The following is a 279752-nucleotide window of genomic DNA, read 5'->3' as shown; positions in this document are numbered from 1 at the left end:
GCCACAGCATTCCTTTGTCTGGCTAGGTGTGGTCTGTTTCCCACCATTGAGGCAAAGTGTTCCCTATGTGGAAACAGAGTCATTGTTCCCTACAGGAGCATCAAAGTGTTAATTTAAGAAGTCAAGGAGCCACCGCTGTCACACCCGGTTAAAAAAGGGCACCAAAATAATCTCAATGACCTCTGCGACATTTTCAGAAAACATGCTAAAACAGCTATTTTTTATTTTAATGTTGGGTGTGGGTTGACCCTACTTAGCCTTGCTGACCTCAAGTTCAGAGCAGAGCTGCGCAACAATGTATGCTCTGTGGATTACGTATAATTTGATAAATCCATCTCAAGAGGATCTTTATTAGGGGTTTTCTTCCAAGATCTGCACAAAAAAGGTTAGTTAAAAGATAGTGTATGCATCACTTATATTTGTTTTGGGAAATGACTGGACTGAATTTCATTCAGGGTTCTCCAAACAACATGAATTTGGTCAGAAGGACAAAGGTGGAGAAACCTGTGAACAAGAATAACAGAGAAACTCTACAACTAAACTAAAACCAATGATAAAATGTGATCCCACATAAGTGGAGCATATTGTAAAAGAATGTCTGATTTTGCACATAAGTAGAATTGAAACGTTAATTGGAATAATTATGAAGAATCAATTATTGAAATTACTGTCAAGTAAATAACTGGAGTACAAACTAAATAAAAGACCATTTGCTAAAAAAAACAACATACTGGGAACAGTAATTAAGTTAAAACTGTACAGAAATATATACATTTTGAATTTAAGATACAAAAACTCCTCCTTTGTCTGTAAATATGTCCTACACTGCAAAACCACAAAATCTTACCAAGTATTTTTGGTCTAGTTTCTAGAGCAAATATCTTAGTACGCTTGAAATAAGGAAAAATTAACCGACAAGTAACTTTTCAAAAACAGCAGAGGAGCTTGTTTTTAATAAACAATCCCTTAATATTGTTTTTTTTTTTTTTTTAAATACCATTGCTCTATTGGCAGATTTTTTCACTTATTACATTTTCCCATTTTTAAGTGAAACAATGAAACTTTTTCATCAACATTAAGAAATTACTGACCTGAAACAAGCTCCTATTTATTGCTGAAAAGTTACTTATGAGTTAATTTTGACTTATTTAATGCATACAAAGATATTTGCACTATAGATCAAAAATACTTGGTATAATGTTGTATTTCTTGCAGTGCAATAAAGATGTGAGAGAATTGAGTCAAGTTATTTCTGCTAAAGATGGTTTTAGAAGCTATTTAGGCATTTTAACAGGCAGTTTTTCCAATTCTACTTCATATTTATTTGATATTATGTTGTTTGTTCCTGTACATTTGAGATGAGACTTAAATCAAAAACCAGCAAGTATCTATTTTTATACACCAAGAAGAAAGCCCACCGCAGAGCAACCCCTTCAAAGCACCCCATTTAACACAGGAAAACAGTGAGACGCTTGACTGAGAATGATGATATTCTGTTATTTTAATTTCAACAAAGCATCTAAAGCAGAAATCCTGAAGTACAGACAAGGTCATATTTGTATTGGCTTCGTTATGACAAGTGCATCGGCAGAGCTGCACATCCTTCTCGGCGTATTGTTTTCTATGATTGCTCAACATCCTAATCATTGTTATAAGTGGCAATAAAATCCTTTTAGGTGGAAAGTCCTCTTGGTACCAAAGTCTCTGATTTTACTGTAAACAAAAACATTTCCTGTGTAACTCGACAGGTTCCTCCAATTGTCCTTGTGCTGCTGATGGAAAGTCTCTAGAGGAAAATTAATGTGGTTTTGTTGTTTTTCGCTTGTTTATTTTTATTCCATTCCATGTGTCTGAAAGTAAATAAGCAAACAATCAAAAGCGATTTCTTATTTCTTCTAAAAAATCTTTGAATGACACAAAATCAGATCAAATTAAACTGGACCTTTTATTTCTGCTTTATTTTTTGTTTTGTTTATAGAAACAGGGAAGTTGTCAAAAATGTGTCAACATTTTATCTAAGTGCCGATCACATTAAGAACCCTTCAACCAACGCAATGTCCCAAAGTTTGCATGCCAGCTATAGAGTAGATATGATCGTCCACATCCTAATGTTTACTCCCAGATTGAGCTTTTTTCCAAGGGGGCTGAACTTGTTAAAGTCAGGCCATGTCGGCGCAGCCACTTAGAAACCAGTTTACAGACAATGATCAATGACATGCGTGTCGTGTTTCAATATTTGTAAGCCAGGATGCTTGAGAAGGAAATCCTTCTCACAAGGAAGGGAAGGTGTGGCATGGAGAAAGGTATGCAATGTTTTCTTATCAGAAATCATAACTTTGTCTCACAAAAGACAATGACGAATATAAAGGTCTAAATGCAGATCACTCCTTCAGAAGACTCTTCAGGGCGAAAGCTGGAATAACAGAATAATCCTGAAAAGGCTTCTTTTATTGTATTTAAACGGCAAGACCAAGCGCTAACCGAATTGTTGAAAAGATGACAGATAAAATAAATATGCAGAAGATTCTGAAGAAAACATTTTAGAGGCGGGAAAAGGTTTGAGCCTGAGGTTCAGTTTCCTGCAGGACAATCACCGTAAAAACACAACATCATTAATAAAGTCAACTTTAAGGGAAGATGACTTACATTAAAGGTGATCTGTTAACCTTCCTAGAACAGGTTAGGATAAACCTATGGTCTATACAAAACATGTTCATTACATATTTTGCACAAAATCATTCCTGGACGATGAGATTTTAATCTGGTCAGTTCTGCCTATTTTGATCTCCATTCAGAATGAGTCGTTTTAGTGCGTCTTGTCATTTTAAATCAAAATAAGTTGCTGCTGTTCACACTCTCCAACTCAACATTAACAGTCGCACGTGAAAATGGCTCCAAACAGATGTGCATATATACAACCGTACATCTCTGAAAAGCAGAAGTAGAGCCTCATGCACAACCAGCAAGAATGCAGCAACTGGTTCTTGCTGTTGCTGAACCAGTTGTCTTTTCCAGCAGCCATAGTACATCAGCAAAATCAGTTGACCAAATGTACTGAAACTCAGTTTGGGTTACTAGGTGGCACGCGGCGCTCCGATCAGGTTGCTAGGTAACAGGCTTGTCTTTGCTGCGGTTGCTAGGTGAGGGGCAGTGTCTGCTAATTTGTGATGTTAAATTCCTAAGGTATTTGAAATGTGACATTTTCCAGACACCAGAAAAATATTTACTCATTGCAAAAACATGTTTGGGTGTTTGTTTTTAGTAGCAGTAGAAACCCGAATAGAAGCACAAAAACAGGCAAAATGGGAATTTTGCATAATAAATCCTGTTTTTAATTTGACAGAAATGCCCAAAGTTTTTGGGGCTTTGCTTTCAGGGATGTCTAGATCTGCAAATTAGACAGACACACACCCAAAATATCTGCTTTTGAAACTGCAGGGAGTTTTAAAAGCAGATATTGATAAAAAAAAATAAAAATTATTCCATTTCACAGTTTTGTACTACTTTATGTTGGTAGTTGTAACGTGAAGAAATGTGAAAAGTTTCGAGCAGCATGAATCCTTTTGAAAGTCCCCAGCAGTCTGTTCAACATACTTTGAGTTCATTAGATTATGAACGTTGCTACGCGCCACTCATAAGACATTTTGTAAAACTTCGTGACCTTTTTTAAAAATACAAACAAACTAATGATCCTTAATAGAGCTTCAAAAACATCTGCTTACTTAAAATGCTAACATCATTTAACTGATCCATTAACAACCGAATCTCACAGACTGAAGGGAAAAATATATTTTGAACGATCAATATTTTCTGGCTGCGTTCAAGTCGGCCGTGTTGTTGGCAGACAGTTTAAGCATCAAATGAAGCAGTCCACTGACTTCACTGACATGCTTTACTGCGTTAACTTGTAGCTATAAATAGGGGTGAAGAAGAGGAAACAGTAGTCTCTCTGTCCCAGCAGAGCTTCCCCTGGTGTTTGAGCAGCAGGAGAGTCCAGGGACCTGAACTGAGGCTAATTAACTAATTCATGTCCCCTGAAGGGAACGCCATGTGATTACATCCAGTCAACAACAACCTCTACGGAGCTGCAGTTCGTCTGACTTCATCCAGAATCTATCCGAATTACATGTACACTTAACGAGGAGCAAAGTAAACGTCCATCCTGGTAAAATACGAGTCAAGCAGGATGAAACATGAAAATAAATACCTGTAATGTGAACTAATATTTCTCTTTATGCTTCAAAGGCTTAAACAGGGTTTGTATACTTTTCCCAGAATAAAGTTCAAGCAGTTTTCAAGCATTTTCAAGGTAAATTTTCAAACTTTTCCAGCACCAAACTTTGGAGATACAAACAATAGAAATTAACTATCATTACAAAAACACAAAATGTTACCAAGTATTTTTGGTCTAGTTTCTAGAGCAAATATCTTGGTACACTCAAAATAAGAAATAACTAACTTAAAAGTAACTTTTCAGTAAGATATAGAAGCTTGTTTTAAGTAAATAACTCCTTATTATTGATGAAACTGTACTTGTTCCACTGGCAGACTACTTCACTTAAAATAAGACCTTTTCCCCATTTTAAAATATAAGTTTATCCGCCAATTGATATTTTCAAAATTGATGTAAAAAGTTTACAAATATGTCAGGAAAACTCAGTAGCAACTTCTTGAAACTTTAAAACACACATAACTTTTATATTCTTAAATATTTCTGACTGTATGACAGTGTAATTGTTAGCCAATCTGCTTTGCAACAGGAAGATTCTTGATTACAATTTCAGATGGATCCAGATTATGTGATTCAGTCTGTAAGTAATTAAAGGAAACTTACATTGCAGAATATTGTTTATTCAGGTTTGAGTATGTGCATAGTTAAAACCCAGAAATGAGGAAAGAGACAGTTTAATTAGGATGTCAACATAATTCCTCTACTTATTAGAAATGCTGCAACATGCAATTATCCAGCAAAGGAGCGCCCTCTAGTGTTTAAATAACATAAAAGGAAAAGTAACTACAAAATATTTAAGAAAGTTTTTTTTAATTTTAAGTGTCTCTAAAAAAGTTGTGAAGTATTTGGTATGAAAATACAACAACATAAAGCTTCAAACATTAATTTAATGTAAATATTTCAATGCAATGCTGCACCATTAAAATGAAAAAAAAACAAACCATTTCTGGTTCCTCATTTAAGAAAAAGTAGCCTCACTTCATGTTTACCTTCACTGGCGACATTCATGCTGATCGTTTCCTGGACTTTAGTTTCATTGATGCAAATGTAAGAGCCTGATTTGCAGATAAAACTGTTAGGAACGCAGACTGAACACGGCTCTATTTATTTTTAAAACAGTCGACAACTGGGAGGAGTGAATAGAGAACAGTTTCTGCTACAAGTAGATCTGCAAAGGCAGCATTTACTATCGGTGATTTCTGGGATGTTTTTCTTATGTATTAACTAAATCTACACATTGCTACTCTTCTGCATCCTCACTGATTTTACTGTTACAATAAAACATTTTTTTTTATCAGACTGATTGCAGTAAATAGCTGAATCTGTTCAGTGCTTCAGGACCTAATAATTTGTGAAATTATTTCTTATTTGATACTTTTGAGGACTGATCATAAATTTATCTGAACTTTTTCTGAAGCCTATTTCTCCAAGCCTGTATTCAAAACAGGAAAGATAAGAGAACATGCAGTTTAAATTAATCCAATGTATGAATATAATAATATGTAGCATTTAACAGGATTTTTGTGTAATTCTGGCTCGTTGTTATCAAGGTGCAACACTGTAAGGGACATTTATTAAAATATTACTACAGGTGTGTTTATATAAAAAGGTTTTCCTCAACCAGATGTTTCCAGTTTTTGTTTTTTAGTCACCATTAAATATTTCAGAGATCATTAATGTCAGTGATTAAAAAAAAGCACTGTCCAAACCAACCCGGGCTTTTCTGATTAATAATTGACCCATGAACATAATTTGTAGTCTCATTCTTGACAGCAACAACTTCCAGCAACATTTTCACCACTATGGAGGAACTTTGAACCACTTCTCGTTGAAAAAGTGTTTCGATTCCCTAAAAAATCCGACAATTAAAACAACTGAAACAGTTTCAACTCAAAACAGCTTTCACTTAAAAACAAAACAGACTTCAGAAGACATTGACTTCTTGTAAATCTGGATTTTTTTTCCACAATGATTCCTTTGTGAAATATAAAAACCATGAAGAAGCAGAATTTGGTTTTTATTCTCCTCTAATCTGGAACAAACTTCCAGAAAACTGGAAAACAGACAAAACACTGACTTGCTTTACATCAAAGATCTTTAGCGCTGCCTTTGATTGATAATTGGAAAATTTATCAATATATTTGATGATTATTTGACAAAATGTAATGTTTATTTCTTACTTCTTATATGTTTTTATTTTAAAACACTGAACTGCCTTTTTGCTAAAATACTCAGCAGAAATAAACTTGACTCGACTTAAATTTGACATAAAAACTGCACACTAGTACAAGTTCCCCAAACTGAGGTTTTCTACTCCAGTAAAGTGTTTACAAAGTGTTATTTTAACGCCTCTTAGCTGCTCTGTCTGGTCGCTCACACTAACTATTATGAGAGAAGGTGATAAATACTTTGAATCCACAGGAGGCAGAAGAGTTTGGTGCTGGACAAACATGTTGCAGTGTGTCACTGCAGACATGTTTCTATTTAAAATGCTCCCTGAGCTGCTTTATTTTTATTCTGCGGGATGACAGCTCGGGCTTCTGCTCAGAAGATTGAACACCAACAGATGTGAGTGAAAAAGTTAGAACCTCTTGCAACAGTGCAGATAACTCAGTTACAAAATCTTCTCAACAATGACCTTTACACTGTTTCTGTCTGTTGGTTAGTTATTTCTTATGCAAATGTTTTTTTTTAATGTTTTTTTAAAAACAGGTTTATTTTTGTGCTGACTGGTCTTAGGATAAATGATGAAAATGAGCCATTTTGCTAATAAATTATTTTTTAAAAAAAGAAGAAACGATACACAATGAAAACAGACATTCAAACAGAAAGTTTTTAACTGCTTTTTAAAGAGAGACTGCTTTTAGAGGAAGACGGTTCCCCTGCCTTGGCACCACAGACTGAAAGTCTCTGTCCTCCTGGGTCTGCTGAGTGAAACAACCAGGAAATCTTTAAAAAAGCAGCATGTCTTTGAAAAGCAGAAGTAGAGCTTCCTGCACAACCAAAAATAATGCAACATGCGGTTTCTGAATGGTAAGTCAACAACAAGACACTTGTGTTTTCCAGCAGCCATTGTACAGCGCATACAGAACCAGTTGCCCAAATGTGCTGGTTCTCTGCCTGGAGAGTGTAACTTAACATTCAGGAGATTTGTGAAACAATTCATTTTCCAGGCACCAAAAAACATTAAATTATTACCAAAAACGTGTTAGGACTGTTTTTAGAAGGAATATAAAACAAAATGGAAGAACATGAAACTTTGAAACTATGTGGAATTTATTTTAAAATTATTTCCACAAATATCAACATCCCACAAAAGAAAATGTATATATCTTTTTATTATTATTTACAGCTTCACATTTAAATTTTTCACTAATTTAAAACCTGAAATTATGGGGAAAAAAATTGGTTCTTTAAAAATGACCACAAAATTTCTAGTAGATATGTGTCCTTTTTCCTACACTGCAAAAACACAAAATCTTACCAAGTAATTTTAATCTGGTTTCTAGTGAAAATATCTTAGTACAGTTGAAATAAGACAAAACTATCTTAAAAGTAACTTTTCAGCAAGAAACTCACTTCAATGAAAACATTTTTTCCAAATTACAAGTCAGTGGCATAAGCACATTTTCATCAATATTCAGGAATTATTGATTTGAACAAGCTCCTATTTCGTCCTGAAAAGTTTCTTGTAAGTTAGTTTTGTCTTATTTCAAGTGTACTCAGATATTTGTACTAGAAACCAAAAATACCTGGTAAGATTTTGTGTTTTTGCAGTAATATTTGTGGCTTTAAACAAGCAAAAATGTCTCTTTGTTTGATAATAAAGGTTGCAGACCCTTGATTTAAAAAGGCTACTGGATAGGAGTTGAGGTTTCTGCAGGTGACCTTAGAACCAGCATGTTATGATATGTTTTAATCACTTTAAATAGTCCAAGACCCAAAGACTTCAAACCAGGTTTTCAGCAGACCAAACACACCGGTTGTTTTACACCAGCCCCTAAAACCAGACTTTGAAGATAATCTTAAAGCAGATGAAGTAGTAAATCAACAGAGCAACGGTGGGATCTGTAAAAGGAAAGACTCGAGCAGAACCAGAGACACCAACAGGAGTTCAGAACTGAGCTGAGCCAGAATGAGAACCCAGATAAGATGAGAGAGTACAGATAAATGCCTGAATGAAGCAGAGCGTGCTTTTACTGCACAGACAGAAATTTACATCACCGTATCTCTCTTCTTTAGTTATGTGTCTGTTCTGGATCAAACTGAGTGCAGTCATCACTTCCTGTGAAGAAGAGGATGAAGAAAACTAGAGGGAGCCAAGCGGTGGTGAAGTGGGCAGAGTTCCCCAATAATCAATAATTACAAATATCCTCCCAGATCACTTCATTCAGAGCCTTCCTAAAGGATCCATATACCCGTTTTTCACATTTTGTCACATTACAACAGGCTTCAGTTGATTTTGTTGTTTCTAGAGAAACATAAAGTAATGAACGTTTTGGAAAATGCACTGCAAAAACACAAAATCTTACCAAATATTTTGGTTTAGTTTCTAGTGCGAATATCTTCCTACGTTTGACAAAACTAACTTACAAGTAAGTAAAAGCAAGAAAAATTAGCTTGTTTTAAGTCAATCATTCATTAATATTGGTGAAGAAGTACTAGTAATACTGGCAGGTCATTTCACTTATAAAAATATTTTTTTCCATGTTACAAGTGAAATAATACAAAAGTGAAACTAGTATTAAGGAAGTAATGACTAAAAACAAGTTCATGTATTTTGCTGAAAAGCAACTTGTAAATTAGTTTAGTTTTATTTCAAGTTTTCTGAGATATTTACACAAAATTACGTGGCAAGATTTTGTGTTTTTGCAGTGTGCAAAGTTTTTCTTTTTGTCCATTAAAACCTAAAAACTGTGGAGCACATTTGTTTTTTGTTTTTGTTTTTTTATGTTCTTTGCATTACAGCTCAAGCTTCATCAGCATACATAAAAAGCAGTTTCAGGATTCAGGCGTGGCCTTTGACTAGGCCATTCTGACACATAAATATTCTTTCTTGGTCCTCAATAAAAACAATTCCAACTATACTATAAAAACATACCAACATTTGTGGTACATAACAAACAGAGAAAGTTTAACTATATTTATAGTGTTAAACTTTTAGTAAAAGTTTTTTATTAAACTTTTATTCAAAAACTGAACAGCTGTGTAGAACTATTGAAAGATTAAACAAATGGTTCATAATTATTTCCTGGCCACTTTAAATAACAAATCCAAGCCCAAGAAACAGTTTAACAATACAAATAAATACAAGGTGAATAAAAGAAAGAGTTAAATATAACAAACACTTACATGAGCAGTGAGACGTTTCAGGAAATAGTCTCTTTCCTGTAAGACGCACTTTGAGACAAAATTAGAAAATCTGAATGTTTCTGCTACACCAGAACAAACACAGATAATAAACACAAGATCTTCTGACAGTTCCCATCTGGACTGTTTTCACCCAGTTTCCACATTTATATGAGGAACGGATTCCTGTAAGAGGAGGGCTAGGTTTAGGCCAAACAAAACTAGCACTTTACGCAAAAATCCAGTTTGAATGTTTTAAGATGGATATTTTTAGTGAAAACTGCAGAAGCATTTTAAGAAAATTTACAGAAATGTAAGAAAAAAGCAGAAAAAAGAAAAACTGCAGAATCAATCAATCAATCGGATTTTATTTGTGTTGCACATTTCAGCAACAAGGCAGTTCAAAGTGCTTTACATCAGAAAAAACACAAAAATCAACAAGGAAGGAAGGAAGGAAGGAAGGAAGGAAGGAAGGAAATCTTCATTGATCAAATAACAGAATTAACAGGAATGATTGTAATCCACAGTCAAATTGTGTCAAACTCCAGTCCTTTATGTGCTGTCCTGCAGTTTTTAGATGTGCCACAGGTACAAAACACTGGAATGAAATGGCTGAATTTCCTCCTCTTTGTGTAGATCAATTCTCAGAGCCTTAATGACCTAATTATCTATTCAGGTGTGGTGCAGCAGAGGCACATCTAAAAGTTGCAGGGCAGCAGCCCTCCAAGGCTGGAGTTTGACACCCCTGTTGTAAGCCTTCGTTTTTTCTGCCTGTCATCTGTTACTGATCAGCTTTAAATATTTTGGTTTTGGGTTGCATCTAAAGCAGCTTCTGAAAGTTCAGAAAGTGAATCTCCGTTCAACATACTGGAATAAAAACCTAACAAATGACTAAATCTGTAAAAACGTGTGTGTTGTTCATTACGTCACATGTCAGACTCCCTGGATTAAGCTCTGTTATGTCTGAGTCACACACAAACACAGTCTGTAACGGTTCATAAATTTCCCATTAAAAATTTAATCATCTTACTGACACAAGGAGTCAGCCGCACATTCTTTGTGTTTAGTGATAGCTGTTGGGGTCAGAGGTCAGGAGGGTGTGGACAGGTGACCTGCGGTTCGATGAGAGTGGGAACGTGTTGTACTTCGCTGAAATCACTGGGCTCGAAGTTAAAAGGCCTGGAAAAGTCAAAACATGCATTAAGGAGATACAGCAAAAATAAGAGACCACTGCAAAATGATCAGTTTCTCTGATTTCACTCTTTATAGGAAAATGTTTGAGTTAAATGAACATTGTTCTTTTATTCTGTGAACTACTTACAAAATGTCTCTGAAATTCCAAGCAAAAATTTTGTATTTATTTGGAGAAAACAAAAAATGGTCAAAATAAGGAAAAAGATGAAGTGATTTCAGACCTCAAACAATGCAAAGAAAACAAGTTCATATTAATTTAGAAACAGCAATACTAACGTTTTAACTCAGGAAGAGTGCAGACATCAATATTTGGAGGAATAACCAGGAGGTTTTCAGTGCAGTGGGTTCTTACATTTTATAGAGCTGAAGATGGATAAAAAAATTAATCTCACAAAAACGTTTCTCCGTCAGTTTTAGAAAAAATTATTCCAGTCACACATAGAAATTACTGGGATCACAATTATTATTGGCGCTTTTAAAAACTATTTACTCTTCACCTTTTTCCAATTGAAATGAGTGTCTAGGAACGATTATTAGCATTTAATGTCTTAATGTTTCCGTGGGGAACAAACATGATGTGACACAGAGAGGCTTCATCAGAGCTTAGAAACTTTCTCTGCTGTAAACATAGATAGAGTTATTTAAGCAAAAAAACTGCAGAGGACAATATTTTATTGCCTCATAAATATATACTTACTAATAGGATCAAACAGTTTTTATTTAAGACATTATCCAGTTAAAGATAACATTTGTTATCTTTTCGTCAATGTGAGGGCGAAAGAATTGAACATTTATTTGTGGAGTGTTTTCATACTGTAATGTTTTGGTCAGATTTGCAAAATAAAATAGAAAGAACATTGTTTTATCAAATTTGCAAATATTGCTCATCTTTAACAATCCACCTTTTATTTGGAATAAATATATATAGTTAATCTAATTATAATCCTAGCAAAATATTATGTCCACAAGATAAAATACTGTAGAGAGAATAAGCAGATCCCTGCGTTATATTTTATATATTTATTTTTGCTGTAATAGACCCTTTTTATACATGTTTGAATGTATTTTTGACACTTTTTGTTAAGAAATTTGCATAGATAAAAAGGTACACATTATTTTATTTTACCAATTTATGAATATACTTACTTAACTTTTGTTTTTTGCTTTATTTATTCTACCTTAACATCAGCATTGTCTATATACAACGAAGATATTTCTGTATTAGCATAGTAAATGTAAACGTTTTGTAGTTTGCTTCAGGAACCAGGGATGCACTGATTAACCTTTTTCACTTCCAATACCGATACTGATATCTGATGTTTCGTATCGGTTGATACCAATCCTATACAGAAATACAATGCTGAGTTAACTTATTTTTTTTAACACAGACATAAACATACTGAATTTAAGTTTATTTGTAATTCAGTGCTTAAATTAAAGTATGAGTTCATGCTGCTGCAATGAATTTATATTAAAATATTTTCTGCATCTTTACAAGGAGAGGCCATTACGGAGGGTGCAGTCACATAACAAAAATAAAAACACTTCCAAAGAAGTGGAGTAAATTGAAAACACAAGACAAGAGGCAGATTTACAGCTTACCGTCTCTGTTGTTGACTGTTTGCCCGTCCAGCTCTGCTGCCTCCAGAAAACGTTGCTTACTGTATGCGGCGTTAGCACAAACACACTCAGGTTACGTCACTTTGCTCAGACTGAAACACTTTGTTTAACGCTGTAAGAGAGGAAATGCTGGGAGAATCTTTAAAAACACAACCAGTTGTACTGAACACAGCGGGAAAGACAAACAGAGATGACTCCAGGAAGGGTTGGACAGGCTGCCTACCTGTCAAACGTTTTTCTCCTCACACTGGCGCAGACTTTCAGTCCTTCCTCGTCCTCAGCACTGCGTAAGGTGACAGAAGAAAGTGAACCATTGGTTAGGAGGTTTTCTGTGTATAAATCTGTAGATAGGATCACAGACTTAGGTTGGACTTATTGTGGCTTCAGTTGATGCACTTTTGGACTTTTTAATAATATTCTAATTTATTGAATATGACTGTAGATTTACTGCGTACTGCAGGAATGTTTGTTTACTTCAGCTGAAAGCAGAAACCTCATGATAAAAAAAAATCAAGCAAATATTTTCCAGAATAGCAAAGCCAATATATTATCAGTAGAATATGAAACCAGTGAGTGAACTCAGTCATATGGATCCACACCAGCTCCTCCTGCATTCCACTAACTTCTTGCACAATCAGCAGCATCACATGGTGTTTAAATGTGACTTGGGCTGCGATACAGAAGAAGCTAATCTTGGCAGAGTGTGAGAACGGAGACAGACGTACGAAGCGGCGGCAGCGTGCGGTCTCTCCGGCGCAGACATCCTCCTGCTGGCGGTGCCCTTAGCGCTGTATGGTCTGTTGTCTGCTTGCATCTCTTTGATGAGAGCTCTACGCCCGCACTGAGAACTGTCCTGCATTCAACATCCAGAGAAAAGGAAGGCGTAAATAAAGTTACAGTAATAACAAACTGATAGGACTTATAAGTCTTGAAAAATGTAATTTGATCAGGTTTTACTTATTGTTTTTGGCTGTGTTTTAGTTATCTTCCAGAAAATAACTGTTCTTTACTAAATTAAAGTTAGTTAATTTTTGGTAACTATGGCAAACTGGCATTATTATAACATTATCAATATTACAAACAATATTATTGTTTATTGCCAATTCGCAATAATTACTTGGACAATTTATTCTCCAGGAAACTTTATTATCATGACAGGCCTACACTTGTGTCAAACTCAAGGGTCGGGGGCCAAATCCGGCCCGCCACAGCGTCTGGACTCCAGTTAGCTACGTTAATTGAATCTGGAAGATAACAGTTGTGTGCTTGAATATTATTTTATCAATTAAATCAGTTTTTATCTGTATACTGCTAAATAACATCAATCCCTCCAATGTTTTGCTGACGCAAAATCAACAGACACTTTTTTGCACTAATGCATAATTGTGAGTCTATTGCAAATTTTCATCAAAAAGTGTTAAAAAAAACATCGGTTTAAGTAATGCTAACTCCCAACTGTGGGTGGCAGTATTTCTTACTTCTACTCCACTGCTGCCTCAATTTTACTTCATGTCAAGTTATCATCTGTGATTGATGTGGAGAGGAACTAAAACTCACTAAACACAGGACGATATGGCTGGAAAACATATCACGATATAAGTGTTTTCTATCAGTCGACATTGATAATTATTGATTAGTTTTTTTGTTTTAAATATTTAAAATACTGCCAAACTGGTAGTGGGACCTTTTCTGTTTTATTCAGTTTCCACTCAACGCTGTTGTTTTTCATTTTAAGCATATATGAGGTACGGTGGTGACAACTTAAACTGCTGCCACGCCAGTTACTCAAAAGGTTGTTGCTAGGTAACCACAAGCAACTCAGTAAGCTGTTGCTAGGTAACCAAAGAGAAAGTGAGTTAGTTGATTCCACCAACCCTTTTTAGCTTGCAGTGAAAGGTTGAGCAGCTTAAGCCTTTCTTCTGCCTACATCTCCCAGAGTGCTTAGCAATTCAGCATCGGAGTTCAGTGAATATTCTATATAATAAATATTGAATATTCTATCATACGTATGATCTACCATTTATCCCGTGTATATCGCGGTATATATTGTTATTGATTTATTATCCAGTCCTAAGCAAATATCTTGCAAATATTTCCACAATAGCTCCACAAAAATCACAGATTTTGAATGAAAAATATCCCCAAAACAAACGATGTGAAAAGATGCTCAATATTATTTGATTCTAAGAGGCACATAATGAACTCAGACAGATCTATTTATTAATATTCAACACATTCTGGTACAACCGGCCCTTTGAGAACATTCATGACCTTGACGTGGCTCGAAATGAAAAATTTGTTTGCTTTAAGATAAAGTTGTGTTGAAGTTACCATCTGATTTCCCCTCATAGAGCAGGAATGTGTGTTTGGAGTGTTTCTGATTTAAAGACGAAGCAGATGTGCTGAGCTGGGGCCTTTGCTGCCAGATAAAAACGATTAATCCGTGCGCTCGACGCGCTGGGACCACAGGGACAGACAAAAGGCAAAATGATGTGGGGGGGTTCTGACCCGTACCTTGATCTGGGTGTTGAAGGAGAGCCGGGGGGAGGGCGGGGCAGTCTGTGTAGACCGGGTCCTGCAGTTCAGATCAGATGGAGCCAAACATGTGCACAGACTCCCACCCTGGAGTTCCTACAAGTACAAAAGAGGTTTTGAATGAAGACATGCAAAAAAATCTTCAACATTAAAAGCAATAAAATGAGCATGAAATGATGATGGAAAGTTTTTAGAAACATTCTCACTCTGATACTTGCTCAGATTTCAGTTTTCTACAACCAAGTTGTGGTGAGATTGGCTCAGTTTAAAAGCTGATTGGGTTTTCTGGGAGTCTGCCCTCCACCAACTGTTTTATTAACAGATCAAGTTTATTTGTTTAGCACATTTCAGTAAAAAGGCAATTCAGAGTCCTTTCATCATAAAACCATCATACAGGACCAATTACCTGTATGATGTCAAATATCCTCATCAATCAACTGTACATCAAACATGTTGATCAATGCTCCCGTTACTATGAATTAGACGAAACACTACAGTACATGGAGTTTCTGATTTAAAAAACTCAGTGTTTCAGTTGTTTTGCAGTTTTCTGAAAGTTTGTTCCAGATTTGTGAGGCATACAAGCAGAATGCTGCTTCTCCATGTTTGGTTCCGGTTCTTTGTTCTGCAGAGCAGACCAGAACCAGAAGACCTGAGAGGTCTGGAAGGGTGATACAACAACAGCAGATCTTTAATGTGTTGTGGTGTTAAGCTGTTCAGTTATTTACAAACTAACAGCAGTATTTTAAAGTCTATTCTCTCAGTGTAGGGACTTTAAAACTGGTGTTATGTGCTCTGTTGTCCTGGGTTTAGTCAGAACTCCAGCAGCAGCACTCTGGATCAGCTGCAGCTGGAGGATAGACTTTTTAGGCAGACCTGTGAGGACACTGTTGCAGTAATCAATGCGACTGATAAAGATAAATGCATGAATGAGTTTCTCTAGATCTTACGGGGAGATTTGTCCTCTAATCCTGGAAATGTTCTTCAGGTGACAGAAGGCCGACTTTGTAACCGTCTTTAAATGGCTCTGAAGGTTCAGGTCACTGCACCCAGATTTTGGGCCTGATGACTAGTTTCAGTAATAACTGAAGATAATAAATAAACTGAGAAGATTCATTCTTTAAAAAAAAACAAAAAAACCTCTGGCGTACTGGTTGAGGGTGAATTTACCTTCAAGTTCAGAGCATGTTGGAGTTTCAAGCGAAAATGTTCCTGCTCTCTCAGTTGGAGGAAATCCTGACAGTTCGCCAAACTTTCACACATCTTTAGGAACATAGAAGAAAAAAGATGTTGAGACCGAGAACGACACTAAAGGAAAGGAAGAAGATCTCAGAGTAAATGTTTTTCTTGGGTCAGGTTTAGTTTTATGTTTCACCTTGTGAAGGATTCCCTCCAGCTCAACGATCCGCTCCCGCAGCTGATGGTCTTTGGAGCGAAGGGCCTTCATTTCACTGCCAAGCTGCCTCTTTTCCTCCCTGACGAAGGTGAGGTCCTGAAGCTGATGGTGTGCCTCCAGGTTCAGGCGACGCTTTTCCTGAAAACAGAAAAAATAAAATAAAAATCAGCAATAGAGCAAATGTTACCTAAAACAGAGTGTCCACTTCCTTATAATATTTCTAGACTCAAATATCAAGAATTATCAGCTCATTTTAAAATATTGATACAAAAGTTCAATATGAATTTAGTACAAATTTACCTGCAAAGGTTTTAAGTATGGAATCCGAAAAAAATCGGATTGTAGAAAGATAGATGGATGGATGGATGGATGGATGAATGGATGGATGGATGGATGGATGGATGGATGGATGGATGAGTAAACGGATGGATGGATGGATACATGGATGGATGGATGAGTAAACGGATGGATGGATGGATGAGTAAATGGATGGATGGATGGATGGATGGATACATGGATGGATGAGTAAATGGATGGATGGATGGATGGATGGATGGATGGATGGATGGATGGATGGATGGATGGATGGATGGATGGATGGATGGATGGATGAGTAAACGGATGGATGGATGGTTACATGGTTACATGAATGGGTAAATTGACGGACTATACAGGTTTTTCCAGATGTTTTTTCTTTGTATCAAATGATTATAAATTAACGGGCCAGCATGATTATATGTTTTATAATAAAACATTTTCTGTTATTATTCTTATTTCTAAGATGTCTTCAGTCAGGAACTCTGCAGGTGTTTCTCTACAGGTGAGAAACTGCAGCACCTGGTCTGCCAGTGTATGAAAAGTGTTGAAAAGTTTTAACCTGTTGCAGTTCCTCCACTTTCTCCTCCAAATGCTGGATTCTGCTCTGCATGGCGTCGACCTTCTCTCTCTTGGCGGTGATCTCCTTCTGCATGTCCAAAGCCACCTGCAGGCCTGGGAGAGCCGCACACTCATTAGTCCTAATGACCAGGACTCCAGAATTTACTAAAAGAAAAATCTGGGCTGAAACCAATGATTATTTCAATTATTGATTAATCTATTGATTATTCCAACGATTAATCGTTTAATCTGATAAAATAATTGCCACATTCTGCAGATTTTTCACCTAAAGCTTCTTTATACAATATTACAAACACATAAAAATGCAAATAAACAACAAAATAAAAAATTTGTTGCCTAAAATGAAGCAACGTAGTCTTCCTTTGGTCACGCTTGATCATTTGTACATCAAAATGATATTTCTGCTTTACTTAACATCAATACAGGCTGATCTGTACAACTATATTTTTTCAATAAACCAATTAATAATTGGATTGCAAAAGTTTATTAGTAGATGATTTTTTCACAGAATTTGATCTGGGTGAAGCTAAAACTATGCCAACTGTGTTCTGGGTAGAATAAATTTACAAATTTTTGTTTTTAATTCATCTTAATGCAAAATTTATATGTTTATAGTTGTAGCTTAATTACTGCTCTGACTGTGTTGTTCTTTCAACAAATGGCCTTTTTGGTGTCTGTGTATTCCAGTTAACAATTAATCAATTACTAAATTAGTTGACAATCATTTCAATAATCGATTCATCCCAATTAATCCGATTAATCGTCTCTGCCCTATTTATCTCTGCTCTTTATTTCATGAGGAAGCATCAAATGCAGACCTGTCACGATAACAAATACTGCTGGATGTAAATTGTCCCAGAAGTTATTGCGATAAACGATATTATTGTTGTTTTGAGACCATTTCCAAGTAATACAGAGGGGATGGCATAATAATGCAAAAAATTTCATTGTTATGCCATTAAAGATAGAAGATAACCTTCTGGAAAACATTTTAAATGTACAAAATAAATAAAACACCTGAAACAACATGTAAAATGAATACAGAAGTCAAAATTAAAAAGGAGCTAGTTGAGACCAAAGCACCAGACTGAAGAGTTTTTACATCCAGCTTTTGGCAGATAAAGAGACAGAAAAAAAAACAAAAAAACAATCATGCCAATGAAAATTATCTAATTCTTTTATCATGTGATTGATTGAGACTTTTGCTTATTGTGCCACGTCTTTTCCTTTAGTTTCAAATGAAGGTGTAACACAAACCATGGCTGTCGGCTGCTTTCAGGGTCCTCAAGCTGCGTCGGATCTTGTGGAGCTCATCGTGGGTGCTGTCGAGCTGGCTCTGTAGGTGCAGCACCATGCCTTCGTGCTCCTCGTTCTTACAGCTGTGGAGCCGCTGCAGGTTCTCCAGCTGCTCTGAAATTGCGCCCATAAAAACACGTGAAACGTCTAAAGAGTGAGTGATTGCATATAACCAAACAAATGCAACAATGGAAGGGCTTGGTTGACTTTGTAAACATACCAAAGACAGTTGTGCATTTGGTTTACACAGCTGGACAGAAAGATGATCTGATCTGATACAAGAGCCGATCTTTCTAGAAAAAGCTGTGTGAGATATAATACAAGCTGCAACTATAACTAGTCCTGTCACAATAAATGACTTGAGATCATTTTCAGGTAATATATTGATAGTACCATAATAATGTAAGTTCACTCACTCTTTAATTTTGTAAAAAGCACTTTACACTAGAACTGGAAGATATTTTAAATATCCAAAATAAAACACAACTATCAAAAGCAATAAATAAAAAACAACAGACACCAGAAATAAAATAGATTCTGATGTCGCTGTGAACAAAATGGCCCTTCAAATAACGAGCAATCAGTTGAAGATACATTTGCAGGAAAACAGCTCCTTTTTTTGTTTATTTTTTCCTCCAATGAAAAGAACAAAAATTTCAAAACAGCATTTTGTTTTTACTCTGATGATCGGAAACACTTAAAATCAGAATCAGAATATTCTTTATTGATCAAAGCATTGATGAGAAATTGCTTATTTGTTGATAAGTGTTAAATATGAGCAAATACAAATATAACTTAAGCCATAAGTAATACAGTTAAGGAAGAAATTATTTAGTATTTTAAATATGAATTAAATAAAAATTGGTAAATAAAATAAAAACGTATGCACATTGAAATGTGTTAATCTCTAAAAGAGTCCAGAGTAAACTTAAAAACATTGTATAATCTTAAGCCTTTGTCAAGCATTTTTAAAAAATGTGATTTTAAAAAAGCTATATCAGAAGAAATCTGCGAGAGGAAAATACTTTTGTGTCAATTTTACCTCAAATTAATAAAGTTTTACCTTAATATTTAGTGAAAACAACAGAAATGATACAGAATCAACAGCAGCAGTCCTTCTGTGATGATATAAACTCTACCTACTGTTGAGATTGAAAAGCTGCGTGCGCTGCAGCTCCAGCTGCTTCACAGCTTGCTGTTTGTCCAGAGTTTCCTGATGAAGGTGCTGGTTCTGGTCGGTCAGGGAGTTCAGCAGCTGATGCTTCTCACATTCCAAACGCACCAACTCAGACTTTTGTCGGGCTAATTCAGCCTGCAGAGCCTGGAACTGAACAGTTACAAGTAGCTGAGAGTAAACTTGGACAGAATGGCAGGTAAGGAATCAATTAATTAATATAAGGAACAATAGATGACCTGCTAATCATAATTTAGTCTGGGAACCTGCTGGTTTTGTTGTTCCTTTATCTAACATTCTTTGTCTTTTTCCTGCAGAAGTTCCTGAAGTTTCCTTACCTCCTGTGACCTTTGCTCTGAAAGCATCTGCAGGCAGGATTTCTCCTCTCCGGCTCTGAAAAGCTGCTTCCTGGTCGAATCCAGCTGTCCTCTCAGAGCCTTCATATCTTCCCTGAATTCAAGCTGCTGATTCTCACAAATAGACTGAGTGAAAGATGACAAAACAGAGGCATAATGACATTTAAATGGGAAAATAAAACAGGTTTTTACACATTTAAGCTTGTTTAAAACTTATTCTAGACCTGGCATAATAACACATTTTGCTGGGCGTTAAATTGTCTTAGAAGTTATCGCCATAAACAATAATATTGTTGTTTTGAAACCATTTTCAAGTAAAATAATGATAATGCAAGAACACATTCTCAAAGATCACTAAACTTTAAAATCTTTTAAAACTTTTAAAAACATTTCTACTGAAAGACGTTTTAAATATACAAAATACATAAACAAAACAAGACATAAAATGAATTATGAAGTCAGTAAACAAAATGAAGACTTTTTACTTCCACTTTTTATTAGAAAGAGAGAAAAAAGAAAAACGATAAATCATGCAAATGAAAATGCTTGGGCTAATTTTAATTGATCTTGCAATTAATTAATTTATTGCTTATTGCAACAGGCCTATCTTATATAAGAGCTGCAGTGAATCTTATGCCTTGAACTTTTCATATTTTGTTAATTTATAGTGACAGACTGCAATGAATCTTCATGTCAGACCAACAAAAATTAAAGCAAAATTTTTTAATGGAAGGACAGAATTACATAACTTTATATGTTTATGAAAATTAGCAATCTGAAAAGTGTGGCATGCATTTATATTCAGCCTTCATGAATAAATTCCTTGTAGAATCACTATTACAACTGGAAAGCTTTGGCTGATTTAGTGTGTGGCATTTTGCTCATTCTTTGTAACAAAATAATCACAAACTCAGATTGAATAAGGAGAATTTTCACAATAACTTATAATATTTTTGCAAATAGGTCAAAAAAATTAAGTTTAGGTCTCATCTTACCAGAGAAATTTCTTCCATATTTTAGCTGTTTCTTGTACATGGATTGTAGCAACATAAATGGGACTTCTTATGGCTTTCTTCCATAAAAGCAGTGTAGATAACACATCTAGTTTATGGCCAAAATGATCAAAATCTGTTTAGTAAGGATGATATGGTAATATTTTGTGGTTCTATTGAGATAACAATAAAAAATTAGGATTAAAAAAATAATTTATTACTTCTTCTTTGGCTAATTATATGGTTGTTTCTGAATGGTGCAGCATTCATAGCCTCACAAATACAAATACTGCTATTGAAAAACATTCCCATTTGAAATGGATGCCACCAAACTGCACACAGTAACTCCACTCAGTTATATTTTAAAATTTACTGATTTTAATCGATGCTCTCATGGAACAAACAGTGGAGAAAATAGTAAAGTAAAATTTTAAATAGTACTGTCAGTTTTTTTTTCTAACATCGTTAAATGAAATTCTTCAAGACAACAATAAATCAAAATTCTACTTATAAAACATTTATCTCGATAAATGCTCCCCACTACCTTACAGCTGATTTATACAAACTTCTTAAAAATCAAGTGGCATTTTTCTCACCAGCCCAGCAGAAGAAAATAACATTCATTAGTGGATTTGGTGCCATCTGAGGAATATTTTTGAGGCGAAAATGGGAAATGATTGAAAATCTACTTCTACTTGTCATAATATTTTGACAGAAATACAGCTATTTATATTTAACAGCATCACATTTCATTAGTTTGTATTTGGTACTTTATAGTTTTATTTGACTTCTCAGCGACTCCACACGCAGATATTCAAAGGAAAAAAGCCACATCAATGGAAAACAAGAAAAAGACTGACTCACACAGGAGGAGGAGAAGAGGACAACTAAAGAAAGGGAATGAAACATTTTCTGGGAGTCTAAAAATAGATGTGCAAGAAGGAAACAGCTGATGAATGAAGTGGCACAGAAATAAGTGGATATATTGTAATGCGACTAAATTTGCAGTACTTAATTATTTAAATCTATCAACTGGATTCACTTTGTGTCCACTTTTAGCAAAGTAAACAACATCTCTAAATTATCACAGAAGCTTTTAAGGCTCTGGCATTTTCACACAAACAGTGAAGACGTTCTTCTCAGAGGCACATCTAATTATCGGCATTTTAAGCATTACAGCTTTTGCCATGATGCTCTGCTTGATGTATATAGAACTTTATTAGAAATTATTTTGGGTTTATTTCAAAAGATGGAGAAAGGTTTAAAGGGAGACATAAGCAGGGGAAAGATAGAAGGTTAGAGAGAACGCAATCAACATCTTAGACGTCTGCCTCTACACCTGCAGAAAGAGAAAAAAACAGTCAATTTTAGTTTATTGTGCTAACTGCACAAACGTTTTCTATCTAAGGGAAATAACCCACCCAATTATTTAGAGTCACTGTCCAGCAATAGGTTGTATTTAATATGTACATGTGGTGACAGCAGAAAGGAAAACTCCATCTCTAAAAAGCAGAAACGTCTAGTAGAACCTGGCTCGGCTGCGTTTCCTTGACAAATATACGCAAAACTTTGTCAATATTCCTCTAATGTTGAAAAAAGACAATTTGGGCATTCAAAAACATGGCGCACCATCCTCCTCCTACTACTTCCTGTCGTCTTCTTTGTCTTTTCCCCCAGCAGTAACATCTGGTTGTTGACCACATGATTGGTGTGATCTGAAAAAAGTGTTTCCATTGCAGGTTTACGAAACACACCAACTTCCATACAGCTGGAAAACCATCTCATCCTACTTTTACTTATTGAAAAACGTGAGTTTTTTCAAAATTGGGGTGTTTCCATTACGCTAATTTATTTTCATAATTAAAGTTTGAGCAATTATATGGTAAATGGAAGCACAGGCAGTGCGAACATTATTTATTTATTCTATTGAACTAATACAGAAAAACAGAGGTCAGGTCTGGGAGTACTTTCTATGTTAGAGAAAAAGTAATAAAGCAGCAGTAAGTAGCAGGTATAGCTCGTTCCACTCTTTTGTCAAGGAACAAGACGCAATTAAACACAAAAAGACAACGCCAAGAGTATCATCTCTAGAGAGAATATAACGTCATCGGCACCAACAAGTTTTAAATACTGTGTAAAACATAAATATGAATTAATGGAAGATATTTATAAAGTGGTCCAACATGAATGATGGAGATTAAAATAAACTACTGACTCGGAAGAAGAGATAATTCAAATTTACCGATGCAAATGTATGAATCTTTCTGCCCTTATAACACCTCTGACATGTTTGGACGTCTACAACAATGAGCAGGAAATAATTTTTAACTGTTTAGGAACGCTTAGGAAAGTGTTACATCATGTAATAATCTGCTGCTTTAGTCACTCAGACTGCTTTTCCTTAATCTACTGAAACATCAGTCTGAATGTAGATTTTTAATAACACAGCATGAGAGGACTGAGGCGACGTAAGTAGGGTTTATTCTCGTACTTTAAGTAGCTGAAGCTGTGACTGCAGCTCTTTGACCTGCTGCAGCGATTGGTCTCTCTCTTTATGGGTGGCAAACAGTTCAGTCTCGGTCTCCAGTATCTTCTTCTCCAGGTAACTAACCTACAATGACACAAGCAGAAATCACAAACCTGAGACAAAGAGACTCATTTCTGCATAGGGAGCATTTTCACATGTTAACTGTGATGCTGGGTTGCTTTCTGTCAGGTTAATCAAACTTTAACTGTATAAAACAATGTAATTAGCGCTGTCATTGTAGATAATAACATGATTTGACTCTTTACCTTGTCTCTGTAGCTGGAAACGGTTGACTCCAGTTCATTGATCTGACAGAGCTGCAGTGAGGTCTGACTTTCAGCCAGGTTCCTACACAGACAGACTGCTTCAGTGACCAGGTGAAATATTGGTCTAGAATATCCTGATTAACTCAGCATGAGACACACATTCAACATTTTCAGTAAGAGATTCAACATTTATATATTTACTTTAGCAGCCTCAACTTGTTGCATAAATTCACTCCGCAGTGTTTGGATTTGTCAGTGAACATCGCCATCTCCTGGTCAAGACTTGCAATAAGGTCTTCCACCCTGAGGCAACAAAATGCAGAGGTAGTTTTACAACTGAAACAAAACATTATTCGTTTCAGTTTAGCAGGTTTTAACAGCAGTAGTTAGCAACAAGCCAAGTATGCTGTTGATGCAGATGTAAATTCATCCTTTCCAGTTATCTACTAATTGTTTGTATTATCTTCTTGTTTGTGGTTAACTGTGATAGAATGTCGGTTTTATTTCCTATTTTAACAAGAAGGTATGCATCTTGATGTGTAATGCAGCTGGAACATTTCACATTATTTAGCACATTTTCAGAAGCAAAGCAGTTTAAAGTGCTTTACATGAATTAGAAGGAAATACAACCAAAAAAACAAAACCAAAAGAAAGACAATAAAGTACAAAACTAAATATTGGTTCCACATGTTTGATAAGAATAATATGTAGTTCATCATTTCTAAAGTAATAGGGGTTTCTCTACAACTTAAGTTTGTTCTGGATTAGTGAGGTATAAAACTAAATGTTGGTTAAGTTAAAACTAGATGTTGGTTCCAGTTATTCTGGGTTCAGTTCTAGATATGCATGAAGCTAAATGTCGGTTCTCCATGTTTGATTCTTGTTCTGGGATACTAAGTAAACTAACAGGAGTTTCGCAATTAAAAGTATGGTCTAAAGTAATAAGCACTATATAGTAATAAGTAATTTAAATGAAACATTTATAAAGTTAATAAGCTATTTAAAAGGACATTGCAGCAGATCGTTTACCTTTCTTGGTTATTTAATCCTTCATATTCGCTGTTCCTCTGTTGGTCTTTTGACTGGTGTGGAAGAAAAGAAACATCATGCACATCAAGAGCTTAACGGTACTGAATTAAATCCTTAGCTGACTTTTACTACTTACTCTAAAATATGTCCAGCGTTGTTTATCTGAGTCCTTGTGGACATTTTCATATCCAGATTGTGGTTCTTGATGCTTCACAGTCTTATTGCTGGCTGAGTTGTCCCCAAACTGCTTTTCATAAAGTATGTGGTAAACCCTCCTTACGCACTTTGCCAGTGATTCTACTTCTCTTTGAAGAGCAAACGCCTCTTCTTCCGTCTCCGGAAGCTTCCAGACCTTCGACGTTTTGACTTTCTGAAGCTCTTCCAACAAGTGCAGCATCTTCGCCATCTGACTGACCTGTTTCCTTGAGTCCTTCAACCTAACAGTAAGAAGATCTGTGGGTCAAAGTAAGTTATAGCACCTTCTGTACAGGAATGAATTAAATATATGTTCACCTAAGGTCAGTCAGGGAGTCGTTCTCCATCTGAGCTTCATGCAGTTTAGACTTCAGGTGCATGATGGCTCTTTGGGGACTAAATGTCTCCTCTTCCTCACTGTGTGCCTTTATTTGAGAAGGTAAAATACCAAATTGAGATCCATCAATATAATAGCACAGGGAATCAATGACTGGAATGAAAATATAAACCTTATTAAGTTGTAAATGAGACAGCTGTTCTGCTGCATTTCCCAAAGCATCCATTTCACTTGAGCCTCGGTCTCGCTGCACCTCGTCCTGTTTTAAAGTATCCATACAGTCGACAATAGCCTGAGTCAGCGCCTCAATGTGGGCTGAAAAACCAGTGGATTCTTCAGCTGAGTCATCTGCCACCAGTGAAAATGTTGTTTAAAACATATTGTGGGCAGCAGCGTTGTAATCATTGCAGAGAGCAGAAAAGAAACACATTAAACAGACTGAGCATTTATCTGTTCTTCTTTGCAAGCATTGTAATTCCAAAAGTCTTTGACAAAAATGTGCAATGAATGCTGGATGACAACACATAATACAATTCACTTTTTAATTAGAGCTAAACGAACAGAATTCTTCTGCTACGTTTCCTTACATGTGAACTTCATCACATTTCATCATGTTACAACCACATACTTCTATCTATCTTATTGTGTAGTAAAGCCACACAGAGCAGCTATTATTTTAGTTATCAATTAATCCATTGAATGTTTTGATGGATTAATCAGATTTTAAAAATGGCAATTGTGCAGATTTTATTTGGCTTATTTATTTCAAACAGGTTTTTAAAAACAAAAAGTATATTTTATACAATACTAGAAATTCACAAAAATGCAAATAAACAGTTCAATTAAATATTCAAATAGGAAAATAAACACAATAACACAGCATTCATTTAGTGTACGCACAATCATTTGTAGAAAAAGGATGCATCTGCAGACAAAAATAAATACTTCTAACAACAACATGAAAAGCTCAGCCATTTCTGCTCGACTTAGCATCAAAACAGGACTAATCTGTTGATTGCTTTTTGATTAACCGATTAATAACTGGACAGCAAAAGGTGCTTAACAGGAGATGTGTTTTTTTTATAGAATTTGAACCAGGTGAAGCTAAAACTGTGCCTGGGTAGTACTGATTTAATTTTTTTTTTATATTAATTGCGAAATGTATATATTTTTTGTACTGTCGTGTTCTTTCAGCAAATGGCCTTTTTCGAGTTTGTATACTCCAGTTAACAATTAATCTATTACTAAATCAGTTGATAATTATTTCAATAATCGATTCTTTACATTTAATCGGATTAATCGTTTCAGGCCTACTGTACAGTAAATCATTTTGAAGCAGAAAAAAAAAAAGGGCATTAAAACCTACTTTTGTGGCAGCTTCGTTCGGGCGATCTGTGTCTGTAAGGTGATCCAAACCTCCTCAAAGCTTCGCTGGATGCATTTTGAATCTCCTCGTGTATGTCTTGTATTTCCATATGCCTGTTGAGTTCTTCGCTGCTCAGAAAATTTACACATGTGTCACCTATAATCTGCAGTTTAAAAGATGTTTCTGCAGACATTTATTCTTTGGAAAAAATAGTCACTTTCCACAAATTTTTATAAAAAAATACACATTCAAGTCATTAAAATCACACCAGACAGTAAAGATTTTGAGTATTAAACAATCTGTTGTTTTATCTTGGCTGTGTGGCAACTCAACCAAAACATTTGTAATATCCATTTAAAATTTTTATTCATCTATATGATGTTTTCCACTTATCTGAGGTTGGATCATAGAAATAAAAGGTTGGAAATACAGACAACAACTGACAAAAATTCAGGATAGACAATTTTCCCTTGATTAGTTCAGATTAATTTTAGGCAGCAAAAAAATCTCAGTAAAACAGAGATTTCGACATATCTAACCAGAGCTTTTCTAGCTTTTATATTTTGATCCATTTGATCTATTATTTGTCTGTTTAGTGTTTTTCATACTTTTCATGTTTTGTGAATCCCAGAGAGAACAGACTTGTACACTATTTAGTTTACATCGAAGCTACAAACAGATTTGATTTGACAAAAAGGCAAAGTAATATTCAAACGTAAATAACTCAAGTTTTCAGCAGCATTACCTCAGTTCATCCAGAGTCCGATTAAATCTCAGGCTAAGGGAAGTGTTTTGGGTTACTGTGAAGTAAGGAACAAATTAACAACAAAATCACACTGTAAACGCAAAGGCAAAAATAAATAATTAAAAATGAAACTTTAGTTAGCTTACCTCTTTCTGCCTCTTCATTAGCCCCAGGAGAATCGCCAAAAGTTAAAACGTACGAATCAGTATCAACATGAGGCTTCCGAGGCCCAGGAGGTTTAGAATTAGACATTAATAGTTAAACAAATAAAAAAATAATAACAGAAAAAAAATAAGGCTAAAAGAACAGCCAACAAGTCGTTAAGATTCATCTCCATGGAAACAGCGTCGGAAGCTAAAATGGCTAACTGTTAGCACACGCTCAAAATTACCTCTTAAATATGTCGTAGCACATTTACGGAAACTGTCTCAAACAAAGTCAAATCCGACGTATGGTTTCTATAATATTAATGGGAACTAAACAAGAAAAAATAGTTCGCTTTCTGAGACAGGAAACTGGAAGGTGTTGACATTAGCGCCACCGACACTTTGAAACCGCGCGTCATAGCAACAAATCCAGGCGTCATGACGTATCAGTTCCAGGGTTGCATGACGGTTAACGTAGTCCAAGAGCAGATTAGCGCTAACTTGTTTATTTAGGGTGTCGCTCTTGGACTCGGGTCGAGCATCCTGAAGATTTTATAAAATTTTTAAATGATCGCAGGGATCAAAATGGAACAATGAGAAGGTGAAGGTTACAGTTCGGTGGCAGAGCTGCTATCTTGCATGTCGGCGCTTCTGGACGAGGTAAAATTAGGGTTTTTATATGTATTCAAGCTAGCTGTATGCTACAAAGGCTAACGCTGACGAGTTTATTTCATTTCTGTTTTTATTTTTAACTAAATGATTGCTACTTACCTAAAGATATCATCTACAATTGACAATTAGCACATCATTTACTATTTCCTGCATTTGTCGTACAGTGTTTCCCTTTGTAGGAATTTCTCTGACCTACTTTCGCATAGACACTGAACTACATTAACTTTTATGGAACTATTTTATTATTTCTGCATTCTTTAACACATCAATCCTATTGTTTTGTTTACAACAGCGTAACAATCAGGACATTTTGTTTTTCTGTTCTAAGAACTTTCAGTTCAGACATCTGACACCCAGTAGGTGTGGTTTGGGAGACAACTTTTAAATACGCTGTTCTCCTCGGCCCTTTGAGGAATCCCTGCTCTAGGGGTCTTCTTGGACTTTAATGTTAATTGGATTTTTAAATATGCTCTTCTGCAGCATGAGAGACCTTCAGGGCATTGACAACCTGCTCTTGAATGAGCTGAAGTCATGCTGTGCAAAGGAGTACAACTTTCTCCCCAGGGAAGCAGGCCTCAACCTGATGGAGTCTACGTCCCCGGAGGTGACCTACTTTTTAGGATTTTCACACTTAATTAGTGAAGACATGATAAATGCTGTTACCACATATTTCCTCCAAATGGATAACAATCCTTCTTATTAGATTCACAGCAGAGTGTCTGCAAAATGCAGAGACAGCAAAGTGGAAGAGTTGTGGAGCCTGACCAGTTTCTTTGGCTACAGGACTCAAACCTTTGTGCAAGCTGTCAATTTGCTCGATAGATTTCTCACCATCATGAAGGTAAGAATTTCAAGTTTAACACTTATGTTTTTAAATTCAAAATCTTCATATCCACTTTCCACTTTAGATCTTAGTAGCAAGTTGTAAATCTTCAGATTTTCCATAAATTTCTCTTTTTTGAAGTACATTTCCAAAGAACTTAATGATGCAAATCTTACATTCATTCTATGAACTGATATGAACTCTGTGTTCCTCTGACATTAGTCAGTTGTTCCAAAGACCTTTGGACATGTAGTGCTCTACTGACATGTTAAAGCAAAGATCAGATGGAGTTGTTGACATCAGGGCTGTACAATATTAGGAAAGCATGATATTGTGCACTGATCAGGCTTTTAATGGCCAAAATACCAATTTCTCTCTGAGCAGCATCATGGTGTATTATTTATTTTACACTATATTTAGAATTCCTAATTGGACTTTCTGAACCATTTGAAAGAAAGTTTGTTGCAGTTTATATTTTGCATGTCTGAACAAGGTTGTCAATCTATTGTTTCTGTCAGTTTCGGTTTCTTTATTATTTATTTTAAATTGGCCTCCATACTCCTATGACTGAACAAATTAAATTTGTGAGGTTTTTACATTTCTGGCCAAGCTATTGGTATATTTAAGTGCTGTATGCTGGTGTAGAGTTATAAAATACATTTTTAGTTCAGTACATTTATGTCTGTGTTAAAAAAGAAATATTTAAAGTAAATCCAGAACTGCTTTTCTGTGTCGTATTAGTATCGAAAGAGGAAAAAGTTGATCATCCCTCTTTAAGTTAATCATGATTAAATGAAGCACAGACCATTGGACGTCCATTAACGAGGCGCTGATCCAGATGCATCTCTGCTGTTGGACAGGTGCAGCCCAAACACGTGCCCTGCATCGGGGTGTGCTGTCTGCACATTGCTGCCAAAATGGTCGAGGAGGAGAGCAACGTCTCACCCAGCCATGAACTCATCCGCATCAGCCAAAGCAGATTCACCGTGTCCGACCTCAAACGCATGGAGAAAATCATCTCAGAGAAACTCAGCGTGGATCCCGACGTGGTGACGGCCCTGACCTTCCTGCACCTGTACCACTCCGCCGTCGGCTCTCTGTTTGCTGAAAGGTAACGGCTCTTCTCTTCCTGCTTATTGTTTTTTTTTCTGTGATGGCTCCAGTTTCCATGAAGCCGGTTAAACAGATTCTTCTTCATGAGGTCTGTAACCAGCGGATCACAGTGGGGTTCCCTTTATATTTTAAGGGAGGAGATCCCAAGCATTGGGAGGCTGGAAGCGCAGCTAAAAGCCTGCTTATGCCGGCTTGTTTTCTCTAAAGCAAAAGTAAGGATTGCTCTCAGGTGGCAATTTGCCAGAATACCAATTTTTGCTTTGAATCTCTGAAATATTTTTTTTTGTTTGTTTGGTTTGTTTTACAGCCATCAGTGCTGGCGCTGTCCCTCATCGCTCAGGAGTTTGAAGACCTCCAGTCAGCCACGTTGTTGATGAGCATCCAGCAATTCCAAAAGCATCTAAAGGTATTTAGTCTCTCTTCACACTGAAGGCGTTTGTGTTTCACTTTTTGAGTCAAGAATTTAAAGGTGCGGCATGTACTGTTTACAAGGTTTCCCCCAGAAATCTTGCTAAGCCTGGTGGTTGGGCACCAGGCCAGTCATTCATCCACCGGCTCGTTGTGTTTGTGAGTTAAAAAATGTTTAAAGTTGACGGGAAATTTGAAAATATCACTTGATAATTATGTGTTATTGGAATATTAGAAAATTAATATCTGAACACCAACTATAAGGCCTTAAAAATGCAAACATTTTAAAAAGACTTATTGCTTAAAAATAATCAATGTTTAGCCTGGTGGAAGCACAAGTAAAGCCTGGTGGCCTGCCAGGCTTATAATACACTGGGGGAAACCCTGTGTTTATAAGAAATATGTTTTTTACATCTTTGTTAAAACTGTCACCATTTTGTGACAGTTTGTTATGAGACAGATAATCTGAGAAAAGATTGATTTCATCCATCTTCACTCTGAACTACTATTGCTGTTTGAAGAAATGCAACACACCTGACCAAAAACAACCGATCAGAACCAGGAGGAGTGTCTTAGCGCTGTCAAACAACTCATGTAGTCGCTACTCAGCGTGCCAACGGCAGAGAAACAACTTACCCTTACAGAAAAACCGTTTATCCTCTGTCATCAGTGGCTATGCTAACTACTCTAGCATTCACAACAGGCTATGCTAGCAAGGAGGACTTATGGAAGGAGGATGAGCAGCGCCACACAGATTGTGATTGACAGTGCTACAACACGTCTCCTGGCTCTGATTGGTTGTTTTGAGTTTAATTCTTCACAGATTTTCTGTCTCATACGGTACATACATATGGTGACAATTTCAACAAATATGTAAAAAAATATATTTTTTATAAAAGTTACATGGTAACTGCTGCTAAAACATGTTAAAGTTATACCATTTATGATGACGGAGTTGCTTTCAGCAACCATAAGAATAATAAATAAGCACTTTGAATTGCCTTGTTGCTGACAATGTGCTATATGAATAAAATTGCCTTACCTTAAAATACAGAATCCTTTGATTTCTTGATGACAGCATGATATTTTTTTTTTACCAGCAGCCTCTCAGTTGCTTCCTGTTTATCATTTCTTCAGATCGGTGACAACGAGCTGCTACACTGGAAGGAACTCGTGACCAAATGCATGATGGAATATCGCTCGAGTGAATGCAACAAACCAGACAACAAGAAGCTTGTTTGGATTGTTTCCCGGAGAACGGCACAGAGTCTGCAGACCTGTTACTTCAGCGTTCCCGGTCTGCCGACTATTCCTGAGATGAGCTGGGATGAGAGCGAGAGGTTGATAGTTTATTCTAATCCTCTTTTAATATAAGTCAATTAAATGCATATTATTGACAAACTGACAACATATTTGGTTAGATATGATGGTTTGGTGATATTTCAGTCTGAAGCCCAAACTTTGGCCTTGACTGTACGAGATTCTCACAGTTTGATAACATTGAATACATTTACCACATCATCCAATAAAAACATAAACATGGAAATCATAAAAGGTGTTACAATGTATAATATAATCACTTTTCTTAAAGGGAACCTATTATATAACATTCATGTTGCACATGTTTATACTTTCATTTGGGTTTCTCCTGCTTCAAAAAACAGCCCAAGACCTAACACAAAATAACCGGTCGATTTTTGGCTATAAGTTCATGTTTTTTGGTGTCTAGAAAACTTCATGTTTGTGAAGTCACATTCAATAGACACTGCACCGTTACCTAGCAACCCAAGCCGAGCTCCGCCCATCACCTAGCAACAGTAGAAACAATGTAGCTCAATACAGGCAGAACTGAGCAGAGTAAAATCTCATTACCTAAGAATGATTTTGAGCAGAAATTGAAATAAAAAAGTTTGTATAGTTCATTCACCTATCCTAACCTGTTTAAGGACGCATAATAGGTCACATTTAAACAGTGAACCAACAATTACTCCTACTGCTGTTAAAATATTCTAAGATACTAATACAGTTAAGATATAATTATTGACAGTTATTAACTTTTTTCAGTTTGAATTCAGAAACTCAATAAAATGGAATTATGACCTAGTGCAATGCAGAACATTACACCCTTTTGCCATTTATAAAGTCTAAAAATCAGATATTATATGGTTAATTAGTCAAGCTATCTGCTAAGGAACAGCCTGCAGTCAGCTTTAGTTACGCTACTCTTATCTTTCCAGCTGCAGTTTTAAAACAGTGATTTTAATCAAGATTAGTGAGCGCCTCTCCTTTAGTTTCCCCACCATGACTGTGGTGGCATTTCCCAACCCGAAATATTCCCAAACAGATTTTCTTTCTTGGTAGTTGACTGGCAGCAACAGGAAGGGGCAGAGCGACGCTACTGGCTACAAAAAACATAAAATAATCTTCACAAATGTGACATTATCCACAAGGTCAGCCTTCACGGACTAAACAGCTTCTGTGTTGTTATTTCTAGCTATCAGTAATGTACGTCTTTCACCCATAAGAGAGCTCAGGATGTTATTCTGTCTGTGTCTTTGTGTTTGGTTCAAAGAAAATATTGCTTACAGAATATATGAACAGGTCTAAATTTGTTTTCAGCACTTGTACATATGCAGAGTTAAAAGGAAAAGCAGAATCTGATGTAGAACCGGGATTTTTTACGCAGTCCAGAAAGCTGGAAAAGTGAAACATTTATCTAAATGGATCGTTATGGGAAAGAGAAATTTGGCAAAAACAATTGAGTTTACAGAATGTTTTCTTATTCTATCATTTAAAACAAGAACATCTGAATTTTTTGAAAATAAGGATCTGGATCGGAGTTCAGTGAAATGATTGACATTCTATGAGACTTACTATCTACTGACCTAATATATTTATCCAAATATATATTGTTATTTATTTATTGTCCAGCCCTAACTGAGGGTGAAAATGGCTCTTTGTACTGTAAAGATTGCAGATCTTTGGGTTAGACTAAGTTCCCTGGTTTTTTTTAGTTTCTGTCTCTAACACTTAAATGTTTTCAGAAAGAAATCTGAAATATTGAAATTGGTTGTAAGTGTTAATATTTTTGTGTGTCTCGCAGCGAGGACTCCTGTGAGGACCTGAGCAGCGTGGAGAACAGTCCGTGCGGCTCTTTAGGAAGCGATGGCGAAGGCGCCTTCTTCCCCTCCTTGTTCCACCACTGACCAAACAGCTGACCGATGTGAAGCTACAGCAGAAATCTGCAATGTCTACCAGTTTTATATGATTCCAAAGCAGACACGTGTGTTAATGTGCATGTTTTGGATCTTAAAGGTGAATCTGTGTCACTGCTGCTGGACCCTGCCCTCAATGTATCTAAGCTTGCAGCTACTACTGTAATATTAGAACAAAACAAAAAAGATTTTATTTTATTTTTGTTTTTGCAACAACAGGCCCAAAGTCAAGACAGCTATGTGTGCTGCAGGCAAATAAACCCAAACTACATCAGAAAATATCCAGATATTTAAATGGCAATAAAATTATCCCAACAAAGAAATTACTTCAGTTTGTGAGTGTAGAGCACAGGTGTCAAACTCAAGGCCTGCGGGCCAAATACGGCCCACTGTACCTGTTTATGAGGCCCTCTAAACTCTAGACGGCCACATACATAATTGTGAACTTTAAATAACAGTTGTGTTCTTAAGTAATATTTTATTTGCCAAATCAAATAATTTTTCATTCGTATAGGACCAAATTGTGTGAAAAGATGCTAAAAATAGTTAAATTTAAGAAATTTTAACAGTTTTTTATTCTGCCTTAACCTACTCTTTGAGGACATTCATGATCCAAGCCAAAATAAAAATGAGTTTGACACCCTGATAGCGGCTGGAGTAGCTCACTCCCGGCCAAGCCTCTCCTTTTTCTGCAATTAAAATGCAATTATCTGATTCATATTATTTGTTTTCAACAGAAAGCAGGTAATGTGGTCTCCTGCATACAAGTAGAAGCAAACATGTTCAGGAGACAACTGACATATTTTATTTTCTAGTTCTTGGGTGCCCATCCCTTTCTGGTGCCGTCCTGGGCAACCGCCCATATCGTTCATATCACAAGCTGCCACTGTTAGCATGCATGTTAGCCCTACTTTTCAGCTTGAGCACGTAGAAAATAGGGATAGAGTTACAGAGTGCCTGGGGATTAAATCACTGTGTGTGTGTTTGCAAGATGTCAGATTGTTCATGATAAAGTGCCTGTGTTACATCAGCTTGCTGTCTGTTTCATGATAAATATGACATATCTTAAAAATAGTCTAGAAAATTGTAATACACTTGGCAGCTTGATAATAACAGAACTTTAAAGTCTTCTTCCGAGTTGTTTCTCTTAGTGTTTTTGCCCAGCTGTGACAAATTTAAGGAGAAATAGCGATGCACAAAGGACCCGAGGATGCCTGTAACGTTGCACATTCAGTGTTGAATACCAGCCAACATCCTCACTAGCTGGTTTTTATACTGTGTACCATTTAATGACATGCAGTGTTCTGTATAAACACACATATGTTTGCTTACATTATTCTCATGTGTCATTGTAATGTTAATATGACTAACCTGTAAATGCATGATGCTTTCAATTGTGAATATGCTTGTTGTTCATGCTAACCAAGATAAGCTCACTTTTAAAACAAAATGTTAAAAAAAAATGTAAATAACATGTGAAAGAGATTATAAAAAGTTGTTTTGTGATGTCACATACTAGTTACTGTATTTATATTTTATGTGAAATAAAGAAAAAGGATACAAATAACCCTTATAAATAAAAACATATATTTTTAACTACTTGTGTGACATCAGTTGCTTTTATTTACAGAACCGTAGAAAAGTGGATTAGATTATGTGACAGATTAGATGTTGGTCATAATTACACCCATTTATTTTATTTAAATTCAAAACTGTTCTGTCTGAAAGCTGTAGCATGTAACTTCAATTAAAAATATGTTATATATTTGTTAAAACTGTCATCATGTCTTGAAACCAGAGCAGAGTATCCAAAAATTGTACTCAAGTAAGAATAGCACTACTTCAACATAGTTTTACTCAAGTAAAAGTAAAAAGTTAGAAAAGTATTTAGTAAAAAGTCTATTCAAGTACTGAATTACTGATCAAATGATCAATTATTTAATATCTTAAAATTACATCATCAGAAGGACCAAAACATAAAGTTAAGTGTGAATTTTGGTATTTTAAGAACCGAAATGACATAAGTAACAAAACAACAAAATCAAGCAAAAAAAAAAAAAGTTTAAAAATCAGCTTCTTTCAATATAAAACTTTTAAAACTTTAACAAAAACTGCAGGTGTGTGTCTGGTGAATGTTTGGTTCAAACAAGTTGTTTTTTTCAGTCAGTGGGTAGAAAACCCAGAGATTTTACTCAAGTAAGAGTAGAGATACTTCATAATAAAATTACTCAAGTAAAAGAAAAAAGTACAGCATAGTAAAAATTCTCCTAAAAGTAATTTTTTTTTTCTCCAAAAGAGATACTCAAGCAAATGTAATTGAGTAAATGTAACTAGTTACAACCCAACTGTGCATGAAACAGATTATCTGTGAAAAGATCTATTTCCTCTCTCTGATATTATTGCCATCTGAAGAAAAGTACTGCTCCCGACCAAACACAACCAATCAGAGGGAGGAGGAAGGTCTTAGCGCTGTCAATCATCCTCATGTACTCGCTAATTAATGTACTAATGAATGAGAAACAACTTACAGGAAAACCATTCATCCGCCGTCATCGGTAGCCATGCTAACTAGCCTAAGCACTCACAACAGCTGCTAGGTAGCAGAGATCAAATGCAGGAAGAAAAAAGAGGGATGAGAAGCCCCACAAGGAGAATGATTGACAGCTCTAAGACCCACCTCCTGCCTCTGATTGGTTGTTTTTAATTAGCGCTGGTAGAAGGCGGAGGAGCTAAATTTGTATCACAGATTATGTGTCTCACAGTTTCAACAAATTGCAAAAAATATACATGTATATATATTTAAGAAAGTCACATACTGCAGCTTTATTATGGTAATTTTCCATCAGGCAGCCTGTAGTTGCAGCAGTTCGCCACCAGAGGGCGGATCGAACAGGCACTGACTCAGCAAGCCAACGGAAATTCAGCGCTGTAACGGTTCTTGTAACGGAAACGCTCGTTGATGCTCATGTCTGTCTGTTAACAGGTAAATATAAATGATCAACTCATTAATAGCAATATATAGGACGTATAAATGTGTTAGAAGTCCATGCTAATGTGGGGAAAGTCGTTTTTATCCCTGAGTGCCTAATGGTGAAATGTAATTTATTTGTTAGTTTGAGTACGTTTGTAGCTTATCCGTTACCGGTGATGCTGGGATTTACAGAGCAGTGATGCGAATCTTTTTTTTTTATTTTCTAGGAGAAGTGAGCTAAGTAAGGTGGAGTAATGTATTCGTTCAAAAGTTATTAATATTTTTTTTATTTGAGCAAATAAATTATTTACTTATTCACATGAAGCAAGCCAACGGTAATGGCCGTTGGTTAATGGAGACGCTCATTGTTGCTCTGTTAATAGTCGCCTATAGCTAAGTCGCAAATCCAGACATTTCCATACAGTAGAATTTAAAAATCACAATACGTTTTTCTGCCTACATATTCATATAAACTACATTGCAACCTCCTAATTCATATATAAATATCAAAAATAGAATAGAATAGAATAGACTGTCTTAATCTCCAAGGGGAAATTGCTTATATACTTACAGCTTCTCCATCCAAAGCGTTAAATATTGGTAAATATAACTATAAGCAATATAAAATATATGTGTGATATTGTAAGCAAATTAAATATAACTAAATATATTAAATAAATAAGTAAGTTATTTATTTTAATAAATAGATTAAATAAATAAATAATTTACTTAATAACTAAATAAATATTTATTTATTTAAAATAATATATCAATTATATGAATTTATGTATTTATTATTATAAATAAGTATAATTTTTATAATAATAAATACTTTGTTTATTATTATAATATTTATTATATTATTTATTATAATATTTATTTATAATAGATAAATAAATATTTATTCATAAAAATATATGTATGTAATAAATAACAAGAGTGCGCGTGGAAATAATCTATGAATAAATAAGAGTTTAAAGAAATCGAATTATTTTGATATATTAAAAAAAATTATTTCATGCTTCTAATTTATCTGAAACTGTAAATGTTTAGTGTGGTTTATGTCAGAACAGTCGTGCTTTCTGGTTTTAACTGCATGTTTCCGCTATAAATCAAAAGCCAGCGGCATCCGTGGATGTTTAGCTTTGCTTCCAGGATGTTTCCTATTTTAAAAGCTTCCCTTATCTATTTCTGCCCCTCTCAGCCCATTAGTAGACAAGCTCGCCTTTGTGCTGCAGAGAAGCCTGCATCAGTGTGAGCGGGTGGAGGAGGAGGTGCTGCTGGTGGTGGGGAAGCTGCCGGTACTGTGAGGACTGGGCTGGTCGTGCAGCTGACTGGATGTTGACGCGCATCTCCGCTCAGTCTCATGATTTGATCACCGGCAGCCTGAGGAGGACCGAGAGCGCACCGAGCCGCGGCGTCTGCACCATGCATCATCCGTCTTCTACGCGACTGTACCCGTCGATGCGCCACGTTTCGCCAGCTCCAGCCCCGACCACGGCAACATAAAAGCTGCGGCTTCCTATCGGGAATGACAAGGCTCCCAAGATGGTTCGCATCGCCAAGGCCCTGGGCTTGTTTATCCTGAGCGTCGTGGTGCTCATCCTGTCGCTCATCAGCTACGTGTCTCTGAGGAAAGACAGCCTCTTCGGCTCCGGGAGATATTACTCCGGAGGTCCGCGGATTATGTTTCATGCAGGCTTTAGGTGAGTACGGATTTTCGGCTGCAGATTGAGGGCAGTTAATGAAATGCAGACCAGGGCTGGTGTGAATGTAAACAGAGGAGTGTGGCCTGTTTGTGGGTCCCCGCATCTCCATTTCTCATACTGGACTTTAGCTGAACGGTGAGCTCTCCAGAGTGCTGATGTTTGTGCCTGTACCTTGTTAAAAACAGTCCCAATTTAGGAAATCAGCTGTATATTCACTGTAAAAATATGCAGGTTATCATAATCAGTTTCTGTGTTTCTTTGAACAATGGGGTAACTAATCCACACTTTAGCTCCAATCTGAACTAAAGATGTAGGATCTTATTTCATTGAAATATTTACAAGCAGTTCTTAAAAACATGCAACATGATTCTGTCTGCCAGTGTCATTGCTTTTAAACTGTTTTGTAATTTGTTTCAAACTTGTTCATATGTTTTATTTTTTTTACTTTTGTGTAACCAGGTTGTTAAGTGATTAAAATTTCTGGCCGGGTCCCTTTTGAAAACGAGATCTGGGTCTCAGTGAGGTTTTACCCAATTAAGTAAAGGAAACAGAAAGAACATTTTAATTTACTAATAATTGGGCACCAATTTATGCCCCAATTTAGGAATTTCCATTTATGTTGAGTAGTTTTACAAATTTCTGCTCGTTTTGTGTCCCAGGAACAAAACTATTCCTAATAATTTAAGGCAGTTTTTAGAAAAAGATCATTAGACATTAGGGAAGCATTTTGCATTCAACCTTTGCAAAAAGAAAGTCTGGAAAATTTGAATGACCAATTGTTTTCTCTTAGTCATTTTTCCTAGAAATAAAATTTAGATCCTTTTATTTAAATATTTTATGCTTTTTTTGGTATCTATCAATGTTTGTTGGGTGGAATGAACTATTCTTGATACAATTCTTAGTATCTTTTTTTAATTCCTTAATTTATTGATTCTTTCTGTTGCTGATTGTTGTTTTACTTTGACTACACAGAAAGCTTTCTGTTTTAGTAAATTACCTGTTTCATTCAGGATTAGTCATTTTTCTCACTGGCCTGTGTATCGGCAACGCTGTAGATTTTCTGTGCGCTGAAAACTACTCGAGGCTAAATACGCCCACCCACTCTGTCCTACAATAAAACCACAAGACTGATCCACACTGAGCTCTGGTTCCCTGATGCTCTGTTGGTCTGTGAAGTATTTGGACACTGGCTGCTTTTTATCCATTTACACCAACCTTTGTGCATATTCATAATAACTCAGTCAAGAATCAGTCGGTATCTCTCCGTTTTACTTGAAATGGCATCAATAACATTAAAACAGTCTAACCTAAGCCTAATGTCTAAAGTCAGATTGGGAGGCGGTTCAGACTAATGTTGCAGCTCAAAGATCTTCTTCCCTCAACCCGTCCAGAATCTCAGTAGATTTGTCTAACGTCAAAGTGTTTGGTTCAGGGTGACCTGCAGTTCATTTAGTCACTTTGCAATCTTTAAGTTACTGAGATAATATGTGACAAACCAACACAAAGTAGAACAGGAATGTAGAGTGGAAGATCACTTTGTTACTGTGTTACAAATAAAAATCTGGAAAGTGTGGCATGCACTGTTTACTTTTCTGTCTTCCATCTGTGTTGCTACGTGTCTGGATGCAGAGAAACGGCTTCAGATAGATAGATGGACAGACGGATAGACGGACGGACAGACAGATAGATATTCTTTAATGTGATTCCATAAAGGCAGAGCAATGAATTTGGCAAAGAATAGCGTTGCTTTAATATCTGAGTCCATAGAAAATACTTAGCACTTAGAATTAGCTCATAACTAAGAGCAATTTGGAGAGACAAATTAATGTTTTTGGACTTTGGGGGGAAGCCAGAGTACCCAGAGGGAACCCACTCATGCACAGAGAGAACATGTAAACTCCATCCAGAAAGACCCCAGCCTCCTATTGCTGCAAGGCTCCGGCGTTATCAGCATGAAACCACCGTAATACCACTACAGAGGAATAGAAACAAGAAGCTTTAAAAGCAAACTGCATTTCTTTTTGTTGTTTTCAGGTCTCAGTTTGCCATGAATTTCCTGGACCCTTCCTTCATCCCACTGACAAACGCCTTGAATGAGGAGCTCCAAGGAAAACCATTCAAATGGAAGTTCAACAGGACAGCATTTTACAAGCAAAGGCAAGAGTTTAACCACCACTTTTAAAATATATATCTTTGGTTGATATTTTTATATATATCAAGGGGTGCAAACAATTTAACTAAAACAATACCGCAGAAGAGGAAATAAAGAGGATGGGCTCCCAATCTTAAAGTCACACAGTTATAGCAATGAAGCAGTTTTCTAAGGTGTTTACAGTCACATAAAAGAACAATCCGAATAACAAAAAAAAGACATTTTGTGTAATTAGGCTAAAACAGGCATACAACCCAGTTACAAATGCAGGAAAAATACTAAAAGAAGCAGAAATTAAATCTGTACCTCTGAATGTTTGAATAGAGGATTAAACCTGCTGGTGGTTTGGTGCTGAAGTCTTTTCTGTTTTTCAGGAAAGAAATCTTCAACTACATTGACATTCCCCACAACTTCTCCCTCACGAAGGACAGTGTGCGCGTGGGCCAGCTGATGCACTTTGACTACTCCAGCCACAAGTACGTCTTCTCCATCAGCAACAACTTCAAGTCTTTACTCCCTGACGCTTCCCCCATCCGCAACAAGCACTACAGTACGTGTGCCGTGGTGGGAAACAGCGGCATCCTGACTGGGAGCCACTGCGGCCCCGAGATCGACCAAGCCGACTTTGTCTTCCGCTGCAATTTTGCTCCCACTGAGATCTACTTCAAAGACGTAGGCAAGAAGACCAATCTGACCACGTTTAACCCCAGCATCCTGGAGAGGTACTACAACAACCTGCTGACCATTCAGGACAGGAATAACTTCTTCCTGAACCTGAAGAAGCTGGAGGGAGCCATCCTCTGGATCCCCGCCTTCTTCCTTCACACCTCCGCCACTGTAACCCGAACCCTGGTGGACTTCTTTGTGGAGCACAAGGGTCAGCTGAAGATCGAACTGGCCTGGCCAGGAAACATCATGCATGATGTCAACAAGTAAGATGGATACTGAACCATATAAAGGAATAACATTTGTCAATATTAACATTTGATTTCCTCTTATTTCCATGTATTTTCAAACACATGTGCTGTTAAAGAGGCGGTGTTATGTATTTTCCAGGCACATAGTATCATTTTATAGCACAATCAAGTAACAGTGTTACCTTCAGTAAAATGCTGTTTACATCAAACATGACTTAAAATAAATTTGACCTTGCAACTTAACTGTCTCTTTTATAGTTTTAGTTAATTTGTTTAGCACATTTCAGCAACAAGGCAGTTCAAAGTGCTTTATATCATAAAAACACAAAAATACTAAGTCATAGAAACACAGTCAACAATTGAAACATTACATTTTGCCATCGATACATATCAGATTGTTGATGAATTTTTCAATAATTATGTTTCAAAAGCAACTCTGAACAGGTGGGTTTGTGTACTGTTGCATATTGTGGTGCTAAGCAGTTCAGTGATTTATAAACTAACATTAGTATTTTAAAGTCTATTCTCAGTGTAGGGACTTTAGAGCTGGTGTTATGTGCTCTATCTTCCTGGTTTTAGACAGAACTCTAGCAGCAGCGTTCTGGATCAGCTGCAGCTGGAGGATTTTTTAGGCAGACCCGAGAAGACACTGTTGCAGTAATCAATGTGACTAAAGATAAATGCATGAAGGAGTTTCTCTAGATCTTGCTGAGACATTAGTCCTCTAATTGTGGAAATGTTCTTCAGGTGATAAAAGGCCGACTTTGTAAATGTCTTTATGTGTCTGTGAAGGTTCAGGTCTGAGTCGACTCACACCTTATTACTGAACAAATAAGCACATCTGAACAAGTTTAGAAGTATATAAATGTTTAACTTCCAGCATCCTTGCTGAACCCAAAAAAAGCCAAACAGTGGATGAAGCATTTTTTACCTTCACCATACCTTCCTGTTTTTGCATGTGTCAGGACTCCAATCTATGAATGACACGCTGTGAAAGAGCGACAGAAAGAGAAAGAGAATTACTTATCTACAATTTAGAGAAATCACACCTGTTTGATTGATTCCTTACTTAACGCCTCATTTCTCCCACAGATACTGGAAAACTAAGAACCTCTCTCCCAAGCGTCTGAGCACGGGGATCCTCATGTACACGCTGGCCTCCGCCATGTGCGATGAAATCCACCTCTACGGCTTCTGGCCGTTCGGATGGGACCCCAACACAGGCAAGGACTTGCCGTACCATTACTATGACAAGAAAGGGACCAAGTTTACCACGAAGTGGCAGGAGACGCATCAGCTGCCCAGCGAATTCAAGCTGCTGTACAAGCTGCACAGGGAAGGCGTGATCAAACTCAGCCTAACACACTGCGCATAGACGTACGAGTGCCAGATCGTCTCACACATCACTCTGGAAACCACGACCCATAGATAGCAACTCATTCCCAACATTTGTTGTGTGACACATAAGCATGATAGATGGCAATTGATTTTTAATCTGTAGACACACTCAGTTTATTTTATCTTGATAATGATCATCTTTCTGGGTGTGTAGATCACACAAATGTTCAATATGTTGTCGTGCTAAGTAGAACTGTCATGCTTCTATGATTGTCTTTTGCATGACTCCTTACTATAGCGTGACCATTTGACAAGAATAAACATCCCTTCCAGCTGTAAAGTCAAATCTTCCAGTTCTGATTAATGCAAATGATTCACCTTTAAAACAGTGTGCTGATTATTTACACTGAAATCACTGCCTAATCTCAGGGATTGAGTTAGATCAGTGTTTTTTCTAATCAGATTTTATGCCTCAAGAGTGGTACAGTTCTTCTTTTCAGGATTTTATCCCCATGATTTATCAGACAATCTGCACTGCTCTCTAAGATGGTATTGTTTACAAGATTGTCACTATAAATATCTTCATGTTTGTCATTTAATTTCTATAGATAGTGCCACTATCAACCTTAAATTATGTTGCAATGCTTCACTTATTTTTTCTTACAACTAACATTCCAACAATAAGCCATAAACTCATAAACAGACAATATCTATTACCATTTATTGCAGATATAGGTGTCAGCCTACGTTTTATACTTAGACTAAAGATATTCCACCAAAACGGGAAGCATTTAAAGTCACAGAGCATTCACTTTCCAAAATTAAATATGCTGTTTGATAAACTGACATGAGACATGAGTTCAGTTGTACAGTTACAGAAAAAAAAATGTTAGTAGAAAATAAGTGAACGCAAAGTGGATGATTGTTTTCATTCAGTATTTCACGGAATATGTTACTCAAATTTAATTGCTATAACAATATACAACAAAGACAGTCTTCATACTAGTTTTAGTCGGTTAACATTCATGTTTTACTTTTATAATTAGCCTGGATTTTCAAAAATATATTGATTGATAATTATTGAACTCAAATAAGTTACAAAATGGTTTCTTCAAATGTTTGAAGATTAAGAACTTTTAACCTGAAAGAGCCAGTTTTTGTATTTCCCTCTTATTTTCAGCTAACATCTGAGCTAAATTTTTAGTTAAATGCTTTAATTATATTTTAAATCTTAACTGCATTTTAAATTTTTAATCACTGCTTGACAATCAAGCGATTCACATTCAAAACTGCTGAATGTGACAAAATGTTTGTCATCCATTCGTTGATGACTGAAAAACTCACATTGTTCACTGAAATAACTTAAAATTGACAGAAGTATGAATAAAACAATATTGGACATTAACCAGTAAAAATCAAACATTGCTTCTGAAATGTGATTTAACAGAATCAGCTGAAAAAAACACAAAAACTAATGTGAAATGAGCAAAATATTAAGTTATAAATATCATCATTTCAGGCCTGTTTCATTATTATTATTTTTATTTATTTATTTTTAAGACTTTGTTAAACCACAATTCAAATTCAATGTAGGATTCTCATTGGTTAATTTTCAGTAATTTTTTTATTTATTATCAGTTCTGCTCGTTTTAACTTGTTTCAGTGACTATTGTTGGCTTTTTGGTCATTAACAGACGGGAACAACAGTTTTCTCCACGTATGTAAATGGCGCGAGCAATGGGAGGGAATATGTATGCTTTGGATAAAATTGTGTGAAGTAAACAATCTAGAGGTTTAACATAGATTAAATTTAAATATAATAGAGAAGATACAAAACTTTTTTTAACTGCAAAAATGCTGTTTCACTACAGACGCCTATCTGGGACATTTCCAACCTGAAATGAATGAATTTTATGTGACTTGCTGCATTTTGACTAAACGCATGAGGATTCAATTTACTAACATTGCATGGAAAGCCAACATATATTTGGGCTAGTTTTATAAAAACGTTTTTGCAGATTGTTTGAGGGTAAATTTAGAATTTTGAAGTCATTTATATTCCTTATTGTATAATCCATAATCAAAATCTTTCTATGAGACTAACTAGAGCAAACCTATTGCTATAAAGCGGTGTGGACCAAAATTGCGACATAAAATACAAGAGATTTTTTTATTTTCAAATGTTATCTGAAATAATCCACCAAATCCAACATAAAACAGGGAAATAACCCAAACAGTAAACATTTACCACATGATTTTAGGCTTCAACTTTGGCTGATGTTCAATACACAGAGCAATTCATTCAGGTTTAAATTGTTTTAGTGTTTCATCGCCACCCTGTCACAGAAGTTTTATTAATTTGTCTAAGTTTCACATTGACATAAACAGCTATATGAACTGTCGTTACTGTCTCTCCTTAAAGCCAAAAACATTACTGTGGATAAATATTTTACCTCATATAGGTTTTTGTTTTGTTTTTCTTTTTGGGCACACTTAAATGTTTCAGATCATAAGACAATTTTTTAATTGAAGATCATGTTGGTGGAGAAAAAATTATGCTTTTATGTAATGAATGAAAACAGGATATAAACAAACCTGTCTCAATGTGAAAATGTAATTTCACACTGATATAGTTACTAGGTAATTAGATATAGGTGCAATTACTTTCTCAATGTTTCATTTTTTACATTTCTGAGGGTCTGTCCAGCTTTTTGTTTTATAAATGAATTTAGCAACAACATTATATAAAAAGAAGTTTCTTATCAGGTTGTACATTTAGTTTTTCTGGAACATGTTTGTGTGTTCAAAATAGTAAAAACAAACTAAATTTGTCAGTAAACACTTCTTCAAACCTCACTGCACATGAAACAACACATTTGCAGTTTGTCATATTGACTCTTACTTGATATCATAGATGTATAGGAATAATTTCTGTGGTTCATTTATAAAGGGACTGACACTAATTTTTGATTTTGTATGCTGCATAAAATCAAGCACTAGGTAAGATTTAAAGGTTTTTTTTCTTTAATATTGATGTTAAATATTTTTCTTTCTTCTGCTAAATAATGATGTGGTATGGCTCCATGAATGTCCTTCATTTGGACGGATATCTTTGAAATATCTCCTGGTTCTGGGATGAATTTTGGACGGTACAAATTCATGTCAAATGCCGGTACATAGAATGTGTGTAAATTTAGCCATTATAATAAAATCTTTAAGGCTTGTAATGCCAGTTAATGTAAAAGCCAGAATAACAGTATATTGCTTTTTGTGCATTAAATGAACTGACACTGACATGTATCACATAATGTATTTTTATTTTGAAATGCATCACTACACATAGTCTGTCCCAACTCCCCTTTAAGAGTCATGGACTTGTGTTTTCTCTGCACGGCATCTTCGTTTCATGATGCATAAGGAAGCTTGGCTGCTTGTGTACATGCCATAAACAATGTACTGGACTGTGGTATCTGGTTTGTTTGAAAAAAGAAAAAAACAATGGTTCTTAAACTGTCATAAATGTTTTAATTATACTCCATGATAAATAGCCATTATGTGCCTGCGAAATTCCTTCCATTAACGTTCCAGCGTGTCAATAAAAAGCGCTTTTCTCAGTTCAGAGTTGTGTTACCAGTTTGCCTAAAAGATAAAATATATACAGTCTTAAAGTAATCTAGTTTTGCCAGATAATTCAGACTACTTTTCAAAGCATCAGCAATCTCCACACTAAGACTGTCTTAAAATACTAAGTTATATATATTTCACAATTTATTATTATTTCTATTATTCTGGAATTTTTAAATCAGTTATTTAATTTTTTTTTCTTACCTGCACAATACTTGTAAACCTATATGTATTTATGGTCACACTAAAAATTTTAAAATGTTTTTTTCTGGCCTTTTGCTGCCAAATTCATCGTTGTGTCTTTTTGCAACAATAAATTGAAATCATGTGAATTTATGACTACTATTTCTAGACAAGCAAACATTTAGCGCTCTTTAGCAGAGGTTATATAGAAAAACTTGACAACATCACAAAACAATTAAAATGTAATGAAGATTTCTATGAACGAAACATTAGCTCTCTCCATCAATTGGAAAACAAATAATTCTCCGTTTATAAGTTGTTTGATGTATGATTTTAATTTTTTCCCCTTGTAAAATGAACAGTGTTTATGATGAGCAATGGTAAACAAATGATCAGAACTGTACTTACGTCTCTATTTACACCTGACAATAAGATCTTAAAAGTCTTACTGAATTAAGACAAATAAAGTAAGACATATTATAGAGATAGATTTAATTGTGGGCAATTGGTATAATTTAACATACAAGTGGATTGAAGGTATTTAACCTGGCTTTTCAAACTAACAGTAAAAACTAACTGCAGATTTAGGGGAGGTTGTGGCTTAACTGGTCTTGATTTTCAGACCGTTATACAATAAAATCGGTTCATGTAAGACCTTGTTTTTCAAGCGTTCTAGTACAGGACCCAACTATCTCTCATTCTAATGTTACCCTGATAATTGCTCCCACTTCTATAGCCTTTACCCAAAAAAGTGGTTTGAATTGTCTGTGATAAAATCTTTGTTTTAGTATCCATACATGAGAAAAGTTCTGGATAACGTTACCTCTTTATCGGATATCACTCTCATCTATCTTTATCATTTAGACCATTTATTCTTCTATTTAGTTCCTGTAAACAACCTACTTAAACAATACATTGCTTGTATTTGAGCATGGTCATGAAACATTGAGAAAACTTCTCATAACAATATTTATGTCTCAAGTGTGATTTCATTTAATCTTATCTTTGCATACACTGCATAAAAATATACATTACTTTTTGCCTCTTCCAGCTGCCAGTATTTCCCCACAAACGGCACAGTAGCAAAAAAGCAAATTAATGGAATCCACACAACAATTAATCTAATTTCCAGGTGTTGTTAATCAAAGGCAATTCTAAATATATTAGATTTCAGACTTGATTTAAAGAAGCTTGGTGTTCCAACAGTTTTGCAGTTTTCTGGAAGTTTGTTCCAGATTAGATAAATGCTGTTTCTCCATGTTTGGAGGAAGAGTAGAGTTGTACTAGAAGAACGGAATGATCTGGAAGGTTGATACAATGACAACGGGTCTATGTATTCAGGTTTGCAGCTACTACTGACTTTATGTAGAATTTTATTTGTACAATTTTGTTTCACATGAATGTTAACATGTTTAATGTTGTTTTTGGTGGGGTTTTTTTTTTTTTTTTAATTCTCCTCTGTGGAGATGTTGTGATGTGAGTTTGTAAGTTAACTATCTTGTACCTACTAGTCTGTACCTCGACACTACGAAAAACTACACGGAAAGTGTGGAAAGTTACTAAAGCTACCATATTTCTTGTCGTTTCTCTAAGAAATTGACCCTTTCAAGATGGCGGTGTTGGTTACGTGCGAAACGTTCTGTGACCGGAAAGTGCGTCGAATGACGCTGGTGACGCCCTGCTTGTTTGAACGCGAAGCGGAAAGCGCGAGTGAAATAAGGTAACAGTCCGGCGACGTGATCTCTGAGGCGAGTTTAAGCTTTTTCAGCCAGCAAACGGGTCCAGTACAGTTTTTTTAAAAGTTAGACTCGTTGGAGCTCAGACTAGTTTCACTTGTCACAAAGAGAAACTTTAACGGTCACCAGCGGCGATTCTAGCCCTGTTTCTCAGCACCCCTGAACAGGATCGCCACCCATCCCGTAAAACACAGAGTCGTCCCATATTTGGCCGTTAAATGTGCGTCCCGTATTGAACCGATACATAACTGTCCGATAGAAACGCCTATAATACACACATCAACACTAAGTTTAACAATAATGGCCCAAATAAAACACAGAAAATATTAAGGTCAGCTACATTGTCGAAGCGGGAGCTAAAGGACCCCTGAACGCTACGGACCGACGCTGAATGTCACGGTTGCCTAGAGACGGACACCACGCAGCCGCGGTGAGCTGCTATCATGACTGTTTTATTGGTGGAAAAACTCAACATCTGTTGTCAGTTTAAATATTCACTCTGTTGCAGTGATGGGATTTTCGGCTCCTTTTCGAGATGCGGCTCTAATGGCTCTTCTTACTAAGGAGAGCCGGCTCTTTCGGGCTCCCAAACGGCTCCCCATTAGTGATGTGTCGGTCGCTAACGATCCGGCTCTAAGAACCAGCTCTTTGAAGTGATAGGAACCGGCTCCACAACAGGAGCCGTTTTAGGATCCGATTTGGGAGCCGGGTTTTTTTCTACAGTATATCGCTCTATATATGGGGAGTCCCCATATATATATTTGACATTATTAATTAATTAATAGCTTAAACCTAATTTTATAACATTTTGTTTCATTATTGACATTGTTAAGCACTTATGATGAGTAAAAATGCCGCATAACAATGCTTTATAAATAAACCTTTTATTATAACCAATTAAATTATCACCAAATAGCACCACTTCCACAAAAATAACTTAAAATAAATTAAACAGTTAAATGTAAATACAAACACCCACCACAATACGAAAAAGTATCAAAGCAGCTTTATAACAGAAAAGGTGCCACAATACAAATATCAAATAATATTTAGTGTTACATGTGATTGGTCAAATGTGTGGAGCACACGCTTGACATGAGGGCAGTGGACCGACCGAGGGAAAAAAACTCTCTGCTCTAGCACTGGCAGAAGAGCAAAACGCGCAAGGAGAGGGAGAAGGGGGGGGAGAGACAGCGAGGCACCGCAGGACAAAAAAAAACGATGTGGGGAAAAACCAGAGGTGTGACCAAGTCACTGTGTTGCAAGTCTCAAGTAAGTCTCAAGTCTTTGTCCTCAAGTCCGAGTCAAGTCTCAAGTAAAGACAGGCAAAAGTCGAGTCAAGTCTCAAGTCAGGAACCTTTAATTTCAAGTCATTTCGAGTCGTTTTTATTTTATTTATTTTTTTATTTGCAATTATACATAAAATTCAAATAAAAGACCATTTGTTCGTTTTAAGATATGTATTTATCTCAAATGATAGAACATGTGTAGCTGAACACAAAGTATAAAAAACATTTTTAAATTGGACCACTTTATTGCCCAGTTCTGTTAAACTTAATATTCAATAAAAAAAGACGAAAATGCTGACATTTCCACAGCACAATACAAAGAACCATAACAGCAGTTTTTTCCTCTTTTCTCTGACCTGTCAAAACAACATATTGTCAATATAATTTCCCAACGTAGATGTCTTCAAATACACCAACCATCCTTAGATGATACTAGACCCGGCTCATCATCATGATGGGACAGAGAGACTCTGTTCCCTGTGTTCAGGTCCAGAATCTGCTTTCTGTTCCGGAGCCCCGCTCACTATCCACCGGCTTCCTGAGCTAACACGGTGCACATTATTTGTGGAGGCATTTGACGGACCGGATTTATGGTAAATAATCACCAATTTAACCCGGAGTACACATGCTAACACGAAGTTAGCTAAAGTCAGCTATCTTACAGCAAAAGAAAAGTGCCACCTACCGATCTTTGTGAAGCTTCAAATGCCGGACAAAGTTGGACGTCGTGGCATCTCCATCCGATATTCTCTTCTTGCATGTTTTACAAGTTGCAGTTCGTTTTTTAGTCGAAAGTTCATAACCTACGTAGCCAAAAGAAATTACTCGCGGAAGCATATTCGAGCGGTTATTTCGTATTTCGTTCCCTGAGCTCTGTAGCTTTGCCGCGTTTTTTTAAACGTCCAAATCCTGTTAATTTGATTGGTTGTGCTGCAGCTACGTACACATACATACATAAGGAGAGAGGAAAACCATAGTGACGGTCTGCGCATATTGATACGGAATGAGTGACATTAATTAATGACGCCACTTTATAAATAATGTGTTTTAAATTTTAAGACTTTGAGTAAAAAATATAAAGTCTTTTCAAGTAAACAGCTTCAAGTCGAGTCAAGTCCCAAGTCAATGGCATGAAAGTCAAAGTCAAGTCCGAGTCTTTGAGCATTTTTTCAAGTCAAGTCTCAAGTCGTGATTTTAACGACTCGAGTCTGACTCGAGTCCAAGTCATGTGACTCGAGTCCCCACCTCTGGGAAAAACTATCGGCTCTGGCACTTGCAGAGCACAAGCACAACGACAGGGAGGCGGAGAGACAGCGATATACTGTAGAAAAAACCCCGGCTCCCAAATAGGATCCTAAAACGGCTCCCATTGTGGAGCCGGTTCCAATCGTTCACTTCAAAGAACCGGCTCTTAGAGCCGGATCGTTAGCGACCGACACATCACTACTTCGGACCAATGATGATGTCACGGTTGCCTAGAGACGTACACTAAGCCCCTGTTGCACTGCACCGCTGGACCCAGGTCGACCCGGGTCCATTTAATAATGGCGTATTAAGTTTTGTTGTGCTGCTTTCGACCAAAAAAGGTCTGAGCTAACTCCCGCTCTCCGGGTAAACTCAACCGACGCTCGCCACAGTTGTTCTTATCTTCCCAAACTTCAGCAGTTTTCTAGTTGTTCTGCTGAGATAGTGACATCAACTTGTGACATCACCATAGTGATGTCACAAAGAGCTAGTCACAAAAAGCTGCACACTTGAATTCTGCAGTCATAAGCATTGCAGAAGAGAGAGAGAGAGAGCAAGAAGAAGGATTGTGTTCCAACAAGAGTTTGAAGAGGAAAGTTTTTCGAGATTAAAAGGAATTCCTCACAAACAAATAAAGGAAAACATGGGGCAGATTTTGGATTTATTCAGACAAAAAAGATCAAAAGTGAGTCAGTGCAATAAGGCTTCATCTTCTGATTCTGGGAATGAAGAAATACAGCAGATCTTGGCAAGAGAGACAGAGAAGCTAAATGGCATCTTGGAAGAAGTTAACATGATGTCCATTGAGAGACAGTCACTCATCGAAGCAAACGAGGAGCTGAAGAATAAAGTTATAGACACAGAAAAAGCTGCACTTGCAAAAGACAAGGAATTAAAAAAGCTCTTTGATGTAAACAAAACTTTACAGGACGATAACACCGCATTGAAGCAGGAAAACACTGCACTGGGGCAAAAAAACACCATCTTGGAAGAGGAAAAAAGCATCCTGGAGCAGAAAAACACTGCCCTGGAGAAGGAAAAAAATACCCTACATCAGGAAAAAATCATCTTAAAGCAGAATAATACGGTCCTGGAAAAAGAAAAGACTGCCTTGGTGCAGAAATACACCACTCAAATCAGTACCCTGGAGCAGAGAATTTCCACATTAGACCAGGAAAACACCTCTCAGAGGGAGAGAATGTCCACATTAGACCGGGAAAACACCGTTCAGAGGGAGAGATTATCTCGTACATTGCGGACAAATGCCTACCTGGAGCAAAGAATAAGGCATTTGGAACAGCAAAACTTTGGTTATGAGCTCGATAACAGACACCTGCATCACAACCTCAATTTAAGAAGAAGGCAACATGAGCAGAAAAAAAACTCCCTGATGCTAACTATCACTGCTCTGGAGGTGAAATGCACTGCCCTGGAGCAGAAAAACACTGCCCTCGAGGATGAAAAGACTGCTCTGGAAGAAGAAAAGAATGCTCTGGAGGAAGAAAAGACCGCTCTGGAGGAAGAAAAGAATGCCCTCGAGGATGAAAAGACTGCTTTGGAGGAAGAAAAGACCGCTCTGGAGGAAGGAAAGAATGTTTTGGAGGAAGAAAAGACCGCTCTGGAGGAAGAAAAGAATGCTTTGGAGGAAGAAAAGACTGCTCTGGAAGAGAAAAACACCGCTCTGGAGCAAAAAAGTACCGCCCTGGAGCAGAGAATAAAGTACTTGCAGCAGACAAACAAGACCTTGGAGCTGATAAATGCCAACCAGGAGCAAGTGAAGAGCTCTCTGGAGAAGGAGAACACCACCTTGGAGCAGGAAAACAATAACCTGCAGCTTGAATTGGAACAGCTGAGGGGCAGAATAGGACAGGTGGTTTCAGACCAGCCACAAAATCAGCCGACTGTATTCAGAAGAGTGATCAGAGGCATCTCCAATATACTTCTGAAAATGTACTTAACAGGCACTCTCAGGTACTGAATTGAAAGATGGTACTTCTAAATAAAGAAGTGTCATGAGGGCTCCAAGCTTCATGCTTGATTATCGGTGGTCTCCATGCTGACTTCCAGGGCTTCGTAGCAAGTCCCGTTGGTCTCCTGGCGGACCTCCAGGGGTATTGAGTCCTGTCGGTCGCCCGGTCTGCATCCAGGGCTTCGTAGCGAGTCCCGTTGGTCTCCGTGCTGGCCTCCATGGCTTTGTAGCGAGTCCTGGTGGTCTCCGGGCTGACCTTCAGGCCTTTGTAGCGAGTCTTGTTTGTATCCGGGCTGACTTCCAGGACTTCATAGCAAGTCCCGTTGGTCTCCTGGCAGACCTCCAGGGCTTCGTATTGAGTCCTGTCGGTCTCCCAGGCTGCCTCCAGGGCTTCGTAGCAAGCCCTGAAGGGGGGGCTTGCTACGAAGAAGGGGAAGGGGGGGAGAGACAGCGAGGCACCGCAGGACAAAAAGAAAAAACGATGTGGGGAAAAACTATCGGCTCTGGCACTTGCAGAGCACAAGCACAACAACAGGGAGGCGGAGAGACAGCGATATACTGTAGAAAAAAACCCGGCTCCCAAATAGGATCCTAAAACGGGAGCCGGTTCCAATCGTTCACTTCAAAGAGCCGGCTCTTAGAGCCGGATCGTTAGCGACCGACACATCACTAGTAACAGTCCGGCGACGTGATCTCTGAGGGGAGTTTAAGCTTTTTCAGCCAGCAAACGGGTCCAGTACAGTTTTTTTAAAAGTTGTTCCGTTAAAGACTCGTTGGAGCTCAGACTAGTTTCACTTGTCACAAAGCGAAACTTTAACGGTCACCAGCGGCGATTCTAGCCCTGTTTCTCAGCACCCCTGAACAGGATCGCCACCCATCCCGTAAAACACAGAGTCGTCCCATATTTGACCGTTAAATGTGCGTCCCGTATTGAACCGATAAATAACTGTCCGATAGAAACGCCTATAATACACACATCAACACCAAGTTTAACAATAATGGCCCAAATAAAACACAGAAAATATTAAGGTCAGCTACATTGTCGAAGCGGGAGCTAAAGGACCCCTGAACGCTACGGACCGACGCTGAATGTCACGGTTGCCTAGAGACGGACACCACGCAGCCGCGGTGAGCTGCTATCATGACTGTTTTATTGGTGGAAAAACTCAACATCTGTTGTCAGTTTAAATATTCACTCTGTTGAGACTTTCCTCATTTTTTAGATGTAACCTTATAGCCAGCCTTTTCAATTATTGATCAGCCTCCTGTCATGTTTGAATGAAACATCTGAAAAAAATGTTTGTAGGAAGAATAAATTTAATATTTTGGGCATGTTTACACCGTGCTTTTTTTGTCAGGACAGATTTCTATGTGGCAGATAGAACCGATAAATAAATGTTTTGATGTTTTGATCAACTGTTTTGATGTTTTGATCAACTTTGATTTATGCATTCCTACCCTACTACCCTTCTCAGGATGCAATGGGTAGTTCCTCTGAGTAGAGCACAAAAAAGGCTCAAGATGCCACCACGTCAAAACACAGAAGACATTTTGAAAGTTTAATACAATAAAATTAAAATAAAAGTTGTATAAAGGGAGTCCTGCTAATGTTTGAAGAAACGTTAACCTGCAGTGACTGGTTGAACCAGCAGGTGGCACAGGAGACCTGAAATCTCTGAAATGTGACTGAAAAAATGTCCGCTCCTGGATTATTCCAATAAATTAAAGTATTTCTTGATGAAAGATTACTTTTATATCCTGTCTCACCAGTACACTCATCATCTGTGCAGAATCTGATATGAAATAGTTCTTATGCTACAAAAACCCACATTCACAAAGCAAAATTTTCCACTAAAAATGTATGAACAAGTTTGAACTTAAGACAATAAAATGCTGGCAGATTGTTTGAAACTACTTTTAACCAATTAAACTTATTTTATCTGGATAGATTCATTACTGGAGGACGGATGTTATCGCTGATCTCTGGGCTTTTAAAAAATAAATTTGTACATTCATATGTGGCACCAAGAATTATTTAACTATTCAAAGACACCCCAACAATTTTCTATTTTATTACCTTTGCTTTGATTGCTTAAACTATGTGGTGCTGTGCTCATGTTCACCAGTACTTGGTACAATACCAATTTATACCAAAAGATGGCAGTAGTGGTGCATGGGAGAGAGACTGACTTCCGAGGCTTATGCAGAAGAAGCTGATTTAAAGCGCGTAACGTAGCACATAAGACTGATGAGTCAGCAGCACAGTGCAGCCACTGCTAACGAATATGTTTTCTGTTTTCACAGGTGGGTTATTTTTTATTTAGTTTTTCTAATTTGTATAATTTCAGTACCGTGTTTTGTTGACATCAATTCTATTTTGAGATATTTCTGTATATTAGAAGTGAATGTTTACTGCCGCTAGCCTAAATGCTAACTACCGTTAGTGCGACAGTTAATTTCTTGGGGCCAAAAGCTAGCAACAGTTAGCATCTCAGTTGAAGACGTTAGGCTGTTATACGTTATTGTCCCCGTGATATCTGATTAGAGGACAGTTACAAAGTATCTTGTATCATAGATGTATAACACATGTCCATTATATGTATAAAATTGAAGATTTATTTATGTTAGTAAAGTAATGTATGTTCTCAATTGTCTATCCATGGTGGTTAAGTTACTTTGTGTATAATATACTGTACAAACAACAACTGTGTAATTATCAAATTGCTAATCTTAATCTTTGCTCATATATATCATTAAAGCATTTAGATATAATGTCTGTTTTTCTTGTAGTAATTTAAAAAACATTTAAATAAATACAAAGAGAAATCCAAATATCAATAAACTGACTCATATATTCAGCAAGCGATTGATTTGACATAAGAGACTAGGAAAACATCAATTAGATACTAAAGTTTTGTTGTAAAAAGGGTTCAAAGGGTTCTTTGTCAAACTGCATTGATTTCTCCTCCTCTCAAACAGAGTCACTCTGTCAACAGATTTCCTGCTTCCCTCCCAGCCAGAGACAGTTTGTCAGCGAATCCAGTGCTGACGCACCTTCATTGCACAAACTCACGACGTGTAGAGCAGAGATCAGGGTGGTCTCATTTCTCTGAAAGTGAAACTTAAACCGTCTCTGAGAGGAAAAATGGCGCAGAAAGGAGTCCAGCTGGACCGAAAGAATTTCTCCTGTTCAGTTTGTCTGGATATACTGAAAGATCCGGTGATGATTCCCTGCGGACACAGCTACTGCCTGAAGTGTATCAAAAACGTCTGGGATGAAAAGAACAAGAAAGGGGTCTACAGCTGTCCTCAGTGCAGGCAGACCTTCACACCAAGGCCTGTCCTGGTGAAAAACATCATGTTGGCAGGATTAACTGAGCAGCTGACTGGACTCGGAGCTTCACTTACTGAACAGAGTTATGCTGGACCTGAAGATGTGGCCTGTGATATTTGTACTGGGAAGAAACTAAAAGCTATAAAGTCGTGTTTGATGTGTTTGGTGTCTTATTGTGAGAAACACCTGCAGCCTCATTACGACGTGGCTCAGTTAAAGAAGCACCAGCTGGTGCAGCCCTCCAAGCAGCTCCATGACAACATCTGCTCCCGTCACGATGAGGTGATGAAGATGTTCTGCCGCACCGATCAGCAGACCATCTGTTACGTCTGCATGGTGGATGAACATAAAGGTCACGACGTGGTTTCGGCTGCAGCAGAGAGGAAGGAGAAGCAGAAAGATCTGGAGGTGAAGAGAGGAGAAATCCAGCAGACAATTCAAGATGGAGAGAGAAACATGAAGCTGCTTCAGCAGGAAGTGGACACCATTAACGACTGTGCTAATAAAGCAGTGGAGAACAATGACAGTATCTTCTCTGAGGTGATGCGTCTCATTCAGAAAAAAGGCTGTGAGGTGAAGCAGCAGATCAGATCCCAGCAGGATTCTGAAGTGAGTCGAGTCAGAGATCTTCAGGAGAAGCTGGAGCAGGAGATCTCTGAGCTGAAGAGGAAAGATGCTGAGCTGGAGCAGCTCTCGCATACAGAGGATCGCATCCAGTTTCTGCAGAAATACCCCTCACTGTCTGCTTTTAGTGAGACCAAACACTCATCCAGCATCGATGTTCGTCCTCCGAGGTACTTTGAAGATGTAACAGCAGCCTTGTCAAAGCTGAGAGATGAACTGCAGGACATCCTGAAGGAGAAATGGACAAACATCTCACTGAAAGTCACTGAGGTGGATTTTCCACTGTCAGAACCAAGAACCAGAGATGACTTCCTACAATATTCACAGGAAATCACCTTGGATCCAAACACAGCTCAGATGAACCTCCTACTGTCTGAGGGGAACAGGAAGGTGACCCTTGTGAAACAAAGTCAGTTCTATCCCGATCACCCAGAGCGGTTGTCAGTTAAGTTCCAGATCCTGAGTAAACAGAGTTTGTCTCAGCGATGTTACTGGGAGGTGCAGTGGGGAGGACAAGGAGGACGAGGAAGTTATGTGGCAGTCGCATACAGGGATGTCTATAAAACAGACAGTGTGTTTGGACAAAATGACAAATCCTGGTCTTTATTTTGTTGCCCAAACAATCATCAATTTTGGTACAACAGCATCCGAACTTCCATCCCTGGTTCTGAGTTCTCCAGAGTTGGAGTTTACCTGGACCAACCAGCTGGTACTCTGTCGTTCTACAACGTCTCAGAGAACATGACTCTTATCCACAGAGTCCAGACCAGCTTCACTCAGCCGCTCTACGCTGGAATACAACTCTGGTTCAGCATCGGAGACACAGCCGAGATCTGTAAACTGAAATAATTATAACTGTATAAGAAATTAATTTAATGAAGTTCATTGTTTTGTTTTTTATTATTATTTATTTTTTTATTTTTTACTCTTCCTTAGATTGATTTTTCTTTAAATATCTGCTCATAAAGGTTAAAATTTCTGTCTCTTGAGGTTTTGTGGATCAGACACCAGTCAGCAACTGGTTACAAGGTAGCAACAAATTCCCTTCAGGTTCCTGAAGTTTAAGATACATTTAATGAGATGCCAGAGAAAGAGCTGGAGGGAATTTTCCCAGCCAAAAGGGTTATAGTGTAGCACTTTGCTGCCCATCCCCCACCAGTTGCTGCTCATTTTGACCAGCTGGACTGCTACAGTAGTCACTCAAAGACAAATTTGGTTGTTTAGGAAATATTTCTGGTTGTGAAAAACAGTGTGGAAACTAAAGCTAGCAAGCTGAGTAACATCTTGCAGAATGGTTAGTGTTTGATTTTGGTTTATTTTAGTCCCAGTGTTAATCTAGAAACAGCAGAACTTTAAAAAATAAAGTACTAAGTTCTGCATTTTTCTACATTCTTCTTAGAAAAAGATTTACAAAATAACATTGAGTTTCCATGACATAAAAAAGTTAGTTATTAGAAGTTAATAACAAAGTTTGTGTAAATAACTGTTTAGAGATTTGCAGCAAATTTAAAGATTCAATCCAATCGACTGTCCTGTTGCTACATGCTTGTCCTGGAGGAATGAAACTGCAGTGACAGGATGCTATCTCCTAGGATTCCTTGGATAAAATGCTTTTTATAAATTTGAATAATAAACTGATCTTTTGTTCAATGTTTAATAAGACGGTTTGAACTGGAATCCATGCAGTTGACTCTGAATCTGTCTTTGTGAAATGGATCAAAATGACTGTATATTATATGTATAAACTGGAAGTGACCCTACATAACATTTGTTGTCAATTATATAAATAAACTAAATTGAAACTGAATATCTCTATGAATATTGATTCAAATGCTGCTGTTTTTCATCAGTCATATATTTGTGTTTGGTCTTCTGAGAACCTTTAAGCTGGAGACATAAATAATAATATATATAAGTTATCTGTCATCCAGGAAATAACCATCATGTATGTATCAAAATTTAAATTTGTAATACTGCTTTAATTATTCCCCTTGATAAAAAATACATTATTCTGTATATTTTGTCAGGCAGCACCTCTAATAGACATTAGTACAGTATAATCAACCACTGTAAGATTATATTTATTTTTTAAATTAACGCCCAACTCTTACAGCCTCCCCAAAATAAGAAAATAAATCCATTAAAGAAATTAACCTACATTTACATTTTGGCCTAATTAAACTGATTTTAATCAAGTTTCGTGTATTCCAACACTCCTGTTAAAACAGGTTGGTAGGTTTTTAAACACAAATTAACCAGCAGATGAAATATTGATTAACTTACACCAGTAAGTAATACTGAAGTGAGTATTTTTAGATGTGTATGAAATCTCATAACCTGGACATGTGTTTACATGGTTGCTCTATCACAGGATGGGCAATCATACAAACACACATACTGATACCTAAAGGCAATTACGAACGATCAGTCAACCTAATATTGATGTTTCTAGACTGTAGGAAGAAGCTGGAGTATCTGGAGAGAATCCACGAACACATGGGAGGAATATGCAAACTTTGTGCAGAAAGATCCGAGGCTGGGATTTGAGTCCAGGAACATCTTGTTACAAGGTGAAACCACAAACTATTGATCCACAGTGCAGGTGAATAAATGTAAAATTAAAAGTAAATACAAGAGGTATATTTAAGTTTGACTGTAACAGTACACCCTTTTTTTGCTGCCATTTTTATTTGATAGTTCATAGCTGAAGAGTTTGACTCAGAAATTAAGTTGGTTGAATAACAGATATACTGCTTTTTGTTGGGTAGACATAGTTTAAAAAAGGTTTATGTTAATAAAAGCAACAACTGTTGCGTCTTTAATTTCCCCACAAAGGCTGTTTCTGGTTCCATTGCTGCCATTTGCTGGATCAGACTTTCGAAAAGAAGCAACTGTTCCAAAATAAACGTGAACAAATGTCTGATCAAGCTTGATCCATCTTCCTTCCCAAGATTACTTCCACTTAAAAACATGCTACTGTAGGATAGTATTATTTCTTGATTGTTTCATTTGATTTAAACATTTTAAATCTAAATAATCTCACTGAAACACAGGGTATTATTTTCCTGACTGTCCTGTTTTAAAGGAGGGCTATTATGTTCTTCCATTTGGGTCTCAACTGCATCTAAAATCAGCCCAAGCACTTAAAAACAACAATCTCGTTTTTTGGCAATAAGTTAATGTTTTTTGGTAAGCTGTTTCATAAACCTCATTTCACAGGGACCGCACCGTCACCTAGCAATCAGAGCAAAGCCCAGCCTGTTACCTAGCAACCCCAGAGGAGCTCCAACATGTTCGATCAGCTGGTTAGCAGCTGTATGCGCTGTGCAATGGCTGCTGGATAAGACAAGTGTTCCGTGGTTGACTTAGCATCCAGAAATTTCTGCTTTTCAAAAATGTACAGCTGTGTAATTGCACATCTGTGTGTGCAGTTTATTTGTATTAAAAGTGACAAGAGGCACTAAAACAACTCGTTCTGAAAGGAGCTGAAAATAGTCAGAACTGAACAGACTAAAATCTCATCATCTAAGAATGATTTTGTGCAAAAATTGCAATGAACATGTCTTGTATTGACTAGACGTATCCTAACCTGTTGAAGGAAGCACCTTTTAACAAACAGACATGTATTTGCAAGAGTTATGTGATGAGAAATAATGTAAAACAATAAAGATTAAAAAAATACTATTACAAGTGAAATATTAATACTTTCAAGGATTTATTATAAAATTACTCACAGAAATCAGTAAGAATAATAGTGCTTTGTAACTTAACTAAGTTCCTTTGCATAAATTCACTTTGTGCCTCTCAGGTAAGACTGATGAAGGGGTTTGTTTTTATTTTATTTTTTATTTTTTAAAGTTCATAATTATATACTTTATTGCTTCTTTGTTTTGAAAACAAACTAGGAGGAGAAACTGACAAAAGTAGTTTATTCTGTTCTTAACACAACAAGAGAAACCAAAAGAAATATAGGAAATTCCAATAAGTCTTTGTCTATACACTTTTTAAAGTCTGTTTCTCTTACGCCGTTACTGCTGCTGCTGCTGGGAACATTAACAGGAGCACCACCTCCTGATGGGGGCCTCCTCCACCTCATGGCTGGCGGTGGGGCTCCCATTGGGTTCAGAGCCAGGGGCCCCATACGTGTTCTGCTCCATCCTCTTCATCACCAGGTTCAGCAGGGTGAGCACAGCGGCGTCCACATTCACTCCCGACACAGAACTCGTCTCGAAGTAGGGGATGCTGAAGGAAACAGGAACATTTCACAAAACTGTACAAGATGCAGCATCTTCAAAACACTTCATGAGATCTAGACAAATATTTTTATTTGTCTAAAATCCTTTTAAATACATTTGCTTAAATGTCTTTAAAAGGATATCTCATCCAAACTTTGAAACGGAGGGTAAAACATTGATTTAGCCGACAGTTGCTAAATATAATAAAAGTGGGATAGGAAGAAAATCCTATCAACAGATAAAAGGCCAATCTTCCTCACTGATAAAGACTGATCAGTTTCCACTCACCCGTATCTGTCAGCCATCTCTCTGGCCAGTTTGGCGTTAACGTTCCTCGTGTCTCTGATGTCTGCCTTAGTGCCCACAAGCACCACATCTGGGTTATCGCAGTACGCATTGGCCTGAAGCTGACCTGCATAAACACCAGGGAAACTGCTTCAATCAACCTGAAACTGCGAATCAACCAGGCTTAGGAATCAACAGGAGGGAAACGAGAAGACACAACATACTCATCCAGTTCCTGACGTTAACAAAACTTTGCTGATTGGTCAAGTCGAACATCAACAGGAAGCCCATTGCATCTCGGAAGAAAGCCGTTGTGAGGCTGCGAAACCTTGGAGTGAAGGATATTTAACCATGTTAGCAAAGAGTATCTTCTTAACACAGTCAATGTCAAACTTACCTCTCCTGACCCGCTGTGTCCCAGAGCTGGAGGTGGACTCTGAAGTTCCTCTCACTCGTCCCATCAGCACCGGTCCCCGTGTAAACCTGAACCAAACCAGAACTCCATCGTCATTTGCTTGGAAAACCAGGACAACTTTGTTTTAATCAGGATGGTAAAAAAGTCATCAGGGGCGTTCCTCCAGGCTCTAACTTTGAGCCACTTTCATTCATTATCTTTATTCTCCACTTTGGTCAGATTATATAATTCCAATATGCCTTATGCTGGTGACACCAAATTTTACATTTCTTTCACCAAATTACCAACGTCCCTTAGAGTCAACAACAAACCCTAACATGTTTAACATTGGTTCACTCCAAGGAGATGTGGTTTAGTCAGCCATGTTCAATGTTGAAAATACTTTATTGATCCCAAAGGGAAATTAAATGTTATTGTTACTCATTTAATTAAAGAGTTGTAGATGGTAATGGCTGTGGGCAGGAGAAGTCTCTGACTGGAGGTTCTGTTTTTCTGACGGTCAAACTCTTGTTTCATTTTAGATGTAATATGTTACAGCATCTAAAATGACAGCAACATGGGAAATTTTGATGTAGAACATCAATTTTACATATGATGTAGAAATTCTAGGCACATATTACATACAGTTGAAATCAGATATTTACATAAACTGAATAAAAACACAAATCAGACCTAACTTTTCTTGTTTTAGCGTAGTTAGAATTACCCAAATGATTTACTGTATCTTGGCATGTTTTTGTTCCATATTGAACTTGTTTATATAATGGAAGGACTTTAGCTAGTTTTATCTTCCCCAGCACTCACCACTCTCTTTTCCCTGAAGTCAATTCCCACCGTGGTCGTGAACTTCCTGTTGAACTTGCCGTTCGTGTACCTGTAGAGGAAGGTGGTCTTTCCCACGCCCGAGTCGCCGAGCGCCAGGAGCTTGATCAGATAGTCATAGTCCCAGTCCACCATCGTGCTGCTTGGTTGAACCTGTGAACGACTCTCTGCGGATTTTCATGGGAGTTCAGACACATTAGAGCGATTTTCAGTAAATCCTGACAGGGCGAGTTAAATTCTTCCATCAAAGCTACTGTTTTCCTTCTGCATGACCACCAGAGAGGCTTAACAGCACATAATAACTCCCTGATCACAGAAGGACAAGCACATGACTGGGGCTGGATTCCACATGAGCAGTCAAATGCCTCTCTGGAGTTTTCCCTGAATTCGCTCAGCAAAATAAGAATCCTTTCATTGACTTAGAGAGCTATGCCACTGAGGTCATCGTTATGAGATGTGGCACTGACTGGGAGCAGCCTGGCCATCAAAAACTGAGTGGATTTCATTTAAACATAATAAACAGTCAATAACCATTTCTAAAGTAGGTGCCGTAACAGTTTAAGGTGATTGAAAATTCAACCAAACAGTAGTAAGTAGTATTTCTGTGAAACTGACAAATTATTAAAAGAATGAAGCAGATTTAGTTTCTTAAAATTTTCAGCATCATTGAATGTGACAGGAATCTTACCAATCTATCTGCTGGAAGCACAAACATCCATTCAGAAGCCGTTCACCACTTTATGAAATAAAACTACTAGCTGTCATGAAGCAAAGGCACATTGCAGACCCTGAACCTTTTTCCTCGCCTCACATGTGATCCGGGGAGGAGTTTCCAGCCTCTGAGATCCAGGCGGAGTCGCGCTTACAGCCTGTGTTTACGGCTTTTTCTCGTGAAGGAAAGGAGGGTGGAGGGGAAGAAAAGTCAGAAAATTCGACTAATAATGTGCCGCCTTGGATTTTAGTAAAAATAAACATCCCAGAGAGGAATGTGGCCCACTTCTACAGACTGAGTAATCCTGCTTCTCTTAATATTTTACAAAAACAACAAAACAAATTTAAAGCTGACCTAAAATTCTTTTTATGGTCTATAGAAAACATGTTAATTACATTTCTACACAAAATCGTTCTTAGTTAATTTTAGTCTGGTCAGTTCTGCCTATCTTGAGCTTTCAGAATAAGATGTTTTAGAGCCTCTTGTCACTTGAAATCCAAATAAGCTGCTGCTGGCCACGCCTCCCAACTCAATGTTTTCACTCACCTGAAAATGGCTGCAAATAGACACACAATTACACAACCGTATGTCATTGAAAAGCAGAAGTAGAGCCTCCTGCACAACCAACAAGAATACAGCAAGTTGTTTCTGGATGTCTTTTCCAGCAGCCATTGTACAGCGCATACAGCTGTAAAACCAGCTCCACCTGGGTTGCTAGGTAACGGGCTGGACTTTGCTGGGGTTGCTAGGAAACGGCGCAGTGTGACTCAACAATAGGGATGTTCTGAAACGGCTCGTTTTCTACACATCAAAAAAAACAAACTTATTACCAAAAACGATGTTTTTTTGGGTAGGTGGGTGTTTTCTTTTTTGAAGCACGTGGATTGTTTCTAGAAGCACCTGAGACCCAAATGGAAGTACCGGTACAAAAACATTGCAAAACATGAATTTTGCATAATAGTTTCCATTTCAAACCAATTTTTTCTATTAAAATAAAATAATTTATTGAACATAAGACTCCATAACGTTACATTTAATTTGTTGTACTGACACTGAAAATCAACTTTAACGAGCAGTGAGAAGTTTCTTTTATTTTCCTAAAACCTAAAAGTGAGGACTTTCTTTCTTTAGAGAAACAAAGTCCTCACTATGACCCAACTGTTTTTCTCTAACCGGGTTTGAAATACTTGAGCAGATTATTTGACTGGCTGCTCCTTCCTTCAGCCTTTCTGTCTTTGCCTTTGGAGATGGAGCCTTTTCCCGTTTTTCTGGATGACGGAGTCTTCAGAAACGGGTTCTGCTGCTTCCATTCAGACATGAGCTCCTTCTGGACGTCTGGGGGAAGTTCAGAAAACACCTCAGGGTCCACGTTTCCCGGGAAGTTACAGTCAGATGACCGGGGGAGCAATAATTTCTCTTGCTCCATGACGTTTTCTTCATTAATTACTCTTATTCCCGGCGGCTGCTGGTGATTCATTCTGGACCGGTCTGCTTTCATTGATGAATCGTTTCCCAGCGGCTCGTGTTTCGACATGTGGCTTTGCAGGGAATTCAGATAATAAGGAGACAAAAGTTCCTTCTGGATTTCTTCTGGAAGGAGCCGGAACACCTCCGGGTCGACGTGCGGTGGCGGTTTGGTTTTGTCCGAATTTATTCCCTCTGTGCTGCAGGACGCTTCATAGTTTTCCTCTGATTGTTCAGAGTTACAAGTCATTTGACCTTTCGGTGGAACATTTCTGCTGCATTCACTGATCTGATGGTCCAAAAGGCGACTGCCAGCATTCTGGGCTGAATTATTCTGCAGGAAGAAGAAAAGCTTTAATGATCTAATAAATTACTGTAACAACAGAGCAAGAAAAAACTCCACAAAATACACAAAACTAGACCAATTAGAATAGAATATTATAGAAAATTGATTAAAGTAAAAGAGTCAATTTCATGAATAGTTAATAGAGAAATAATTATTTTGTTAGCTCTGGTCAAAAACAGAGCTAACAACTTTTATTTTTCTGCTCAAAGTAGAAAATTTTCTTTTTTATTCATAAAAAGTGGAAAATTTTGGTTACGGAATTACAAAAAATGTAACTATATTTTTATTCACTTATGATTAAAAAACTTTTACAATTTTTAGGAGGCCACAAAAACAAAGGAAGTGACATGAAAACAAACATACCAACATTATTGATAAGTTTTGTTTTTGAAAGCTGATGTCATTTCATAAATATTATACACTGTGTTCCAAATTATTATGCAAATTGGATTAAGTGTCATAAAGATAATTTTTTTTGTTGTGCTATTAAATTTATAGATGATATTGTGTGTCAGGGCTCTTTGAATCACTATAATTAATTTCAGAGAGCTGGTTGATTAGTTTGTCTGGTGAGCTCAATTAAAGGAAATCTACTTAAGAAGGATGTTCCACATTATTAAGCAGGCCACAGGTTTCAAGCAATATGGCAGGATTTCTCTGCTGACGAAAATCATCAGATAGTGTAGTGCTGTATGACAAGGTATGAAAACATTAGATATTAAAGAAAACTGAAGCGTTATCGTACTCTGAAGTGATTTGTGGCTGATTCAGAACAAAGATGGTTTGTACAGATAAAGGCAAAATGAGGAAGGTTTCTATTAGACAAATTCATTGGATTAAGAGAGCAGCTGTTAAAATGCCCTTACAAAGCAGCAAACAGTTATTTGAAGCTGCTGGAGCCTCTGGAACCTCAAGGTGGAGGATCCTCCAGAGGCTTCCGGTGCATGAACCTACTATTGGGCCCCTAACCAGAGCTCACAAGCAGAAACGGTCACAGTGGGCCCAGCCGTACATGAAGATTAATTTTCAAACAGACTTGTTCACTGATGACTGCTGTGCAACCCTGGATGGTCCAGATGGACACAGTAGTGGATTGGTGGTGGATGGCCACTACATCCCAACACAACTGTGATGTCAGCAAGGAGGTGGTGGAGTCATGCATTTCATACCTCCAAAGATATTAACAGCTAAATAAAGTTGCATTAAAGACCATGATTACCTGGTTTTGTGTGGACGATATCTGGGATTTCCTGGGTGATGCGCTCTGCGTGAAGAATGACGTTATGGCGCCCTTCCCGCTCGCAGCCGGCCCTCTGCTCTGCAGATTACTGAAGCAGACGTTGATGAGTGTGAGGTGAAATGCCGCGCTGCTGTCCACCATCTTATGGAAGAGCTTCACAGCCAACGGGACCAGCTGCGAAACAGCGTCTTCAATGTTCCCTGGGGATAATTGATCATTTTGAATTTTCCCCAAAATGAAAGGAAAAATAGAATATCTCCATTTATGCAACTAACCTTACGCCTCTAACCTTATTTGATTTTATAAAACGAAGTTCAAAGTGCATCAAATTCACTTTTTTGGCTTTACATGTTGAAAAAGTAAGATATTTTATCTTTAATGGATATAATGAACCTAAAAATGGTTTCATTTGGCAATAATAACTGAAAGAATTTAGACGCATGGGGAATTTTCGCATCAAGTTTTTGGAAACAAAGAAAGCTCTTACACTCATCATTTACAATCAAAAACTAGAACAAAACCTGAAAATGTTACTTCTTTAACAAAAACATGTAGTTCAAATTTGCACATGTATAAACGGACAACCATTACATCCTTTTGGGCATCCTTCAAAGCGATATTAATGTTTTATTTCCTGTAACTTCAGCCTACCAGAGACGATCTTCTGCCCGACGGCGCCTGGGATCGGGGCCTGGCGGCTCTCCCTACTGAACCACTTGTTGGTCGCTGAGTATCTTCGTATTGTGAGCCTGAAGGTTTGAGGCTGACGGCCATCTTTGTGCATCCTGGTTTTTACAAGCAAAACACAATTTTAAAAGAAAAATTATGTTTCATTCTAGAAACACACGGATTTAGTGATGACCCGACCTTTCCACCAGACTGCCAAGCAGCTCCCAGATCTTTGCCATGACTTCCTTCACTGAACACATTTTCTTAAAGGAGTCTTCATCACTAAGAGACTGGAACATAAAGAGGACAACAATGTGGCCAGTAAATACACCAACATTCACTTATAATATGAATATCAATCACAATATTCGAGTTTGCAAACATTACACTTTCTGTATAGAGTTCTTAGTGATAAAACAAATGAGTTTGAAAGGACAAAAAGTATTTAGATTTTGAGTGTGAAGTATTTTAATTTCCATATCCCTGCGTCTATGTGTGTGTGTGTGTGTGTGTGTGTGTGTATATATATATATATATATATATATATATATATATATATATACACACACACACAAATGTATATATATATATATATGTATATATATTAATAATAAGTAAAAGTCACAAAAGAAAGATGATAATTTTCCCATTTATTACAATGTCGATTGACTGCAGAGTTAAATTAACAAGCAGTAAATCTGTAAATTAAGAAGCACTTTTCTTGGTTTTTTGGTTGCAGGATTATTTAATTAATAAGAAATTTAAAAAGTATTCTCAGTAAACCACAATTTTTATTTTGTGGAGGTAAATTTGGGGCTGAGTACTACCTGTGGGGCCCCAGTGGGTGTGACGGCTGATTCATCAATGCCGAGAGCCAGATTCCTCAGGCGCTGAGCGGTGGTAGCCCCCAACTCCCTCGCCAGGTCACCCAGAGGGTAGAGCTGCAGGTCTTTCACACTGACTAACCCCAAAGCTTGAAGCCTCTTGGCCGTTTGGTGGCCCACGCCTGAAAGAAATCCCAGAAACACAGAAATGCGACATCAACACCATTTAAAACATCTGAAGGTATTCCCCAGGGATGTGTTTAAGCCTCCTTTTATTCCTTATACTTCGAAATGAGATGGGGCAACTGCAAACAGAATCATTTGTACGCCGATGGCCCAGTTATTTATGCTTTTTAAAGTTGCATCCCTTTTACTGAAAGTTGCTTAAGATGAAATTGGTTGTGAGTGAAAAAAAGACAAAGTTTATGACTTGTTTCATTCTTTCATCAGGACAGCTGGCCCTACAAATAGATGGCAAAAGTATAGAGAAATTAGGGCGTTATGGACAATATAAACATTTCATATGAATTTGACATCAATAATTATTGATTCGTTTTTTGCTTTAAATATCTGAAATACTTCCAAGCTGGTGCTGACCTTTTCCGTTTCGTCCACAGTTTTTACTCAATGTTGTTGTTTTTTTATTTTTAAGCAGTTGTGAGGCACAGTGGTGAAACCTGAAACTGCTGCTGTGCCAGTTACTCAACAGGCTGTTGCTAGGTAACCAAAGAGTGAGTGAGTTAGTTGATGCCACCTTTCTTGTGAGAGGTTGAGCGGCTAAAGCCTTTCCTCTGCCTACACCTACCAGAGGGCTGTGCGTTATTATTGAATATTCCATCAGAGGCATTATCTATTTATATTGATTTTGTGTCTATCACTATAAGAATTGTTATTGATTTACTGCCCAGTCCTATGAGAAATTACTTCATATAAATACTTATGAATGTGGTTCTCTATAATACAAGATCAGTTAAACTTTTTTTTTTTACTGTTAAGCTTTTGTTTTAAAAAGTTTAATTGTAAAAAACTTTGAATGAGTTAATCCAGCTTTGAAATGTTTTAGGATGGGCACCTGGTACTTTTCTGAGGCCACTCAAACATCCCATAATATCTCCGACGTTCTCCTGCAGTAAAACCGTTTGCTGGTTTGGTTTGAAGGTGCCTGAAACCAGTTTGGCCAGCAGCTTGTTTGTGGCGACGCCAGCACAACCAGTCAAGCCGATCTTGCTGCGTATCGCGTCTCTCATCTCCGCTGCAATGTGCGAACCAATAGCCAGCCCTGGATGGTGGCTAGCGTTAGCATCAGCACCTGCAGAGGGGAAGGAAAACAGGCTAAAGGAGAACCTGTAGGTGTGAAACTGAAACTGCCAGGCAAATATTTCACAGATGTTAGCATCTTGGCTCTTTCACAAGCCAGTTTCAGTAAGCCAGATGTTCAGCTGCAAACCAGAAGAACGTTTTTAACTTACTGGAATGATTGAAGACATTTCCTTTAAATGAGAGGCTGTCGGTCTCCGATATCCCAGCCAATCTTTGTTCAACCATTTCTGTGACATCCACAAAGTTTTCGTCAAATCCAAGCCTCTCTACCAGCGGACAGTAAGACAGCAGGAGCTCTGAGCAGGAAGCAGAAAGGCAAGGTAAGCAAAGAAATGTTAAATATTTGAGAGTTTTGCTGCAGAAAACACAACTTCATTAATCGTCAACAATCTAAAGAGTTTTCCGTTTTACAGCTGCTGACGACAAAATTTCAAAAGAAATTTGCTGGCCTTTGCCTGCTAGTTGGCTAAAATCTTTTCCACTAAATTCTGGTTTCTTAAAAATTAAAATCCCCTTTCTTACGACAAACCCAAACCAGAGCTGGATAGAGTACACAAAAATTGTACTTAAGTGATATTAGCACTACTTCAACATATTTTAATAAGTGAAACGTAACTGTCCAAGAAACTAATCAAGTAAGAGTAAGAAGGTATTTGGTAAAGAATTACTCAAGTACTGAGTAGCTGATCAAAACATCAATCATTTAATATTTAAAAATCACAGCAACAGATGGAACCAAAATATAAAGTTATGTGGAAATTTAGGAATTTTAAAAAGAGGGGGGTAATATTGCCAAAAAATATCCAGATTTATTTTTAAATACCTCAGTAATGATAAGCAAAAAATATTCAAAATGTTTTGCTTTCCCTTTTTTTAATGTTATTTATTTATTTTTAAACTTTCCATTATACACTTTAAAAAATATTAATATATAAATACATCACACAATATGTTTAATGCGTCAAAGAAAATACATAATACATAAATAGAAATGTAAACTAAATAAGCTAACAAAAAACAGTCTGAATGGTTTTTGCTTCTAAAAGATGTGTCTACAGACTTCTAATTAATGGGGTGTTTTAATTATTTCTCACATTTTTTTTCTTTTAAAAAGCCTCGTGAAATATTCCTCAAGCTTACCTGTGACTTTGTAGGACATTTCTCTGTAGTGTGTCAGGTCTTCTCCTTTAACCAGCACCAGTTCAGGACATTTCTCCTTAGCATCAGTAACAGACATCAGCTTGGTGACGCCCCGCTCCCTGGCCACATAGTTACAGGTGACTATGATGTATTTCTGCTGTATACCTGATGATAAGAGAACGGGCTTCAATTGTTACCCAGAGAACAATGATTTTTATATTCTTCACCGGCTTTGTACCTAAAGGGACATCTCTTAGAGCTGGGTTTCTGATCATTTCCACCTGAGCATAAAAGCAGTCCAGGTCAAAATGCAGAATAACTCTGTGTGCAGATCCAGGAATCTTAATGACTGGCCCTGAAATAGACCACAAAACAAATCACACACAATATTCGTCATAGCTCCAAGTGAACTTAGGTTTCTGGAGTCAGACTTCAGAGTTTACCAGAAGCAGCAGCTGGAGAAGTGGCGGGACAAACAGCAGCTGAATCCACGAAACAAGTTTTCCACTCGCTTTCATCTTCCTCCACCTCAACGTCACTGTTATCCATCTCAGAAAGATTAATGTCAGCGAGTTTATTTACTCTGCAGCACCAGGCGTGACGTCCCGAAGGTGCTCGCTGCATAGACAGGGGAGGTAACGTGAGCATCCGGATCAAACGTCAACGTCGCCGCCATATTGAGAGTGGCATTTTGTTCTGACTTGAAAAAAGTGGGCAGAAATATTCCACAAGTTTCAGCTGTAAGTAATGAATTAATAACCAATCAGTAACTATTACAACGATTTACTCTAAAAAATATGGACTACCTGATAGTCTATATACAGATTAGCAAAGCAAAATAAAAATCAAAAAAGGATAATGTTGGATAATAACTGTCAATGAATGAACGCTGTCAACTTCCATATGTCTTACTAAGTTTAGATAACGTCTTCATCACCAGACTGTCATATAAAACACTTTAAATAGTGTTTAAATCCTTTCACTACCCTCCCTCAACCTCATTCCCTAATATAGGATTGACTCTAATAATAACAATTTTAAAATGTAGCTGAAAAGTGTAATCACAATAACTAAAACTGAGTTTAATTAATTTATTCTGTATATTTTTGAGCTAGTTCAAGATTGTTAAATACAACTTTATCTGATTTTTATTTACAGATCCCTTTCATTTTTGTCTTAGATATCACCATTTTAATAACTGCAATGGGCATAAGTCATTGTTTATATATATATATATATATATATATATATATATATATATATATATATATATATATATATATATATATATATGATTGTTAAAAATGAACTGATAAACATTAGTGCTTCATTTTTTGTTCCTTGTTTCCACTCACAATATGAAGAATGTACAGTCTATTTCAATAGTATACAACAGCGCCATCTAACGTTGTGGATGAATTACTGCGGAACGTAAAATCATCTGAAGGAACAAACAAACAATGTTTAAGTCAATGAAACTAAGCTGAATTATTATAAATATGTATGTGGTACATCTCTATAATTATTTGTTTAATTATTCTAATAATTATTTAATTTCATAATTTATCGCGACGTTTCCAAAGCATATATAAATCGGTGCTTAACGCCCGGCTGGCTGAGGTTCGCTGTTAATGTTGTCTAATTGTTTCGACAATTTTCCGCCATGTTTCCGTCCTCTGGTCTTTTTATTCACATAAACTGTCCTTTTTCGCTACGTGGGCTTTGTGAGAGGCCTCATTGTTTATACAAACACGCCACAGAATCGAGGGGAACGTTTGGTGGCTTGTATAAATCACCCGTGGTGGATTTAACAGGTCAGTGGAGTTTACACGAGTTAACTTGATGTTTCTAATGTTAAATTTGATGCGTCAGCACATTTTACATGAAAAGAAAGAAAAAGACTTCCGCATGATGTGACCCTTTCACCTGGTTTAAACGTTATCTACTAAGCTTTGAAGTCATTGAGAGATTATGAAAGCCAAGATGAATCAAATTAAGGTTAAAACCAAACATTTTAGATTTATCAAAAAGAAAAAAAAGTATTTTATAGTTGTAGATTTGCTGTGCCCAATATTAGCGCTCATAAAGTGATTTCGGGTACTTTAAAAGTAAAGTAAATTTTAACTGTTCCTGTCAGTTATTTTCTACACCTGGTAACTATTGGTAGATGATTGTTGAATTTAATTTCATTGCAGTAACATGATCCCACACTGGAAAATGTAGAAAAAAACCAACCTTTAACTTGGGTACATTTATTTTGTTGGGGGTTTACTAAGAAAAATGGGTGTAGTATTTTTAAAGCTCATTCTTTATGAGCAGGACAATACTTTGTGTTTTATCATATTTCACAAGTTTGGGTCAATGATCCTAACGTCTCTCTGATCCATGTTTGTGTTGGATCACAGAGTCCTCCTTGGTATAATCGTACACCAGAAACACAGAAGTTAAAGATTTGTTGGTGGAAGTTTTTTGCATTGAATTATGCATGGAGATTTTTTTAATCTTTTAAGCTTTTCTAGATGCATTTCAGTTTCCAGTGGCACCCCAAAGGGGGGGGACACGGGGTGCCACAATCCCTTTTTGAAAAATGTTGCCTCCCCAGAGAATCATGTTCAGGTCATAGAAAGGCATACATACTCATCTTTTTCAAATAAGACATGAATGTACAACTCAATAAATAAATACATATATGTAGAAAATTAAAAATTCATTGATATTTATATTTTTTACTTGTCTGGCCATCTCTATGGAAAATTTTCTGATGCTTTTCTATTAACCTTAAAATTGGAATTACAAAAATAAATTTGCTTAATGGAAACGCACCAATTAAAAAAAAGTTCATACTTTTCTATACAAAGGTTTTGCACTTGGATGAAGTTTTATTTTTCCACAGCCATATCAAAACAGAATATTTCGCAAAACTGGAATGGAAACACTTTTTTGCATCACACAAGCCACATGATCAACAACCAGATGTTGCCACTAGTGGAAATAGTAGGAGGATGATGGTGTATCATGTTTTTTAAACACTTAAGTGAACAAACTTATTCACATGTGATTTTAACAGGTTTTCTTATGTAATAGAAACTTTGCAAAATTGTGTTTTTTCATTGTTAGCAGAATATCGACAAGGTTTTGTGAACATTTGTAATGGAAACTCAGCTACTGTTAATTTCACTGAGGAGTTATTTATACCTGGTGTGTGTTGCACACACCAAATAGTAATATCTATTTTTTTCTTGTGGCTAACAGGGGATCAGTGTGACAGCAATTTTACAACAGTTAACGACAACTCCCTGCATGCGCTGGAGCGACTCGATAAGGAGATTGAATCTGTAAGGCACGAAGTGGAGCAGGAGCAGCGGCGCCTCTCAAGCTATCGGACTAACCAGGCGGGCAAAAGCAGCAATAAACTCTCAACAAAGTTTGAAACAAACCTTTCCTATGGATTTTCTTCTAGCAAAAACCATAAATCCCACGTTCAAGCAAAGAAATATGTGGTCGACAACTCCAAGCCGAGGACTGATTTAGAGTACGATCCGCTGTCCAACTTTTCTGCTGCTTTGCATTCTTACAGCTCATCAGGAAAGGAAGTGAAGAGCCGACCAGACGGGGAGAGCTCCAGGTCTTTTGGTGAAAAGCCATCCACTCATCAAACCCAGATGCACCCACCGCAATCCCCAGAAATCCTCGACGACGACTCTACTGAAGATGGTGTCCTGGTTATTGATGTTTCTCTGTCACCTGACAAAACGTTGGATCAAACTCAACACACTGCTGACTTGGGAAAATCCTTCCAAAATACAGAAAGAGACTCGAAGGAGATTAAGACGGTGAATGTTTATCTTGACTCTCAACCTCAGATGGTAAAAACGAAGGTGGTAAATGCTGCTTCCTGTGATGATGCAAGCAAAGTCCCTGAGATCCATCCTGTGTCTTCTACTTTTGATAAAACAAAATATTGCAGCAATGATGACGGGAATGTAGTTGACTTAACTGGATGTTTAGAAGAGTTTGAAAGAGAGTGTGAGAATACTGGTTTCCAGTCCCCTGAAAGGAAGAAGAAACGGACTGAACTTGGAGGTTTTTCCTTCCCCTCAGATCAACCAAGCAATCCTCTGATTGAGCTGACTTATAAAGTTCAGAAAAAAGATTTAAAATCTCAAACTTCACTTGCTTGTAAACGATCAGATCCCACCACTCAACTTAAACAAACCTCAATAATGGACCAGGACAAACTCCAGGTTCTGAACCAGTTATGCTGTTTACAAAATGGTGAAAAAACAAAGACGAAAGTTTTCACCAACCAGAAACAAGTGGAGGCAGCACAAGGCAGCGGCCAGATTCAGATTCACAAAGTTACATCTGTGAATCGACACAGCAGATCTGACTCAACAGAGCAGCTGCTGCAGGAGGAAGATGAAGCTGTGATAATAATAGACTCCAGTCCTGAGGATGAAGATCATGAAGATGAGGACAATTACTCTGAGCTTTCTGAAAGCGACCCGATGGAGGAATGCTACCGGATCTTCATGGAGTCAAACGCCGAGGAGCAGAGCGGCGCGTCTGTAGGTGTATCGAAACGAGTTTTTAATTTAGCGTGAAGATTTTCTGATTCACTTTTTCTGTTCCAGATTAGAGCCGAAGTGGAAAAACCGGAGGTGAACGATGCAACTCAAACTTTAACCGGGAGGAAGAGGTTGGCTCACGAAGCCAAGAACTCTGAGGTAAACGCTCCAAACATCGTAGTTCAATGTCACGTGACAAACTCAAGGCCCGAGGGCCAAATGTGGCCCAGCACAGCTTGTTTTGTGGCCCTCTAGTAGGACTGAACAATACGGCTGAAAAACACATCACAACTTAAGCGTTTCATTCATAATTATTGATTAGTTTTTTGTTTTAAATATCTGAAATATTACCAATTTGGTGCTGTGACCTCTCCTGTGTTATTCACAGTTTTCACGCTGTTATTTATTCTTAAGCAGTTACAGGCACGGTCGTGAAACTTTAAACTGTTGCTGCGCGAGTTACTCAACAGGTCGTTGCTAAGAAACCACAAGTTACTCAGCAAGTTGTTGCTAGGTAACCAAATGAGTGAGTTGGTTGTTGCTACCAACCTTGCTATGAGAGGTTTAGCAGCTAAAGCCTTTCCTCTGCCTACAGCTCCCAGAATACTGTGCGGTTCTGGATCGAAGTTCGGTGAAATTATTGAACATTCTATTGGCCATATTATCTGTTGATATTGATCATGTGTCTGTCACAATATATATTATTGATTTATTGCCCCGCTCTACCCTCTAGACTCCAGAGGGACGCATAATTGAACTTTCAAGATAACAGTTGTGTGCTTAAATATTATTTCATCACATCTAAAGAAAGTAATAAGTGGAAATATTGCAAATATTTATAATTTAGCTCCCAAAATTGGTGATTTTGATTGCAAAAAGTAACTGGAATAAAAAAATTAAATATTTATCAAATGCAAAAACAGCTATTTATTAATATTTTAGCGTTGTGTTAATGGGTTTTATCTACACATTCTGGTAGAACCGGCCCTTTTAGAACATTATGATCTTGATGCGGCTCAAAATGAGTTTACAGTGTTTAACCTTTTCCACTTAGCAGCCACTGGCCAAGATGAGACCTCAGCCTCAGGTTTTGGTTCCTCTGCGGGAGCCTGGAGCTTCAGGGTTTGTCTCCCGGCCGTCCATCTGTTCTAAGGTCCAGCAGGTTCCGTACCGGGCCTCAGCTGCTCCGGCTAAACCGGGCCAGAATCTTCTTTCCTCAGTGAGTCAGAAAACACCAGAGATGCAAACCGTTCCTGCTGCTTCAACTCCAATCCAGAAAAACCTTCAGTCTTATCCAGGTCAAAAGGGTGAGTTTCTGGAGAAAGTGAAGTGTTTTAAAGTGCATTTATATGTTAAATTTTGAATTAACGAGTCAATAATTGGATAGGAAAAGGTGCTTAATGCGAGATTTTTTTTAATCAGGAGTTGAATCAGGTGAAGCTAAAACTATTCCACTTGAGTTTTGAGTAGAGCATTAGTTTTTTTAATTTTTATTTGTTTTAGCTAAAATGCAGAATGTGTCTATTTTTGTATTGTTTTGGCTTAATTACTGCTCTAAATCAGTTGAGCTTTTTTTTTTTTCTTTAAACTCAAAAATTTCAGCGTTTTTCTAGATTTCTGAAATTAAAATTCTGAGCTCCAAATGTCAAACATTTAAAAGAAAAACTTTGACATGCAAAAGAAATTTAGATTAAACTCAAAAAAATTTCCAGAAAAAGTGGAAATTTCTGAGTTTAAAAAGTAAAAATGTTGGACTTTTGAAACTCAGAAATTTTGAAGTTTGTTTTAATCTAAAAAACTTATTTTTTCCTTGCAAATGTTCAACTTTTCAAGCTCAGAAATTTCAATATCTTTTCTAGAAAATCTCTGAGGTTAATCTCACTATTTCTGAGTTTAAAAAGCCATCATAAGAAATGTGTGTTGTACTATTTTAATGTTTGTTTGTTTGTATCTTCCCCTGAGTCTCTCTGCTTGTTTTTCTGCTCCTCAGCTTATCTGAACTGCGTCCCTCTGGGAACTGCGGTTATCGAAGTGGAAAGCGACCTTCACCTGATCCTGCCTCAGGGCCGCTTCCCTCTCTCTGCCACCTCCTCATCCAGCCCAGTTTCATCGGTTCTGACTCCAGTGAGTCGGGTCCATCCAAACCCTAACGCAGTCAGGCAAACGGCCGCTCCAGCTGCGATTTCCGCTCCGCCTAGATATCGCTCCACGGCGCCTCTGCTCATCGCTGCTCCGCCGCGACGACCTGCGGTCAGCACGGCTTTTGGATCGTCTGTCCAGGCGACAGTCGGCGCTTCCACAGCTTCTCAAGCTGCGACTCAGGCAGCTGTCAAGGTAGAAAACAAGTAGATGTGGAAAAACGTACAGCTAAATCACCCCAATTCTCTGTGGAAAAGTAATTTCTCCCTAAACCTAATTACTGGTTTGACTGGCAGTGCAGTTTGGAGGATTTTTTTTCTCTGCATTGGGCTTTAATTCGTACAATTTAGAGATTCTGATGTGCAAAAAAAAAAAAAATGTTAGGCTGGTTTGAATTTATTTTTAATGCATGTAATAATTATTTAAAAATTGTTTGTATTTATTCAGGTTTTCTTTGGCTACGTTAACACAGGCGGCAAATGCGACCGATGGCCAACTTTTTCACTATTCTCATCTTTTCACCCGAAAAACAAAATCTTATTTATGCTACTTCTGTATGAAACTAATTCAGATAAAAATCGGATTGTTTTCAAAGAGATTACAATAAATGCTCCACAAAAAGCCATTTTCTGTTAATCATACTTTCTTTTTATTAGTTTCCTTCTTCTTGTTATGATCTTGTTGGCTCTCGTTGCTGAAGAAACTTTAAAATCGGTCCATAAACACCTCACTGCATTATTACTTCTGTAAACGCTGCGCTGCTGTGTGACGTCAACGTTCTTCTTCTGCGCGTTCTGGTCACTTTGGGGTTGTAAACCGTTCACACAGACGTCTGATTACGGTTGAATTTAATTAGTAGTATGAACGACTATCCTGGAAAAAAAACAAACTTATTTCTGCAAAAAAATGAAATGGGGCATCAAGATCTGCTGTGTGAACATAGCCTTTGATATTTTAATGTGCTTAATATGAACAATTGGGACTAAAAGTATAAACAGAAGACTTTTGAAATGGGGGACGATGCTTTTCACAGTATTTCCTTTCAGCCACTTCCTGTTAAACGAAAACTGAAGCAGCAAAGCGAGGCAGCGAAGGACAAAGTGCCTCATGACGTCCGCCAGCGTTACGTGAACATGTTCACCGAGGAGTTTCTCAAAACGACAGCTGATGTCAATGAAGCTTTTGAGAAGGTGAACATTCAGCCCCCTTTACTCTTTACTGACATGATTCTTAGTATTTATTATGATTCATCCTGGTGCTTACTGATGGCAGGCCCTGACGGAGGAGAAGAGTGTGTACAATCGCAGCGTGAACAAACTGAAATACCTGAGCATTGCAGTGAACGCCCTCAAGAGACTCAAGAACCAAAGCGCTACTGCTAAAAGTAGGAAAAAAAATAAATGTATTATTGATATTTAGAACAGAGCTGACTTAATATAACATTTAGCTGAGTTAAATTCTAATCTACGTTTTGTCACACAGAGGAAAAACAGACCCAGAGTCAAAGACCAAAAGGTAACATCCCGTTTAACCAAAGGAAGATGAAGGAAAATGGTGAGAATATTTTATTTTCCTGAATTTTGTAAAAATTGAAACCTCTTCTGAGTGTTTTCTTCTTTCAGCAGGTGATTTTGTGTTGTATGAAATCTTGAAGGGTTACACTTTGACTGACGAACAAATGATAGAAAACAACTATCCTGTCCAGCACCCAGAAAAACCCGGTTCTGCTGTTCTTTTTACTGACAAGAAAGTGAACACAGGCTGTAAGTAAAGTGATCCAACTCGGCTGTGTTACCTGGAGTTCCCTTATTGAGCCACCAGAGGGCGCATTCAACTCGTGGATTTGGAGCAAACTTTTGCTTAAATCTCTTTAAATTACCTTTTTGTGTTTTTAAAAAGCTCTGAAAAGGATCTGCTGTCGATGTGGGGCCACCTACTCTGTTGGCAAAACGGGGAAACATCTCAGAACAGAGGAGTGCAACTACCACTACGGGAAAGGAGTTACAAACCGAGGTCAGCAGCCGGCTTGTTTTCAGGGTCTGCTGTAGTTTGAAGTACTGCAAATCAGGCCGGGATGGCTGAAAAATAAAATCAGATTTTTATTTGAAAAGGTGACCTTTATTTCAGTCATCCCTTCTGTGACTTGTACTGCGAGAGTATTAAGGCAAGGCTATGAGAAGTTTTGTTTAATTATAAGAATATAGTCATATTAGCAGAAAAGACACAATTTTACCAGAAAAAAGACATCTTTAAATTATGTGAAAATGTTATTTTAATGAGAAAGGAGCTTAGTTGTCGGGATCTGATGTCAGTTCATGTAGACCTTTTTTTCCTACACTGTTTGCACCATTGTTTCAAAGTCCTGCTACATAATTTGATGCTAAATTATTTAGTATTTCTATTAAAGATTATCTCTAAAACTTATACCAAAATACTTCACAAACTGTTCATAATTCCTCATTTTTATTTTATTTTTTGTGTTGGCGTTCTCATGAAATTTCTAGTTTGTCTGACTTTATTCTAGTAATATTAAAACTTTTTTCTGCTAATATTATGATTTGAAACTATTATCTTGTTTTTTTTTGTTTTTTTTTTAAATCATCTCCTGTCCCTTTATTCTGTCCAAATAAAACACAAGATGGCCGCCCTGGGCGTTCTGACGTTGCTCTGAACTGCGGAAACCCAAGAAGTGAATGTTGGAAAAAATCCAGATTTTCTAAAAATTTAGTTGCTCAATATAAACGATTTATCGCCCATTCCTACTGCAAATGGGGAAATATAAAATATATTACAAGTGAGACTGAATAAGCCAGTTAAAATGGATCATGTGCAAACAGAGTGAAGCATCAACAGTGTTTTGCTTGCTGCAGTTCCAGGTGGGGTGGAAACTCTCTACAGCTGCTGTCAGGGAGTCATGGGAGCGCCGGGATGTCAAATATTTAAGGTCAGAACACATTTAGTGGGCACACATTTCACTGATTAAAAAGGACCAATAAAAGTTTAACATTAGTTTGATTTTTCTTGTTTTTTCACCCAGCTGCATGTCCATGATTACCTCAGCCTGGATGGGTTTGTATCTACAGCACCCAGACACCCCTCAGACTCCAGCTGTCCTGGCGTTTATTCCTTGGATTGTGAAATGGTAACTTATAAAAACATTTATTTATGTTCGGCTCTTTCTAGAATGTGTGTATAAGTGATTAAAACCTTGTGCGAATGGCTTCAGTGTTACACTGTTCAGGGCCTGGAGCTGTCCAGAGTGACGGTGACCAGCTCCAGTCTGCTGGTCGTCTACGACACGTTTGTCAGACCTGATAATGAGGTCATCGACTATAACACCAGGTAACGTCTGTACAGACGGAGTCCAGCGCCCAGTTTATGTCTGCAGTTGGTCTAATTTAGCATTAAAGTTAAAGGTAATCATTCCCTTAGCAGATTTATAGGCAGAATTTTTATTCAGCCAGAATTTGTTTATAGAAAATGACATTGACCTCTCGCAAAAGATGAAGAAATTGCATACATTTTCATAAAAAAAATATCTTTTTATTTGTATGTAAAATACAAATAAAAATGATCAATGAAATAAAATCTGGAAAAATTATTGGCATCAAAATCATCAATCCCTTTTTATTATTGACCAGCTCTATGGTCTTTCTTTTTGTTTTTTGTATGCAACTCTTATTTTATTTTTTTACATATATATATATATATAAAACAAATCATAACTTAATAGCAATAAATGACGTTTATCAGACGGATAATCTGTGAAAAGATAAATCTCCTCCACCTCCTCCCAGTTGTACTACTGCCATCTGAAGAATTGCACCACTCCCGGTCAAAAACAACCAATCAGAGCCAGGAGGAGCGTCTTAACGCTGTCAGTCAAGCTTGTGCACGTGCTGCTCGATGTGCTAATGGAGGAGAAACAACTTACCGTCCAGGAAAACAGTTTATTTGCCATCATTGGTGGCCATGCTAACTAGCCTTAGCATTCATAACAGGCTATGTAATGGGGAGAGTACCCAAGCAATCATGCTTGTGTACCCAAGCATGATTGACAGCACTAAGACCCTCCTGGTTCTGATTGGTTGTTTATAGTTAGCACTGGGAGAAGGCAGAGGAACTTGTTTTTCTTTTTTTGTTGTTTCTTTTTCACAGCTGTTGTAGATGATTACTTTGGTAATAAAGTATTGTGACGATTAATCAAGTGATCACATAAAATATTGATAGATGCTGTCATAACAGGAGTATTAAAGTTGGGTATAAAAATTGGCCCAAATTTTCACATTTGTGCATCCCAAATAATTACTTTTCTTTAATTTTATTTTAGAGAAAAGTAATATTACATTCAGAATGTAAGTTGTAACTTTTCCTCATATTTCTGTAGCTTAAAAAAATCAACTTTTAACATAACTGCTCATATTTCAGTCAAGCTGGACAGAAGTTACACAGAAATCAAGCAGATTCGCTCACTTTTTTCACTCCATTTTTTAGTTTACATATTCATCTTGCTTTGCACAATATTTATAGTTTTTGTTTAGACCAGTTTTATGGCATATAAAATTAAAACCTACAACTGTTGCTGAAGTTAACATAGAAGAATTTAACAATCTTTGGAAAGTTGAACCAAAAACGTCTTGGATATGTTGCTGTCTTGGTTGTTTGTAATTCAGCGCTTTTGGCTGCTTTTCCTCATTTTTCCCATTGCACCAACTTTCTTTATTCATTCCCTCTGCTCTTAAACTGTCTGTAGGTTTTCAGGCATCAGTGAGGAGGATGTGAAAGGTAACCACACCTCCCTCAGGGAGGTCCAAGAGACTCTGTTGAGCTTCATCAGTGCTGACACTATTCTCGTTGGACATGGCCTGGAAACAGACCTTTGTTTACTGAAGGTGACTGTTGCTAACATTTGTTTTTTTCCCCCTCTTTGTTAAAGGAGGATAATGATCTGAAATTTGGGATTCTTGCTCAAATATCAGGCAGTTCTGTATTTATTTATTTTTTTTGTTCTCTAAATCTATTTTAATTCTGACTGTTTTCACACTAGCTGTTCCAGCTGCATTCATCCCTGTTTATTTAAATTAATGCCTAATATTTTAGAGACATGAAGCTTTAAATAAGCCATAATTTTATTCATGGTGTCTTTATCCTTAAAATGTCTTAGACTTAAATTAAGGCCTTAAAATGTCTGAAATTCATTTAAAAATGTAAGTTGGCTTAAATGAATCTCAAGTCTTAAATTTTAGCTGGTAGGACTTTGCAATTTGTAATATTCTATGTAGTTTAGTTTTCGTGCTGGACATTTCGGTCACGCAAACGTCTTCTGTGATTTAGGCTACCGCTAAATAGCTGCTAGCATACCTTTGCTAGCTAGCCAGCTTTTTTATGTTTATCTTTGGAAAGTATAAATTTATTGCCAACTGGCTGGAAGACGTTTATCTTTGCTATTGGCTCACGTTCTGTTGCAAACCCATATTTTACGTGTATTTGTGCTAAAAAGCTTGCAACTACTAAAACATAAAATGTGTATTTTTTTTATTTATTTTTTTGTACATTTATGTCATGATTCTGGTCTTAAAGCTGCAGTACAAAAAATTATTATTTTTTTCCGTCTATGTTAAAACTGTTGCCGTGTTGTAACATTATAATATGAAGATTGATCTCTCCCACCTCGTCAGTGAGCTACTATTGTCAGAAACAACCAATCAGAGCTGAGAGGTGGGTTTTGGTGCTGTCAATCACTCATGTACATGTTGTTAAATGTGCTAGTGGTGAAGAAACAGGAAAACCATTCATCTGTTGTCATCGATGGCCATGCTAACTAGCCTTAGCATTCGTGGCAGCCTATGTTGATGAACTTGGCAAAGAGCAAACAGGAGGGAGTGAGCATGAGAGTGATTGACAGCGCTAAGATCCTCCTACTGGCTCTGATTGGTCATTTCTGTCTGAATATATTCCTGCAGTAAGTATTGGGAGAAGAAAGAAGAGCTTGATTTCTTTTCAAAGACAATTTTAGCAAATGTGTAAACCCCCAAAAAACCTTTTTCGTAAAAGTTACATACTGCAGCTTTAAGTTTAATCCATAAGGTCCTTAAACGCCTAAAATGTGAGTTGGTGAAACCAGCAGAAACCCTGTTGTATTCAGTACAATGAAATTATTTAAAAAGGCTCAATCAAGTTATTTTGTCTATCAAGGGTTTTTGAGCGGCAAATGAACGCCTAATGGTAGCATCCATGTGCAAAAGACACCAACCATTCTTCTGATGCGTCACTACTGGCTTTTTTATTCACCTGTGCATGTTGGAATATGAATTAAACTACGGAGGGTCTGACAGGAGCTTCTGATGTTTGTTTTTGTTGTTTTTGTGCTGTAGCTGCTTCATGGGACAGTAGTAGACACTTCAGTGGTCTTCCCCCATCGTCTAGGTCCACCCAACAAGCTGAGTCTCAACAGCCTCACCGCTGAATACCTCAGGAGGATTATTCAGGAGAGTGGTGGGTTGCCACTTTACAACCAACTGGTTTTGTTTCTAATCATAATCTGTTAAACCACAGCTGCTTTAATCACTGTAAAAGACTAAGTGAATATAAACTAATAAAGGAATGGAGTGTGTTTTAAAACTGCAACATGTTAAATCCGTGTGCCGCTGTTTCTCCCAGTTTGTGGCCACGACACTGCAGAAGACGCAGCTGCCTGCATGGAGCTCATGCTGTGGAAGATGAAAGAAGATGGAAAACTGAAAAAATGAGGAACTGCCACTAATTATACATGAAACATGATATGTATAATTGTTTATTTGAAGACAAGTAGGGCTGTTAATTTGTGTTTATAATTTGATATGTTTTCTGCTATTGGACATTTGAGTTAAAGCCCATGTATAATAGCTATATGAATATTTATGAGACTCAAGGATGAAGCTACTCTTAAGTGGTTCCCAAATAAAGGCATAAAATAAAATTTTTTTGTTTGTTGTCCCTCCCTAAGTCATAACAGCCAATGAGAATTCAGTTTATAATATCTAATTAGCTTCAGGTGCAGCTAGTTGGCGCAGGTGCAATGTATAATGACATCATTCCAAATCAGGAAAGGCCAACAAACTCGATGCTGTTCCAGTTGTACAGGAACTGGGAATTAACGATTTCCCAGTCTGAAAAATTAACTGGAATGCAATCTGAGGTCGGATTTCCCACTTCGAGCAGTTCCAACTAGTTCCGTGGACTTCACATTTTGATATGGCCGCTAGCTCCTAGCATCAACAGTAAGAAAAAAAACATGTTTATTTCTCAAGACACAAAAGCAAGAGTGCGTCTTAAATCAATGTTATATGTAGCGCTTTTATACTAAATTAAAATTAAACGTGTTTTTTTATAGAAAGGAAAACCGCTTCTAAAGTTGCATGTGCAGTAAAGGAATTGCAGACAATGGGCGTCGCCATATTGAAATTCTGCTACGGAGTATTTGGGGCATCCTGAATATATAAATATATTAATAAATTACGAGAATTATATCGTAATATGAATTTATTTTCGAAATATGACTTTATTCTTAGATTTTTAAAAACTTTTTTCTTGCAATATTATGACTTCGTTTTCGTCGCCTTGAGATCCCAAAATTCAATGTAGCATCGTTATATTTATATTTCTTTTAATTTTGTCCTAATGAGTATACTGTACTTGAGTCAGTTGTTTTTACTGTTTTTACTATTTTAAATAATGAGCACTGGGCCATTTTGGATCATTTTATATTCATATTTATTGTGTATCTATGTAAAGTTTCACCTCACCTACCTAATGGAATAACATTGATTGGTCATAATACTATGACTTTATTCTCAAAATATTTGTCATTTTATTTTGACTATTATGGTACAACTTTATTCTCAATATATTATAACTATTTCCATATAGTTTCAACTTTATTATTCTATGACTTTATGCTTGTACACGTTTTTTTCTTGTAATATATTGTCATAATTGTGTTACTTTATTTTGGACTTTTTTGTTGTGACCTTAAACGTCCGTCATAAAATTCTGACTTCTTAGCTTCCACATCTCTGTTAACAGTAACACAGCATGAAGCCAGTCCCAGTGGTAACAAACACAGGTACCAGGTCCCAAAAACTAAAATCTAAAGTCTGTTACTCAGCTTTTCTCTTTGTCTGTTTTCTGCTGCAGCATCTCTTGAAACAGAAGCTGCAGCTCTTGAAGAGGATGAAGATGAGGAGCAGATCTATAATGAGGAGGAAGGCTAGGACGTCCAGGCTGTGGTACTGGTACCAGGTGAGTTCGTGGGCCTGGACCCTCAGGTGTTTGGCTCCTTTGTTCCTCATGGTGAACTCGATCCAGAAGACGGCCTCGTCCAGAGGACTCATGGGTCTGTCATGGTGGATTCTGGACAGTCGCATCGCATTTTCTTTGTATCTGTGGATGAGTTTGTACAAGTACTTGTCAGTTTTTAACTCATCAAATAGGGAGATTACCATGTTAGCAGCCATTTTTAACCCTTTACAACAATTCAAAGGTGCATCCTAGAGACAATAGCACCTTTTCTCTAACAATTTTGAAAATGTGGACTTTTACATTTAAGCTTACAAAGCTAAACTTTGTGATTTTTTTTTGTGCGTACAGAAATTAGATCATGATTCTTGGTTCACTTTGTGATATGCAAATTCATTGGGAGACACTTGTATTGTCGATTTCTTCAAAAACTGAAACTTTCAAGTCGCCGAAATTAACTGATTTGATCATTTCTTTAAATCTGTTATTCAAAACGTACGATTTGTCATTAATGACAGCCTTGATTGCATCTCTGAGACTCTCAGTTGTCATGAAGTTCAGGTTCTGAATGACTGCAGCTCCTTTGGCCTCCATGTGCACCATGTTGTCTGGCTGGTCAGCGAACATGGGGATTCCCACCATGGGAACGCCGTGGTAGATGGCCTCATAGATCCCGTTTGTCCCACCATGAGTGATGAAAGCTTTGGTTTTAGGATGACCTGGTAGAAACCAAAGCATGAAACACGTGAGTGTGAGTTAATTTTCAAACTAAAGCCATTGAAGGTCAGCGACGTATAATGATAAAAGCTGTTTTATATAAAGACATTTCAATGGTCTTAAGCCAAGCGGTGAGTTGACCCATGTTTATACTGTACAGGATTTGGCGAATGGCGTGTTTTTCTTTTAAACAGTAAGTTGGCTTTTATTTATTTTTATTCAATCAATAACTTGAACTCTGCAGTAACTTCTGCTGAGCACCTTTGTTACATTTCAGTGTTGGCAGCAAAAACAGGCAGTCTGACCGCACAAATGTCAACCCAACATTTCTGCTGACACAGCGTTTGTCTCTGAATGACACAAACTTCACTCACCCAGCAGGTCGTTCTGAGGGATCCAGCTAAATATCCTGGTGTTGGAACCTAAAGTTTTTGGTTTTTCACCGTTGTATCGCCACAGTACCTAGAAACAACACAGAATCTTGAGAAAGCTTAACAGAATTTAAATGTTTTTTATGTTTCAATCCTTGCATATTGATGAGCCGGGAGATTCGGAAAATTTGAGTATTGTCATTCATATTGTCAATCAAAATCCTGCTTATGAAATCGATGAACCTTTCTGTCTCTATTGAGTATTTAAACTACTTTATCTTGTAAAAACATTGCCCAACCATTCGGACATTTTTTTTCTTCATCAATCAGGTACATTTAAATGGCTGCTTGTACATGTTTCTTCCTGTTAAAAGGGAGTTTTTCCTCTCCACTGTTGCTATATGCATGCTCAATAAGAGGGATTGCTGTAAAGTCAACGACACAATGTAGGGCTTGCAATAAATAAGTAACAATATATAGACATGTGATCAAATATCAAAATCAATAATTGTTAACTCAAAACACATTTCTATATGTTGTTAGTTTTGTCCTATTTCAAGTTTACTACGCTATTTGCACTAGAAACTAGACCAAAAACACTTGGTAAGATTTTGTGTTTTTGCAGTGAGGTTGGTAGCATCAACTAACTCACTCACTCTTTAGTTGCCTAGCAACAACTTGCTGAGTAATTAGTGGTTACCTAGCAACAATCTGTTTAGCAGCAGTTTAAGGTTTCGCCACTGTGCCTCATGTTAGCTTAACAATAAAAAACAGTATTTCAGATATTTAAAACAAAAACAAATCAATAATTATTGATATTGACTGATATGAAACACGTATCGCGAAATTTTTTTCAGCCATATTGTCCAGCGCTATAATTAATTTATTAAGGACATCCTTTTATATCAAACTACAGCAACCCTAAACAAGAGAAAGGATATAGTTAACATTTAGAAAGTTAAAAAATTATTAAATTTAAGACATTTTTTAAGTTGGAAGCAGTTTGTATCGAAAATGAGATTTTCTACTACATTTATAAAGGTCAGATAAATTGAATGTTAGATTCTGCTTGTGCCAGTAGTGAACAGTTACCTATGAAGCCAATAAACCTGTAGGTGAGTCTCAGCACCCGTCTGATCAGGGCCAAGTTTGGAAAAGTTGCATCAGACAATAAATGTAGGTCATTTGGAGAAAACATTGGACAGATTACCAACCTTTTGGGGAAGCTGAGCAAGGGCTGAAGCTATTAGGTTCGCCTTCTCTGTAGTTACGTTCTTAATCATGGATCCTAACGTGAAGACCACGATGCCATTCTCTCCAGAGCTCTGCACAAATTCTTCCATGTCCTGAAATATCAGTAAAGTTTTAGAGTCAGTGGGTTTGGTTCTCTATGGAGACAGAATGCAATTCGTTTATATTGTTTTTAAAAAGTCCTACCTTTAGTAAAGGTTTAGCTGGTTTGCAGTGGATCCCTCCAACAAATTTAAAGTTGGGGAGGAACGGACGAGGAAAATCAAAATCCCAGTAGGTTCTCAGCAACCAGATATCAGCTTTACCCATCAACTCACAGGCACTGGTGGGTGTTCCTGATACAAAGCATTTTATGTAGTAAACTTCCCCTAAAACAATTTCCAAACTTCATGTGCCGCATAAGTGTACACATACGTAGTTCTCCATGAACTTTGTAGCTCACAGCCATTTTGGTAGATATCGGACACGAACTGTTGCTATGGAGTTGCTATGACAGCAATAAACAAGCCACAAGCAACTAGCTTGGAAACAATTAAGGACAAACGTAAAGGACTACCAAGATGGCGGTTCAGTGGCACGGATCACTTGCGGCTCAGACTTGTGGGAGCTATGTATGTTGAGGATTCTTGTTGAATTGCTCACCTTTGACTTCTGAGTAGTATTCATCGAACATATTCCACATAACATGGTCGATCACGACGTCCTGCAGGACGTAGAAGAGGACGTTCCACAGTCTCTCTGAGAAGTCCATCTTGTCCGTGAGTTTGCTCATAACTCCAGGGACGAAGGATGGAGGAGCAGGAAGCTGACCACACATCCTCTCCCAGTTATGAGCCAAGGAAAAACGTAAAGAAAAGACCAGAGGGATTCCCAACATGTCTGCTGTCAGGTCACTGCCAGGCAGGAGGGGATCAGCAAAGAGCAGGTCGTAGTTTTCCTTCTTCAGCTTCTTCATCAGGGTTTCTGATTTCACCACACCGTCTAGCATCTTGAGACTATTCTGTAGGTCAGTTCTCATAATATCCATATATTTGATATAAATCTGGAAGTAGTTCATGTGATCTATCTCGTACATAGAGAACTGATTAAACTCCTCCAAAAGATCCTCCATATCCTCTAATGGAACGGAAACATTAAAAGGTTCGTACTGGAAGCGAGACGGTTCGCTGCTGTTCATGAACATCGACGCGCTCGGGATCAGGACCGTCACCTGGTGTCCTCTGTCCACCAGTGTCTCCAGTACCGGCTTCATGTTGATCCAGTGGCTGGCCTCAGTGTACCACACCAAAATCTTCCCTCCATTTGAAGTTCTTGTTGCACAAAGCAGCAGCAGGACGTAGACGGAGAGACGCAGCTCCATGGTAGCTGTGTGTCTATAGAAATACCAGCTCCCGTCTTTTCAACAGGTTCACCTGAAAGATATTTATTAACTAAATGAACTCTGACTCTGTCCTGTTGGTACTGAAGTACAAAAGATAACGGCTTCACCCCATAAAAACAGCTGCAGGTAAAATGTTATAACAACTAACTTAGAGTGAGTGAATCAAATATGTAGAGGAGGATTTTTATTGAGCCTTTAACTGGTACACTGCAAAAACACAAAATCTTACAAAGTATTTTAGGTCTGGGTTTTAGTAGGACTGTGCAATAAATCAACAGCAATATATATTGTGATAGACGTGATCAGTATCTGTAGATAATACATCTGATAGAATTTCACTGAACTCCGATCCAGAATCGCACAGCATTCTGGGGGATTTAGACAGCGGTGAGAGGTTGCTTTAGCTGTGCAACCTCTCACCGCTAGCTAAGAAAGGTTGGTTAATTCAATCACTACTAACTCAGTCACTTTTTGGTATATATCAAATATATACCATTAAATGTGTCATTAAATATGTACAGTGGTATACCTTAAGACTTATTTGACTCTTTTTATTTTTTTATAATATAAAATATACATAATATTTTTCTACTAAATGTGAAACCTCATTACTTTGCGTTCAACACACATAATACACATGTTTTTTATGTCACGTTTTTATTTCAGACATGAATTTGAATTCACGAGTGATTGCTTAATAAAGCTACTTCCATGAACAAACTGTTGCTTAGCACTTTTATGATAACCAATCATACCATCAATATGCTAATCTAATATAGGTCTGGGTTCTAGTAGGACTGTGCAATAAATCAACTACAATATATATTGTGATAGACGTGATCACTATCTGTAGATAATACATCTGACAGAATTTCACTGAACCCCGATCCAGAATCGCACAGCATTCTGGGGGATTTAGACAGAGGAAAGGCTTTAGCTGCGCAACCTCTCACAGCTAGCTAAGAAAAGTTGGTGGCATCAACTAACTCACTCACCCTTTGGTTACATAGCAACGACTTGTCAAGTAACTTGTGGTTACCTAGCAACGGCCTGTTGACCAACTTGGGCAGCAGCAGTTTAAGATATTGCCACTTTGCTCCATAACTGTTTAAAAATAAAAAAACATCGACATGGAGTGAAAGGAGAAAATTAGTACAGCAGATCAAGAAGAAACTAAAACAGTCACACCAATTTGACAATATGTAAAATATTTAAAACAAAAACTAATCCAATAATTATTGCTATCAACCAACCTTAATATATCATGAAATTAAAGAAATATACCATTAAATAACGTACAGTGGTATACCTTAAGACTTCCATCCATCCATTTTCTTTCACCCTTGTCGGTAGTGGGGTCGGGAGGTGCTGGTGCCTATGTCCAGCTAACATTCCGGGCGAGAAGCGGGTCACCCTGGACAGGTTGCCAGTCTGTCGCAGGGCAACACAGAGACAGACAGGACACACAACCATGCACACACACACACTCACACGTAGGGAGAATATAGAAACCTATTAACCTGACAGTCATGTTTTTAGGACTGTGGGAGGAAGCCGGAGTACCCGGAGAGAACCCACGCATGTACAGGGAGACCATGCAAACTCCATGCAGAAAGACGTTGGGAAGAGCTGGAGATGGGCACCAGCACCTCCCGACCCCACTAGTGACAAGGGTGTTAGAAAATGCATGGATGGATGGTTTGGAATTTAATTATTTTGAGATGAGGAGTTGGATTCTTCCTAGTAAAATCTTAGTATAAATATTAACCTTTTTCACCAGCTGATGAGATGTTAAAAATGCCATATTTAGCAAAAAAAATCAAATAAAATTGTTTGGAGCTAAACGCACAGGAGAGACTATCTTTTCCATCCTCATCAGTTTCAGTTCATGCTCTTATTCATTCAGTTTTCCTGTCACTGAGTGACTCCATTTTTAGTGAGAAACTTTAGTATGCTCAAACTCATATCTAGCTTTGAGACTACAACCCACTGAAAACCAGTTAATTCCAAAACATCTTTCTTTACAATGAGTTTATTTTAACCATCCTGTTACTATTTCTCTCATTCTGGCTAATTCTGTAGTTGTTCATTGTGCTCTCGTCTTGTGTTTGTTAAGGAAAACTTAGTTTTATTTTACCGTGAACCAAAGCAAGGTTCACGGGGCAAGGCCTCACTGGGCAAGGATTCGCCCAGTTCAAACAAAACACTTTGATTCACACATACCGTATCACAGGTCAGCTCCGTTCGAAGCTGGTCGAAACCCGAGCTCTCCTCTTCCAGCTTGTTGTCCTTTCTGGCAGCGCGCGCTGCTCTTCTTGATTTTTATTGGCGGTTGGCTCTGCTGCTCTTCTTCTCTGTAACGTTAGCAGTAGTGATGTGCCGAGGCTTCGAGGCGTGTGTCGAGTAACGGAGGGGGCGTTTCCGTAAAGCGCGTATCGAGGCTTGCTTCGTTTAGGGGAGGAGCCGAAAACGATGACGTCCGAAGCCTCGCTGCCCGGCTGTACCACGTGACTGCTTCGGGAAGTGGCTCAGAGTTTGGCGCGGGGTTTGACAGCTTTAGAAACCCCACAGGCTCCATTCAAAATGTGGGTTGTTGTAGGCGAGTTGCAGTCAGTTGAGAGGGTGGATAGAGTTTTGATAGTTTGGATAGCAGAGTTTGGATAGTGGTTATTTAGTTTGAGACAGTTAGTTTGGTGTTTGGAGAGTTTAGGATAGATAGATAGATAGATAGGAGATTTAGGAGCGCGAGGACAGGATAGGAGTAGGATGGAGCCGGCGAGAAAGAGGAGGATTTCCCCTATGTGGGAATATTTTGATTTGATAAGCCTAACAAGGTAAGGTGAACTGAACATTTGCAGATGCATTAGGTTTGCTTATGAGGAACTGTATTTTTCACTGTTTCTTATTTTCTGTAAAGGTGAGGTGTTTATTGTGCTCCAAGGAGTTGGGGTACAATAATAACACCTCATCCATGTAGTGTCAAAAAAGAGAAATCGTTTGAAACCAAAAACTGTGGAGAAATTGTTGTTTCTTAATAAAAATGCATGAAATCATCCAGGTTACACAAGCATTAGCCTATTCACCACCCCCTCCCTAGTTCCACAAGCACTTTCACTGTCCTCTGCCTGATTAAGCCCAGGCCATTTTTCTAGAGTCACAGATAAACTTTATTACACAACATGCCATATCACATGACACTACTATTTTGGGAATAATTACACACAGAGAATACATTCAAACAATATTTTATTATACACATATGTGTATACATAATTTATGTAGACAAATGATTTCGTCCTACACCTTTTGTGAAGTCATTCCCAAGAGCCATAATAGACAAAAATTCAATGCATCACACGTGTTAAGATACAGCTGGCTGTGATTATACACCTGGCCAGTAGGTGGTTTCGTGTGCACATGAAGCCTCAAGAAATGAACCCTTTCTCGAACCAGTTGGCTCAAGTGGTTCAATGCCTCATGAGGCTTCATCTCACCATCACTAGTTAGCAGTAGCGCGAGCAGCTACCGTAACTGCTGTTGTTGCGCCCAACACGCTCACTCGCTCTTTCTACTCCCTGTCATATGGAGTCTCCGGCTACCGTAATAACACTCTATAGGAAACTTTTTTTATTCTCATTTACAAAACTCTAAAATCGGGGGACTTTTCCGGGGACGGCTTCAGCCGGGGACAGGCCATCTAAAACGGGGACTGTTCCCGGAAATTGGGGAAGTTTGGTCACCCTATTATAGAAAGGAAAACCGCTTCTAAAGCTGTAAAGGAATTGCAGACAATGCGCGTCGTCATATTGAAATTCTGCTACGGAGTGTTTGGGGCAACCTTCCATCCATCCATCCATCCATTTTCTGTTCACCCTTGTCCCTAATGGGGTCGGGAGGGTTGCTGGTGCCTATCTCCAGCTACGTTCCGGGCGAGAGGCGGGGTACACCCCGGACAGGTCGCCAGTCTGTCGCAGGGCAACACAGAGACATACAGGACAAACAACCATGCACACACACACTCACACCTAGGGAGAATTTAGAGAAACCAATTGACCTTACAGTCATGTTTTTGGACTGTGGGAGGAAGCCGGAGTACCCGGAGAGAACCCACGCATGCACAGGGAGAACATGCAAACTCCATGCAGAAAGACCCCGGCCGGGAACCGAACCCAGGACCTTCTTGCTGCAAGGCAACAGTGCTACCAACTGCGCCACTGTGCAGCCCTGGGGCAACCTTAAGATATATTATATAAATAAATTACGAGAATCATGTCGTAATATGAATTTATTTTCGAAATATGACTTTATTCTTAGTTGTTTTTTTTTAAATTTTCTTGTAATATAATGACTTGTTTTTCGTCGCCTTAAGATCCCAAAATTCAATGTAGCATTGTTATATTTATATTTCTTTTAATTTTGTCCTAATGAGTATACTGTACTTGAGTCAGTTATTTTTACTGTTTTTACCGTTTTTACTATTTTAAATAATGAGCACTGGGCAATTTTGGATCATTTTATATTTATTGCGTATCTATGTAAAGGTTCACCTCACCTACCTAAATGGAATAAAATTGATTGGTCATAATACTATGACTTTATTATCAAAATATAACTATTTTCATATTGTTTCAACTTTATTATTCTATAACTTTATTCTTGTACAAGTTTTTTTTCTTGTAATATATTGTCATAATTGGAACTGGAATGCAATCAGAGGTCGGATTTCCCACTGGGAGCAGCTCCAACTAGTTCCGTGGACTTCACATTTCAACATGGCCGCTAGCTCCTAGCATCAACAGTAAGAAAAAAAATAAATATTTCTCTTTATTTATTGAGAATTAAAAACATTTATTTCTCAAGACACAAAATCAAGAGTGCGTCTTAAATCAATGTTATATGTAGCGCTTTTATACTAAATTAAAATTAAACGTGTTTTTTTATAGAAAGGAAAACCGCTTCTAAAGTTGCATGTGCAGTAAAGGAATTGCAGACAATGGGCGTCGCCATATTGAAATTCTGCTACGGAGTATTTTGGGCATCCTGAATATATAAATATATTAATAAATTACGAGAATTATATCGTAATATGAATTTATTTTCGAAATGTGACTTTATTCTTAGATTTTTAAAAACTTTTTTCTTGTAATATTATGACTTCGTTTTCGTCGCCTTAAGATCCCAAAATTCAATGTAGCATCGTTATATTTATATTTCTTTTAATTTTGTCCTAATGAGTATACTGTACTTGAGTCAGTTACTTTTTTTTACTGTTTTTACTATTTTAAATAATGAGCACTGGGCCATTTTGGATCATTTTATATTTATTGTGTACCTGTAAAGTTTCACCTCACCTACCTAATGGAATAACATTGATTGGTCATAATACTATGACTTTATTCTCAAAATATTTGTCATTTTATTTGGACTATTTTCGTACAACTTTATTCTCAATATATTATAACTATTTCCATATAGTTTCAACTTTATTATTCTATGACTTTATGCTTGTACACGTTTTTTTCTTGTAATATATTGTCATAATTGTGTTACTTTATTTTGGACTTTTTTGTTGTGACCTTAAACGTCCGTCATAAAATTCTGACTTCTTAGCTTCCACATCTCTGTTAACAGTAACACAGCATGAAGCCAGTCCCAGTGGTAACAAACACAGGTACCAGGTCCCAAAAACTAAAATCTAAAGTCTGTTACTCAGCTTTTCTCTTTGTCTGTTTTCTGCTGCAGCATCTCTTGAAACAGAAGCTGCAGCTCTTGAAGAGGATGAAGATGAGGAGCAGATCTATAATGAGGAGGAAGGCTAGGACGTCCAGGCTGTGGTACTGGTACCAGGTGAGTTTGTGGGCCTGGACCCTCAGGTGTTTGGCTCCTTTGTTCCTCATGGTGAACTCGATCCAGAAGACGGCCTCGTCCAGAGGACTCATGGGTCTGTCATGGTGGATTCTGGACAGTCGCATCGCATTTTCTTTGTATCTGTGGATGAGTTTGTACAAGTACTTGTCAGTTTTTAACTCATCAAATAGGGAGATTGCCATGTTAGCAGCCATTTTTAACCCTTTACAACAATTCAAAGGTGCATCCTAGAGACAATAGCACCTTTTCTCTTTAACAATTTTGAAAATGTGGACGTTTACATTTACGCTTACCAAGCTAAACGTTGTGATTTTTTTTGTGCGTACAGAAATTAGATCACGATTCTTGGTTCTCTTAGTGATATGCAAATTCATTGGGAGACACTTGTATTGTCGATTTCTTCAAAAACTGAAACCTTTGCGTCGTCCAAATGAACTGATTTGATAATTTCTTGATATCTGTTATTCAAAACGTACGATTTGTCTTTAATGACAGCCTTGATTGCATCTCTGAGACTCTCAGTTGTCATGAAGTTCAGGTTCTGAATGACTGCAGCTCCTTTGGCCTCCATGTGCACCATGTTGTCTGGCTGGTCAGCGAACATGGGGATTCCCACCATGGGAACGCCGTGGTAGATGGCCTCATAGATCCCGTTTGTCCCACCATGAGTGATGAAAGCTTTGGTTTTAGGATGACCTGGTAGAAACCAAAGCATGAAACACGTGAGTGTGAGTTAATTTTCAAACTAAAGCCATTGAAGGTCAGCGACGTATAATGATAAAAGCTGTTTTATATAAAGACATTTCAATGGTCTTAAGCCAAGCGGTGAGTTGACCCATGTTTATACTGTACAGGATTTGGCGAATGGCGTGTTTTTCTTTTAAACAGTAAGTTGGCTTTTATTTATTTTTATTCAATCAATAACTTGAACTCTGCAGTAACTTCTGCTGAGCACCTTTGTTACATTTCAGTGTTGGCAGCAAAAACAGGCAGTCTGACCGCACAAATGTCAACCCAACATTTCTGCTGACACAGCGTTTGTCTCTGAATGACACAAACTTCACTCATCCAGCAGGTCGTTCTGAGGGATCCAGCTAAATATCCTGGTGTTGGAACCTAAAGTTTTTGGTTTTTCACCGTTGTATCGCCACAGTACCTAGAAACAACACAGAATCTTGAGAAAGCTTAACAGAATTTAAATGTTTTTTATGTTTCAATCCTTGCATATTGATGAGCCGGGAGATTCGGAAAATTTGAGTATTGTCATTCATATTGTCAATCAAAATCCTGCTTATGAAATCGATGAACCTTTCTGTCTCTATTGAGTATTTAAACTACTTTATCTTGTAAAAACATTGCCCAACCATTCGGACATTTTTTTTCTTCATCAATCAGGTACATTTAAATGGCTGCTTGTACATGTTTCTTCCTGTTAAAAGGGAGTTTTTCCTCTCCACTGTTGCTATATGCATGCTCAATACGAGGGATTGCTGTAAAGTCAACGACACAATGTAGGGCTCGCAATAAATAAGTAACAATATATAGACATGTGATCAAATATCAAAATCAATAATTGTTAACTCAAAACACATTTCTATATGTTGTTAGTTTTGTCCTATTTCAAGTTTACTACGCTATTTGCACTAGAAACTAGACCAAAAACACTTGGTAAGATTTTGTGTTTTTGCAGTGAGGTTGGTAGCATCAACTAACTCACTCACTCTTTAGTTGCCCAGCAACAACTTGCTGAGTAATTAGTGGTTACCTAGCAACAATCTGTTTAGCAACAGTTTAAGGTTTCGCCACTGTGCCTCATATTAGCTTAACAATAAAAAACAGTATTTCAGATATTTAAAACAAAAACAAATCAATAATTATTGATATTGACTGATATGAAACACGTATCGCGAAATTTTTTTCAGCCATATTGTCCAGCGCTATAATTAATTTATTAAGGACATCCTTTTATATCAAACTACAGCAACCCTAAACAAGAGAAAGGATATAGTTAACATTTAGAAAGTTAAAAAATTATTAAATTTAAGACATTTTTTAAGTTGGAAGCAGTTTGTATCGAAAATGAGATTTTCTACTACATTTATAAAGGTCAGATAAATTGAATGTTAGATTCTGCTTGTGCCAGTAGTGAACAGTTACCTATGAAGCCAATAAACCTGTAGGTGAGTCTCAGCACCCGTCTGATCAGGGCCAAGTTTGGAAAAGTTGCATCAGACGATAAATGTAGGTCATTTGGAGAAAACATTGGACAGATTACCAACCTTTTGGGGAGGCTGAGCAAGGGCTGAAGCTATTAGGTTCGCCTTCTCTGTAGTTACGTTCTTAATCATGGATCCTAACGTGAAGACCACGATGCCATTCTCTCCAGAGCTCTGCACAAATTCTTCCATGTCCTGAAATATCAGTAAAGTTTTAGAGTCAGTGGGTTTGGTTCTCTATGGAGACAGAATGCAATTTGTTTATATTGTTTTTAAAAAGTCCTACCTTTAGTAAAGGTTTAGCTGGTTTGCAGTGGATCCCTCCAACAAATTTAAAGTTGGGGAGGAACGGACGAGGAAAATCAAAATCCCAGTAGGTTCTCATCAACCAGATATCAGCTTTACCCATCAACTCACAGGCACTGGTGGGTGTTCCTGATACAAAGCATTTTATGTAGTAAACTTCCCCTAAAACAATTTCCAAACTTCATGTGCCGCATAAGTGTACACATAGTTCTCCGGGAACTTTGTAGCTCACAGCCATTTTGGTAGGTATCGGACACGAACTGTTGCTATGGAGTTGCTATGACAGCAATAAACAAGCCACAAGCAACTAGCTTGGAAACAATTAAGGACAAACGTAAAGGACTACCAAGATGGCGGTTCAGTGGCACGGATCACTTGCGGCTCAGACTTGTGGGAGCTATGTATGTTGAGGATTCTTGTTGAATTGCTCACCTTTGACTTCTGAGTAGTATTCATCGAACATATTCCACATAACATGGTCGATCACGACGTCCTGCAGGACGTAGAAGAGGACGTTCCACAGTCTCTCTGAGAAGTCCATCTTGTCCGTGAGTTTGCTCATAACTCCAGGGACGAAGGATGGAGGAGCAGGAAGCTGACCACACATCCTCTCCCAGTTATGAGCCAAGGAAAAACGTAAAGAAAAGACCAGAGGGATTCCCAACATGTCTGCTGTCAGGTCACTGCCAGGCAGGAGGGGATCAGCAAAGAGCAGGTCGTAGTTTTCCTTCTTCAGCTTCTTCATCAGGGTTTCTGATTTCACCACACCGTCTAGCATCTTGAGACTATTCTGTAGGTCAGTTCTCATAATATCCATATATTTGATATAAATCTGGAAGTAGTTCATGTGATCTATCTCGTACATAGAGAACTGATTAAACTCCTCCAAAAGATCCTCCATATCCTCTAATGGAACGGAAACATTAAAAGGTTCGTACTGGAAGCGAGACGGTTCGCTGCTGTTCATGAACATCGACGCGCTCGGGATCAGGACCGTCACCTGGTGTCCTCTGTCCACCAGTGTCTCCAGTACCGGCTTCATGTTGATCCAGTGGCTGGCCTCAGTGTACCACACCAAAATCTTCCCTCCATTTGAAGTTCTTGTTGCACAAAGCAGCAGCAGGACGTAGACGGAGAGACGCAGCTCCATGGTAGCTGTGTGTCTATAGAAATACCAGCTCCCGTCTTTTCAACAGGTTCACCTGAAAGATATTTATTAACTAAATGAACTCTGACTCTGTCCTGTTGGTACTGAAGTACAAAAGATAACGGCTTCACCCCATAAAAACAGCTGCAGGTAAAATGTTATAACAACTAACTTAGAGTGAGTGAATCAAATATGTAGAGGAGGATTTTTATTGAGCCTTTAACTGGTACACTGCAAAAACACAAAATCTTACAAAGTATTTTAGGTCTGGGTTTTAGTAGGACTGTGCAATAAATCAACAGCAATATATATTGTGATAGACGTGATCAGTATCTGTAGATAATACATCTGATAGAATTTCACTGAACTCCGATCCAGAATCGCACAGCATTCTGGGGGATTTAGACAGCGGTGAGAGGTTGCTTTAGCTGTGCAACCTCTCACCGCTAGCTAAGAAAGGTTGGTTAATTCAATCACTACTAACTCAGTCACTTTTTGGTATATATCAAATATATACCATTAAATGTGTCATTAAATATGTACAGTGGTATACCTTAAGACTTATTTGACTCTTTTTATTTTTTTATAATATAAAATATACATAATATTTTTCTACTAAATGTGAAACCTCATTACTTTGCGTTCAACACACATAATACACATGTTTTTTATGTCACGTTTTTATTTCAGACATGAATTTGAATTCACGAGTGATTGCTTAATAAAGCTACTTCCATGAACAAACTGTTGCTTAGCACTTTTATGATAACCAATCATACCATCAATATGCTAATCTAATATTTGTTTAAAGACATTTTGTGCCATGTTTTCTCAGAATATTTGTGATAGTTATAAAAGGTTTGGTAGAGATATTTCAATTAAAACCATGGAAAGAAATGAGACAAAACCATACAACTGTGCATGTTTTAAAGACAATTTTAAGAATACAACACATATTGATACAACTTTATGTTCTGAAATGTCCTTTTATTCAGCCATCAGATTTATTCACTTCAGTCTCACTCAGCTTTTCTCTTTGTCTGTTTTCTGCTGCAGCATCTCTTGAAACAGAAGCTGCAGCTCTTGAAGAGGATGAAGATGAGGAGCAGATCTATAATGAGGAGGAAGGCTAGGACGTCCAGGCTGTGGTACTGGTACCAGGTGAGTTCGTGGGCCTGGACCCTCAGGTGTTTGGCTCCTTTGTTCCTCATGGTGAACTCGATCCAGAAGACGGCCTCGTCCAGAGGACTCATGGGTCTGTCATGGTGGATTCTGGACAGTCGCATCACGTTTTCTTTGTAGCTGTGGATGGATGAGGAAAAAAATTAACAATCACTTTTTAAAACATCTATATAATGATCTTTGCATCGCAGTCCTTTAAAAACAGCTGTTTCTACAGTGCATCTTATTTTGTGACACTTTTTCTTTCACTCCAAGCTGTAATTTGAAATCATGGCTCTCCCATAAATAACAGTGAATTAGCAGCTGGTATAAATTGTACAGTGTAATTTCACAGTTGTGCTGTTTTTTACTATGATTCTGTATTTTCTATAAATTACTGATAGATTTATTTTTTAGGTAAATGTGTAGGTATAATAGCAATCACAAACACTGGCCTTGAAAAACATTCCTCTTTGTAATGCACCACTACAAAAAGAAGTGTGGTTTGTATCATATTTTCAAACAAATTAATATTTATTGGTATCTTCATTAAACAGTGGAGAAAATGGCAAGACTAAAGATTCTGTCAGTACGAACAGTTTTGACAGAATAATTGGAATTTATCACAATGTACGATAAACGGTACAATAAATGCCCAACAATAGCACAAAGTAACTTACAATTTGTCATTGATGACGGTGTTGATTGCATCTCTGAGGGCTTCAGTTGTCATGAAGTTCAAGTCGACAACAACTGCAGCTCCTTTGGCCTCCATGTGCACCATGTTGTCTGGCTGGTCAGCGAACGTGGGGATTCCCACCATGGGAACGCCGTGGTAGATGGCCTCAAAAACTCCGTTTGCGCCGCCGTGAGTGATGAAAGCTCTGGTTTTAGGGTGACCTTACAGGAACCAGTTATAACACATTTATTGTTCATTTGTGTATAACAGTTCAGACGCAAAGGCTTTTTGATACGCGAAGGCACTCCAGATAAAAATCACATCTTGCTGCAGTTTTCTAAACAGTTGTGCTAGAAAGTCTGTCCAGACCTGTTTGTCACACTTCCAGTTGCACATCCTGTTCATAGCAGTTTTTTTTAGTGCTCATTTTTTAAAATGTTTTTGCTCATCCTTTAGTGTCATAAGCTTGATTTTTATTTTTTTTCTTGGATGACAATGTGATTTCACTGTAAATTTACCAATAGACATTATGTTTTTGGTGTACCGTACTTTTGCTTCAAGCCATTGGGTTTACTCACCAAGCAGGTCATTTTGGGGCATCCAGTCATAAAGTTTAGTGTTGGAACCCAGAGTGTCTGGTATTTTCCCACTGTATCTCCATAACACCTGCAGACAGAGAGCATTTCAGTGTGGCTAGCAGAGTCGGTGCTTTAGAGTGACCATCACAAAGCCCCAATCTCAATTCAAGCCTGACTCCGTTACAGCAGTTCTGTCTGGAGGAATGGGCCAAATGTCCAGCAAATTATTTCTAGAAGTCTGAAGTAATATCCGAAAGGTTTTACCAAAGCCATGCAGTATTGAAATAATTTGACCAAATATTAGGGAGTTACATTCGCTCTTCTGAATTTCAAAGCTGGGGCATTTAACCTTTATTAAAAAAAAAAAGTTTTTTCACAGATTTGTTAAAACTGTCACTATGTGAAGAAATCATAGTATGAGACAAATAATATGTGAAAAAAAAAATCAAGATCCTCTACCTTCTCCTAGTGCTAACTAGAAAATACATAGTATGGCCAGAACCAATCAGAATCAGGCGGAGGACTTTAGCACTGCCAATCACACTCATGTATGCACCACTCACACCCTCCGAATTGCTCTCTGTTAGCAGAGTTAGCCACAAATGCTAAAGCTAGTTAGCATGGCCATCGATGATGGTGGATAAACAGTTTTTCTGGAATAGTGAGTTGTTTCTCTGCCATTACAACAGTGAGCAGCACATACATGAGGGTGATCGACAGCGCTAAGACCATCCTGGGTCTGAGTGGTTGTTTTTGGTAAGGAGTGGTGCATTTGCACAGACACTAATAATAGCACTGGGAAGAGATGTAAGCATTTGGAAAACAGAAATAGTTTTAGTAATCCTAATTGATTAAATAAATATCAAAAGTTAATTCTGATTTGATGTCAGTGAGAAAAAACAGCTTTTATATTATATTTTTTTTATACAGGCTATTATTAAAATATCTGGGTTCAACGCTATTCTCAGTTTGGGAAAATGTATCTAAAGTTGACAAAACGTCTGTGCTACTCAGTGGTTGATTATGATGAAAAAGCAAGAGAGGCTGTACAGACTTTAGTGTAAAATCCTGATTACAGCAGACATATGGAGATCCTACTGACCTTCTGTGGAATCTGAGCGAGTGCCGAGGCAATCATGTTCGCTTTATCTGTGGTCAGGTTTGTTACCATCATTCCTAAAGAGAAAACAACGATCCCAGCATCTCCAGAGCTCTGGACAAACTTTTCCATTTTCTGTAAAATAGTTACATTTTCAGCTTCAGGAAACCAGTTAGTTGGCTTCAGTCAGAATTGTGTTTGTGATGTGGCTTTGTTTACATCAAGATTTAAGAGTGTTGAATTAAATTGGTGGATTATAACCCCACCTTTGGTAAAGGTTTAGCTGGTTTGCAGTGGATCCCTCCAACAAATTTGAAGTTGGGGAGGAGTGGACGAGGAAAATCAAAATCCCAGTAGGTTCTCAGCAGCCAGAAATCAGCATTACCCATCAACTTACAGGCACTGGTGGGCGTTCCTGTTGTAGTAGACAAGGGAAGGGTTATGACACCTATTTTAACAAAATATTATCCACATGTCTTTGTATTTTTGTGATAATTTTAGATTACTTACCTCTGATTTCAGAGTAATATCTGTCAGCCTCTTTCCACATAACGTGTTCCAGGACAAAGTCTTGCAAAGCGTAGAAGATAACGTTCCACAGTTTCCCTGAGAAGCCCATCTTGTCTGTTAGTTTGCTCATTGAACCAGGGACAAAGGAAGGTGGAGCAGGTAGCTGACCGCACAGCCTCTCCCAGTTATTAGCTATTGAGAAGCGTAAGGAAAAGATAAGAGGAATGCCCAAAATGTCCGCAGTCAAGTCACTGCCGGCGTAGATCGGATCTGCAAATAACAGGTCGTAGTTTCCCTCCCTTAGCTTCTTCATGATGGTTTCCGATTTCACCACTCCGTCCAAAAACTTAAAAGTTATCATCATGTTGCGCTTCATTAAACTTATAAATTTAATGTAAATCTGAACAGGGTTCATGAAGTCCATCTCATACATGCTGAAATGTAAGAACTCCTCAACAAACCTTTCCACCACATCCAGGGAGATGTTGACGTTAAAAGGTTCGTACTGGAAGCGAGACGGTTCGCTGCTGTTCATGAACAGCGATGTGCTCGGGACCAGAACCATCACCTGGTGTCCTCTGTCCACCAGCGTTTCCAGTACCGGCTTCATGTTGAGCCAGTGGCTGGCCTCAGTGTACCACACCAAAATCTTCCCTCCATTTGAGCTTCTGGTTGCACAAAGCAGCAGCAGGACGCAGATGGAGAGACGCAGCTCCATGGTGGCTGTGTGTCTATAGAAATACCAGCTGTGGTCTTTTTAAGAGGTGGACTGTACAGATACTTATTAACCACATGAACTCTGACTTGCTCCTGTTTGTACCGAATGATGTAGGATAACAAGTTCACTCCAGGACAACGACTAAAGAGGTAAAGGGTTATAGCTGCAAAAGTTCAAAAAGGACTGCTCAGCGATGTAAAAAAAATCAGGGCAAATCGGTAAATAATTAGCTTGGACATTGAGAATAGTTGAGCCTGGTTATTCAGTATTTAATTTTTTTTTATCCATCTTTTTGTCTGATTACTCAGGGATTTTTAAAGGTTACCAGATACAACTTGTCACTTCTCGGCTTCCAACTGTTATCACATTTTTAAAGGTAATTTTTACTCACAAGTTCATGAGGATGTACTTTTGCCCTTGAGTGAGTTGTAAAAATATACAATCTCCATTGTGCTTTTGTTTTATATCTGGTGCAAATGTTTTTTTTGTTTTTTTTTAATGATTATCCGAGATATATTCATAGAATTTTCCCAGGACTTATTGTCATTTTATAGCACAATCAAGTGGCTGTGTTAAGCTATATTTTTAATTCAAACAGATTATGTTTGATGTTTTTAGCTTATGTTTAGTTTAACTGAAATTTGATTTTGTGTCATAGCTGTTTCTGGCACCTTGAATTCGACCTCTATCTCTTCAAAAATCTCCTGATAGTTAAGTCACATTCCATGGATATTGCATCGTTACCTAGCAACCTCAGTCAGCCCAGTGCGTCACCTAGCAACGCAAGTGGTCAGCTAGTTTTACAGCTCTGTTTGCTGTTCAGCGACCGCTGGAAAAGACAAGGGTTTTCTTGTTGATTTACTATTCGGAAGCCGCTTTCTGAATCAGAGCAACACTGCAGGAATGTTTTTCATGAGAGAATGACATTATAATATGATGTAAAGCATAATATACCCTGTTTGATAAAATTGATGCTCTGTTAAATTTATGTAGCAATTTTTAATGATCAGTTTTAGCTTGGAGTGCATTACAGTACAATTAAAAAACTTTTAAACACATTGAAACAAACAAAAGATGTTTTTTAAAAAACGCCAACTAGCTACAGAGCATACTCTCCTCACAGATAAGCATAATGGTGGCCTGGTCATGCTGAGGTGAAATGTTTTTTGGCTTTAAAGATGTTTGTATTTGATATTTCAAATGGATATATATCAGAAAATGTTAACATTAGTCATGATCACACATGTAATTTAAATAAAAAATTAAGATAGCTCTTAAACAGAAAAGTGCTACAAACACAACTCTCACTTCAATATTTTCATTCAGCTTTTCTCTTTGGTTGTTTTCTGCCGCAGCATCTCTTGAAACAGAAGCTGCAGCTCTTGAAGAGGATGAAGATGAGGAGCAGATCTATGATGAGGAGGAAGGCTAGGACGTCCAGGCTGTGGTACTGGTACCAGGTGAGTTCATGGGCCTGGACCCTCAGGTGTTTGGCTCCTTTGTTCCTCATGGTGAACTCGATCCAGAAGACGGCCTCGTCCCGAGGACTCATGGGTCTGTCATGGTGGATTCTGGACAGTCGCATCATGTTTTCTTTGTATCTGTGGATGAGTTTGTACAAGTATCTGTCAGTTGTTAAGTTGCCACGATAGCAGCCATTTTTAACCAATTACAACATTTACAAAATGAAGGGGGCACATTGTCAAGGGATAAAAATGTTATTTAAAAAAATAAATCAGAACATTTATTTATGATTTGAATAAATCATAAATATTTATAAATAAATGTGCAGCCTAGAAATTGGGGGTGCACCAATTTATCAGCCAGCCGATTTATCCGTGCCGATTTCCTTAATTTTGGGAGTTCAGTGATCGGCCAATTTTTACAAATGAAGCCGATCTTATCCACCGATCTTATCTAGCTTGGCAGATTGTCTAAGAATCAACCCCTGTCTTCTTTTGCTCTCTTGTGAGAAAGGTTTGACTGACAGACTGGCCCTCCAAGTTACGTCTGCATGTTTATAATCAACAACTTTCTTACTACATTGTGCATCATTTCAGACAAAAAAAATTGTATCGGCCAAAATCGTAATCGGCAGAATAAGCTTTTTAATCGATGATTGGCCAGAAAACTGCAGTAGATGCACCAATAGTATAAATTGGTGTGTATTTAAATGCCTTCAAAACTTTGTCTTTTATATTGTATTTTTGATTTCCAGGAATGCAAGAAAAGTGTTTGATTATAGTAAACATCATCAAAATAGGAAAAAATAAGATGAAGTACTGACGATTTGTCATTGATGATGGTGTTGACAGCGTCTCTCAGGCTCTCAATAGTCATAAAGTTCAGTTTAACAGTAATTGCAGCTCCTTTGGCCTGCATGTGCACCATGTTGTCTGGCTGGTCACCAAACATGGGGATTCCCACCATGGGAACGCCGTGGTAGATGGCCTCATAGATCCCGTTTGTTCCACCGTGAGTGATGAAAGCCTTTGTTTTAGGATGACCTGGTAGAAACCGAGGTTATTAAATATGTGCTGTTTATTTTTCATGGTGTAATAATGATGTAGACGGCAGCTCTGAATAAAAGTAAGTCATGGCTTTATAAAACAGTTTTATCAGCTTCTTTTTGCATTGACATAAATGTGAGCAAACAGAAAATCTGATATGGATCATTATTGTCTAATTTTAGATTTATGTCTAGGCTTTTATTCTTGTCTTAAACCTTAGAAAAAGCTGTTTTTTTACATAACTAAAGGGTTTTATAAACATAAACAATATTATTGAGGTTTTTCAAAATGGGCTTTTTCCTCCCGCCAAAGCACAAAATCAGCCCTTTTAATTTTTATTGACATCCTACCGATCAAAGACTGTGGTGATATTGTGGTTTCTTCTATGCTATTCGAGTTTGCTCCAATCTTTGATTCAATTCACCAAAAAATAATTGATCTCAGCTGGATAATCAAACAATAGTTGTATTATTACAAGGTTCTGCCCTGAGCTTGTTGAAGTGAAATAAGTTTTCTTTTAGTTTTGTCTTTTCATCACCTTTCTTGTGGGGTGCCACTGAGCTCCATTCGTGGCACTCTTCTTTTTACATTATGTGTATTTGCCTTAGGCTCTATTTTACATAACATAGGATCTTGATATTATGACATGATGATGACGGCACTTAAGACAAGGACTGTTTCAAAGACTCGACCTGTATCTTATGTCATGAAGAGAGCTACAACCACTCCAATTCATTATATGTTGGTTATCTAACTGTGCAAGTATTATGTTATGCTTTTTTAAATAGCTGTTTAAGAAATGATGCTTGTGTTTACTCACCCAGCAGGTCATTCTGGGGAATCCAGTCGTAAGTTCTTGTATTGGATCCCAGAGTTTGAGGTTTTTCTCCGCTGTATCTCCAGAGCACCTATAAATATTTAAAATAATTTGTAACTTAATTTTTTAGAACAACTTGAGAAAATCAGACAGTTAAACTTTGCTCTTTTTTATAAGAAACTGATGAAATGATAAATATTCAGAATTTAAATAGCGCTATGCTAGTCACTCCGTTGTATCAATGTGCTTTATACTAGAGTCGTATTTATCCATTTCTATTTGAATTGACCGCATGTACATATTCATTTCAAATGCCACAGATAGATAGAAAAACGACTTGGGTTATCCTCATTAAAAGCTGAATTTAGCTGCTTGGAAGTTTAAATGATCAATTCTTGACCTTTTGTGGAATCTGAGCGAGCGCTGAGGCGATCATGTTCGCTTTCTCTATGGTGAGGTTCTTAACCATCGATCCTAAAGAGAAAACAACGATCCCAGCATCTCCAGAGCTCTGGACAAACTTTTCCATTTCCTGCAAAATAGTTATAAACACTTCGTAAACCATTTAGTTGATACTTACTCAGACTTATGTGGGTATATGAACCTATTTTACATCAGGAATATTGTTGTGATGTAATGGGGTTTAAATTGGTGGATTATAACCCCACCTTTGGTAAAGGTTTAGCTGGTTTGCAGTGGATCCCTCCAATGAATTTAAAGTTGGGGAGGAGTGGACGAGGAAAATCAAAATCCCAGTAGGTTCTCAGCAACCAGATATCAGCTTTACCCATCATCTTACAGGCATTGGTGGGTGTTCCTGTTTTGCAGTGGACGAGTAAGACATGGACATGTTAATCTTAATTACACTGAAGACTTTTAAGCTTTATTTGACATTATATAATACATATAGTTTGTTTCTCTGCTGGGATTCTTTATAATTTACTTACCTCTGACTTCAGAGTAATATTTGTCAATTTCTTTCCACATGAACTGGTCTACTATGACGTCCTGCAGAGCGTAGAAGAGGACGTTGAACAGTCTCTCTGAGAAATCCATCTTGTCTGTGAGTTTGCTTATAGCAGCGGGGACAAAGGACGGTGGAGCAGGAAGTTGACCACACATCCTCTCCCAATTATGAGCCAAGGAAAACCGCAAAGAGTAGACGAGAGGAATATCCAAAATGTCCGCAGTCAGGTCACTGCCGGCGTAGACAGGATCAGAAAAAAGCACGTCGTAGTTTCCCTCCTTCAGCTTCTTCATGATTGTTTCTGATTTCACAACTCCATCCAACATACTGAAAGAAAACTTCATGTTGTTCTTTATCAGTTCTATAAATCTAATGTAAATCTGAAAGTAGCCCATAAAATCCATCTCGTAAATGCCAAATTGAAGAAACTCCTGAAGAAACTTTTCCATATCCTTCACGGAGAGAGAGGTGTTAAAAGGTTCGTACTGGAAGCGAGACGGTTCGCTGCTGTTCATGAACAGCGACGCGCTCGGGATCAGGACCGTCACCTGGTGTCCTCTGTCCACCAGAGTTTCCAGTACCGGCTTCATGTTGATCCAGTGGCTGGCCTCAGTGTACCACACCAAAATCTTCCCTCCATTTGAACTTCTTGTTGCACAAAGCAGCAGCAGGACGCAGACAGAGAGATGCAGCTCCATGGTGGCTGTGTGTCTGTAGAAAACCAGACACAGCCTGGGTTTTATGAGCTGCACCTTAAAGATACTGATTAACTAAATGAACTCTAACTTATTTCTCTTTGTACCTAATGATGTAAGAGAACAGCTGTCCATGTACCTCTAATAGATTTCCTGGGTTGAGCCTAAGCAAACAGAGAAAGTTCAAACAGATAAATGTGATTCACATTGGTGTTGTTTGGAATTTAATTAATATACTGTAATGCACAGTTTGGCATTAAAAATGAATGAATTGGGATTCCTTTAATTTACCAGGATTAATTGTTATCACCCAGCATTCTTAGAGTAAATTAATATAATTTCATGCTAACTTTGACTGACATGTCAATATAGTTATTATATGCAAACTAATGCCTTGTTAATTTAATGGAAGGCACATCATTGTATTTGCACCTTAAGGAGGACCTACCCCATCTTCAAACTACCTATAATTACCAATCTACTACTATCACCTAAAGTTATCCTCCTACTACTTCTTGTCCTCTCCTTCATCTTTTTGACCAGGAGTAACATCTCCCCATTTTCTTGTGTTCTTGAGATCATATTTCAACATTTGTCTAATTTTGTCGTAATTCTGAAACAAAACGGAAAAATAAACCTAGAAATAAGAAGTTATTTTCTAACAGACCCTGATACTACTTCTCAGTCTCTGCTCTCTAAGTTGTGATATAAGCAGTGTGATTATTTCTGTCTCATAAGACATTTAAATACATACAGTATGAGGGAGGTGAAAAATAATAAAGCCTGTGTTTTTTTTTTAAATGTTTTATTTCCCATGTCTCCTTTTTCTTGTCTGGGTAAAGGGTTAAATTCAGTCAATAACAAAAAGCCAGTGTATTCAGGAGATGGTTATAACAACAACAAATAAAATAGATCATCTTATTACTATTATTTCATTTGATTATTTCTCCAGTGTCTGAAAAGTATGAGCAAGTACAGCTTCAGTTTTACAGTTTTGCTACACAGATACGCCACTGGAGGGCGCACTGTGTCCAGAGGCACCAATCAACAGCAGGCAGGCGCGCGGTAGAATAAATCCTGCCAACGGCTGATCCCACCTCAGACTTGTCTATCTTAACTAAACGGACGGGTTGTATGTCTCCAGAATTAATCAGTACAGGTAGAACTTCTATAAAAAGATTGATAAAACTGTGAGGAGTTGACCGATGACGAGCTGGCTCTAACACTTGTGTTAAATACAGTGCTAACGGCTAACTAGCTAAGGTACAAATGATGGGTTATGTTTAGTTTATGCCTAAAGTGTACACTGAGTAATGCTCAAAGAGCTATTTTACTTCGATTACTTGTACATGCGATTCAGTTAATGCGTTTGTTAGTGTGAGAAATCCAGTTAGGAGGAGCTTTGGGTAAATACCGAATTGTATGAGGAGACTAATGGCTGCCACTGGAAATTCAAGACATGCATAAAAGAGTCCAAGTAACTCCAGGTATGCTTTTGATGAGGAAATGACAGACCATGATGTTAAGTTTAAAGTCTATTTTTAATAATACCCCATTTTATAAAGATGTAATTGAAAAAAGCGATGCTCTGTGAACATTTGATAAATATCACTTTTTAATGATCAGATCAGAGTACATTATAGTACAAAAAAAACTTAATACATGTACATACTTAAACACAACTAGGAAAATAAGTCCTACATGTGCTAATAAACACTTTTTTGTAATTAAAAATGTTTCAGCTCTGAAAGAGCAGTGATACAACACCACACATAAATTAATATTCAGTTTGGAAAACACCAGAACAGGAAAACTTGCTTCTGTTTTTTCATTCAGTTTTTATCTTTCTTTGTTTTCTGCTGCAGCATCTCTTAAAACAGAAGCTGCAGCTCTTGTAGAGGATGAAGATGAGGAGCAGATCTATAATGAGGAGGAAGGCTAGGACGTCCAGGCTGTGGTACTGGTACCAGGTGAGTTCGTGGGCCTGGACCCTCAGGTGTTTGGCTCCCTTGTTTCTCATGGTGAACTTGATCCAGAAGACGGCCTCGTCCAGAGGACTCATGGGTCTGTCATGGTGGATTCTGGACAGTCGCATCACGTTTTCTTTGTAGCTGTTGATGGATGAGGAAAAAAAATTAAAGAGCTTGGGATATTTTACTAAGTTTAATGAATGGTTGCTTCCAAGTTAGCATTTGTGTAAATGATGTTTGGTTTTTGTGGTTTATTTACCAAAAAACCCACAAATTTATGTTACATCTTCAGTTTTTCATTAAGGAATTTTTCTTCTTTATCAAAAGTCTCAGAAAGTGAAAATTTTGCCTCAAAATTATAAGAAGTGTTTATTTAAATTATCTTTCTGATGGAGGTGGACTGATTGATCAAAAATATTGATAAGATAAATGCCAAGTTAGTATTGATCAGTATAGGATCGATATTTTAATTTCCTGTTTCCTCTTGAAATTTAATTTAATTTTTATATATTAGTTTTTCACATCTACTTCGATTTTCTTTTAATTTGCACTTTGGATTAAATCATCACTAATTGTTTTTCTATTGTATATTCATCATGTAAATATATTAAAGTATTTTATTGACAAGAAGATGCCTCCAAAACATTTGTTACAATTTTGTCCAAATTATGTCCAACTTTTTAACAAACTAATTCGAAGGGAAAAACAAAAGTTTGATAATATTTCAAACCTAAATCCTAAAAAACATTTATCAGTGATAGTGCCCCTGTTATTTACTTGGTTTTGGATTGATACGAAAGTAGAGTCACACATCTCTACTGCCTGAACCGGAAGGCCAAAATGTTGAATTTTGCTAGTGCTTTACATCATGACCCCATGGTCATTCTACCCAGTTAGGATAAATAAAGCGTGTTTTGTTACCATAAACCTGAGTGTTGCCACATAAGGAAAGAAAATGACTTACGATTTGTTGTTGATGACGATGTTCAGGGCATATCTGAGGCTCTCAGTTGTCATAAAGTTAAATTTAACACTAATTGCAGCTCCTTTGGCCTCCATGTGCACCATGTTGTCTGGCTGGTCAGCAAACATGGGGATTCCCACCATGGGAACGCCGTGGTAGATGGCCTCATAGATCCCGTTTGCTCCACCATGAGTGATGAAAACTTTTGTTTTAGGGTTACCTGAAAACAATGTTATCAAACATTCATTATTAATTATCTTGAAAACTGTGCTGTATCAAATCAAACAAAAAACAAGTTAGGATTGTATAAATCAGATTTAATAAATTACAGTAACTACACATATTTGCATTTTTGTCTGAGGTACTTCTATTCATCAAAAATAATTAATATTCCATAATTCATTATCTTATGAAAAAAAGTTTTCAGTTGGACCATTTGGAAATTAATCAAGGTAGCAGTGTCACAACTGGACTTGCAGTGTAGTTTTTCCTGTATCTCATTTCTTTTTATTTTAGCATAAATTATTCTACAGTGTTGTGGATGCTATTATTTACTCACCCAGCAGGTCGTTCTGTGGGATCCAGTCGTATATTCTGGTGTTTGAACCCAGAGTCTGGGGTTTCTGGCCACTGTATCTCCACAGCACCTAAAAATGGTCAAACAGGTTTTTTGTAGAGGGTTGAGCAATGGCTACAGGAAAAGTTCTTTAGAACAGTATCACTAATCAGAAGTATTCTTAGCTGATTTGTTTCTTTTATATTGTGTACAGGCAACTTTTTATCAGTAGAGGGCACTATTTGCAGGTCTGCCAGGAATAATGTATTTCTAGGTCTGAGCATGCCATAACATTAACTGCCAAAATGTTAATCATTGTGAGAAGACGAAATGCGTTTGTCAGTTTGGTTATTTTAATTTAAGACAACATTTTCTTTTATGAATAACTTTTTTAATTATGTTGATACAATATTTTTCAGTTTAAAAAAAAAGGTGATTCTTATCTCTATTTTAATATTTGCAGGTTTCATTTTCTGTCTTTGTGAGTACTCAAGAAACTGTTGATTGTATTTGTTGGAAATGCATCTCAGGATAAATGATCTCTGGCCGGGTCAACATGGTAGCTTCTGTCTCCCCTCCCTCAGTGTGTACTGGCTACTCATTGCTCTGCAGCATATGTGCCACTTGCTGCTGACCCAGACTTCCCTTCCCTGACTTTTGATGCCAGCAACACAACAAATCTTGATGTCTGGGATAACCTACATCAGAGCTTTTAGAAATGTGGCATCCTGCCTCTGGAGGGCGCCAGAGCTCTTCAGCGGGAGCCATTTGAGGGGAAACAATAAACCAGAACAATTCAATGCAATCATTTAGCCAACTTCACCAAGCCTATACTTTGAAGAGACAAAATGTATAGATCTTTAGGACCTAAAGCTGTGATCAGTAAGGAGAAAGAGAGTCTGGGCTAAGCAAAATAAAAGGAAGTTTGAAGTTGATTGTTTAGGTTTGGGTTGGATCTGAAGATGCTCCACTGACGATGTGGTCTGCCAAACCCTGGGAACGTTTTGACCGACGCTAAATGAACTGCGATCACAGCAGAAAGCAGGTCACACTCTAAACACTAAATGACAAGGCAGCTGAAGCGTCATGAGGTGCTACGAATAGCTAAAGCAGGTAAACCCCATGACATCAGTGAAACATATATGAATGGAACATCAACTCTCCATCACTTTGAAAACCCCTGACTTACATAGTTCAAAGTTGGCTAAATAAACTCTACAAGTCTTCAACACATGATCATTTATCTGGATCTTGTTGACCTTTTGTGGAAGCTGAGCGAGCGCTGAGGCGATCATGTTCGCTTTCTCTGTGGTGAGGTTCTTAACCATCGATCCTAAAGAGAAGACAACAATCCCAGCATCTCCAGAGCGCTGGACAAACTTTTCCATTTCCTGAAAAATAGTAATATTTTCTATCATTGAGCCAGTTAGTTGGTTTTAAATTCAGAATTTTGTTGGCTGATTATTTGAATTGGTGGATTATAACCCCACCTTGGTAAAGGTTTAGCTGGTTTGCAGTGGATCCCTCCAACAAATTTAAAGTTGGGGAGGAGTGGACGAGGAAAATCAAAATCCCAGTAGGTTCTCAGCAGCCAGATATCCGCCTTACCCAGCATCTTACAGTGGGTAACGGGTGTTCCTATTATAGTGGACACATAAAAATAATCACAAATTTTAAAGTTTCATGGTAATTTTGACAAATTTGAATACTCAAAAATACTAATGAGACACTTACCTTTGACTTCAGAATAATATTTGTTAACATCTTTCAATATGAACTGGTTTATTACGACGTCCTGCAGAGCGTAGAAGAGGACGTTCCACAGTCTCTCTGAGAAATCCATCTTGTCTGTGAGTTTGCTCATAGCAGCCGGGACAAAGGACGGTGGAGCAGGAAGCTGACCACACATCCTCTCCCAGTAATGAGCCAAGGAAAAACGCAAAGAAAGAACAAGAGGAATTCCCAGAATCTCTGCCGTCAGGTCATAGCCAGGGTAGATAGGATCAGCAAATAACACATCGTAGTTTCCATCCTTCAGCTTCTTCATGATGGTCTCTGATTTCACCACACCATCCAAAAACTTAAAAGAAATGTTCATGTTGTTCTTTATTAAATCTGGAAATTTCATGTAAATCTGAATGGGGTTCATAAAATCCATCTCATACATGGAGAAGTGAAGAAGATCATCAAAAACCTTTTCTATATCTTTTACTGAGACGTTAACATCAAAAGGTTGGTACTGGAAGCGAGACGGTTCGCTGCTGTTCATGAACATCGATGCGCTCGGGACCAGGACCGTCACCTGGTGTCCTCTGTCCACCAGTGTCTCCAGTACCGGCTTCATGTTGATCCAGTGGCTGGCCTCAGTGTACCACACCAAGATCTTCCCTCCATTTGAGTTTTCTGCAGCACAAAGTAGCAGCAGGACGCAGACAGAGAGACGCAGCTTCATGGTGGCTGTGTGTCTGTAGATAAACCAGCTGTGGTCTTTTTAACAGCTTTACTTTAAAGATACTGATTAACTAAATGAACTTTGACTTTCTGCTTGTTGTACAGAATAATGCATGATAACAGTTCACCCCTGGAAAACTTTTAGTAAGGCAAAAGGCAACGACTGCAAAGATAACTTCCTGTCTTTATGTAGACACACCCAGCGCCATTGCTGCCTCAAGCACAAAAGCTTTGCAGTGGACCTTCACCCAAAAATGTATGCATTATACCACAAAACTTATTTTGTGGTATAATATTGAATGACTCACTTAACTGTAAAAGCGTTGTCCTAGGCAAAATTGAATCTTTGAGAATCGAGGTAAAATTCCATGAGTGAGCTCTATGCCAAATTTTTCAATGACTTCAGTGACTTCAGTTCACCTGTACCTGTTACAGGTGTTGACTATAACTGGTTAATAATTGTGGGAGGCTTCAACACCTGTGGTGAAAACCCCCAAGACAGAGGGGCAAAAAAGCTGTCTGATATACTTCAAAACTTTGGTTTGACTCAACATGTTAAACAGGCAACACAGAATTGATGAAAACTCTGGACCTGATTATCAGGAAGGGTGTAAATATTTCCAGTTTCTGTGTAATTGATGTCTAATAATTTCTGTTGTATTTGAAAGCACAATCTCTGTTTACTCATCTAGCAAAAGGGATATAACAAAACAACACAGCTCAAACTTTTAATGAAATCTACTCTTCCACCTCGTTTCTATGCTGTAACCCAGTAGATGAGCTGGTAGAGGACTTCCATTTTAAAATTTCAGTCTTCATTGATTTGATTGCTCCCTTTCAGGTGAAGATCGTGTCTGTTAGGAAGAAGTCTGCGTGGAGCGAGAAATGAAAGGCACCTTAGTCCAAATGTTTGGACACATCTTCTCATTGAATTTAATGAGAAAGTGTGTTCAAACTTTTGGTCTCTATTGAGTACAGACCAAAAGTTTGGACACACAGTTGTGTCCAAACTTTTGGTCTGTACTGTACATGGTGTGAAACTTGACTTTATGTTTATTATGGGATCTACAGAGAGACTGCAATGCTAGCACTCAACACCATCTGTCTCGGTTTACTCGGGTCTAAGAGCTGTTGTGGGACAAAAATCCAGTGACACTGTTGGATGAAAATTCCTCAGTCAGATTTATTTATACCATAAGCAGGATTTGACAGTTTACAAAACAGTTAACCATGAGCAGGTAACTAAAAATAACTCTACTAGGAGGCCGATAAGAGAGATTTTTAGGGACAGTAAAAGGTTGAACAAAATCAATACTGAAAATGATGTGAAGGTGTGGATTTTTGCTTTACTGAAGGTCATTCAGCAAAACCCCTTCAGTGAGTTTGCTCTGACAAATTACCCACTGGGAAAGCAAAACATCATAACAACTATCAGGCTAATAAAGTCAAACTATATTACCCTATAACAAAAACATTCCACCACAGACCATTGCGCTTAACAGGAAGCCAGCTTTTTTTTATAGGTTTTATTGACTTTAGTGGCTTTTATTTGAAAGTGGTTAGACAGGAAAGTGGGTAATGAGAGAGCGGGAAGACAAGGGGCAAAGGTCATCTGGCTGCGAATGGAACCTGTGGTGGCCGCGTCGAGAACTAAGGCCTCCATGTTTGGGTTGTGCTTTACCGCTGAGTTATCAAAAACTTTTAGATCTCAAGTTTTACTCACTAGTCCAGCTCTGATTGGCTGTTCAGTCCAACATGACGCCTCTCAATAATCTAACATTAGTAGACATGAAAACAAAAAACTAAATAATTACCACAAATAAACTGAGAGTTTACGCAATATTTTTATGACTGATTTTGAATAATGTGATTAATTTTTCTGAGCTAGAGCAGCAATGGAAATGAGCATAAAAAATTTTAATCTGATTATTAATAGAAGTGTCTGAAATGTTAATAAATGCAGTCATTTTTACAGCTTTGCTGAAGCTTTGTTTGTACACTACGGAACGAAAGCAAAGCACACTAAAAACATGGGTTCAGTTTACTAATAATAGTAATACCATTTTATACATAAATTGAAAAGAAAAGAAGCATTTAATACATGAATTAGTATGACAGAGTGAAAATGTGATTGGGAAAATAGTTCATGGTTTTAAGCGTGGCTAAGAAAACCGATTTATGGACTGGCTTTTTGTTAAAAGAAGCCAGTCCATAAATCGGTTTTCTGTCAGAGGCATTCTAGATTTTTCACAGTGGTGCCACATTGAAGCATGGTAGTGGCAGTGTCATAGTTTGGTAATTTTTTCAGCAGGACCTGGAAAGTTGCTCAGAATTTGAGAAATGGAATAAGAAGCTAAATACAAAACTACTAAAAAATAATAATCAACACTAATTTCTCTTCAGTCCTGACAATTTTTAAAAAATTTTTTGTTATTGTTTAAATTGTGGAAAATAAAATATTCACAGTGTGTTTTTCTTTTATTTGAAGTTTATTTAGTATTAATTTTACAATGATTAATCAGTTCTTTCTCAGGCTTACAAAGTTATTGTTCCTCTTTTGGCCTTCACAGTTCAGTTTGCCTTAATGCATCAGAAGCCTAGCAACAGGCGATAAGCAAATAGCTATCACACCTCGCGGGATGACAGACCAGACTGAACTATTATTAGGCACAGAATGTTCCGCTTGAGACTGGATTTTTAACTGAAGGTTTCAAGGTTTAATTTATCTCCGTGTGTGTGTTAATCTGATTAGCTTCTTGGGAATGTTGTTGACAGACACCCTGTTTGTGTGTGAAGGGCAGTAGGCAGTATATAAAGAAGTGCTTCCTTTGTCTAGTTTAGAGCTCTTCTCAACAGTGCAACTGTTGAGTTCTCCATCTCTGCAGATGTAATAAAGCTGTGTTTTGTTCTCTTTTCAACAAGGTTTGGATTTTGTTAATTTTCTCGCTCCACAATGTGTACACTTTAAAACCACAAAATAGATTCTTATTATGTTAGAAAAGCACCTGAACAGTAGATCTCAATTCAGTCTGTTACTCAGCTTTTCTCTTTGTCTGTTTTCTGCTGCAGCATCTCTTGAAACAGAAGCTGCAGCTCTTGTAGAGGATGAAGATGAGGAGCAGATCTATAATGAGGAGGAAGGCTAGGACGTCCAGGCTGTGGTACTGGTACCAGGTGAGTTCGTGGGCCTGGACCCTCAGGTGTTTGGCTCCTTTGTTTCTCATGGTGAACTCGATCCAGAAGACGGCCTCGTCCCGAGGACTCATGGGTCTGTCATGGTGGATTCTGGACAGTCGCATCACGTTTTCTTTGTAGCTGTTGATGGATGAGGAAAAAAAATTAAAGAGCTTGGGATATTTTACTAAGTTTAATGAATGGTTGCTTCCAAGTTAGCTTTTGTGTAAATGATGTTTGGTTTTTGTGGTTTATTTACCAAAAAAGCCACAAACTTTATGTTACATCTTCAGTTTTTCATTAAGGAATTTTTCTTCTTTATCAAAAGTCTCAGAAAGTGAAAATTTTGCCTCAAAATTATAAGAAGTGTTTATTTGAATTATCTTTCTGATGGAGGTGGACTGATTGATCAAAAATATTGATAAGAAGAAGAATTACTTTATTCATCCCAGCAGGGAAATTATTTCGCAGTTACACAGATTAACACACACAATGGGAATTGCATCTGCAGGCAGTGGCAGGACATGCGGCAAAGGTCGTCGGGACTGGGAGTCGAACCCGCGACATCCGCGGGTCTAAGGCCTCCAAATGTGGGGCGTGCTAACCCCCTGCGCCACCACAGCACGCCAATACCAAGTCAGAATTGATCAGTATAGGATCGATATTTTAATTTCGTGTTTCCTCTTGAAATTTAATTTAATTTTTATATATTAGTTTTTCACATCTACTTCACAAACAATTTTCTTTTGATTTGCACTTTGTTTTAAGATTAAATCATCACAAATTGTTTTTCTGTTGTATATTCATCATGTCAATATATTAAAGTATTTTATCGACAAAAAAATGCCTACAAAACATTTGTTACAATTTTGTCCAAATTCTGTCCTACTTTTTAACGAACTAATTCAACGGGAAAAACAAAAGTTTGATAATATTTCAAACCTAAATCCTAAAAACATTTGCCGTATTTTCCGCAGTATAAGGCGCATAGAATAGAAGCTACAGTAGAGGCTGGGGTTACGTTATGCATCCATTAGATGGAGCTGCACTAAAGGGAATGTCAACAAAACAGTCAGATATTTCAGTCAAACTTTATTAATAGATTACAAACCAGCGTTCTGAAAACTTTGTTCATTCCCAAAATGAATAAGCAGCTGTTTTATCATTTTCCCCGAGGTAAAGTAAGTGACGTGGTATTTTCATGACACAGTTTATCTATTAACAACAGCAAGGTATAACATATAGTGGAGGGGAACTTTTCCTCGATTTAATAAACAGTCTGATACTCCTACGATAAATCAAATGTTTGTGTGATCACAATATATATCCACTTCCGCACCATTGATTCCTTCATGTTAAATTCTCTCGCTGCTGCTCTGTTCCCGTGTTCTACTGCGTGACTGATCGCCTTGAGCTTAAACTCTGCGTCGTAAGTGTGTCTCTTAATAGGAGCCATTTTGGGGTCTTTACACAAAACCCAGTGTGCACCACGCGCTTCTTCTTCTACGGGGGAAAATGAAGTCGGCGGCTGCTTACCGCAGTTGCGAGACCTGTTGTGGCTCAATATTGGCCCATCTATATGGCGCACCGGATTATAAGGCGCACTCTTGGCTTTTGAGAAAATTGAAGGTTTTTAGGTGCGCCTTATAGTTAAAATACGGTACTTTTTAGGACTCTGCAGAATCCTCTGCAGACTCTGCATTGACTCTGTGGAGTCACAGAGGTGTGTGAACCCGAAGGCCAAAATGTTGAATTTTGCTAGTGCTTTACATCATGACCCCATGGTCATTCTACCCAGTAAGGATAAATAAAGCGTCTTTTGTTACCATAAACATGATAGTTTCCACATAAGGAAAGAAAATGACTTACGATTTGTTGTTTATGACCATGTTCAGGGCATCTCTGAGGCTCTCAGTTGTCATAAAATTAAATTTAACACTAACTGCAGCTCCTTTGGCCTCCATGTGCACCATGTTGTCTGGCTGGTCAGCAAACATGGGGATTCCCACCATGGGAACGCCGTGGTAGATGGCCTCATAGATCCCGTTTGCTCCACCATGAGTGATGAAAACTTTTGTTTTAGGGTGACCTGAAAACAACGTTATCAAACATTCATTATTAATTATCTAGAAAACTTTAATTTAATTTTGACATGATGAATATACAACAGAAAAACAATTAGTGATGATTTAATCTTAAAACAAACTGCAAATCAAAAGAAAATCGTTTGTGAAGTAGATGTGAAAAACTAATATCAAAATTAAATTAAATTAATTATCTTGAAAACAAAAAACAAGTTAGGATTGTATAAATCAGATTTAATAAAGTACAGTAACTACACATATTTGCATTTTTGTCTGAGGTACTTCTATTCATCAAAATAATTAATATTCCATAATTCATTATCTTATGAAAAAATGTTTTCAGTTGGACCGTTTGGAAATTAATCAAGGTAGCAGTGTCACAACTGGACTTGCAGTGTAGTTTTTCCTGTATCTCATTTCTTTTTATTTTTGCATAAATTATTCTACAGTGTTGTGGATGCTATTATTTACTCACCCAGCAGGTCGTTCTGTGGGATCCAGTCGTATATTCTGGTGTTTGAACCCAGAGTCTGGGGTTTCTGGCCACTGTATCTCCACAGCACCTAAAAATGGTCAAACAGGTTTTTTGTAAAGGGTTGAGCAATGGCTACAGGAAAAGTTCTTTAAAACAGTATCACTAATCAGAAGTATTCTTAGCTGATTTGTTTCTTTTATATTGTGTACATGCAACTTTTTATCAGTAGAGGGCACTATTTGCAGGTCTGCCAAGAATAATGTATTTCTAGGTCTGAGCATGCCATTACATTAACTGCCAAAATGTTAATCATTGTGAGAAGACGAAATGCTTTTGTCTGTTTGGTTATTTTAATTTAAGACAACATTTTCTTTTATGAATAACTTTTTTAATTATGTTGATACAATATTTTTCAGTTTTTAAAAACAAACGTGATTCTTTTCTCTATTTTAATATTTGCAGGTTTCATTTTGTGTCTTTGTGAGTACTCAAGAAACTGTTGATTGTATTTGTTGGAAATGCATCTCAGGATAAATGATCTCTGGCCGGGTCAACATGGTAGCTTCTGTCTCCCCTCCCTCAGTGTGTACTGGCTACTCATTGCTCTGCAGTCTATGTGCCACTTGCTGCTGACCCAGACTTCCCTTCCCTGACTTTTGATGCCAGCAACACAACAAATCTTGATGTCTGGGATAACCTACATCAGAGCTTTTAGAAATGTGACATCCTGCCTCTGGAGGGCGCCAGAGCTCTTCAGCGGGAGCCATTTGAGGGGAAACAATAAACCAGAACAATTCAATGCAATCATTTAGCCAACTTCATCAAGCCTATACTTTGAAGAGACAAAATGTATAGATCTTTAGGACCTAAAGCTGTGATCAGTAAGGAGAAAGAGAGTCTGGGCTAAGCAAAATAAAAGGAAGTTTGAAGTTGATTGTTTAGGTTTGGGTTGGATCTGAAGATGCTCCACTGACGATGTGGTCTGCCAAACCCTGGGAACTTTTTGACCGGACGCTAAATGAACTGCGATCACAGCAGAAAGCAGGTCACACTCTAAACACTAAATGACAAGGCAGCTGAAGCAACATGAGGTGCTACAAATAGCTAAAGCAGGTAAACCCCATGACATCAGTGAAACATGTATGGATGGAACATCAACTCTCCATCACTTTGAAAACCCCTGACTTACATAGTTCAAAGTTGGCTAAATAAACTCTACAAGTCTTCAACACATGATCATTTATCTGGATCTTGTTGACCTTTTGTGGAAGCTGAGCGAGCGCTGAGGCGATCATGTTCGCTTTCTCTGTGGTGAGGTTCTTAACCATCGATCCTAAAGAGAAGACAACAATCCCAGCATCTCCAGAGCTCTGGACAAACTTTTCCATTTCCTGAAAAATAGTAATATTTTCGATCATTAAGCCAGTTAGTTGGTTTTAAATTCAGAATTTTGTTGGCTGATTATTTGAATTGGTGGATTATAACCCCACCTTTGGTAAAGGTTTAGCTGGTTTGCAGTGGATCCCTCCAACAAATTTAAAGTTGGGGAGGAGTGGACGAGGAAAATCAAAATCCCAGTAGGTTCTCAGCAGCCAGATATCCGCCTTACCCAGCATCTTACAGTGGGTAACGGGTGTTCCTATTATAGTGGACACATGAAATCAAATCAAATTTTATCTGTATAGCACATTTCAGCAGCAAGGCATTTCAAAGTACTTTAGATCATATCAAACACAGAAACACAATGCAACATAGAATCAACAATCAAAACACGACATTAAGTCAGGTTCCATCAATAAATTTGAAATTGATACATTTCAAATTCAATCCTAAACAGGTGGGTTTTTAGTCAAGATTTAAAGAAAGTCAGTGTTTCAGCTGTTTTACAGTTTTCTGGAAGTTTGTTCCAAGTTTGAGGTGCATAGATCCTGAATGCTGCTTCTCCTTGTTTGGTTCTGGTTCTGGGGATGCAGAGCAGACCAGAACCGGACGACCTGAAAGGTCTGGAAGGTCGATACAACAACAACAGCAGATCTTTGATGTATTGTGGTGCTAAGCCGTTCAGTGATTTGTAAACTAACAACAGTATTTTAAAGTCTATTCTTTGAGCTACAGGGAGCCAGTGGAGGGACTTTAAAACTGGTGTTATGTGCTCTATCTTCCTGGTTTTAGTGAGAACGCGAGCTGCAGCATTCTGGATCAGCTGCAGCTGTTTGATTGATTTGTTGGACAGACCTGTGAAGACGCTGTTGCAATAATCAATGCGACTGAAGATAAACGATTGGATGAGTTTCTCTAGATCTGGCTGAGACATAAGTCTTTTAATCCTGGAAATGTTCTTCAGGTGATAGAAGGCCGGCTTTGTAACTGTCTTTATGTGGCTCTGGAGGTTCAGGTCAGGGGCCATCACTACTCCTAGGTTTCGGGCCTGATCGCTAGTTTTTAGTTGTAATAACTGAAGCTGTGCATTGACTCTAGATCAGGGGTCTCAAACTCCAGTCCTCGAGGGCCGCAGACCTACAGTTTTTAGATGTGCCACAGGTACAAAACTCTGGAATGAAATCGCTTAATTACCTCCTCCTTGTGTAGATCAGTTCTCCGAGCCTTGCTAATGACCTAATTATTCTATTCAGGTGTGGTGCAGCAGAGGCACATCTAAAAGTTGCAGGACAGCGGCCCTCGAGGACTGGAGTTTGAGACCCCTGCTCTAGATCGTTCCTCATTAGGTCAAAAAATAATAACTTCAGTTTTATTTCTGTTCAGCTGGAGAAAGTTTTGGCACATCCACACATTTATCTGTTCTAGGCATCTGTTCAGTGATTGGATGGGGTCAAAGGTCACCTGGTGACATTGTAATGTAGAGCTGTGTGTCATCTGCACAGTTGTGGTAGCTAATATTATTTCCTGTTATAACCTGAGCTAGTGGGAACATATAAATATTGAATAAAAGGGGTCCTAGGATTGAACCTTGGGGTACCCCACATGTGACCTTTGACCTCTTTGATGAGAAGTTTCCAATTGAAACAAAGAAATCCCTGTTCTTTATGTAAGATTCAAACCAGTTAAGCACTGGACCATATCGGAGAGTCCGACCCAACTCTCCAGTCGTTTCAGTAATATGTCATGGTCAACAGTGTCAAAGGCTGCACTGAGGTCCAACAGAACCAGCACTGTGGTTCTCCCACAGTCTGTATTTATATGGATGTCATTGAACACTTTTACGAGGGCGGTCTCCGTGCTGTGGTGAGCAAGAAAACCAGACTGGAAGGAGTCAAAGAGGTTGGTTATAGTTAGGAAGCTAGTTAATTGTTTACACACAGCTTTTTCAATAACTTTGCTGATGAATGGGAGGTTGGAGATCGGCCTGTAATTCTGCAGTAGTGATTTGTCCAGATTGTTCATTTTTATCAGTGGTTTGATTACTGCTGTTTTCAAAGCCTGGGGGAAATCGCCTGATGAGAGTGATGAGTTTACTATTTGGATCAGATCAGCAGCAATAACAGGCAGGACTTTCTTAAAGAAATGTGAGGGTAAAACATCCAGACAACAGGAACTGGAGCTTTGTTGACTTATAATTTCCTCTAAGGTTTTATAATTAAGTAGTTGAAATTGGGTCATTTTTCCTGTATTTGTTTTGTTTGGCCACAGCATTGGTAGTAGCTTTATAGTGGATGTGCAGATTAATCCTCTTATTTTTTGAATTTTCTCTGAAAAGAAGCTGGAAAACTGGTTGTAGGCGGCAATGCATTGAAATTCAGGTGGTAACGTCACAGGAGGGCTTGTGATTCTGTCAACTGTTGCAAATAAAGCTCGAGCATTGTTAATGTTTTTGTTTATGACATCTGCAAAGAATGTCATAAACAATGTTTTAGTGTTAAATGATAGTTACGTAGTCTTTCTTTATAGATGTCATAATGAACGTGGAGTTGAGTTTTACGCCATTTTTGTTCTGCCCTACAACAGAGTTGTCTTGCAGATCTAACTGTTTGTGCATTCCTCCATGGATATTTCTTTTTACCAGACACAACCTTCATTTTAATTGGGGCAATGGAATCAATAATATCTGAGACTTTAGACTGAAAATCATTTACCAACTTATCTGTGTCATTACATCTTAAGGGTGAGGAAGAAGAGTAGATTTGATTAAATGTTTCTGCTGTGTTTTCAGTGAGAGAACGTTTTGTAATGGTTGCTGTTTGTCCAAGTGGGTTAAAAGATAAAGAACTTTCAAAGATAACAGCGAAGTGATCCGACAGGGCGACATCAGTTACAGAGACATTGGAAATATTCACACCCTTACTGATAACCAGGTCCAGTGTGTGTCCTTGAGTGTGTGTTGCTTGTTTGACATGTTGTGTTAGACCAAAAGTCTCTAAAATATTAGCGAGCTTTTTTGCCCCTCTGTCTTGGGAGTTGTCAACATGAATGTTGAAATCACCAACGATTATTAAACAATCATAATCAATACATATAAGAGATGGAAGCTCATTCAAGTCAGTAAAGACATTTTCAACGTATGTTGGAGGTTTGTATAAAGTTAGTGTCAAAGTTCGTTTGTGGCCTTTAACCTCAATACCAAGATACTCAAAAGAGGTGAAGTGACCCTCTTTTGAGTGAAGAGGTGAAGGAAATTTTACTACAATGTATGGTATTCTTAAATATTGAAGCCATGCCTCCTCCTTTTTTATGTTTTTTATTCTCACTTAAGAAATTGTAGTTAGGAGGCGCAGATTCAATTAGTACGATCGATTCATTATTATCATTCAACCATGTTTCTGTCAGAAATATAACATCGGTATTATGCTCAGTGATGAAATCATTAATTAACAGAGCTTTAGCACAGAGAGATCTTGTATTTAAAAGAGGTAGTTTAAGTGACTTGGAGGCCAAAAGTTCTTCAGTCTGAGGTTCCTTTAGGTAGGGGAACAGTCTGAGGTTTGAATTAGGTCTGCTGTATTTTATATTTCTGTTTTTTGTAAATTTTCTTGTAGTGATCCGGACAGTTAATGTCCGGTTTTGCAGTGCCGGGGGGCCAGACACATTCTGGAGTAAGACGGGTGTAAAGATAATATCTGGACCCCGGCCTCAGACCTCAGAAACGCAGAGTGATGGATCCTCTGGGTAGTCAGAGGCAGGTGGCTTAAATGAAGTGAGCTCTGCTACACATAACATAACAAAAAGCAAAAGATTTTAAAGCTTTTATGGTAATTTTGAAAAATTTGAATACTCAAAAATACTAATGGGACACTTACCTTTGACTTCAGAATAATATTTGTCAATATTTTTCAACATGAACTGGTTTATTACGACGTCCTGCAGAGCGTAGAAGAGGACGTTGAACAGTCTCTCTGAGAAATCCATCTTGTCTGTGAGTTTGCTCATAGCAGCCGGGACGAAGGACGGTGGAGCAGGAAGCTGACCACACATCCTCTCCCAGTAATGAGCCAAGGAAAAACGCAAAGAAAGAACAAGAGGAATTCCCAGAATCTCTGCCGTCAGGTCATAGCCAGGGTAGATCGGATCAGCAAATAACACATCGTAGTTTCCATCCTTCAGCTTCTTCATGATGGTCTCTGATTTCACCACACCATCCAAAAACTTTAAAGAAATGTTCATGTTGTTCTTTGTTAAATCTATAAATGTCATGTAAATCTGAATGGGGTTCATAAAATCCATCTCATAAATGGAGAAGTGAAGAAGATCATCAAAAACCTTTTCTATATCTTTTACTGAGACGTCAACATCAAAAGGTTGGTACTGGAAGCGAGACGGTTCGCTGCTGTTCATGAACATCGATGCGCTCGGGACCAGGACCGTCACCTGGTGTCCTCTGTCCACCAGTGTCTCCAGTACCGACTTCATGTTGATCCAGTGGCTGGCCTCAGTGTACCACACCAAGATCTTCCCTCCATTTGAGTTTTCTGCAGCACAAAGTAGCAGCAGGACGCAGACAGAGAGACGCAGCTCCATGGTGGTTGTGTGTCTGTAGATAAACCAGCTGTGGTCTTTTTAACAGCTTTACTTTAAAGATACTGATTAACTAAATGAACTTTGACTTTCTGCTCGTTGTACAGAATAAAGCATGATAACAGTTCACCCCTGGAAAACTTTCAGTAAGGCATAAGGCAACGACTGCAAAGATAACTTCCTGTCTTTATGTAGACACACCCAGCGCCATTGCTGCCTCAAGCACAAAAGCTTTGCAGTGGACCTTCACCCAAAAAGGTATGCATTATACCACAAAACTTATTTTATGGTATAATATTTAACGACTCACTTAATTGTAAAAGCGTTGTCCTAGGCAAATTTGACTCTTGAATCTTTGAGAATCGAGGTAAAATTCCATGAGTGAGCTCTGTGCCAAATTTTTCAATGAGTTCAGTGAACTCCTACCTGTTATATATAGGTGTTGACTATAACTGGTTAATAATTGTGGGAGGCTTCAACACCTATGGTGAGAACCCCCAAGACAGAGGGGCAAAAAAGCTGTCTGATATGCTTCAAAACTTTGGTTTGACTCAACATGTTAAACAGGCAACACAGAATTGATGAAAACTCTGGACCTGATTATCAGGAAGGGTGTAAATATTTCCAGTTTCTGTGTAATTGATGTCTAATAATTTCTGTTGTATTTGAAAGCACAATCTCTGTTTACTCATCTAGCAAAAGGGATATAACAAAACAACACAGCTCAAACTTTTAATGAAATCTACTCTTCCACCTCGTTTCTATGCTGTAACCCAGTAGATGAGCTGGTAGAGGACTTCCATTTTAAAATTTCAGGCTTCATTGATTTGATTGCTCCCTTTCAGGTGAAGATCGTGTCTGTTAGGAAGAAGTCTGCGTAGAGCGAGAAATGAAAGACACCTTTGTTGAATGTAAATGGTGTAAAACTTGACTTTATGTTTATTATGGGATCTACAGAGAGACTGCAATGCTAGCACTCAACACCATCTGTCTCGGTTTACTCGGGTCTAAGAGCTGTTGTGGGACAAAAATCCAGTGACACTGTTGGATGAAAATTCCTCAGTCAGATTTATTTATACCATAAGCAGGATTTGACAGTTTACAAAACAGTTAACCATGAGCAGGTAACTAAAACTAACTCTACTAGGAGGCCGATAAGACAGATTTTTAGGGACAGTAAAAGGGTGAACAAAATCAATACTGAAAATGATGTGTTTTTGCTTTACTAAAGGTCATTCAGCAAAACCCCTTCAGTGAGTTTGCTCTGACAAATTACCCACTGGGAAAGCAAAACATCATAACAACTATCAGGCTAATAAAGTCAAACTATATTACCCTATAACAGAAAAATGCCACCACAGACCATTGCGCTTAACAGGAAGCCAGCTTTTTTTATATAGGTTTTATTGACTTTAATGGCTTTTATTTGAAAGTGGTTAGACAGGAAAGTGGGTAATGAGAAAGCGGGAAGACAAGGGGCAAAGGTCATCTGGCTGCGAATGGAACCTGTGGCGGCCGCATCGAGAACTAAGGCCTCCATGTTTGGGTTGTGCTTTACCCCTGAGTTATCAAAAACTTTTAGATCTCAAGTTTTACTCACTAGTCCAGCTCTGATTGGCTGTTCAGTCCAACATGACGCCTCTCAATAATCTAACATTAGTAGACATGAAAACAAAAAACTAAATAATTACCACAAATAAACTGAGAGTTTACGCAATATTTTTATGACTGATTTTGAATAATGTGATTAATTTTTCTGAGCTAGAGCAGCAATGGAAATGAGCATAAAAAATTTTAATCTGATTATTAATAGAAGTGTCTGAAATGTTAATAAATGCAGTCATTTTTACAGCTTTGCTGAAGCTTTGTTTGTACACTACGGAACGAAAGCAAAGCACACTAAAAACATGGGTTCAGTTTACTAATAATAGTAATACCATTTTATACATAAATTGAAAAGAAAAGAAGCATTTAATACATGATTTAGTATGACAGAGTGAAAATGTGATTGGGAAAATAGTTCATGGTTTTAAGCGCGGTTAAGAAAACCGATTTATGGACTGGCTTTTTCTTAAAAGAAGCCAGTCCATAAATCGGTTTTCTGTAAGAGGCATTCTAGATTTTTCACAATGGTGCCACATTGAAGCATGGTAGTGGCAGTGTCATAGTTTGGTAATTTTTTCAGCAGGACCTGGAAAGTTGCTCAGAATTTGAGAAATGGAATAAGAAGCTAAATACAAAACTACTAAAAAATAATAATCAACACTAATTTCTCTTCAGTCCTGATTTTTTTTTGCTATTGTTTAAATGTGTACACTTTAAAACCACCAAATAGATTCTTATTATGTTAGAAAAGCACCTGAACAGTAGATCTCACTTCAGTCTGTTACTCAGCTTTTCTCTTTGTCTGTTTTCTGCTGCAGCATCTCTTGAAACAGAAGCTGCAGCTCTTGTAGAGGATGAAGATGAGGAGCAGATCTATAATAAGGAGGAAGGCTAGGACGTCCAGGCTGTGGTACTGGTACCAGGTGAGTTCGTGGGCCTGGACCCTCAGGTGTTTGGCTCCTTTGTTTCTCATGGTGAACTCGATCCAGAAGACGGCCTCGTCCCGAGGACTCATGGGTCTGTCATGGTGGATTCTGGACAGTCGCATCACGTTTTCTTTGTAGCTGTTGATGGATGAGGAAAAAAAATTAAAGAGCTTGGGATATTTTACTAAGTTTAATGAATGGTTGCTTCCAAGTTAGCATTTGTGTAAATGATGTTTGGTTTTTGTGGTTTATTTACCAAAAAACCCACAAACTTTATGTTACATCTTCAGTTTTTCATTAAGGAATTTTCTTCATTATCAAAAGTCTCAGAAAGTGAAAATTTTGCCTCAAAATTATAAGAAGAGTTTATTTGAATTATCTTTCTGATGGAGGTGGACTGATTGATCAAAAATATTGATAAGATCAATACAAAGTCATTATTGATCAGTATAGGATCAATATTTTAATTTCGTGTTTCGTTTTGAAATTTAATTTAATTTTTATATATTAGTTTCTCACATCTACTTCACAAACAATTTTCTTTTAATTTGCACTTTGTTTTAAGATTAAATCATCACTAATTGTTCTTCTATTGTATATTCATCATGTCAATATATTAAAGTATTTTATCGACAAGAAGATGCCTACAAAACATTTGTTACAGTTTTGTCCAAATTATGTCCAACTTTTTAACAAATTAATTCAATGGGTAAAACAAAAGTTTGATAATATTCAAACCTAAATCCTAAAAAACATTTATCAGTGATAGTGCCCCTGTTATTCACTTGGTTTTGGATTGATACTAAAGTAGAGTCACACATCTCTACTGCCTGAACCGGAAGGCCAAAATGTTGAATTTTGCTAGTGCTTTACATCATGACCCCATGGTCATTCTACCCAGTTAGGATAAATAAAGTGTGTTTTGTTACCATAAACCTGAGTGTTGCCACATAAGGAAAGAAAATGACTTACGATTTGTTGTTGATGACGATGTTCAGGGCATCTCTGAGGCTCTCAGTTGTCATAAAGTTAAATTTAACACTAATTGCAGCTCCTTTGGCCTCCATGTGCACCATGTTGTCTGGCTGGTCACCAAACATGGGGATTCCCACCATGGGAACGCCGTGGTAGATGGCCTCATAGATCCCGTTTGCTCCACCATGAGTGATGAAAACTTTTGTTTTAGGGTTACCTGAAAACAACGTTATCAAACATTCATTATTAATTATCTTGAAAACTGTGCTGTTATCAAATCAAACAAAAAACAAGTTAGTTAAATCAGATTTAATAAATTACAGTAACTACACATATTTGCATTTTTGTCTGAGGTACTTCTATTCATCAAAAGAATTAATATTCAATAATTCATTATCTTATGAAAAAATGTTTTCAGTTGGACCATTTGGAAATTAATTAAGTTAGCAGTGTCACAACTGGACTTGCAGTGTAGTTTTTCCTGTATCTCATTTCTTTTTATTTTTGCATAAATTATTCTACAGTGTTGTGGATGCTATTATTTACTCACCCAGCAGGTCGTTCTGTGGGATCCATTCGTATATTCTGGTGTTTGAACCCAGAGTCTGGGGTTTCTGGCCACTGTATCTCCACAGCACCTAAAAATGGTCAAACAGGTTTTTTGTAGAGGGTTGAGCAATGGCTACAGGAAAAGTTCTTTTAAACAGTGTCACTAATAAGAAGTATTCTTAGCTGATTTGTTTCTTTTATATTGTGTACAGGCAACTTTTTATCAGTAGAGGGCACTATTTGCAGGTCTGCCAGGAATAATGTATTTCTAGGTCTGAGCATGCCATAACATTAACTGCCAAAATGTTAATCATTGTGAGAAGACGAAATGCATTTGTCTGTTTGGTTATTTTAATTTAAGACAACATTTTCTTTTATGAATAACTTTTTTAATTATGTTGATACAATATTTTTCAGTTTTTAAAAACAAACGTGATTCTTTTCTCTATTTTAATATTTGCAGGTTTCATTTTCTGTCTTTGTGAGTACTCAAGAAACTGTTGATTGTATTTGTTGGAAATGCATCTCAGGATAAATGATCTCTGGCCGGGTCAACATGGTAGCTTCTGTCTCCCCTCCCTCAGTGTGTACTGGCTACTCATTGCTCTGCAGTCTATGTGCCACTTGCTGCTGACCCAGACTTCCCTTCCCTGACTTTTGATGCCAGCAACACAACAAATCTTGATGTCTGGGATAACCTACATCAGAGCTTTTAGAAATGTGGCATCCTGCCTCTGGAGGGCGCCAGAGCTCTTCAGCGGGAGCCATTTGAGGGGAAACAATAAACCAGAACAATTCAATGCAATCATTTAGCCAACTTCATCAAGCCTATACTTTGAAGAGACAAAATGTATAGATCTTTAGGACCTAAAGCTGTGATCAGTAAGGAGAAAGAGAGTCTGGGCTAAGCAAAATAAAAGGAAGTTTGAAGTTGATTGTTTAGGTTTGGGTTGGATCTGAAGATGCTCCACTGACGATGTGGTCTGCCAAACCCTGGGAACTTTTTGACCGGACGCTAAATGAACTGCGATCACAGCAGAAAGCAGGTCACACTCTAAACACTAAATGACAAGGCAGCTGAAGCAACATGAGGTGCTACAAATAGCTAAAGCAGGTAAACCCCATGACATCAGTGAAACATGTATGAATGGAACATCAACTCTCCATCACTTTGAAAACCCCTGACTTACATAGGTCAAAGTTGGCTAAATAAACTCTACAAGTCTTCAACACATGATCATTTATCTGGATCTTGTTGACCTTTTGTGGAAGCTGAGCGAGCGCTGAGGCGATCATGTTCGCTTTCTCTGTGGTGAGGTTCTTAACCATCGATCCTAAAGAGAAGACAACAATCCCAGCATCTCCAGAGCTCTGGACAAACTTTTCCATTTCCTGAAAAATAGTAATATTTTCGATCATTGAGCCAGTTAGATGGTTTTAAATTCAGAATTTTGTTGGCTGGTTATTTGAATTGGTGGATTATAACCCCACCTTTGGTAAAGGTTTAGCTGGTTTGCAGTGGATCCCTCCAACAAATTTAAAGTTGGGGAGGAGTGGACGAGGAAAATCAAAATCCCAGTAGGTTCTCAGCAGCCAGATATCCGCCTTACCCAGCATCTTACAGTGGGTAACGGGTGTTCCTATTATAGTGGACACATAAAAATAATCACAAATTTTAAAGTTTCATGGTAATTTTGACAAATTTGAATACTCAAAAATACTAATGAGACACTTACCTTTGACTTCAGAATAATATTTGTTAACATCTTTCAATATGAACTGGTTTATTACGACGTCCTGCAGAGCGTAGAAGAGGACGTTGAACAGTCTCTCTGAGAAATCCATCTTGTCTGTGAGTTTGCTCATAGCAGCCGGGACGAAGGACGGTGGAGCAGGAAGCTGACCACACATCCTCTCCCAGTAATGAGCCAAGGAAAAACGCAAAGAAAGAACAAGAGGAATTCCCAGAATCTCTGCCGTCAGGTCATAGCCAGGGTAGATCGGATCAGCAAATAACACATCGTAGTTTCCCTCCTTCAGCTTCTTTATGATGGTTTCTGATTTCACCACACCATCCAAAAACTTAAAAGAAATGTTCATGTTGTTCTTCATTAAATCTGTAAATTTCATGTAAATCTGAATGGGGTTCATAAAATCCATCTCATACATGGAGAAGTGAAGAAGATCATCAAAAACCTTTTCTATATCTTTTACTGAGACGTTAACATCAAAAGGTTGGTACTGGAAGCGAGACGGTTCGCTGCTGTTCATGAACATCGATGCGCTCGGGACCAGGACCGTCACCTGGTGTCCTCTGTCCACCAGTGTCTCCAGTACCGTCTTCATGTTGATCCAGTGGCTGGCCTCAGTGTACCACACCAAGATCTTCCCTCCATTTGAGTTTTCTGCAGCACAAAGTAGCAGCAGGACGCAGACAGAGAGACGCAGCTCCATGGTGGCTGTGTGTCTGTAGATAAACCAGCTGTGGTCTTTTTAACAGCTTTACTTTAAAGATACTGATTAACTAAATGAACTTTGACTTTCTGCTCATTGTACAGAATAAAGCATGATAACAGTTCACCCCTGGAAAACTTTTAGTAAGGCAAAAGGCAACGACTGCAAAGATAACTTCCTGTCTTTATGTAGACACACCCAGTGCCATTGCTAACCTTTTGGCTGCCCCAAGCACAAATACTTTGCAGTGGACCTTCACCCAAAAAGGTATGCATTATACCACAAAACTTATTTTGTGGTATAATATTGAATGACTCACTTAACTGTAAAAGCGTTGTCCTAGGCAAAATTGAATCTTTGAGAATCGAGGTAAAATTCCATGAGTGAGCTCTGTGCCAATTTTTTCAATGACTTCAGTGACTTCAGTTCACCTGTACCTGTTACAGGTGTTGACTGTAACTGGTTATTAATTGTGGGAGGCTTCAACACCTGTGGTGAAAACCCCCAAGACAGAGGGGCAAAAAAGCTGTCTGATATACTTCAAAACTTTGGTTTGACTCAACATGTTAAACAGGCAACACAGAATTGATGAAAACTCTGGACCTGATTATCAGGAAGGGTGTAAATATTTCCAGTTTCTGTGTAATTGATGTCTAATAATTTCTGTTGTATTTGAAAGCACAATCTCTGTTTACTCATCTAGCAAAAGGGATATAACAAAACAACACAGCTCAAACTTTTAATGAAATCTACTCTTCCACCTCGTTTCTATGCTGTAACCCAGTAGATGAGCTGGTAGAGGACTTCCATTTTAAAATTTCAGGCTTCATTGATTTGATTGCTCCCTTTCAGGTGAAGATCGTGTCTGTTAGGAAGAAGTCTGCGTAGAGCGAGAAATGAAAGGCACCTTTGTTGAATGTAAATGGTGTAAAACTTGACTTTATGTTTATTATGGGATCTACAGAGAGACTGCAATGCTAGCACTCAACACCATCTGTCTCGGTTTACTCGGGTCTAAGAGCTGTTGTGGGACAAAAATCCAGTGACACTGTTGGATGAAAATTCCTCAGTCAGATTTATTTATACCATAAGCAGGATTTGACAGTTTACAAAACAGTTAACCATGTGCAGGTAACTAAAACTAACTCTACTAGGAGGCCGATAAGAGAGATTTTTAGGGACAGTAAAAGGTTGAACAAAATCAATACTGAAAATGATGTGTTTTTGCTTTACTAAAGGTCATTCAGCAAAACCCCTTCAGTGAGTTTGCTCTGACAAATTACCCACTGGGAAAGCAAAACATCATAACAACTATCAGGCTAATAAAGTCAAACTATATTACCCTATAATAAAACATTTCCACCACAGACCATTGCGCTTAACAGGAAGCCAGCTTTTTTTTATAGGCTTTATTGACTTTAGTGGCTTTTATTTGAAAGTGGTTAGACAGGAAAGTGGGTAATGAGAGAGCGGGAAGACAAGGGGCAAAGGTCATCTGGCTGCGAATGGAACCTGTGGCGGCCGCGTCGAGAACTAAGGCCTCCATGTTTGGGTTGTGCTTTACCCCTGAGTTATCAAAAACTTTTAGATCTCAAGTTTTACTCACTAGTCCAGCTCTGATTGGCTGTTCAGTCCAACATGACGCCTCTCAATAATCTAACATTAGTAGACATGAAAACAAAAAACTAAATAATTACCACAAATAAACTGAGAGTTTACGCAATATTTTTATGACTGACTTTGAATAATATGATTAATTTTTCTGAGCTAAAGCAGCAATGGAAATGAGCATAAAAAATTTTAATCTGATTATTAATAGAAGTGTCTGAAATGTTAATAAATGCAGTCATTTTTACAGCTTTGCTGAAGCTTTGTTTGTACACTACAGAACGAAAGCAAAGCACACTAAAAACATGGGTTCAGTTTACTAATAATAGTAATACCATTTTATACATAAATTGAAAAGAAAAGAAGCATTTAATACATGATTTAGTATGACAGAGTGAAAATGTGATTGGGAAAATAGTTCATGGTTTTAAGCGCGGTTAAGAAAACCGATTTATGGACTGGCTTTTTCTTAAAAGAAGCCAGTCCATAAATCGGTTTTCTGTCAGAGGCATTCTAGATTTTTCACAGTGGTGCCACATTGAAGCATGGTAGTGGCAGTGTCATAGTTTGGTCATTTTTTCAGCAGGACCTGGAAAGTTGCTCAGAATTTGAGAAATGGAATAAGAAGCTAAATACAAAACTACTAAAAAATAATAATCAACACTAATTTCTCTTCAGTCCTGATTATTTTTTGCTATTGTTTAAATGTGTACACTTTAAAACCACAAAATAGATTCTTATTCTGTGTGAAAAGCACCTGAGCAGTAGATCTCACTTCAGTCTGTTACTCAGCTTTTCTCTTTGTCTGTTTTCTGCTGCAGCATCTCTTAAAACAGAAGCTGCAGCTCTTGAAGAGGATGAAGATGAGGAGCAGATCTATAATGAGGAGGAAGGCTAGTACGTCCAGGCTGTGGTACTGGTACCAGGTGAGTTCATGGGCCTGGACCCTCAGGTGTTTGGCTCCTTTGTTTCTCATGGTGAACTCGATCCAGAAGACGGCCTCGTCCAGAGGACTCATGGGTCTGTCATGGTGGATTCTGGACAGTCGCATCACGTTTTCTTTGTAGCTGTTGATGGATGAGGGAAAATAAATAACTTAGCTGTGTACTTTATGGTTTACCTTAGGTATTTCTTTTCAAGACTTGTATTTGCATTCTTTTTTCAAAGCTCTCAAGTTGGAGAACTTCTTGACCAGACCCCTATTGTGATGCATCTAACTGCTTTCCACTGTTACTCAATGGCCATTTTTGCATTTGCGCACTCAACCTCATCAGTTGACGAAATAATTGATGAGTTTTAATTAAACTTGTAAATGGCCCTGGGTTGGGCTTTTCAAAGTGTGGACCCAAAATAAACAACAAAAATTGACTGCAGATTTTCAGCAAAGTTCACAGGGCCTATGAGAAAATGAATAGATTTTCAGTACCTAAAGCTTCAGTGACTTGTCTGGGCCAAGAAGAATTTAAAAAACAGGAAAGTATGACCATGACTATTTAACGTTCAGGTTATGGATATTCACGAGCTGTTTTTTGTTTTGCCATTGTAAATGATGGCAAACTGAAATATCATAAATATGCCGGTAAGCCCCACATGTAAATAAATGTAGGTAAGCAGTTATTGAAAAAAAATTATATAAGCCTAGCTAGCATTTAGTTTGACTTGATCCACTATAATTTTCATGAAAAATACTTATGAATGTTTAACAACATCAGAGAAACATTTATGAATGGAACATCAAGTACATCAACAGCAAACAGTTTACAGAAATAAAAGGGATAATTTAGGAAAGGAATACTATTTAAACTAATAATCTGTAAGTGTTATGAAAGACTTGCCAGTCATGACAATACTGCAACACTTAGTGATGACTTCATCATTGACTCGTTGTTAAATTCATGGAAATAAACAGTCAAAAGGCATCACCACCTCTCAATTGTTTTGAGATGGTGTGCTTACGACATGCAGTTTGCCACTAATACACAGGATTATGTTTTAAAAAATCAATGCCAAAAGGATTACTAACCGATTACTCTTTCATTCACAAGGGGCTTTTTTGAGTTGTGAGATCCTTCAGAATAAACATGGTTTAGCTCAGAATGACTTTTACAGATATTTGCAGGTTAGACACCTGAAAGTAATCTTTGAAAAGAAGAATTTGGGCTTTTTACATTTATTCCTACCACTAACAAGTCTAAACTACACAACTATAACATATCCAGGTTACACAAGGATTCAAGAAAAGTAAACATGACAGCTCTGAAAGTATAAAGAAAAGGTGGGAAATATGAGTATCTCAAAGGAGAGCTGGATCAAAATATGCCAACTACAATTGACAACAACAGGGTCTGGCACAAAGATACTTTATCACTCCCATACAAAAATGCAATCAAGGTAGAGGATATGCATGTTGCTGCCAGTTACTTTCATATCTTCTGGGGCTGTCAGGTTATAATCAACCAGTGTGAACACTTTAATAATATACTTGGAGCTAAAATTTCCTTCAAATGTGAAACAATGTACTGGGGTGATGTATGTCTAACTAGAATGATACAGATAAAAAATATAGAATATGTTGCTTGTTGCAAATAAGAAAGCTATCTCTAGAAAATGATTTAAATTGGATTCTCCTACTACTGATTTATCCAGTGTCAAACATTATACACAACATATACTGTATGTCATTGAAAAGTTGTCATTCTCCATCAGAATCCCCCCAAAATCTGGACTAAACGGACTGAGTACATAAAACTCTTTTGGTTGAATTTCCTTTAAAAATTGAGTTCAGGATTCAAAACTTTGTCCTGATTGATGATATACGTCCTTTGACTGTTTTGTGTTGATGCATGTTTGATTTGATACATTGAAAATATATATATAAAATTTGTAACTTTCACATAAGGAAAGAAAACGACTTACGATTTGTTGTTGATGACCATGTTTATGGCGTCTCTGAGGCTCTCAGTTGTCATAAAGTTAAATTTAACACTAACTGCAGCTCCTTTGGCCTCTATGTGCACCATGTTGTCTGGTTGGTCACCGAACATGGGGATTCCCACCATGGGAACGCCGTGGTAGATGGCCTCATAGATCCCGTTTGTCCCACCATGAGTGATGAAAACTCTGGTTTTAGGATGACCTGATAGAAACCGAGATAATCAAACATAAGTAGTTTTCATGAAAATTATGGTGGATCGCCTCAAACTAAGTTCTTGCTAGGCTTGTATAAATTTTTTTTTGAATAACTGCTTATCTACATTTATTTATATTTCTTGTTAGCTACATGCATGCATCAAAGTAATGAGTCTTATCCATCATAGCTATACAGATATATATTTGTGTGTCATTAAAAGCTAAGGCCAAATTCTCAGTTGAACAATTTGAACAAGAGTAAAGTTAGCAGAGTCAAAATTGTCGATGCAGTGCTGTGTTTCTGTATATTTCATTTAGCATGGTTTTTATTTTAACACAAATGATGCTAAAATCTGATGGACTCTCTTATTTACCCACCCAGCAGATCGTTTTGTGGGATCCAGTTGTATATTCTGGTGTTTGAACCCAGAGTCTGGGGTTTCTGGCCACTGTATCTCCACAGCACCTAAAAATGGTCAAAAAATTGTTGTTCAGTTGTGTGGTTTGATGCTTTGTTCATGTTTTTAACACAGAACGAGTGAGTCATACAAAACTTAATGTTTGGGGTAGCATACATGGTTGAAAGTTGGTTAAATAAACTCTACAAGGCTTTAAACACAATCTTTTTTCTGAATTTTCTTGACCTTTTGTGGAAGCTGAGCGAGCGCCGAGGCGATCAGGTTTGCCTTTTCCGTGGATACGTTCTTGACCATCGATCCTAAAGAGAAGACAACAATACCAGCATCTCCAGAGCTCTGGACAAACTTTTCCAGTTCCTGCAAAAAAAAGTAATATTTTCAGTCATTGAGCCAGTTAGTTGGTTTTAAATTCTGTATTCTGTTGGCTGGTTATTTGTTCAGTTCAGGCCTTTAAGCAACTTTTGAATTGGTGGATTATAACCCCACCTCTGGTAAAGGTTTAGCTGGTCTGCAGTGGATCCCTCCAACAAATTTAAAGTTGGGGAGGAGTGGACGAGGAAAATCAAAATCCCAGTAGGTTCTCAGCAGCCAGATATCCGCCTTACCCACGAGCTCGCAGGCACTGGTGGGTGTTCCTGATACAGTAACAAAAAGCAAAAGATTTGAAAGTTTTCATGTTAATTTTGGAAACTTAGAATCCTAACTTTGACCTTTGATTGCTTACCTTTGATTTCAGAGTAATATTCGTCAATCAATTTCCACATGAACTGTCTTATTAAAATGTCCTGCGAAGTGTAGAAGAGGACATTGGAGAGTCTCTCTGAGAAGTCCATCTTGTCTGTGAGTTTGCTCATAGCAGCGGGGACAAAGGAAGGAGGAGCAGGTAGCTGACCACACATCCTCTCAAGATTATGAGCAATGGAGAAACGCAAAGAAAGAACGAGAGGAATGCCCAAAATATCGGCAGTCAGGTCATAGCCAGGGTAGATCGGATCAGCAAATAACACATCGTAGTTTCCCTCCTTCAGCTTCTTCATGATGGTTTCTGATTTCACAACGCCATCCAAAAACTTTAAAGAAACATTTATGTTATTCTTCATTAAATCAAAAAATTTTACAGAAATCTCATAGGGGCTCATGAAATCCATCTCATACAAGGAGAATTGAATAACATCTTCAAAAAGGTTTTCTAAATCTTTTACTGTGACGTCGACGTTAAAAGGTTCGTACTGGAAGCGAGACGGTTCGCTGCTGTTCATGAACATCGACGCGCTCGGGATCAGGACCGTCACCTGGTGTCCTCTGTCCACCAGTGTCTCCAGTACCGGCTTCATGTTGATCCAGTGGCTGGCCTCAGTGTACCACACCAAGATCTTCCCTCCATTTGAGATTCTTGTTGCACAAAGCAGCAGCAGGACGCAGACAGAGAGACGCAGCTCCATGGTGGCTGTGTGACTGTAGAAAACCAGACACAGCCTGGTTTTTATGAGCTGCACCTTAAAGATACTGATTAACTAAACAAACTCTAACTCACTGCTCTTTATACTGAATAATGCAAGATAACAGGCTGAGCCCTGTAGAGCTGCTAGTAAGAGAAAAAGTAACAGCTGCAAAGGTAGCTGTAGACACACCTCTAATTCGAGGGAAAGAGGTGTGTTCTTTGCTGACGTTCAGTGAGAGGAAAGTTGAATCTCTGCATTACGTCAGCTTTGGATGATTGCCAAATCTTAAGGTGTGGCGAAAGCTAGAGTAAATCTTATTTGTCTACCTTGTTTCTCTTTGAGACTTGAATCTTTTTAAGTAGTACTTTGATGGCAATACAATGCACATGAAAACCACAGATTTTATGTTTCAACTGGAAAAGCAACTGGCCCAAAAATGTCCTTGTTGGGCCTTATAGATCTAGTTGTAATAGACTGTTTCCATGCAGGTGGCGTCCAGTAACTTATGTAGTTTAAATGTTTTTTACGACTATCACAGTTTTTATGCACAAGAAGAGTTTTGTCAGAATGCCGGTTATTATGTGTCAAAGGTTTCTTTGTACCGATTGTATTATTTTGATTATTTATTAAGTAAGAATCTTTTAGATTTTCTCATGATATCTTTAAATACTGATTATTGATATCATAAACTTTATTTGTTGCTGTTTTTCTTAAGTTGAATCATAATGTTTGAAACTTCAAAAGTGAAAAATAGTTTCAGTTTCGCGCCGTTCTCATGACCAACTAGAGGGAAAAAAGAGGGTGAGTGTGTTTTAGGATGCAGGTTTTATTAAGCTGGTGTCACATTCATGCTGTGAAACTCTTCCTGTTGAAACTGAAACTGTGTTAATGCAGAGAATTGAGGGATTAAAAGCTCTCTCACCGACCTTCTATAGTCAGTCCTTCATGGCTGGAGTCACAACATTCACACCTGTTTAATCCGCTTTAATCAAACTCTAGTTCGTTTGCCAAGAAAGTCTGATGTGGACCAAATAAGAGAACGTAGTTCATTTGAAATGAACTCTGGCTCAGTTCCAATGCATATGTGGACACAAGTGGACCAGAGACTGCTCCTAAAGCAGGAAGTAGACTACAACGCAAGGCATTCTGGGAAGATACAACCACACCAAATCACTAGAGCAGGGGTGTCAAACTCAAATACACAGTGGGCCAAAATTTTAAATTGAATAAAGCCGCGGGCCAAGGTTGAACAAATGAATCTTTTAATATGGACCCAAACAAATTTTGATTTAACAATAAATATTGAACAAGCAAGGCTTATATAACTTAAGCCTTGCTATGCAGGCGTGCATAATTGAGTTGCTAAAAATAATAATAAAACATATAAATGGCATATTAAATAAAATTTAAATAAAATTGAATGCCTCCTTTCTGAGGTAAATGTCAAAATTAGCTTTGTACACAGGCTAATAAATTTGAAAATAAAATAACTATGAATAAATCATTAAGTGGCGGTTGTTGTGTGTTTTGTCTCTATGCTGCTGTAACTGCGAAATAATTTCCCTGCTGGGATGAATAAAGTAATTCTATTCTATTCTATTAAATAAACTATTCAGGCCTTGGAGTAACAAGAAAAGGTGCATAGAAAACTTATTTATTGCTCATTTTGCGACACACTGATCTACTCTGATGCGGCCAAGTCAGATATCTGGCATCTTTTCTTGGATGCCAGTTCATCAATGTCGGGGCTCAGAGTTTGACCTGAGGAAACCTTCATTACCGAACAAAGGTGTTCGTCAGTCAGACGTCTCCTGTGAGACGTTTTCGTGATCTTCATTGAGGAGAAAAGTTGCTCACATGCATATGTAAACAGATATTCTGTCTCCCACCTGTCCAGAAAAGTTCTATTTTCTGCCTTTCTTTTCGCCACTTTTTGGTGGGGTAACACAGCGACGGCTGTAGTTTGAGGTCGCAGTGTGGTTTGGGGGAGAGATGCGGGGTGCACCGGGGCTTTCAACCGCAGGAGTGCGCAAGAAGACGGATCACCACCTTCCTAATACATCCATGTCCGCTACCATAAGTGCTACTGACACAGGAGGATGCGTGTCTTCCTCTGTCCTGATTGACGCGCCAAAAAAACAGCAGAGCATTATGGGATTTGTAGTATAAGCGGTGAATGCGGCGTCACAGCGTTGCCACCGTATAATACCGGCGGGCTGGCTCTAATATTAATTTGAAATTGCCTCGCGGGTCAAATATAATTGCACTGCGGGCCAAATTTGGCCTGCGGGCCAGAGTTTGACACCTATGCACTAGAGGGAGAAATGGCTTGTGGTCTTTTATCAACAATAAAAGCAAAGTCCTATAATTACTAAAGTTTGACATCATTTCACATTTGTTTACCTTTCGTGAAGAAGGAAGGGGCACTCTCAGTCTTCTTCTAAGGTTATCATGTCATTTCCTTAGTATTTCTTGGTGCAGCGCCACCACAGGCGAGGGCTGGAACAGGTTTTATTTAAATGTTTGGTTGGTTTGACACAGTGCAGTGTGAAAGTGAACTGCACCAGCTGAAAATTAAACAAATGTTGCAGTTTTGGTTCCTAATCAAACCAAGTCTACTGGACTGTCAGATGTGGAAACACCTAAAATCTAAACCTGTTTGCTTTCAAGAGGCATTCTAGGTTGGCATCACAGTGAAACATGGTGGTGGCAGTATCATACTTGAGTTGGTCAGAATTTGAGAAATGCTGTACTGACAATAAAACAAAAGAATGAATGAGAATACTTATTTTTATGTGTCCTCAATCCTGATGTTTTAATGTTTAATATTTGTAAATTTTAAAACTGCAATCCATGAACACCTGGAAATACTTTATGTTAGAAAAGCACCTGAGCAGTAGATCTCACTTCAGTCTGTTATTCAGCTTTTCTCTTTGTCTGTTTTCTGCTGCAGCATCTCTTGAAACAGAAGCTGCAGGTTTTGAAGAGGATGAAGATGAGGAGCAGATCTATAATAAGGAGGAAGGCTAGGATGTCCAGGCTGTGGTACTGGTACCAGGTGAGTTCGTGGGCCTGGACTCTCAGGTGTTTGGCTCCTTTGTTCCTCACGGTGAACTCGATCCAGAAGACGGCCTCGTCCCGAGGACTCATGGGTCTGTCATGGTGGATTCTGGACAGTCGCATCATGTTTTCTTTGTAGCTGTTGATGGATGAGTTAAAAAGACATTGCTTACAATATTTCACTATGTTTAATGAATAGTTGTTTCCAAGTTTGTGTAAATTAAGCTTGGTGTTTGTGATACTATTAACTATAAACCAAATATTTTATGTTGTACATAAGGTTTTAAATTCTCAGATTAGAGAAAACATTTCACACCAAAATTAAAACAAAAACGTTTTCATCCTCATATACTGCCTGACCTATAAGGCCAATTTGTATTGTTACTAAGTTTTAATAGTGAACTGCACATAATTATTCCAAGAGTCACAAATGACCCACAGACCTCTGCTGTGTATGATACATCTAACTGCTTTACACCATAACTCATCTACATTCAACATTCCCTCGTCTACTCATCAAGAATGATGATCAAAACAATAGTTTTGGTTTAAAAATTATAAATGGTATATGATAAAACAAAACTACTTACAATTTGTTGTTGATGACCATGTTTACGGCGTCTCTGAGGCTCTCAATAGTCATAAAGTTCAGTTTAACAGTAATTGCAGCTCCTTTGGCGTCCATGTGCACCATGTTGTCTGGCTGGTCAGCAAACATGGGGATTCCCACCATGGGAACGCCGTGGTAGATGGCCTCATAGATCCCGTTTGCTCCACCATGAGTGATGAAAACTTTGGTTTTAGGATGACCTGAAAACAATGTTATCAAACATTAATATTTAATTTTTATAAAATTATGCTGGATCAACTCAAATTAGCTGCTATTTAAAATATTTGCATTTCTTCTGACCTACTTCTTTGGATCAAAATAATTAATCTTTGCAAACCAAACAAATCTAATATCCATTTGTGTAGCAATCAGAATAACAATTTTCAATTGAAACATTTGGAAACGTTTTTTGCAGTGTCACAATTGTCGTTGCACAGTGGTGTTTTGCTCATTTAGCGTTTTTTTTTGTTTCGTTTTTTTAGCACCAATGACGCTAAAATGTTATAGATTCTCTTATTTACCCACCCAGCAGGTCGTTTTGTGGGATCCAGTTGTATATTCTGGTGTTGGAACCCAGAGTCTGGGGTTTCTGTCCACTGTATCCCCACAGCACCTAAAAATGATCAAAACTAGGTTTTTTTTCTGGTATTACGTGATTTGATGTATCTTGTTTTTAAAACAAAGTATGTGTAAGTCAGACAAATTTTGATGTTTGATATGTCCATAGTCGTAAGTTGGATAAATAAACTCTGCAATGCTTTAAACAGATAATCTTATTAAAAAAAATTTTTCTTTACCTTTTGTGGAAGCTGAGCGAGCGCTGAGGCGATCATGTTCGCTTTCTCTGTGGTGAGGTTCTTAACCATCGATCCTAAAGAGAAAACAACGATCCCAGCATCTCCGGCGCTCTGGACAAACTTTTCCATTTCCTGCAAAATAACTACATTTTTCAGTCAATAGGTCAGTTAGTTGGCTTTTATTCTGTATTTTGTTTGTGATTATTTATTTCAAAACTTAAGATAACTTTTGAATTGGTGGATTATAACCCCACCTCTGGTAAAGGCTTAGCTGGTTTGCAGTGGATCCCTCCAACAAATTTAAAGTTGGGGAGGAGTGGACGAGGAAAACCAAAATCCCAGTAGGTTCTCATCAACCAGATATCCGCCTTTCCCATCAACTCACAGGCGCTGGTGGGTGTTCCTGATATAGTGGACACAACAAAAAGCAAAGGTTTAAAAGTTTCTATGTTGTTTTAGAAAAAAATTTATTTGAGGTGCAAGCTATCGATTAATGAGTTAATCTAAAGTTGATTGACCTTATTGATAAGAAGTCATTTCCTTAAAAACTTGAGATTTCTCTTGCATCAAGAAGGCGGTTTCCATAACATAAAGGGTTAAATGTTTCAAAAATGTGCTGACTTTAATCAAATAAATAAAAAAATAATCAAATCTTAATCTGTATTGCTAAATTAGTAAACAGAACATTGTGATTTTCTCAAATTATTAAACATACGTATTTATAAGGTATAATAAAACAGGAACCTTAAAGGTTGCTGAAAAGAAAAATAAAATATGAAAAGAATATTTGAAATAGTTAAAATCCCCATTAACAAAAAGATGTCTTACTCTTGAAGGAATACTAAAACTTCGCTCCATGAAGTGCATTAACTAACGACCATCTGCTTATTAGCATGATGTCTTTTAACATCAAGTTATAATTTTTCGCGTTATTCCCCCCGCTTCCTGTTTTCACTACCCGCTGCTCCGCCACGCATCACGGCTGACTGAGCGCTACTAAAGATAAAACTTAAGCAGCTTGTTAATTAAATCTTCATATTTCAAAACCACATAAAGTGCATTTGCAGGCCTCTATTTGCAAGTTCACCTCGCTGCAGCAAACAGAAAGGGGCGGGGACGGACCACTGTCAGTCTCGTACCTTATTTGGAAATGGAACCATTGCACTCCGGAAGTGAAGGGGGCGCTATTTCCTATATTATGAAAACGAAAAAATATGGTGTTTTATAAGAATTTATCTTTAACGGTGCCAGAGATGCCGAAATGAATAGTAAATAATAATTTACTAAACCATTAGAGTTTGTGGTATTCTGATTTAGTAATAGCATTTGATTAGTTTTGTTACCACCCCCCAAGCCACTAGCAGGGCCGAAAAGAGGTGGCGAAGGAGCAGATTTAGAAGTACACCGAAAGGTACAGAATTTGTTAAAAACTGTGAGCTGCGTGGAAGTAAATAAAAGAGATCAAATACATGGTGAGACTGAAAATCCTTCCCAAAGGTGAAGATATAGCACAGATTTTAAAAATAAAATAAAAACGGGAGACCGCGGATAATATAGAAAATAGCGCCCCCTTCACTTCCGGAGTGCAATGGTCCTATTTCCAAATAAGGTATGAGACTGCCAGTGGTCCGTCCCCGCCCCTTTCTGTTTGCTGCAGCGAGGTCCTTCTCGAGGTCCTTCGACCGTCTCTCTTAACCGTTCTGGGACAGTGCCGCCATCTTTAATTCTGTAACAAGTCTGGATGACCAGCGGCGCCCTCTTCAGGATGGCGGGTAAACTACAACACTATAAGAATGTCTGAGAGGATATTGGTTAATTGATTGGAAATAATTTTTTACAAATCTATAAAAAAAACTTTCTATTTCTAGTTTTAATACTCTGAAATTACTAATGAGTTGATTACCTCTGATTTCAGAGTAATATTCGTCAACTTCTTTCCACATTATTTGATCCATCATGACGTCCTGCAGAGCGTAGAAGAAGAAGTTCGACAGTCTCTCTGAGAAGTCCATCTTGTCTGTGAGTTTGCTAGCAGCACCGGGGACGAAGGAGGGTGGAGAAGGCAGCTGACCACACATCCTCTCCCAGTTGTTTGCCAAGGAAAAACACAAAGAAAAGACGAGAGGAATTCCCAAAATGTCCGCAGTCAGGTCGCTGCCGGCGTAGATCGGATCAGCAAATAACAGGTCGTAGTTTCCCTCCTTCAGCTTCTTCATGATGGGTTCTGATTTCAGAACGCCATCCAAAAACTTAAAAGTAATGTTCTTATTGTTCTTCATTAAATTATAAAATTTTATGTAAATTTCTAAGGGGTTCATAAAATCCATCTCATACACGAAGAAGTGAATAATAGTTTCAAAAATCTTTTCTAAATCTTCAAATGAGACGTCGACGTTAAAAGGTTGGTACTGGAAGCGAGACGGTTCGCTGCTGTTCATGAACAGTGATGTGCTCGGGACCAGGACCGTCACCTGGTGTCCTCTGTCCACCAGAGTTTCCAGTACCAGCTTCATGTTGATCCAGTGGCTGTTATCACTGTACCACACCAAAATCTTCCCTCCACTTGAGTTTTCTGCAGCACAAAGCAGCAGCAGGACGCAGACAGAGAGACGCAGCTTCATGGCGGCTGTGTGTCTGCAGATAAACCAGCTGTGGTCTTTCTAACAGGTGGACTGTACAGATACTTATTAACCACATGAACTCTGACTTTCTCCTCTTTGTACCGAATGATGTAGGATAACAAGATCACCCCAGGCTGTCTGCAGATAAACCAGTCTTGGTGTTTTTCTTCTTCTTCTTCTTTTTTATGGCGGTCTGCAGGCAACTTACTGATGTGCATTACCGCCATCTACTGGAATGGAGTGTGGATCAGGATGCTACATATATATTTCCCCCCTCCCAAAAAAAAATAGAATAATAATAATAAAATAAATAAAACTTATATCCTTTCTATCAATTTCGGTTTTTTAAGGTAATTTATTAAATAACAAAAATATTCAGAAGTAGAAATTTTTTCCAAAATATCTTGTATATTTAACTGTAATTTATTTTCTATTAATCGACATACTAATTCCTTCTCTCAACAGAATAATTAGAAAAGGACAACAAAACATGTTTTACTGTCTCTTCTTGAAGACAAAAATCACAATTTCCTGTTAGATGTTTTCCCATTTTAAATAATGTACTATTTAACCCTGTATGACCAAAACGTAATCTAGATATAATGGTTTCCTCTTTTCTATTTTGTCCTGTTCTCCTCGTTGAACCAACATTTCTTTGAATACTGTAAAGCCACCTACCAGATCTATCTTCTTCCCACTGCTTCTGCATCTTCCCTTATCCTTTTGTTTAATAATAGATTTGATTTCTTTTTTACTGAATGGTACCAAAATATCAATATAACTATTTTTTGTAGCTTGTTTTGCATATTTGTCTGCCAACTCATTTCCTTTTATTCCTACATGTGATGGTATCCATGTAAAAATAACTAATAAATCCATTGTCTGAATTCTATAAATTAATAACTGAATCTCTAATAAAATGTCTGGTCTATTAATAGAATTATTATTTTTTAATGAATATAATGATGAACTTGAATCAGAACATATTATACTTCTCAGTAGAAGAACTTCCGCAATGCATCCTAAAGCCAAAATGATTCCCATCATCTCTCCTGCATAAACTGATACTCCATCAGTAATTCTTTTACATTTTTTAATACTGAATTCTGGAAAAATGAATGACACCCCATTATTGCTATTTGAGCAGTAATGGGATGTCGTGGCCAGCTCTGTCTGTTTTCTGCTGCAGCATCTCTTGAAACAGAAGCTGCAGGTTTTGAAGAGGATGAAGATGAGGAGCAGATCTATAATAAGGAGGAAGGCTAGGATGTCCAGGCTGTGGTACTGGTACCAGGTGAGTTCGTGGGCCTGGACCCTCAGGTGTTTGGCTCCCTTGTTTCTCATGGTGAACTCGATCCAGAAGACGGCCTTGTCCCGAGGACTCATGGGTCTGTCATGGTGGATTCTGGACAGTCGCATTGCATTTTCTTTGTAGCTGTTGATGGAAATTAGGTAAAATGAAGGGAACACATTCTGTAGAGCTACATTTAAAATTTTCCTCCTGTATAAAATATTGAACCAGAAACTAGAACCTGTTTAACTCAACTCTGTCACAGCTGGAGACATTTGTTAAAGAAACAGTGCCATCTAGTGGCATTTAGTCTTTCTACAACATTGTAAATACCCTAAACCAGGGTTCACAAACTTTAAAACAGTTTCGACTCTGGCCAGGGACTTTCTTTGCAAACCCACAGACAACAATACAAAATATGTAAACAAAAAGAAACAAAACAAAAACATGTATTTAAATTTCCTCCAACTTTTACTGATTTAGTTTCACTTTTAAATTATATAATATGTTTACATTTTCTTGCACTACAACCACAAATGTATTGTGTCGGTATTTTATGTGAATGAAGTGGAAGAAAATTGACTATTAAAATTAGAAAAATGTAGTGTACATTCACATTCAGCTCCACCAATGCATTACTTTGAATCACCACATTTTGCTGCATGTTATTTTCGTTTTTTTGGTTCCCTACCGAACTATCAGGTGTGAAAACACCATCATTCTTGGTTCGAATGCAGATGTGAACATCAAGCAGACTGGAGACTATATCCCTGGGCATTCTGGGTAAATACAACAAAAACAAACCCACAAGAGTCTTGTTCTACTGGGAGAAATGGCTCGTTGTCTTTTACCAAAGATGAAATTTAAATCCTACCGCCATTAAAATCTGACACTATTCCATTTTTGTTTTCATTTTTTCAAGAAGGAAGTTGCGCTCATGTCCTTTTTTTTTTTTGAGGTTTCTGTGTCGTTTCCTTAACGTTCCCCTCCTTCCACAGGCGTGGAGGGGAACAGGTTTTGGTGTGAAACAGAACTGCAGCAGCTGAAAATGTCAAAAAATGTTCCAACTTTGGTCCCCAATCGAACCGAATCTATCAGGTGTGAAAACCCCCTAAAGCTGTGCACTTCGTCCCCCTCATTAACATTGTAGATTCCCTTCTGACGCTGGATTCAGGGGTGGCTTGAAAAACAATGGCTATTTGAATACTGAATTCAATCCCTGTTGAGCGAGTCAGCATCCATTCACACCGCGAATGTCTTCCGTTCTCATTCCTACACCTCCCCCTGGTGGGACACAGCAACCTGAGATGGAAGCAGCAAAAATCCTTGATTTCTGATTTATTTAAATTAAATTTTCATAGGAATTTACTGTGCATTTGCTCACATTCCTGCTGCTTCCTCTGCCTCCTTTGCACCACTTGCTGAGTGTTACAGAGTGTTGCCTTTTGAAGTAGACATTTGCATAATCAGATTAGGGTGGGTGATTGTCTCTGTGCGCCCCCTGCTTCCTTCACAGGGTGCTCCAGAGGAGAGAGGGTGCTGTCCAGCCCAACAATGGAGGACTCCCCTCCTCTGGCAGCGGACACGCAGCCCTTGCACCTGCATCTTCTGCTCCCACGTCGCAGGTCGATTACAGCCGCTGCTCAGCCCCGGACCTGCTGAGATTGGGAGGAGGAGGAGGAAGAGGGCGGCTCGAGTGCGATGGGAGAGGAAGGGCAGGGGTTGAGCTAAGATATTTAAACATGCAAAGAGTGAATTGGCTTTAAGGGGATAAAGAGCTCAGGGCCTATCGGCTGGCGCCCAGCTCCAGAAACGCTCTCTTTATGGAGCCGGGAGAGCGTGGGGCTGCCTGCGCCGATCTGCTCCATTGTGATAACGGATTCAGACAGCATGCCAGACGCTGATAAGGAAATGTGCTCTCAACAGACGATTACCCGCATGCTCGCGAAGGAATAGTCAATCAGGAAGATGCGGAGGGAGTGAGAGGCATGCAGATTTGTTATGTTGGGTTTTTTTTACACATCAGGTTTTTCCTAACTCTGCAGAAAAACCATAATGTTCCGACCTGATTGGGAGGAATCTGTAAATAAAGTGTTACCATGACAGCATTTTTACCTCATATTCCAGTTTTCAAAGAAACCACAAAGCTTATCACTGCAAAAACACAAAATCCTACCAAGTATTTTTGTCTAGTTTATAGTGAAAATATCTTAGTTCACTAGAAATAAGACAAAGCTTACTTGGAAGCAACTTTTCAGCAATAAATAAGAGCTTGTTTTAGGTAAATTATTCCTTAGTATTGATGAAAAATGACTAGTTCCACTGGCAGATTATTTAACTTATAACCAAACATTTTTACCATGTTTAAATTAAAATAATCTACCAGTACAACCAGTACTTTATTTATCAATATTAAGGAATTATTGACTTGAAACTAGTACATATTCCTGAGAAGTTACTTGTAATTTAGTTTTGTCTGATTTCAAGTGCACTTAGATATTTTTACTTATTTTACCATAAATACTTGGTAATATTTTGTGTTTTTCCAGTGTTACAAAGGTTCAGCTGTCATTTCTCTCCAGTCATTGAGTCCAGCTGCTCTGGGCTTCGTTTAGTCAGAGTTTAACTCCCCCGGTTGAAGAGCCTGCAGTCAGATCAGTGTTTACTCTTCAGCTCAGTTAGCCGCCATGTTTGGTCTGAGGATCGGCTCAATAGATGGTGTCAAGTAAACTGGCATGGAGTTGTGAGATCTTTCCAGGTACACGCAGAAAAGGTGTATGAAGGCCTGAGAGAAATAAAGCAATCCAGTGGTTTACTTAAATAAATCATTTCAGTTTAATATGTATATCAATAATCAATATATAACTTTGTATTTCTAAATGTAATGTTGATCGGTAATGTGATTAATTATAATGAAGATGATTGATGACTTATAGTAAGAGAAAAATGTGATTAATTATAATATGTTGATCTGTAATGTGATTAATTATAAGGACTTAATGAATATCGAAGCCAAGATGATTTATGGTTTTAATGCGATGGTTAAAGGTTTGTAACAGATGATAAAGTGAGTTATAGCGAAGTCAGGAAAGATACAGTCTCATGATGAGTGAGGCCTCGCTGACAAGATGTCGCAAGCTGGGGAAGCAAGGGACTTTCGCAAGACTCATTGAACAGGGTGGGGAACACCGGGGATTACACAATGAGCAGCAGATGTTGTGGAAGCCACAGGAGCTCGCCATACACACATATGGGAGTGGAAAAGCAGAAGTTCAAGAAAAAAATAGTAAACCGAGCTGCCCATACACACATATGGAGGAAAAAAGTATAAAACAGGACGGGAAAGAGGAAGTAACTGTTCTTTGTCTGCGGCACCGAAGTAGAGTTGGCACGAAGAAGCAGATCGAGGAGACAGCAGCAGACCACACCTTGGAGCTACGGGAAAAGCTGAAGCTTCGTGCCGCCAAAGGGAGACAAGTTCCAATCGTCCAACCCGGGTTCCTGATTCGATCGTCGGTCTTGCCTCAACCCAAACATTGCAACAGACTTGGAGAAAAGACAAAGGTTCCGGAGGGATAGAGAGTCGGGTTTTCAAAGCAATTGAACCCTCTCTACTTTGCTTCTATTCTAAAGAGGATTTTTCCACACAAAGGACAAAAATTCAGACCAAGGTTTTCGGACATTCCTGTTGCTAAAGATCCACCTCCAACTGGGTATGAGTTGAACTTGCTTCCTAAAAAGCTATCTCAGAATCTGCGACATAGGTTAGGGAAAAGAGACAGGATGGTATGATTATACATGTTGATTTTATTACACTGCTCTTGAATTATATACAATTGATTATTGATTTGTATGTCACATATCCCTGCTTAAGCTTGCTTAATAAATTCATACTCTAAAATTCTAATGAGGTTGGTGGACATTGGAATTAATTGAGTCATTTACTCATTTTTCAGTTCTTTTAATAAAGGTAAAACTAATGTACAGGGTTCTAGTAAAGAGGAGGCTTCATAATTTCCTTTGGTGAGAGTAAAATAATGACCCGGGGACTTACATCCAAGTCACTAAATTTAATCTAGCCGGTTCCAAGAGCAAGTTACATTTTAGAAAGCGAGCTACCGTTAACAGGAGTGGTTATTGGAATTATGCAGCTGTGAGGGCTACTCAGCTGATTATTCCTTAACTGAAAAGGGTCGTAACTTCTGGATTGAAGGTAGTTAGAGCTAGACGAATCGCTTTCGACACCAGTTTGAATAGATTATCTCTTATAGATCTCGTTTAGGGTAATACCCAGGTCTTAGAGATTTTCCGGACCTGTTAGATAGAGAACTGGTCAGTAGTCAGCCCCGGAGGGTTGTGATGAAGTGGGCGGGGCTAGCTATTGCAGGATAACGGACAATGGTTAAGCAACTAAATATTGGCCAGGCAGCTGAAATGAACCGACTGCTGCCGTTAGCTCAGCCGTAAACAAGACAACAAATCAGAAAATCATAGATGTCTGTGGTAGCAGTTGTTCATTCTCATTATGGAAAATTTTCATTTTTCTGTAAAGGCAGCCTGGAAAAACCTGGAAATTTAGTTTCTGTAATGTGGATTAAATATCCATCCAACCAGTCAATATCCATCCAACCAATCGATATTCATCCATCCAACCAGTCAATATCCATCCATCCAACCAGTCAATATCCATCCATCCATCCATCCAACCAACCAGTCAATATCCATCCATCCAACCAGTCAATATCCATACATCCAACCAGTCAATATCCATCCAACCAACCAACCAACCAGTCAATATCCATCCAACCAGTCAATATCCATCCATCCATCCATCCATCCATCCATCCAACCAACCAGTCAATATCCATACATCCAACCAGTCAATATCCATCCATCCATCCATACATCCAACCAGTCAATATTCATCCATCCATCCATTCATCCATCCAACCAACCATCCATCCATCCATCCATCCATCCAACCAGTCAATATCCATCCATCCATTCATCCATCCATCCATTCATCCATCCAACCATACATCCATCCATCCAACCAGTGAATATCCATAAATCCATCCAACTAGTCGATATCCATCCATCCATCCATCCATCCATCCATCCATCCATCCATCCATCCATCCATCCATCCATCCATCCATCCATCCATCCATCCAACCAACCAACCAACCAACCAACCAGTCAATATCCATCCATCCATCCAACCAGTCAGTATCCATCCGTCCGTCCATCCGTCTGTGTTGTCTTCTTTTAGGTTTATTGTTTTTACCTTTACATCATCCTGTTTAAATAACTTTTGTTTCTGTTTTTCTTCCAGGAATTCCTTCGTTCGCTCTCGGCGTTTATGACATCATCCCTCCAGCAACGCCGTCCGCACAACGACCAACTGGACAGCGTTTGACTTCGGAGCGACCTCTGACCTCAGGGGTTACAAGTTAAGCGGGCACATCGAGCCGTTCCTCTGTCAGGCCTCTGGTCAGCGGACAAAGGGCAAAGGTCAGCCTTGTGTCCACATGGCTGCAGAGGAACAAACCTCTGAGCTTTGATGACACAAAGCAGCAGCTTTTCTTCTTTGCTTCAGTGACCACAGTGTGACAATATAAGTGGTCAAAATGGCGGCCATCTTGAAAAATGTCTGTCATCCTGAAATTCAAGTAGTTTTGCTTTTTGAAAATTTGGAAAATTACCTTCATAGTTTCTTTATTTCTGGATATTATGGAAAACAAACTAATAAGGAAAAATATAAGTTTTCTACAACTTTATTGAAGTAGGATGAATATTTAATATTAATTTATATAATAATAACTGCCAGGCTTTACAAAAAATAAAAATGTACATTTAGATTAGGAGTGTCTATTTCAGATCGACTTGCAACAAGAGCAGTGAAACGACTCAGAGCTAAACATCAGAAGCCATTTCTTATTGTTTTGTTTCATAATTGTGGTACTTTTAAATAACTGAACCTTATCTTTAGTTGATGTTTGAGGTGAAAACTTTGAACTCAAATACCTAGAATGTTATTTAGAAATGTAAAAAAAAATATCTGGAAATTTATAGCCTTAAAGTGTTGAATGTAATGAAAACTGGGTCAGAACTTCCGTCAGTTACAGTGTTTCTGTGTAAATATTTCACAAAATGCATAAAGAAAAACACCCAAATAATTAACAAATCCTTTATTGAATAAATAGTTAAAATAAATAAGATACTATATGTCCACAAGTAAATCAAAAATAAATTAGCAAAGACATATAAGATTGATAATTTACACACTCCTCACAGTTGACAATCAGTTCAGTATCTTTGGCCATCATATCACATGCATATTTACAAAAAATTAATAAATTTAAAAAAGCTAAAATTCCTTTGAAATCTGATATTTGTGAGCAATGACTGAAAGCAGATTGTCAGTTTCATCCAAACATCAGAAATTAGCTTCTGAGTTTTGAGAAAGAGGAAGAAAAACTGGAAATCTGGTTTCTCTGAAGCCTCAGAAACTTGATAAATGAAAAAAGGTCAGATTAGATATTAGGACTAAGAAATGATGAAAGAAAAATTCAGAGAATAAAGTCATAATATTGTGAGAGTAAAGTTGTACAAGAATAATCAAAATAATATGAGAAAAACGTCAAAATAGTGAGAATAAAAACAAAGTCTCGAACAAAGAATAAAGACATAAATTATCAGAATAAAGTCATATTGTGACTTTATTCTGGAAATACTACAACTTTATTCTCATATTATTTCGAATTTATTCTCAATATTTTGACTTTATTTTCAAAATATTAACTATTCTCATATAATTGTGACTTTATTCCTGTATTACTTTGACTTTATTCTTGTAGTTTTCTTATTTTTTATTTTCTTAGCATGGCCCTAGTACTCTGTTGTTGATTGAGTTGTGGTATTTTAAAGGAAAAAAAACTAAAAGTGCTCGTTTGCAGTGTGGAGACGTATCTGAGCCTTCATCTGTTGCTCATTTAATCTAAGTCAGAATAAGAAAATCCATAATCCTCCATTTTCCTCATTGGAAAACCAGGAATTCTTGCGAAATTAAATCAGTTCCAGCAACAAGGGATGCAAACATGGAGACACGAAGGGAACGTGGGACACTTCCATGCAGAAAACGTATAAATTGCTCCTGGAAATTACATTTTATAAATAATCAGCGTCGCAGGAGGGACGTTTCTCGTCTTCCACAACACAACGAGTTTTTATTCTCCCGTTAAAAAAAACAGTTTGAAAAGTCCTCCATGTTCTTCTCGTCTACCAGGCCTCGGAGCTGTCACTCCTGGATCCTGGTGATGGCGCCTCGGTGTCGCTGGTGGCGGTCCAGGTTCGGGGAGGCGAGTGCAGCCGCTCCATGTTGCCCCTCAGGAAGCTGAGCAGGGCGGTGGAGGAGTGGCCGGCCGGCTGGCCGCTCTGGCTCTCCAGCAGCTGCACCAGGAAGTTGATGTAGCGCATGGCCAGGCGCAGGATCTCGTTCTTGCTCAGCTTCTTCTCCGGAGGATGGGTGGGGATGAGCTTACGGAGCTCTGCGAAGGCCGTGTTGACGTTGTGCTGGCGCCAGCGCTCCCTGGTGTTGGTGAACACCTTCCTGGTCATGATGCTGGAAGGTAATCGGGATTGAATGAAGCCTTTTAGCACAGTTTATTCATCTGCTTTAGATGATAGTGGGATTGATTCAATATTTATGCTTTGTGTAAAAATAATTTTAATCTTACTAAACATACAGATCTGGAATAAATGAAGAGCCCACTGCACTAAATCCCACTGAAAACCTCCCAGTCATTCCACCAAATATTGGTTTCTGAACTCTTCCTGAGTTAAAACATCAGCATTGTTGTTTCTAAATTAATATAAACTTGTTTTCTTTGCATTATTTGAGATCTTAAAGCACTGCATCTTTTTGGTTATTCTGATCATTTCTCATTTTCTGCAAATAAAAACAAAATTTTTGAGACATGTCAGGAGTTCATAGAATAAAAAAACAATGTTCACTTTACTCAAACCTACACCTAAAAAACGTAAAATCAGAGAAACGGATCATTTTGAGTGGTCTCTTACTTTTTTCCAGAGTTCTATTTGGTCTAGTTTCTAGCACAAATATCTTAACTAACTTGAAATAAGACAAAACTAACTTACAAGTAACTTTTCAGTAAGATATATGAGCTTGTTTTAAATAAATAACTCCTTAATAATGATAAAAAGTTCCAGTTCAACTGGTAGATTATTTCACTTATAACGTGGGAAAATGTATTGTTACAAGTGAAATAATCAGACAGTAAAACTGGTCATTTTTCATCAATATTAAGTAATAAGTTACTTAAAACAAGTCACTATAATTAATTTAAAAGTTACTTGTGAGTTAATTTTGTCTTATTTCAAGTTATTTGTAGAAATTGGACTAAAAATACTCGCTTTGTGTTCTTGCAGCTCTACAATGTCTTTAGTTAAATTTAATATCAGACAGGAATGTGACTGTTTTCTGTTTATATGTTTGGTTTCTGTTGGTACACATTAGATTTTGCAGCATTGAATCATATTAAGAACAAATTTCAGTTGAAGAATTATTTTATTCTTTTAAAGGTATTTTAGGAAAAGTTGCAGAAACAGTGTGTGTCTCATGGCTTTATAGCTGATTTATGACCTGGGTTTTTAATTTTAAAGACAGTTTTGTTGTTGTTGACTGACGGTGTTTATTTGTTAGTGACTTCTTATATCTGTTCTGCTGTCACGACTGTCTTGTGAAAATAGATTTTGAATCTCAAGGAGTTTTTAAAATTCTGGTTAAATAATAGTTGATGATAATTTATTGTGTATTTCTGTATCATGAGTCCAGTTTTTCTATAAAGCACCTTTAGGTAAAATTTCCTCAAAATCTATATAAATGCGTTCAATGTAATTTCAGTTCAGTTTAATATACAAGTTAATTGAAATTATGTAAGTATATAGATCTGAACAAATGCATTTTACAAGACACTTTGATGTAAGTAATCAAATTAATCTAATAATATAGAAAAAATATAAGTTCAATCTTGGCTATAAATATGAATTCAGTTTAAAAAGATGCATATTTTATATTTTTATCTTTGAAAATAGCATATTTGTTCAATGTTCAGCCCTGATCTGTGTGTAAGTTTTTGTAGAATAAGTTGTTTTTTTAAATTCATGATCATTTAGTGAGAAATATTAAGTGAAATTATTTTCAGCAGGTTTTCTTGCAGAAAAAGGCGAATTTTCAAATAAGAAAAATATAATTTTCTCCCACTATTTCTTATAAATGACATCTATAACCAAAGCAAACATGAAAAATATGAAATATCTGACCTGTTTGTGTAGAAATGTGCAGAAATCTCAGAAGGCAGGGCTTTTGTCCGCAGGTCTGGGAGTCCTTGGTCGAGGCTGCGCTCAGCAGAGCCTCCTCATCCTCACTGGATCCGGCGGAGCGAGAGGGAGAGAGAGGAGCCGGGGTGAGACGCGGCGCCTCCATCCCACCTTTTATAGCCGGACGCCCCCATTGTGTGACGTGTGTCGTGGTGGTGCTTCATTGTGGTCGCTGCTCAGTCCCCACCTCCACCTCCTTTATTGTTATTGTGAATAAATTGATGTGAATTATTGATGTTGCTCTGCGGAGGTCGTGACTTTAGATGGTTTTAAAATGATTTTATCAGGTTTTTGTGTTCAACTTTTAAAATGACTGAAAGTAGGCCACCTTTAAGGTGATTGTTTGTGTCATTTAATCCCTGAATGATCCCACTGAAGGTCATAAACTCCTATTGAGGTGAAACTGAGACGTTCGGATCGTTCTCTTACTATTCTGGACACTGATTCCTTTCTGCTCCTCTGACATTAGGTGTGGACGCCCCACCAGGAGAAAAACCTGCTGCTCTGCCTATAAACTCAGCCTGATTGGCTCACAAAAGGTAAAAACACCACATGCAGATTGACAGTCGAACAATATGTGTTTTGTTATGACTACGGTAATCTTGTAGAGTGATTCCAAGGGGCCACACATAAATTAGAGGAAACATGGAGGCCAGAGTCTGACTCCCGTCTCAGCGGCCACTCCGCACTTCTTTATTTTCCCTTCAACCCCCGTTCAGATAAAATAACAAGTCCAGTTTAACCAATTGTCACTGTTTCTTTTTACACCCTTCAAGTGTTGTTTCAAAGACGCAGCCTTCCAGAAAACCGTGTGTGTGGAGTAGGAATTTACATAATCCGATTAGGCGGTGGGATTAGCCGAGGGCCTGGAGAACGGGCCCCAATGGGGCCGTTTGCTCTGAATCGCCCATTCATGGGTACTGCTGCACGTCCGAGAGATTGCACCTGCAGGCCGCCGTCCGCCTCCACTCAGGTCTGCAGACGCACTCGGAGTCAGGTGGTTCAGTTTGGTGACGCAATGCCCTGACCAAAACCCCTTACAGGCACGCCATCTTGATTATTTACATTTGTAACATTTTGCACAACGCAACCCTGCGACACTGGCTTAATCTTTTTCACATTTTGTCAGGTTTCATCCACAATCTTCAATGTGTGCAGGGGGATTTTTAAAATGTGACGGAGCAACACAACATGGTGGTGGAGCTGAACGATACGGCTGAAAAACTCACCACAATATAATCGTTTCATATCAGTCGATAATTATTGATTTTTGTTTTAAATATCTGAAATGCTGCCAAACTGTTGGCGTGAACTTTACTGCTTTATCGAAAGTTTTCAATCCACGCTAATTTTTTTTGTACTTTTCAGAAGTTATGAGGCACAGTGGCACAACCTTAAACTGCTGCTGCTCAACAGGTAACCAGAGACTGTTTGCCTAGTGACTCCATACTCTGGTTGCCTAGCAAATCTGCTTCTTTTTTTTTTTTTTTTTTTTTTTTTTGCCTTAGTACGACCTGTGTTAAGGTCATATTAATTTATTAATACAGGTCATAACAGTCTGAAAACAGATCGGATTCTTAAATGCGACTCAGGCCGCTTGGATACCCGATATGTACCGATCCAAATGTGACCTGAACGTCATTGATATTTGACAAACGTCACTATTCTGCGCCCTGATACTCACAAGCGGAAAGAAGAAAAACAACAACCATGGCGGACTAGAATGAGGATTAAGTTGTTAAAGTGCTGCTCCGGTCGGACAACAACATCAAAATCGTAAGCTATGCTCCACCGTTAGCATCCATGTTTACCTGCCGAACACTGAGCACTTCTGCTTTTTATAGCGCTCTGTGAGTGACGTTATTGCGCCCTCTACTGCGCATGCGAGGTACTTTTAGGTTCTTCACGCCGGAGATCACGTTCAAGTCACTTATAGTTTGAAGTTTGAAGTTTGAACGATCACGGCAAGAAAAATATAATATAATAAAATATGGGAATTTAGCATTAAGACCTGCAATGTGAACGTAGCCATAGTCTCCTTCTCACCCTTAATTAATATAATAAAAAGTTATTAGTAAATTATAAAGTACTTATAGATACGTCTACGAACCTTCTATAATCAAAGTTAGTAAATAGTTACATTTACTTCATTACATTTACCCGAGTAACTATGGAAAAAATGTACTTTTAGGAGTATTTTTACTACGCTGTATTTTTACTTTTGAGTAATCATTAGGAAGTATTGCTTCTCTTACTTGAGTAAAATTTCTGGATTTTCTACACACTGAATGAAAAACAAATGCTTTAATCAAAAATTCACCAGACAAAAACACACACCGGCAGATTTTATTAGTTGTTTTTTTTTTTAAAAGAAACTGATTTGGAAAAATTTGCCCGATTTTATTTATTTTTTATTGATAATTATACAAATTATTGTCATTTTGGTCCTTAAAATACCAAAATTTCCACTTAACATTTTGTTTTGTTCCATCTGACGACGTAACTTTTAAATATTAACAATTTGATCAGTTACTCAGGATTTGAGTAGACCTTTTAACAAATACCTTTGTACTCTTGAGTAAAAATATGTTCAAGCACTAATACTAGAGTATGATTTTTAGGTACTCTGCCCTCCTCTGCCTATAACAGAGCAGAGTACTAAAGTGGTACCTTCATATTTATAGGTTTCTTTAACTTTCGTTTGGTCCTGATCTGTAATCCGACCCGGAGGTCGTATTCCTCGAAAACTTGAAAACACACAGGTGACGGTTTAATTGCCGTCTGTGATGAGAGATAACGGCAGTGTGACCTTTCCAGCTGAATCCAGAGTCGGACCCGGTCGGGTTTAAACAGCCTGTTAATTCCCACATTATCTCTGCCGGCCCATTCACTCCAGCGCTCAAATATGTTCAGGAACCATTACTGCACCATTAGGCCGCTGTTTACCTCGCCCTCAAAGAGAGACTCCGTTGACCACCCGACCAGCTGCTTTTGTTCCTGAGCAAGTAATAAAACGAGCCATTCCTCTCTCTTTGTCCGGCCGCCGCTCGGAAGGCCGGGCCGAGGCGCAGAAAAGACGGCGGCGGGTTATTGATGGCGGCTCGGCGGTGGCTGGCCGGAGGCCGAGAGTCCCCAGGGCTCTTTGTCTGGGGATCATTCCTGGGGGAACTGGCTTCAGTCTGCTGGCTCGTGCAGATAAGCACTCTCTTCACACGCTGAGAGAGCACGATAAGGGGATTGCTTCACTAAATTATATATAAAAAAGAATCCCCACCAATGGAGCTGCTAAAATGAGAGACTTTATCAGTGGAGATGGGAAAGACCCTCCATCCCAGCCCTCCACCCATAAATCACTGCTTCCTCTGCCACTGAGCGCGCTAAAAAAATGAACAACCAACTGCAACTTTTACTTTAACCATTTAATTAGGGCTGCAGCTAACCACTGTTTCAGTAATCAATTTAATAATCACATTAAAAATGGGAAAATTCTGCAGATCTTTCATTTGACCACATAAGCCTTTTTTATACAATTTTAGAAATGCATTTAAAGTGCTGATAAATAAACGAATTACTTTTCTTCCAAAAGAAAACATTTTGTTGCACAAAATGCAGTAACAGCATTCCTTTAGTGAATGCTTGATCGTTTGTAAAATAAGCTAAAGAAATCCTCCTAACATTTTAAAAGTTCAGCACTTTCTGCTTCACTCATCAATACAACGTAGAGCCGATCTATTGATTATAAGCCAACTAATAATTAGATAACAAAAGCTACTTAATAGGATTTCCAGGTGAAGGAGTTCTGGCAGAATTTATTTACAAAGTTTGTTTTTAAACCTTAAATGAAAATATTTTTATTTTTATGTGCTCTGAATATGTTTTTTTCAGAAAATGGCCTATTTTAGAATCTGTATATTTATTGGTTGACGATTATTTCAGTAATTGATTCATCACAATTAATCCTACATTTAATATTTACTACTTATTAATTGAACCTCCTTATGCCAGTAAATGTTATATAAATATGTTTTTCAATGTAAAACTTTAACAAAAACTTTATATTTATTTAAAACAAACTTGTTCACTGAAGACAGTTTCCAGAAATTTCACTCAAGAGCAGCAATACTTTTATACTGCATAGTACAAGGGGAGACTGTGGCTCTATGGTAGAGTAGTCGTCTTGTGATCGGTAGGTTCGATTCCAGCTTCCACATATCAATGTGCCTCTGGGCAAGGCACTTATCCCCAAATTAAGTAAATGTGTGTGAGTGTGACTGGGTGAATGTGACTCTATTGTAAAGTGCTTTGAGTGGTCAAAAATGACTGGAAAAACGCTAAATAAGTTCAGTTCAGTCCATTTACAAAATACTCCTTTTCAAAACGTTACTCAAGTAAATCTCAGTAAATGTAATTAGTTACTACTCAACTAGAGGAAGTAAAGGATATGATTTAATCCACTCATAATTTCTCCCAGATTAACAAGACGAGCTGATCTCATTTTATTAAATCTTTTCTGTGAAAATCTTTCAATTACAATGAATTACATATGAGTGACATGTTTTACATCACAGCTACTGAATTTACTCAGTTTCATTACATTTGAATTTATTTTTATTATTAACTTTTAAAGTGGAACTGGTAAAACTCATAAATATGGAACAGTAATGTTGGAAAAATTTACAGCTACAATAAAAAGAAAATCTTATTGTTAAAAGAAGATTAAAACAGTTTAAGCCTTGTCTGTCCGTCCTTTCTGCCGGGAACCCTCTCATAGCTCAGCCTTCCCCTCTTCAGCGGCGTCAGCACTGCAAAACAAAACCACTTTCATAAGGAAACAATTTATTTTTAGAAACAGAAAACATGAAATAGACATTAGCTGTGTTTCCATTGACCATATAGCTGCACAAATTGACATCTTGAAATCAACTTGCTTAATGGAGACACATCAATTTTTTAAAAACTGATTTGGTGTTTTTTAAAATATTTTTCGTATTGAAATTTGTGGGTTTTTTGCAAAACTGCAGTGGAAACATTTTTCTCAAATTGTACGAGTCACATGATCAACAACCAAAGGTGCAAACCACAAAGACGAGGACAGGAAGTAGTGGGAAGATGATAGTGCTGCATGTTTTTATGTCTTATCACATGAACTCAAAGTTTTATTACAATATTTTACAGAACCATTGTGATAATGATACAAGTGTCAATAAGAATTATTTATTACATTTACTCTTTGTGACTGAGTGTAACAGCAATCAGCTGCTCTTGAAAAAAATTGTAATATAATTTTTTTGGACACCAGTCACATAAAAAAGCGTGATTTGTACCACTGAGCTGCTCACAGTAACTGCATTAACACTAATCATATTTGAACATTTATTGATTCTCTCAATGAAAAAACTGTGGAAAAAATTGTAAAATTAAAAATCCCAACAGTTGAATAAATTGAAATTTATCTTAGCAGCGTTAAATCAAAACTCTTATAGTAATAAATTTATCGCGATAAATGGAAAACGATATAATTGCCCAACTCTAGCAAAACTTATTTTAAGTGTTTCTTATTTAATGGAAACGACGCAATTAAGAAATTAATTGATTAGCAAAATATCAACAAAGTTTTGCTTGTTTGTAGTGGAAACGCAGGAAGTAAGCTGCTCTGACCGGATTCAACCAGATCGGCTGCGTCTCCGGTCCTCTTCCTCTCCTGACCGCTCCAGAACTTGGATCCAAAAGAAGAAGAACCGCTGCTGGTCAAACTGTGATAGCTTTGATCCAAGACGGCCGGCGTAGGAGGGCTCTGACTGAAGATGAAGTGAGTGCTGTGGGGATGCTGGAGGTCACTGTAAGAGGTGTGACTGGAACTGAACCGAGAGTCCAGTAGAACCGGGCTGTTTGATGTCTGAAGGTAAGAAATATCGGGGGAATCTCTTGGGGCCCACAGATCACCGACTCGTTCAACGATTCTCCCTGCCGCTCCAGCTCTGCCTCTCCACACAGGAAGCCTCTCCTCCTCCTTCCAGGGATCTGGACCAGTCCAGTCCTTAACCGGACTCCCAAAGGAATCGTTCAGGTCCAGTTTGAAGTTCGAAGACTCTGGGTTCTGGTTGGGGAACAGGTCCTCTGGGTTCATAGCTTCACATAGGAAGCTGCTGTTAGGCTCTGGATGCAGAAGGTTCATGAACTCGGACTCGGTGCCGAAGGTCTGAGCGGTTCTGAAGGGTTGTTGGTTTGTCTCGTTAATCTGAGGGGTTGCTGGTTCTGTGTTGCTCAAGTACAAGGAAGTGATGTCACTGAACAGCTAAAAACAGGAAGAAGAGAGGTGAAATAAATCACTCATGCAGCATATATATATATATATATATGTATATATATATATATATATATATATATATATATATATATATATATGTGTGGTTTCCAGATGCTCTTCATCTGTTTGCTTTTCGTAGACATAAATAAAGCCTCTTCTGTGCATGTCTTCACTGCAGTGGCTGTCTGCAGGGAAGACATGTTTGTCAACAGCCTTCAGTGTCTGCTGCCCGTGCATCAAGTAGGTGTAGAACTGGGCTGGGTCAGAACCACAGCAGATGACGGAGGACAGGTATTATCGCTCCGTTCCACATTCTCCTGGCACATCAATGCTCGGGTTGGGAATGACTCTGTGTTTTGAGGAATTACACCTGGCCGACTGTGGCAGAAAAAAGACCAGAACATTGTTGTCGGTGAGGCAGTGTTTATGATTTAACACTGAGCAGCCTAAGCAACAACGTTTGAGCCCCAAATCCACCCAACAGCTAAAAAGAGATGCTATGTTGTCTGGCGATGTGGAATGTGAAGTACAACCAGGGGGCCGTTACTCAGCAGCTCTAAGGAATCCATTTCACATGTCGCACAAGTGCTTGCACTGTACAACTCCCTATCTGTACCGCCACCAAAAGAGTCGAGCCAGACCAACACGGATTAATGTAAACACGATATCTCAAAAGTTTTTTCCTGTGATAAAATAAAGCAGAGGCAGCGCGCTGAGGCTTCAGCCGTGTGATTGGTCCACTTTCCAGCTTTAAATGCATAAAGTATAAACCTGTCTTCTATAAGCCTATATTTTAGGAATAAATATGCTCTGACAGTGAAACAACAGATCTTGCAATCCAGCTTGATTAAAAAAAAAAAATTATTTTTACATTTTTTTCCTAAAAACAAGCAACGCTGGGCCTGGCGGGGGGGGCTAGTAAAGCATGGCGGGCCGCCAGGCTTATATTACACTGGGGAAACCCTGCACTAATCTTTTTTTTGTGCAGCATTATTTATTTTCCAGGCACATAGCGACATTTTACAGCACAGTCAAGTAATTATGTTACCTTCACTTGTTCAAATCAAAGATGACTTAAAAGAAGTTTGACTTTGTAAACTAATGCCTTGAAATTGTGCCTCTGACTCTTTAAGAAACCTTTAGTCTATCTGAATCACAACATGTTTCCTATATTAACCCTTTAACGTTTTTACCGGTGTTGTTCTGAGAAGTAGCTTCTATAATGAGCTCAGCTGATGTGCAGTTGGCTGTTTGCTAATTGCTGCTGGCTAGTCTGAAGGAGCTGAGTGGAGAATTTGTAAGGAAAAGGTCCCTAAAAGTCGGTTTTACATATTACTGCCCCTTTAATAGTGGCGGCGTTACCTTAAGGACTTTCTGTGGGACTTCAGGAAGTAACAGTGAGAGCTGAGACAGGTCGGCCCCCAGGAGCCACTGCAGGGAGGGAGCTCTGCTCAGCATGAGCTGACCGACCAGAGGACTGACACACGGGAACTGGGACAGACACGCCTCCTCCTAAATGAAACAACACGCAGCATCTTTACAGCTACATTTAACTAAACTTACAGACCATTTGCTGAACAACTTTTATCATGCAGTAGGAAAATTCAAACCTAGATGATTTATTAGAATAAAACTCAGATTTTTCTCTCAAGTTTGAATCCTTGAACATTTGACTTCAAGTGTCCAAAGACACTTATAAAGCTAAGATGTGAAAATTCAAAAACATTTAAAGCTTTTTGGTGAGTGAACGTTATAGGAAACTACGACGGAGTATTACAGCCAGATTAAGAGATTTTCTTTGTTGGAAATTATTAAAGTAATAATATTATCAGCATAAATAGGCCTGTCACAATAACAAAGTTTGATGAGCGATTAATTGTCTCAAAAATTATTGCGATAAACGATAATATTGTCTGAAGACCTTTTTACACTGATTTAATGGAAATGACGTAATAATGCATGTGATTTCCTGCCAAAGATAGATGCACTTTATTTTCAAAAGAATATTTAACACTGGAACTGATAAACAAAATAAACAAAACAACCAAAAATAAAATGGATTCTCAGTCTCCATTAACAAAAAACGCACTTGAATAAAAACTAAACATAAAGCTAAAATGTAAATAAATACTGCATTCAACCAAAAGAGTGCAGATTATGAAGTCTGTATACTATGTTGCCCTTCAGTAATAATTAAATTTAAATAGAGACGACGGGCACATCCGACTAGCTGATGCAATAGTTCACACTACAAGATTTTTTGCCCCAATTTTTCCCCTTACGACAATCTTAGATCTTTGGTTGTTCTCTAAGATTGTCGCTTGGTGCAGGTAGTTCATCCTGTGGTGTGTGGTGTGTTACGGAAGATCGGCCGCTACGATCTAAATCAGAGGTTTTTTTGTACATCTTTATTCTCATATTATTATGATTGTATATTGGTAATATTATGATTTTTTTTCTCATATTATTCCAGTTTTATTCTTGTATTATTACAGCCTTATACTCATAAAATTACTTTGTTGTACAACTTTATTCTTGCGTTTTTTGACTTTATTCTGATAATATTATGACTTTTCTTGTATTATTTCGACTTACTGTTGTACAACTTTTTCTCACTATTTTATGACTTTTTTCTCATATTTTATTTATTTTTATTTCTCTAATACCTTGTCGTGGGAAACAATTCCAATTAAGCATCGTTGAAATATTTAAAGCATTTTTCAAGAGAAAACCAAACCTAAATAATTTATTTATGTCCTTATCTACTGCAGGAGAGGAGCAGAGATGCATTTAAACATTAAATATAATAAAACTTGAGTTTAGTGTCACCTGAGAGGGGCTGACAGTCAGCCAGTCTCTGTCCAGGTAGCTCACAGGATCTCCATATTTGGACATCAGGGAGCTGAAGCAGATCTGATTGATAAACTCGGCCATTTCCAACACTTCTGACACAATCAGCACCTGAAAACCAGTTGAGAGAACTAACTGGAAACAACTGGTGAAACTGTGACAGTCATATTTTAGTAAATAATACTGCAACACAATAATACAACAAATTAAACACTTTCTATACCTGAACAGTTTGCTTGTTATTAATATAATTATGAGTCCCTAAGACATAAAGTCATATTCAATAAGGTAGAATATTACTGAAAGGTTCATTTATTTCAGTAACTGAAACCCACAATGTAGGTTAAGTTAATTATGATGCTTTTTCATTTACAGCTGATAAAAACACAAAGTTTAGATTAGAATACTACATCCAATCAGACCAAAATAAACCTTATTAAACTAGAAATGTTGCTTAATTAAAACTATGTATACACTGCAAAAAACAAATCGTACCAAGGATTTTTGGTCAAGTTTCTAGTGCAAATATCTTTTTTTGCAGCTAATTTATTAAATATGACTGTTCATTAAAACTTTAACATATTTTAGTTTTTTATTGAAGTGAGCCACTTCGGGCAGAAAACCTAAAAACATTTGTGTTTCTACCTTCACATCCAGCTCCTCGGACTTCATGCCGAACAAAACCAGAGACGAATAAACCAACACCAAGTTGCTGAAGGTTTCGCTTGAAAACCTGCAATTACACATAAACTTTAAAGTACAACTTGGTAGGTTTTAAAATACTCCTAATTTATTTAGAGGTAAGTCTGGTTAACCAAAAGAGGCTTCAGTTCACAGATTCATAAAAAAAAAATCATTAAAATAATAAATTATTTTAATTTATTATTAAACAAGTTTAGATAATAAGCTGTAGAGCTGGATGATATGGCTGAGGTTCATATCAGTCGGTATTGATAATTATTGATTAGGTTTTTTTTGTCTCAAATATCTGAAATGCTGCCAAACGTCAGAGGAGAAACTCAAACTGCTACTGCACAAGTTACTGAAAAGGCTGTTGCTAGGTAACCAAAGAATGAGTTGCTAGGTAACCAGAGAACGAGCGAGTTAGTTGACTGTTAAATATTCTATATATTCTATATTGAATATTCTATCAAACCTATTATCTATTGTTACTGATTTATTGTCCAGCCTTAACAGGTCGTCTCCATATTGGTTAATCCTTCGAGTTTAGGAGCCTTTTTATGCCTAATTAATTGAAAGTTTTGAGTTTAATGGCTTATATGGCAAAAATATTTCTCTGAAATTGTCAGAAAGTGAAGCAATGATAAGTGAAAAACCAGCCAAAGTATGAAGATCTACAAACCCCCCCCCCCCCAAAAAGGTTATTGATCAAATCAAGTTCACCAAGTTATAAGAAAGTCTGCTAATAGGAAGGAAGGACTAGTTAGTGGGTAATGAAGTTTTAGTGAACTCTGACCCTCCGCCCCGGCCGTCAGGGCAGTGCAGGATGAGCCAGCAGCAGCTGTACTGCAGAGAGAGCGCGCTCAGCCTCATCACCAGCCTCTCACTGGCTCGGTCTTGACCCAGTTCATCCTGCTCCTACACACACACCAAACAGCAGAGACTAGATGAGTCAGTCATCAACAATGATGTCACTTACGGTGGAAAACTGTCTGTGTCAGTGACAGACACGACAACCAAAGTCACCACATTCCCTTACTTTAAAACATTAAGCTTTATATGTTGGTTTAATACAGACTTTTCCTCTATTTCCATTTAACTCTGTTTGGAGGTGAGGTCAGAGCCTGGAGTTGGTCTGACTGACGCGTTGCTCTTCAGTGACACGATTAGTTCATAATTATAATTTTTGTTTACGTCCAGATTTACCAAGTCTGACTTTTTATATTGCAGAATTATGACACGTCTAACACCAGTGACATAAAAGTTGAATAAAATAAAACCGTTCAGACTGAAGACGCTTTGCAAGCAATCAAATATTTATCCGAATTAGTATTTAAATGTTGAGGTGGAACAGATACTGCATAGAGACTGGATACACCAGAAGTCTGATGTGTCCGGATACCTGAATGACGATAGCTGTACTTTCGTCTACAGTGATCACGGTGTAGTTATGGATTCCTCCGAGTTTCTGCAAAGTCGGACTGTGGCTCCTCTCCATCACAGTTACACCGAAGCTGCAACACAGACGGACACTCAGAACCCCAAAGCTCCAAGATAAAGTTTAAAGTCAACATTTTAAGATATTTTTTCTGGCAAAATTGCATTTCTTAGCCAATATTATGACTATATTCTTGTAATGAAACAAAAATGGTCATTGCATGGCCCTGAAACACCACACAGACAGGATGACTAAAATAAAAGCATTTTTAAAAATATTTTCTGTCATTTGTAATTTTCTTATTAGAAAAAAAGGAGGGGTGTTGATTAAAATCGTAAATAGGATCTGTTGTGAAAAGAATCTGAGCTTTTATTTTGAAGCCCTAGCGGATGTTGGTGCTGTGTGCAATTGTGATGATAACAATAAAGGTGACGATAACTATTTATATTTATAGTCAGCCCCAATAAACTCCATACAGTAACTTCATTTAATCATATTCTCATATTTTCCTGATGCTCTCAATGAACAAACAGTGGAGAAAATTATGACAATAACAATCCTGACAGTTTAGGTTTTTTTAAAACAACAATAATTGGAATTTATTGTGATATCGATAAATCAAAATTCTCATCATGACAAGAAATTTATCACGATAAATGATAATGGATGTAATAAAAGTCTCACCTTGACTCAAGTGTCTGCAGCAGCAGAGGATAATTCAGAAGCCCCTCAGTCACCAGCAACACAAACGGGACGTTTTCCTCCAGACGCCAACAGATTTTCTCTGTGTCTTTAAGGGAAGAAACAGACATTTAGAGAGAAAAATAAATACACACAACCCTTTAGATCCCCTGCATGTTATTGTTCCATGTGCGCACAATGCTGGAGGGCAAACAGGCTATTCTTTACATGCTGCTGCGGTAGAGAAGTCCAGCTGTTAGCTAAATGAAACCTGGAGATTTAGGTATTGCCAATGTAGTGCAGTGCATTGGGAAAATAACACAGAAAACCGTTGATCTTTTCTCGCTTTCTGTGCCAGCTTCGCTATTCGTTACCATAGCAACTGACAACAACGCCACTAATGTACCAGGATTCAACACCAAAAAACACTTAAACTTTTCCCACACAAAGAAAAGAACATTCAGTCCGTTAGTTTTGTGTTCATAGGCTCAGTGTTTATTTTACAATTATTGTAAACGCCATTAGCTAAACTAACACAGATGTGGTAGATTAGCTAATTTACCCCTTCACTAATGAAGGACCCATGTTTGGGGCAATAGCCTTGGTTCCAAGAGACTCGAGGGGTCAAAGGTTTAAACTCCTGCTCTAACGATGATCTGTCTGAGTTGTGTTGCCTTTTTAAAATTTTGTAGCTGAACTGAAACGCACCAAATTCCACAGCACATCTACATGTTACGCTTGTCAGAGTCAACTACTTCTCTCCCTCGCTATTTTTTCTTCATTAAAACTTTTTCCTGACTTTGTTATCCAGTTGTCATAGAGTAGCAAAGCACGGTGTCCATTTTCATATATATATAACAGGGGTACGTTTAAGATTTAGCACATTATGTGCTAGCCATTGTCTGCCAGCAGCCTTGCAGCAGGGATGTTGATGGTTGACAAGCGAACAGGAGTCAAACCGGAGTCGGACAGGCTGGTGATGAAGGAGAGGCGGCTGATGCTTCGGTCGCTGCAGATCTGGGACCAGCGGGACGGGCCCGGATGGTCAAACTCCACCAAAACTGAGAAGCAGCTCCAGGGAAAATCTGGTCCGATGTTCTCCTCAAATACCAAAACACAATCGCTGCCGCAAACTCTGGGAAAACAGGACAGGAAGACAGAAACAAAGTAAAGCTTCTTACAGGAGCCAGGCATTTTTCTGTCTTTATTTTTTTTTTATCTTAAAGTAAAATAATAAACCAAAAGAAGAGCCAGGCGATACGGTTTAAAAATAAAATCCCAAACCATATCCGATTTTAATCTTTTTTTGTTTATTTCTGTTTAATTACAAGAATATACTCAAAATATTCACAGAATAAACCTAAATAAAACATTAACAAAACAAAATGGCGGCTGTGCTGATGACATCACTATGGAAATCCAAGGAGCGCGTTGGGGAAAAAGTGACCAAATATTAAATTGATTGATAGATAAAACTGATTCATTGCCTGTCGTAGCCGATAGATTCACATCCAGCCTGCTTGTTGTTTCAGCATCATAAAAAACGTAAATGAAGGAAGAAATCTACAGTTTTGCCCGAATGTAAAAATTAATGACAAACTCTTTTCATAATAAATGTAGTACAATATATCAAGTTTAAATAGTAATTTAACTTAATATAGCATGCATGTAATAATTATTCTCACAGTTTGGAAGAAAACAATGATTGAATTTAATGCTTTCAGGACCTGCTGACCACAGAGGCGCCGTTTAGTTTCTTCTTCTCCTCATCGGGACAAACTGAACTCACTGCAGCTCCTGCAGCAAAACAACAAACTCAGCTGAAAATGGTTCCAGGTTAATTTATTTTGTGTAAATATTGCAACAGGAAATGAAAGTTAATGAGAATTTCTGCTAATTAAATCTGAAACCTGCTCACCGGTTACTTTGCTCAAGCTGGTGACGACCTTTGAACTGGTTTCATGAGATTCCACAGAGAGAATGACGAGAATCTAAAGAAACGCAGGAACTGATTTATTACTGTGCCTTGCAAAAGTATTTAAAACCCTTAAATTTTGTCACATTTTAGCTACAAACCCTAAAGAACATTTAGATTTTTGTGATAAACCAACGAAATGGAAATCAAAATTACTTTTATTTCCTCCCTTTCTTCTGCACAGATTTATAGAGTACAATAAAATTACTATTACACTAAATATACAATTAGATAATATAAAACTTAGGAAAAAATTTAAACCCAACAGGAAGTCGTGACTACAAAAATAAAAGTTTCAATCATAAGAGTCAAAGTCCCAATTTCAACTTCATGCTGCTTTTCAAAGCACGATCGCTCCAGTGGAAGCCCAGATCTCATAATTAAGAATTTTAAAGTCATGACTTTGAAAGTTGAAATGACTACTTTCTATCTCAAAATTATGACTCAAAGTAAAAAAAATAAAAAATCACTCTGTATCTCGAAATTATGACCTCAAAATTTAAAATGATGACGTTGACTCTCGATTATGCCTCCCACTGGTATCAGAGTAGACAGGGCCATTGATAAACGCACGGTTTTAAAAATAAAAACCACACTTTAATATGATGCACTACTTTTGTTTTGATGTATTAAATTGAATCCTATTCATTAATTTCTGAGACTACAATCTGACCAAAAGTTGGAAGGTTACAAATACTTTAGCAACTATTTAAATATGCAACAAAATCTTTTGTGAAATCCGACTTTCTCTGTAGAGTTGCTTCCTTTTCTCATTTGCAGCATTTCAGCCAGAAGCTGCTGCAGCTCCAGCAGTTTGAAGTCGGGTTCTTCCTTCTTGTAACTGAGGAAGACGATGATCTGCAGCCTCATCCTCAGCTGCCTCAGGCGATGATCCTCACACGTCTCAGCTGCTTTGGTCAGGTACTCTGAAGAGTCACAAAATATCACATGACAACAAATAAAATTGTTTCACTTCCTTCACTTTATTACAAAACTTGGTACGGTTTTGGTTTTGTTATAACATATTTCATTATTTAACCCTCTGTGTGTGTGTGTGTGTGTGTGTGTGTGTGTGTGTGTGTGTGTGTGTGTGTGTGTGTGTGTGGTTTAATGTTATTTCCACAACATTTTAATAGGTTTCCAACATCTTTACCTGTGATTAACTTAATTCAAGAACTAGGACTGCGACTCATGATTATTTTAGTAAACGGTTATTCTGATGATTAATCAATTAAACAAATTAAAAATTCAGCAATTTTTTTATCCAGCCACTTAAGTCTTTTTATGCAATATTAGAATTAGATTAAACATGCAAAATGCAGAAAATCCAATCCTCTTAAATACAATAACATTTATTCCTTTACTGTTTGTTTTGGAAAGAACATATTTACAGACAAAAGTTTATTTCTACCATAAATGCAAAATGTGTATGTTTTTTATAAAGTTTTGGAATAATTACCGCTTTGAGCGTGTTGTTCTTTCAGTAAACGGCCTTTTTGAGTCTGTTAACAATCAATTACTAAATTAGTTGACGATTATTTCAATAATTGACTAATTACAACAACTTGGTCTAGAAAACGAATAAATTTATTAATATTAGCTTACATCTCAGAAAACATTTTGTCTAAATCTTCAGAAAAGGTAAAGTATGATCAATAAAAAACAGAAAACAGGGTATCTTCAGTCAGAGGCTTCTTCAGATTCACTGTAACACAGACTGCTACAGGAACTCTTTCCTGCCAACAGGCATCAGTATCTACAATAACTCTGAAGAATCTGAATTAATGAGTTACAGCAACATTTAATTTCCCTTTGGTATCAATAAAGTATTTCTTAATTTGAATGTTCACCTTTTGGCTGAATCTGAACGACTCTGCTGTGACGTAAATTAATTGACGATTATCTCAATAATCGATTATTCACGATAAATCCGATTAATCATTTCAGACAGGAGATTTCAGTTCACACTGACCCACAGCAATGCTCAGGTCACACTTCAGCAGCAGCTCTTTGAACGTCACTAACACATGGACGAGAGCAGCCAGGTTAAAAAGCTGCTCCTGATCTGCAGCAATAGGAACACAATTGTGAATATCTGATTAAATTCCATAATAAAATATCAGATAAGTGAAAAGAAGAGCGGTCGTACCTCTGACCAGTTCGGAGCTCCCTGCTGGGGTCCTGCTGAGGGCCCGATCCTGCTGTTTGAGCAGGAAGTGCGTCTGGTCTGGGGACAAGCAGCTGAAGTCTCCCCACGACGGGAAGTGGAGCCCCAGCTGCCTGGCCGAACTCAAACAAGGCACAGCGACGGCCAGCAACTCGCCGTAAGCTCGCCGCTGACTCTCTGCAGGGCAGCAGCGACTTTTAGGAACATTTCAGACATTTTTCTACGACGATTGTTCAACAGGCGGCAGTGGATTCGTTAGTAAAAATACTAACTATTATTTTAGTAATTGATTATTCTGACGATTAATGGGCTAAAATATTGTCACATTGTGCCACTTTTCTATTTATCAGAAATACTTTTAAAAAATGCTGATAAATAATTCATTAAAAAAATTTATATGTTTTATTGTCTAAAATACAACAAAACAGCATTTAGTTTACACTTCATCATTTGTAGCAAAGGATGTATCTGCATCTAAAGAAAATACTTTTAACATCAACAAGTGAAAAACTGCTCGATTTATCAATACCGACTGATCGTGTGATTATTTTTAAGGTGGAACATATTTACAAAGATCTTGTTTGTTAAAATGTATACATTATTGTACAGTTTTGGATCAATTACTGCCAAAGTATTTTGTTCGTTCAACAAACAACCTTTTTCGAATCTCTTAACTCCAGTTGACAATTAATCAATTACTAAATTAGTTGATGATTAATTGATCATGATTAATCAGATTAATCGTTTCAGCCTTATTTATAACCACTAGTTATTAATGGCACAGTAGTGTTAATAAAGCCAATATATTTCAGTTTCTCTGACAGGAAACATTTGATCCAAACGTTCACCTGTTGGCTGAACCTGAATGACTCGGCTGTGATGTTTGAGGTCCGAGTCGCCGACAGGACGACCGTCGATCCGACCCGCCCTCACAGCGGCCGGGTTCTGCTCTCTGACTGCGTCTCCCATCACAGCGAGGCTCACGTACGCTGGCTTCTTGTCAGTCGTCTTCATCTCTTCTGGATGATGATGCTGCTGCTCTGGTGTCTCATGGTTCACCTCTTCTTCTTCTGGTACTATGAACACGATGGAAAGAGATCACAGAGAGAAACTTAACATAAAAAGAAACTGAGATTCTGTTCTTCAATTAACTTTAGAAAGAAGAACTTATGGCACAAATTGGGTGGATTTTCTCTAATCCACACATGGTCATAATTACACATACAGGTAAAATATGAATAATAACTCAGTTAGACGTCCTTTAGTAAACTGCGCTTCTGTAGTCACCAACAAGCTGCTGGTATAGTTAAAATATCTGACCACTTTTCTTTTCATATTTAGTATTTTGTAGGGGTGCACCAATTGTGTTTTAGCAAAAGAGGACAGTGGTTGAGTTTTAGACCTTTGTCGAAGTAAATGAGATCAGCTTCACATGTGAGTATCAGCCGGTCTCACAAAATTAAGGAAATTGGTGCAGATTTATCGATGCATCTTTACTGAAACTGTTTGTCAAATTGTATCGTCCTGAAAAAGAAAGGTCCAAATAAATGATTAAAGTACTAAAATCCAAACCGAAGAGTGTCCACGTAAACTTTTCACCGTCACTATAGGAGATCTTTCCGGCCAACAACCATCATTAACTCTGAACATTTTGAATCAATATGAGTTACAATAACATTTAGTTTCCCTTTGGGATCATTAAAGTATTTTTCCATTTGAAATAAAAAAAAAAACTAAAACTTTCTGTTGAAGGTTCAGAAAACATCAATGCATCAATCTAATTCAAATATGATCATTTAATAACTGACAAAAAATTAAACCTTTTTATTTTAAATTAACCAAGGCGACACAAGAGAAAAAAATGCTAATTTAAGTGTTTTACAATTATAAGAAGAGCTTGGTAAAAACCTTAAAGACTTTGAATTGTTGTTGAATGTGGAAATGTTCCTCAAAAACACATTCCTAATTTCTGGCACTGTGCTGAATTTTTAGTGACAACTTTCTCCTTACAGAGTCAGCTACGATTTTAGATTATTGTCAGTGTTTACAGAAGCTTTTCAGCCTTTTTGTTGTTATTAAAACTGTTATTATTATTTAAAGTAAGAAAACCTCTGCTGTATTAACTGTTGAGGAGAAAAATGTTAAATAAGCTGTAAACCACAGGGTTTTTTAGAGAAAAGGAGCTGATAACTGTGTGGCTGTACCTGCAGAGATGCTTGTAGTCGCACCAGCTGCAGCCAGCTGCTGCGACCTCAGCGTCATGAAGTCGGACAGAGGGTCCAGGTTCTTCTCCGGTCGATGTTTCGTGAAGATCAAACTCTTCTGATTATCTCCAATGTTTGATATGGAGGGCAGAGAGCACCCAGAACCGCCGGAGCTCCTAAACCAATCAGCTACGCCACTGCTGACGTTGACGAGCGCAGGAGAACCGGCAGCAGGTTCCGAACGTGTCTTCTCTGGACCGGTGCTGGTGGTGCTTCGTTCCCGACTGTTTGGGCTCGAGGACGAGAACCGGGGTGAACCAACAGGGCTTTTTTTTAGGAGATTGGCGTTGTTTGGAGAATCCACATGGAGAAATTCAACTAAAAACAAATATTAAAGGAGATTTATTATGCTTCCTTGAACAGGTTATGTTTATGGTTTTTCCCTGTATTTGTTGCATATATATGTCTGTATGTTTATATATATTTGTTTATATTTAATCATAATTTAGAATGAAAGAGAGGAAGAAAGAAAGAAAGAAAGAAAGGAAAAAAGAAAGAAAGGAAGAAATTCTTTATCTCTTTTAAGAAGATAGAAAAAGATTTTATCTTCTTGTCCCTTTAAATCCTAATAATCTGCTGCTGGCCACGGCCCCTAACTTAACGTTTACACTTGCAGCTGAAAACTGCTGTAAACAAATGCAATATTACAAACATACATGTTTGAAAAGCAAAAGTAGAGCCTCCTGTACAACCAACAAGAATGCAGCACATGGTTTCCAGAGGATAAGTCAACAACAAATCACTTGTCTTTTCCAGCAGCCATTATACAGCATAAAGCGGTAAAACCAGCTGACCAAATGTGCTGGAGCTCTGCTGTGGTTGCTAGGTAACCATGGCTGGGCTCTGCTGATTTGTTACATTTGAAAGTTTTATGAAATGGATAATTTTCTAGACACCAAAAGCCATTTAACTTATTGTGAAACCCCCCCCCGAAACAAAACAAAAAAAACAACTGGGTGATTTTATTTTTTAAGCGTTTGGATTGTTTTCAGAAGTCGCTTAGACCCAAATGGAAGTACAAAAATGTGCAAAAATAATGTATATTTCTGCTTATTGGCTTATTTATATGTTATAAAAGAATTCAAATATTTATTTTAAAGAACAAAACTACTGTAAGAGACTGTCATAAAGATATCTTTATACAGATCCTCACCCTCCTCATGTTCAGGTATCATTCTGTTGAAGTCTTCCTTCTCGTTCTGTCCGTTTGTAGGAACCTCAGTCGTCATCATTTCAATCAACTCAAGGTTTTTACCCAGAATTATCTCTGGTTTTCCTGTCTCCAAACGTAGTTCCAGTTTGTCAACAGCACTGCTGAAACTTTGTTTTTCTAGTTTGATAACTCCCAACGCTTCATGCAGAGGATGAAACCCGGAGGCTGCTTCATGTAACGCAGGCTCTGTGAGAAAATGAAAAAGAGTCATTTGGGGAATAAGAAGATATATTTAATATGGATGATATTGATGAATTAATCAGTAATTTAATCTATAAAAATAAATAAATGTGAAGGATGGAACAATCTCTAACATATAGAAAGAAGAAAGTGGAGATTTTTGTATATTCCCTGGATTATAATTTACTTAAAATCAAAACAAAGATTAATCAATACTTATCCTAACGAAGAAAGATTGATGAAAGCCAATCATTATTGTAATCAATAATTTATTATTAAATAACCAATATTAGACTAAGAAATATCTACACTCTACTGATTAACAAAGTAAAAGTAACAAATAAAGTACATAAACCTTTTCCTCAGGAAAATACCGACCCCTGGTGGTTCACAGAGACTACTGCACTCACTCACTTTTATTGTACAATAAAAGTCCAAAATTTTGACAGATAATAATAATAATTAAAAAAAATACTTCAATGGTTTTAAATATCAGCACATAATAAAATATTTTGTGACGGCAGGTGAATAAAACCAAATCATTACTGGACTAAAACAAGATAAACAAACCAAAATAAAAGCCTAAATGGATTCTAAGCAGGTTAAATTAATCAAATATTAATTAGTAAGTGTGAGAATTTTAATTAAAGATGATGTTTTGAAAGTTTAGAGTTACAATCTGTGTTAAATTGATCATTTGAAAGAACATCAGCAACAATTTTAGTCAAATAAAGGTTCCTGCAGTGCAGAGGCGGTTATAACGTCTCTGTACTGCAATATGATAGACTTTTTGCTATCAAACAAACAAAGATCAATACCTTTGTTTAGCAGTCTGTAATGTTTTTTTGTGGACTAATTGGTGAATTAATTAAAATAATCATAATTCTTGAATATTGTTAAAGTATTAGCTCCATTTGCAGATTGCTGCACATCTATCTTTTTTCATTTATTTTAAGAAGAGAATTTTTTGCAGTGAAATTAATATGGCAAGCAAAGTTGTAAATTTCTCCAAAGCGCTATAAAATACAAATAAAATCATCCAGATATAGTATATCCTATAATGAAAACACTTTTTGCTGTGTAGATTTTTCTTGGTATTATGTTTTCTGTAGTATTTTTTAATTAATAATGTAGTAGTAAAGTTATTCGTCCCTGTTTTGCAGTGTCGGTTTCTAACGTCTGATAAGGTTTTTACCTGACAACAGGAAGCGAAGGACGGGGGTCAGATGCTTCTCTGAGCTCCAGACTGTTTTCTTCATCTCATTTTTGGTTCTTGTCGAGAGCAAAGATCTGAAAAACAATCATTATAGTTACTTTTCTTTAAAAAAGTGCATCAACATAAAGAATGTTACAGAAGTCAAGTGTTTGTTTCTGTAATAAAAAGTCGACTGAAATTTGAGTTAATCTCACGCTGGTTTGAGATTTCCGGTTTTGAGTCGTTTTTATTATGAATATTATTTTCATCCATCCATCCATTTTCTGTTCCCCCTTTGTCCCTAATGGGGTCGGGAGGGTTGCTGGTGCCTCTCCAGCTACGTTGCAGGCGAGAGGCGGGGTTCACCCCGGACAGGTCGCCAGTCTGTCGCAGGGCAACACAAAGACATACAGGACAAACAACCATGCACACACACACACACCTAGGGAGAATTTAGAGAGACCAAGTAACCTAACAGTCATGTTTTTGGACTGTGGGAGGAAGCCGGAGTACCCGGAGAGAACCCACGCATGCACAGGGAGAACATGCAAACTCCATGCAGAAAGACCCCGGCCGGGAATCGAACCCAGGACCTTCTTGCTGCAAGGCAACAGTGCTACCAACTGCGCCACTGTGCAGCCCCACACTACATTTTATTTTATGAAATGTAGATGAAATTTTATCGTCTTTTGGAGAACTTAAAGTTTGAACATGAAGCTGAAATATTTTCTCACGTTGGTGTGAAAGGAGAAAGTTTTTCTTCCTGGAGATGAGATGTGGACAGACGGATGTGGGTTCGGTTCTTCTTAGGAATCGGGCTCAGAATAAAGTCCAGCTCTGTTCCAACTGGAGGCGCAGCACACCCTTAAAAAAACAAAAAACGTTTTGGGCCAAATCACAGCTTGGACTCCAGACTGCAGAGATTGTTTGTGTGCATTTACCTGAACATCCTGATTCGATCAGTTTTCCACTCCGTCTCTTTTCTTTTATTTGTTTTTGTTGTAAATCAAACTGTGAAATTTCCACTGGAGACTTTGAAAGAGAAGCTACAGGAAAAAAGAAAATTATAATTAAATACACTTCCTATACACTTTTACACAGTAAAATTCAAACATTTTTCAGGCATTTTTAAGGTAAGTTTTCAAACTTTTCCATCACTCTAGATATAAAAACTATACAAATTAAAAAGGTAAAAATATAATAAAATTATATATTTTGAAATGTCTCCCTCTCACTCACCGTAAACAAACGGTTTTTTGTTCTCACTCACTGAGAACAAAACACGAATTTAACACAAAAAAAATCCCCTATTTCAACAACGTTTCACTTATAAAATAAAAAACAATCTCTATTTCAAATACACAGATTAGTCATTGAGAAAAAAGGAATAATACATATTAATTACATTGAAACAATCCAAACACATCGACCTTCCTGTTCAAGTTAAAGGCTTAAACACAATAAAGAGAGTTACATAGAAAAATCTCTAAAAAAAATGTTCTCCCTACGTTTTCTGGCTTTTGTCAAATAGAAATAATTTTGGTAATTCTAACTAACATAAAACAAGAAACGTTTAGTCTGATTTAATTTCAAACTGTGAGAAAAAAAAAAGTGTAATGTATGAAAATATCTGATTTCAACTGTAAATAACATTTCCCACATTTAGGCTTTTAATCAAACATTGGATTGAACTTTATTTCCAAACTGAGCGTTTTGAATACCAAGCACTTTCCAAACCTTTAAAAACATCTCAAGGAAATTCAAGGATTTTAAGCACCCTGGATAATATCTGTTACTCACTTCTACGAAGTAAATCCAGGACAGAACATTCCTCGTCTACTGGTTCTGGAGAAATGCTCACACAACCACCGACACCAGAAAAAGCCATGAAGTTTTGTGTTTTAAGCCGGGAACTGTCGACTACAGGCGGTAACAGCAGCGACTGCAGAGAAGATAATAAAAATATATATATACATAACCAAACAATCTCACACTAATGAATATGCTTAATAATAATTAATCATTGATTTTATGCAATAAAACAACGATAAGTAGTCCATGCATTAAAAATTTTTACACACTATTTGCAGAGTCCTGTACCTCTGTCTGCAAGAGAGGAAGTTTAAGAAACGGATCTTGAAAATCTCCACATGTGACATCACTGATGGCGTTGGCATCTGCAGGTTTCTGGTAGGACTCACATCGTCTGAAGCAGCTGGGATGAAACATAATCCTGGTAACAAGAAGCTCTGGAGGCAGCAGAAATTATTCTGGATCAGAAGAGCACCTGAACATGGCGTCCTCAGAGATGCTGATTCCTGTTGAGTTCAGCAGCGGGTCGGACACAGGAAGCGTCTTCAGCCTGGACAGTTTGGCTTTCAAAGACGGTAAATGTCTTTTTAACTCTGCCACCAAATCTGGAGCAATGAAGTCCTCAGAGAGGAAGAGATCTATGTATGCAAGCAAGTTTGGGAGAATAAAACACATTAAAATATCCTCTAAAAAGATATTTGAGGGAAGCACAAGTGTAATTAGTTACCTTTGCTCTTAGTTTCTGGACTCGTCTGGTCAGGTCTGCATTTAGAAAACGTTTCCTGATATGAATCATTAATCTGCTTACTTTGGAGGAAAATAAACTGATCCTCATCGAAGGAGTCGGGATTAGAGCTGGGAACTATCTCCACATCCTTTTCCACAATAAATCTGAAATTTGTACACAGATGTTTACAAAATTCATTTAAAAAGTTGAATTTGTTGCATTTTAGTGCTGATACCTTTCCAATGGATTAACAGGTTGATTTTTCTGTCCAAGGTCATCAAGAACTGAACCACTGACAAAGAGCTTGCAGGAAGAAATCACTTTTCCTGTAGATAAAAGTAAGGAGTAGCTGAATAAATACAGTAATTTGTGTAATTTCTCTTTCAATCCCAGTTAGGATTATTCTAAAAAATGTAAAGATTAACAAATGGAGAAAGAAGTCTCTGTAAATTTACTAGTATTTATAAAAGTTGCTTTTACATTTATTTCTTTCCAGCAGAGATTCAATACCTGGCTTTTCACCAAGCAAATATTTCTTTTGTTTCTGAGTCCATGCTCTGATTTTAAACCCAAAGAAAACCTTTTTCCAAGGCATACAATATTATAAAAACATGCAAAGTTTGCACATCGTAGAACAAAAAGGTAAATACTGGCAATAGATCAAACTCTACTTGAATTTTTGAACTCATCATGAAATTTGTGATGCATCAACAGTGCCTCCTTTAGGACTTCTACAGCTATGACCAAACAAATCTAAAAATAAATCTCTTGTTGAACCAAAAACTGAGTAGCTAAACATTTTTACAGGGATTTCTCAATGCAATAAACAAGTCCTGAAACATAGTTTTAACAGGAATGGGTTGAAGGAGAAATTTCCAATCTAAGGTCCTGTTTACGTGATGATGCCAGGACAATAAAACGCAACATTTTTGTTGCGTTTTGCCTCACACTTATGGACTTACAACTTAGCAGTTATTTACCTTTTATATATAACTTTGTGAGAGTCCCACTCAATAAAATATGTATTTTGTACCAGGAAAGTGTTTGTTTGGTCTAGTGTTTCAGTTCAAGATCAAAACGTGACGTCCAGCTGAGCAAAATTTGAAACAAGCAAAAAGAAAACATGAGAAAACTGATAATAATGGGTTACTTAAAGATTGCACTTGGTGCTTCTAAAGAGTACAAAATAGATAAATTAATGCGTTTTTAAAAAGCCTGATGAACTGCAACTAAATAAAGCAAAAATATAAAAACAAATCAACTGTTTACACATTATTGCTACATTATTGCCCAAAGTCTTAACACTTTGAGTATGATAAACAACAGGATAATTATCTTAAAAAAAACAAAACAGTATTAAGATAACAATTTATTTCCAATAGCCTTTGCTGCTCCACATAAATAAATTGATAACTGTTTAAATGTATCTTTGTGTTTTGTTTACCTCGGATCCATGGCTTCCTGTAGGTGTCATCAGGTAACCTGCCACTGTGGGGGTAAAGGTCACCGGTACCAGTTACATACGGCGCTGGTAGCGACAGTAAGTTTATGGAGATCTTCATTGTGGTGCTAGCCTAAAGAAGATTAAAAAAACACTAAGGTTTAATTTTGAGGTACTGTCAAGTTAAAGCAAACGCCAAACCTCGCCACAAAGACATAAACTCACCTTAAAGGCAAAGACTCACCTCAAACACATAGTCAAGAGCTTTAAACCGGACAGCGGAGAAAAGTTCATTTGAGGCGTTTTTATCACACCTTTAAAATGTAAAAAAAAAAAATCAATTTTAAAAGGACAAAAACTCAATCTCTCCCACCTTACAGCAAGATATTTGATTGTGTTTTCACTCTACGGAAGTATGCCCAATACTTAAAATTAAACAGTTAAATGCTAATATATGTTTAGCCTATTTAGCTAGCTAGTTTTTAAGCTAGCAATAGCTGACTTGTTAGCTAAAGCTGAAAAGTTATTTTCTATTCCTTAATTTTAGACTTATAAAAAATAACTACTTAAAGATAACAGATATAGACTTTTATAATAATAATTTGTCACATAGCATCAAACCTACATGTCTTAATTGGGGGTTTATCAGTGTTTTAATTCGGAGCGGAAACGGTGTCGTCGTGCCAGTAGTGACAAAGATCGTCTATTGCGGTTCGATGGGGTGATGCGCTCCTGGACAATCTAACAAATATTTAAAGTAAAAATAATGTATGTGCCCTAATTACTGTGTATGGTTTCGGTGCTATATATATACAAAAAAGTGTATATCACATCTGCTTAGACAATAGAACAAAAATAAAGTGATGTAAGATTTTAAAATTATATTGTAAAAAAAAAAAAAAAAAAGATGTTAGATGAGAATTCATCAGTTTTATGAAGAAAACTTAATAATTTAGGTTAATGGAACAAGTTGCAACAGATATGAGAAACTGACTGATCAGAAACTGAATAGAAACTTATAAAGATATTAGAAAGATAAGACAAAGATACAGATACTGTCTGAAGCCTGCACATGTTTCAGCTAAAATATTAGTCTTAAATATGTTTCTTTTTGAGTACTAAACGTACCCTAAAACTGTAAAATCATTTTAGTTTTGCAGCTGAAAGTATTTTTGCTTTTTAGAATAAATCTATTGTTATGCAACCTACAGTTTAAAATTACAGAACAAAAACATTGAAAATAATCAGAAAGTCTAAGGATTTAGAAGAAAATATAGAAAAAGGATATCTTCTATCTAAAAAAAACTAATCAAACTTCAATATTGAAAAGCATTCCCAAAGATTTGACTTGATTCAGCTTTCCCTGGAGAAATCTATTTCATTTAATATCACCAGATGTCACTATTTACTACAAAATCAAGATATAGGCATATTAGAGAACAAATGAATCAAAATATGCTCACATCTAAGAAGTTTTCAGTTACTTAGTTCTTTCTAATTAATTTCAATTCATGTGTGAGTGTGAAGCGTTTTTCTTCCTTTCACCAAACATTCCAGCTCAATGCTGTAAAGCTGTAAAATTTTGCTCATGACCTGATTGGACGGCTTCATCTATGTTTAGTTTTTACATGTCTTTCATCAAGGTGAGAAAAATACTGTGTTTAACAAGCCGGGGGTTTGTGCTTGATTTGAGACCTGATCCTCTGAGTAAATGTGTTTTCACACTGAGGTGACAACCTGCAGATGAATTCACACTAACGCGACGCTCCACTGAATGCAGGCGTGAGTCCAATCTTTTTACTTCATCCTCACTTTTCTCACAGAAGATCCACAAAACACAAAGTAATGAAATATGACAAGAATCTCACCCCACATATTCATGTCTTAAGACTAACTAAAAATAAATTATTCTTAAATAAAATTAGTTCAATAAAAGAAGAACCCACTGAGGTGTTTGTTTTTTCTTATTATTTAACTTATGGCAAGATGTTTATCTAGGGCTATGAGTAAAATAATCTGCCAACAGAACTAGCACTTTTACGTCAACATTTAGAAACTATTGGCATAAAACAAACTCATAAATGTTGTTGAAAATTTATTTGTAAGTTAGTTTTGTTTTTGACTTTGCAGCAAGAAATACATCTTTCTATGAAATAATCTGCCTGTGGCGCAAGACAGTTTTCACATAATATAAATTGAAATGTTTTGTTCCACTGGCAGATTATTTCACCTTTAGCTAGAACTTTTTCATCCATATTAAGTGACTATTGACTAACAACAAGCTCCAATATCTTACTGAAAAAATACCTATATGTTAGTTTTGTCTTATTTAAACGGTACTACATTATTTGCACTACAAACTTGACAATAATATGTTGTAATAGTTTGTATTTTGCAGTGTAATGCAGCCTTTTTTATATATAAATACCATTTAAGATATTTAGAAAGACATTTCACTGCAAAAACACAAAATCCTACAAAGTATTTTTGATCTAGTTTCTAGTGCAAAGCATCTCATTAAACTTAAAATAAGACAAAACTAACGTACAAGTAACTTTTCAGCAATAAATAGTAGTTTGTTTTAAGTCAGTAATTGCTTAATATGGATGAAAAAGTTCTAGTTAAGTGAGATAATTTACCAGTGGAACAAAATATTTCAACTTATTTTATGTGAAAACTGTCTTATTCCACTGGCAGATTACTTCACAACAAGATTTATTTCTCGCTACAAAGTTCCTTGTGAATTAGTTTAGTCTTGTTTCAAGTATACTAAGATGTTACTTGAGAGAAACTAACCCGAATTTACTTGGTTAGATTTAGTTTTTTTTGCAGTGTACCCCCAATTAACCCTGGGTTTTTGTGATTTTTTAAAACTTTTTCCTCTTTCTGTAGTGACAAATATGTCTCATCATTGCATCAGAACCAGGACAAAAGGACTTTTGAGTGCTGGACAAAGCGAGAATCTGTTCGTCCACAATAGAGTTGTGCTGGGTGGAGCTTGGTGGAGTTAAATCTAACAGTCAGTATCATTTAGTGATCTGATATATCCTGGAGAATAATGCTCAGGGCAATTAAAAGTGATACATGTTTATAGTACATACAGCAAAAAGGAGATTACGTATTGTAAAGGTGTGGAGATAGTTGACCTGTATAACATTTGTGAGGTTTCCAGTTCAGCCAGGTCTGCCTCCGCCCTGCATTTCTCTGTACATTTCTCAGGGGTTTTTACTTTCTTTTCACTCCATCCTTGCATTGTTCTCCCCTCCAGTCATCTGAGTTGCTGTTCAGCTTCTCACATCTCACCAGCAGCCATTGTATTCTTCCTCAGTACACCTGGGTCTGGTGCGTGCAAACCACACAGGGCTCTGAGGAAGAGCTTGTCATTGTTTGGAGATGTGAGACCAAATATTGCCCTGAAAACTAGTTTGTGTGCTGCCAAAATGAACAAGGATACTGTTGCTTTACTTAATTTATCTCACTATAAAAGCACAAAATCTTACCAAGAATTTTTTGGTCATGTAACTAAAATGCAAGTACCTTTTCAGCAGGACATAAGAAGTAAATAATTCCTTAATACTGATAAAAACATACTAGTCCCACTGGTAGATTATTCCACCTTTAACGAGCCAAATTTTTATAGAACCTAGTAGAATAGAAACAGCCTTTATTGTCCCAAACTGCAGGAACAAATAAAAAACTAAATTAATAATAATATTAATATACTAAACAAGACTATAACATAAAACACTGTTTAGTTATTAGAAATAGGCAACTGATCACTTTTTCAAAAATATAAGTGAAATGAACTGGCACTTTTTCATTATTAAACCTTTATTGACTTAATTAAAACTTTCATATCTTGCTGAAAAGTTGTAAGTCAGTTTTGTCTTATTTCAATTTTACTAAGATAGTTGCACTAGAAACTGGACCAAAAATGCTTAGTAAGACTATTCTCCTGCAAAATATCAGTTTTAACCATATTTAAAGTGTGTTTAAAGGTAACCATACATCTTTCCTTCCTTAAATTAAGCTTTAAAGGTCATGTTTGCTGAACTCATGACTGCCTTCAGGTATTCTGCTCGGTGTCATGTTGCATCCCTCTTCTTGTTTGCAGAGGGGCCGGATTCCCCGGCGGCGCCTCCTCTCTAAATACAGTCACCTGTGTTCAGCTGCTGCAGCAACAGCAGTCACTTTCACCTGCGAGAAGCAGAAAGTCGGCCGAGCAGAGCAAAGAAAGACCCACTGACGCTCTGAAGTACATGTAAGTACTGCTTCTCCTTCAAACAGCAGCTCTAACACAAAAACTGGAAACTTTTCTGAAGAAATTATCACTCTCTAACCTAAATATAACGCATAAGATTCAGTTTTCACAGGAAGTTTAATAACTTTTTATCATTCTATTTTTTTAAAAAGGAGAGACATGTAAAGCAATAATTTGCTAAAATAATGGCCAATTTTTGCCAAAATGGCCTAAATCAACTTTTTGAAGCTTATTTTAGTTATTTATCTTTGCTAAATCACTTTTGGCAAAACATGGCGTGGGCCATTATTGTAGGAAGGTGACCACATGAATACGTTAAAGTTATGTTTCAAGCAATGGGCTGGGCTGGGGTTGCTAGGCAATGGGCTGAACTTCTCTGGGGTTGCTAGGTTACAGCACAGGACTCTGACTTAACAATCAGGAGGTTTTTGAAACAACTCATTTTTCAGACACTAAAAACATCAACTTATTGCCAGAAAAGTCTGGGTGGTTATCCAGTTTTCACAAGAGGTAAAACTCCTATGAAAACTTGAGTTTTCACTCCAGTTTTTTTCACTCAGTGAAAACCGGCTCCCGGTGCTGAGAAGCCCAAGCTCCTTAGTGCTTGGGCACTTAAAAAAGCCAGAGCAGTTTTCTAAGTGCTTGGGCTGTTTTTAGAAGCAGTAAAAACACAAATGGAAGTATAAAAATGTGCAAAATGTGAATTGTGCGTAATATGTGCCCTAAGTAGCCAAATACGGCCCATAATAACTTTTTCTGTGGCCCTTACATGAATATAACTCCCGAGATAAGAGTTTTGTGTTTAAATATTATTTACTCCATCAAATCAAAGCTGTTTTTATCTGTATTGCCAAATTACATTATTGTGAAATGATGTTCATCAAATACAAACAGGTATTTATTCATATTTAAAGTTTGTTAAAGGGTTTTATCAATACATTCTGCCTCAGCACCCCTGCCTTAAGGGAAAAGCTAACTCTAATCTAAACTTTCTACAGAAACCACAATGGCCTCCACCCTGTCGGTGCGCAGCCTCTCAGTGCATCAGCCTTCCTTCTCCAGCGTCACGGTGAGAGACAGCGGGCGCAGCCTGCGCTCCAAGCCCCCCGTCTCCTCTCTGTCCACCGTCAGCACGCTGTCCCTGTCCCGCTCGGTGTCCATGGGAAACGGCCTCAACATGCTGAGCTCCAGCCTGTCCCTGAACGGCCTTGGGGCCAGCGAGAAGGAGACCATGCAGGGCCTGAATGACAGGCTGGCCAACTACCTGGACAAGGTACGGTCACTGGAGCGGTCCAACGCCGAGCTGGAGGTGAAGATCAAGCACCTCATGATGGAGAGAACGCCAAAAGGCCACGACATAGAGGGCATGATGGCCCAGGCACATACCATCGGGCAGGAGGTTAGTGACTCAGCAGAAATACTTTCCATGGTCACTGCAAAAACATAAAATATTACCAAGTATTTTTAGTTCAGTTTCAAGTTCAAACTTCTTAGTAGACCTGAAATAAGATAAGCCTAACTTACAGGTCACTTTTCAGCAAAAATAGGAGCTTATTTTAAATAAATAATTTCTTAATACAGACGACAAAGTATTTGTTATAAGTGATAAAATTTGGAACAAGAAATTTTTCTCATTATATACTAAGTTGAAATGTCTTGTTACACAGAGAAATGATTTCACTTATAATAAACTTGTTCATCAATATTAAGTAATTATTAACTTAAGATAAGCTCCCATTTCATGTTGAAAAGTTATTTGTAGGTTAGTTTTGTCTTATTTCAAGACTTTTTTGGTTTTGCAGTAAAATCTTTTGTCTAAATGTAAATCTTTTGTCTAAATGTTTTTGCAAATGGCTGCAAAAACACAAAATCTTGCCAAGTATTTTTGGTCTAATTCTTAGTGTAAATATTTTAGTACAAAACTAATTTACAAGTAACCTTCCTGCAAGGCACAGGAGCCTGTTTTAAAGTTGGAGAATCTTTTATACAAAATGTTTTCACATATTTGTTAAAACTGTCACCATGTCATGACTGTATGAGACAGACAATCTGTGTAAATATTGATATCCTCCTTGAGCTTCTATTGCCGTAAGAAAAAATGCTCCGCTCCTGATCAAAAACAACCAGTCAGAGCTAAGAGGAGGGTCTTAGCGCTGTCAATCAATCACATGTACTAGCTGCTCAACATGCTCAAGTGCACTAAGATATTTGCACTGGAAACTAGACCACCAATGCTTGGTAATATTTTGTGTTTTTGCAATGCGACTTTCTCAATCACACGTTTTCCTCTACAGATGAGAAAGAGGACGCTGGAGAATGCCCGCATCATGCTGGAGATTGACAACGCCAAACTGGCAGCTGATGATTTCAGGGTGAAGTGAGTGTCATGCAGTAGTTATTTTTTCTCTTCTGCCTTCCTGTGAGTGTTCACACGGGAGTGCCAGACAACAAAGCATGAGAATAAATGACCTTTCTGTCAGACTGTGAAACAAGAGCCCCCTTCTCACGGAGCTCAGGTACTGAACAACCAAGAAACACCAGTTGGAGCTGGTAGAGATAGATTATGCAAGTCAGAGGGATCCCATCCATCTCCAAAGAGACCAGAGCTGGTAAAGAGGGTAGACTCAAAAATCACACACTGGGTTTTCATGATGTACTGATGGTATGTTGCTTGGTTTCATGCTTATTACGACATGGCTTCTGTTAGGATGAAAAATGTATCACGATATAAGCATATCATTTCAGTCATTATCACTAATTATTGATTAGCTTTTTGTTTTAAATGTATAAGATACCACCAAACTGATGGTATAACCCTTCCTGCTTTATTCAGTTTTCACTACACGCTGTTGTTGTTTATTTTTAAGCAATTTTGAGACATGGTGGTGAAATGTTAAAATGCTGCTGTGTCAGTTACTCAACAGGCTGTTGCTAGGCAACCACAAGTTACTCAAAAGGCTGGTGCTAGGCAACCGAAGAGGACACGAGTTAGTTGATACCACCAACTTTGATTAACTGTCCATGAAATGTTGAGCGACTAAAGTCTTTCCTCCGCGTACATCTCGGTTCTGTATTGGAGTTTAGCAAACATTATATTGAATATTCTTTTGTTGCCTCATTTTATTGACCTATTTTGTTATTGATTTATTGTCCAGCTTCCTAGCTTCTGTTCATTTCAGTCCAATTCCTCTAAGTTCCCATCACAGAAATAGTTGGCTAATGGCAGAATATTTTATTTATAACAATACATTTTTACATGATGTGAGTGAAATAATCTGCCAGTGGAACTAGTTCTTTTTCATTTATATTAAGGAATTACTCACTTAAAACAAGCTCCAATATCTTGCAGAAAAGGTACTGCTAAGTTAGTTTTGTCTTATTTCCAGTTTACTAAGATACATTTTAAAGTTGACCAAAAACACTTGGCAAAATGTTACATTTTTGCAGTACACAGCCAAAACCAAACAGCAGACCAGATGTAGCTTCTATGGAGAGAATAAACACTGATATAAAACAAAAACTTAACATTTGAAACACCATCAAATAGTGCAAATTGGAGAGTAGTAGAAGACGAAAGCAGAGTGAGGAATATGGTCAAACTCCTCTTTCTTGGTCTCATTTGTCCAAACGGCATTATTCCAAAAGTTTTTTGCAATTGTATAAGCCGGGGTCATCCTGACAGTTTTTATTCTTCTGTAAAGTCAGATTGGTATTGTGTCAACACACTAAACTCTGCAAAAATAATAAAAAATTTTGTGATTCTTGGATAAAGCATTAGTAGCGTCTGGCAGCTACTTTCACTCTGAAGTTTTGGAAGCAACAAAGACCCACTTTTATTTTTTCTGCAACTATTTATTTCCTATCTCTTTCTTTTTTCCTGCAGATGGGAAGCAGAGGCCTCCCTGTGCCAGTCGGTGGAGAGGGACTGTCAGGCTCTACGGAGAGCAAAGTCAGACCATGACCAGATCATCGCCACTCTGAGAGGAGACCTGGACAGCCTGAAGGAGGAGATGTACTACCTCAAGAAGAATCACGACGAGGTGAGAAAGAATTGGCGGTCTGGACAGAGCAGAGTGATTTTCCCACAGAAAAACAGACAGCAAAGTTGTTCACAAGCAGTGATTTTAAACAATAATGCCTCACTAGCTGCGTTTCCATTACAAACGTACAAATATTTGTATTTCGCAGATCCGGTGTTTTCATTAAATAAGAAATCAAATGAAAATCACACGTAGATCAGCTTTTTCACGCGATAAGCCGTTAAAAAACATGGCGACGACAGATGTAAGCAGTTATGGTGACGCTAGCACTCATCTGTCAGCCATCAGACGGCAGCGGCTACACAAGCGGCGTTTAGGGGAAATTGTAATTTGTGATTTTTACAGAAGAGTTATGGATTCAACACGTTAAAATACACAATTTCCTCATAAACTGTGGGATGTTGTGACAGCTCTGGTGGTTCCAGCTGCACACTGTTCGTAAAAACATAAACAAACCTTCATCTTCCTACCACTTCCTGTCGTCTTCTTCTTCGTGGTTTTTGTCGGTAATAACATCCGGCTGTTGATCACGTGACTCTTGTGACGCAAAAAAGTGTTTCAATTGCAGTTTTTTTTAAATACAAGTCGTATCAAAATGTTGCGCAAAAACTTTTGATCAAAAAACTTAACCTTTTCGAAATTGCCGTGTTTCCGTTAAGTGAATTTATTTATTTCTTTAATTTCAAGACGCGCTATTTTATTTTATGGCCAATGGAAACTGAGTTACTGTTAAAATTTGACTCTGATATTTTTGGGATAAAATTAAAATAAGACACATTTGACCACCTGAGCTGGACAAAATGTTTTTGCACCTCTGATCTCAAGCTGGTATGAAACTGGGACAGACAGTGTGTACTTTCTCAGTCTTCAGCAGGTTTATCAGTGTCTGAAACATAATAATCATATTATACAGTATGAACACAGACACTCCCTTCATCATCAAACTGAGAGTGTTTAGATAGACAGGCGTGGTGACCAGGATGTCACCTCAGACTTAATTAAGCTTTGCTTTTCAGCTTACATAGTGCACTACAAAGATCAAGAAACAATTATTATCCACTTTAAATTATCCACATTGATGGGAAGAATCCTGCCTAGCATTACTTTATTGTTTTCCTTTGGGATCTGAACTTGTGAAGTTAATTTTGGAACATTTTGATTTTCCTTTAAAGGAGTCCAACACAGGGTAGGTCTCTGCTTTTTTTTCTCTTCTTCTTCTTTTTATTGGGTGACAAAGTAAAGCAGGGACGGAGATTGAGAACAGGGCTATGACCCATCAAAATCACTAATTTAAACAAGATTTACCCTTTTTTTTTAACCCGTCTGACAATGTGGCTCTCAGAAGTGCTGTGTTAGACAACAGATTTACTTTTACACACGGAGCATTATGGCTTTTGCCATGGTGCCACATTGGATATATGAATGAAACTTTATTAGAAATTTAGCTTTAGCTTTATGTCAAAAGTAATGAACACAGAGGTGGAAATAAAAGAAAGGTGGGGAAAAAAGGGAAAGAAGGGGAAAGGAGTGGAAAGAAGCATAAAGAGAACACAACTGAACACTAAGAGTCTGCCTCTACACCTGCAGAAAGAGAAAAAACAAAACTGAGGAACCACAGTAACAATACATTCATATGTACTACAACCAGATTTCTGTGAATTTTATCCAGCTAATTCTTGGACAAAATACCTACAAATGGAAAATAATTGACAAAGCGTAATTAAAAACAGAGAAAATGTCCTTTAAAAAAAAAAATTAAAAAAAGTTTTTTAATCATTTTGGGCTCAACTTAATACATGAACACTCCAAATCTACAAAAAGAAGACAGATAATTATTTTGCAAACTACATACATGTACTGTATATCACCCATTTGTTTGTCTTCACAGCCATTCTGGTTGCAAATTGCTTAGATAAACACTTTGTCATCATTGTTCAACTAACTTAACTCTAATAACTTGAAGTATTTCAGGTTTTTCTTCTTCCTTTTCTCATATTTTGATGTTCATACTCTAAAGATGCAGAAGAAATCTGATAAACATATTTTAGTAACCGATTCTTCAGCTGAGAGAGTCTGCAGCTTCAAGGGTCGGTTATTATCGGTCTTTGTGTGAAATCAAGGCTCCATTGTTTAAATCTTTGCCATGTATTCATAAATATATTCAAAGACTATATGTGCAGTTGGAAAACAGTGCTGAAGAATTATGCTGCCTTCCAGTTGTACTCAGAACTGGGAAATTCTGACTTCTCAGTCGAATCTGGGAAACTGGGAGCATCTCCAACTACCCCCAGTTGACACTTATTTGGAAAAACTTTGCGTTTCAATATGGCCGCTCCTCACATCAACAGTAGTAAGATGTAGTGGAAACATTGCCAGATATGTAAAAGTACGTCTTAAATCAATGTTGCATGCAGCACCTGCAACTCTAAACTGAACAAATTAAAAGTTCTGTTTGTTTTTGGATAATTTGTCAGAGGCAGCAGACAATGTTTATTGGGATCGCTAAGTTGAACTTCCAACTTTTTAACTAGAACGCTGTAGAGGGGCAGTGCTCCCAGTGCTAACTAGAAACAACTAATCAGCACCAGGATGAGGGTCTCAGCGCTGCCAATCACGCTTGCGTGCACGCTGTTCTTCTAGATCCCCGCTTTCTGCTACGATAAAGTGTTTCCCGTGAGCAGAACCTGTTGTAATTGCTAATTCTAATTAGCATAACCACATGCCGAATATGTCGGCATAAACGCCAACATATTCCGACAAATGAAGTTGTTTCTCCACCATTAGCACATTTAACAGCACGTTCACAAGGTTGATTGACAGGGCTAAGACTTTCTTCCTGGCTCTGATTGGTTGTTTTTGGTTGGGAGCGGTGCATTTCTTCAGGCGACAATAGTAGCTCAGGGAGGAGATTCATCTTTTCACAGATGATCTATCTCATAACATTCTGTCCCAACATGATGACAGTTTTAAGAAATATGTAAAACCATATTTTTTATAAAAGTTACATACTTCAGCTTTAACATGAGTCTGACGTCAAACCCAGCTCCAAGTTCCCACTTCCCAGGTAGCTGGAAGGCAACATTAATACCAACTGCACATATTGCAGGAGAAGAGCACCCTGAAGGCCCGACTGGCCACGGAGCAGGTGAGCGTGGAGGTGGAGGCAGCTCAGGGGCCCGACCTGGGGGCCATCATGGCTGAGCTGAGGGTCCAGTATGAGGGCATCGCGCGCAAGAACAAGGAGGACGCCGAAGCCTGGTACCTGAAGAAGGTTGGTGAAAATCGTTCTTGTTTCTGCTGTGATTGTTGCTGAAAGCAGAATCTGTAAGCGATGACCCATTTTACTAATGCTTTTCCGCAGTTGGAGGCTGTTCAGTGTGAGGTGAAAGAAAGCAATGAGGCGCTGCGCTGCGCCCAAGGAGAACTCAGCGAGAGGAGGCGCTTCCTGCAAGCTCTGGAGGTGGAGCTGGACAATCTACGCAAACAGGTAATCCAGAGTTTATGGGTGGTGTGAATATGTGTCACCTAGGACTGGACAATAAATCAATAAAAATATACATCACAATATACATGTAGTCAATATCAATAGATAACACTTCTGATAGAATATTCAATAGAATATTAAAGATTGGTGGAATCAACTAACCTACCTGGAAAATGGGTTGTTTCCTAGCAACAACCCATTCCATTTGGTTACCTAGCAACAACTTGTTGAGTACATTTAAGGTTTTGCTACAAAGCAACAAAAAGTAATGGAGTGAATACTGTGTATTAAGGAGGAAAAGTCATATCACCAGTTTGGCAGTATTTCAGATATTTAAAACAAAAAATTAATTAAAAAAATGATCGATAAACTGATATGAAACGCTTATATCATGAGAAGTTTTTCAGCAATATCGCCCAGCTGTGATGTAATGTTTCTTGTTCGTTGCAGGAACAATGATTTGACTTCACAACAGACTCAGATTCACCCTATTTATTCTTAAAAGACAAAAGTAATCAAGTTGGTGGAATTTAGCTAAAATTTACATCAAAAACACAAAGTTAATAGATCGATTTTTCAGCCAGTTTCTGCACCAAAGAGTTAAGAATGTATAAAGAATGTATAAACATGTTTTCATTGAGGCTCTTTAAAAGGTAAATATATACAATTTTATCTAGAATGTGTGTGGGGGGGGCAACTTCACTCAGGTAAAAGACTAGAATAGAACAGAAATATACATTATTGGAGAATATTTTGTGCAACAGTGGCAAAGTTACATGCATTTTAAGCAAATAGTCACACAAATATAGACTATATTTAGAATAGAATAAAGAATAAAAATACAGTAAGGGCAAAATTTCAACATAAATACTGTGTAGTTATACAAAAAATACTCTAGTCCAGAAGAATGTGGATCTGTGTTGGTTAAAATGTGCATGTCTCTTTGACACCTTATTTGTAATAAGTGAACAAATTTACATTTTTTATCACTGTCACTCTGCACAAAGTAGATCAAGGTGTATTTGCTAATTTATTATGAAGGAGTGCAATACTTCTTATTGCAAAAATGAAGTACTCATCACAATAATAGTGTTTTCTTTTTTTTTTAAATAAGAACTTTTTTTTTTTTAAAAAAAAGATCGTCTCTCATTAGCCCACCTGCTTCTCCTCATCCTCACCTCGTCTTCGGAGGTGCAGACGTGTCGGGACAGTCAGTGGAAAACAGCTGCTTGTTCTTTGTGTATAAAGAGCTATTAATGTATAGATACACAAAGTGTGGAGCAGATTCACTAAACTACTGTGATCAATCAGCATGTCAGGACATTGACATCTGCTGGAGAGGCACATAAAGCTCTTAAATGTTTGCGCAGCATGAAGGCAGAAGGTTGACATCATCATGCTGACAGATGTGTCAGGCTAAGAAGGGTGACTGAGTGGAAGGGTGAAAAGGGCGAGCTTATTGTCGATAATTTGTTTATGATGATTCAAAAGTTTCAATCTTTTATCCTCACCTTTTGTCTCACTATTCATGTTGCGACATGAGCAGCCTGCTTCATCTGCGGTATATAAAGATTCAATGGTTTTTAAGTGTGCCATATTATTTTAACTGTTGGAAAGTAAGATGAGCTGATAAACACTAAATTTACAGTAAAGAACAAGTTTGATATCTTACATTTCAGAGGCAGCAGCCACCAACATGATGTTTTTTCTTTATTATTTTTATAGTTTTTATTTTTTCCAGGTGTAATAACTTTTAGTTTGTATTATTCAATGGTATTCCTGGTGCTCCTGGGAGACCCTTGGTGGTGTGGGGGGGTATAGCAGTCGCTTAACTTTCATATGCCTTGGGCTGGTCTTCTGTTTATCTGTGCTACCCACAAAACATGTGGGGGAATAGTCACAGCTCACTGTGATTGTATGGCTGGGTAGGTTATATTTAATTTATTTAGCTTTTTATTTGTATTTTTTTAACATGAAAGTCCCACTAAATAAACATGATCTTTCTGTCCGTGACTTGGCACTGAGCTAGCTGCTAACAACATTAGCACTCTGAGGACAACCATGCTGGCGGATAAAAATAATATATCTTACCTTATGAATGCTTGGCTTTCTAAGTAACTATCCAATAAAATATCTGTAAATACAATTTAAACAATGGATCGTTACCTGTTAGAAAGTGAGGCTGCAAGCTCTGCCGTTAGTTTCCGCACCTCCTGTTTTTAGCTGTAGATTGTCGATCCACTTTTCTCCTCTTTTTCAGTAAGCTTTTTAAAATTAACTCCTTTCTGACCAACTAACAGTTGGAACAACAATGCAGGATACAGACTTTAGACATTTTGATGCTGGATCAACAGAAATAAATGGGCTGCATTTACTTCCGGCCCTCCATCTGCATTGGGTGACGTCGGTGCCACGTCATCTGAAACCCAGCAATACACTTAGCTATCTGTCTGTGCTACGGCAGGAAAATCTGACGAGGTAGCACTGATAGTCAGAACACCGGCTCTGCACATAGCTTATCTCATATTTCACATAAATAGTAATGAAGGTATATTTTTAGTACTGGAAATAAAATCACAAATATATGTTAAGGAAATTTATTTGCATTAATTTGCAACAAAAACAAAAGAAAAAGAATTTGAGTTTGTAATTATCAATCCAGCAGCTTCTGCCCTTACATTAAATAAAATGCAATAAATAACCCTCAACAAACTACTTAGGAATGGTTCCCAGTGAACAGTTGACAATAGTTAACAATCGTAAATTAAACACAGCTAAAAAGCACAACATTATAACAGTTAAAAACTTAAACAAAACATGGCAAAATTACATCTAAAACCCTGAATTAATATACTTATATCTTAAAAGTATTACTTGTAAAGAATACATAGAGCTGATCCCAATACCTACCACTTTACAAACAATAAAAAAGGGGAAGAGCTGACAGTTAGTGGTTGCTATGGTAACCACCAACGGTCAACTTATACAGCTATGAAAATCAGGATGAAATAACGTTGACTAAACAAAATGAATTTGAAGAATAAGTAAGAACTTTGACAAACTTCACATCTATAAAAATGCTAAAACAAAACCTGTCAGTTACTGGTTTCTATGGTAACCACCGACTGTCAAGCGTAATGGGCCTAATATAGACATAAATCAAGAGAAAATAACTTTTTGACGAAAAGAAAAACAATTGAAGCATAAATAAACCATTTTTGACCAACTTCACTTCAATAATAATGTTAAATTCAAAGCCTATTTTAATGATTTTACATTTTGTGTCACCAGGTCAGCGTGTTGGAGGGAAACCTGGGAGAGACCGGACACAAATACACCGTGGAGATGGACCGCCTCCAGGCTACCCTGACGCAGCTGGAGGACGAGCTGTCCCAGCTGCGTTTGGACATGCAGCGCAACAAAACCGACTACGAGCAGCTTCTGCGCATCAAGCAAAACCTGGAGATGGAGATCGCCACCTACAGGCGGCTGCTGGAAGGAGAGGAAATGTAAATACGGAAGGGCAACTGGGAAAAAAAATCTAATCAAAAGTAAACGCTTAAATTAGGATTTTTCTGTCTCAGAAGGAATAGTTTTAAAACTTAAAAAAATTATTAGTTTTTCTGCATAGAATTACAACAGAAATCATTATATTTGTGTCACTTTATATTTTACAAGCATAAAATATAAACATTAATTTCATTTATGTAAAAGTTTGATGCTTCTCTTCTTTGAAAATATAATAATCTAAATGAAGTAATCCTTTAAATTAACCTTTAAAGAAACTTTAAGCTCAATTTAGCAAAATTTTAAATACTGTCTTATTCCTCTAGTAAATAGTTACTATAAATGATTATATTTTAGTCTGACTAAGAAGTAATGAAAGTAGAATAGTCAAGTTTACAGTAGCAACACTGCTTTACTAATATTTTACACAATAAAAGCATCATACAGTAACCAATTATGAAACAAGCAATAATTACTTTTTATCAAAAGTCAAATCATTAAGCAAATATATGTCAAATATATTGATCAATGTTCTAGTTATTATGAGTCATAGGTGGGTTTCCAGCCTTGACTTAAAGGAACTCAGTGTTTCAGCATTTTTGCAGTTTTCTAGAAGTTTGTTACAGATTTGTGGTGCATAAAAGTTGAATGCAGCTTCTCTAGAATATAATAGAATATAACAGATCAGAATGTTTTTTTCCTTTGTGAAAATATTCTGCGTTTGCACAGTTTTTGTGAAAAAGCCTCCAAGATTAAACTAATGATTTTTTCCTTTATCAAACGCAGATCTGAAGATAAATGGAAAAGGAGCTCCTCATAGAATAACATTCATATCTTAAATCTTAGAGACAAAAAAAGTCTATTTGTACAGCACATTTCAGCAACAAGGCAGTTCAAAGTGCTTTACATCACAAAACACTAAAATAAAACGTCATAAAAACATCATTGAGAAACCAGTGACAAACATGACATGACGTGGACCTTGTTGTATTTTTTAAGTTTGTGTTTGTTTCATTAATGCTGTAACTTTTTATTACAGGGTGAAAGAAACGCTTCCGCCTCCTAAAAGTAAGTTTAGACTATTATATTTCGCAAACATTTTAAAAAAATCTAATTTGTATCTTTTTCACTTTACCTTCGGAAATTTCAGCAAGATAAGAAAAACATTTGATCCTTTATGGAGTTTTTTCTGTTCACTTGATCCACACAAAAGAAAGGAAAAGAAAAGAAATGAAATCTCTCCCTGTTGGAGCCGCTGACCCAGATTGTCCAGTCATTAGATTTCAGTCCAGCTTGAGGATTTCCTCGTCGGCGCCGGTCCAGCTGGTATCAGATATTTGTTCTTCTGTTGCAGAAGACCCCGAGGTCCGGACCAGGAAGATCGTAAAAGTCGTCACGCAGACGATGATCAACGGCAAAGTGGTCGAGGAGTCCAGTGAGGTGGAGCAGATTGAGGACAGCAAGAAATGAGCCAAAATAAAAAACTCTGCTGGGTTTTATAAGCCAAATAATCCGACCTGCTTCTCTGAAAACTCTGGAAATGAGAATTAAAATTTAGGTGGAAAGTTTTCACTCATAGTTTATTTCATTTAAATTCTTATCTTTACATTAATCTGCTGGTTTCTAATGTTTTGTTCAACTTTTACAACATTAATTCATCAATTATTGGTTGTATTGAACAAGCATTTTCTATGCAATTCAAACACTCTGAAGTTTTTACCCAAACAGAATCGGTTTTGAACTTTATATTCTTTTTTTTTAAAACAAATTTCTGTAAAAAGATCAGAAAGATCTTACTGCCATTTATTTGTTTATAAATTAAATAAATGTTCTTCCACTTAGAGTGTAAATCTGAATGATTATATAGATCTTGTTGCAAAAGTATAACAGAGTTTTATGGTCACACTAAAAAGAATAACACAAAAAAATTATAAGAATAAAGTCATAATGCTAAAACAGTCATAATATTGCCAAAATAAATTTGTATGAGAATAAAGTCAAATATTAACAAGAAGTCATAATATAAGAAGAATAAATAAATAATAATATTATGAGAATAAAGTCGTAATAATGTGAGATCTGCTGTTTTTATAGACAAAAGGTTAAGTATTAAACATAGAGCCAGAATTATGTCAGAATCTTGGCAGATTACAAAACCTCTGTGATTAAGGCAGAAAAAAATCACCATAAATTAAAACTTGTGCGTTTATTTCTTGCTTTTAAAAATGATTGAAGTTGCATACTGTATAATTATTCCATCCTGGGAAAAGAAATAGTTGAAATAAATGTGAAAAAGCCTCTAAATTAATGCATTCATGCAAATGGTGAGTGGATGCAGATTTTTATCTGTAATGTGACAGACACTTAATTATGCATTACTTAATAACAGTTACAAATGAATCAACCTGGAAGGATTTGAGCTCAAACTGAAACTCTGCCTGATACCCAGAGAACAAAAGGAGAACCAGAGAAACACGATTCGGCTCCAGCAGGGCACAAACAACAGCAGTTTCACATTACGACCCGGTGGGAGAGTTCGTGTCAACACATTCACCACCTCAAATATTTCCAAATATTTCAGAGAGAGACGGATTGGAGCAAAATCCTCCAGAGCTGAAAGTGGAATGTGTTTTAAAAGAAGTTAAACGGAGAGATGAAGACCAAAGAGACCTTTAAAAATCATTCAGAAGTTTTTGCTCTCCACCTGAAACCCGATCATTTTTGCTCTCCACCTGAAACAGAACGCTCCGAGATCAATCATGGTGTCTTTTGGGGATTTTTGTGTGTTTTTAAGTCTAATATGTGAAACTTCTTGTTTGGTAAAAGTTTCTCAGAGGTGTTGCCGTGTTTTCTAAATCAGGGATGACAAACTCATTTTCGATTTGTGCCACATCAAGATCACGAATGTCTTTAAAAGCATAGAATATATTAATCAAACTTCCCAAAAACAAACAGTTAAAATATGAACAACAGTTAATGAGAAAAACTTCTTGAAATTAAATAATATTAAGCATCTTTTTACCTTGATCTGCTTCACCAGAATACAGGAAAAACTGCAGTTTGGATTGATAAAATAATATAAAACAATATTTAAGCACATAACTGTTATGTAAAATGTTATATTTCTAGAGTCTAGAGCCTGTTTATCTGTAGAAAGTGTGACTAGACTTACTGTGCAGCACAAACGCCTCATTTTTCTGCAGTTCTTTGTCATGTTTTTGACAAAACAGGGTTTTTATGGAAACAAAAACTTGACAACAATTAAAAAATGCATGGAAAACATGTTAAAGAATGCAGAAAAGAACAATATGAGCTTATATGCTGAGAGAGACGTGGAAATGACAAGGCAACCAGATAATTGGAGAAATGAGGAACAGCTGCAGCAGAGAGCAAGCAGGAAAACATTTACAGTGGAGCTGAATGAAGGAGAAGAGAGGAAAGAACAAAATACAAACATAAAAATAAATTATTAAACTTAATACTAAGGAATGAACATATACAGAAACACCTTAATGGCAATAATTAGAAACAAATAATATGGCAAGACGTATTGAAAATAAATAAACCTCAAAGAAATTATCTGATTGTGATTTTCTTAAACAGTTAACTTTACATTTTTCTTCCTTTTTGTTTTAAACCTTCGTTTTTATTGTGTGATGTCACAATAAATAGGAGATTATCACTTATACTTGCAGGATTTCAAGCTGTCATTGGGTAATGCTGCAAGCAGTATGGCTAACCACTGCGCCACCGTGTGGCCTCCGCCATATTTACATCCCATTGATTTCAAAGTAAAACTTCCGAGACAGTTTGATCAACATCAATAAATAAGGCACAAATTAATTATTTGTGCCTTATTTTCCATTTTTGTAAATGTCAACAATTGTAGTATTGATTATATTTAACGGAATTATTGCTGAGATGTTCCAAATGTACGCATTTTTAGCCGGAGTGTCAATAAACGCGAAGAGTTCATCAAATGTTCCAGCTGAAGTTAATTATAAGGAACTTAAGCAAAGTAATTAGTTCATCATTTTATCCTTTAATCTTTGATGAATCATCATTAATCTGTATGAAAGCTAAACAGTTGGTGCAACATTTTAGCCGGTGTATCTTAGAAACATCGCCCTCTTGTGGATGGAAAACATAATACACAATCGAACTTGTAAAATTCAAGATCAATAGAAACAGAAAAAACACATCATCCACTTTATAAATATATGTAAAAATATGGTTACAATTTCATAACGTAATACGTTTTTGTTGTGGATAGAAACTTAAAAACTGAATAAGTAAATGAACAACTAAATAAATACAAGTTAAAACTGAGCGAAAATGTTATTTAAAATTAACACATGTAAATCTAAGGTTTCTTCTACTTTTATTTGAATATAAATATTATTATAATGTACATAAAAATACATGTTGAGGCTCAGAAATACTGTTGATTGATGCAAAATTTAAATAGCAAACACATGTCTATGTTATTATGAACAATAAACTCAAGTTAAAAAAAAAAAAATACTACTAATAATAATATTTGATCCAGTAAAAGAGAGAAGACAACTAATGAGAGTCAGAGATGCATATAATTCGGGTCTTAAACTAACAAAATTGCTGCATAAATAGTTTCTTTTCGAAATAAGAAAATTAGAAATTTCACCCTTAGTTTTTGTCGACACTTTTTGTCTGTGCTACTGAAAGTGTAATTACTTTTCATTTAATAAGATATAATGTTATCTTGAAGTTCTTGTGCAATTTGGTGTAATTCAAAAAATCTTGTAAAAACAACTAAAACTATAAAAATATACACCCATTTTTAATCTTTTCATGCAACTTCTCATTTAATCCTTAAAATCATCACAAGTAAATCAGGTCTGTTATTTATCAAAAAAACAAATTTTTAGTGCGAAAGACGATATTGTTGAATCTTTACGTGCTGAAGTCAGGACACTTCTCATAACTCAGCTGCATGTTTTAAATAAACTTTGTGAGTTTTCTTGTTTAATTCCAATTTGGTGATTCGGAAAGTGACTTTATTTAACAAAAAAAGCCAAACAGTAACATGGACGTCTTTCTGCAAAACGTTTCAGTAGTTCCCAGGAATCTTGGTTTTCAGCTGTACTGTATCTCCAGCCTGGCTTAGGAGAGTCATTTAGATTTTACCACAGCTTCTTATAAACCAAACAGAAGTGCTGTGGCGGTTCAGACCCAATGCTGTCCTTTCAGAAACACGCATCCTGGGAAACTGCGGCGGACTCCAGTGTTTATTTTCACATAGTGCACAGTTGGCTGTGAGCCTGGATGAAAGCTTTTGCTTCGCTTTTTGTCAACTTTTATTTTCAGTGCTACTGTAAGAGTAATTGTTTAGCCATGAAACAGATCATTTATGTTTATTTCTCCAAATTTTCTAAAGTACACCATTCACTGGTGCATATTTCAGGAGAAAATACATTCATTCGGGTTTGTCTTAGCTTTGCTTGGAAACATGATACTGAATTTGGTTGCACAGAGCCTTAGGATAAAGTTAAATACCATGTCTGGGTAATATCTACTTAGAAAACACACACAAAGCCAAAAAGTAGATTTAGCTTATGTAAACTTGTGCTAAAATGTTGATTTATACGCTGTTATGCAAGTTTGGGTGACAAATTTCATCACATCACGATGCTCTTACTCTTAGTTTGGAAACTTAATAGAATAAAATGAACATATTCCACAAAGCAGAAGCCAAACAACCCAAGTGTCTTAAAGTCCTTTATTTACTGTGTTATTATATGTGAATTGCCTGTTTAGTGTCTCTCCTCTTACATTTATATTTAAACAATGTGTATTTTGCAGGTTACATTTTCAGTGGTTGATCTACTATTGTTTAATCATGAGAGTTTATTATAAGAGAAAGTAAGTAATAAAGATTGAAGGTAAATAGTGAAGAACTGATTATGTTGGCAACTTTTGGTATAATAGTGGCAGCTGCAGCAGTGTTTTCTTTTTTCTCTTCAGATAATTATTTGAGATGTAAAAGTTTTTTTTTTTAACTTGTATTTGTTCTGCCAGACATTGTTTTACATGAAAATATGGGAACAATGTTTTGTTATAAGTTAAATAATCTGCCAATGAGACAAATTTTCATTGATATTGAGGAATTATTGATTTAAAACAAGCTCATATTTCCTGCTGAAAAGTTACTTGCAAGTTAATTTTGTCTTACTTCAACTGTGCAAAGATATCTGTACTAGAAACTAGACCAAAAATACTTGGGGATATTTTATGTCTTTGCAGCGATCCCAGTTCATTGTCACCAAACATAGCGCCATCTACAGAATGACAACTCAACAACAAATGATTCTTTTATGTTCAGCACTTGACTGAATCCTAAATGGCCTTCGGCTCGATGTTGTCATTTAGCATTTTAACACCACAGTCAAGGATGTGAACAATAAACCGCCTGCGATAAAACCAAGGTGAAACCTCGAACAATCCTATTAAAAACCAGCCTGGCTTCACAGCTTCGTCTGTATAGGTTTCCATTTTATGGGGCTCCATTGACTCAAAATCAGAGTGAAATTGTTCTACTAGAGTGTTTAGATGAAGCACATTCATTTTTACTCCATTTTAACTCATTTTTCTTTTATTTTTAACTCATTTTTTAGTTAAAATTTAGTATTTTTCTTCAATAGCTTCTGGGATATGTGACATATTGATTCAAAATCAGCGTGAAATTGTTCTTCTAAAGTGTATAGATGAAGCACATTCATTTTTACTCCATCTTAACCCTTTTAATATTTTTTTAGCTATTTTGTTTAAAAATTTAGTCCAAATTTAGTAAATATATATATTTTTAGCATTTTTTAAAATTTGGACAAAAAATTACTAAAAAATATACTTACTAAATTTGGACAAAATATTGTTAAAAGTATATTTACGAAATTTAGACTAAATTATTGACAAAAAATTGCAAAAATAAAGAAAAAGGGTTAAAATGGAGTAAGAATGAGTGTGCCTCATCTATACACTTTAGTGGAACAATTTCACACTGATTTTGAGTCAATGGAGCACATGACTTGGAATCTATTGAAGAAAACATTATATTATTTAATATTAAAATTATTTAAAATGTTGAATATGGCTTAAAATTCAGTAGAGGATGGCGTGTCTCGTGTAACCCTAACTACCACTTTTTGTGTCAGTTGGTCACAAGACAAGGCATTTATTTACATTTGTTTGTCAGGAGTGTTTGCTGTTGACAGTCCCTAAGTGAACCTCCGAGCGCTTGAGGACGAAGCGAGAGGGAGCGGTAGATTAATGCCTGAAGGAAATACAAGGTAGAAATCTAAGCATTTTGAAAACACTAATACTGAAAGACCAATATTTTTGTAATATCTAATAAACTCTTTGATCAGACATGACCTACTTCAACACTGGCAAAGAGAACAGGCAACAGCAACACCGACCAACGACATGGACCAATCACAGAAGTTACATCAAAAAACAACTGTGAAGGGTTCGCTGCTTTACTGCAGATGAACTGACAAGGTGACAGTGAGTAATAACGACGCAGCTAGAGACGTAACATATTCATCACCTACATGCAATATCTACATATCCATAAAGCACTAAGACCGTAGACATCAACCAAAGACACATAGCAACGACATAGACCAACAACATCTACACATATGACTTGTACTTATTTTTGACACAAATGGAACCCCATAGTATTTTACCAGGCTAGCAAGAAATATGATGATTTCTGTGATTAGCAAACCAAGTAATTGGAGACTTGAATGACAGTCAACAACATATAATGTGTTTTTGTTTCAATTCTGGATTTTATGTTCAGAAAAACAGCACAAAAGTTTTGCAGAATTATAGATTTTATGGTTATGCCTCATAAGAAAAGTCACACAGTCCATGATCTGCCTTATTGTTCCTTTTGTTCTTCTAAAGCTTTCAGTCTTCATTGACATTTTATCTCCCCGCTTCTATTATTTAATCGTTTAAATTGAGTCATTATCACCCTAATCTTCCCTTCAGACACTTTGCAAAGCATCTTCAGTTGCAGTTAAATAATAAATTCAAGACCAAAAAAGCTGAATAATTAGAATATACCCAGAGCATCTGAAATAAACCTGCATGAGGAGGAGGAGGAGGCTGATGATGAAGATGGCTCATGCTGCAATCTTCCACAGAGGTTTTGTTGACTGTTGTGCGGGGAAGAGCTCATCAGTTTCAAGGAGAAAAATGTGAATAAGTGGAGACGAGGGGCTCTGTAGCGTATCTGCTCATTAGACAGCCGACGCTGTAATCCTGCAATCAGCGGCCTATTCATTAGCATTGTAGGAGGGGGGCCATGTTTCATCTGCAACCACTTGAAAATGCCAGTCAGGGGTTGGGGGATGTTAGGATGACAAACCCGGGCGGCTTAAATGCGCAGGGATGCACATGCATGGAGGGAGACTTGTATAATTTTTTACAGTGCAGTGCTGGCAGGTGGCCCAAAGTGTGTCAGCCTGATAATCATCTCAGCTCAGCAGGAAGACGGCTTTTGTTTCAGGGTTTCACGAGGAGTGGAGTCATTTTCCAGCTCAGGTTTCCTCCTGCGTTGAATTGATTGAAAGAGACTGATTTAAAGATTATTCAAAGGCAAAATTTAAGAAAGAATAGGAGCTCGTTTCATTTCCTAATGGCATCCAGAGACTCGCACACACCTGGTCATGAGACGGTTTTGGGGTTTTTAGTGAATATTCAGAGCTTAAAGAAATTTCTGCTGCATTTTCTTCATGGTTCTCTCCTTGATCATGTTTAACAATTTTACATTAAACACCCTTACCATTTTTGAACTCATTATTAGAGATGCAAGTCTTTCAGCATCTAGCAATTTGATTCAAAATTTCACTTTTACGCTCACGATTAGATTCAGAAACTATTCAAATAATCTAGAGATTAAATTATGTGATTAGAGAGAAAGAAATGCAAACAAAAACAAAATTTAAAGCAATTCTTTAAGGTTAGACACAAAGTTTGCAACTTAAAATCACCATTTTTAGGTTAGCGTAGCTGCCTAGCATGTTCTGAAATAAGAACCTATCAAAGAAGTATTTAAAATATGTACAGTGGGCAAGTTTACACGTAAAAATACATTTTTGAGTGTTTTGAATCGATTCGGAATTCCCATATTTAGGATTTGTGATTCTTTATAGAATCAATTCTTTTTTTCTGCACCTCTATAATATTATTTTATTCATTTTACTTTCCAGTTCAGAGTTTGATGAGGAGAAATAATCCAGTCTGCAGCCTGAATCTGTCTGGAAAATAACAAAGAAATCCTGAGAAACATTGTCGCTCCAAGAAAATGCAAATTCCTGAGCAGAATTAGCATTTTGTAAGGGGTTGGTTCAAATAGTATCAACTTATTTCATCATAAAGTTACATGTGATGTATGTCTAACATAGCCTTTATGAATAAACATAGCAGATTGTTTCTGCTGTGTGTTGTCAGCCACACACAGCAGAAACAATATTTGTTCTTTTACCAGAAAAATCTAGATTTTTGCATTTCCACATGGTTTATTTTTAATAAATTTTTCTTATTTCTTCAGTTTAGGTGCTTGTATTGAGTATAAAAAAAGAAAAAGAGGGTATAACTTCTAGCCTCCCCTGTTGTCTCATTTGAACTTTGACATTTTACTCATTTTATTATTTTTGATGCTGCCTATATATACTGCAAAAACACTATTTTTGGTCTACTGTCTAATGAAAACGTCGTAGTACAGTTTAAATAAGTCAAAACTAACTTACAGGTAACTTTTCTGATTGTTATTCCTTAATAATTTCTTATTATTGATGAAAAAGTAGAATTTTTCATCAATAATAAGGAATTAATTACTTAAAACAAACCCTATGTCTGGCTAAAAGTTTACTTTTAAGTTATTTTAGACTTATTTCAAGTGTACTGAGATATTTGCACTTGGTAAAATACTTGGTATGATTTTGTGCTTTTGCAGTGTAAATGTCTAGAATCATATATTTTAACCACTAAAGTATAAAAACATAAATCTGAAGACCTTGCTGGGTTTTTATTTTCCATGTCATAATCTATCAAATAAATGAAACGTAAATTATTTACAAACTGATTCCATTTTCATTTTTCATTTAGTTTTCTCAATAAAGAAACAAATTTTTTAGCTCTTGTTTCAGTTTCTGGTCTGTTTTTCAGGGTTTGAACAAATGAAAAGAAATATTGATCCACATTGGAACATCAAAACCAAATAATATCATTAAAATGCCTCTAAGGTCTGAATAACAGCAGCAGGTAATGAATCTTAAATGAGCTCATAAAGGCCTGAATGAAACACAAATCGATGGCAACACTTTAACTGAATTTGGATTTAATTGATTGATCGTATTTCCTGTAAGTGACGCGTTTTGAGTTGGTTTAATGACCAGGATGTTGAGGTCCAACTGACAGTCACAGCAGGTACAATCTGACTCTATATTCAGTTTTTTTTCTATGACCTTCAAAACACACACACATGAAATCAGTCTCCTTTTTGCTCATTAAATAAACCTGGTGACAGATCTGATGCGGTTTATTTACACACACACTTTAAAAGTGCTTCAAAAACAAGAGGTTTTGATCTGAATAAATAAGAGTTCCTGTTTTTCTGACAACAGCACAACAACCAACAACATTAAAGCTGCAAAATGTGCTGATCGTGAAAAAAGAAGCTGAGGTTTCTCCGTCGTACTGCTACAATGCTCCTCCGCTCTGCCGTTTGAAACCGCCTGACATACGAACAGGAAGAAAGTGAAAAACATTTAACGCAAAAACGAGTAGTCTTCTGTGCTTCGTTTAGAACAAAGACAAAAAATGAGAAAAAAAAATATTCCCAATGTTTGCTTGAATGTTTCACCACAGTTCAGCTCAACAGTCTGACAGCCAGCTGAAAATGGAGGTAACCGTGGCGACAGGCGTCCGTGACATCATCAGGGCGGTGACGGGTCAGCGGCTGATGGGAAGCTGCGGCAGAGCGATGGAGGGATGAGTCAAGTGTCCAGGGGCGGCGAGGACGGAGAAGGGGTGAGCTGGAAACGAAGGAGAAACGTTAAAACGGCGTTTCAATTCAGCCTGGAGACGACGATGATGAGGGATGAAGAGGGAGGAAGAGCGACTCGACCCACTTCAGAGACCCGCAGAATCAGAGTCCATATGAAGCTATAATAATATGAAAATAATACCACTTCACAACAGAGGGTCTTTATAAATCAGATGAAAATAAAACACTTTAACATAGAGAGTAGAAGACAGGAATAATAGAAACATTTATTTATTTGTGTTTGTCTGCCCACAAGCTAATTTTTTTTTACCAAACCTAATGTATGAAATTGATTAATTAAAGATGATTTAACTGCTTTAATCTGCTGATCTCTAGAATAGAGCATAATAAACCAAAACATTTTTATTTATTCTTGTTATTCTCTCCTCAAACAGTATTTTATCAAACCTCGTGTATGAAATCAGTAAATTACAGATGATATAATTGTCTTTTATTTGTTAAGACCCTATAAAAATCTAAAAAAGTTGCTCCTTAACTGCCGAGACAGACTTCTTGCTTTGAGAATAAATGATTTGCATTTTTATTTTCAACAGTTACAACAATCAATCTGCACGTCTTACTTGCCAAAACAGTTTTCTCCTAATTTTTTGGAATGACAAAACATTGCATCCACTTTTTTGGCATCTCTTGTAAAAAAACCCCAAAAACCAAAAAACAAACTTAAGATAAATAAAATGTGGTTGTTACAGGCTTCATTTGTAACAATAACTGCAGTTTAATGAAAAGCCAAATAAAAAAAATCTTAACATTTCCCTCACTGAGTTTATTTGGGATTAGATCATGATAAAAGCTGAACATGTTCCTTAATAATTATAAAAATCCTCTTTACAGGAATGCAGGTGTGCCACTGACCGTCCAGGTATCCGTGCAGAGCGAGGAGGTGCGGTCGGTCCGGGCTGCTGAACGAGGAGTAGTGGAGATCCTCTGGCAGTGACGGCGGCATCCTGGACAGCGGCGCGCTCTGAGGGAAGCTGCTGCTCTGCAGCGGCGGCTGCTTTTTGTGTCGGGCGCGGCAGTTCTGGAACCAAACCTGGAGACGGAGACAGTCGGCATCAACGTAACGATCTCTTCCAACCCAAAGACTCACTGGGTTAAACGTGTAAGACTCATTATTCTACTCTTCTGTGAAGATTTTAGATGGATTTGGAGAATTGTTATCTAAACTTTAAGATGTTCTAAAGAACATACCAGAAAACTGCAAATTAATCTTTCTTGCTAACAAAGGGGACCTATTATGCAAAAGTCACATTTTTAAAGTTTTTATGCTTCCATTTGGGTCTGAACTGCTTCTACAAACAGCAAAAGCATTTAAAACCCCACCCAGCTGATTATTGATGTTTTTTTAGTGTCTGAAAAATGAGACATTTCAAAAACCTCCCGAATCTTAAGTCACATTCCAGGGGCACTGTGCCGTTACCTAGCAACCCCATCAAAGCCCAAAATGTTATTTAGCAACCCAAGAGGAACTCCAGCATGTTTAACCAGCTGGTTTTACAATGCACTGTACAATGGCTGCTGGAAAAAAACAAACACTTTTTGTTGTTGACTTACCACTCAGAAACAACTTGCTGCATTCTTGTTGGTTGTGCAGGAGACTCTACTTCTGCTTTTCAAAGATGTACAGTTGTAAAATTATGCATCTGTTGCAGCCAATTTCAGGTGTGAGTGTAAATGTTGAGTTGGGGGCGTGTCCAGGAGCAGCTTATTTGGATTTAAAGTGACAAGAGTCTCTAAAACAACTCAATCTCAAACAAAACAGGCAGAACTGACCAGACTAAAATCTCATTATCTAAGAATGATTTTGAGGTAAATATGTAATGAACATGTTTATTGTAGCCCATAGATCTATGAAACCTGTTCAGGGAAGCATAATAAAAAAAATATGACAAATTAAAAAGTCATAAAAACATCCCTTTAGTGTGAAAATACAAAGAAAATAAATACCTAAAAACTCATTCACCTGAGTAACTAACTAGTTACAATTACTCAATTACATTTACTTGAGTAACTTTTGGGGAAAAAATTACTTTTAGGAGTATTTTTACTATGCTGTACTTTTTACTTTTACTTGAGTAATTGTATTATGAAGTATTTCTACTCTTACATGAGTAAAAGTTCTGGATTTTCTCCCCACTGAATGAAGTCAAACATGTTTTAACCAAACATTCATCAGACACAGACAAACACCTGCAGTTTCTTATTTAAAAAACTGCAGGTGTTATTTGTTATTGTTATTTTTGTTGTGAATTATTGTCAATTTGGTCCTTAAAATACCGAAATTTCCAGTAAACTTTATGTTTTGTTCCATCTGATGATTTTTAAACATTAAATGATAATTACTCAGTACTTGAGTAAACTTTTTACCAAATGCTCTTTTACTATTGCTTGAGTAATTTTATTATGAAATAGTTCTACTTCATAATAAAGTAAATGTTTTGGGTACTTTACTCCCTTCTGCCTGTTACTGACTCACTGATGATTCAATAAGGATTCAGATCTTTTCAGATCTTTATTAAATCCTCACTAAATGTGACTTTACAATAGTAAATAACTGTTTTTCTTACTTAAATCCTTAATTTTTAAATATTTTTTATTATTATTACCTCACAATATCTTTTATTTGGTTGATTCTTAGAGAAGTAATGTCAACACCTGCCTGTATCACTCTCCTGCTCAGTCCCGTCATTTCTGCCAGTTTCTGCAGCGTCTGAGCGTCAGGGTTGTTGTCCTGAGCAAACTGCGTCTGCATGACCTGCAGAACGACGATCCGGCCTCGGATTAAACGACAAACTCCTGCGGATTAAACTCAGATTGAAACAGCTGGAGGGCGGCGACGAACCTGCAGCTGCTCAGCCGTGAAGGACGTCCGCGCCCTCTTGGCTGGTTTGGGTTGGCAGTCCTGATCCGACGGCAGCGCTCCTTCCAGAGTCAGACCTGTCCCTTTGAAACGAACAGATTATAATCCAGTCATCAGATTATGTGGAGATTATGTGAATGCAGAAGGAAATGTTTAAGTAACCATTCTCCAAACAACATGGAGCATAATTAAGGTAATTTGTAGCAAACATTCACAGTTTAAAGCAAATATTAAATATTTTCAAGAATTAGAGACAAAGTGAGAAAATTCAGGAAAATTGGATCTGGGTTCGATTTATGTACTATTATTTCTCTCTTAATCCTCAATGAAATGAGGCACAGATAACAGAAACAAATCCTTTTAGTGATGAATTTAACATTTTATTAAATTTGGTCAAAATGGGTTTCATTGTAAAGTGTCTTCAGAAGGAATTTGTTGCTATTAACTAAAATATTATTGTATTAAAATAAAAGCACAAAGAAAAAAACACCTGAGGTCGAGTTTAACACAAAGATTAAATATGGATGTTTAAACATGCAAGCATCATTAAAAATCACTTTTGGTTAAGTTTGTGCAGCTTTTGTTATATTCTCAGATAATAAATTAAATATTTTTTTTCCTTTAGATGTTTGACATTTGACATATTTATTAAAATAAACTTAAAGATTGAAATATAATCTCTATAAAGCTGCAAAAACACAAAGTATTTTTATGTTACTATTCTTGGAAATAAGACAAAACTAACTTTCAAATAACATTTCAGCAACTATAGGAGCTTTTTAAAAAAATAATTCCTAAATATTGATAAAAAGTGAAACTGGAATAAGACATTTTAATTTGTAGTATTTGAAAAATTTATTGTTCCACTGACTCATAATTTCACTTATAACTAGCACTTTATTTAAATTCAATATTAAGGAATTATTGATTCAAAACGAGCTCATAGCTGCTGAAAAGCTTCTTATTTAAGATGTTGTCTTGTTTCAAGAGTACTAAGATATCATGTACTCCCTTCCTCGGTAACGGGAAGGGATTGAAAATACTTTGTGTTTTTGCAATGTATCACAAATAAGAGAGCCAAATAGTGATCATATCAAACTTTAAGTAAATTTAAACTACGCATGTTAAATGTTAAACACTTAAAGGCTAATAAAAGTTTAATTTATCATCTGATAACATCACAAAAGCTGCACAAACTTAGCAAAATTATTTTTACAACATTTTCCCAACAAAATAATGATATTTACACATCTCATGCAAACATCTAGATTTTTTTTTTTACATTTCGCCTCCCTACAGGTGGTAGCTGTTGAATAGAGTAGCTTGCGGTTGATGCTCGGGGCTGGGTTACCGTTCTCTGCGGCCCTGCGGAGGTTTTCCAGCATGATGTCGTAGTGGCTGCGGCAGAGCACCCGGCCCTCCACCAGGCCGAACTCCTCCCCGGTCGACAGCTGCCTCTTGCAGGAGAAGCAGGCAAAGCAGGCCAGGTGGTAGACGCTGCCCCGCGCCCGCCGCACCCAGTCGCTGGCGAACACCTGCCGGCCGCACTGGGCGCACTTGGTGCCGAACCTACTGCAGGGGAGGAGGTCAAAAGGTCAGGATGTGCCGTGGTTGGTCAGTAATCCCATTTAATTCAACAGATACAGTTGGTTTAAGTCTGTGCTGATTATCGATGCTAGTAAAGTAAAAGTTTGTTCAATTTACTTGATTTTATTTTTTTACATTACATGTGTCAAACTCAAGGCTTGGGGGCCAAATTTGGCCCACTGTAGGTTTTTATGTGGCCCTCTAGACTCCAGATTACATCAATACGTCCCTCCAGTTTTTCACAAATCTACAAAGTTCACACAAAATCAACAGATCACCATATTTGTGATGAATTTACTGCAAAATTTTGTCAAAATTGGTCAAAAACGTAGGGCTTAATTGACTGCTACCTCAGCTTGATGTCAACTTAATGTTACAGCAAGGAATACAAATTCACATTTAACATCATACATTAGCACAAATATCTTAAAAATTGAAGGCATTTCTAAAATAGACATTTTAAAACATGTGATTTTGATTACAAAGAAACACAAAAACAACCGTAAAATCCTGGGGAGACAACTATTTATCCATAACAATATTTTTGATTGACAGAACTACTCAGTGTAATTTAATTTCCCTTTTGGGATCAATAAAGTATTTTTGAATTTGAATTGTGTAATTACTGTGTAGCTATGTTACTGGGACACATGTTGCAAATTTAAATCCCACCTAGTAATTATAAAAAAGTTCTTCTTGTTTTCTTGCTAATGTAAATAAAATTAATAAATTACAAACATAAAAAAATGCAAGTGCTGCTCACCTTTATCAAACTGCAGTAAAAGCAGGAAGCTGCCATAAACATTGACACGACTTAGTCCTGAATTAATCCCACAGATGTGAAATTTACTTTTTACAGCAGCAAGGTGACAATATATTCCCCACTGATTGCAAAAATATCTTTAAAAACAATATAAACAACAGTGTACCAGATAATAAAACTAAAATTAAATAGAAATCTGAAAACCTGGAGATTTTCTACTTTACAGTTTCTGACAAAATGCCCTTTAGTGCTGCTTCTTCTAACTGGAGCCTGGAAGGCAAAACGCAGGGCAAAACAAAAATATTTACTACAACGATGCAGAGAGAGACAAACCTGTGGAAGCTACGCTAGGCTTTAAAAATGTGGAGCAAACATTTATATAACAAAGAGAAAATAAATTTTCTGTTTGTTGTGACATTATGAAACATAAAGAAAAAAAATACAGAAAGTCAGCATAAAGGAGTTAAAACTAAGACAAAAGTGATACACTGCAAAAACACAAAATCTTACCAACTATTTTTGTTCTAGTTTTTAGTGCAAATATCTCATTACTCTTAAAATAGCACAAAACTAACTTATAAGCAGCTTTTCAGCAAGATATAGGAGCTTGTTTTAAGTAAATAATGCCTTAATATTAGTAAAAAAGTACAGTAGTTTCACTGGCAGATTATTTTGTTTATAACATTTTCTCATGTTATATGTAAAATAATCTGCAGTGGAAATAATACCTTTGAAAATCTATATTAAGGAATTATTGACTTAAAACAAGACCATAATCTATCTGAAAAGTTACGTATGAATTAGTTTTGTCTTATTTTGAGTGTAATGATATGTTACACCATAATTAAACAAAAATACTTGGCAAGATGTTTTTGCAGTGAAGAGAAAGTTGAGATCAGATCCTAAAACATCAGTTTGATGGATGTGCTGCTTCATTCTGCAGGTCAAACTCTAATAAGTCAATTAATTTGGGTTTGTACCACCAAAATTAATTATCTGTGACAACAATCTGAAAAATGAACCAAGTTATGCTCGGTAACAAATCACTGAAATATTATTAAGACATTAAACTAGAGAGAAATAAATGATTTACCTTCAAGGAGACCAAAACTCCAGAGACAAACATAAATATTAAATCTAAAAGTTCATAATTTAGGGCCATTTTGTAACTTGTTTTTTATTTTTATTTATTTTTAAAGCCAATAAAACTTTATAAAAAACATATTTTATAAGGAATTTTGGAATGTTGTTTTCAAAAAATTAACTGGGTTCCAAAAACATCAACAAATAATATTTTTTAGTGTGTTTTAAGATGAAACAATGATTTTAAGACAGATTTATTCTATCTAAAATAGTCAGACCAAAAATCTCTTTAGCTTCAGTAAAATCAATATATTATTCATTTAACATTTTAACAACAGGCACAATTGGATCAAAATGTATAATTTTAAAAATAAATCCCTGTTAAGACAGGAAGGTTTATGTTTGAAGTATCTTTTATTTTACCAATATCTTAGCAATATTATTTTGAATCTAATAGAAAACAAGAAGATAAAAATTAGGGTGATGGCAAAGAGGCCTTCCAACCCCAAAGACTTAGAAAAAACTAACAATAAGCGAATAAGCAATTTTATGAAGGGCTTAATGATTGTAATCCCCTCCAAAAAAAGAGAATTCAAAGGGATTTAAAAATAGATCTCATATTTAAATAAAATTTAAAAAAAGATTTGAAATAGTTTTCCTTTTACATTATTTCATTACCTTTTCTGTTATTTTCTGGTTGAAATTAACACATGATAAATAAAAATAATGTTAGATCTAAATCTGCAGGGGTATTAATGCTTGTACCTATCTATTATTAATTTACAAAACTCTGTAATAACATAAATTTAAATTTAACTGATACACAAAAAAAACCCAAAACACGTAACTGTTTAAGATACATTTCAAAAGCCGCTTGTTTTTTTTTTTTTTTCCTACCTGAAATAATCCAGTTTGCAGAATATTTCTTTGTTTTTGACGTAGCAGCTGCTGTGTTGGCGCAGCGACGCTCTGCAGACCGAACACTCCAAGCAGCCCAGATGCCAGTTCAGGTTGTTCACCTGCAACAATTAAATGCAACACGCATGCGCTAATTAACGAACAGTTTGCAGAGGTATTGCCTTCCCTCAATACATTTCAGACTAACTGGTTTACGTGTCAAGTTCCTGCAAAGCGGAACAATGACGTTTCGATTCCTTTAAATGTACAAAAAGAATGCATAATATCAAAATCGAGGTAAATAACGGATAAAGGTTCAAATGCGTCACCTTCAGCAGGTAGCGGTCTTGGATCTCCAAGCCGCAGCTGGCGCACTGGTTCTTGGCCGCCGGAGGAGAGCAGAGGCAGGCCGCCTCCAGCGGGCTGGACTCCCCGGACTCCTTCTTCACCTCCGGCTTAGACTGATCCACAAAATAAAATAAAACACTTTAGAAAGAGCAGGACGCACCGAGAACAGAGTGAAAACTAAATATACACATATAAAAATCTGCGTGCGCAACAACCCAGATCTCTGTTTTTTTCTTCTTTTTTTCTTTGCAAAGCAGCGGCTGTTTCTCCTTTCATTTTAAATCTGAATATATTTCCAAAAAACTATCAACTCAAACTTTATAGAAATTACGCCAAATTCCCCCGTAAAAATATGTAAAAATTTGAGACAACATCAAAAATCTATTTAGTTTTTTTGTTGGGATTTGCATTATTTCAAATGTCTTTTCCTTATATAAGAAAATCTAATGCATATTTAGCGATGATTATAATGTAAGAAAGACAACATAATTTCAAAATTAAGAACCGGAGAATATTGTTCAAAAGCTCGTTCAACTTTAATTTATTTAATTTTTTAGGCAAAATTTAGCTTAAGCGCATATGGTTCAAATAACAGAGAAATGGTTTAACTGTAGATGAAAAATATTAATTTATAAGCTCACATAAACCGCTCTATATAATTGTCTGTTGCAGAAAACAATTACAAGAAAATGTTTTGAATAAAATAACAAGCAGTTTAAAAAAATCAATGTAACTTAAGCACAGCAGTCTGTTTAATTAGTTTTCCGTCCATTAACACTGTTAGAAGTTAAACTACCTTATGTTTTAAAGTCAGAATGTATATTTTTAAAATTAAAAGCAACATGATGCATTGATGATAAAGCAGAGAAAACGCGTAAAGCTATTTATTGCTTCAGCAGTAAGTAAAGTAAACCAACAAAACAGAAATTACTTATAGATATGGATTCATTCACAGTTTAGCACTTCTTGCAGGTTTTTTTTCTTTAGATGATTAATTCATTTTAAATTAATTTCTCCATTTCCATCATTATAATTCCATTAGCACGCACTGAGGTAAAGGAATAACAATTATTATTTTAGCGTTTAGTTGTCGTTTTTGCAATGGTTTGAGCAATTTCACTACGTCTCTTATGACGCTCCCGTAAATAAAATGACTTAAAATAACTTTTTGTGTTTGTGACTCACCATTTTCGGGTCTTGCTCGCTTCCTATTCGGAGTGGAGACCCAGTTTTCTCTGCGCATTACGCATCTCTGCTCCAACCAGCGCTACACCCGCTCCGAAACAACGTCTTAAAGTTTCTCCTGCATTTAAACCCTGGCAACAAAAGAAATTTCGATGCAATTAGACATAAAAAAAACCCCACACACTACATATGATCGATCATTCCTCTTGTGCGCAACGGAAGGTTGCGTGTTGCAATCACATGCGGTGAAAAGAAAGGATGGCACTATATCTGCAATTAGAGGCGGATTGAAACGCAGCGCTTGATAAGAGGCAACCCGAGTGTCAATTTCATCTGTCAATCAGGGGGAGGCAGCCGCGCCACCAAGCTGAAGAAGGGGGGAGGCGCGGCGCGTCCTAATTTCAATAGCTGTAAAATCGAAAATCGAAAAATCTCCAAAGTGAAGAGGCTCAATTGGAGATCGCTCTATTCATAACAAACAATGCGCAGAAACTGCTGCTGATCTCGAGACATAAAGGAGCCTGATTGTCTCTTTTCTCGCGATGGACCCATTTAGGTGCTTCATGCTCCCCTCAGTGATTACAGCTGCATTCATAAAGTGCCAAAAATCTGCGTTTGGGGGGCAATCTGGACCCCGTGTTGTCCTTCACTTCTCGAAATTAACAAGAATGCAAGATTATTTTAATTACCGGCTGGGATGTAAACACTGGAGGCAGCAAAACGAGATGAGATGGTCTGCAGAAACTTCAGAGACAGAGGAGCTCCGAAATGCGGCGAAAACATCATTCAGGGGTGTGAAATAGTTTCTCCAGAAGGAATAAAAAGTGTCCAGATAAATCCGTGGGTTGGTGAAGAGAAAGTCCAACGCTGATCCACGCAGAGGAAGTTTGCGGGACTGGAGCAACGCACTGTGACCTGATCGGAGCTGATCTCCCGCCTGGACTCAGAGTTTACACCCAGTTAGTAGAGGCAGGATGTGATGCTGCGCCTCCTCTTTTACTGGGAAACACACGTACTAAACTGGTAACACAAACTGGGTAAACACTGAACATGTGTTGTTCCTAAACATAAGAAGCTAATTAACTTTCCCTGGTGTAGGAGCGAACTGAGGACTGATTGTTCAGCTCTCTTTAAAGAGGCAATATTAAGTATTTTCCAGGTAGATAGCAAAATTTTATAGCACAATAAAGTAACTATGCTCCCTTCATAAAAATGCTGCATATATCACAAATGATTTATAAAAAACTGGGCTTTGTAATTTAATGCCTTGAAATTGGGTCTCTGTCTTCTGCTCTTTCTGAAACTTCGCCTTCAGGAAGTCATCACAACATGGCTCCTCTTTTAACCCTTTAAAAACGTTTTCACCAGCGTTTTACTGAGAAGTACCTTGTAAAGCTACAGCTTGACCAGGTGTTTGCTAATTTCTGCTGGCTAGTCTGAAGGAGCTGAATGGCGCCTCAAAGCAGAAGCTCGGTTGTTTGGAAGCTTCAGCTCTGAGGAGGAGCTGCGTCTCGAAGGCGGGGCTAGGTCCACCAAGACGTTTAGTACAGCTGAATGGTTGCCATGGAGACTAAAGGATTTCTCAAACATTTGTGAAAGAATCAAATAAAATTTCCAGATGTGTTTTTAATGAAGGAAAACCATTATAACATGATGTAAAGCTAAAAAGAGTGAATTTAACATAATCCTGCCTCTTTAAATGTTTTCTCAATACACTTTTAATCGATTTGATTGTCTTGTTGATTACCCCAGTAATCGATTATTCTATCAATTATTTTGGCGATGATTCAGATAAAGTATTGGTGCATTTTGCAGACTTTTCATTTAACCAGTCAAGCTTATTTTATACACTATTAGGAATACATTAAAAGATGCAAATAAACAAACTCTTTTTTAGAATAAGTAAATAAACATTTTAATACCTAAAAAGCAGTACAATGACATTACTTTTAAAGAATTCCTGATTATAAATATGCATCTGCAGTAAAAGTACTTCTAACATCAACATGTGAAAATCTCAGTACTGATTTGTAATTGTTTGTGTTTCTTTAATTTATTCAGATCATTAGAGAATAGATCTTTATGACAACATTTATTACGTTTTCAACTTGATTGGTCTAATTTTCATTCATCATACAGTTTCTCCAACTGCATCTCTATTATTATTTAGTAAATATATAATAAATATTTCTCAGTGACTTTGAGAAAATAGAATAATTCTTTAGATGAGGGTGAAATATAAAATTTAAAGTCGCTTAATTATGCTCCAAAAGGCTGAATGACTGCAACAAGCTCAAGAAATGTAAACATTAACAGTGATATGAAACGTGTTTTATGAAAAGTGGCAAATTTCGCTGTTAGCTTGATGTGGTGCAACATGACTTTGCAAGACAAGAAAAAGATAAAGCATAGAAACTTTGGATTTAGACCTAAACTTGCAGAACTAAACTAAAAAGTGTAACCTAATCCACATATGTTAAACAATTTAATTGATTTTGTCGTGACATCAATTGATTAGGTGCTGTTTTATTTTTTTTATTATTGCTATTATTGCTGTTATTTGTTCTCTTATCTTGTTATTTATTTTGTAGATTAACAGCCCCCTTTTTTGCTTTATGTTAGTCTGTAATATTTGTTGTCTATACACCATAATTAGTGAATATTTTTCCAAAAGATTAAAAAAAACATGAACAGGAAGCTGATGAATGGGTCTCTTTGGTATATTATATTTTTGCAACCCTTGAATCTGAACTAAAAACATTACTCTTTCATTTACTGTTTTACATTTTGCTACTCTTCAGTCATTGTTGAATTTTATTACTGTAATTCTTTTTCTCATCACAGGAATACCAGATTTTAAGCTGTTGTAAAAACACCCATAAAGTTGTGGCCTTTTTGAAATATTTCCCAGTTTTTTTCAGACTTTCTTACATCGTACAAAAAAAAAGATTTCCTCCAACGAGACGTTAATGGTTATTGACCAGCATTTTGTAACGTCATCATCTCGCTCTGCTTGAATTGTTCCTGCGATGCTCCTCAGCCTCTTTGTGCTTCGGCTGTAATTACCTGGCAGCAGAAGTGAACTGGTCCTGATGAAGGGGGACTCAGGGAAACGTGATTATTTCACCTCCATTACCACCGCACTTTAGTGACATTACCAACGCACCAGTTTGGACTATTGTTGACTGGTTTTGACCATTTTCTCACTGGTGTAAAGTGGATCCATTGAGTGATATTTGAGGACCTCTTCGACCCACAAAAGTGTTACGAAGCATGTTATTTGCTAAAGTAGTGCAATGAAAAAGTTGCTTGCTCAAATGATTCTTAAAAATCAACATTTTTTAAAGATGAGATTATCTAAATCCAGGCATTTTTTAATACAGTTTTGCTCTAAAACTTAATTTCTGTGGATTTTCTTTGTACCACCAATTTAAGAGTTCAGTGAAACGTATGTGAGCGCATATCTTTATGTAAACAAACAATAACTTCAGTCAGTTGCTAAAGCTCCACCATATTGCATTTCCTTTGTATGGAGTACCAACAGAGCTAAGAAGATGTAAAATTTCAGGTGTCTTTCACATACAAAGTACAAACTACATTCACAACTGAATTTTATTTAATTTCCCTTTGGGAGCAATAAAGTATCTTTGATTTTAATTGAATTTGAAAGTGTATGTAAATAAACCACATTGGCAGCCAATCACTCGATATTTCTTTCTTCACTTCACGTTTTGAAGGATAAAATGAATCATTTATGGTTAGGAAATGTTGTTGTTGTTTTTTACTATGGTTTAGATTTAGGTGACTTCCTTGACCTTATTATTTGTCACAAAGTTTTTTTGTGATTTGTCCAGTTTACCCAGTTTCAGAAATTGTAGTGATTGTAGTCCAATCAGAGTATTGGATGAAAAAGAGCCAATTACAATCAAGAAGTCAAAATACTCCAGGAAGTTGCAAAAATAACCAAACAAATGGTAGCTGTATTTGTCTCTGTTCTCTTTTTTCAAAATGTGCTTTCATTTTGTCATGATAAAACTGGAAGTGGTTTTTTTTTTGCTCCTGAAGCTGCAGAAACTTGAACATGGAGTTTGAATACTGCCTCTCAATATTGTAAAATAACATTGGTTAAGAAGCAGGCCAAAGTGGAACGTTTTATGCATACTTTCTTTAACTATATTATCTTCAGTACTTTATAATTCTATTTTCTTTACTAACATTATGTACCATCTTGTGTATTTTTTGTGCACTTTAGTTGCATGGGGTTAATAAACATCAGTAAAAAAAACTGTTTAGCTTTAAGAATATTTAGCTTTAAGAAAAACACAACAGAACATGATACATTTGAAATTTGTATTCTAATAACGCATCTAAGCAAACAAATAAGATTAGTTTCCGTTTCTTGCTCTTAGCTAGCTAGCTAGCTGCTTTAGCTATCTCAGCTATGATAAAATTTGCAGATGGTTCACCAGTAGCAGCTTCAACCGGACAAACAATAGGTGACCAACGAACTGCCAACACAAACACAAACCTACTGAATAAGTGTATCTGTAGAATGAGTCCCAGAGGACTCATTCTACATCGAGCGCCGTTATGTAAACAATGAATGACGTCGGAGCGGAGCGGAGGTTAGGGTTCACATGCGGACAAAGTCTTCACAGCTCTGAGAACAGGGAAGCCCCGAGTCCAGAGGTGGGGACCTTTTGTCAAAGTCCAGTAACAATGCTTGTGTAACAGCTTTACACAGGCTTAGTGAAAGTCTCCTGGACTTCCACTAAGAACTGAAAGTCCAGGAGAAGGAACCAATCCCAGAACTCCCAGTTAAACCCGAAACCAGATCCGCAGGTTTTAAAACCAGTTTGAAATATCTAGGTCAGTTCCATCCGTCCGTCCGTCCATCCATCCATCTATCCATCCATTCGTCCGTCTGTGCGTCCGTCCATCCATCCATCCATCCATCCAAGATGGCGATAACAAGATGGCGGCGCGTGTAAACGCTGCGGCTCGGAGCTCCCGTGTTTTCATTTTTTTTAGCCTGTTTTTATTGATGTCTTCGCTCAACACACTACTGGAAGCCGTTACAACTTACAGCAGATTAGAACTGTGGGACATAGGAACACAGTTTGGACTTCACACACCCACCAAGCTGGACTTTATTCCTCCAGAGCTGCTACGAACACCTGGGACTATGATCATTCCCCCCATGCTGCCAAGGCGACGGAGGAGGCAGCGCAAACAAAAGAGGGGTAAGAGAAGAGGTCTTGTGCGCTATTCGGTTCCCCTGCGAAAATCTGTTCCCCCTGTGTCGGGAGCGCGCATTACAGCCGGAGAGGCGGATCTGACCATTTTCACGGCGCTTCTGATCGATTTCTCGGTAAAAACAACTCAGTTAATCATGTCAAGCTTGTAACATTTAGTTTAATCGGCAGCTATTGTTTACAAAATTGTAAAAATAATTAAATAAACGAGGTCTTTTTACGCTGTTTTGTGTTATTTTAAACGCCAAGAGAATCGGTCTTTTTCTAACTTTTGTCACTTACGCCTGACAGAAACAAAAGTCAGTCAACACTTAGTGTGTATTTATAATTTTTCATTGCTGATATAAGACGATTGCTGAAAGCATGGCATAATTATTAAGACTTCCTGAAAAGACGAAAGCGTGGACTTTCTGGTAAATCCCGTTCTAATGTAAAATATGACAGATTACTGTAGTAAGGGCATTTCTAGTATACTACAGGGTATCACACATAACAATTTTTGAGAATTTGGCAACAGTTGCCCTTTATTCCCAAACGTTATGGGGGGAGGAGAGTAGAGAATGAATATTTCAGCTGCCTGAAATAACCTGTTCCCCTCCATAACATGGGAACAAATTAATTCACCAACAAGGCCTTAACTCTGTTTATTCCTCTTATCATCAACAATAAATCCTGTGAATTTGGTAACATTTGCTCTTTATTTGACAAAGTTATGAGGGGGGAACCATATATTTCTAATCCTTAACAGTGGTGAGGATAACATTAATATTCTTATTTTGAGTGTTTATGACAATTGTTATCATGATTACTATTATTTGTATGTTTGGCTAAAACATCTGTACTTAGCAAAACTTAATACATTAACATGGACTCTGAAAACATTTATTTAAGGAAATTGTTTGTCTACAAATTAATAAGTACAATCATTTCATCTTCTATATTTTTTTCATAAATGACTGTGTTGGTGCTTAGCACATCCTGTGTAATAGTTTTATACACACACAAACACACATATATACGGTCACGATTGTACATGTATAATCGTGTGTGTGTGTTTTTATACTTTTGTTGTTAACAGAGGACCTAAAAGACTTGTGTCACTTCTGTGGAGAGATGGAAAGTGACACGGATGTGAACTGGGTAGGAAAGTTTTTAGAATTATTCAAAGACTTAGTGTTAGTAAACTAAATGAAGAGGACAAGTTTTATCTAATCTTATCTTGCGTAAACAAGCTATGATATGATCCTCCAACAGTTGGAATATAAAGGAATCTAAAATGATTGATTATATATTGTAATTGTAAAGACATATTTTTCTAAAAAAAACCTGATATTTTTGGTTTCTTTCCTAGATCCAGTGTGACGTGTGTCTGAGGTGGTTCCATCATGCATGTGTGGGAAGCCCACCAACTGAAAAAACATATCACTGCTTTGCGTGTTTGCCTTAGTTTGCCTTTGTTCCTGAGTTTGCTGTGGTGTGCTTGTTTATGTATGTTCTTTAATGGTTAATAAATTACATTTTGAAAACTGTTTGATATTTATACTTACAAGACTTTGATATAAGGCAGCTATGGAAAAAAGTTTAAATCCCAAGGCCCCTCATAACTTTGTCAAATAAAGAGCAAATGTTACCAAATTCACAGGATTTATTGTTGATGATAAGAGGAATAAACAGAGTTAAGGCCTTGTTGGTGAATTAATTTGTTCCCATGTTATGGAGGGGAACAGGTTATTTCAGGCAGCTGAAATATTCATTCTCTACTCTCCTCCCCCCATAACGTTTGGGAATAAAGGGCAACTGTTGCCAAATTCTCAAAAATTGTTATGTGTGATAGCCTGCAGTATACTAGAAATGCCCTTACTACAGTAATCTGTCATATTTTACATTAGAACGGGATTTACCAGAAAGTCCACGCTTTCGTCTTTTCAGGAAGTCTTAATAATTATGCCATGCTTTCAGCAATCGTCTTATATCAGCAATGAAAAATTATAAATACACACTAAGTGTTGACTGACTTTTGTTTCTGTCAGGCGTAAGTGACAAAAGTTAGAAAAAGACCGATTCTCTTGGCGTTTAAAATAACACAAAACAGCGTAAAAAGACCTCGTTTATTTAATTATTTTTACAATTTTGTAAACAATAGCTGCCGATTAAACTAAATGTTACAAGCTTGACATGATTAACTGAGTTGTTTTTACCGAGAAATCGATCAGAAGCGCCGTGAAAATGGTCAGATCCGCCTCTCCGGCTGTAATGCGCGCTCCCGACACAGGGGGAACAGATTTTCGCAGGGGAACCGAATAGCGCACAAGAGCGGCCGTGATTGTGGCGGGGGACTTTAATCACGTGGAACTGAAGGCTGTGTTTCCCAAATTCCACAAATCCATAAACTTTCCCACCAGAGACAATAACATTTTGGACCAGGTCTACTGCAATATCCCCGGAGCCTACAAGGCTGTAGCAGCTCCACATCTGGGCATGTCTGACCACATCTCAGTGGAGCTGATTCCTGTCTACAAGCCTCTGGCCTGCAGAACTAAGCCGACCACCAGAATAGTTCAGGTCTGGACTGAGGAGGCCTCCTCTGCACTTCAGGACTGCTTTGAGCATACAGACTGGAGTGTGTTCAGGGACGGCGCAGACTTGGAGGAATACTCATCGTCCGTTCTGTCCTATGTTCAGTTCTGCACCGACGCTGTCCTCCCTGTTAAGACCATAAAAGTGTTTCCAAACCAGAAACCATGGCTGGACAGCACAGTACGGGCCCTGCTGAAAGCCCGGGATGCTGCCTACAGGTCTGGAGACAGGTTGGCTTATAGCAGGGCCCGGTCGGAACTGAAAAAAGGTATTAAGCAGGCCAAGCTCCAGTACAAACAGCAGATTGAGGAACATTTCATCAACAACAACCCCCGAAGCATGTGGAGAGGCATTAGAACCATGACGGACTACAAACACAGCACTCAGCTGACCAGCCGCGACCCCACCCTGCCTGACACCTTAAACAGTTTCTTTGCCCGCTTTGACACGGCGGGCAGCAGAGAAGCCGTACATCTACCCCAACTGGAAGAGCAGCACCAGCCCCTCGTCTTACAGAAGCATCAGGTGACGTCCACCCTGAGGAGGATCAACACCCACAAAGCTCCAGGACCGGACAAGGTGTCAGGCCAGACGCTGAAAACCTGCGCCGACCAGCTGGCAGGAGTGTTTCTGGACATTTTCAATCTGTCCCTGCAGCTCGCCATGGTTCCTGAGTGCCTCAAGTCTTCCACCATCATCCCTGTACCGAAGAAGAGGTCCATCACCAGCCTGAACGATTACCGGCCCGTCGCTCTGACCCCGGTGATCATGAAGTGCTTTGAGAGGATTCTTCTGAGGTACATCAGAGACTTCATCCCCACAAACCTGGACAGCCTTCAGTTCGCCTACAGAGCAAACCGGTCAACAGAGGATGCTGTCTCCATCACTCTGCACACAGCCCTGACCCATCTGCAGCATCCCAACACCTACGTCAGGATGCTATTTGTAGACTTCAGCTCAGCATTTAATACCGTCATCCCAGACAAGCTGGTGCTGAAGCTACTCGAGGTGGGGCTGCCCGCTTCACTGTGCCACTGGATCAGAGACTTCCTCACCAACAGGCCTCAGGTGGTGAGAATAAGTGGCTCAACATCGTCCCCACTGGTCCTCAACACAGGCACGCCGCAGGGCTGTGTGCTCAGCCCAGCTCTCTTCACCCTGTTTACACACGACTGCGTGGCCATCCACCCCACCAACACAGTCGTGAAGTACGCGGACGACACAACAGTAGTGGGTCTCATTTCAGACAACAACGAGACCCACTACAGAGAGGAGATTCTGCAGCTCACTCAGTGGTGTTCAGCCAACAACTTGGTGCTGAACACAGGGAAGACCAAGGAGGTCATTGTGGATTACAGAAGGTCCAGGAGGTCGGCTCACACTCCCCTTCTCATAGATGGAGAAGTGGTGGAACGTGTGGACAACATCAAGTTCCTGGGCCTCCACATCACGTCTGACCTCTCCTGGAACACAAACACCTCCCACCTGGTGAAGAAAGCACAACAAAGGCTCTTCTTCCTCAGGAAACTGAGACGGGCTGGACTTTCCTCACGGCTGCTCGTGAACTTTTACAGGGCGATGATCGAGAGCATCCTCTGCCTCAACATGACTGTGTGGTATGGTAGCTGCACAGCACTGGAGAGGAAACAACTGACACGGGTGGTGAGAACAGCACAAGGCATTGTGGGATGCCCCCTCACAGACCTGGACTCCATTTACACAGACCGGGTCAAGAAGAGAGCTGGATCCATAGCGATGGATTCCAGCCACCCGGGCCACAGACTGTTTGTGCCGCTGCCATCAGGCAAGCGGTACAGGAATATACGGACTACAACAAATAGACTGAGAAACAGTTTCTTCCCCACAGCCGTCAGAGCCATTACTCCCTGCCGCCCCCCCCTCCCACACATACATATCCCCCACCCCCACACAGCCATATTGTTCTGCACTTTGCACTGTCACATTATCTGTACTTTGCCATAATTGGACCTGCTGCTACTTCTTTGGTGTGGTTGAGTGCCTTTAGTTCCTTTAGTTAATTTAGTTGTATATATTGTTATTATTATTATTGTGTGTTTGCTTATTTATACTGTATATATTTGACCTTTTGCACGGGAGCTGCAATGGAAATTTCGTTGAATTCTGTTCAATGACAATAAATGCTATCTATCTATCTATCTATCCATCCATCCATCCATCCATCCATCCGGTTTCATGAGGACCCGAAAGTCCTTAGAAACAATGAAACTTGACTTTTCTGGCTGGATGATAATTTATAACTCAAAGATTTGCTACAGTTCAAACAAAGTTTTATGTTTCAGAGTTGTTGTGATGACAAGACCAAGAATTATTCTAACAATTTGTGAAAGTCTTTTTCCAGGATTCAAACTTTAAATATTTTGGAAACCGGCTGCAGGACATCAAAAACCACAAAAGGCTCGGTTATTACAGAAAACCACATCTTTCTTGTCTTGTAGCGTCTTTGTTTGGAAATGAATACTTTGAAAACATTAAAACAATCTTCCATCTTAATGACATCAAAAAGGAAAATCCACCACTGCTTTTCTTTTGCATGTCTTTTTCTAACACTAGTACTAGCAGCAGATTTTAGTATTAGTTTGAGAACCATTGCTATAGATAAATTCAGCTTTATTGATTCAAATAATTGCATTAGTTTAATTAGTAGTTCTGCAGAAGCCTGGTAGTGATCCATTCATCAAAATCAAGTTTGTGGCAAAAAAAGAAGCCTCTGAAAAATACAGACCAGAGGTGGAAGCAACAAATATGAGCCTTTTTTCTATGCTTTGTCTTTTTTCTATCACTGCCATGTTATAGATCAGAAAATTTTTTCTGGGTTTTGCGTTTCTTATATTTACAGATTGCTTTATACACTAAGAAATGAACTTGAGTTTCATTTCTGGTTTATGTCGATGCTCGCCTCAAACAAAGTTACAGAAGGATGGATGATTTTCTGTTTGACATGTTGGCTGAAGGAACATGCCGCTGCAGTCTTTTTCAGGGATTCAAACATTAGATGTTTAAACTTTAACCTTTAACAACATGATAGTTTAACCTTTAAAAACATATGTTGATGTGGATTAACTTTTCAACAAAATTCTCTGGCTAATTTGTGGTTTGTTTTACTGACAAATATGTTGTCTGAAGGAAGCAACATATTTATGTTGCTAAAGGTTAAAGGGAATCTATTGTGCAAAAGTATGTTTTTGTAATTCCATTTGGGTCTGAACTGTTTCTACAAACAGCTCAAGCTTTTAAAAAACCCCACCCAGCTGTTTCTTGGAAAAATGTTAATGTTTTTTGGTGTCTGGAAAATTAGCAGTTTCAAAAACCTCCTGAATCTTAAGTCACATTCTAGGGCCACTTTGTCGTTACCTAGCAACCCAAGCCTAGCCCATCACCTAGCAACCCAAGACTTTTGGCCAGCTGGTTTCATCGCTGTACAATGGCTGCTGGAAAAAAAAGTGTTTTGTTTTTGACTTTCCATCCAAAAATCACTTGCTACATTCTTGTTGGTTGCACAGGAGGCTCCACTTCTGCTTTTCAAAGATGTACAGTTATATAATTGCGCACCTGTTTGCAGCCATTTTCACGTGTGAGTGTAAACGTTGAGTTGGGGGGCGTGGCCAGCAGCAGCTCAGTTGGATTTAATGTGACTAAAGGCCCTAAAACAGCTCAGCCTGAAAGGAGATCAAAATAGGCAGAACTGTCCAGACTAAAATCTCATTATCTAAGAAGAAGTTTGTGTTAAAATGTAATGAACATGTTTTGTATAGACCAATCCTAACATGGAAACAAGGAAGCATAATAGGTCAGATTTAAAGTCAAAGAGCCAAATCTGAATTCCTTTGTAACTCAACCAAAAGCTGGTCCCCCTGTACAGTTCAAAGATGAATCCTGAAAAATCTTCAAACTTTCTATTCATTACAAATAAAAATACAATCAGTACATGATGCATTTAAGATGGTAGTTTAAAACCACATGCTGTGCGCAGAAGAAAATTCAGGATTTTCCAGGAGTAACCACAGAGGAAACAGGGATATGTGGCGAAAACAAAGAGATCTGAGCCTGTAAATGTTTGATTGTTGGAGATGAATTTGATGTCTCCAGACTCGACATCCAGCAGCGTCCAACGTTCAACAGGCTGCATCCACCGAGATCAAACCCGTCTAGATTACAGTCCTGCAGCCAAGCTTTCAACAAACAAAGGAAATGGCACATTACCCCATCGCTCTCTCTGAAAAGTTGCACTGAAAGAAAAAAAAATCTCTCTCAAAATATTCAACAAATGCAAGTTTATTTGAAGTATAGACAAGGAAAAATGAAGGGCTTTTTTTCTGGGCTTGCACTCCATATGACAGCAATTTGGGAGCATTGTGTGTTTTGGCCCAGGCGTGTGGTCCATGATAGATGACAGAGGAGAAAATCACGAGCCGCTGGCTCGAGCACAGACATGCAAATTGCTTTCAGCTGATTGCTGAATTCTGCTTGATATTTATCAAGCGGATTACAGCATGTGTCTTTATACGCAGACAGGAAGCAGCTGATCCGCCCCACCACAGGAGGGCGAACTGGGAGCTGAAGGTTTCCCTCCACCAGGTGAAAGTGCACAGAGAGATCTAATGTTTCCCCAAACTAATTTGCTTTAGCACAACAAAATAAATGCAATCCAGAGATCCAGATGTCTGAAGAGTATACAGAAATCCAAAATCTTGTTTGATTAATGAGCTTTGACTTTTGTGGACATTTTGCAAACACTTTTATCAGTTCTGGCTACAGGAAATATTCAGCAATGTTTATTTTATTTCTCTGCATCCACCTGGGGAATTGAGCATGCTTTTGTTCTCTGCAAACTACAACAACACATCAGCCTCCTCAGTGGCTATATGCCACAACAGCTTATTGTGATCAGTGGAAAATAGATTACAGAACATTAAATTCCACAGAATAGAAACTTTCTTCTTAGATCAAAGGTACAAAATGCACAAAAAAACCCTAATTTACAGGAAGCGTGTTTTGGCATTGGTTCATATAAGTCGGTTGGATCAGCTTCAACACAGCACACATGTGGCTGCCTGCCATGTAGTCAAATTACAGCAGAGAGAACCAGAAAAATGCATGTTTGGCTTCTGAAAAGCAAATAAAAAATAAAAACGTGATAAAATACATTTCTTCCGTTCTATGATTTTATTCTATATTTGCAGGTGAAAGAAAAAGTTCCTCTTGCAATTTGAACATTTCCATATTTTGTCACAAACAAAAATACATTTAAGGGCTTTAATGCAATAGATCAACACAAAGTGGTATACAATTCAGTTTTTTTACAAATAAAAAACTGAAAAGTGTGGCGTGCAAAAGTATTTTACCACCCTTTGTCTCAGAAGATGCCTGATGACTTCTAATAAATAAATAGAATTCACCTCTGTGTAATCTAATCTAATCTAATCTAATCTAATCTCAGATGCTCTGTGACAAAATATGGAAAAGATATGAATACTTTTGGATTTGTGTCAGGGTTTGTAGACTTTTCCCAAAGTAAAGTTTCTACACTTTTAAAGCATTTTCAAGGAAAGTTTTTCAACTTTTCCAGCACAACACTTTAGAGATACAAACAATGCAAATTAATTAACAAAGACCATTTAATTTCACTGTTATGATATAATTTATTACTATTAGTAATGTCTTAATAGTATTTTTCATTCTACGGGAGGCTAAAACTTAAAATTTATGTTTATCCAAACAAATCAAGTTAAGGTAAAAGACCTTCATGCTCAAATTAAATGCTTAAACACAATATACAAAGAGAGTTGCAAAATAAATCTCTAAAAAATGTTCTTGCTAAGTTTTCTGGCATTTAGAAAAAATAAATAATTTTGGTAATTCGAACTTAAAACAAGAAAACTTTGGCCTGATTTAACATCAGACAGTGAGAAAAAATGTCTCTCTTTTTGTGAGGTTTATGACGATATCTGGTTTCAACTTTAAATAACATTTTCCAAATTCAGGCTTTTGATCAAATGTTAGATTGCACTTTATTACAAAAGCCCAGCCTGTTACCTAGCCTGTTACACCAGTGAAACTCCACCCGTTATCCAGCAAATAAAGTGGAGTTCCAGCTCATTTGTTCAGCTGGTTTTACCGCCGTAAACGCAGTACAATGGCTGCTGGAAAGGACAAGTGTTTTGGAGGAGGCTCTACTAATTTAATACTTTTTACAGATACGGTTGTGTAATTGTGAATCTGTTTGAAGCCATTTTCATGAGCAAGTGTAAACGTTGAGTTTGGCGGCGTGGCTGGCAGCAGCTTAGTTGGATTTAAAGTGAAGGGAGACCTACATATTCAGCACTGAGCAGATGGTAATCTCATTATCTAAGAATGATTTTGTGCAAAACATGCAATGAACATGTTTATAGCCCATAGACCTAGTCTAACCTGTTCAAGGAAGCATAAAGGTCACCTTCAAAACTACAAAATTTTTTGCATTGCAATGTCTCTTCTCTGACTTTAGAAATGGCTTCTAACGTCAATAAAATATTCAGAGTGATCAGTTATTTCAGTCTTTGAAAATGACCCAACTCCTTTCTTCAGCCCCAGATTTGTTTAGGTTCTCCGGTCACAGTCAGAGATCAGACTGTTACCTAATCTGGCAACAAGCTCCAGAAGGAAAATTACTTCCTTCCAACTCACCTGCAGTGACCCGCAGCAATCAGAGCTAAACGGGTTTCTAATCACAAAGAAAAACCCTGTAGGTCAGCCGACGCACGGCCCACCCAGCCTCCTCCAACACCTCCTCCCTCGATCGGCCGAGCTTTGAGTGCAAGTGTTTAAACTGTCACTTCAAATAGACTCAGAGTTGGGATTATTTAAGCAGGACCTATCGTGTTCAGTTTGATGCCGGCTACAATATCCTGCGGCTCTGCTGATTCCTGCGGCTCAGAGTGAGGGGCGGCAGTCGAGTCGAGTCAGGGAAAGGTGAACGGGGCTGGGAATCAACCCGGAGAAAGGTGGAAGGTGGGGCAGGAAATGGCAGCAGAAGATACAAAGAGAAGCAACGGATGCTGAGTTTATTCACCAGTGTCAGCATTTAGGACGGAGTTTGGGTTCAGAGTAGCGTTTCTACTGGGGGCGTGTCTGGAGGGGAGCACACTAAAATGTATATTTTATATAAATGCACTGCAGTCTTAGATTACAATAAGCAGTGGACCAAGATTTGAATAACAATGCTATTTGTTTAGCCAAACAAAAACACATGAATCTGTTTAGCAAACGTTTGTTTGTTACAGTGGCTTATAGGGCACAGGCTAATTAAAACGTTATGTTATCCGGGTGCATTGTGCCACTTTGTACCGCAATCAAGTAACTATGTTATCTTCAGTAGTAAAAATCCTATATACATCAAATTTCAAATGAATGAATTAAAAGGAATCTTACTTTACAGTATAATTTAACGCCCTCAGATTGGGTCTCTGTCCCTTTAAAAACTCCTGCTCTTTCTGAAACTCCACCATCAGGTAGTCATTATAGCAGCGCTCCTCTATTAACCCGTTAGCAATGTCTTTACCGGCACCGAACTGAGATTTAGCTTGTCAGCTGATGTGTTTGCTAATTGTTGCTGGCTAGTCTGAAGGAGCCGGGTTGGGGAGTCGCAGGGGAAGAAAATGCAGCTGAGAGGGAAATATCTCAGAATTCTTTCAGAATAAACTAGAACATTTCTGAGTTTAAAATTTGAAAAACTTGCAAGATCAAACCTCTTGGGAAAAAGAACTTGGAAATATCTGAAATATCTAAGACTGTGGTCAAAAGTTTGTGACTTTTGAAATTTTCTGGAGTTCCAAAAGTTGAAAACATTTGAGTTTTTAAATAATAATTTTTAAAAATCACTTTTTTAAAAAAAATTCTGAGATTAATATACACATTTTTCAGTGTTTTCTAGCAAATCTTTGACTTTACAAACGTAAAAGTTTCAACGTTTTTTCCCCCAGAAATTTTCAGAGCTTTTTGGTGGAAATGTACTCTTCTTTTTTTATATCTATAAATGGCCCTAATAATTATTCTAATATTTTATGGTTGCTGTAAGCATTGACTGAGACATGTAACCATCTTGCTGAGTTTGGAGGTGGTTCGTCATGGCACTTTAAATAATCTATTGTTTAGATTAGTTGTGAAGTTCTGAGTAGATTTTAAGTGTTTGGATTAAACCACCGGTGGACTTTAGAAGAGTTAGCATCACCTGTAGCTGCCGGACCTGTGTAAAGACGCTGGCTTTGTGAGTCCGACTGGACGGCTCTCCGACTGAACAGGAAGTCTGCTAATCTGTAACCTGAACCGGGGGAAGGAAAAAGGAACCATCCTCCATTGCTTTCACCGATTGTATTTATCACCAGAGCCTCATTTACAGAGCGCAGCGTGGCTTAACTAAACATCTTCTCCGTAAAATAAATGCTTCCAGGTTACTCCCGGCACAGGTTTCAACTCAGGGGAGCATCTGATTTCAATTACCAGAAACGCCATAGGAAGCGGCAGGCCTAGCCCGCGCCAGCATCACCATGGCAACGGGCATAGGAGGCTGGTGCCAAAAGGAGCCGTGCTCGTAAGGCGGGAAACGCTGATTTGATAATTAGTTCCCGATGCGTCTCATTTTTTATCACATCAATCATGTCTAAGAAAGAGAGTGAAACACAAATACTGTTGGGTCTTTGAAGACAGAGATGTTAGTCGAATCCTAAACGTCTCCAAAAAATGGCGTCTGAAAATTGATTTCATATATACATTAAAAAAAAGAAAGACAAAAAATAGAAAGGGATTTGAAAAAGAAATGAATTGAAAAGAGTCCAGCAAGGATTATCTGGGGAAGAAACTGGTTTATGTTGAGTCTGAAGCACCATGTGATGTATGTTATTTTGACCACAAACGACAAAAATGTGTTTGGCAGGTTGGGAAGACATCACGAACGCTAAAGATTTGCTTTATTTAGCTTCTTTCTGATTATGGCATGGATAATTTGTCAAAATTGGTAAACAAAAGACAGATCCTAATCCTGACAGAAAACCTGTGGTGTAAGTTCTATTTTACAGTCAAAACTGCCCCATTTTGACAAATCAAGCACTATTAATTTGATTAAATCCATTTTATGCTGCATGAATACGCTGGAAAAATGCGTTTAAATTCATGTTCATTTTAGGATATAAAAATTAATGTTTACTCCACTTTTTGGTTAAATCATTACATGAGTTTTTTTGTTTGTTTTTTCTCTTGATTTAATTTAAAAAGGAAAAGACCGAAAATTGGAAGTTGTGAGACTGGAACATAATGCCAAAAATATAAATTTCTAAACATTGTTTATGTTAACTTTAGTTCTGTGAAGTGGAATAATCAATAAAAAAAATAAACAATTAAATGTAACAGTATTTTTTTATTATTAGTTTGACAATACAACAAATTAACCTCACAAGCCACGTTAATCGAGGCTTTCTTTGTTGGTTGCCATGGTTACTTTTAAGGGTACATTGGATTTTGGTTGGGAGCTATTGCAGAACAGAAACTGATACATAATCGTGATTTATTGAAGATAAATCAAGCAAAATACAAAAGTAGCTAAAACTGAAACGCATTACATATTGGAATTATCATTAATGCCAAATAAATACTAAAAAAAAAACAACGTTATCACTTTTTTCTTGTGGAGAGACACGACTGCAGGTTTACATACTTCACATTTTTAAAGAGAGGACACATTTATGATTTAACAAAGGGGGAACATTTAGAAACAAAAATAAACCTTCTTACAAAATGTTATTATAAATTTAGTGACGCATGAAAAATCAGCATTATTGGTACTGGGCAATATTTCTCAATTTTTAACATGATGTGTCGATTCAGTAAATATAAAGTACGTTATCTCAAATAATATCTCTGTAGTGGTTATCGTCCATAAGAGCAATACTATTAACTTTATCCCAATTTTTTTTTAAATGTAATCCGGATTTTTCTTTTGGTTAAAAATGTATTGTGATTTTGTTTCAACACTGAAAGAGGAAATAAAATTTACAAAATTAAAATTTAAGTGACATTTTTTATTCAAATCCTGGTGACACATATGTACTTCCATACAAACTTCCACTTTTCCTATTTTTCTTTCCATCAGTGCTGCACGTACTGCAAAACCCCCCCAAAAAACAAAAACAACAACAATAATATCTAGGTATAAAATGAATAAATTAAGCATAAAAATATAATTATGGGTGTTGTTTATGCAAATCATTTTTATGCAGCAGCAAAGAATCAGTCACTTCGCTAATGGTTGTTACACAAATTCGCCAGTAGGGGGAGACAAAGCTATTTGATTCTGTCAACTGCCAGCTGATGTTGGGCGTTTGAATTAATAGATAAATGAAAAGTTTATTAATTTACATGCAATTTTGGTTTCATTTGAATAATCTCTATGCCAAATACTTATAATTCTTAACAGGAGAACAATTTGTCTTGAAATACAAGCATAAAAAAATTAATTAAAAATACTCTGAAGTGCATTAGGTTGTGTTTAAAATCTATTAAATAGAGGAAGTGGAAGGCACAGAGTGAACGCCCACTTTTGGTATCTCATAAAGCCAGTGAGACTCAGACAGTCGGATGGAGGAAAGAAACCTTCAACCGTTTGTCATAACAATTCTGTCTGTGAAACATCTCCAGACAACTTTAATTTAATTCCAGCAACCATGAAATGTGAGTGCTAAAAGTACAAATTACACAATTTGGATGAACTGTATATGTTGCATCATTATTGTTTCTCTGTAAATATTTGCAGGGTTTAGCTTGTTTTCCATCTTGGTGGTTCTGCTGCTGATGAAATCATCCTCAGGTGCTGCTGAATCAAGTGCAGGTATAGTAGTTTTTAAAATTACACATTTCTTCTGTTTTTCCGTTTTGGGTCACACTTAAAGGTTGTAAGCCAGTTTAAAATCAGGAAAAGATAAACGTTAAATGTAAACATAGCTTTCATTAAATTTCTTACTGAAAGCTATGTTTTTGAGGAATTATGGCACACTTTTGTTTGCAAAATTGCTTTAAAACAGAGAGAATTTGAGATTTTTGAGCACAGTCAGTTTAAGTTGAACTTTAACTAGGCCACTCCAAGATAATCTTTATTGAGTCATTTAGAGGCGGGATGGCTGGTGTTTGTCTGATTGTTGTCCTGCTGCAATACCAACAGCGTCAAGGTCAAATAATCAATAAAATCAATTCTGGAAAATGTACTTAGGATAAAATTTAATCCTAAATATTTGAACTGAAACATACGCAGATTTCAACAGCGCATGATAGGAAATTACATGCAAGGTTGTATTTGTATAATATGTAGTTCAGAAATTGTGTGTTAGCGGCTGTTATCCTGCCTACAGATGAACTCTGACCCCAGTCTCAAGCCTTTACTGCATTCCCACAGGATGACACTGCCATCGCCGAGTTTGATGTGCAGTGTTAGTTTTCATAGATTTGTTCCAACAGCGGTTTTATTGTTGCCAGTCTTTCAAAATTGCCTTAGTTCCAGAGTGTGCAGCTGTGCATCTCTGCAGCTCCTCCAGAGTAGATGTGAACCTTTTGGCTGCTTTTCTGATAGATGTTTCTTTATTTCAACTGTTGGTGCAGATATTCCTTAGCATATTGCAGTATTTGAGTAAAATGTTACCATGTGGCAATGCTTAATATGATATAAAATAAAACCACACAGCCAATTAAAAATAAACACTTTTTGTTGCACCTAAGTTTTCAGTTTTCATTTGAGAAGATATAAATGTCCGTCTGCATCAGCTCCATTTTGAGGCATTCTTTAAACTGCACACAAAATTATACCAATAATAGATTTTATTTGGGAGTATCAAAAATACAAACAGTATTTTCCCGCTTATCCTTTCTGCTGGTCTATTCCATATAATCCCAATAAAATACAGCTGGTCTGTAGTTGAAATGTGGAAAATGTGAAAAGATGTGCAACATCTTGGAAAGCTACTACAGTGAACTTATGAGTAGCTTATTTTTAAAAGCAATGCCAAAGAGTCAACTTTAAGTCATTTGCAAAATAAGACAATAAAAGACGAGATATTCTTTTCATTGTGAACCTCTTGAATACGTTACGCTAAGGAGATTAAAAAGGAAGCAAACGAGGGGAAAAAAAGAAGCTTGAGATGTGCAAATATTGTGGCTAAAGCTATCAGTCACATAATCTGTAAAACTCAGCCTTGCCTTGTTTCACAACATAGTTTTGGCATCATTACAGCATCATCATTTAGCCTGCAAGTAAAAAACCTGAAATGTTTTTAAGAATAAGAAATTATTTTCATTGCAATCCACAGAACTGGAAAACTTGACATAAGACAAAATGCTGTTAAAGAGCCTGTGTGACTGAGTGTCAGGAAAATAAATATCGCCTGTGCAGTAATTATATAATGAATGCAAATTAAAATATTATCTCAAACATTACCTATTTTTATGCTTTCTGTTAGAAACCTTGTTATTGCTGTTCATGGGGCCTTTCTATGCGACACCAATAAGAAGTCACATTATCGCATTGAACTTCTGTAAGGAGGCAGGACAGGAAGCCCGAATACAGCAAGTGTTAAAGATATGTGGAAGTGGTTGGGGTGTGAAAAATAGACGTTAACAGCCTTGTATATATAGTCAGTTCCTGTAAAAATGGCGACAGCTTAGAGTTAAAGCATTGTCACCTGTGTGTGAGTGTTGGTATTTCCTGGTAAAGCTATTGGTTTACAAATGTTGGTGGTGACTGGGCATAAATGTATTGTTGGGAAACAATAAGAGGTAATCTGATGTGTATGTGTGTTAAAGGCCTGGATGCAGAGTGTGTTTCAAAGCATGCTGACATGCTGCTCTTTAGTGTCAGAGCTTGGTTTCCCTATCTCACTGAGTCATTGCGCTCAGTGAGATAGTCTGAAGTTACGTCATGCCAGAGTAACTTCAGACTTCTGAATGAAGAAAATGAGTGAAGTTAGGGTGAAGAAAAAGTGCTGAGAAAAGAAGAAGAGAAAGGAAGAGTTAGACTGAACATGTTCCAAATATGTTGACTTCACACCAAAAAAATACAGTTTAAATATTAAATATTATTTCACTTCAGACGTAATCCCTTGTTAAATTTTCCTCATCTCTGTTTTATACAAATTAATCACTGTGGATGCAAGAAGCACTCCATTGTGAAGACGCAGTAGAACTGCTGACATGCAGCAGGAAAGTCCTGGATCTGAATTTGCATGGAGTTTGCATGTTTGGGTTCTCTCTGGGTTCTTCATCACGTTCTTCCCACAGTTCCCGGTTACTCTGAATCACCTCAGGTATGAGTGGAAGTGTGTGGCTGTTTGTCCTGTGATGGACAGCCAACCATACTGGACAGCCATAAGCTTTATCTAATCAGCAGAGATAAATCGTCCTCACCTCCATGTCCAATCAGAGAGATGATCTGTGAAAAAAAATCTAACTCATTTTTGTAGATGCTACTGTGGGGGTCAGAAGAAATGAGCCACTCACAGTCAAAAACAACCAATCAGAGCCAGGAGGAGGGTCTTACCGCTGTCAATCATCCTCCTGTACAATGCTTAATGTGTTAATGGTGGAAAGACAAACTTACCATTACAGGAAAACAACTTATCCGCCATCATCTGTGGCTATGCTAACTAGCGTTAGCATTCATGGTAGCCTATGTTGTGGTGAACTGGTTGTAGCTTAGCATAGAGCAAACAGGAAGAGGTGAGCAGGAGAGTGATTGCCAGTGCTGAGACCCTCCTCCTGACTAACTGGTTGTTTCTGACTTGGAGGTGTACAGTATTTCTGTAATTAGTACTGGGAGCACTGGGAGAAGGCAGAGGAGCACATAAGACAATTTTCACAAATTGTCTTATGCTGTAATGACATAAATGTTAATATAACAGATATGTAACCGCCCCCCCCCCCAATTTTTTAAATAAAAGTGACATACTGGAGCTTCAAAGCTCCTTGCTTTCTGCTAAGCTGCAGCTAGCATATCCTGTTATTAATACTAATGCTAGTTAGCACAAATGATAGCAGATAAATGGGTTTCTTCTAACGGTAAGTTGTTTCTCCACCATTAATACATTGAGTAGCTACTACATGAGGTTGATTGACAGCGCTAAGACCCTCCTCTGGTTTTGAATTGGTTGTTTTTGACTTGGAACTGTCAATATGGTGACAGTTTTAACAAAAATGTACAAAATATTTATTAGTTACATACTGCAGCTTTAACTATCTTCAAAAAATTTTTGGTTTCATGTAATGTCGTACATTTTTGTTAGATTTCTTTTTTGTTGTGTTGCTACAGATGGTGTTAGGACAGTGTTATTTAAAAATTACAATTTTGTTCTTTAAATGGTTAACAAGCCAGATATCCATCCAGCTGCTTAAACAAGATGTGCTTTAGTGTAATTATTCATTATTTGTATAAACTGTTTTTTATTTTTTTCAGTGAATCCCTGTTGCTACTATCCTTGTCAGAACAGAGGTGTGTGTGTGCGATTCGGTACAGAAAACTACAGCTGTGACTGCACCCGAACAGGTTTCCATGGAAAAAACTGCACCACTCGTAATTTGTTGTTTAGTAACTTCTAATGAAACAATTTTTATGGTTTATTGTCCGCATAGCACCTTAAATTTTTCTCTAATGGTGCTTTTTCAAAGCAAAAAGGTATGTTTTGCTTTTATTTCTGCACAGCGGAGTTCTGGACCAGAATATATCTGATGCTGAAGCCCAGTTCTGGAGCGGTTCATTTCTTTCTGACCCATTTTAAGTGGTTCTGGACCATCATCAACAACTCTTTCCTGCGAGATACATTCATGAGGATCGTGCTTACTGGTAAATTAAGGCATCAAAACCATTCAGTCTTTAAAACACATCCAGACTGAAACAGCAACACTTTTACATTCTGTACTTCAGTTCATTTTTGATATATTGACTAATTTTTTTTTCTAGTTTTGTTCATTTGTGGTCAGAAATGCTTGGTGGAGGTTTATTTTTTAAGCCATACAGAGATCTGAGTAGTGAGGGAAATCAAAAGCTGCTTTTCAGTGTCGTAGTTTCAGCCCTTGTCTTGTAAGCTCATTCCGTCCACAAAGTTTCAGGTGTTACTCATTTGGTTTAGGTTTTTGGATGAGTCACTGCTGGTTCATCTGCTCAGTCATCTTAATATTCATGGTTTATTTTTGTGGTCTATTTATGTTTATGTTCTTCAGTTTGCATTTTAGGATTTTGGAACTTGGACTTTATGATTGTAAGCTTTGGTTTGTCTTAAATGTAAGTAGTAAATAGTTTATAAACTAACAACAGTATTTTAAAGTATATTCTCTGAGCTACAGGGAGCCAGTGTAGGATAGATGTGCTCTATCTTCCTGGTTTTACTCAGAATGCTAGCGGCAGCGTTCTGGATCATCCGCAGCTGTCTGATTTTTAGGCAGAGCTGTTACAGTAATAAGTACTGTACATCCAAGCGCATGGATACGTTTTTCTAGATCTTACTAGGACCTTTAATCCTGAAAACCTTTTTCAGGGCATAGAAGGCTGACTTTGTAACTGTCTTTATGTGACTCTGAAGGTACACAGTTGAGTTAATCACTACCCAAGGTGTTAAAAACATTTACCAAGATTTGTACACCAGCCTGATAAAAACCTGAAACTGAATGCCTACATTATGGTAGTAAAACAATAAGAGATTTAAACTTCATTGGATAATGCTCCTTATTATTTAATCTCTTGGACAAAATATTTTAAGTCGGCTTGTTTCCTATGTAAAAAACAAAACAAAAACAAAGTTCAACTCAATAACATACAGAGAAATAATGTATAATCACCATTAAGCCATTCTTTATTTTTGTATTTTCACCCTTTCAGTTGGCACGACAGTTGCATCTTTTCAGAAGTGTTGCAACATGAAAACCGTCTGAAAACTCATACAAACAAGCTAATCCCTTTCTTGTTACAGTCAGAAATGAACTTATTCCCAGTCCGCCAACCTACAACACGAAGTACGAGTACATCAGCTGGGAGTCGTACAACAACCTCTCTTACTACACCCGCCTTCTCCCTCCCATACCCAAAGATTGCCCTTTGCCAATGGGAACCAAAGGTGAGGCCTTTACAGGTTCTAACAGTCATTTAGCTCCAATGCAATCTAAAACTGAGCATAAATTCACAGGTAAACCCAATCTTCCTGACCCCAAAGAGTTTTGTGAGAAATATTTTAAAAGGCGGGAATTCAGGCCAGATCCTCAGGGGACCAATCTGATGTTTGCTTTTATGGCTCAACACTTCACCCACCAGTTCTTCAAGAAAAGTCACAAAGCTACCGTAGGATTCACAAAGGCTTTGGGGCATGGGGTGAGACACGAGTGCAATAAGCAACATAGATCTGGTTGTAGTCAACATCTGTTGAGCTTAATACCTGATTTATGTGTTTCTATTCAACTAGGTAGATGCAAGCAACATATATGGAGAAGAACTTGAAAGGCAGCATCAGCTTCGGCTTCATAAAGATGGAAAGCTAAAATATCAGGTAATCTTGTTGGACATGTAAAGTCGGGCTGTTTAGTCTGTTTTTCTGTGCTCAAACATGTAATGTTGGGCTCAGCTGCAATAAAATGGAAATAATTTACAACCATAACCCTCACGTTAAAAAATATCAGCTAAATTCACTGATCAGATAAAAGGCTGGACAATATGGCTGAAAAACGGATCACGATGAAAGTGTTTCATATCAGTCAATATCAATAATTATTGATCAGTTTTTGGTTTTAAATTTCTGAAATACTGCCAAACTGGTGGCCTGTTTTTTCCTGTTTTCACTCCAGAGTTGTTTTTAATTTTTAAGCAGTTACGAGGCTATGAGTGGTGTAACTTTAAACTGCTGCTGTGCCAGTTACTCAACAGGGTGTTGCTAGGCAACCACAAGTTATTCAGCAAGTTGTTGCTAGGTAACCAAAGAGTAAGTGGGTTTGTTGATGCCACCAATCTTTCTTAGCTGAATGTTAGAGGTTGACTGGCCAAAGCCTTTCCTCTGCCTACATCCCCCAGAATGCAGTTCTGGTAAATTACTGAATATTCTATCATATGTATTATATATTGATATTGTCCATATCATATATTGTCCACATGTCCATCGCGATAGATATTATTGATTTATTTTCCAGCCTTAGAAGGCACTTCCTCTTTATCAACTTTTATTTTAATAGACAAAATTATTCTAAAGTAACTTTTTGAGTTCTGTCAACATGTAATATTTGCAATTTGGCCTCAACATATTTAGCTTTTGTTTCATTTTTTTATTTTCCAGCGCTCATATTTTATTTTAACATTACTAAAGTTGAAATAAACATATTGACAGTTGATATTCTTATCAGAAGGCAAAACAAGCTACCATTCTGTGTGAAATGCTGTTTAATAACACTATTTTTGTTTTCTGACCACTGTCAAAGCCCTAATTGTTTGTCCTTTAAGTTAACAATATCCTGATATTTTAGGTGTCAACTCCACCCTCTTTTTGCATTGCACAACTTCTGTAAAGTTATTTTAGAAACGGTTTCTATGGTCAGAAAGGAAAAAAATTAGAAAAGTTATGTTTCAGCTCTTTAAAATAAAGGTCTGGGTAAGATTTAATTGGACAATAAACACATTTTTGTTGCAATTTTTACATTTAGATTTTTAAAAGTAATTTTCTTCTTAATAGTAAACAAAGAACTGTTTAATTAAAAATATCAAACTAAATGATAAACTAAGGTGAAAGCAGATAGGGAAAATGGGGAGATTTGCTGGAAAATGACAAATAAAATAAATAAATAAACCAGTGGTGTTCAAACTGTGGTCCACGGGCCATTTATGGCCCTCGGGGTGTTTCTGCATGGCCCAACCAAATGCAACTGAAGAATGGCCAAACTCAGCTGACCAGCAGAGACAGTTCATATGTTGCAGCAAGAATTTTCCAAAAATAAATAGCGACCCATTTCCTGTTCTTGTTTCTCAGAATAGAATATGAAAATTGACCCTAGAGTTTCAGAAATTATATACTGCTCAAAAAAATAAAGGGAACACTTTAAGTGTTAAACACCTGTTTAAGTGTTCCCTTTATTTTTTTGAGCAGTGTATATATATATATCTAAATAAGTGTGAGACCCTTTTTCATATTTCAGATCCAGCATGACTTACAAATCCATTTTCTGCAAACAGACTACTTAATTTCTTTCCTCAAAATATTTCACTTTTAGATTATTTAGCATGTAACAGGTGAAGTAAAACAAAACCCAACATTTGTGTTTTAAAAACCAAACTCTTTGTGGCCTGTGAGAACTAATATAAATGTTAAACTTAAGACGAAGACTACAAACCAAACAGGGAAAGCAATTAGTTATTAATTACAAAACACTGAGGTGATATAAGTACAAAATGTAATACATATACTACTGTATTACACAAAATGTAGACATAAGCCTGAAAAAACTCAAAGTTTTGAGGCACATAACACTACTAATGTCCTTCGGTGAAAATACTGATTTATAGTTGGAGGAAATAGTTTGAATTCTAATTATTCATAGTATAGTATATTTGAGTAAAAAATATTGAATTATGTTGTACCTTGTAATAACTTCTTTAGTTTTACACAATTGTCGGTTCTTCTGCCCCTGCTGTGACATCTGTGCGAAGAAACTCATTTCCTGTTGCTTGTCGACTTCTTAGAATAAGTCAAGATAACGACAGCAGTGGTTGAAGATAGCTTCACCGTTGGTAGCTGAAAATCTATTATCGTAAATTCAGATTTTGGTTTAGGAGAGGCCAGTTTATCTCAAAACCTCTCTGCCTGATGATGTTGTTTCATCTGATGAAATCACCACAGTTTGAGGGCTAACTGGAAACTAAGTTGATAAACAAATTGCTGGTGAAATGACTCCTGATTGATGCTCCACAGCTGATCAATGGGGAGATGTACCCTCCCATGGTGTCTGAGGTCCCAGTGGACATGGTGTACCCTGAAGGTTTCCCCACTGAGCAGCGGCTCGCCGTCGGACAGGAAGTGTTCGGGCTCGTCCCAGGCCTCACCATGTACGCCACCATCTGGCTGAGGGAGCACAACCGGGTGTGTGACATCCTGAAAGGCGAACATCCGACCTGGGAGGACGAGCAGCTTTTCCAGACCACCAGACTTATCATTATTGGTGCGTATGACATGTGTATTTTAAAATATTTATTCTGGTTTATTATTTTCAACCGGTTTATTCTGCTTATATGATGCAAATGAGTTGGATGATGTGAAAGAGAAAAGTATTTAAAACCTGCTTAGATGAGGGCTGTCCAAAGTGTGGGCTGGGGACCATTTGTGGCCCTTGAAATTATTTTGTTTGGCCCCTGACCACAAGTCAAGGATGGAATTTTTTTTTTGCCAAAATAGACATGTTTCAACGTAATGTCAGGTGTGGCAGAACCTGGCCCAATCTCCCTGCTGCAGCAGAAAAGCCGCTCACTAACAATGACCACCACTGCTTTTAGCTGCCAAGTTGTCAACATAACACGCTAAATATTAAATGTACACATAATATACAAAGGAAAAAGGGATGCAGTGCTTTGCTACTAATTGTCAACACTATGACAACTAGATTAAAAAGGCAAGAAAAAGAAGTTTTAATTAAGAAAAAAATGAGGGAGTGGGAAGTAGTTAAGCTATGCCAGCTTGACTTTGACAAACTTAACATGTACAGGTGCTGTGGATTTCTGTGTGTTTCGGTTGAGTAAAAAAATATAAGGCGATCCACACACCGACTCTGACAGAACAGATGCTTCAATTAGCTAATGAAATACCGATATGTTCAGACAATCACTTATTAATAATCACAAAATAAACTTCAAGTGTGAAAAGACAAAACTGTAACGGACTGAATGTTCTGTTCAATGTGTAGGAAATGTTTGAATCCTGATACACATGTGAAGATGTTGTAAGTCGGTTGCTATGGAAACAGGTCTGTCCGTGGCGTAACCGACACAGAAAGCTAGAAAAAAGAAGAATAAAAGTGGTTTTGACTTGTTCTCCAATGATTTTTCTGCATTATTTTTTTTCCCTTTACTGTGGCGAACTGCACTAAATTAGTAATCTCTACATCCTCAAGTTTAATTTAGTGAATCGAATTGTTATATGTGGCTAAGGATGGCAAGGAAAATAATTGTCTTTTTGCTCTCCACTGTTTCTGGATGTAAATATTTGTTTACATCCACAACAAACATGAGCAGGTAAAACAAAACAAACAAAAAGGACCCAATAAAACAAATTTTTGCATTTTTAACTTAATTTTGTGGCCCAGCAGTAGTTTAAATTTACCAGCTATGACAAAAAGTTTGGACACCACTGGCTTTGATGTACAGCTATGCTCCATCAGATGTTACATTTTAAACAACCGAACAGATTAAAAATAATCCTGATGTCACGTCAACAAACCGATCAAAAACAGACAAACAGGATTTGTATGTTTTTCATGGGAAAATCTGAACTCAAATACTATTTTATTATTTCAGCTAGCAAACAACTCTGAATGACTTTTAGAGCTTTTGAATGAGTCATGCTTTTGATTAGCTACTTCCCAAATTGAACTCATTTGTTTAGTCTAACTGAAGCAATGACTGTGCTGGATGGCATATTATTTAACAATATGGCAACAATAGCAACTGTTTAAAAGCACAAAGGTAATTTTAAAGTCAATTCATGACATGGCAGCTTCCCATAAATGCTTCACAGTTCCTTGCATCTAAGTGAAACTGACATCTGGGAGGGCATCTGACAATTGTCCTATTTAAAGTTTTGGTATGAAGCCATAACTAAGATACTCAAATATTGATGGCATTTTCTTCTTGTTCTGTGTCATTTTCTCACGTTACTTGTTACAAAATAAAAAATAGACCAGATGCACCACAACACCAGTTTAAACTTTTAACTACTTGTGAAAAACTGTGGTCTGCAACAGTACATTAAGTTACACAAATGTGGAACCGAAATATGAATGATATTTTAACATCTGTCTAGCCACATAAGTAAATTTTAATTGTCATGGAACAAATGATTTGGTGGTTCACTCTGTGTGGTTCATGTGTGGTAAGTAGGAAGTTGATCTAAGGGCATTGAGTTGTTTTCAGGTGGTGAATGTACTCCACCTGCTGGTCAGATCATTTTACTGAAATATTCTTAAATTCAGCTATCAGGAATTTGAAATGCATTACATCACGGCTTAAAACAACTTCTTGCTTTGAAAAGTTGCCAGAGTACTGACCTACAGCAGATCATTGGCAAAAAAAAAAGAAGCTTTGAAACTTGCTGCATTGTTATTGGTTAGGTAGGAGGTACCACTTCTGCTTTTCAAAGATGTACATTTGCATAATTGCATTTCCGTTTGCAGCCATTTTCACATGTGCGTGTAAACGTTGAGTTTGGAGGCGTGGTCAGTAGCAGCTTATTTGGATTTAAAGTGACAAGAGGCCCTAAAACAGCTCATACTGAACAGAGATCAAGATGACCTGACTAAAATCTCATTATCTAAGATTTTGTGCAAAAAAATGTACTGAACATGTTTTTGTAGCCTTTAGATCTGTTGTAATCTATTCAAGGAAGCATAATAGGTCACCTTTAATTCCCAGGTGAGATCATCAACATTATAATAGAGGAGTACGTGCAGCACCTGAGCGGCTACCACCTGAAGCTGAAGTACGACCCCTCCCTGCTCTTCGGAGTGCGCTTCCAGTACACTAACCGCATCGCCCTGGAGTTCTCCCACCTCTACCACTGGCACCCACTCATGCCGGACAGCTTCCTCATCGACGGAGAAGAAATCCCGTACTCCCAGTTTTTGTACAACACCTCCATCCTGACGCATTACGGCGTGGAGAAGCTGGTGGATGCTTTCTCTCGGCAGTCTGCAGGACAGGTAAAAATATAGCAACTTACATTTTGTTGTGTGTGGGAATCATGATGATCATGCATGCAGATATGTTCTGAAAGACAGCTGTGTGAAACATGCGTCAAGCAAACTAGCAAATAAAAAACTAATTTAGTTAATTGCATAATTCATGTTTCGTCTAAAAAACTAACTGATAACTGTTTCCTCTTGTATGAGTCTAGACAGCCATGTCGAAATGCAAGGTTATTGAGACATAAAGGGAAGTTATTTCAAAACTCTTTCTTCATATGGTGTGGTAATATTCAAATTTCAAATGAAAAAACAAAGAATATGTTAGAAGGGAAAAAGAAAAAGGTGGAAAAAACTCCAATGTAAACACTTAAACTTATTCATTCAGCTTCGATAAGAGTCCGTCAACATCCCTCTTTTTTACTTTTAATACAATATATAATAATAATATAATTTTTGTTCACTCTGCCTTTTCAACATCATTCACATTGTGGGGAAACGTGTTGTTCTGTCAGATTTAGCTGGAGAATTTAACTAGGCCATTCAAAATCATATTTTTCTATCATTTACTGATTTCAATGTCCACTCTGACTCTCTGTGAAGCACAAAATATTTAAATATGTTTTAAGTTTTTGACCTGATAATTTCATCCACATTGAAAGAACCCCTAGTTCCAAATGCCCGATCATGATCCTACCACCACCATTTATCTTTGACTGAAACTTTTGTAACTGCAGCTGAATTTTCAGGCTTGGTTTTATCAGGTTTTAAAAGATTTTAACCAATCCTGGATGTTTTCCAGGCTTCTGTTTTCCAGCAATGCTTTTCAGACCAGACATATAGAGAAAATATAACATTTTTAACCACATTTTACTGCTAAACCGCTGAAACCTGGACACAGTTTGAATAATCTTAGCACACATCACATTACGCCACTTTAAAGTCCAATTGTTGTTTTTCTTAATTTCATGATTAAACTGAATTTTTTTTTTCATGAAAACAACTCAAATGAGCTACTTTGAGATGAATGTTCAAATATGCAGCCAGAATAATGCCAGACAGCTGTTTAAGTTCAATTTGAGATGAAACTGTTAATCCAGTGTAAGTCAGGTTCTACATATGTTTTTAAAGCTTTTGTCCTGTATGGAAAACCCTAAATAAATTTAAACTAGTTTGCCTAATTCTATTTCTGTAAACATTGAATCTGTATGCTGTATAATCGTTCCATGCTGAATGAAAACTGTATAAACAAGCCATCAAGTCCCAAAAGTAATGAGGTTCATGCTGATGAGTAACTTTATCTCCTTTATTGTGTCAGAAATAATTTGTCAAAAAGATTTGTATCCACTAGAATTAGCAATCTTCAAATGATTTAAGAGTTCAGTTGATTTTTTTAAATACACTCTGTTGATCTGTTAAGTTTCTTTCTGAATGTAAACTTAAGGCTTATTGAAACGGAAGTAACGACTGGCAGAACCACAGTTGCACAAAGTTTATCTTTAGCTGCTGCTTTTCTCTCCAATTTCTCAAACTGTGGTTTCTTTCTCTTGCCACAGTCATGCAACATGTCAGGTAATGGCTTGTAGTCTACTATAGTGAGCAATGAAATATGTGTTATCAACATTTCTAAGTAATTCTGGAGTTAAAGCGATTAAGACTTGATTAAGACTCGTCAAAGAGATGTATATTAATGTGCAGAAATGTTTTCTGTTTTTTGTCTGTGGTTGACTTTTCTCAACCCACAAAAGCCAAACTTCTTTTTAAATACAAGAATCCTGTATCATGCACAGAAATCGTTTAGATGTCGCTCATCTTGAAAACTTGCTGAATAAAAAAAATTAAGAATGTAAAACTCATTCATGTATGCTGTGAGTTTTTCAAGTTCATGATATGAATTGCAACATAAGGTGTTCTCAAAACTGCTGCTTATCTTTCTAAATTAGCATCAAAGTTCAGTTCCTCTTTAAAAAACACTTCCTTAACTAATTTCTGGTGTTTCATCTACTTTCAGGGTAATCTCCCTTTGCAAGTATAATAACTGGGTGCTACAGCCCATTAAGCAACAGTTGAGCATACTTTCCTATCTTATTTTTAATAAATAATAATAAAAAAAGATTGAAAAAGACTTACTGTGTGTCTTTCAGATAGGCGGCGGTCGCAACATTCACCAAGCGGTGCTCCGAGTCCCAGAAATATTGATCAGAGATTCCAGAGCTGCACGTCTTCAACCTTTCAATCAATACCGAAAAAGGTTCAACTTGAAGCCGTACTCCTCCTTTTATGAATTAACTGGTAAGTTGGTTAAATGTAAACTCATCAAAAGTTCATACACATAAAGGTGTGAAGAAAGTTGATGAAATCTGCTGCATGCAACGTTTGTGCCCTCCATGATTATAGGCCTGTAGATTAGCATAATAGCACATGAGATGTGTAGAAAAGCAGTAGAATTTAATTACTGCCATACTTTTAAATGAAATAAGCTACGGAGAATCTGAATCATATGGAGAGTCAGGTGTCATATTTTAACAGGGAGCTCTGGATAATAACTACTCTCCTGCTCACTTTGGATGATGTTTGGATCCTTGTTCCCACTATTTGAAATTGTATTATTGTTCTGAATTAGCTGTGCAAGTTATCGATTAATGAGTTAATCTGAGGTTGATTGTTCCTATCTAAGCGGCCATTTTCTCAAAAACAAAAAGTTTTCTTGGTAATCGATGGTCTTTCCAAAACATGGAAGGCAAATTTTTCATGTGCTGAATTTAAAAAAAAAGAAGAAAAGAAGCACATCATTGTACAATTATTGTGTCAGTTGTATTAAATAAACAGAAAATTGTGGTTTTCTCATATTAGATTTCAACATATATATATATATATATATATATATATATATATATATATATATATATATATATATATATGCTGAATAGAAAAATACAAATATGAAAAGAATAAAATATTTGAAAAACTTAATCCACCAAGAAGAGAGTGTTGATGAGGCAGCAGACTTGACTTGCCACAGCCTTATCCACTCCGCTTTTCTGTCATCACATCTGTAATTTTTGCTTGAGAGAAAGTTACCTTTACTACGTCACGCAGTTCGGTTGAATGAGCGCCTTTTAGGTGATAAATAAAGGAGCTTGTCGAGTGTTTATATTTTAAAACAGAACCGCATAAAGTCCATTTTCTATCCCTCGAAGGACTCGGGACCGTTTCTCTGTCAGCAGTCTTGTATAACTCCGCCATCTTGAATTCTGTATCGGACTCACTTTGCTTTCGCGCCCTCTGCTGGATGGCGGCCAAACTGCAACACTAAAAGAAGGTCAATGTGGACGTTATTAGTTAATCGATAGGAAATAATCTTTGTCTAATAAACCATTAATTGATTAATTGTTTGCTTTCTTACTCTGAATATATTGGTAGGTTTAGAAAAGAGGCCATTTTCTTCTGGAAGTTTCCTCCCTCATTGATATCAATACACATCAGGCTTTATTGAATGGCTCTTGCCTTTTGAATTTTGTGTCTCACCATATTCTTATTGTGCAACAAAAAAACTAATTTAAACAAATCAAACGTTCCTGGACTCTCTGAACTTCAGTAGTGAAAAAATAATAATTTTTTACATTTATTAGATCAAATTACTAAATGTTACAGTAATATTTTGTTAAAAAGATGTGTATATATATATTTATAGCTCATTCAAAGCTGTGTTTTCTCCAACAACCTAAAAAAACCCTCAAACGTCTTTTGATTTATTTGAGGTGCAGCAAAACTTTCCATCTTGACTGATGTTTGCATCACCACCTTCCTGTGGTTTTTTAATCTGCTACCATCTAATAAAAAAGATAACGAAAAGCTTATTGTTGCAGTGTGTACATGTAAATTATGTGGTAGTTTTTATGCCTACTCAGATATTCCCCCTATATAATAAGGTTACCCGCAGCACTGAAGTATACCAAGATGTCAGGAAATGCATTTAAACTTTAAAATTTTTCTGCAAACAGGTGATGAAGAAACAGCTCGAGGTTTAGAGGAGCTCTATGGCGACATTGACGCCCTGGAGTTTTATCCCGGCCTCATAATGGAGAAAACTCGCCCCAACTCCATATTCGGAGAGAGCATGGTGGAGATGGGAGCCCCTTTCTCCCTGAAAGGCCTGTTTGGGAATCCCATCAACTCTCCAGAGTACTGGAAGCCCAGCACCTTCGGAGGCGAGACGGGTTTCAACATCATCAAAACGTCGACTCTGAAGAAACTGGTCTGTCTGAACACCAAGTGGTGCCCGTACGTGGACTTCCATGTCCCGCGAAACGAGGAGGAGGTGAAGCCGAGGAACCCGTCCACCGAACTTTAATAAACAACCGTCTACTGAAAAATAGAATTTTGATACTAAAGGAGTTTATTCAGCTTGTTTGTTCATTTTAATTCAGTGGAAAACTGGTTATTAAGCAGGTCTACCTCCTGAAAATGCAGCTGACATGTTTTTAAAAGGCCTGTTGAAAGTTTCAACTGATGTCCATTAAAGTCGTTATTCCTCACAAGTTCTCATGCTTGTATTTTCTATGGAAGGAGTATAGCCTCATTGGCAACTTGTCATTTTATCTCCTAAAATGTAATAACATTAGTTTGACATCCCTGATTTAAAGGCTGCATCTGCAGATAAAATATACTTCTAAAAGCTCAGCCCTTTTTGCTTGACTAGACATTATTGTTGACTATTTAAAAAAAATTATTAATTAATAAATGGATAGCAAAAGGTGTTGGATTTTTTTTTTCAAACAGAATTTGAACAAGGTGAAGCTTAAGCTATGCCACCTGAGCTGTTCTGGGCAGAATATGTTTATAGACAAAGATTTTTTATAATCCATCCATTTTCTGTTCACCCTTTGTCCCTAATGGGGTCGGGAGGGTCGCTGGTGTCTATCTCCAGCTACGTTCCGGGCGAGAGGCGTGGTACACCCTGGACAGGACGCCAGTCTGTCGCAGGGCAACACAGAGACAGACAGGACAAACAACCATGCACACACACACACTCACACCTAGGGAGAATTTAGAGAGACCAATTAACCTGACAGTCATGTTTTTGGACTGTGGGAGGAAGCCGGAGTACCCGGAGAGAACCCACGCATGCACAGGAAGAACATGCAAACTCCATGCAGAAAGACCCCCGGCCGGGAATTGAACCCAGGACCTTCTTGCTGCAAGGCAACAGTGCTACCAACTGCGCCACTGTGCATATAATCTTAAATGTAAATTGTATATATTTAAGTACAATTTTGGATTAATACCTGCTAGTTTGTTGTAAAGTGAAAAGTCTTTTTGTCTATATTGATTATACATTCAGATGAAAGTTTGTGACTAAAATCATTGAAATGTCCTAAAAGTGTATCTTTCCTCTTTTTAACAAACTACAACTACATACAAATATGCAAACTATATTATAAGAATGTCACAGCATTGCACCACTAGTGCCAAAAGTTTATTTTCATCCATTTTTTTCCTTTTGTGTGACAGTAAAAGGGAGCGATCTGTTACTCAAACTTTCTGTCATTCAGGGAGCAAAGCGGCGCCTCCAGTCATGAGAACAGACTTCTGTGGTTTTGTTCCATAATGTTACTTCTGTATTTTATATGTAAATTAGTGACAACAATTTAAGACATGTCAGAGGTCTGTGCAGAGGGAAGAGCTTATGGGTGACATGGAAATTGGTGTCAAACAACAGAGGAATGAAACATTGAATTAAGTAGTTTCAGTACATCAGAAGTTATTTAGATATCATTTTCTTGTGACAATATTTTAAATAATGTTAGTTTCAGGTATTTTGGGTAGCAAATTGTATAAAATTTACCTTTTTATAACTGCTATTGGTAACTAAAACTGATAGTTTTTGATCAAACGGACTCACAGACTTTTTATCCAACCTAAACTCTGTGATAATAGCAGATACCTGTTCACATATCAATTTACCGTCATAATATGTGATTATACTGACCTCTGCAGGCTGCACCTGGGTCACTACTGTGTGTTTTTACTAGTGTACTCTTCATTCAAGATGTAATTATTTCTGCTCCTATGCATTTCTTTCCTCTTTTTAACACTCATCTTTCTTCAGTACATTAGGAAAACAAGGCCAGAATGTATTCCTTCATTTATTTATTTAGGTTAGATTAACTGGTTTCTCTAAATTGTCCTTAGGTGTGAGTGTATGCATTGCTGTTTGTCCTGTATGTCTCTGTGTTGCCCTGCGATGAAATGTCGATCTGTCCAGGGTCTACACCACGTCTTGCCCAATTACATACTGGATTTTATATTTATAAAGTTAATGTAGTTGTTGAGAATAACCTGTACCTGCATGAAAAAGTTGAAACCAGACAGATCTACAGAATATAAAATCACATAACGACCTAATATGAAAACAAACTAAACTTTAAGCTGTTTTAGGTCAGTTATGATTACTAAAATATTTGCATATGCTAAAATCGGAGAGAGATGTTTTTAGGTTGTTTTCAAACTTCCTTCAATTTCAGAAATGGACAAAAAATATTATTTTTTTAAAGGTGACCTCATGAACAGGTTAGAATAAATCTATAGGCTATAAAAACACATTACTTACATTTTGTGCACAAAATCGTAATGAGATTGTAGTCTAGTCAGTTATGTTTTAGCTGTTTTAACGGCTCTTGTCACTTTAAATCCAAATATGCCGCTGCTGGCCACGCCCCCAACTCAACGCTCACGTCACATATTTGAAAAGGAGAAGTTTCTGAACGGTAAGTCAGCAACAGAACACATCGCATCCAGCGGTAAAACCAGGCGTGCCGAATGTGGTGGAATTCTTCTTGTGTTGCTAGGTGACGGGCTGGGTTCGGCTGCGGTTGCCAAGTAACGGCGCAATACCCTTCGATTTCGTCAGTTATGCTGACTTTGCTAGAACCGCCAATTAAACATGAAACATTCAGCCAACACTTAGGGTGAAATGTCAGGGTTTTATTGACAGTGACCCTCCTTTGGTAAACAAAAATATCTCGTAACAGTCAAATACCTTGTTATAAAGAATGAGATGTCATAAGTAAGGGTTCCTTGGCTGTTTTACTAAACACAAAACATTTAAAGGATTTTACTTGAACTATATACAGATACGATAAAGAATAAATAAATAAAAAAATGAACATATTCAAAGACGAAAAGATTTTTATCCCCAGGGTGCAGAGATAAAAAAAAAAAGAAACCTGCTTTACCCAAAACAAAACAAGTTTTACATACTAAAAACATGTTTTAATTCAATAATGCGTCCTCCATTTTTATTTTTCTTCATTATATCGTTCAGATTCATTAATGTTATGTTGTTTTTTCTTTGTTTACCACTCATGATTTATTGCCAGTCAGCATCTAAACAGCACTCAACATCTCTGAGATGAATAATATACTACTGTGCCCGTGTTCAGCAATAACCATAGCAGAGTAGAGAATATAAATACATACATATAACACTGGCAAAAAAAACACAATCAAAAGTCATGTGCGTTCGAATATAGGGAAAATAGGATAAGAAAGGTAATATCTTTCAAATTAACATCAAGTTTTCATCTAATAAGTCTAAGGATTGTACTGATTGATGCTGACATTATGTTTAAAATATATCAGAGTGTGCTTTGTGTTATTGTTTTGTACATTCTTCTGACAATTTTTACTTTTGGGTGGACAATGAGCAAAAATGCAGACAAAATCCAAAACGAAACCTTGAAAATACTTCAGAAAGTCAGAACAGTTGTGTGTGGGCCTTTGTGGTTAAGAGCAAAATAAACTCAAAAAGACTAAACATGTCTAAAGATGTACAATATGTAACTTTTAAACCAGCAAATCAATCTCTCAGCATGAATTAAAATAAACATACTTTCTATTTGAATACAATATAATTAAAGCTGTAACTAACGATTATTTTAGTAATCAATTATTCTGTCACTATTCTGATGATTAATCAATTAATCTGGTAAAAAAATTGTCACATTGTAAATTTTTTTAATTTAATGACAGAAATCTTTTATACAAAATAAAAAATACATTAAAAGATGCAAATAAATATGCTATTGCCTACAATGCAATAACATAACATTCTTTTAGTGAAAGCTTGATCATTTATAGCAAACAATGCTTCTGCAGCGAACAAAATACTTCTATCAACATGTTAAAAGCTCAGCGCTTTCTGCTTGACTTATCAGTATAGTGCAGCTATATCTTTATATTTTGGATTAACCGATTCATTACTGGACAGAAAAAGGTGCTTAATAGATTTTTTTTTACACAATTTGAACCAGATGAAGCAAAAACTACGTCACTTGAGGAGTTTTTTTTATCTTAAATGCAAAATGTATAAAATTTTTGTACAGTTTTTGGTTTAATTACGACTCTGACAATGTTGTTCTTTCAGCCAATGACCTTTTTTAGAGCCTGTATACTCCAGTTAACAATTAATCGATTACTAAATTGGTTGGCGATTATTTGAATAATCGGTTAATCGGTTAATACGATTAATAGCTCTAATGCTAAGTATTTACAGTTTGTTTATGATAAGATACAAGTGCTCACCGTCTCCTCCTTGGTCAAACGTCTGTCAGAAGCTATTTACTCTGATGCAACCTGCCCGTCGATCGATCGTCGTTCTCTTGGCTGTTGAACAACGGAGGACTAAACAACGGCGCAGTCACAGAGGCTGAGTTCGAAGCCGAGTTGATGTGAGTGCTGCTGCTTACTGCCGTTGAAGCAGAAGCTGCAGGATAGACCTGGACGTCAACAGCAACAGAGGTGAGCCCCAGAGAGACGTGATGTGAGACGAGCAGAGGAGGGCTGCCGTGTGAGATGCTGAGGCTGTGGTGGATGGGTGCAGCACAAGGCTCCGCGCTGCGCAGCGTTAGAGAGGAGTGTAGAGTGTCTTCTCGTCTGGAGGGCGGGGACGGGGAGCGAGAGGGTAAAGAGGATGGAGGGGGAAAGGCGTCCTGGCATGCGCTGTGGTTGTCCCCTGAGATGCTCGTCCAGTCCTCAGTGGACTGCAGCTGGATGCTGGGCAGCGACAAACTGCATCTCTTATCTTCCTCCAGCGACGAGTCAATCTGAAAAATACAGAAGAAGATCTTAAAATTAGAAAAAAATCTACCAAATACTTTTGAGACAGGCTAAAAAGCAAAGTCTTACAAATCCTATGGCAAGAAAGAAACAGTTATGTGATTATTTTTATATAATAACAACATAATTAACGTACACCTGAGAATGTTTGGTTATTTTCATTTTGACAGACACACAATTATATTTAGATTTAGAGTTTAAAGTCAGGATTCTTTTTTTTAATTATTGGCCCTAATCCTCTTCCATAGAAAAAGGAGTTAAGTGGATCCTTGTAGATATCTTAAAAATGGGTGGAAAAAAGAAAGAAAAAGAAATCCCCAAAAAGTATTGATGATTTTGTTGAAGGGGACCTGTTAGGTTTTTGTTTATGTTTATGTTTTCCATTTGGGTCTCAACTGCTTCTAAAAACAGTTTAAGAAAAACACAAAGCCGATTTTTGGCAATAAGTTAATATTTATTGGTGTCTGGAAAATTACCTGTTTTAAAAACCTCCTGATTGTTAAGCAACAATGTGCCGCTTTCTAGCAACCCCAGCCACACCCAGCCTGTTACCTAGCAACCCAAGTGGAGCTCCAGCATGTTTGGTCAGCTGATTTTACCACTGTATGCGCTGTACAATGGCTGCTGGAAAAGACAAGTGTTTTGTTGCTGACTTACCATCCACAAACCACTTTCTGCATTTTTGTTGATTGTGCAGGAGGCTCTGCTTCTGCTTTTCAAAGATATACGGTTGTATAATTACGCATCTGTTGCAGCCATTTCCACATGCAAGTGTAAACATTGAGTTAGGGGGCGTGGCGAGCAGCAGCTTATTTTGATTTAAAGTGACAAGACGCCCTAAAACAGCTCATTATGAAAGGAGCTCAAAATGGGCAGAACTGATCAGATTAAAATCTCATAATCTAAGAATGATTTTGTGTAAAAATTGGGAGGAACACGTTTTGTGCGGCCCGTAGATCTAACCTGTTCAAGAAAGCCTAATAAGTTCCCTCTAATTTCCTAACCTAATGCTTGGAAATTAGGTTAAAATTAGTAAAATTAATTTTATATGTGTGATTTCAGACCTTGGTGTCAACAGTGGGCTCAGGATGAGTCTCCACAGTCACTGAGTAGTGGTCCGCTGCAGGGTGGCAGACATCTTGAATCTCCTCAAATGTTGGCTCCATCTGCACAATGACCAGGCTGGGCCCTGGAGGTCGGGCCCGAGTATCTGACGTGTTGGGGCTCTGCTCAATCACGGTGACAGAGTCATCATCCTCAAAAGCTCTGCACACACAGACAGCTGATGTTTAAGTTACGTTATGTTTGTTTAAGATCCTCAGGGCTGCCTTTTGCATGTTTTTGTGTTTTGTAGTTTTATATTCACCTGTTTTCATACGTGTGTCCAGCAGCTTGGTGGTCAGCATGTCTTTTTGGGACTCCAAGATTCCTTTGAGCTGCCAAGGATGTGGCTAACATTAAAATTAAGGGGGGTTTTGTTAAGATTGCTTAGACGATAAGCTAATTTAGCCAATTCTGTCAACATGAAAAAAATAATAATAATTGAGGAAAATAACAGCCACGTTTTTATGAATAAATGACTTTACCAGTAACAAGAGCTAAATGTTGAAAGTTGCTTTATTTAGCTGATTAAATGTTTTACCAAGTTTCCCTTAAAGTAATCAAAAAAAGCTAGTTTAGTTAATTTAGTTAACTAAAGTGAGTTCGGTAATTGGGTTTTCCTGTTTCACATAGAATGTTTTGTTTTTTATTAGTCTTCAATGTAACTTTTTAAAGCTGTTTTCATTAGTTGATAGGAAAAACTAAACAAATGAAAAGCTTAGATTTAGTTTATGTTAGCTTACATTAAATAGGCTAAGAAACTGATTTAGATAAGATTTTGGTAAAACAAAACAGAAAAGATGTAAAGGTTTAATTTTGAAATAGATTTAATATTAAAAGCACCTGGATGTTATTTAGCTTTAAGAGGTTGTTAAACCTTTATGTGGAAAAAGTTATTTAACCTAAAGCTAAACAGACTATGTCGGCTAGCTTTTCTTGGCTCATATAAAAGCATGTTTAAAAGTAGTAAGCAGTCTTTATTTGAAACTCATTTAGCTTTCTATGAAGAAGCAGAAATGTACCTACATTTAGATTGTTTTAGGATAAATAAATTAAATTAATTTAGTTAATTCTCTTATTTCATAAGAGTATTAACATTTTCTGGGGCATATTTTACATAATACTGTCCTCTCCATGACCTTTACAACATTAATGCTTGTTTCACATCAAGACAAGAGTTCAGCTTGTCAACCTGTTACTGTAAAGTATTGACAGCTAATTTGTTAGCACATGTGGTGTGAAGCAAGCCATTTTTAGGTAAAAAAAAAACAATCAAACTTTTTATTTTACATGTAACTGTCAGATATATCTTGTTGCTGAGTCAAAATACAGAATTGGAAGTGAGAGTAAAATTTTTGAATGACAAAGTTAATCTCCAGACATAAATCTGTCTTGAAACCTTTTTATTTAAAAAAGAATTTAAAGGATTATTGTTTTATTATATCTGTGCATGTATTGCAAATCACTAAAACAATCTAATACATTTTAAGCTAATATGTTTCTACTAATGGCATTTAAAATAATGCTTCTTGTCTTTTGACATGTAAACACAGTGATTTCAATGTGTTGTGAAAGTAAGGACACTAATCTCGATCTGCTAGTTTTGTGGAAAAATCTGAATTTTTCAGCCATTTAGGACAATCAGAAAATAAAATAACGTGCTACCTGCTCGACCTGGAGGTAAAGGTTCGTTCTTCTGGACGACCGAATAAAACGTGACGGTTATGAAGATAAAAGCCAGGGATATGCCGACTCCCACCACAATGGGGATGTCATGTTTCTCAAGTGCAGGCAGCCATGATGGCGACTGTTGTGTTCCTCTGGGAGAGAATACAAATTAGATTTCTCACACAACAAGCAACCTCTACAATAATTTGATACATTTTAAACTAATCTGGGAATTTTTGGCTTATACTTACAGGAAATCTTTGAAAATGGTTTTAAATTAAGAGTTCTCTAAGCGTTCAATAAGTGTTTCAAATATTTTTCTTTGGCTGCGTCTACATCCCTGTTTTACATGCTATGCTAAGCATATTTTGAAGTGTGTTCCTGAAAAATAAGGAATGGTCATAAAAATGAGTAAAAAAGCATCAAAAAAATGGAAAACTATCATTCAAAACCATTTACTTCTATGGAGTTGATTCTTCTTTTGCAGAAGAGAGCTGTTAACACAAACCCAATACTTATACAGTTAAATAATTGATAGAGTACATCATCTTAAAATTTGTGTTCTTTTTTTTTTTTTTTACCAAGCAATATTAAAAACAGATTTGTAAAAATAGAAAGCAAATAAGACTTGACAAGAAGTGAGATTTTTGTCAAATTTAGATTGAGAACAATGACGATAGAAAGATAAATTTAAATTAAAGGTGTCGGTTTATGCAGATCTAAATCTCTTTCTCTACCTAAAAGAAATGTGGAAATCATTTTGATGGAGCGAAATTAATAAGCTGAGAGTTTGTTGTGTTTTGAAATATGAGTTGAAAAAGTTAATTTTAATGTCTGAATTAACAGGCAGATACTTCTTTCTGCTCCTTTTCATTCAAGATTTCTTATAGTTGTTACATGAACTATTCTTATTTAATATCGAGTACATTAAATAAAAAATTAAATGTAGAGAAAATATTCAAAAGGTTGAATAAAAACTGATTATTTCACCCACATGGGATCGTTGCTGGTCATTGGGGATTGGGAGGTGTTCCTCTTTTTCCAGTCTGTCAGCTTTGTGCTGTTGGATGCTTGATCTTTCTGTGTGGAGTTCGCCTGATTCAACCAGTACACATGACTGGTGTTTACTGGGTCTGATACTGGGTGGTGCTGCTGAGATGATCCAGGGTTTAAGGTTGCTGTTGTGGGTCGATCATCAAACTGTAATGGCGGAGGTCTGGTGATTAAAGATGGTGGAAGTTGCATGTCGGGGCTTTCAAGATGAAACTTTGGGAGAAAACTCAATGGTGTGGCAGGCCAGTGAGTTGTTTGTTGGGGAGAAGCTGAAAAGTGCAAAGCAGTTGGTTTATTTGGAGAAATGTGTGACGATGTCTCATTTTTGGAGAGGATATTCCTTTGGTGGAAAGAATGGGGTTTTAAATTATACAATTCCCCTTCTGAAGTAACTTTCACTGAATCTGAGGGTTTAATTTTAATCTGGGAAACAGAAATCTGTGTTGGCACTGGTGTTTCCGACCACATCAGTTTGTCTTTTAGATCCACTGGAGACTCATTATTTTCTTTAGATTGCAGAAACTGATGTGGTGACGTCGATGTCGGACTGAAACCCTGACTGGTAGCTGCCGGCGTTGAACCGAGTGGTGGACTAGTAGAAGTTAAATGTTGATCCTTTTCCAGAGGAAGTTTGGGGTTGAGATCTCCTGACAGGAAGTTTGGATGCGGTGGAGGCGGCAATATTGGAGGCTGTATCTGCGTAGCAACAAGCTGCTGGGCTGGATGGATCACTTCCTCCAAAATCTGATCAGGTCTCGACGGCGGCGCCTTTAACTCAACTGTGAATTTTCTTGAAAACGCTGGAGAGGTGGTTGTGTTGCTGCAGCTGAAACCTGGAAATGTACAGAAAAATGGTTAATGTTTCTCTTTTATTGAAATGTGAGATATAATTAATCATGAAGGAAATGTTCATATGTTGGTTTTTACTAAAGTAAAAAGTTTTGTTTTTAATACTGGTTGGAAAACAATAAGAAATATCAGATTCTCAAAGCTTTGTTTTACAAGTTTACAAACAATTCTTACAAACTTTAATGAGTGGTGTATGGAAAATGTAGGTACACTATAAAAACATCAAACATCAATGATAAAATACCAGCAGCTGTGGCAGAATTTTACCATATAAATACGAATTTTAATGTATTTGTACAGTAAAATCCTATAAATCCAAATTTTACCAGATTTATACAGTAAAATTGGCAACCACAACTGACAATTTATTTTACTTTACTTTTGGTTTAGTACACTTGGTGTTAGTACATTTGAAATTTGACAAAACTCACTTAAAAGTAACTTTTCAAAAAAATATGTAAGTTTGTTTTTAGTCAATAATTTGTGACATTTTTTCTAATTTTTCCTGTTTTAAGTTAAAACAAATCTGCTAGTGGAAGTTGTACTCTTTGCATCTATAGTCAATAATCACTCAAACTTAACACAAGCTTATTTAACTTGCTGAAAAGTTACTTTTAAGATAGTTTTGTCTTAAGGTGGACTATAATAGTTGCACTAAAACTTAGACCAAAGATACCTCAGAAGATTTTGTGTTTTGCATTGTGTATGGTTTAATGCATTTGCTGTTTTTTCTATCAACACACATTGTTCACCTATAAGAGAGACTAAAGTTTGATCTTGGTTGTCAGTTTTATGCTCATAAATATTTTTCATACCGTTTATTTAATTGTTTAGTGTCACTGGAGGCTGATCAAGCTGCAGCCTTTTAATTCCTTGTCATAAAAGTAAAGTTATTCAAACAGTCTAAAGGAAACCAAATTTACTTTTTTGTGGCTTATTTTGTTTAGCCTTTAAACTGAGAAATTTAATCATTTCAAGAATATTGTTAATCCCAAATACAGTGGAGAAGAAGTTTGGTTTAGTCTTTTGTGTTTTTGATTTGCAACAATTTTACTAATTGCTTTCTTCCGTTTACCAAAACGACTAAAATCTGTCAAAATAATTTAATAAACACAACGAGACCAGGCAAGTGAGTCTGACATGCTCTGCAACAACTTTGGTTCAAAGAATTTGAAAAATTGAAGTTAAAAATAAAATAAAGGAAAACAAACCTATGTAAGTTGATGTCTTTAAAATCTTGAAGGAATGTTTTGTCGCTGAATCGTAACCATTCAAAAAAATTAACGTCACACCCAGAAAACAAAACAACACAAGCTGACAATCATGCAAAAACAAAAGTAGTTATTGTTACCTACAGAGAGCTTTTTCTGAAAATACGTACATGTTGTTAACTTTTGCTGAGCCATCAGATGGGGATGATGAGCTGGTTGAAGGTTCTGCTCAGCTGAAACATGATGATCTTCGCTAACATTAGAGCTCTTAAAAATATCAAAACAAAGGATTTCATGAGAACAAATTCATTTGACCCTGAAACATCATTAACCACAAAGGTATCAAATGGATGAAAACCACAAATGTTGCATGTTATAATGATAAATAAGGGAACGTCGCCATTTATGAAGCTTTGTTGAGAACTGAAATGATGCATGAAAAGCAAATAAACAATCTGCACAATGATTTTCCACACAAGCCTGAGGAAAGGTTTTCACATCTTTACTCACAGCAGACAGAACCAGCTTTGTCTGTTTCTCTCTATAAGCAGGACGATCTTCAGCTTAGCAGCAAAAACAGCATCAAGGAGAATCAGAAACAGAAACTCATGCAGAAATCCATCTTTTTCAGGTCACTTATCTGTCATGTTTTTGCAGAGTTAATCTGATTTTCAGTTGCACATTTAATAGTAAACATTTAGATAGTTTATTTGATCTAAATCACACAGGCACACACAAAAATAATAATAATAGTTCTTACAGTCCATAAACGCTCCAACTGCAACCAATGAGATTCAAAACCAAGTCAAAGAGAAATAATTCATAAGTGTTGTATTCTTAAGTGTTCATTACAAATAAACGATTCCACTCTTTGTAGTTTTAGTATAAGAAATATTTACAGAATCAATAATTAAATCCAAACAAGAGAAGAAAAAACCTCCAGAAAGATTAAAAAGTAATTAAATCGCCAGATTTCAAGTAAAGCTTTGAATCATTCTCTGTTTTAATTCCATTTTAATCTGTATGAACTGCTGCCTTTTCATTCACAGATAATTGTGCGAATTGTAATTATGAAAATAAATTTGCTCAATGGAAACATGGAATTTTTTGACAAAACATTTTTAGATAAAACGTTTTTGTGCTGGGATGAGGTTGTTTTTCAGCTGCATCAAAATCCGTGTATTTCAATAAAACTGCAATGGAAACACTTTTTTTTAAATCACGAGTCATGTGACCAACAGCAGGATGCTACTACTGACTGAAAAGACGGAAAAGACGACAGGAAGTAGTAGGAGGATGAGGCGCTGCATGCTATTTTTATGACTTATCGAGTGAACAGACTTATTCACGTGATTTTAATTGCATTTCTCATTTAATGGAAACACTGCAATTGCGAAATTGTTAGTTTTTTCCGACATTAGGGGAATAACGACATAGCTTTGCGCACATTTGTAATTTAAAGCAGCTTCTGAAGAGGAATAAACACACCTGTGACGGTGAGGACTGTGCATCTCTGGTGGCGTCCAGCTCTGTTCTCAGCAGTACAGACGAACTCTCCTGCATCCGAATGCTGAACTCTGGAAATGTGCAGGGCTCCATTTTCTACATAAGTTATGAATCAAGCAGAGCTGACATGTAGTTGCATCTAGGCTGAGTGTGGAGATGAAACTTCGCATCCAGGACTCACCGTCAACATGCTTGGTTTCAGTGCGGCTGATGGGAGAGCGAGTCTCTGCTCTGGTCCAGCTGTATGTGATGGGCTGAACCCCAACTGCTCTGCAGGGCAGAACCACTGATGACCCGGCGGTGCTGCTCACTCTGCTTGCAAAAGTCACAATAATGGGACTCACTGGAAATAAGAAGAAAAAAAGAAAGGATCCATTATGTACATACGACTGCTGCAAGTATAATTGCCCAAACAAAACATGGAATATTTTGAGTTATTAGTTATTTATTGTCCATGTTTGACAAATTTATAATTTCTTTTTCAATGTGAGCTGTAGTGGAACAGTTAATCAAAGAGATAAATCCTGGGGCGTGCTGTGGTGGCGTAGGGACAGCGCGACCCACGTTTGGAGGCCTTGAGTCCTCGACGTGGCCGTCGCGGGTTTGAATCCCGGACCCGGCGACATTTACCTCATGTCTTCCTCCCTCTCCCTCCCCCTTTTCTGTCAGCCTACTTTAATATAAGGGACACTAGAGCCCACAAAAAGACCCCGTGGAGGGGAGGGGAAAAAAAAGATAAATCCTGAATATATAATGATTAGGGCTGAAACGATTAATCGGATTAATCATGATTAATCAATTATTCAAATACTCATCAACTAATTTAGTAATTGATTATTTGTTACCTGGAATATAAAGACTCAAAAAAGAGCAGTAATTAAGCAAAAACTACACAAAATGTATATTTTATGCATTTTAAGACAAGATGAAAATGATTTGATTACTGATTTGTGGAAACGGTGCTTCATTCCCAGAGAAGGTTGTGTTTTTTAGCTTATTGTATCACAACATCATCATGAATGTAGACTTTTCTTATTTTGGACCAAGAACCTTTAGATATAAATTCAGTACAAAGTAAGAGTAAGGGTTACCAGCAACTCTCAGCAGGGCTGTGCTGTGGCTTCTTCCCAAAACGTTGGAGGCTTCACACACGTAGACCGCCTCGTCGTAGATCCTGGCTGACTGGATGTAGAGAGTAGCATTTCTCTGTCTGGATGAGAGAGGCACACGGTACGAATGAAGTCAATTAATAAGTAAGAAATTATATTTTTCAAATACTCAAGCACTGGATACAAAGTTAGAGAAAAAGCAGATCAACACTGTGTAGAAGACAACTTTAAGGGTGAAATATTATGCTTCCTTGAACAGGTTGGGACAGATCTATGGGTTATACAATATATGTTCATTAGATCTTTTGTGCAGATTCATCCTTAAATAATGAGATTTTAGTGTCATGAGATGTTTTAGGGCCTCTTGTCATTTTAAATCAAAATAACCTGCTGATGGCCACGTCCCCAAACTCAACATTTACACTCATGTGAAAGTGGATGAAATAAAATGTGCAATCATACAACCGTACATCTTTGAAAAGCAGAAGTAGAGCCTCCTGCATAACCAACAAAAATATAGAGAGTGGTTTCTAGATGGTAAGTCAATAACAAAAACACTTCTCTTTTCCAGCAGCCATTGTACAGCGCATATAGCGGTAAAACCAGCTGACCAAATGTGCTGGATCTCTACTTGTGTTGTAAGATTACAGTAAGGTCCATGGACATTTTGGAAATGGCTCATATTTCAGATAGTAAAACAACATTAACTTACTGCCAAGAAATGAGTGGGTGTTTTCTAGAAGCAGTAGAGACCCAAAAAGGAAGTACAAAATGTGCAAAAGGTGAATTTTGCATAACAGGTTCCCTTTAAAAACATGGAAAAACAAGACACTTGTATTCTTTGCGAGAATAAAACAAAAGAATGAGATTTTTAAACAGTATCGCTTTTTAAAATTTTTGTTAAGTGTTTTATTCAACACACCAACATGGCAACCTACCCTAGTGCAACTTTCCCTCCGGTTTGCTTGGAGTGGCCTCTTTTCATCCAGCTGATGGAGGGCAAAGGATGACCGGACACCTCACACTGCAGCACTGCTGGGGCTCCCACAGGAACCATCAATACTGTGGGCCACAATTTCACTAAAGGAGGAGCTACAGGAAGAAAGAGAAAGAAGAAATAAAGTTTCTGAAACCCAAACTCATTTTTTTCATGCGACTCTGGAAAAACACAAAATCTTAACAAGTGTTTTGGTCTAGTTTCTAGTCCAAATATATTAGTAGACTTTGAAGTAAGACAACTTACTTTCAGAATGAGCTGTTTTAGGGCCTCTTGTCATTTTAAGTCCCAATTACTTGCTGAAAAGTTACTTGTAAGTTAGTTTAGTCTTATTTCAAGTGTATTAAGATACTTGCACTATAAACTAGAACAGAAACACTTAAGATTGTGTGTTTTTGCCCTGCATTCTGGGGCAGCATTTGTAGTTTTGTGTTTTTCCCACACCCAGCACAGTCAGAGTCGCTCTTCTAGAAGTAAGGAATCTTTGGAGGTGAGAGTTCGACGCCCTGCAGAAGTAAACGCCACCATCATGCTCCTGGATGCTGAAGGAAAAGCATGAAAAATGCAGAAAGTTTTGCTAGAGTGGAAGATATTTTAGTAATTTATCCAATTATATGTGTTTTAAAAGAGAGACCTGTGAAAGAAGAGGTCTCCACTGGGTAACACAGTCATGTTTACTGCTGGAGAGAGAAGCTGGTTGCCTTTGAACCAGGACACATCAGCTTCTGGTCGACTGTATGGAGGTCTGCAGGTGAGCGTCACGTTTTCTCCTCTCCTGACAGTCAGGCTTGAGGGCTGCTGCACAAAACTCCAATGCATGTCTGAAAACACATGACTGCATGTTCAAATGTGGGACAGTAATTGCTTTTTGATAATTTTGTTAAAATTCAAAGTACCGGCTAGAAGCAGGAAAGCTGACTGTGACTTGATAGTCTCTTCCTGGATTGATGCTTCACAGTGATACCAGCCTTCGTCCTGCTTTGTCACATTTCTAATACAAACACACATGAAACTTTTGATTTCAGCAGATAAAAACGCAAATTCAAAGATTCAAAATCTTCCGTTTTTGTCTTAGTACTCGTACTAATAGGATTTACTAACGTTGCTATGATCTTCAGAAACAGAACTCATAAAAATGTAATCAAAGAACTGTTTGCAAAGCTGCAGTAAACTCAAAAATAAAACACTAATGTTGAAAGAAAATCATTCACTTTATGAAAATAAAGACTGATGTTGAGCTTTGTGGGTTTGTAAATTGCCGGACTTTAATTTAAATACAAATACAATTTTCATCAAGATTAAGACCAGATGAAAGAAACTGTAGATTTTGTCAGCTGCTTCTCCAACATTATAATCCAGAGCATTAATATTTCAACCTATATATTCTATAATTTTTACAAATTAGCCCTCTATGGCATGACTTTTTATTTTTGGGGGAAAAATATTTTCCTGCATTATTTGGGAGCTTGTGGTCCCTGATTACATATCAATCATCAAATCGGACCCTGACGCCTCCCAGAACCAGATCTGGGTTTGTTGCCTCAGGGCAACATTGGTCTAAAACACCAAGGTTTTCTACAGTGATTATGAGAAATGAAATACAAATCAAACAAAAACTAAATTCATAAAAAACTTTTTTTTGACAAAAATAAATCAAGACATGGTTCCAACTCACCAAATATAAAATAAACAACCAACGTTCATTAATGAATGATACATTTAAGCAAATCACTAAAACGAGTATTTGTGAGTTTGTACGTGTATGTTTGGTGGAGTTAGAATCACTAAGGATGTTGCCATCAGTCTTTTTTCCTATTATATGTGAAACATCAGGAAGGAATTGAATGTATATCACATTTCTGGTACTTGATTATTGACGTACCTGTGAATCACCATCTGTTTATCTGATTATCTATGGGTTGTAGCGACCAGATTCACATCAGTGACTGGAGTTAGGGCTGCAGGTTCTTTTTTTAAAACGTTTTCTATGGTAGAATTTGAGACAAGCAAAGGACAACATTTCTACCAGCTCAAACTCAGTGTCATTTTGGGCCATATCACTAATCTGAGCACTCTTAGAGGACCAGTTGTGCCAGATTGTATTGATAAAACCCAATAAACTGTTAAAATAGTAATAAATAGATGTCACTCCAGGATTTTGTTTGTTTTTGTGTTTTTTTCTAGTCAAAATTACAGATTTTGTGGTGCTAATTTAGAAATATTTGTAAGGAATCTTTATGATATTTGCTCTAATGTATGATTTTATTCCTCGCTGTAACAGTCACAGACTATAATCAAGTAAGGCTGAGGCAGCAGTCCATTTAACCCAATGTTTTTGACCAATTTTGAGAAAAACATTTTCAGTAAAATTAGAAAAAATGTGGCAATCTGTTGATTTTATCAGAATTTTGCAGATTTGTGAGAAACTGGTGGGACTTATTGATGTAATTTGGAGTCTAGAGGGCAACATAAAAATCTACGGCGGGCCAGATTTGGCCTCGAGTTTGACACATGCTTTGAGACGTGTTGTGCAGCATTAAAACGAGCCTGTCAGGAGAGCAGAAACTGAATGTTTCTCTGCTGTCCTCTGGAGTGTCTGACCTCAGTATGAGCAGCTGCCCATTGTTCAGGAGGCTGAATGCGGCCGAGCACCTCGACAGGAGGCAGCCGTCTTTGAACCAGTGCACCATGGGAACAGGGAAGCCACGGACTGTGCACTGCATGGAGACCTCAGTTCCCATGGTAACCGTGATGTTGTCAGGGCCCTGGACGAGCTTCGGACCCAGAGGAACACCTACCGCACAGACTGAGTTAGTCATAAATGTTGTGGGTGGAGCAAGCGTTTTTCAGGAAGTGGCTGTTTGTGTTTAAAAGAGTTTGTTCTCACCTTCCACAGTTAGCTTAGCTGGTTTACTCCTCCTGCTGATGTTCAGCAGAGAGTTGTGTGCGACACAAACATATATCCCATCATCCTGCAATGTTGCATTGAAAAGGTGCAGCGTGCCTGAAGTTTTCTTCTGTTGTCCTCCTCCATATTCCCCCTTAACATGAAAGAAATCAGAAAGCTTTGTTAAATTATCAGTAAAATGACACTTTTTATCTAAATGTGTTATTTTTCTCTGCGTCTCTTTCCAAGCTACCAAAAACTTCAGATTTCAAAATAAGCGATTCGTCTAATCAAATATTTAAGATTGATTGAGAAAGTAGCATGTAAAGCAAACACATTCTGACAATGATCCATCTAAATGCATTCAGCTTTTTATGCTGATACAAATACGAAGAAAAAATCAGCGTAAAAATCCTGAGCAAAAGAAAAACATCAAAAGAAAAGAACAAGGACGAAGTTACAAAAAATAATGTTTTTTTTCACTTAATAGAAGAGAGTTTATCAGCAGCAATAGATTCAAGATTAAATTAGAATATGACCTTGTTGACTGAATTTGGTTTTTATTAATTGAGTGAGTTCTAGAAATCTGGAAAGTAACGATAATTGGCATCATTAGCATCATTGTAGGTGATTGAGAAGGTTTTAAAGCTATCAAACTGTTCAGTCAGAGTTAATCAGGAGTTTTTAAACAGACTGCAGATAAATTAAAATGTTAAAAGTTTAGACAGAACTTAGAAGTACAAGATCTAGATAAAACATATTTTTTTCTGAAAAAAAATCTGCTTAATGTCTCTCTAAGCGACCAATTAGGATGTAAAAACCAATTAAAATGTTCTGTTTCGACCTGCTTCACCTGAAACTGTCTGCCTCTTGTGACGATCCGTCCGTCTTTGAGCCATGAGACGTTTGCTGCAGGCGAACTTTCTCCAGACACACACTGCAGGAAAACAGCCTCTCCTTCTTTCACTGTCTGGTCCTGGGGACTAAAGAAAACATCCTCCAAACCTGGAAACCAGAAATATTAGAGACACGTTTAACAGATATTAAATCCAGTTATCATTCAGAAATGCAACCACTGGGGAAGTTTGGAATCTCTCACAGAATATGTGCTTATTTATAACTGTTTTCCATTTGGTTTGTGTAAAAACTATCAGGATGATGAAAAGGATAGAAAAAAATATTGTTTTTGAAGTGACTATGGATAATAAATGCCTCAAGTTTATGGTAGAATTCAGATAAAACAATTCATAAAAAGGTTCATAAATTAAATTTCCTGGCAAATTAATAGAACTAAAGGTTGATGGAGTCAACATTACTGGGTGAATCAATATATGAAAAGCAAAGCAGGGTGTAAATTGCATCAAAATTTCAATAAGTGTAAGGATTTGTTTTTTGTGTATGTTTCTATATTACTGAGTCTTTCCCTTGACTGTCTCCAGCTGTTCCTTGTTCCCCCTGATTATCTCCCTGTGTATTTAAACTCACCTGTGTGCCCTTCTCCCTGTCGGATCCTTGTGTCTGGTCTACCCTGCTCTGGTTCATTCGTGTGCTGGTGTTAGAAAAATTATGTCTCTGGCTGATTCTTTGCAGGTTATGACAAAATAAACCTATCAGCTGGTTTCCAGTTGCTACCAGTGACAGAGCTCCTAGCCTCACTGCTCACCTGTGCTGCCTGGATTTTGTGTTTCTCTTCATTAAAACCATCATTTTCACCAATACCTGGGTCCACCGCATCCATCCTCCACCACAATAACCACAGTTCATTACAATAAGAAACATCCAGTGGTAACAATAAAGCATAAATTCATGCACAGTGACACCGTGGATGCATTTTGTTAAAAATACAAACCAAAAGGAGTCGATACTTTCTGACTAGCAATCCTTTCTCAGAGCAGTATTTTAAACTTCTGCAAAAATATTTTCTCACGGCTAAAAATTGTTTTCTACATAACATATATTTAGTTTTTACTATAAATATTATATGGTGCAAGAACTTTATGATGCAAACTAAAGCTGCTATAAATCCTATGGATTTATGATGCATTTTGCATCTTAGTGCATACATTGTGTTGCTGAAGAATTATTTAAATGCTTTGTCCTGGACATAAACATGCATAAAATTAAAAGAAACCGTATTAAAAGGTAAAAGTCATTTATGAACCAATATCAATCTCTCCAAGTTGAGAAAAAATTTTCCTACATCATCTTAATTCTTTAAAGATGATATTTCAGTTAAATTTGTTTGCTCTTTGTTAATTGTGGATTAGCAAGACAACATCATTGTGCACTCCTCAAATCCAAACTGGGATACGGTTAGGGTGTAAATCCAATGCATTGTTGTAATTAAAGTTATTTGGTGTATAGTGGGAAAGAGAAGCCTGCAGGACTCACCCAGAAGAGATGCGACTGCTGAGCCAAACAGGATGAGCGAGCAGAGCAGGGATGTCATCTGTGATAACAAACAGATGGAGACACAGACCTGCATCCTACTGCAGAGCTCCATCAGAAGAAGAAGAAGGAAACCAACATGCAGCTTCATCCATGGTGTCTGTCTGTGATGTGCACATAAAGTGCATCTTCTTAAATATTTTCATGCAAACTGATGCATAGTGTTTGTATTATTCCAATGAGACTCAGCGCATGTCTTCAGGCATCAACTATATGTAATATCCGTCACTTTATCTCCTTTAATAAGTGAAATGTCTCTGAACAGAGGTCTAGTTTTTGATCAGTTTCCAGTAAATGTATTCAGCAGATGAATTTAACATAATTCACTCCCCGCCTCTTGTTCTCTTGAGCCCTCCCTTGTCGCTTTGCTTCGTTCCTATTTTGGTTGTGAGTCTGTGTGGCACCACGGCGAGCTCAGCTTTGTCCTCTTTAGTCCCTTGAATGGGCACAGCCTCTTTACAGAGCTCACACGGTGGCCCTCCACTCAATGAAAGTGACATGAAAAGAGGCTGCGCAGCTTTGTACTGTGAAGATCAGTTATTGGCCCCTGCGAGGACAGCTACCCGTCTGATCGGTCGCGCTTTCATCGAAGGGTCTGATCCCTTTTAGTTTGAACCTGACACAAATTTTTGGTTCTGCACTGATGAAGTTGCAAAAAAGTTCTACAGTTTAAAATTTGCAATGTGGTAAATACTCATAACAGCGGTCAGCAGCCAAAAAAATTGTCTGGGGGTTTGTGCTGAATCCAAAAATCACATTGGTTTTGGTCAATCAGGTCAACTTTCTGAAATATGGAGGCAACATGAGCATCAAAATGCATGACTTGTTCTCACATGGATCTGTTTCCTGAGAATCTGGGATCAATGAGTGGTGAGCAGGGAGAGAGTCCATCAGGACACAACAGAGATGGAGACGTAATGTTCAATTCATATGTACTTAACCTTGTCAGTGTTTATTATTCAATTTAAATTCAAGTTTGTAACATTTAATTAATACACTCTGTTAGAAAACAACTTTTTTTTCTCCTACCACCTTGCTTGGATCTGGAGTTAATTCTCTTAGATCTGTGTTCATCTTTCCTTTTGAAGATATTTTCATAGCTCTATTTGTGTTAATTAGTCTCCCTCCCTTAGTCTCCCTGACTTCCTCCTGCCACGGCTGTTTTGTTTTACTTCTCTTTGTATTTTAATGCCTTGTGTTTCTGTTTCTGTTCATATCAGAGTAGATGGGGTTAAACACAAATCTGCATTTATACAGTATAATTTTCCCTCCATGTCACACATATCTGTGCTGGTCAGTTACATAAAAGCCAAATAGAATAAGTTTGTGATTGTAATGTTAAAAAATATGTAAAAGTTTAAATACCTTTATGTTTTCTTTTTTAAATTAAACCATTAGATTTTCTAATTATTCAGCAAATCAGTGAACAAAACTGTTTTGTTATGTCGTGCTATATCACTCCACGCCACTAGGTGGAGCCGCCGACAAGAAGTAAATGAGAAACGGTAGGAAGAGTAAGAATGATTGCGGCGATGTTGCAGAATACGTGACGGTACTGTGCATCACAATATCAGGTTCTTCAAGTCGATTTTATCAATGTACAAAAGATGGGGGGGAAAAAAACAAATTTACAATCGTCTGTGATTCTTTCCAAAAAAAAAATCTTTGTTTCTACTGCTGCATATTGTTTATTCTAACACAAAACCAGTTGATGCCAGAGTCCCTCCATATCACTCCGCGTAGCATCAGTCTAAAACATTTGTGCTCCAATTTCTCCAAACCTTTTCTCCACCGTTAACAGAAATATATTCAGGGAACAAAGTGGGAATCCTGTCTGGACAGGTGAAAGAAAACATTGTCAGAGCAGAACTAATGTTATTCTAGATTGCTAAGCTAAACGCATGAGTGAATTGCTCCGTGGGTTTCCTGCAGAGCCAGTGGCTGCTTGTATTGACACAATGCTAAGAGCTTGTGGGTGTTTTTATTTGTTTGACTACGAAGGCTCACAGCAGATCATTTACACTGTTTAGCATGTCATTAAAGAGGTTTTTTAGCCTTGAATAATTGTTTCCTTGAATGTTTTTTACATTTTCTCACATCACTCCAACAAATGTTTGTGTGTTATGACTAGGTGAAAATAACACGCAACTAAACCTTGTTTATACAAATCTTTTAAACTCTGATACCCGTAAATACTAATATGATTAATCTCTGTTATTAAAATACCTCTGCTGAGAAAACCACAGAGGTTTCTCTGAAAACATTACCAAACAAACAGCACCAGAAAGAAACACAGGAGACAATTCAGGAAAAAAGTTATGAAAAATGATTAGCACAGAGTTGGATTATAAAACATGAGCCAAACTTTGCACTTTAAGCAGAGAAATGTTCAATCCATCATCTGAAAATAGAAAAATTATGACACAACTGCAAACCTAAAAAGACATGGCTGTACAACTAAAGCTCTGGTCAAATGAAGCCAAAGCTCAACATGCAAAATGTTAAGTTGTAAAAGCAAAAATAGATACGGAAGCTGAAAGTGGACATTTTCAGCATATACGTTTTCTCAATCGTTTTCTTGAGATCACTAGATAATCTCAAGAAAACACATTTTCTTGATGATTGGTGTGTGTGTGTTAAACTCAGGTTTAGTGGATGCTTTTGAAGGAAGGAATCAACTTTGTTTTCTCAAGATTATTTCATTATTTAGAGAAAACATTGGGAAAAAGTATATGCGGAAAACATTCGTTGGTTCTCAGATTCTGTAAATAGCAATGTACTTCACAAATGAAAAAGTATAAAAATGTAACCCTTTGGATTAGGGGTGCATTGATTTAGATATTTGATTCTTTTTAATCATGCGAACCTAAAAACTGATCTCAAATGTTCAACAGCTTTGTAGTTTAAAGCAACTTTTTCCTATTAATATTTGTTTTAGTCAAAATAAAAATCATCTCCAGTGCAATATTGCATTAATAAACACTACATAGGTTCTAATTATTGATTAGAAATCAGTAGAGTGATCTTTGTTAATCCGTCAATAATTGATGCTTGGAGTGTTTTCACATAAATGTAGGCTAATGGAGGTTAAAAGTCACAGCACTCTCAATCCATCTATGATGGGAATGTGGAGCAGTTTCCAAAAGTGAGATCATTTAAATTTAAGCTTCAGAAAAGACAATCTTAGATAGAGAACTGCTTTCATGGCTATTTTTCTTTCTTTTTCAAGAGTTGTGCCAATGTTTATATTGTACTTTTGGTTTTTAGTGACGAGATTCCCAGACTGGCTGACAATTGGAGTCACTATACACGCTAACAGAATAAGCTCAAATGTTGAGATTTTAACATTACACACTTAGGATGTTTTGACGCTAAAATGTTGCAGAGAAAATATAAGCAGAGCTGTCAGATCAGTAGCTTCTGGTTTTCTCACTCACATGGCTGCAGACAGCGTGCTACTATGGCCAGATGAAGTCCTTGCAAATGTAAATTGGCGGTCTGTTCAGCATAATCAAATGGAAATTAAAGTACAATTGTGCCAATTTATAATCTATGCCGGGGGGGGGGGGTATTTTAATGAACAACAGACATAGTTGATGAAATGTTACATCAGCAGCAAGAATGAAAATATTGTTAAAAGTTTGCAGTTTATCGCAGAGATGTGAAGAAAATTATAGAAAACATCAACATACATTTTCATCAATAATAGAGTCAATGAATGTCTATGAAGGACTATACTACTACTGCGAGGGCCACAGACTATATGTAGGGGTTTCCCATGAAGTTCAGGGACTCTGTGCTATGACTCGTCTCGCCACTCATGGTTATGGGCAGAAAACTTTAACTTACTGCACAGGAACATTTTCCAAGCTCTCTCACATGCAAAAAAAAAAAAAAAGACTAGTGTTTAGCAGATGCTCGGCTAACATTTTTGATCTAACTCCTCCACCTACATCAATGCTATAGGTGTTCCCAGAGGAGCTCTGGATGAATATAAATTAGCGGATAAAATTGCAGTAGGGTTTACAAACATACCTTTGGTATCTTCACTGTTCCCAGTTACTCCCAACAAAGACGTTGACCTAATCAGCTATGTCCATTATAATGTCTTGAATTTTGCCAATCTGACACAAGATGAAGGCCTAAAAGACCAACTGGCCCCCACTTCCTTAAAGGCAGTGCAAAACTGGATGGCTTTAGACACATTGCTAGCCAAAGAAGGGGGAGTATCATCCATGTTTGCAGATATGTGCTGCACTTTTATACCCAATAATTGCACGCCTGATGGGTCCATAACCAAAGCATTAGAAGGTCTAAAAACCTTTGAGTAAAACTATGCACAAGGATTCAGGGATTGACGGAGGGCTGGATAAGTGGTTCACCAACATGTTTGGGAATTATGTCAGTTTCTGCTGCTACATTTTTAGCTATTGTCGTTAAAAGCAGATTTTGCCATGTACCACTGTCGTCTCATTACTGCCGCTATTGAAGAGGGGACTAGTAGCCCCTCAGCTCCACCTCCTTACCAGATGTTGTTTCGAGGCATCAATGAAGAAGACATTGACCAAGACGGAATGGAGCTGATTGTAGCTCTGTAGGTAGAATCCTGAGAAAGAAGGCTTAAAACTCCAGATCAAAGATCATGTCTGACTGCAGGCTGATGGCCTCTCTGAACCATGTATTGGGATCCAATCAGAACAGCAACCGAGGTGGGCTCTTAGCACAGGTCAAAAGAGGAATTGTGGGAATACAAGTTTGACTTTAATGATTCTTACGTAGTGTTGCACTGTACACTGTAGTTTTTTATGTATGGATTAGTCAATTGTAGTTAGATCAGTAGTTTTATAAGAGTTGTATAAGTTCTTAGAGGTGTGTAGGACATATATATAAATCTATGAAATCAATATTTGAGCAAACAAGCTCATATATTGCTGAAAAGTTTCTGTCTTCTTATTTTTAATGACTGAACTTACTCGTGTGCTTTTTAATCACGTTTCTTATTTACTGGAAATACGTCAACCACAAAATTATGTTTTTATGCATTATCAGAATATTAAAGTTTTGTGCACATTTGTAAAGGAAACGTAGATTATTGTGCATCAATATTTTTATTTTCTTTAAATATGGAACTTAAGTTGATTTGAAGTAATTGCTTCTCGTCTGTATTTTATTATGGCAGTATTGTCAAACTCACAATCCTGCATTATTGGAAAACAAAAATGCAGAATTCTCCATGAATTTCCATGATCCCAAAATCATTAAAAAAAACTGTATTTATGGTATAAGCTACAATTTTTGCACATTATTTGTTTGAGGCTCAAATTCTTATCTTTATTCCTGTTTGCCTAGGCCTCTACTCCTTAGCGGTTACCACAGCAACTAGTGTTTCATTGTTTTCTAATTTCTTGATTAACGGAAAAGTACAATAGGAGTTCCGTGATGGATCAATTGATGCAAATCGATTAGTATTTATAACATCTTAGGTGTTTGTGGCTGTTTGGTAGAAAACAGATCAGGAAGATATTTTTTTACAGATCCAGCCAGAAAAGTTTGCATCTGTAAAATTTTCTGGATATTTGTCAAAAATAGACTTTCCAATAATTAACTTTTTTTTTCACATTCGAGAAATGTGAAAAAAATTGTTTATATGTTCTGGACTGAAACATTTTATTAAAGCTACATCAGTAATAACACTTAGACCCACCTCTATTAAACTTTTTTATGTTGGTGTTTCAAATGTGCATAGATGGGGAGATGAAGTTAATAAATATGGTAATTAGATGAAGTTAGATAAGATCTTTACTTATCTCCAATACAGAAACATCTTAGCTGAGGTTCTATTGAATTAGTTCGCTGGACAATAACTAAAATCTACCCAATTTTGTCTAAAGTCCATCTTATCTTACAACCTCATTCTCCAAATCTTTATTACAAACAACTGTAATTTCCTGGGATAAAATGCATGTCATAGCTGTCCATAATCTAGTGTACAGAAAGAACATTTGCTTCTTTTAAAGACGTTCAGCTAGGGAAGTATTTAATCCTGTGGAGTCAAAACCTGCATATCTGAAGTTAATTATTTCAGGCAGCATTAACAGAACGTATCATTTCCACCTTGGGCAAGAACATTATAATTTTTACAGTAGCAATTTAGAAACCGGGTCTTCTGAATTATCCATAAACTAACAAGCAACATAATTATTTTGTTTTTTGGAGGAAAAACCGTCCCTTTAAAACCAAACTCCTGGTAATTTGTGGCTTCCGGGACAATAAATACAGATTCCCCAGCTGAGCGCAGCAGAAAGAGTTTCTTTAAAAACGTTCGGTCCTCTCCCAGACTGAGCGGTGCCGAGTTCTGTTTGAGAGGAAACGATAAAGTAATCGTCCCGTCAGGGTTACGCAGCAGCGGCGGCGTCTTATCGAAAGAGGCGGTAGATGCGAGGCAGGCGGCCATCTTTGCTGGACAGCGCCGCCTGGATGTGTTCGTACGTCGGTAGCTCCGTCAGATCTCCCAGAGCCGCCACTGCAGGTTTACTCCGCAGCATCTTGGTGGTCACTCTCTTTATGTCGCTGGCTGTCACGCTGCCTGCAAATTAATTTAAATAGCAGCTATGAAGTAGTAAGGCTGGGCGATATGGACATAGGATTTCATCACAATATTCTGAAATTGGCCCGCACTAACACACTGTATTATATACAACCTGAAATGGAAATATTAGTCTCTTAGCTCGCTTATTGTTTTTTTTTATTGTTTCTCTGTATTTGTTGAACAAAGAGCGGATGTTTTTTTTTTTTAACATAATCAAAATCAAAATCCTTATAAGACATTTTCACAATGAATGATACGATAAACTCCAACCCAGGGGAAGGAATATTTGTGCGCATTTGCTAAAATAAAAAAAACAACTCACTTATGAGGTCACAGAGCTCGTGAGGCAGCTTTCTCTTTCCTGTAGACAGAACCTGGCGCCCGACATCTTCAAAGATAACGGGCCGGGACTCCAGATTCATCATCAACATGGACTTCAGCTGAGTCTTGGCTCGCTCCAACTCCATCTGGATGAAAAGCGAAGGCTTTGTTTTTCACTTACGGTCAAATGGAAGCCAGTTTGTCAGGATTCCTACCTCTCCTGCGCTGCCGCCCATCTGGATGAACTCTCTGGTTATAATTTCCACCATTTCCCGCACCTGGAGAGCAACATTCAGCAACATTTAGCCCCACTGACCAGAGGGTTTAAACAATTAATCGTGATTAATCGATTACTAAAATAACCGTCAGCTAATTTAGTAATTAATTTGTCAGACAGACTGTAAAAAGGTCGACTTCTAAATGAACAACACTCAGAAGATATTAAGCAAAAACTGAACAAAAATATATACATCTTGCATTTAAGATTTAAAAAAAAAAATCTCCTATTAAAGACCTTTTATTATTTAAATATCAGAGGTGCAGAGAAAAAAAAGATTGTATAGAAAATATTAATTTCTAGTTCTGGCTATTCTGAATAAATCCAAAATGCTCCAAATTTGATTTTAGTCTATTTAACTCTTTGTATGATATTCTGAGTAATTTGAACAGCCAATAATGTAAGCTGATGGAAATTGATACATTAAATAAATATTCTGTTTGTCTTTTTTGTCAGTAACAATTTAATCAGAATCTGAAAAACCGTTTGAATAGAGAAAAAAATAATGAATCAAATTGTTACCCTAAAATTGTGACACTGAAAGATTTGCATCTATCAATTATTAATCGGTTAATTACAAAAATAAAACCAGCAGTATTGATAACAGAAACTTGCTGACAGTAGAAGGATTTTTCAGCTTTGCTACAAATGATCAAGTGTTCACTAAGCTATTGCTATTGTTGAATTTTAGGCAATAAAATGTTTATTTACTAAATTTTCTGGCATTTAGCAAATATAAATATTTTTGAAAATTCAAACTAACTTAATAAAAGAAAAGTTTGTTCTCATTTAACTTAAGAGAATGAGCAAAAAATGTATTTTTATTAGGGATAAGTAAACATTTAGTTTCAACTATAAATAATTTCAGTTTAATAAAGTAATAAAAGTTTAAGCTTTTAATCAAACGTTAGATTGTAGTACTCTATTACCAAACTGTGCAGTTTGAATATGAAGCACAGAAATCAAACCATTTCCAAACCTTGAAATTACATTTCAAGTATTTCGAGTTTGACTATATTGAACGTACTGTAACAAAAGAACAAAGTTACACAAAGAAAATACATTTAAAACAAAAGACCAACAGTATATTTACAGATTCAAAGGAGTGGGTAGCAGTATGAACTTATTTTTTATTTCATATTCAAGGATTTCAAACACCCGTACGAACCCTGTACTGGAGTTTTTGTTGTTTTTTTTAACCTGAAGCTGCGATACGAACCTGTCTGGGATCTGCGCTCGCATGGATGCAGAGCAGCCCACTGTCCTCGTAGCTGTGATGGTAGGAAGTGGCGTTGTACATCCAGTGATGCCTGCAGAAGACAATTAAGTTAAATGTAACAAGAAAGCCGAGGATTTTAGCCTGAGTGTTTGAGGTTCTCACCTGTTGAGAACGTTCAGGTACAAACGAGTGAACATGCCTTTCCCAGGCCCTCCTGCTGAGAAGGAGCCGCCTCCTCCCATCATCATGTTCAACACAGCGAACGGGATGAAATCCTCCTCCTGTGGAGGGAATTATTTTAGTCTCCATGAACCAGGAGGCTGAGAGTCAGGAATGTGCTGCGAACACCAACCAGGAAGGAGCAGCTCTCCAAGCCGATCATGATGTGGGTGAGTTCTGGGATCGGCGTCGGACCGAGACTCACGTCAGACATGTCCTTCTCCATCTGACAAATTAGAAAGGAAAATCATCATCCACCACAAAACATGAGATTCAAGGTGACCTACAGTGATCTACACTGTACCACTTTTTTCAGTAACGAGTAATCTAACACGTTGCTATTTCATATCCAGTAGTCAGACTACAGTTACT

The 279752-nt window shown here is 37.2% G+C and overlaps 20 protein-coding genes and 6 long non-coding RNA genes across 47 annotated transcripts in view; 11 read left to right on the top strand and 15 right to left on the bottom strand.

Moving 5' to 3' along the window:
- Nucleotides 1–10578: 10578 nt before the first annotated feature.
- On the bottom strand, nt 10579–28058 carry LOC114153993 (coiled-coil domain-containing protein 158). 5 transcript variants are annotated; one of them, XM_028032707.1, is made up of 21 exons: nt 27652–28057; nt 27506–27560; nt 26761–26888; nt 25567–25742; nt 25376–25482; nt 24999–25299; nt 24863–24915; nt 24035–24136; nt 23834–23915; nt 23532–23651; nt 20031–20174; nt 19662–19845; nt 18480–18632; nt 17203–17315; nt 16305–16463; nt 16100–16192; nt 14909–15025; nt 13120–13247; nt 12618–12677; nt 12377–12435; nt 10579–10759 (listed from the first exon to the last, which is right to left on the bottom strand). In XM_028032707.1, the coding sequence occupies exons 1-21, from the start codon at nt 27755–27757 to the stop codon at nt 10644–10646; spliced, it is 2556 nt and encodes an 851-aa protein (XP_027888508.1). In that variant the 5' UTR covers nt 27758–28057; the 3' UTR covers nt 10579–10643. The 5 variants fall into 5 exon arrangements, 4 of the variants coding, with proteins under 4 accessions (XP_027888508.1, XP_027888510.1, XP_027888511.1 ...); XM_028032708.1 differs by lacking the exon at nt 10579–10759 and having other exon boundaries at nt 12383–12506; nt 27652–28058; XM_028032709.1 differs by lacking the exons at nt 26761–26888; nt 27506–27560; nt 27652–28057 and having other exon boundaries at nt 24999–25292; nt 25567–25584.
- An 85-nt stretch (nt 28059–28143) lies between these two features.
- Nucleotides 28144–34989, top strand: LOC114154003 (cyclin-G2-like). Its single transcript, XM_028032732.1, has 8 exons — nt 28144–28311; nt 28804–28927; nt 29027–29164; nt 30007–30257; nt 30393–30471; nt 30567–30665; nt 31805–32007; nt 33771–34989. The coding sequence occupies exons 2-8, from the start codon at nt 28805–28807 to the stop codon at nt 33871–33873; spliced, it is 996 nt and encodes a 331-aa protein (XP_027888533.1). The 5' UTR covers nt 28144–28311; nt 28804; the 3' UTR covers nt 33874–34989.
- A 1748-nt stretch (nt 34990–36737) lies between these two features.
- On the top strand, nt 36738–46588 carry LOC114154002 (sia-alpha-2,3-Gal-beta-1,4-GlcNAc-R:alpha 2,8-sialyltransferase-like). The gene is made up of 5 exons (XM_028032731.1): nt 36738–36865; nt 38058–38559; nt 40597–40719; nt 41089–41646; nt 42724–46588. Exons 2-5 carry the CDS (start codon nt 38402–38404, stop codon nt 43004–43006), a joined length of 1122 nt encoding a protein of 373 aa, XP_027888532.1. The 5' UTR covers nt 36738–36865; nt 38058–38401; the 3' UTR covers nt 43007–46588.
- Nucleotides 46589–51204: 4616 nt separating this feature from the next.
- LOC114154001 (girdin-like) lies at nt 51205–53409 on the top strand. Its single transcript, XM_028032730.1, has one exon. The coding sequence runs from the start codon at nt 51690–51692 to the stop codon at nt 53022–53024; it is 1335 nt and encodes a 444-aa protein (XP_027888531.1). The 5' UTR covers nt 51205–51689; the 3' UTR covers nt 53025–53409.
- Nucleotides 53410–55113: 1704 nt separating this feature from the next.
- Nucleotides 55114–58780, top strand: LOC114153997 (tripartite motif-containing protein 16-like). Its single transcript, XM_028032717.1, has 2 exons — nt 55114–55319; nt 55995–58780. The coding sequence occupies exon 2, from the start codon at nt 56161–56163 to the stop codon at nt 57820–57822; it is 1662 nt and encodes a 553-aa protein (XP_027888518.1). The 5' UTR covers nt 55114–55319; nt 55995–56160; the 3' UTR covers nt 57823–58780.
- Nucleotides 58781–60883: 2103 nt separating this feature from the next.
- Nucleotides 60884–63706, bottom strand: LOC114154004 (ras-related protein Rab-27B). The gene is made up of 6 exons (XM_028032733.1): nt 63419–63706; nt 62713–62897; nt 61891–61976; nt 61718–61821; nt 61497–61620; nt 60884–61215 (listed from the first exon to the last, which is right to left on the bottom strand). The coding sequence occupies exons 2-6, from the start codon at nt 62863–62865 to the stop codon at nt 61026–61028; spliced, it is 657 nt and encodes a 218-aa protein (XP_027888534.1). The 5' UTR covers nt 62866–62897; nt 63419–63706; the 3' UTR covers nt 60884–61025.
- A 609-nt stretch (nt 63707–64315) lies between these two features.
- Nucleotides 64316–76132, bottom strand: poli (polymerase (DNA directed) iota). 2 transcript variants are annotated; one of them, XM_028032713.1, is made up of 11 exons: nt 76055–76132; nt 70889–71063; nt 70684–70800; nt 70446–70610; nt 69455–69601; nt 69058–69294; nt 67989–68167; nt 67360–67451; nt 67144–67277; nt 66472–66692; nt 64316–65240 (listed from the first exon to the last, which is right to left on the bottom strand). In XM_028032713.1, the coding sequence occupies exons 2-11, from the start codon at nt 70992–70994 to the stop codon at nt 64611–64613; spliced, it is 2028 nt and encodes a 675-aa protein (XP_027888514.1). In that variant the 5' UTR covers nt 70995–71063; nt 76055–76132; the 3' UTR covers nt 64316–64610. The 2 variants fall into 2 exon arrangements, with proteins under 2 accessions (XP_027888514.1, XP_027888515.1); XM_028032714.1 differs by lacking the exons at nt 70889–71063; nt 76055–76132 and having other exon boundaries at nt 70446–70599.
- On the top strand, nt 72009–84110 carry LOC114153992 (RNA exonuclease 1 homolog). 3 transcript variants are annotated; one of them, XM_028032705.1, is made up of 16 exons: nt 72009–72259; nt 73698–75013; nt 75080–75172; nt 76071–76320; nt 77004–77347; nt 78199–78342; nt 78425–78536; nt 78635–78706; nt 78775–78915; nt 79052–79165; nt 80023–80096; nt 80190–80294; nt 80379–80494; nt 81906–82044; nt 83527–83647; nt 83813–84110. In XM_028032705.1, exons 1-16 carry the CDS (start codon nt 72109–72111, stop codon nt 83899–83901), a joined length of 3381 nt encoding a protein of 1126 aa, XP_027888506.1. In that variant the 5' UTR covers nt 72009–72108; the 3' UTR covers nt 83902–84110. The 3 variants fall into 3 exon arrangements, with proteins under 3 accessions (XP_027888506.1, XP_027888504.1, XP_027888505.1); XM_028032703.1 differs by having other exon boundaries at nt 72010–72259; nt 76068–76320; XM_028032704.1 differs by having other exon boundaries at nt 72011–72259; nt 76068–76320; nt 78778–78915.
- Nucleotides 84111–84907: 797 nt separating this feature from the next.
- LOC114154000 (UDP-glucuronosyltransferase 2C1-like) lies at nt 84908–126102 on the bottom strand. 4 transcript variants are annotated; one of them, XM_028032729.1, is made up of 8 exons: nt 97979–98758; nt 91627–91635; nt 88411–89038; nt 87955–88103; nt 87732–87863; nt 86521–86608; nt 85929–86148; nt 84908–85573 (listed from the first exon to the last, which is right to left on the bottom strand). In XM_028032729.1, exons 1-8 carry the CDS (start codon nt 98687–98689, stop codon nt 85291–85293), a joined length of 2220 nt encoding a protein of 739 aa, XP_027888530.1. In that variant the 5' UTR covers nt 98690–98758; the 3' UTR covers nt 84908–85290. The 4 variants fall into 4 exon arrangements, with proteins under 4 accessions (XP_027888530.1, XP_027888528.1, XP_027888527.1 ...); XM_028032727.1 differs by lacking the exons at nt 91627–91635; nt 97979–98758 and adding an exon at nt 91373–91545 and having other exon boundaries at nt 88411–89180; XM_028032726.1 differs by lacking the exons at nt 84908–85573; nt 85929–86148; nt 86521–86608; ... (3 more) ...; nt 91627–91635; nt 97979–98758 and adding exons at nt 94251–95137; nt 119405–119624; nt 120095–120182; ... (1 more) ...; nt 121585–121733; nt 125347–126095.
- Nucleotides 92876–93425, bottom strand: LOC114154009 (uncharacterized). The gene is made up of 2 exons (XR_003597453.1): nt 93384–93425; nt 92876–92987 (listed from the first exon to the last, which is right to left on the bottom strand). It is a non-coding gene; the product is annotated as an uncharacterized LOC114154009 (long non-coding RNA).
- Nucleotides 99597–108686, bottom strand: LOC114154049 (uncharacterized). The gene is made up of 13 exons (XM_028032809.1): nt 107706–108686; nt 107427–107575; nt 107159–107290; nt 106762–106849; nt 105719–105938; nt 104751–105032; nt 103518–103572; nt 102714–103470; nt 102470–102618; nt 102207–102338; nt 101105–101192; nt 100528–100747; nt 99597–99988 (listed from the first exon to the last, which is right to left on the bottom strand). The coding sequence occupies exons 1-13, from the start codon at nt 108421–108423 to the stop codon at nt 99706–99708; spliced, it is 3273 nt and encodes a 1090-aa protein (XP_027888610.1). The 5' UTR covers nt 108424–108686; the 3' UTR covers nt 99597–99705.
- On the bottom strand, nt 110018–114391 carry LOC114154007 (UDP-glucuronosyltransferase 2A2-like). 2 transcript variants are annotated; one of them, XM_028032740.1, is made up of 6 exons: nt 113645–114391; nt 113402–113548; nt 113170–113303; nt 111914–112001; nt 111355–111574; nt 110018–110531 (listed from the first exon to the last, which is right to left on the bottom strand). In XM_028032740.1, exons 1-6 carry the CDS (start codon nt 114360–114362, stop codon nt 110249–110251), a joined length of 1590 nt encoding a protein of 529 aa, XP_027888541.1. In that variant the 5' UTR covers nt 114363–114391; the 3' UTR covers nt 110018–110248. The 2 variants fall into 2 exon arrangements, with proteins under 2 accessions (XP_027888541.1, XP_027888540.1); XM_028032739.1 differs by having other exon boundaries at nt 113170–113321; nt 113396–113548; nt 113645–114389.
- On the top strand, nt 115422–128352 carry LOC114154008 (uncharacterized). The gene is made up of 2 exons (XR_003597452.1): nt 115422–115716; nt 127293–128352. It is a non-coding gene; the product is annotated as an uncharacterized LOC114154008 (long non-coding RNA).
- On the bottom strand, nt 116832–141650 carry LOC114153999 (UDP-glucuronosyltransferase 2C1-like). 5 transcript variants are annotated; one of them, XR_003597451.1, is made up of 7 exons: nt 131853–132623; nt 131608–131756; nt 131377–131508; nt 130118–130205; nt 129565–129784; nt 128371–128730; nt 116832–117316 (listed from the first exon to the last, which is right to left on the bottom strand). XR_003597451.1 is itself a non-coding variant. In XM_028032724.1 (7 exons), exons 1-7 carry the CDS (start codon nt 139166–139168, stop codon nt 128448–128450), a joined length of 1590 nt encoding a protein of 529 aa, XP_027888525.1. In that variant the 5' UTR covers nt 139169–140448; the 3' UTR covers nt 127764–128447. The 5 variants fall into 5 exon arrangements, 4 of the variants coding, with proteins under 4 accessions (XP_027888525.1, XP_027888524.1, XP_027888523.1 ...); XM_028032724.1 differs by lacking the exons at nt 116832–117316; nt 131853–132623 and adding exons at nt 138327–138361; nt 138451–140448 and having other exon boundaries at nt 127764–128730; nt 131608–131721; XM_028032722.1 differs by lacking the exons at nt 116832–117316; nt 128371–128730; nt 129565–129784; ... (2 more) ...; nt 131608–131756; nt 131853–132623 and adding exons at nt 133622–135245; nt 137095–137314; nt 137686–137773; ... (2 more) ...; nt 138451–139181; nt 141572–141650.
- Nucleotides 141651–142018: 368 nt separating this feature from the next.
- LOC114153996 (UDP-glucuronosyltransferase 2C1-like) lies at nt 142019–146332 on the bottom strand. The gene is given in 8 exon segments (XM_028032716.1): nt 142019–142367; nt 142819–143038; nt 143364–143451; nt 143636–143767; nt 143890–144038; nt 145539–146268; nt 146271–146296; nt 146299–146332. Coding segments are annotated over 8 exon segments (1662 nt in total). The 3' UTR covers nt 142019–142084.
- On the top strand, nt 145782–154947 carry LOC114154011 (uncharacterized). Its single transcript, XR_003597454.1, has 3 exons — nt 145782–145891; nt 152883–153061; nt 154836–154947. It is a non-coding gene; the product is annotated as an uncharacterized LOC114154011 (long non-coding RNA).
- tal2 (T-cell acute lymphocytic leukemia 2) lies at nt 154500–158806 on the bottom strand. Of its 2 annotated transcripts, XM_028032738.1 has the most exons (3): nt 158634–158806; nt 156893–156996; nt 154500–155171 (listed from the first exon to the last, which is right to left on the bottom strand). In XM_028032738.1, the coding sequence occupies exon 3, from the start codon at nt 155165–155167 to the stop codon at nt 154829–154831; it is 339 nt and encodes a 112-aa protein (XP_027888539.1). In that variant the 5' UTR covers nt 155168–155171; nt 156893–156996; nt 158634–158806; the 3' UTR covers nt 154500–154828. The 2 variants fall into 2 exon arrangements, with proteins under 2 accessions (XP_027888539.1, XP_027888538.1); XM_028032737.1 differs by lacking the exon at nt 158634–158806 and having other exon boundaries at nt 156893–157033.
- LOC114154012 (uncharacterized) lies at nt 155075–162717 on the top strand. Its single transcript, XR_003597455.1, has 3 exons — nt 155075–155178; nt 157419–157488; nt 162579–162717. It is a non-coding gene; the product is annotated as an uncharacterized LOC114154012 (long non-coding RNA).
- Nucleotides 161417–182582, bottom strand: shoc1 (shortage in chiasmata 1). 2 transcript variants are annotated; one of them, XM_028032701.1, is made up of 28 exons: nt 182506–182582; nt 182125–182194; nt 181884–182013; nt 180675–180765; nt 180440–180603; nt 180188–180350; nt 180001–180115; nt 179701–179842; nt 178842–178946; nt 178635–178764; nt 177901–177995; nt 176466–176711; nt 175253–175630; nt 173897–174124; nt 173031–173225; nt 172854–172946; nt 171626–171807; nt 170825–170897; nt 170634–170703; nt 169866–170041; nt 168910–169015; nt 168190–168301; nt 167584–167705; nt 166752–166839; nt 166086–166217; nt 164619–164768; nt 162608–163244; nt 161417–161751 (listed from the first exon to the last, which is right to left on the bottom strand). In XM_028032701.1, coding segments are annotated over exons 1-28 (4281 nt in total). In that variant the 5' UTR covers nt 182508–182582; the 3' UTR covers nt 161417–161665. The 2 variants fall into 2 exon arrangements, with proteins under 2 accessions (XP_027888502.1, XP_027888503.1); XM_028032702.1 differs by lacking the exon at nt 162608–163244.
- Nucleotides 182583–186040: 3458 nt separating this feature from the next.
- On the top strand, nt 186041–198744 carry krt1-c5 (keratin, type 1, gene c5). The gene is made up of 9 exons (XM_028035025.1): nt 186041–186141; nt 187140–187540; nt 188436–188518; nt 190025–190181; nt 193288–193452; nt 193543–193668; nt 196957–197174; nt 198212–198240; nt 198527–198744. The coding sequence occupies exons 2-9, from the start codon at nt 187148–187150 to the stop codon at nt 198640–198642; spliced, it is 1287 nt and encodes a 428-aa protein (XP_027890826.1). The 5' UTR covers nt 186041–186141; nt 187140–187147; the 3' UTR covers nt 198643–198744.
- An 8801-nt stretch (nt 198745–207545) lies between these two features.
- lhx6b (LIM homeobox 6b) lies at nt 207546–217950 on the bottom strand. 3 transcript variants are annotated; one of them, XM_028032802.1, is made up of 9 exons: nt 217701–217950; nt 217012–217142; nt 215808–215939; nt 215479–215600; nt 212500–212720; nt 211131–211231; nt 210944–211043; nt 209144–209321; nt 207546–208259 (listed from the first exon to the last, which is right to left on the bottom strand). In XM_028032802.1, exons 2-9 carry the CDS (start codon nt 217012–217014, stop codon nt 208094–208096), a joined length of 1023 nt encoding a protein of 340 aa, XP_027888603.1. In that variant the 5' UTR covers nt 217015–217142; nt 217701–217950; the 3' UTR covers nt 207546–208093. The 3 variants fall into 3 exon arrangements, with proteins under 3 accessions (XP_027888603.1, XP_027888605.1, XP_027888604.1); XM_028032804.1 differs by having other exon boundaries at nt 210948–211043; XM_028032803.1 differs by lacking the exon at nt 217701–217950 and having other exon boundaries at nt 217012–217255.
- A 5056-nt stretch (nt 217951–223006) lies between these two features.
- LOC114154876 (uncharacterized) lies at nt 223007–223678 on the top strand. The gene is made up of 2 exons (XR_003597637.1): nt 223007–223406; nt 223618–223678. It is a non-coding gene; the product is annotated as an uncharacterized LOC114154876 (long non-coding RNA).
- Nucleotides 223679–235467: 11789 nt separating this feature from the next.
- On the top strand, nt 235468–251344 carry ptgs1 (prostaglandin-endoperoxide synthase 1). Its single transcript, XM_028035032.1, has 11 exons — nt 235468–235583; nt 235666–235740; nt 239347–239463; nt 239593–239733; nt 240857–241000; nt 241070–241251; nt 241343–241426; nt 243830–244076; nt 246538–246824; nt 248951–249098; nt 250811–251344. Exons 1-11 carry the CDS (start codon nt 235577–235579, stop codon nt 251158–251160), a joined length of 1782 nt encoding a protein of 593 aa, XP_027890833.1. The 5' UTR covers nt 235468–235576; the 3' UTR covers nt 251161–251344.
- On the bottom strand, nt 246676–253621 carry LOC114155242 (uncharacterized). 2 transcript variants are annotated; one of them, XR_003597707.1, is made up of 4 exons: nt 253420–253621; nt 249137–249205; nt 248937–249035; nt 246676–246813 (listed from the first exon to the last, which is right to left on the bottom strand). It is a non-coding gene; the product is annotated as an uncharacterized LOC114155242 (long non-coding RNA). The 2 variants fall into 2 exon arrangements; XR_003597708.1 differs by lacking the exon at nt 249137–249205.
- A 157-nt stretch (nt 253622–253778) lies between these two features.
- LOC114154909 (roundabout homolog 3) lies at nt 253779–271072 on the bottom strand. 2 transcript variants are annotated; one of them, XM_028034391.1, is made up of 12 exons: nt 270699–271072; nt 269161–269312; nt 268308–268461; nt 268022–268214; nt 266317–266411; nt 266055–266241; nt 265865–265962; nt 265362–265515; nt 264406–264524; nt 263496–263657; nt 261979–263410; nt 259838–260581 (listed from the first exon to the last, which is right to left on the bottom strand). In XM_028034391.1, the coding sequence occupies exons 1-11, from the start codon at nt 270844–270846 to the stop codon at nt 263265–263267; spliced, it is 1608 nt and encodes a 535-aa protein (XP_027890192.1). In that variant the 5' UTR covers nt 270847–271072; the 3' UTR covers nt 259838–260581; nt 261979–263264. The 2 variants fall into 2 exon arrangements, with proteins under 2 accessions (XP_027890191.1, XP_027890192.1); XM_028034390.1 differs by lacking the exons at nt 263496–263657; nt 264406–264524; nt 265362–265515; ... (5 more) ...; nt 269161–269312; nt 270699–271072 and adding exons at nt 253779–255913; nt 256991–257192; nt 257293–257377; nt 258693–258847 and having other exon boundaries at nt 259690–260581; nt 261979–262075; nt 262319–263255.
- Nucleotides 271073–276536: 5464 nt separating this feature from the next.
- Nucleotides 276537–279752, bottom strand: part of pmpca (peptidase, mitochondrial processing subunit alpha) — a 9255-nt gene continuing 6039 nt past the window's right edge. Inside the window, exons 8-13 of the mRNA XM_028034392.1 lie at nt 279514–279606; nt 279324–279442; nt 279162–279252; nt 277881–277943; nt 277667–277811; nt 276537–277341 (exon numbers count right to left, since the gene is read on the bottom strand). Coding sequence (XP_027890193.1) covers nt 277172–277341; nt 277667–277811; nt 277881–277943; nt 279162–279252; nt 279324–279442; nt 279514–279606 — 681 coding nt within the window. The 3' untranslated portion in view covers nt 276537–277171. The remainder of the gene's footprint in view (nt 277342–277666; nt 277812–277880; nt 277944–279161; nt 279253–279323; nt 279443–279513; nt 279607–279752) is intronic.

This window comes from Xiphophorus couchianus, chromosome 12, assembly GCF_001444195.1.
Source record: "Xiphophorus couchianus chromosome 12, X_couchianus-1.0, whole genome shotgun sequence".
NCBI lineage: Eukaryota > Metazoa > Chordata > Actinopteri > Cyprinodontiformes > Poeciliidae > Xiphophorus > Xiphophorus couchianus.
This window is presented reverse-complemented; position numbering and strand designations above follow the sequence as displayed.

Coding starts and splice junctions, on each gene's coding strand:
- LOC114153993 (XM_028032707.1), bottom strand. CDS start 27,757: ATGTCTAATTCTAAACCTCCTGGGCCTCGGAAGCCTCATGTTGATACT. Junction 26,889..27,505: donor CGGACTCTGGATGAACTGAG/GTAATGCTGCTG, acceptor TTTTCTGAGCAG/CGAAGAACTCAACAGGCATA. Junction 23,916..24,034: donor AACAAGTTGAGGCTGCTAAA/GTAAATATATAA, acceptor CTGTCTGTGTAG/GAACCTGGCTGAAAGTCAGA.
- LOC114154003 (XM_028032732.1), top strand. CDS start 28,805: ATGAGAGACCTTCAGGGCATTGACAACCTGCTCTTGAATGAGCTGAAG. Junction 30,258..30,392: donor GGCTCTCTGTTTGCTGAAAG/GTAACGGCTCTT, acceptor TTATATTTTAAG/GGAGGAGATCCCAAGCATTG. Junction 30,666..31,804: donor AATTCCAAAAGCATCTAAAG/GTATTTAGTCTC, acceptor TCATTTCTTCAG/ATCGGTGACAACGAGCTGCT.
- LOC114154002 (XM_028032731.1), top strand. CDS start 38,402: ATGGTTCGCATCGCCAAGGCCCTGGGCTTGTTTATCCTGAGCGTCGTG. Junction 40,720..41,088: donor ACAGCATTTTACAAGCAAAG/GCAAGAGTTTAA, acceptor TCTGTTTTTCAG/GAAAGAAATCTTCAACTACA. Junction 41,647..42,723: donor ATCATGCATGATGTCAACAA/GTAAGATGGATA, acceptor TTTCTCCCACAG/ATACTGGAAAACTAAGAACC.
- LOC114154001 (XM_028032730.1), top strand. CDS start 51,690: ATGGGGCAGATTTTGGATTTATTCAGACAAAAAAGATCAAAAGTGAGT.
- LOC114153997 (XM_028032717.1), top strand. CDS start 56,161: ATGGCGCAGAAAGGAGTCCAGCTGGACCGAAAGAATTTCTCCTGTTCA.
- LOC114154004 (XM_028032733.1), bottom strand. CDS start 62,865: ATGGTGGACTGGGACTATGACTATCTGATCAAGCTCCTGGCGCTCGGC. Junction 61,977..62,712: donor ACTTCAGGGAAAAGAGAGTG/GTGAGTGCTGGG, acceptor GGTTTGGTTCAG/GTTTACACGGGGACCGGTGC. Junction 61,216..61,496: donor GAGATGGCTGACAGATACGG/GTGAGTGGAAAC, acceptor TGTTTCCTTCAG/CATCCCCTACTTCGAGACGA.
- poli (XM_028032713.1), bottom strand. CDS start 70,994: ATGGATAACAGTGACGTTGAGGTGGAGGAAGATGAAAGCGAGTGGAAA. Junction 70,801..70,888: donor TTCTCCAGCTGCTGCTTCTG/GTAAACTCTGAA, acceptor GGTCTATTTCAG/GGCCAGTCATTAAGATTCCT. Junction 69,295..69,454: donor AAATGTCTTCAATCATTCCA/GTAAGTTAAAAA, acceptor TCCCCTCTGCAG/GTGCTGATGCTAACGCTAGC.
- LOC114153992 (XM_028032703.1), top strand. CDS start 72,109: ATGTTTCCGTCCTCTGGTCTTTTTATTCACATAAACTGTCCTTTTTCG. Junction 76,321..77,003: donor GTCTTATCCAGGTCAAAAGG/GTGAGTTTCTGG, acceptor TCTGCTCCTCAG/CTTATCTGAACTGCGTCCCT. Junction 82,045..83,526: donor CAGACCTTTGTTTACTGAAG/GTGACTGTTGCT, acceptor TTTGTGCTGTAG/CTGCTTCATGGGACAGTAGT.
- LOC114154000 (XM_028032729.1), bottom strand. CDS start 98,689: ATGGAGCTGCGTCTCTCCGTCTACGTCCTGCTGCTGCTTTGTGCAACA. Junction 87,864..87,954: donor CAGCTAAACCTTTACTAAAG/GTAGGACTTTTT, acceptor CTGATATTTCAG/GACATGGAAGAATTTGTGCA. Junction 86,609..87,731: donor TTGCTCAGCTTCCCCAAAAG/GTTGGTAATCTG, acceptor TGTTGTTTCTAG/GTACTGTGGCGATACAACGG.
- LOC114154049 (XM_028032809.1), bottom strand. CDS start 108,423: ATGGAGCTGCATCTCTCTGTCTGCGTCCTGCTGCTGCTTTGTGCAACA. Junction 105,939..106,761: donor TCCCCAGAATGACCTGCTGG/GTGAGTAAACAC, acceptor GGTTTCTACCAG/GTCATCCTAAAACAAAGGCT. Junction 102,339..102,469: donor CAGCTAAACCTTTACCAAAG/GTGGGGTTATAA, acceptor ACTATTTTACAG/AAAATGGAAAAGTTTGTCCA.
- LOC114154007 (XM_028032739.1), bottom strand. CDS start 114,362: ATGAAGCTGCGTCTCTCTGTCTGCGTCCTGCTGCTACTTTGTGCTGCA. Junction 113,322..113,395: donor TAAACCTTTACCAAGGTGGG/GTTATAATCCAC, acceptor GCTCAATGATAG/AAAATATTACTATTTTTCAG. Junction 111,575..111,913: donor CCCACAGAACGACCTGCTGG/GTGAGTAAATAA, acceptor CATTGTTTTCAG/GTAACCCTAAAACAAAAGTT.
- LOC114153999 (XM_028032722.1), bottom strand. CDS start 139,168: ATGGAGCTGCGTCTCTCTGTCTGCGTCCTGCTGCTGCTTTGTGCAACA. Junction 137,315..137,685: donor CCCACAAAACGATCTGCTGG/GTGGGTAAATAA, acceptor GGTTTCTATCAG/GTCATCCTAAAACCAGAGTT. Junction 135,246..137,094: donor ATGGTCATCAACAACAAATC/GTAAGTCGTTTT, acceptor ATCCATCAACAG/CTACAAAGAAAACGTGATGC.
- tal2 (XM_028032738.1), bottom strand. CDS start 155,167: ATGACCAGGAAGGTGTTCACCAACACCAGGGAGCGCTGGCGCCAGCAC.
- shoc1 (XM_028032701.1), bottom strand. Junction 180,116..180,187: donor TCTGAGGACGCCATGTTCAG/GTGCTCTTCTGA, acceptor GTTTCATCCCAG/CTGCTTCAGACGATGTGAGT. Junction 170,898..171,625: donor GAAGCAACTCTACAGAGAAA/GTCGGATTTCAC, acceptor GCGTTTCTTTAG/ATTCTCGTCATTCTCTCTGT.
- krt1-c5 (XM_028035025.1), top strand. CDS start 187,148: ATGGCCTCCACCCTGTCGGTGCGCAGCCTCTCAGTGCATCAGCCTTCC. Junction 190,182..193,287: donor TCAAGAAGAATCACGACGAG/GTGAGAAAGAAT, acceptor CACATATTGCAG/GAGAAGAGCACCCTGAAGGC. Junction 198,241..198,526: donor AACGCTTCCGCCTCCTAAAA/GTAAGTTTAGAC, acceptor CTTCTGTTGCAG/AAGACCCCGAGGTCCGGACC.
- lhx6b (XM_028032802.1), bottom strand. Junction 215,601..215,807: donor AAGACCGCTACCTGCTGAAG/GTGACGCATTTG, acceptor TAATTGTTGCAG/GTGAACAACCTGAACTGGCA. Junction 209,322..210,943: donor CAGGAGAGTGATACAGGCAG/GTGTTGACATTA, acceptor CTCCGTCTCCAG/GTTTGGTTCCAGAACTGCCG.
- ptgs1 (XM_028035032.1), top strand. Junction 241,427..243,829: donor ATGGAAAGCTAAAATATCAG/GTAATCTTGTTG, acceptor GATGCTCCACAG/CTGATCAATGGGGAGATGTA. Junction 246,825..248,950: donor CTCGGCAGTCTGCAGGACAG/GTAAAAATATAG, acceptor TGTGTCTTTCAG/ATAGGCGGCGGTCGCAACAT.
- LOC114154909 (XM_028034390.1), bottom strand. CDS start 262,003: ATGGCTCAGCAAAAGTTAACAACAT. Junction 260,582..261,978: donor TCAGCAAAAGTTAACAACAT/GTACGTATTTTC, acceptor GTACATTTCCAG/GTTTCAGCTGCAGCAACACA. Junction 257,193..257,292: donor GGACACACGTATGAAAACAG/GTGAATATAAAA, acceptor CTGTGTGTGCAG/AGCTTTTGAGGATGATGACT.